The sequence below is a fragment of the Mesoplodon densirostris genome, chromosome X (genome assembly GCF_025265405.1).
Source record: "Mesoplodon densirostris isolate mMesDen1 chromosome X, mMesDen1 primary haplotype, whole genome shotgun sequence".
Lineage (NCBI taxonomy): Eukaryota > Metazoa > Chordata > Mammalia > Artiodactyla > Ziphiidae > Mesoplodon > Mesoplodon densirostris.
Window position 1 is genome coordinate 137968122 of NC_082681.1, and position 288358 is coordinate 138256479.

Here is a 288358-nt window from a genome sequence, read left to right on the forward strand (position 1 = left end):
TACAGATGATACAAACAGATGTAGAGATATATCATGTCCTTGGATTGGAAGAATCGATATTGTGAAAATGACTATACTACCCAAAGCAATCTACAGATTCAATGCAATCCCTATCAAATTACCAATGGCATTTTTTACAGAACTGGAAGAAAAAATCTTAAAATTTGTATGGAGACACAAAAGACCTGAACAGCCAAAGCTGAGTCTTGAGGGGGAAAAAACAGAGCTGGAGGAATTAGACTCCCTGACTTCAGACTATACTACAGAGCTATAGTAATCAAGATAATATGGTACTGGCACAAAAACAGAAATGTAGATCAGTGGAACAGGATAGAAAGCCCAGAGATAAACCCACGCACCCATGGTCCACTAATCTATGACAAAGGAGACCAGAATATACAACGGAGAACAGATGGTATCTTCAATAAGTGGTGCTGGGAAAACTGGACAGCTACATGTAAAAGAATGAAATTAGAACACTCATACACAAAAATAAACTCAGAATGGATCAGAGACCTAAATGTAAGACTGGACACTATAAAACTCCTAGAGGAAAACATAGGAAGAACACTCTGACATAAATCACAGCAAGACCTTTTTTCGTCCACCTCCTAGAGTAATGAAAATAAAAACAAACAAATGAGACCTAATGAAACTTGAAAGTGCAAAGCAAAGGAAACTACCAACAAGATGAAAAGACAACCCTCAGAATGGGAGAAAAAATTTGCAAAGGAATCAACGGACAAAGGATTAATCTCCAAAATATAAACAGCTCATGCAGCTCAATATTAAAAAAGCAAACAACCCAATCCAAAAATGGGCAGAAGACCTAAATAGACATCTTTCCAAAGAAGACATACCAATGACCAAGAAGCACATGAAAAGCTGCTCAACATCACTAATTATTAGAGAAATGCAAATCAAAACTACAATGAGGTATCACCTCACACCAGTTAGAATGGGCATCATCAGAAAATCTACAAACAACAAATGCTGGAGAGGGTGTGGAGAGAAGGGAACCCTCTTGCACTGTTGGTGGGAATGTAAATTGATACAGCCACTATGGAGACCAGTATGGAGGTTCCTTAAAAAACTAAAAATAGAATTACCATATGACCCAGCAATCCCACTACTGGGCATGTACCGAAAGAAAACCATAATTCAAAAAGACACATGAATCCCTATGTTCATTGCACCACTATTGACAATAGCCAGGTCATGGAAGCAACCTAAATGCCCATCGACAGACGAATGGATAAAGAAGATGTGGCACATATATACAATGGAATATTACTCAGCCATAAAAAGGAACAAAATTGTGTTATTTGTAGTGAGCTGGATGGACCTAGAGTCTGTCACACAGAATGAAGTCAGAAAGAGAAAAAAAAAACAACGTATGCTAACACATATATATGGAATCTGACAAAAAGAAAATGGTTCTGAAGAACCTAGGGGCAGGACAGGAATAAAGACTCAGACATAGAAAATGCACTTGAGGACACAGGGAGGGGGAAGGGTAAGCTGGGACATAGTGAGAAAGTGTCGTGGACATATATACACTACCTAACGTAAAATAGATAGCTAGTAGGAAGCAGCCGCGTAGCACAGGGAGATCAGCTTGGTGCTTTGTGACCACCTAGAGGGGTGGGATAGGGAGGGTGGGAGGGAGGGAGTTCAAGAGGGAAGAGATATGGGAACATATGTATATGTATGGCTGATTCACTTTGTTATACAGCAGAAACTAACACACCATTGTAAAGCAATTATGCTCCAAAGATGTTTTAAAAAAAACAACACAGGGTCTCACAGGAAGGAGAACCAATGGGGGGTGTCAAAACCCGCAAACCCGCTCCTGATGCCGAGTCTGGCGAGAATGAACCCCCTTGACCGGGCGTCAGGACCCCGTGAGGACAGAGGAGGTGGCCCATCCGAGTCGGGGCTGCACTGAGCGAGTTCCTCCCTGAATATTATGAGACATGAGGCATTAATGTAGACACTACCTGTGTCCATTGATGGGTGAACAAAAAACCAAAACATGGTCCATCCACACAAAGGAATTTTATTCAGCCTAAAAAGGAAGGGAATTCTCACACAGGCTACAGCGTGGATGACCCTGAGGGCATTATGCTCAGTGACATAAGCCAGACAGAAAAGGACAAATACTGTGTGATTCCACTCACACGAGGCCCCTGGAGAGTCAGATCCCCAGAGACAGATGAGAATTTCACCTTCCGTCATTCTTGGGGTGTAACCTGCACTTTTAAGCAACACCCAGGGGTCCTGTGCAGAGGCTGAACGCCCAGCCCCACACGGTGCCCAGTCCCCTGTGAGACCAGAGCCCAGGAGGAAGGGTGAGACAGGCCTGCCTGTTTACAGGACCAGCATCCTACGGTCTCAAGTGAAAACAACTCGCTGGTCTGTGTCCTGTGAGAGCCGCTCCCCAGGGCGCCACGCGGGCAAGACCGAATGGTCAGCGCCATGGTACTGCCTTCAGCTCAGGCCCACTCATGGTAGCTGTCTAGCTGGGAAGTGCGGAGGCTCCAGGGGAGGGTCCCTCCCACCTCTTCCAGCTTCTGGGGGCTCCAGGCGTCCCTGGGCTCGTGGCCGCATCCCTCCCGTCTCTGCCTTCATCTTCACGTGGCTTCCCTTCTGTGACCGTGTCTCCGCTCATCTTATAAGGACGCAGTTACACAGGACTGGGACCACCCTAAGGCCCCTGTCTCACCTACTTACACGACCAGGCCCTACTTCCAAACGAGGTCACGTCCTGAGGCTCTGGGGTCAGGACGTGAACGTCTCTTTCCCTGGGTGGACACAGTCCCCCTTCCCTCTGAGATACCAGATAACGTTGCCCAGGAAACAAGCCAGCCCCTTACCTAAGCCAGCCCCTCCAAGAGGTCCGAGCCTGCCTGGTCTCTTGGAAACTGACTGGGCAGGAGAGTGCGCCTCAGGACCCGAGTGTGAAGGACGCCAGGAAGCACCCGTGTGAGGCTCCTCTTCGCAGCTGCAGCCCTGGACCGGCTGATGAGGTCCAGCAGGGAGACTCCGACCTGCTCGTAGGACTCGACCCACGTGGCCTGGGGGCGACAGGCAGCGGTGAGCACACCTGTGAATGTGAACTATTAGGTACCCGTGACGAGACACTGGGTCTGAGGACAGGGGACCGAACACCCCATCTGGGGTCGGGGGAGGGGACACGGTCTGCAGGCGGGGCCTCAGCCAGGGTTTCTGATCCTCCCTGGGCCCTGAGGGGAGCATCACAGCCTCCAGCCTCCATGGGGGCTTCCCCGCCCTTGTCCCTGCCACAGCCTGACAGCCGGGGTCCTTGACCTGCCACCGTGGCCGTGAACCACCAGCGTCCAGGGAGGTCCATGTGCATGCCTGGAGGGTTGGAGACCTGTCCCCCAACCCTGTCTGCAGGGTTACAGGGCACCCATCACCCCACCTGTCAGGACCCAGGATGGAGACAGGGAACTCAGGCCAGTGACCAGGGACAGAAGTCCTGTGGGATGAGTGAGACCACAAAACACAGGCAGGGAACCGCTCTCCCTGCGCTTCCGGGGAGGGCACAGCCTAGTGGCCTGGCAGGAGGGGTCGAGACCACCGCAGCCTCGCGGGGTCACAGAGCCTGGAATCATGGCGGAACCCAGGGTCATGGTGGAACCTGGGGGTCACGGCAGAACCTGGGGGTCACGGCAGAGCCTGGAATCATGACGGAACCCTGGGTTCATGGTGGAACCCAGGGGTCATGCCTGGAGATGGCGCAACCTGGGGGTATGGTCGCGACAGCAGAAACCAGGGGCCACATGTGGACACAGCTGCCCGACAGGACTGTGGCCAATGTCCACAGGCTACAGCGCTGAGCCCAGGTGGCTCCCTGCCACCAACAGCCTCATTGCGACAGGCCCCTGGTCTTGGCTGAAGGAAGCACTGCTGACTCGAGTACATGGAAGGGACCTCACCTCAGCCACATGCTCCCAGGTGTCTTCAGGAAAGTAAAACGACAAGTGTACACACACACACACACACACACACACACACACACAGGTTTAAAACATTTTGAAGTTCTTCAACACCTTGTCTGCTGCTGCCTGTGCCCCCCAGCCCTGGATGTAATGTAACTCAGTTAACCACCACTCCCCCTTGGGACATTTACTGCTGTTATACATAATACTGCAGAAAATGCCTTTTGTATCTCATTTTTAACCCACTCCTCAGATGTTAACAGGACAAGTCGAGGCCAAAGGTAAAAGTTGCTCCCTGTGTCTGGCAGGGCTGCCCTCGAGCACCAGCGAGCACTGCAGGCACCAGTGTCCTTCCTACGCAGGAGGGGATGCAGGTGCACACCTGCATGTGCTCTGGGCCGAGAACAGGGCAGAGACGGCCGCTCCTCCTGTGTCCCAGAGTCCTGGTCAGTGGAAGGGAGAGAAGGGAATGAAAGGCCCAGTAAGCCTGGGAAAGAACAGATACAGCCACGTCTATCTGCTGATGACGTCATGGGCTGCGCAGAACATCCCAAAGAACGTAACCAAAGAGTCTCCTCGAAATCAAAACTGAATTTATTAGCAAGGCCGCAGGATACAAGGTTGGTCAGTATGAAGAAATCAGTCATTTTTCTGTAAACAAGCAATGAAAAACTGGAAACTGAAACTTAAAAAACAGCGCCATTTAGAAGAGCACCCTAAAAAGTAAGTTCTTAGGTATCAATCTAACAAAATAGGTATAGGATCTGTGGGCTGGAAACTACAAGACTTTGATGAAAAAAATCAAGTAATATCTTAAGAAACAATGAGATATACCACGTTAGTGGAAATGAAAGGAGAAACAGACAGTGCACTACAGAAACAGTTCGTGGCTTCAATACTCCATTCTCGGGAATGGGACGACCAGACAGAATATAAGTGACGAAAAGGTAAATGAACACAACAAACCAACTAGGTTACCAGGCAAATACCAAAACAACAGCACACACCTTCCACTTATGTGCACAAGGGACATTTTCCAGGAGATACCATATGTTAGGCCACAAATTAAGTCTCCATAGATTTAAAAAGATAGCTATCATACAAAGTTATCTTCTCTGACAACAATGGGATAAAGTGAGAAATCAGTAACAGAAGGAAAACCAGAAAATTCACAAAACTGTGGAAATTAAACAACACACATTTAAATAATCAATGGATCAAAGAAGAAATAGCAAGGGAAATTAGAAAATATTTAGAGATGAATTAAAATGAAAACATAAGATACCGACACTTATGAGATGCAGGGAAAGTAGTGCTAAGGGGAAATTTATAGCTGTATAATGCTTTCACTAATAAACAAGAAAGATCGCAACAACATAACTTTATAAGTTAAGGAATTACCAAGAAAAAGTGAAATCCAGAGCTAGCAAAGAGAAGGAAATAATAAAGGTTAGAGCAGAGATTAATAAAATAGATGAGAGAAAAACAAGAGAAAAAAAATCAATGAAACCAAAAGTTGGTTCTTCAAATAGATCAACAAAGTTAACAAACCTAAAGCTAGGTGGACTAAGGAAAATAGTGTGGAGACTCAAATTACTAAAATCAGAATTATGAAAGTGGAGACATTACTACCAATTCTACAGAACAAGAAAAAAAGGATTCTAAGACAGTACTAAGGATAATTGTACACCAACAAATGGAATAACTAGATGAAATGGAAAAATCCTAGAAACACAAAACCTACCAAGACTAAGTCACAAAGTAGAAAATCTGAATAGCACTATAACTAATAGGAGATTCAGTCAGTAATCAAAAATCTCCCCAAAGAAAAGCGCTGGATCTGATGGCTTCACTGGTGAATTCTACCCAATATTTAAAGAACTAGTACCAATCCTTCTCAAACTTCTCCAAACATTTAAGAAGAAGGAACACTTCCTAACTCATTCTATGAAGCCAGCATTACCATGATTCCAAACCCAAAGACACTACAAGAAAAGGAAACTACAGATAAATATCTCTTATGAACACTGATGCAAAAATACTAGTACATCAAATTCAGCAACGTATTAAAAGAATTATACACCATAACCAAGTGAGATTTATTCCTGGATTACAAATATGGTTCAACATGCAAAATCAAAATAAGACACCACAACAACAGAATTAAGGGACAAAACCACATGATCATCTCAACTGATGCAGAAAAAGCATTCAACAAAATTCAACACATTTTCATGATTAGAAAAAAAAGCTAGGAATAGAAGGAAACTATCTCAACACAATAAAAGCCAAATATGAAAAACCACACACACACACACACACACACACATATATATATATATATACATATAAACGAATCACTTTGCTGTATATCTGAAACATTGTAAATCAACTACACTTCAATTAAGAAAAAAAGGTTCTCACTCACTCATGCTTAATGCCCAAATGGGAAACTCCTCTACATTTCAGTGATTTGCCCAGTATAACTATCCAAGTTATAGTCGGGCTGCCACTTATTTTCATATGAAACGCATGAGGAGTGACTAGAGAACAGTAACCTCACCACACGGCAGTCACATCCCCAGGCGTGCATGTAAGCCCAGTTAACATGAGGGATGAAGTCACTGATGAAATAGCCACTGAATCACATTCTACGCAGTCAAGACACAGTGCTACTTTATGTACTGAAAGTATATGCAGGATACAATTTAAGTTAAAAATTTTATAAAACAATATATACTATATAAATCCACAAACCTGTGTGTATATGTACCTTAAAAAAATTGGAAAAATACATAACAAAATCTTAACAACAGTTATCTCTGTATGGTCATATTGTAGGTGATCTTTATTCCCTTCTGGGTTCTTTTCTGCACCTTCTAAGTATCTACACAAATATGTCACTTTTTTCCATGGAGGGAAAATGCATTTTCAAGCCCAAGTAACGAACGTATATAAATTGAACAGATTGTTATACTGACAAAATCCCTAATAAGGAGCATTTACACACATTCTCAGGGCCACTGCCTTTTGAGACAGACTCTGATTTCATCACAATTTGGCCAGACCTTCATCTAAGGTACAAGAAAAGTCACGTTGCTAAATGCAGCCCTTGAAGCTGTAAGCCATGTAATGACACTGCCACCCCGACTCACCCACGACATCTCTCGCAAAGGTGCGGACACCCCTGAACCCTGGGGATTTTAAGTGCATAGCCCATCATTAGACTTCTTAACACCTCTTGTCAGTAGAGGGAAGCAAGTTACAAAAGGGAGCCACTGAAAAAAACTGGGAACAACCATGGGGACAGAGGCACCGCATCAAAGTCATCGTTTCCTACTGCTGTGAAGGGGGAGAGGTGACCCACCAGCTCCGCTGGTTCTAAGTGCAGGATCGTCCGTGAATCCGAGACTTCTCACCGCCCCCCCACAAGCAAATCTGTAATGGCTGGGGCTTGTCTGTATTTTTTTTTTTTTTTTGCGTTGGGGGTGGGAAGGGTGGTAAAAAGTTTTTAAATCAACGATGTGTCTCAAAATCACTGGTAGGAGAGAATCAAGGACATGGAATATGTTCCACTGCAAGCTGCGGTCTACGCTGTGTCTCCAGCCCTGTGGCCCTCGGTGCACCTTTGGGAACCCGCCTTCACACGACGACACCAGGCAGCGGTCACTTCTTTCACCCGGTTTCCCAGCTCCTCCCGCAGCCTCATCATCGTCGTCACACCAACATCTATGCTGTTTACCATGAACAGTGGTAGATGTTCTACGACTGTCTGCTGAGTCGTCTCCACAGAGGCCTGAAGTTTCATCTCGGTGAGGTTTTAGGGCTCCCAGCGTACTCAGGGGGGAAACCATCTGCCCTCTGTCAGCAGCCGTATGACATGCGATCAATAGTAAAGCAGTAAACAACTGCGTTACCTCATGATCGAGTCTGTTAACTCTCCCCCCACACACCCCTGGAAACCCCGGAGAAGGCAGGCTCTGGGGGACAGCCTGGTGACGACGCCAGGGCAGCACAGAGACAAGTCCCAAAGCAGAGAAAAGCCGGAGAGGTCTGTGTGCAGGAGGGGACCAGCGCTTCCCTCAGACCGAGTGCTCATGAAACAGGAGCTCCGGGCCTTCCACCCCCCAAGTAAGGCCGTGCAGGAGGGCTTGGAACGAGGTGACCTCTCCGCATCTCCCGCCAGGTGGCGTGGCAGGACCGGAGCAGACAGCCACCCTCCCCATGCAGCCCTGCACAACCCCAGCACCGGAGCCGGCCCTACGGACGGACGCACCCGTGCTGGGACAAAGGAGCTCGAGGTTTTAACAGGACCCGGTCTACGGCGTTCCTTGGACCTCCCGGCTGTGTCCCGCCATTGTGATGGAGGAGGGCAGGGGGACTAGCCACAAAAGGACCAGCCACCAGAACTTACACATGCGTGATTTCTGTTGGGGGTTTTAATTCCGCCTCTCCTTCTATCCACGGGGAAATGGCCCCCAGGAATGATCACCTGTCCGGGGCCTCACTGGCAACCCTGGGTCAAGATTCTAAGCCTTCACCCATTTTCTTTGAGGCTGATAATCTCCATCTCAATTTAAACTTGTAACTGTGCACAGCCTGACCACACTTGCCAAACTGTGCACATGACAGGTCCTGGCCTCAAAGGTTCCTTTTCAGCCTCCACACCCATTCCTAAATGGAAATTGTGTCTGCAACCCCGTTTCAGGCCACACGTCTCCACGTCCCTCTGGGGTCTCCCTCCTTCTCTATGTTACAATGATGTGGTTGAACACCGTCTCCTGAAACATCAGAAAGGCCATGGCTTTCTGCAGACACTTACGAAGGAACATTCCCATTGAAACCATTCTCCTGTAAAAACAAGACCCCCCCTAGAGACGGCTGGAGTTCCTTGTGACGCTCTCCATACCATATGCCATCTTTAAGTTTTGCCAGGAGGACATGACTGATTACAGTGTGAACGCGAGGGGTGCTCCTTTGGAATCAGCCCGCCTCCCACTTTCTGTGATGCCGAGGACTCTGCTATCATGAACCAAGTTCCATCTGCCAGCTGGATTCGGACCTTCAGGGCAGGGCCTGAGACCCCTAGCATGACTCACACCCTCAAGGCTGCACTCAGGCTACCATCGCAGACTTTGGAACACCCCCTTGTCCTATTGGGAAGCTCTGACCAGCATTTGGGACCCCTGAAGGAGGACAGCATCGGACACTCATGGCAAAGTCAGGGGCCCCTGGGGATGGGCTTGGACTCCCATGGCAGGGTCTGGGACCCAAAGGGCGGCACTCCAACCCCCCAGAGCAGAGCCTGGGAATGCACTGTCACAGACTTGGGCCTGCAAGGCAAGGCTGGGGACTCCCAGGGCTGCACTCAGATCCCATAAGCCAGGGTCTGGGATCCCCAAGGATGGAGTGGAACCCCCAAGACAGGGTTTGAGACCTCCAGGAATAGGATGGGACCCCCAAAGCAGGGTTCATGACCTGTGGAGTCCCACTAGGACCCCCCACCCCCACCGGCAAGGCAGGGTCTTGGGCCCCAGGGCTGCATTCCCACACTCGGGCTACCAGCGCTGACTTCATCCTGCCAGGGCCAGACAGGAGACTCTAAGGCCAAGTTTGTGACCTCTGGGCCAGACGCACAGCCCCAAGTCAGAATTTAGGATCCACCGTGACTTGCCTGGACCCCCAGGGCCACAGTCAAGCTACCACCATAGACTTCAGATCCCCGGACTGGATTTGAACCCCCCAAGCAGTGTTTGCAATACCCATCCAGTCCAGACTCCAGACCCCAAGGTAAAGTCCGGGACCTCCAGGGATGGGACTGGATCCCCAAGGCAGGGTCCAGGACCCCCGGGGCCGCACTCGGACCCTTAAGGTAGGATCCGGGACCCCTCCCCAAGGCAGGGTCTGAAACCCAGGCTGAACCGGGACCCCTAAGGCAGAGTTCAGACTCCCCCTAAGGCAGCGTCTAGGACCCGGGTGGGCATTTGTACGCCTAGGGCAGGGTCTGGGACCTTCAGAAATGCACTGGAACCCCCAAGGCAGGATCTGGGACTCCGGTGACACACTCAGAGCCCTAAGGCAGGACCTGGGACCCCAGGGCTGCACTCGGACCATTAAGGCAGCGTTTGGGACTCCCGCGGCCGCCCTCGGACCCCCACCAAGGCAGGGTCTGGGACCCCTGGAGCCACACTCGGATCCACCAAGGCAGAGTTCAGGGTTCCGGAACTGATCCCCAGTTGGAACTGATTCCCAGGACCGGACCCCGACCCTGCGCGGAGGCCTGGCCGGGGCGCGGAGAGGTGGCGAGCGTGGGGGAGCGCCCACCGGGTCGGGTGCCCGGCCGGGCCCTGCTCCGGCACCACCTGCCTTGGGAGGTCGCCTCGACCACCCGCGTCAGAGAAAAGCACATTCCCAGGCTGCGCCGTCCCAGACTGGCCTCCCGGCCCGGCCCGCGCGCACCAATCAGGCGTCTGCGAGCACGTGACCCGGGCGGCCAATGGGCAACTGCACGAGAGCACGCTCCCGAGGCCCCGCCCATGGCGTAGGAGCGCTTGCGGTATGTGCGCCCTGCGAGCCGCTGTCCGCCCGGGGTCCTGGCTCTTTCGCGTGGTTCGTGGCTGCGGGGCTCCGAGGGCCGCGCCGCCGCTGCCACCCTGCCCCGAGCGCGCGCTCGCCGCCTTCCGCGGGGGCCTGGGGGGCCCGGAGGGGCGAGGGGGTGGGGGGCGGGGCCCACATGCAGGTGGCCGGAGAAGTCGGACTGGAGGAAAGGAGGAGGCTGAGGAAGCGGAGGAGGAGGAGCTGCTGAGGAGGGACCCTTTGCTGCCGGCGGGAGCCCAGCGCGTGTGCTTGCTTCACCCTGACGTCAAGTGGGGACCCGGGAAGCCGCAGGGGACCCGAGGTGACCGGGACTGTGGCCGTGGACTCGGTGGGGGTGGGGTGGGAGTCATGGAGTGCGCCAAGTCTCGGAACTTAAAGGGCGGGGAGGCCGGGGGCGGGTTTCGAGGTCTGGCGCTCTGGGCAGAGACACCGAAGGGCGGGACTTCTGATTGGCCGGACTGAAGGGGCGTGGTGTTGGAGGGCGTGACTCTGAGGGCTGGAGCCCATAGGGCAGGGCTTCTGGGAGCGGGGCTCCGAGAGCTGGAGCTCGTAGAGCGGGGACGTCGGGGGCGGGGCTCCTGAGTGGCCGGGTTGAAGGGGTGGGGCTTATGGCGGCGTGACTCCGAGGGCTGGGACCCCTAGGGCCGGGCTTATGGGGGCGGGGACTCGGAGGCTGGACCGCCCCCACCCGACCCGCTCCCGGGAGCCGCATCCGTGCAGCGGGCCTGGAAATGCTAATTCTGGGCTGGGGCGCCTTCCCCCGTGCACACAGCGGGTCCGGGGCCCCTTCCCCTTTCGGACGCGCCCCAGGTTGTCGCTCGGCCCTGCTGCCGCGCGCAGCATCCCCATCTGTAAAGGAAGAGAATCCAACAACTAACGCCGGTTTGCACGAGGTGTGTCCCTCAGCTTTAAGCCTTTATTGACCCGCTTTCACTGTGTACCACTGAGTACTACGCCCAAAGGTGGTGCACAAGCGTGTTCACACGCCCTTTGTAGCAGAAACCGTGAGCCCGGCTGAGCCCCTGAGACGCCTGGGACCTGCCTCCATGGCCCTCGGCCATCAGCAACCCCACTGTACCCGCTCCGGTGGGGCTGGGGGGACAGCAGACACGCCGGGCAGGAGCCCACCGCCTGACCTGAGTGCTGTGTTCAGAACCCAGCAGGAAGGCGGACGGAGGGGGGCGGGGACGGGGCCGTCTCACCAGGGTGGTCCTGGATGGCCTGGGGAGACGGACCCCACGGATGAACAGGGACAGTGTCCAGGGTTAGGGCTCCTGAGCGAGCACGTCCTGGGCCCTCCTGGGACCGCCGCTCCTCGGCTGTTCGGGGCTGTCAGAGGCAAGTCACTGCAGTGGTGCAGCCATGCGAGGAGTCAGGTCATCACAGGTCCTCTGGGTTTGAGCAGAGCAGTGACCCAGTTGCGGGGGAGGGGTGGCATTCTCCGTATTCCTTTCCTCCTCTTAGACCTTTATTGAGATACAGTTCGCAGAGCATAAGATGAACCGCTTTGAAGGGTACCACTCGGAGGCAACGAGTACGTTCACAGCCTTGTGCAGCCACCACCTGTGTCTGGTTCCACAACGTGCTCATCTCCCCGGAAGGAGATCCTGTGCCCTCAGTAGCAGGCCTCCCCCTTGCTTCTCCCGCACCCAACCCCTGGGAACCGGGAATCGGCCTTCTGGCCCCGTGGATTTGCCTGTCCTGGACATTTCACGTGAGTGATACGTGGCCTTGTGTGTCTGGCTTCTCTCACTGAGCGCCATGTTTCTGAGGCAGACGTATGTCGAGGCCTGTGTCAGTGCTTCATTCCTTTTTCTTCTTAAAAAGTTTTTTTTAGGGTGCTTTTAGTTTCACAGCAAAATTGAGAGGAACGTATGCCGATTTTTCACATATACTCAGTGCCTTCACCAATGGATGGCCTCTGCCGTTTTCAGCATCCCCGCCAGACGGTGAATTTGTCATAGCTGACGAGCCTATGTTGACATAACGTCGTCACCCCAAGTCCACGGTTTACATTAATTAGGGTTCACTCCTGGTGTTGTACATTCTGTGGGTTTGGGCAAATGGATGATATGTACCCACCGTTACAGCATCACACGGAGTAGTTTCACTGCCCTGAACATCCCCTGTGCTCCACCCATTCATCCCTCCCTCCCCCTCTTAAACCCCTGACAACCGGTGGGCCTTTTACCGTCTCCATTGTTGTGCCTTTTCCAGAGTGTCATAGAGCTGGAATCACACAGTCTGCAGCCTTCTCTCACTGCCTTCTTTCACTCAGTCATATGCATTTAAGGCTCCTCCATGTCTTTTCATGGCCTGACAGCTCATTTCACTTTAGCGCTGTATAATACTCTGTTGTCTGGATAGACCACAGTTTATCTAGTCATGTACTAAAGGACACCTTTGTTGCTTCCGTTTTGGCAGTTCTGAATAAAGCTGCTCTAAACATCGATGTGCAGGTTTTTGTGTGGCTGTAAGTTTTCACATCCTTTGGGCAAATAGCAAGGAGTATGAGCGCCGGATTGTGTGGTAAGCGTGTGTTTAGCTTTGTAAGAAACTGCCAGACCATCCTCCAACGTGGCCGTACCATCTTGCGTCCCTCCCAGCGATGCGTGGGACGGGTGCTGCACACGCTGGTCGGCATTTCGTGTTGTCAGGATCGTGGATTTCGGCTGTTCTGATAGGTGTGTGGTGGTGCCTCATTGCTGTTTTAGTTTGCGTTTCCCTGATGGCAGAGGACGTGGAGCATCTTGTCACGTGCTCATTTGCCACCTGTATATCTGTTTGGTGAGGTGTCTGTTACGGTCTCTGGCCCATGTTTTAGTAGGTTGTTTCCTTGTTGCTGAACTTAAGAATTGTTTTTATATTTTGGATACCAGTGCTTATGGATGCGTTTTTTTGCACGTACTTTCTCCCAGGTCTGTGGCTTGGCTTCTCAGTCCGCTGATGACGTCTCTGCAGAGCAGACGTGTTTAATTTTCCGTGTTGTCATATGCTGAGACTCCGGGATCCGTTCTCTGCCGAGTCCAGTCCACCAGCAGGCCCATGAGAGGCGCTCGTCATTTCTGCCAGAGCGCTTGTGATCTCTAGCGGGTCTTTTTGGTTCTTTCTTGGGATTTCCACCTCTGCTTGCCTTGCCCATCCGTCCTTGCATGCTGTCTACTAAATCCGTCAGGGCCCTTGGCACGTTAATCATAGTTGTTTTAAGTTCCTGGTCCAGTAATTCCAACATCCCTGGCGCGTCTGGTTCTCACGCTTGCTGTGTCTCTTCGGGTTGCCTTTTGGTGCGCCTGGTAAGTTTTTCTCGATAGCTGGACGTGATGCACAAGGTGAAAGGACCTGCTGTAAACGGACCTTTGTGGGGAGGGGCTGATGTGTGGGGGAGGGGCAGCCTGCTGTGGTCCTGGGATCAGGGTTCAGTGCCTTATGGTGCCTGTGCCCCTGGGCTGTCAGCTGCACAAGTGCTTCTCCGTTTCCATCCCCACCGAATCCTAACCCAGGCCTTCGGGGTGGGGTTGCGGGGTGCCAGACCCCCAAGCGGGCAGCTGTGCAGCGCAGCAGGAGGGAGGCCGCTGGCCCCCGCGCAGGCTCTCACCACGGAGCTGGGGCCGCGGCCCCTGGGATCGGGAGAGACAGCACCCGCGGGGGTTACTGCTGGGTCAGGCCTGCAGCTGAAGGACGGAGGTCAGGCGTGACCAAGCACCTGCTGACCTGAGCGACCAGCAGCTGGAGGAGGTGGGACGAGCTGGCGGGCCCATGGGGAGTCACAGCCAAGAAGACTCCGCCTCCCCTTGGCCTAGAGAATGGGGGACCCCGCCCCCCATGTCCCAGAGGATGGGGAGACCCCACCCCCCCATATCCCAGAAGATGGGGACCCCCGCACAGCCCAGAGAACGCGGGGACCCTGCTCTGTGGCCTCAGACCCTGCCCGGCCCCTACTCCCGAGCCTCTGGCCTGTGTCCTGGCTGTGCCCTGAGGAGGGTCAGGTGACCCCAGAGACGGCAGCACCCAGGTGTCCGGGGAGTGGGGACAGACAGCGAAGCAGGGGCGCCACAGAGGGGCCGCGGCTCTGAGACTCTGTGCGAGGGTGGCCTCCCGGGGGGAGGGGGCGTGGGCACGGGATTGGGGGCCGGCCTCCCGTGGGGCTTGATGCACACGCTGGATGGCTGGTCGGTGGTGGACACGATGGTGGTGCCCACCAAAACGCCAGACCGGAAGCTCGTCTTCCGCAGAGGGACCTTGGAGTGCCTGACAGGTGAGTCCAGCGCACGTGTCCCCATCACCCTCCCAGAAACAGAGCAAGCATGGCCCTCCCTCTGGGCCTCACAGGAACTTGGATGAGACGGCAAAAGCCACCACGCCCGCGTGAGAATTCAAACGAGGCCCCAGGACACAGGCGGGAACTGTGAGAGTCGGGCGCACGCCAGCCCCACGCCCCAGCCCAGCCCAGCCCACGCACCCCCAGTGCCCGGCGGAGGGGGTCCTGCGTGTGACCCCTGCCTTCCATGGACCCTGACGTCCCCGCCCCAAACCCATGTCTAGCTTACAGCTCAGAGCAGGAGACATGCCAAGGGGGGCGCTCACCACCCATCTCTGTCTAACGGGCACTCAGTCCCCGTGGGGTCACGGGACCCCCATGTGTGTGAGATCTACTCCCCTGAAGAGGGACCCGGTCCGGTCCTCCCCGACCCACACTTGACAAATACTGTGCTCAGAGACTCGGGGTGTCCGACGAACACGGCCAAAGTGCAGGGTCCCCAGACAGACAGCGTGGGCATGCAGGCCTCTGAGAGGCCAACCTCTTTTCCTAGAGAAAATCAGAGGGTCCCCGGGAATCACCGCCGTCTTCCTGAATGTGGAGAGGATGGCTGCACCCACCAAGGTACCTCAGAAGCTCGCTGTTTCCCGCCCACGGCGGCTGAGGGAGTGGGTCAGTGTCCCCGTGAGGACACAGGTCTCCACGGGCCTGGGGTCACCACAGATCCCCTCCCTCGCACTCCATCTTCTAGAAAGAACTGGAAGCCGCCTGGGGTGTGCGGGTGTTCGACCGATTCACGGTGGTTCTTCATATTTTCCGCTGCAACGCCCGCACCAAGGAGGCCCGGCTGCAGGTGGCACTGGCCGAGCTCCCCCTGCTCAGGTACCTGCAGAGCCTGGGCTCGGGGCAGACGGAACCCTCCTTGGACCCCTTTTTGCTTTCCCTACCTGGAGTGTTGCCGGGGTGGTGAGGGTGGAATGTGGCCAGCGGGGACGTGGCCAAGCAGCACACCTACCAGGGCACGCGGCCCACAAGGAGCGCCACCCAGCAAGGGACCCTGCGTCCCCGCCCGTGAAGGCCCACGCGGCGGGGAGGTCCCGAGCGAGCCTGTGCTTCCTGTCTAGATGCCCACTCCCCACCCAGGGCTCTGTGCCAGCTTCCCACGGGCACGTGCTCCCGTCTCCTTAGCCGACCCATTTCCACGCCAGGTCCTGCCTGAAAAACCACGTTGCCCACCTGGGCGGCCGAGGCCGGGACTCCCGCAACATCATGGGGTCAGGTACAGTGTCTGACGTCTTGTCACCGGGAGCTCAGAAGGGGGGGTTGTCGTGGCCACCACCCCTACAAAGGGGACGACGTCCCTCAGAGGTCCTGCTGGGGCCTCGTCCGTGGTCACAGTCAAAGGAGGGTGTCAAGGTGTTTCCCTGGTGCGGCCGTAACGAAGGACCACGAACCGGTGCCTGAAAACCAGAGACATTGATCCTCCGTGAGTCCTGCAGAGCAGATCAAGGAGTTACAGGGGCTGGTTCCTTCTGGAGGCTCCAGGGGAGGGTCCTTCCCGCCCCTTCCAGCTTCTGGGGGCTCCGGGCGTCCCTGGGCTCGTGGCCGCGTCCCTCCCGTCTCTGCCTCTGTCTTCACGGGGCTTCTCCTCTGTGTCTCTCCTCTTCTGTCTCTTAGAAGGACCCTGTCACTGGATGTAGGGCCACCCTCCTCCCGGAGGACCTCATCTCAGACTCTTCCCTGCATCCCACCTGCAGAGACGCTGTTTCTTAATAAGGCCCCACTTGTAGGTCCTGGGGGTCAGGGTGTGGACACGTCTTTGGGGCACCACTCAGCCCGCTGTGGGTGTCGTGGGGGCCCTTCTGAGGCTCTCCCCTCGGCCTCCTCCTCCTGGGCAAAGGGGAGCCCAGGTGCCCTCAGAGGGCAGAAGTGCCAGGCCGCCTCGCGCTGGGCAGAGCTGTCTGAGGACACAAGGTGTGGGGGCCGAGTGTACAGGGGAGCAGGCTGGGGTGGGGAGGGGGGTCCCTGCAGCCCCGAGAGGGAGCCTGTCCACATCCCCCGCAGGCACCCCCGTGTCTCTTGCCCCTTTCGTGTCTGCCCACTGACTCGCCATCTTGCATGTTTCTAGGAGAGTCTTTCCTGCAGGTGCAGCAGCGCCTCCTGAAAGATAAGGAAGCGAAGATTCGGAAGGCCCTGGACAGACTCCGCCGGAAGAGGCTTCTCCTGGGCCAGCAGCGGAGGCGGCGGGAGATCCCTGTGGTCTCCGTGGTGGGCTACACAAACTGCGGTGAGGAGTGGGCCCGCCGGGGCTGGGCGGGGTGCGCTAGGAGAACCCGCTTGGCGACCCGGTGAGACTGGGTGCTCGCGGAGGGCTATAGTCCCCGGTGAGGAGGACGGGACTCGGGCCCCATCCCTGGGCGTCCCGGGGGCGACGCGGCCCCCGTGTGACTGCTGTGCGCTGACGCCCCTCTCAGTGGATGTTCTCCAGACTCAGAACGACGAAGTGGGGACAGTTTTAAGTCCGTTGACAGTGGGCAGGATCTTCCAGGGATCAGAGTGATTCAGGTGTCAGCGAGGAAGACCTCACAGTCTGTTCTCAGCTTTGTCTGCACGAGCACATCAAGTGGACTCCCCGTGGAGGACAGAGTGCAGGGCGTCCTGTAGGGTCCCCGGTGCCCTGAGATAAGGGGAAAGCACCCAGTTCCCTGCACTGCGGGGACTCAGTCCACAGCGCTCGCTGGGCTGCCCTGAGGCCCGGCCCCGCCACGTGCTCGGGAAGCACCGCCATGCCGGGCCCGTCCCTGTATCAGGCGCTCACGGTCTGCGTCCAGAGGAGGGAGGGGATGTCCCACAGACGTGCACAGGAAGCTGTGGGGCGTCCAGGCTTGAAAAGTCATAAATGTGTACAGGTAACATCACCCATACCAGGAAATCCCGACGGCCCCTCCTGGCCACATCCTCGGAGGGCGGCGTGTCCTCTAACTGTCAGAACATCCAGTGAGTGTCCGCTTGGTCCCGACTCTCACCGGCCGGGAGTTCGGGGCCCTTCACTGAGCAGCGGCGTCCAGGCTGCGCCCCGCCCTCCAGTTACTCGACGGCAGGACCCGTCACCACCTCCTGGTGGACCAGGCGTAGCCAGGGGGTGTCCCTGGGCTGGACGGTTACTACCGGTGCCCCTGAGCCTGGGCTAGGTGGACAGTGTCCACGTTGTCAGGAAAGGCTGTGGAGGCGGGTGCTCTAGGGCCCCTCAGGTACACACAGCACTGTCTACACCCTCACTACCTCTCTGCACACACTGCACCCCCTACTCCACCATCCCCTCGTCTACACAGACACCACACCACAGCTCGGTTACTCCACGGTACCATCCCTCCGCCTGTGTGGACGCCTGCCCACCTCACATGCACGTCACCACTGTCTGTGTCTACGCCGTCTCTCCCTTCTACACCAGCACGCTTGCCCTGGCCCTGGTCCACTTTACCCTGAAGCCTAGACCGTGGCAGCTCAGTCCATGCACAGCCCGCGCAGCGTCCCACGGGCCTGCACAGAGTTCCCAGCGCACAGACCTCCTGCCCCTGCCCACCCTCCAGCGGCATGTGGTCAGCGTGGGGCAGCCCCGAGGTCCACAGTGCTCACTGGGGGACCAGAGGGGTCTGACATGCACGGTCCCCTTGTGCCCCACGTGCAGGAAAGACCACGTTGATCAAGGCCCTGACAGGGGACATCGCCATCCAGCCCCGGGACCAGCTGTTTGCCACGCTGGACGTCACGGCGCACGCGGGGTGGCTGCCCTCCCGTGTGACCGTCATCTACATGGACACCATTGGCTTCCTCTCCCAGCTGCCCCACAGCCTGGTCGAGTCCTCGGCGACCCTGGAGGACGTGCGCCACTCGGTGAGTGTGGAGGGCCAGGTCGCTTCAAATACCCGGAAACGGGAGGCAGATCCCCTCATCCCATCACCACGGGCCAGGGTCCCCTCATTACAACATCTAGGGAAAGGGTCCCCTCGTCACACCATCAACAGACAGGGTCCCCTAATCACAGCATCAAGAGACAGGGTCCCCTCATCACAACATCATGGGGCAGGGTCCCCTCATCACTATATCACGGGACAGGGTCCCTTCATCACAGCATCACTGGGCAGGTTCCAGTCATCACAGCATCACTGGGCAGGTTCCAGTCATCACAGCCTCACTGGGAAGGGTGCCCTCATCTCCACATTAAGGGACAGTGTCCCCTCATCACAGCATCACGGGGCAGGGTCTCCTCATCGCGGCAACCCTAAGGCAGGACCTGGGACCCCAGGGCTGCACTCGGACCATTAAGGCAGCGTTTGGGACTCCCGCGGCCGCCCTCGGACCCCCACCAAGGCAGGGTCTGGGACCCCTGGAGCCACACTCGGATCCGCCAAGGCAGAGTTCAGGGTTCCGGAACTGATCCCCAGATGGAACTGATTCCCAGGACCGGACCCCGACCCTGCGCGGAGGCCTGACCGGGGCGCGGAGAGGTGGCGAGCGTGGGGGAGCGCCCACCGGGTCGGGTGCCCGGCCGGGCCCTGCTCCGGCACCACCTGCCTTGGGAGGTCGCCTCGACCACCCGCGGCAGAGAAAAAGCACATCCCCAGGCTGCGCCGTCCCAGACTGGCCTCCCGGCCCGGCCCGCGCGCACCAATCAGGCGTCTGCGAGCACGTGACCCGGGCGGCCAATGGGCAACTGCACGAGAGCACGCTCCCGAGGCCCCGCCCATGGCGTAGGAGCGCTTGCGGTATGTGCGCCCTGCGAGCCGCTGTCCGCCCGGGGTCCTGGCTCTTTCGCGTGGTTCGTGGCTGCGGGGCTCCGAGGGCCGCGCCGCCGCTGCCACCCTGCCCCGAGCGCGCGCTCGCCGCCTTCCGCGGGGGCCTGGGGGGCCCGGAGGGGCGAGGGGGTGGGGGGCGGGGCCCACATGCAGGTGGCCGGAGAAGTCGGACTGGAGGAAAGGAGGAGGCTGAGGAAGCGGAGGAGGAGGAGCTGCTGAGGAGGGACCCTTTGCTGCCGGCGGGAGCCCAGCGCGTGTGCTTGCTTCACCCTGACGTCAAGTGGGGACCCGGGAAGCCGCAGGGGACCCGAGGTGACCGGGACTGTGGCCGTGGACTCGGTGGGGGTGGGGTGGGAGTCATGGAGTGCGCCAAGTCTCGGAACTTAAAGGGCGGGGAGGCCGGGGGCGGGTTTCGAGGTCTGGCGCTCTGGGCAGAGACACCGAAGGGCGGGACTTCTGATTGGCCGGACTGAAGGGGCGTGGTGTTGGAGGGCGTGACTCTGAGGGCTGGAGCCCATAGGGCAGGGCTTCTGGGAGCGGGGCTCCGAGAGCTGGAGCTCGTAGAGCGGGGACGTCGGGGGCGGGGCTCCTGAGTGGCCGGGTTGAAGGGGTGGGGCTTATGGCGGCGTGACTCCGAGGGCTGGGACCCCTAGGGCCGGGCTTATGGGGGCGGGGACTCGGAGGCTGGACCGCCCCCACCCGACCCGCTCCCGGGAGCCGCATCCGTGCAGCGGGCCTGGAAATGCTAATTCTGGGCTGGGGCGCCTTCCCCCGTGCACACAGCGGGTCCGGGGCCCCTTCCCCTTTCGGACGCGCCCCAGGTTGTCGCTCGGCCCTGCTGCCGCGCGCAGCATCCCCATCTGTAAAGGAAGAGAATCCAACAACTAACGCCGGTTTGCACGAGGTGTGTCCCTCAGCTTTAAGCCTTTATTGACCCGCTTTCACTGTGTACCACTGAGTACTACGCCCAAAGGTGGTGCACAAGCGTGTTCACACGCCCTTTGTAGCAGAAACCGTGAGCCCGGCTGAGCCCCTGAGACGCCTGGGACCTGCCTCCATGGCCCTCGGCCATCAGCAACCCCACTGTACCCGCTCCGGTGGGGCTGGGGGGACAGCAGACACGCCGGGCAGGAGCCCACCGCCTGACCTGAGTGCTGTGTTCAGAACCCAGCAGGAAGGCGGACGGAGGGGGGCGGGGACGGGGCCGTCTCACCAGGGTGGTCCTGGATGGCCTGGGGAGACGGACCCCACGGATGAACAGGGACAGTGTCCAGGGTTAGGGCTCCTGAGCGAGCACGTCCTGGGCCCTCCTGGGACCGCCGCTCCTCGGCTGTTCGGGGCTGTCAGAGGCAAGTCACTGCAGTGGTGCAGCCATGCGAGGAGTCAGGTCATCACAGGTCCTCTGGGTTTGAGCAGAGCAGTGACCCAGTTGCGGGGGAGGGGTGGCATTCTCCGTATTCCTTTCCTCCTCTTAGACCTTTATTGAGATACAGTTCGCAGAGCATAAGATGAACCGCTTTGAAGGGTACCACTCGGAGGCAACGAGTACGTTCACAGCCTTGTGCAGCCACCACCTGTGTCTGGTTCCACAACGTGCTCATCTCCCCGGAAGGAGACCCTGTGCCCTCAGTAGCAGGCCTCCCCCTTGCTTCTCCCGCACCCAACCCCTGGGAACCGGGAATCGGCCTTCTGGCCCCGTGGATTTGCCTGTCCTGGACATTTCACGTGAGTGATACGTGGCCTTGTGTGTCTGGCTTCTCTCACTGAGCGCCATGTTTCTGAGGCAGACGTATGTCGAGGCCTGTGTCAGTGCTTCATTCCTTTTTCTTCTTAAAAAGTTTTTTTTAGGGTGCTTTTAGTTTCACAGCAAAATTGAGAGGAACGTATGCCGATTTTTCACATATACTCAGTGCCTTCACCAATGGATGGCCTCTGCCGTTTTCAGCATCCCCGCCAGACGGTGAATTTGTCATAGCTGACGAGCCTATGTTGACATAACGTCGTCACCCCAAGTCCACGGTTTACATTAATTAGGGTTCACTCCTGGTGTTGTACATTCTGTGGGTTTGGGCAAATGGATGATATGTACCCACCGTTACAGCATCACACGGAGTAGTTTCACTGCCCTGAACATCCCCTGTGCTCCACCCATTCATCCCTCCCTCCCCCTCTTAAACCCCTGACAACCGGTGGGCCTTTTACCGTCTCCATTGTTGTGCCTTTTCCAGAGTGTCATAGAGCTGGAATCACACAGTCTGCAGCCTTCTCTCACTGCCTTCTTTCACTCAGTCATATGCATTTAAGGCTCCTCCATGTCTTTTCATGGCCTGACAGCTCATTTCACTTTAGCGCTGTATAATACTCTGTTGTCTGGATAGACCACAGTTTATCTAGTCATGTACTAAAGGACACCTTTGTTGCTTCCGTTTTGGCAGTTCTGAATAAAGCTGCTCTAAACATCGATGTGCAGGTTTTTGTGTGGCTGTAAGTTTTCACATCCTTTGGGCAAATAGCAAGGAGTATGAGCGCCGGATTGTGTGGTAAGCGTGTGTTTAGCTTTGTAAGAAACTGCCAGACCATCCTCCAACGTGGCCGTACCATCTTGCGTCCCTCCCAGCGATGCGTGGGACGGGTGCTGCACACGCTGGTCGGCATTTCGTGTTGTCAGGATCGTGGATTTCGGCTGTTCTGATAGGTGTGTGGTGGTGCCTCATTGCTGTTTTAGTTTGCGTTTCCCTGATGGCAGAGGACGTGGAGCATCTTGTCACGTGCTCATTTGCCACCTGTATATCTGTTTGGTGAGGTGTCTGTTACGGTCTCTGGCCCATGTTTTAGTAGGTTGTTTCCTTGTTGCTGAACTTAAGAATTGTTTTTATATTTTGGATACCAGTGCTTATGGATGCGTTTTTTTGCACGTACTTTCTCCCAGGTCTGTGGCTTGGCTTCTCAGTCCGCTGATGACGTCTCTGCAGAGCAGACGTGTTTAATTTTCCGTGTTGTCATATGCTGAGACTCCGGGATCCGTTCTCTGCCGAGTCCAGTCCACCAGCAGGCCCATGAGAGGCGCTCGTCATTTCTGCCAGAGCGCTTGTGATCTCTAGCGGGTCTTTTTGGTTCTTTCTTGGGATTTCCACCTCTGCTTGCCTTGCCCATCCGTCCTTGCATGCTGTCTACTAAATCCGTCAGGGCCCTTGGCACGTTAATCATAGTTGTTTTAAGTTCCTGGTCCAGTAATTCCAACATCCCTGGCGCGTCTGGTTCTCACGCTTGCTGTGTCTCTTCGGGTTGCCTTTTGGTGCGCCTGGTAAGTTTTTCTCGATAGCTGGACGTGATGCACAAGGTGAAAGGACCTGCTGTAAACGGACCTTTGTGGGGAGGGGCTGATGTGTGGGGGAGGGGCAGCCTGCTGTGGTCCTGGGATCAGGGTTCAGTGCCTTATGGTGCCTGTGCCCCTGGGCTGTCAGCTGCACAAGTGCTTCTCCGTTTCCATCCCCACCGAATCCTAACCCAGGCCTTCGGGGTGGGGTTGCGGGGTGCCAGACCCCCAAGCGGGCAGCTGTGCAGCGCAGCAGGAGGGAGGCCGCTGGCCCCCGCGCAGGCTCTCACCACGGAGCTGGGGCCGCGGCCCCTGGGATCGGGAGAGACAGCACCCGCGGGGGTTACTGCTGGGTCAGGCCTGCAGCTGAAGGACGGAGGTCAGGCGTGACCAAGCACCTGCTGACCTGAGCGACCAGCAGCTGGAGGAGGTGGGACGAGCTGGCGGGCCCATGGGGAGTCACAGCCAAGAAGACTCCGCCTCCCCTTGGCCTAGAGAATGGGGGACCCCGCCCCCCATGTCCCAGAGGATGGGGAGACCCCACCCCCCCATATCCCAGAAGATGGGGACCCCCGCACAGCCCAGAGAACGCGGGGACCCTGCTCTGTGGCCTCAGACCCTGCCCGGCCCCTACTCCCGAGCCTCTGGCCTGTGTCCTGGCTGTGCCCTGAGGAGGGTCAGGTGACCCCAGAGACGGCAGCACCCAGGTGTCCGGGGAGTGGGGACAGACAGCGAAGCAGGGGCGCCACAGAGGGGCCGCGGCTCTGAGACTCTGTGCGAGGGTGGCCTCCCGGGGGGCGGGGGCGCGGGCACGGGATGGGGGGCCGGCCTCCCGTGGGGCTTGATGCACACGCTCCCCATCTCACAGAGAACACGCCCGGGGCCCCGCAGAGCTGTCCTCCAGGCCACCGCCCCTCCAGACCTGAGTCAGCCTCGTCCACCCTGTCTGGGCCCAGCCCCGGGGCATGTTGGCGTCACTGCCCATCTGCCTGCTCTCCCTCAGGGGAGAGTCTCGGCTGCCCCGTGCCCCCTTCCTCCTCGGGAAGGGCCGTGAAGAGGAGAGCCTAGGGCGGGGTGGCCCCGTCAGCCCTCCATCCACGGCCTGTGCCCTCACTGTCCTGGGCTCCTGCCCTGGGTGGGCCCTGCCTCTCCCACCACCCATGCCCCACGTGCGCACGCATCATCATCATCATCGTCATCATCATCCTGACCATTCACGGCCAGGGACCCTGGGTGGGCGCTGCCTTTCTGGGGCCAGGCTAAGACTATGCTGGGCTCACCGAGGACAGGGAACCCACGGGGACACAGCCCACCCTGCAGGCAGGGCGGCAGGTTCTATGGGCCCTTGGGAGCCTCACAGGGGACGCTGTCCAGTGGGTCACAAGGGACCATGTGTCCCCACAGGGCAGACGTCCCAGATTCCAACACGGGGGGCGGGGGGCGGCCATCCCCGCATCCCTGCTCAGCTCAGGGCCCTCCTCCCCTCCCCGGTCCTGTGTCCACCCCTCCTGACCATCTACCCAGAAGAATAGAGCTGCATTTCGAGCAAATACTGACTGGGGCGCGCTCTCGGGACCGTTGTGTAGGCAGGAAGCAGGAAGCCGTCCCAGCCTGGGGCACGTGGCTCTGGGCAGGGCTGGACACAGCCCGGGGCTGACCCAGCCGGAAATGACCCTCACACTGGCCTGTCTCTCCCCAAAGTTGAGTGGCAGGTGGTGGAGGCACAAGCGCTGGTGCACACGCTGGATGGCTGGTCGGTGGTGGACACGATGGTGGTGCCCACCAAAACGCCAGACCGGAAGCTCGTCTTCCGCAGAGGGACCTTGGAGTGCCTGACAGGTGAGTCCAGCGCACGTGTCCCCATCACCCTCCCAGAAACAGAGCAAGCATGGCCCTCCCTCTGGGCCTCACAGGAACTTGGATGAGACGGCAAAAGCCACCACGCCCGCGTGAGAATTCAAACGAGGCCCCAGGACACAGGCGGGAACTGTGAGAGTCGGGCGCACGCCAGCCCCACGCCCCAGCCCAGCCCAGCCCACGCACCCCCAGTGCCCGGCGGAGGGGGTCCTGCGTGTGACCCCTGCCTTCCATGGACCCTGACGTCCCCGCCCCAAACCCATGTCTAGCTCACAGCTCAGAGCAGGAGACATGCCAAGGGGGGCGCTCACCACCCATCTCTGTCTAACGGGCACTCAGTCCCCGTGGGGTCACGGGACCCCCATGTGTGTGAGATCTGCTCCCCTGAAGAGGGACCCGGTCCGGTCCTCCCCGACCCACACTTGACAAATACTGTGCTCAGAGACTCGGGGTGTCCGACGAACACGGCCAAAGTGCAGGGTCCCCAGACAGACAGCGTGGGCATGCAGGCCTCTGAGAGGCCAACCTCTTTTCCTAGAGAAAATCAGAGGGTCCCCGGGAATCACCGCCGTCTTCCTGAATGTGGAGAGGATGGCTGCACCCACCAAGGTACCTCAGAAGCTCGCTGTTTCCCGCCCACGGCGGCTGAGGGAGTGGGTCAGTGTCCCCGTGAGGACACAGGTCTCCACGGGCCTGGGGTCACCACAGATCCCCTCCCTCGCACTCCATCTTCTAGAAAGAACTGGAAGCCGCCTGGGGTGTGCGGGTGTTCGACCGATTCACGGTGGTTCTTCATATTTTCCGCTGCAACGCCCGCACCAAGGAGGCCCGGCTGCAGGTGGCACTGGCCGAGCTCCCCCTGCTCAGGTACCTGCAGAGCCTGGGCTCGGGGCAGACGGAACCCTCCTTGGACCCCTTTTTGCTTTCCCTACCTGGAGTGTTGCCGGGGTGGTGAGGGTGGAATGTGGCCAGCGGGGACGTGGCCAAGCAGCACACCTACCAGGGCACGTGGCCCACAAGGAGCGCCACCCAGCAAGGGACCCTGCGTCCCCGCCCGTGAAGGCCCACGCGGCGGGGAGGTCCCGAGCGAGCCTGTGCTTCCTGTCTAGATGCCCACTCCCCACCCAGGGCTCTGTGCCAGCTTCCCACGGGCACGTGCTCCCGTCTCCTTAGCCGACCCATTTCCACGCCAGGTCCTGCCTGAAAAACCACGTTGCCCACCTGGGCGGCCGAGGCCGGGACTCCCGCAACATCATGGGGTCAGGTACAGTGTCTGACGTCTTGTCACCGGGAGCTCAGAAGGGGGGGTTGTCGTGGCCACCACCCCTACAAAGGGGACGACGTCCCTCAGAGGTCCTGCTGGGGCCTCGTCCGTGGTCACAGTCAAAGGAGGGTGTCAAGGTGTTTCCCTGGTGCGGCCGTAACGAAGGACCACGAACCGGTGCCTGAAAACCAGAGACATTGATCCTCCGTGAGTCCTGCAGAGCAGATCAAGGAGTTACAGGGGCTGGTTCCTTCTGGAGGCTCCAGGGGAGGGTCCTTCCCGCCCCTTCCAGCTTCTGGGGGCTCCGGGCGTCCCTGGGCTCGTGGCCGCGTCCCTCCCGTCTCTGCCTCTGTCTTCACGGGGCTTCTCCTCTGTGTCTCTCCTCTTCTGTCTCTTAGAAGGACCCTGTCACTGGATGTAGGGCCACCCTCCTCCCGGAGGACCTCATCTCAGACTCTTCCCTGCATCCCACCTGCAGAGACGCTGTTTCTTAATAAGGCCCCACTTGTAGGTCCTGGGGGTCAGGGTGTGGACACGTCTTTGGGGCACCACTCAGCCCGCTGTGGGTGTCGTGGGGGCCCTTCTGAGGCTCTCCCCTCGGCCTCCTCCTCCTGGGCAAAGGGGAGCCCAGGTGCCCTCAGAGGGCAGAAGTGCCAGGCCGCCTCGCGCTGGGCAGAGCTGTCTGAGGACACAAGGTGTGGGGGCCGAGTGTACAGGGGAGCAGGCTGGGGTGGGGAGGGGGGTCCCTGCAGCCCCGAGAGGGAGCCTGTCCACATCCCCCGCAGGCACCCCCGTGTCTCTTGCCCCTTTCGTGTCTGCCCACTGACTCGCCATCTTGCATGTTTCTAGGAGAGTCTTTCCTGCAGGTGCAGCAGCGCCTCCTGAAAGATAAGGAAGCGAAGATTCGGAAGGCCCTGGACAGACTCCGCCGGAAGAGGCTTCTCCTGGGCCAGCAGCGGAGGCGGCGGGAGATCCCTGTGGTCTCCGTGGTGGGCTACACAAACTGCGGTGAGGAGTGGGCCCGCCGGGGCTGGGCGGGGTGCGCTAGGAGAACCCGCTTGGCGACCCGGCGAGACTGGGTGCTCGCGGAGGGCTATAGTCCCCGGTGAGGAGGACGGGACTCGGGCCCCATCCCTGGGCGTCCCGGGGGCGACGCGGCCCCCGTGTGACTGCTGTGCGCTGACGCCCCTCTCAGTGGATGTTCTCCAGACTCAGAACGACGAAGTGGGGACAGTTTTAAGTCCGTTGACAGTGGGCAGGATCTTCCAGGGATCAGAGTGATTCAGGTGTCAGCGAGGAAGACCTCACAGTCTGTTCTCAGCTTTGTCTGCACGAGCACATCAAGTGGACTCCCCGTGGAGGACAGAGTGCAGGGCGTCCTGTAGGGTCCCCGGTGCCCTGAGATAAGGGGAAAGCACCCAGTTCCCTGCACTGCGGGGACTCAGTCCACAGCGCTCGCTGGGCTGCCCTGAGGCCCGGCCCCGCCACGTGCTCGGGAAGCACCGCCATGCCGGGCCCGTCCCTGTATCAGGCGCTCACAGTCTGCGTCCAGAGGAGGGAGGGAATGTCCCACAGACGTGCACAGGAAGCTGTGGGGCGTCCAGGTTTGAAAAGTCATAAATGTCTACAGGTAAGATCTCCCGCGGCAGAAAATCCCGACGGCCCCTCCTGGCCGCATCCTCGGAGGGCGGCGTGTCCTCTAACTGTCAGAGCATCCAGTGAGTGTCCGCTTGGTCCCGACTCTCACCGGCCGGGAGTTCGGGGCCCTTCACTGAGCAGCGGCGTCCAGGCTGCGCCCCGCCCTCCAGTTACTCGACGGCAGGACCCGTCACCACCTCCTGGTGGACCAGGCGTAGCCAGGGGGTGTCCCTGGGCTGGACGGTTACTACCGGTGCCCCTGAGCCTGGGCTAGGTGGACAGTGTCCACGTTGTCAGGAAAGGCTGTGGAGGCGGGTGCTCTAGGGCCCCTCAGGTACACACAGCACTGTCTACACCCTCACTACCTCTCTGCACACACTGCACCCCCTACTCCACCATCCCCTCGTCTACACAGACACCACACCACAGCTCGGTTACTCCACGGTACCATCCCTCCGCCTGTGTGGACGCCTGCCCACCTCACATGCACGTCACCACTGTCTGTGTCTACGCCGTCTCTCCCTTCTACACCAGCACGCTTGCCCTGGCCCTGGTCCACTTTACCCTGAAGCCTAGACCGTGGCAGCTCAGTCCATGCACAGCCCGCGCAGCGTCCCACGGGCCTGCACAGAGTTCCCAGCGCACAGACCTCCTGCCCCTGCCCACCCTCCAGCGGCATGTGGTCAGCGTGGGGCAGCCCCGAGGTCCACAGTGCTCACTGGGGGACCAGAGGGGTCTGACATGCACGGTCCCCTTGTGCCCCACGTGCAGGAAAGACCACGTTGATCAAGGCCCTGACAGGGGACATCGCCATCCAGCCCCGGGACCAGCTGTTTGCCACGCTGGACGTCACGGCGCACGCGGGGTGGCTGCCCTCCCGTGTGACCGTCATCTACATGGACACCATTGGCTTCCTCTCCCAGCTGCCCCACAGCCTGGTCGAGTCCTCGGCGACCCTGGAGGACGTGCGCCACTCGGTGAGTGTGGAGGGCCAGGTCGCTTCAAATACCCGGAAACGGGAGGCAGATCCCCTCATCCCATCACCACGGGCCAGGGTCCCCTCATTACAACATCTAGGGAAAGGGTCCCCTCGTCACACCATCAACAGACAGGGTCCCCTAATCACAGCATCAAGAGACAGGGTCCCCTCATCACAACATCATGGGGCAGGGTCCCCTCATCACTATATCACGGGACAGGGTCCCTTCATCACAGCATCACTGGGCAGGTTCCAGTCATCACAGCATCACTGGGCAGGTTCCAGTCATCACAGCCTCACTGGGAAGGGTGCCCTCATCTCCACATTAAGGGACAGTGTCCCCTCATCACAGCATCACGGGGCAGGGTCTCCTCATCGCGGCAACCCTAAGGCAGGACCTGGGACCCCAGGGCTGCACTCGGACCATTAAGGCAGCGTTTGGGACTCCCGCGGCCGCCCTCGGACCCCCACCAAGGCAGGGTCTGGGACCCCTGGAGCCACACTCGGATCCGCCAAGGCAGAGTTCAGGGTTCCGGAACTGATCCCCAGATGGAACTGATTCCCAGGACCGGACCCCGACCCTGCGCGGAGGCCTGACCGGGGCGCGGAGAGGTGGCGAGCGTGGGGGAGCGCCCACCGGGTCGGGTGCCCGGCCGGGCCCTGCTCCGGCACCACCTGCCTTGGGAGGTCGCCTCGACCACCCGCGGCAGAGAAAAAGCACATCCCCAGGCTGCGCCGTCCCAGACTGGCCTCCCGGCCCGGCCCGCGCGCACCAATCAGGCGTCTGCGAGCACGTGACCCGGGCGGCCAATGGGCAACTGCACGAGAGCACGCTCCCGAGGCCCCGCCCATGGCGTAGGAGCGCTTGCGGTATGTGCGCCCTGCGAGCCGCTGTCCGCCCGGGGTCCTGGCTCTTTCGCGTGGTTCGTGGCTGCGGGGCTCCGAGGGCCGCGCCGCCGCTGCCACCCTGCCCCGAGCGCGCGCTCGCCGCCTTCCGCGGGGGCCTGGGGGGCCCGGAGGGGCGAGGGGGTGGGGGGCGGGGCCCACATGCAGGTGGCCGGAGAAGTCGGACTGGAGGAAAGGAGGAGGCTGAGGAAGCGGAGGAGGAGGAGCTGCTGAGGAGGGACCCTTTGCTGCCGGCGGGAGCCCAGCGCGTGTGCTTGCTTCACCCTGACGTCAAGTGGGGACCCGGGAAGCCGCAGGGGACCCGAGGTGACCGGGACTGTGGCCGTGGACTCGGTGGGGGTGGGGTGGGAGTCATGGAGTGCGCCAAGTCTCGGAACTTAAAGGGCGGGGAGGCCGGGGGCGGGTTTCGAGGTCTGGCGCTCTGGGCAGAGACACCGAAGGGCGGGACTTCTGATTGGCCGGACTGAAGGGGCGTGGTGTTGGAGGGCGTGACTCTGAGGGCTGGAGCCCATAGGGCAGGGCTTCTGGGAGCGGGGCTCCGAGAGCTGGAGCTCGTAGAGCGGGGACGTCGGGGGCGGGGCTCCTGAGTGGCCGGGTTGAAGGGGTGGGGCTTATGGCGGCGTGACTCCGAGGGCTGGGACCCCTAGGGCCGGGCTTATGGGGGCGGGGACTCGGAGGCTGGACCGCCCCCACCCGACCCGCTCCCGGGAGCCGCATCCGTGCAGCGGGCCTGGAAATGCTAATTCTGGGCTGGGGCGCCTTCCCCCGTGCACACAGCGGGTCCGGGGCCCCTTCCCCTTTCGGACGCGCCCCAGGTTGTCGCTCGGCCCTGCTGCCGCGCGCAGCATCCCCATCTGTAAAGGAAGAGAATCCAACAACTAACGCCGGTTTGCACGAGGTGTGTCCCTCAGCTTTAAGCCTTTATTGACCCGCTTTCACTGTGTACCACTGAGTACTACGCCCAAAGGTGGTGCACAAGCGTGTTCACACGCCCTTTGTAGCAGAAACCGTGAGCCCGGCTGAGCCCCTGAGACGCCTGGGACCTGCCTCCATGGCCCTCGGCCATCAGCAACCCCACTGTACCCGCTCCGGTGGGGCTGGGGGGACAGCAGACACGCCGGGCAGGAGCCCACCGCCTGACCTGAGTGCTGTGTTCAGAACCCAGCAGGAAGGCGGACGGAGGGGGGCGGGGACGGGGCCGTCTCACCAGGGTGGTCCTGGATGGCCTGGGGAGACGGACCCCACGGATGAACAGGGACAGTGTCCAGGGTTAGGGCTCCTGAGCGAGCACGTCCTGGGCCCTCCTGGGACCGCCGCTCCTCGGCTGTTCGGGGCTGTCAGAGGCAAGTCACTGCAGTGGTGCAGCCATGCGAGGAGTCAGGTCATCACAGGTCCTCTGGGTTTGAGCAGAGCAGTGACCCAGTTGCGGGGGAGGGGTGGCATTCTCCGTATTCCTTTCCTCCTCTTAGACCTTTATTGAGATACAGTTCGCAGAGCATAAGATGAACCGCTTTGAAGGGTACCACTCGGAGGCAACGAGTACGTTCACAGCCTTGTGCAGCCACCACCTGTGTCTGGTTCCACAACGTGCTCATCTCCCCGGAAGGAGATCCTGTGCCCTCAGTAGCAGGCCTCCCCCTTGCTTCTCCCGCACCCAACCCCTGGGAACCGGGAATCGGCCTTCTGGCCCCGTGGATTTGCCTGTCCTGGACATTTCACGTGAGTGATACGTGGCCTTGTGTGTCTGGCTTCTCTCACTGAGCGCCATGTTTCTGAGGCAGACGTATGTCGAGGCCTGTGTCAGTGCTTCATTCCTTTTTCTTCTTAAAAAGTTTTTTTTAGGGTGCTTTTAGTTTCACAGCAAAATTGAGAGGAACGTATGCCGATTTTTCACATATACTCAGTGCCTTCACCAATGGATGGCCTCTGCCGTTTTCAGCATCCCCGCCAGACGGTGAATTTGTCATAGCTGACGAGCCTATGTTGACATAACGTCGTCACCCCAAGTCCACGGTTTACATTAATTAGGGTTCACTCCTGGTGTTGTACATTCTGTGGGTTTGGGCAAATGGATGATATGTACCCACCGTTACAGCATCACACGGAGTAGTTTCACTGCCCTGAACATCCCCTGTGCTCCACCCATTCATCCCTCCCTCCCCCTCTTAAACCCCTGACAACCGGTGGGCCTTTTACCGTCTCCATTGTTGTGCCTTTTCCAGAGTGTCATAGAGCTGGAATCACACAGTCTGCAGCCTTCTCTCACTGCCTTCTTTCACTCAGTCATATGCATTTAAGGCTCCTCCATGTCTTTTCATGGCCTGACAGCTCATTTCACTTTAGCGCTGTATAATACTCTGTTGTCTGGATAGACCACAGTTTATCTAGTCATGTACTAAAGGACACCTTTGTTGCTTCCGTTTTGGCAGTTCTGAATAAAGCTGCTCTAAACATCGATGTGCAGGTTTTTGTGTGGCTGTAAGTTTTCACATCCTTTGGGCAAATAGCAAGGAGTATGAGCGCCGGATTGTGTGGTAAGCGTGTGTTTAGCTTTGTAAGAAACTGCCAGACCATCCTCCAACGTGGCCGTACCATCTTGCGTCCCTCCCAGCGATGCGTGGGACGGGTGCTGCACACGCTGGTCGGCATTTCGTGTTGTCAGGATCGTGGATTTCGGCTGTTCTGATAGGTGTGTGGTGGTGCCTCATTGCTGTTTTAGTTTGCGTTTCCCTGATGGCAGAGGACGTGGAGCATCTTGTCACGTGCTCATTTGCCACCTGTATATCTGTTTGGTGAGGTGTCTGTTACGGTCTCTGGCCCATGTTTTAGTAGGTTGTTTCCTTGTTGCTGAACTTAAGAATTGTTTTTATATTTTGGATACCAGTGCTTATGGATGCGTTTTTTTGCACGTACTTTCTCCCAGGTCTGTGGCTTGGCTTCTCAGTCCGCTGATGACGTCTCTGCAGAGCAGACGTGTTTAATTTTCCGTGTTGTCATATGCTGAGACTCCGGGATCCGTTCTCTGCCGAGTCCAGTCCACCAGCAGGCCCATGAGAGGCGCTCGTCATTTCTGCCAGAGCGCTTGTGATCTCTAGCGGGTCTTTTTGGTTCTTTCTTGGGATTTCCACCTCTGCTTGCCTTGCCCATCCGTCCTTGCATGCTGTCTACTAAATCCGTCAGGGCCCTTGGCACGTTAATCATAGTTGTTTTAAGTTCCTGGTCCAGTAATTCCAACATCCCTGGCGCGTCTGGTTCTCACGCTTGCTGTGTCTCTTCGGGTTGCCTTTTGGTGCGCCTGGTAAGTTTTTCTCGATAGCTGGACGTGATGCACAAGGTGAAAGGACCTGCTGTAAACGGACCTTTGTGGGGAGGGGCTGATGTGTGGGGGAGGGGCAGCCTGCTGTGGTCCTGGGATCAGGGTTCAGTGCCTTATGGTGCCTGTGCCCCTGGGCTGTCAGCTGCACAAGTGCTTCTCCGTTTCCATCCCCACCGAATCCTAACCCAGGCCTTCGGGGTGGGGTTGCGGGGTGCCAGACCCCCAAGCGGGCAGCTGTGCAGCGCAGCAGGAGGGAGGCCGCTGGCCCCCGCGCAGGCTCTCACCACGGAGCTGGGGCCGCGGCCCCTGGGATCGGGAGAGACAGCACCCGCGGGGGTTACTGCTGGGTCAGGCCTGCAGCTGAAGGACGGAGGTCAGGCGTGACCAAGCACCTGCTGACCTGAGCGACCAGCAGCTGGAGGAGGTGGGACGAGCTGGCGGGCCCATGGGGAGTCACAGCCAAGAAGACTCCGCCTCCCCTTGGCCTAGAGAATGGGGGACCCCGCCCCCCATGTCCCAGAGGATGGGGAGACCCCACCCCCCCATATCCCAGAAGATGGGGACCCCCGCACAGCCCAGAGAACGCGGGGACCCTGCTCTGTGGCCTCAGACCCTGCCCGGCCCCTACTCCCGAGCCTCTGGCCTGTGTCCTGGCTGTGCCCTGAGGAGGGTCAGGTGACCCCAGAGACGGCAGCACCCAGGTGTCCGGGGAGTGGGGACAGACAGCGAAGCAGGGGCGCCACAGAGGGGCCGCGGCTCTGAGACTCTGTGCGAGGGTGGCCTCCCGGGGGGCGGGGGCGCGGGCACGGGATGGGGGGCCGGCCTCCCGTGGGGCTTGATGCACACGCTCCCCATCTCACAGAGAACACGCCCGGGGCCCCGCAGAGCTGTCCTCCAGGCCACCGCCCCTCCAGACCTGAGTCAGCCTCGTCCACCCTGTCTGGGCCCAGCCCCGGGGCATGTTGGCGTCACTGCCCATCTGCCTGCTCTCCCTCAGGGGAGAGTCTCGGCTGCCCCGTGCCCCCTTCCTCCTCGGGAAGGGCCGTGAAGAGGAGAGCCTAGGGCGGGGTGGCCCCGTCAGCCCTCCATCCACGGCCTGTGCCCTCACTGTCCTGGGCTCCTGCCCTGGGTGGGCCCTGCCTCTCCCACCACCCATGCCCCACGTGCGCACGCATCATCATCATCATCGTCATCATCATCCTGACCATTCACGGCCAGGGACCCTGGGTGGGCGCTGCCTTTCTGGGGCCAGGCTAAGACTATGCTGGGCTCACCGAGGACAGGGAACCCACGGGGACACAGCCCACCCTGCAGGCAGGGCGGCAGGTTCTATGGGCCCTTGGGAGCCTCACAGGGGACGCTGTCCAGTGGGTCACAAGGGACCATGTGTCCCCACAGGGCAGACGTCCCAGATTCCAACACGGGGGGCGGGGGGCGGCCATCCCCGCATCCCTGCTCAGCTCAGGGCCCTCCTCCCCTCCCCGGTCCTGTGTCCACCCCTCCTGACCATCTACCCAGAAGAATAGAGCTGCATTTCGAGCAAATACTGACTGGGGCGCGCTCTCGGGACCGTTGTGTAGGCAGGAAGCAGGAAGCCGTCCCAGCCTGGGGCACGTGGCTCTGGGCAGGGCTGGACACAGCCCGGGGCTGACCCAGCCGGAAATGACCCTCACACTGGCCTGTCTCTCCCCAAAGTTGAGTGGCAGGTGGTGGAGGCACAAGCGCTGGTGCACACGCTGGATGGCTGGTCGGTGGTGGACACGATGGTGGTGCCCACCAAAACGCCAGACCGGAAGCTCGTCTTCGGCAGAGGGACCTTGGAGCGCCTGACAGGTGAGTCCAGCACACGTGTCCCCATCACCCTCCCAGAAACAGAGCAAGCATGGCCCTCCCTCTGGGCCTCACAGGAACCTGGATGAGACGGCAAAAGCCACCACGCCCACGTGAGAATTCAAACGAGGCCCCAGGACACAGGCGGGACCTGTGAGAGTCGGGCGCACGCCAGCCCCGCGCCCCAGCCCAGCCCACGCCCCCCCAGTGCCCGGCGGAGGGGGTCCTGCGTGTGACCCCTGCCTTCCATGGACCCTGACGTCCCCGCCCCAAACCCATGTCTAGCTCACAGCTCAGAGCAGGAGACATGCCAAGGGGGGCGCTCACTGCCCATCTGTTGTCTAACGGGCACTCAGTCCCCGTGGGGTCACGGGACCCCCATGTGTGTGAGATCTACTCCCCTGAAGAGGGACCCGGTCCGGTCCGGTCCTCCCCGACCCACACTTGACAAATACTGTGCTCAGAGACTCGGGGTGTCTGGCGAACACGGCCAAAGTGCAGGGTCCCCAGACAGACGACATGGGCATGCAGGCCTCTGAGAGGCCATCCTCTTTTCCTAGAGAAAATCAGAGGGTCCCCGGAAATCACCGCCGTTTTCCTGAATGTGGAGAGGATGGCTGCACCCACCAAGGTACCTCAGAAGCTCGCTGTTTCCCGCCCACGGCGGCTGAGGGAGTGGGTCAGTGTCCCCGTGAGGACACAGGTCTTCACGGGCCTGGGGTCACCACAGATCCCCTCCCTCGCACTCCATCTTCTAGAAAGAACTGGAAGCCGCCTGGGGTGTGCGGGTGTTCGACCGATTCACGGTGGTTCTTCATATTTTCCGCTGCAACGCCCGCACCGAGGAGGCCCGGCTGCAGGTGGCACTGGCCGAGCTCCCCCTGCTCAGGTACCTGCAGAGCCTGGGCTCGGGGCAGACGGAAGCCTCCTTGGACCCCTTTTTGCTTTCCCTACCTGGAGTGTTGCCGGGGTGGTGAGGGTGGGGTGTGACCAGTGGGGACATGGCCAAGCAGCACACCTACCAGGGCACGCGGCCCACAAGGAGCGCCACCCAGCAAGGGACCCTGCGTCCCCGCCCGTGAAGGCCCACGCGGCGGGGAGGTCCCGAGCGAGCCTGTTCTTCCTGTCTAGATGCCCACTCCCCACCCAGGGCTCTGTGCCAGCCTCCCACGGGCACGTGCTCCCGTCTCCTTAGCCGACCCATTTCCACGCCAGGTCCTGCCTGAAAAACCACGTTGCCCACCTGGGCGGCCGAGGCCGGGACTCCCGCAACATCATGGGGTCAGGTACAGTGTCTGACGTCTTGTCACCGGGAGCTCAGAAGGGGGGGTTGTCGTGGCCACCACCCCTACAAAGGGGACGACGTCCCTCAGAGGTCCTGCTGGGGCCTCGTCCGTGGTCACAGTCAAAGGAGGGTGTCAAGGTGTTTCCCTGGTGCGGCCGTAACGAAGGACCACGAACCGGTGCCTGAAAACCAGAGACATTGATCCTCCGTGAGTCCTGCAGAGCAGATCAAGGAGTTACAGGGGCTGGTTCCTTCTGGAGGCTCCAGGGGAGGGTCCTTCCCGCCCCTTCCAGCTTCTGGGGGCTCCGGGCGTCCCTGGGCTCGTGGCCGCGTCCCTCCCGTCTCTGCCTCTGTCTTCACGGGGCTTCTCCTCTGTGTCTCTCCTCTTCTGTCTCTTAGAAGGACCCTGTCACTGGATGTAGGGCCACCCTCCTCCCGGAGGACCTCATCTCAGACTCTTCCCTGCATCCCACCTGCAGAGACGCTGTTTCTTAATAAGGCCCCACTTGTAGGTCCTGGGGGTCAGGGTGTGGACACGTCTTTGGGGCACCACTCAGCCCGCTGTGGGTGTCGTGGGGGCCCTTCTGAGGCTCTCCCCTCGGCCTCCTCCTCCTGGGCAAAGGGGAGCCCAGGTGCCCTCAGAGGGCAGAAGTGCCAGGCCGCCTCGCGCTGGGCAGAGCTGTCTGAGGACACAAGGTGTGGGGGCCGAGTGTACAGGGGGGCAGGCTGGGGTGGGGAGGGGGGTCCCTGAAGCCCCGAGAGGGAGCCTGTCCACATCCCCCGCAGGCACCCCCGTGTCTCTTGTCCCTTTCGTGTCTGCCCACTGACTCGCCATCTTGCATGTTTCTAGGAGAGTCTTTCCTGCAGGTGCAGCAGCGCCTCCTGAAAGATAAGGAAGCGAAGATTCGGAAGGCCCTGGACAGACTCCGCCGGAAGAGGCTTCTCCTGGGCCAGCAGCGGAGGCGGCGGGAGATCCCTGTGGTCTCCGTGGTGGGCTACACAAACTGCGGTGAGGAGTGGGCCCGCCGGGGCTGGGCGGGGTGCGCTAGGAGAACCCGCTTGGCGACCCGGCGAGACTGGGTGCTCGCGGAGGGCTATAGTCCCCGGTGAGGAGGACGGGACTCGGGCCCCATCCCTGGGCGTCCCGGGGGCGACGCGGCCCCCGTGTGACTGCTGTGCGCTGACGCCCCTCTCAGTGGATGTTCTCCAGACTCAGAACGACGAAGTGGGGACAGTTTTAAGTCCGTTGACAGTGGGCAGGATCTTCCAGGGATCAGAGTGATTCAGGTGTCAGCGAGGAAGACCTCACAGTCTGTTCTCAGCTTTGTCTGCACGAGCACATCAAGTGGACTCCCCGTGGAGGACAGAGTGCAGGGCGTCCTGTAGGGTCCCCGGTGCCCTGAGATAAGGGGAAAGCACCCAGTTCCCTGCACTGCGGGGACTCAGTCCACAGCGCTCGCTGGGCTGCCCTGAGGCCCGGCCCCGCCACGTGCTCGGGAAGCACCGCCATGCCGGGCCCGTCCCTGTATCAGGCGCTCACAGTCTGCGTCCAGAGGAGGGAGGGAATGTCCCACAGACGTGCACAGGAAGCTGTGGGGCGTCCAGGTTTGAAAAGTCATAAATGTCTACAGGTAAGATCTCCCGCGGCAGAAAATCCCGACGGCCCCTCCTGGCCGCATCCTCGGAGGGCGGCGTGTCCTCTAACTGTCAGAGCATCCAGTGAGTGTCCGCTTGGTCCCGACTCTCACCGGCCGGGAGTTCGGGGCCCTTCACTGAGCAGCGGCGTCCAGGCTGCGCCCCGCCCTCCAGTTACTCGACGGCAGGACCCGTCACCACCTCCTGGTGGACCAGGCGTAGCCAGGGGGTGTCCCTGGGCTGGACGGTTACTACCGGTGCCCCTGAGCCTGGGCTAGGTGGACAGTGTCCACGTTGTCAGGAAAGGCTGTGGAGGCGGGTGCTCTAGGGCCCCTCAGGTACACACAGCACTGTCTACACCCTCACTACCTCTCTGCACACACTGCACCCCTTACTCCACCATCCCCTCATCTACACAGACACCACACCACAGCTGGGTTACTCCACAGTACCATCCCTTTGCCTGTGTGGACGCCTGCCCACCTCACATGCACGTCACCACTGTCTGTGTCTACGCCGTCTCTCCCTTCTACACCAGCACGCTTGCCCTGACACTGGTCCACTTGACCCTGTAGCCTAGACCGCGGCAGCTCAGTCCATGCAAAGCCCGCGCAGCGTCCCACGGGTCCTGCACAGAGTTCCCAGCGCACAGACCTCCTGCCCCTGCCCACCCTCCAGCGGCATGTGGTCAGCGTGGGGCAGCCCCGAGGTCCACAGTGCTCACTGGGGGGCCAGAGGTGTCTGACACGCACGGTCTCCTTGTGCCCCACGTGCAGGAAAGACCACGTTGATCAAGGCGCTTACAGGGGACATCGCCATCCAGCCCCGGGACCAGCTGTTTGCTACGCTGGACATCACAGCGCACGCGGGGTGGCTGCCCTCCCGGGTGACCGTCATCTACGTGGACACCATTGGCTTCCTCTCCCAGCTGCCCCACAGCCTGGTCGAGTCCTTCTCGGCGACCCTGGAGGACGTGCGCCACTCGGTGAGTGTGGAGGGCCAGGTCGACTCAAATACCAAGAAACGAGGGCAGGTCTCATCATCCCAACCTCACGGGCCAGGGTCCCCTCATTACAACATCTAGGGAAAGGGTCCCCTCATCACACCATCAACAGACAGGGTCCCATAATCACAGCATCAAGAGACAGGGTCCCCTAATCACAACATCATGGGGCAGGGTTCCCTCATCGCGGCATCACGGGGCAGGGTTCCCTCATCACAGCATCACGGGACAATGTGTCCACATCACAGCATCACGGGACAGGATCCCCTCATGAGAACATCAAGGGACAGGGTCCCCTCGTCAAGACATCACGTGATAGGGTCCCCTCCCCACAGCATCAAGGGACGCGGTCCCCTCATCACAGCATCACGGTACAGGGTTCCCTCATCACAGAATCATGGAACAGGGTCCCCTCATTACAACATCAAGAGACAGGGTCCTTCATCACAGCATAAAGGGACAGGATCCTCCCCTCACAGCATCACGGGACAGGGTCCCCTCATCACCACGTCAATGGGCAGGGTCCCCTCATCACCACATGAAGGGACATTGTCCCCTCATCACACCATCACGCGACAGGGTCCCCTCACCACAGCATCAAGGGACACGGTCCCCTCATCACAGCATCACGGGTCAGGTCCCCTCATCACAGTCTCACGAGACAGGGTCTCCTCATCGCAGCATCAAGGGATAGGGTCACCTCATCAAAATGTCAAGGGACAGTGTCCCCTCATGACACCATCAAAGGATAGGGTCCCCTCATCATAGCATCACGGGACAATGTGTCCACATCAAAGCATCACAGGACAGGGTCCCCTCATCACAGCATCACGGGACAATGTGTCCACATCACAGCATCAAGGGACACGGTCCCCTCATCACAACATCATGGGTGAGGGTCCCCTCATCACAGCATCACGGGACAACGTCCCCGCATCACAGCATCAAGGGACAGTTTCCCTCATCCCAGAATCACTGGGCAGGATCCCCTTATCACCTCACCAATGGAGAGTATCCCCTAATCACAGCATCACGGGACAGGGTCCCCTCATCAGAGCATCACAGAAAAGCATCCCCTCATCACAACATCAAGGGACAGGGTCCCCTCATCACAACATCACGGGTGAGGGTTCCCTCATCACAGCATCAAGGGACACGGTCCCCTCAACACAACATCAAGGGACAGGCTTCCCTCATCACAGCTTCACGGGACAATGTGTCCACATCACAGCATCACGGGACAGGGTCCCCTCATCAGAGCATCATGGGACAGGGTCCCCTCGTCACAGCATCACGTGACGGGGTCCCCGCATCGCAGCATCACGGAACAGGGTCTCCTCATCACGACATCAAGGGACACGATCCCCTCATCTCAGCATCTCGGGGCCAGGTCCCCTCATCACAGTATCACTAGACAGGGTTTCCTAATCGCAGCATCAAAGGATAGGGTCACCTCATCAAACTGTCAAGGGACAGGGTCCCCTCATGACAACATCAAGGGCTAGGGTCCCCTCATCCCAGCATCGTGGGACAGGGTCCCCTCATCAGAGCATCAAGGGACAGGGTCGCCTCGTCACCACATCACATGACAGGGTCCCCACATCACCACATCAAGGGACAGTGTCCCCTCATCACAGCATCAAGGGACAGGATCCTCTCCTCACAGCATCACAGTACAGGGTCCCCTCATCACAGCATCACCGTACAGGATCCCCTCAACACAGCATCACGGGTCAGGTCCCCTCATCACAGTCTCACGAGACAGGGTCTCCTCATCGCAGCATCAAGGGATAGGGTCACCTCATCAAAATGTCAAGGAACAGGGTCCCCTCATAACACCATCAAGGGATAGGGTCCCCTCATCACAGCATCACGGGACAACGTCCCCCCATCACAGCATCAAGGGACAGTTTCCCTCATCCCAGAATCACTGGGCAGGATCCCCTTATCACCTCACCAATGGAGAGTGTCCCCTAATCACAGCATCACGGGACAGGGTCCGCTCATCAGAGCATCACAGAAAAGCATCCCCTCATCACAACATCAAGGGACAGGGTTCCCTCATCACAGCATCACGGGACAATGTGTCCACATCCCAGCATCACGGGACAGGGTCCCCTCATCAGAGCATCAAGGGACAGGGTCCCCTCGTCACCACATCACGTGACAGGGTCCCCTCATCCCAGCTTCACGGGACATGGTCCCCTCAACACAGCGTCACGGGACCGGGTCCCCTTACACAGCATCACGGGACAGGGTCCCCTCATCACAGCGTCACGGACAGGGTCCCCTCATTACAGCACCTAGGGACAGGGTCCCCTCATCACCACATGAACGGACAGGGTCACCTCATCAAAACATCAAGAGACAGGGTCCCCTCATGAAAACATCAAGGGATAGGGTTCCCCCATCACAGCATCACGTAACAGGGTGCCCTCATTACAGCATCAAGGGACAGGGTCCTCTCATCAGAGCATCACGGGGCAGGGTTCTCTCATCACAGCGTCACGGGGCAGGGTTCCCTCTTCACCACATCAAGGGACAGGTTCCTCTCCTCACAGCATCAAGGGACAGGGTCCACTCATCACAGCATCACTGGGCAGGGTCCCCTCATCACGAAATCAAGGGATAGGGTCCCCTCATCACAAGATCACGGGTGAGGGTCCCCTCATCACAGCATCAAGGGACACGATCCCTTCAACACAACATCAAGGCGCAGGGTTCCCTCATCACAGCATCACGGGACAATGTGTCCACATCAGAGCATCACGGGACAGGGTCCCCCCGTCACCACATCACGTGACAGGGTCCCCGCATCACAGCATCACGGAACAGGGTCTCCTCATCGCGGCATCAAGGGACAGGGTCCCCTCATCACAGCATCACGGTACAGGGTCCCCTCATCACAGCATCACGGGTCAGGTCCCCTCATCACAGTCTCACGAGACAGGGTCTCCTCATCGCAGCATCAAGGGATAGGGTCACCTCATCAAAATGTCAAGGAACAGGGTCCCCTCATAACACCATCAAGGGATAGGGTCCCCTCATCACAGCATCACGGGACAACGTCCCCCCATCACAGCATCAAGGGACAGTTTCCCTCATCCCAGAATCACTGGGCAGGATCCCCTTATCATCTCACCAATGGAGAGTGTCCCCTAATCACAGCATCACGGGACAAGGTCCCCTCATCAGAGCATCACAGAAAAGCATCCCCTCATCACAACATCAAGGGACAGGGTTCCCTCATCACAGCATCACGGGACAATGTGTCCACATCCCAGCATCACGGGACAGGGTCCCCTCATCAGAGCATCAAGGGACCGGGTCCCCTCGTCACCACATCACGTGACAGGGTCCCCTCATCCCAGTTTCACGGGACATGGTCCCCTCAACACAGCGTCACTGGACCGGGTCCCCTTACACAGCATCACGGGACAGGGTCCCCTCATCACAGCGTCACGGACAGGGTCCCCTCATTACAGCACCTAGGGACAGGGTCCCCTCATCACCACATGAACGGACAGGGTCACCTCATCAAAACATCTAGAGACAGGGTCCCCTCATGAAAACATCAAGGGATAGGGTTCCCCCATCACAGCATCACGTAACAGGGTGCCCTCATTACAGCATCAAGGGACAGGGTCCTCTCATCAGAGCATCACGGGGCAGGGTTCTCTCATCACAGCGTCACGGGGCAGGGTTCCCTCTTCACCACATCAAGGGACAGGTTCCTCTCCTCACAGCATCAAGGGACAGGGTCCACTCATCACAGCATCACTGGGCAGGGTCCCCTCATCACGAAATCAAGGGATAGGGTCCCCTCATCACAAGATCACGGGTGAGGGTCCCCTCATCACAGCATCAAGGGACACGATCCCTTCAACACAACATCAAGGCGCAGGGTTCCCTCATCACAGCATCACGGGACAATGTGTCCACATCAGAGCATCACGGGACAGGGTCCCCCCGTCACCACATCACGTGACAGGGTCCCCGCATCACAGCATCACGGAACAGGGTCTCCTCATCACGGCATCAAGGGACAGGGTCCCCTCATCACAGCATCACGGTACAGGGTCCCCTCATCACACCATCACGCGACAGGGTCCCCTCACCACAGCATCAAGGGACACGGTCCCCTCATCACAGCATCACGGGTCAGGTCCCCTCATCACAGTCTCACGTGACAGGGTCTCATCGCAGCATCAAGGGATAGGGTCACCTCATCAAAATGTCAAGGAACAGGGTCCCCTCATAACACCATCAAGGGATAGGGTCCCCTCATCACAGCATCACGGGACAACGTCCCCCCATCACAGCATCAAGGGACAGTTTCCCTCATCCCAGAATCACTGGGCAGGATCCCCTTATCACCTCACCAATGGAGAGTGTCCCCTAATCACAGCATCACGGGACAGGGTCCGCTCATCAGAGCATCACAGAAAAGCATCCCCTCATCACAACATCAAGGGACAGGGTCCCCTCATCACAGCATCACGGGACAATGTGTCCACATCCCAGCATCACGGGACAGGGTCCCCTCATCAGAGCATCAAGCGACAGGGTCCCCTCGTCACCACATCACGTGACAGGGTCCCCACATCACCACATCAAGGGACAGTGTCCCCTCATCACAGCATCAAGGGACATGATCCTCTCCACACAGCATCACAGTACAGGGTCCCCTCATCACAGCATCACGGTACAGGATCCTCTCATCACAGCATCACGGGTCAGGTCCCGTCATCACAGTCTCACGAGACAGGGTCTCCTCATCGCAGCATCAAGGGATAGGGTCACCTCATCAAAATGTCAAGGAACAGGGTCCCCTCATAACACCATCAAGGGATAGGGTCCCCTCATCACAGCATCACGGGACAGTTTCCCTCATCCCAGAATCACTGGGCAGGATCCCCTTATCACCTCACCAATGGAGAGTGTCCCCTAATCACAGCATCACGGGACAGGGTCCCCTCATCAGAGCATCACAGAAAAGCATTCCTTCATCACAACATCAAGGGACAGGGTCCCCTCATCACAACATCACGGGTGAGGGTCCCCTCATCACAGCATCAAGGGACACGGTCCCCTCATCACAACATCATGGGTGAGGGTCCCCTCATCACAGCATCAAGGGTCACGGTCCTCTCAACACAACATCAAGGGACATGGTTCCCTCATCACAGCATCTTGGGGCAATGTGTCCACATCACAGCATCACGGGACAGGGTCCCCTCATCAGAGCATCATGGGACAGGGTCCCCTCGTCACCACATCACGTGACAGGGTCCCCGCATTGCAGCATCACGGAAGAGGGTCTCCGCATCACGGCATCAAGGGACAGGGTCCCCTCATCACGACATCAAGGGACACGATCCCCTCATCACAGCATCTTGGGGCCAGGTCCCCTCATCACAGTATCACGAGACAGGGTCTCCTCATCGCAGCATCAAGGGATAGGGTCCCCCATGACAACATCAAGGGCTAGGGTCCCCTCATCACAGCATCGCAGGACAGGGTCCCCTCATCACAGCATCACTGGACAGGGTCCCCACATCACCACATCAAGGGACAGTGTCCCCTCATCACAGCATCACTGGACAGTGTCCCCTCATCACAGCATCACTGGACAGTGTCCCCTCATCACAACATCACGGGACAGGGTCCCCTCATCACAGCATCACTGGACAGGGTCCCCACCTCACCACATCAAGGGACAGGGTCCCCTCATCACAGCATCACGGTACAGGGTCCCCTCATCACAGCATCACGGGACAGGGTCCCCTCATCACAGCATCACTGGACTGGGTTCCCACATCACCACATCAAGGGACAGTGTCCCCTCATCACAGCATCACGGTACAGGGTTCCCTCATCACAGGATCATGGAACAGGGTCCCCTCATTACAACATCAAGCGACAGGGTCCCTCATCACAGCATCACGGGACACGGTCCCCTCATCACCACGTCAATGGGCAGGGTCCCCTCATCAGCACATGAAGGGACACTGTCCCCTCATCACACCATCACGCGACAGGGTCCGCTCACCACAGCATCAAGGGACACGGTTCCCTCATCACAGCATCACGGGTCAGGTCCCCTCATCACAGCCTCACGAGACAGGGTCTCCTCATCGCAGCATCAAGGGATAGGGTCACCTCATCAAAATGTCAAGGGACAGGGTCCCCTCATGACACCATCAAGGGATAGGGTCCCCTCATCACAGCATCACGGGTCAGGTACCCTCATCACAGTCTCACGAGACAGGGTCTCCTCATCGCAGCATCAAGGGATAGGGTCACCTCATCAAAATGTCAACGGACAGGGTCCCCTCATGACACCATCAAAGGATAGGGTCCCCTCATCACAGCATCACGGGACAATGTGTCCACATCACAGCATCACGGGACAGGGTCCCCTCATCAGAGCATCATGGGACAGGGTCCCCTCGTCACCACATCACGTGACAGGGTCCCCGCATCGCAGCATCACGGAACAGGGTCTCCTCATCACGACATCAAGGGACACGATCCCCTCATCTCAGCATCTCGGGGCCAGGTCCCCTCATCACAGTATCACTAGACAGGGTCTCCTAATCGCAGCATCAAACGATAGGGTCACCTCATTAAACTGTCAAGGGACAGGGTCCCCTCATGACAACATCAAGGGCTAGGGTCCCCTCATCCCAGCATCGCGGGACAGGGTCCCCTCATCAGAGCATCAAGGAACAGGGTCCCCTCGTCACCACATCACGTGACAGGGTCCCCACATCACCACATCAAGGGACAGTGTCCCCTCATCACAGCATCAAGGGACAGGATCCTCTCCTCACAGCATCACAGTACAGGGTCCCCTCATCACAGCATCACGGTACAGGATCCCCTCATCACAGCATCACGGGTCAGGTCCCCTCATCACAGTCTCACGAGACAGGGTCTCCTCATCGCAGCATCAAGGGATAGGGTCACCTCATCAAAATGTCAAGGAACAGGGTCCCCTCATAACACCATCAAGGGATAGGGTCCCCTCATCACAGCATCACGGGACAACGTCCCCCCATCACAGCATCAAGGGACAGTTTCCCTCATCCCAGAATCACTGGGCAGGATCCCCTTATCACCTCACCAATGGAGAGTGTCCCCTAATCACAGCATCACGGGACCGGGTCCCCTCATCAGAGCATCACAGAAAAGCATCCCCTCATCACAACATCAAGGGACAGGGTTCCCTCATCACAGCATCACGGGACAGGGTTCCCTCATCACAGCATTACGGGACAATGTGTCCACATCCCAGCATCACGGGACAGGGTCCCCTCATCAGAGCATCAAGGGACAGGGTCCCCTCGTCACCACATCACGTGACAGGGTCCCCTCATCCCAGCTTCACGGGACATGGTCCCCTCAACACAGCGTCACGGGACCGGGTCCCCTTACACAGCATCACGGGACAGGGTCCCCTCATCACAGCGTCACGGACAGGGTCCCCTCATTACAGCACCTAGGGACAGGGTCCCCTCATCACCACATGAACGGACAGGGTCACCTCATCAAAACATCTAGAGACAGGGTCCCCTCATGAAAACATCAAGGGATAGGGTTCCCCCATCACAGCATCACGTAACAGGGTGCCCTCATTACAGCATCAAGGGACAGGGTCCTCTCATCAGAGCATCACGGGGCAGGGTTCTCTCATCACAGCGTCACGGGGCAGGGTTCCCTCTTCACCACATCAAGGGACAGGTTCCTCTCCTCACAGCATCAAGGGACAGGGTCCACTCATCACAGCATCACTGGGCAGGGTCCCCTCATCACGAAATCAAGGGATAGGGTCCCCTCATCACAAGATCACGGGTGAGGGTCCCCTCATCACAGCATCAAGGGACACGATCCCTTCAACACAACATCAAGGCGCAGGGTTCCCTCATCACAGCATCACGGGACAATGTGTCCACATCAGAGCATCACGGGACAGGGTCCCCCCGTCACCACATCACGTGACAGGGTCCCCGCATCACAGCATCACGGAACAGGGTCTCCTCATCACGGCATCAAGGGACAGGGTCCCCTCATCACAGCATCACGGTACAGGGTCCCCTCATCACAGCATCACGGGACAGGGTCCCCTCATCACAGCATCACTGGACAGGGTCCCCACATCACCACATCAAGGGACAGTGTCCCCTCATCCCAGCATCACGGTACAGGGTCCCCTCATCACAGCATCACGGGTCAGGTCCCGTCATCACAGTCTCACGAGACAGGGTCTCCTCATCGCAGCATCAAGGGATAGGGTCACCTCATCAAAATGTCAAGGAACAGGGTCCCCTCATAACACCATCAAGGGATAGGGTCCCCTCATCACAGCATCACGGGACAGTTTCCCTCATCCCAGAATCACTGGGCAGGATCCCCTTATCATCTCACCAATGGAGAGTGTCCCCTAATCACAGCATCACGGGACAGGGTCCTCTCATCAGAGCATCACAGAAAAGCATCCCCTCATCACAACATCAAGGGACAGGGTCCCCTCATCACAGCATCACTGGACAGGGTCCCCACATCACCACATCAAGGGACAGTGTCCCCTCATCACAGCATCACTGGACAGTGTCCCCTCATCACAGCATCACTGGACAGTGTCCCCTCATCACAACATCACGGGACAGGGTCCCCTCATCACAGCATCACTGGACAGGGTCCCCACCTCACCACATCAAGGGACAGGGTCCCCTCATCACAGCATCACGGTACAGGGTCCCCTCATCACAGCATCACGGGACAGGGTCCCCTCATCACAGCATCACTGGACTGGGTTCCCACATCACCACATCAAGGGACAGTGTCCCCTCATCACAGCATCACGGTACAGGGTTCCCTCATCACAGGATCATGGAACAGGGTCCCCTCATTACAACATCAAGCGACAGGGTCCCTCATCACAGCATCACGGGACACGGTCCCCTCATCACCACGTCAATGGGCAGGGTCCCCTCATCAGCACATGAAGGGACACTGTCCCCTCATCACACCATCACGCGACAGGGTCCGCTCACCACAGCATCAAGGGACACGGTTCCCTCATCACAGCATCACGGGTCAGGTCCCCTCATCACAGCCTCACGAGACAGGGTCTCCTCATCGCAGCATCAAGGGATAGGGTCACCTCATCAAAATGTCAAGGGACAGGGTCCCCTCATGACACCATCAAGGGATAGGGTCCCCTCATCACAGCATCACGGGTCAGGTACCCTCATCACAGTCTCACGAGACAGGGTCTCCTCATCGCAGCATCAAGGGATTGGGTCACCTCATCAAAATGTCAACGGACAGGGTCCCCTCATGACACCATCAAAGGATAGGGTCCCCTCATCACAGCATCACGGGACAATGTGTCCACATCACAGCATCACGGGACAGGGTCCCCTCATCAGAGCATCATGGGACAGGGTCCCCTCGTCACCACATCACGTGACAGGGTCCCCGCATCGCAGCATCACGGAACAGGGTCTCCTCATCACGACATCAAGGGACACGATCCCCTCATCTCAGCATCTCGGGGCCAGGTCCCCTCATCACAGTATCACTAGACAGGGTCTCCTAATCGCAGCATCAAACGATAGGGTCACCTCATTAAACTGTCAAGGGACAGGGTCCCCTCATGACAACATCAAGGGCTAGGGTCCCCTCATCCCAGCATCGCGGGACAGGGTCCCCTCATCAGAGCATCAAGGAACAGGGTCCCCTCGTCACCACATCACGTGACAGGGTCCCCACATCACCACATCAAGGGACAGTGTCCCCTCATCACAGCATCAAGGGACAGGATCCTCTCCTCACAGCATCACAGTACAGGGTCCCCTCATCACAGCATCACCGTACAGGATCCCCTCATCACAGCATCACGGGTCAGGTCCCCTCATCACAGTCTCACGAGACAGGGTCTCCTCATCGCAGCATCAAGGGATAGGGTCACCTCATCAAAATGTCAAGGAACAGGGTCTCCTCATAACACCATCAAGGGATAGGGTCCCCTCATCACAGCATCACGGGACAACGTCCCCCCATCACAGCATCAAGGGACAGTTTCCCTCATCCCAGAATCACTGGGCAGGATCCCCTTATCACCTCACCAATGGAGAGTGTCCCCTAATCACAGCATCACGGGACCGGGTCCCCTCATCAGAGCATCACAGAAAAGCATCCCCTCATCACAACATCAAGGGACAGGGTTCCCTCATCACAGCATCACGGGACAGGGTTCCCTCATCACAGCATTACGGGACAATGTGTCCACATCCCAGCATCACGGGACAGGGTCCCCTCATCAGAGCATCAAGGGACAGGGTCCCCTCGTCACCACATCACGTGACAGGGTCCCCTCATCCCAGCTTCACGGGACATGGTCCCCTCAACACAGCGTCACGGGACCGGGTCCCCTTACACAGCATCACGGGACAGGGTCCCCTCATCACAGCGTCACGGACAGGGTCCCCTCATTACAGCACCTAGGGACAGGGTCCCCTCATCACCACATGAACGGACAGGGTCACCTCATCAAAACATCAAGAGACAGGGTCCCCTCATGAAAACATCAAGGGATAGGGTTCCCCCATCACAGCATCACGTAACAGGGTGCCCTCATTACAGCATCAAGGGACAGGGTCCTCTCATCAGAGCATCACGGGGCAGGGTTCTCTCATCACAGCGTCACGGGGCAGGGTTCCCTCTTCACCACATCAAGGGACAGGTTCCTCTCCTCACAGCATCAAGGGACAGGGTCCACTCATCACAGCATCACTGGGCAGGGTCCCCTCATCACGAAATCAAGGGATAGGGTCCCCTCATCACAAGATCACGGGTGAGGGTCCCCTCATCACAGCATCAAGGGACACGATCCCTTCAACACAACATCAAGGCGCAGGGTTCCCTCATCACAGCATCACGGGACAATGTGTCCACATCAGAGCATCACGGGACAGGGTCCCCCCGTCACCACATCACGTGACAGGGTCCCCGCATCACAGCATCACGGAACAGGGTCTCCTCATCACGGCATCAAGGGACAGGGTCCCCTCATCACAGCATCACGGTACAGGGTCCCCTCATCACAGCATCACGGGACAGGGTCCCCTCATCACAGCATCACTGGACAGGGTCCCCACATCACCACATCAAGGGACAGTGTCCCCTCATCCCAGCATCACGGTACAGGGTCCCCTCATCACAGCATCACGGGTCAGGTCCCCTCATCACAGTCTCACGAGACAGGGTCTCCTCATCGCAGCATCAAGGGATAGGGTCACCTCATCAAAATGTCAAGGAACAGGGTCCCCTCATAACACCATCAAGGGATAGGGTCCCCTCATCACAGCATCACGGGACAGTTTCCCTCATCCCAGAATCACTGGGCAGGATCCCCTTATCATCTCACCAATGGAGAGTGTCCCCTAATCACAGCATCACGGGACAGGGTCCCCTCATCAGAGCATCACAGAAAAGCATCCCCTCATCACAACATCAAGGGACAGGGTCCCCTCATCACAACATCACGGGTGAGGGTCCCCTCATCACAGCATCAAGGGACACGGTCCCCTCATCACAACATCATGGGTGAGGGTCCCCTCATCACAGCATCAAGGGACACGGTCCTCTCAACACAACATCAAGGGACATGGTTCCCTCATCACAGCATCTTGGGGCAATGTGTCCACATCACAGCATCACGGGACAGGGTCCCCTCATCAGAGCATCATGGGACAGGGTCCCCTCGTCACCACATCACGTGACAGGGTCCCCGCATTGCAGCATCACGGAAGAGGGTCTCCGCATCACGGCATCAAGGGACAGGGTCCCCTCATCACGACATCAAGGGACACGATCCCCTCATCACAGCATCTTGGGGCCAGGTCCCCTCATCACAGTATCACGAGACAGGGTCTCCTCATCGCAGCATCAAGGGATAGGGTCACGTCATCAAACTGTCAAGGGACAGGGTCCCCCATGACAACATCAAGGGCTAGGGTCCCCTCATCACAGCATCGCAGGACAGGGTCCCCTCATCACAGCATCACTGGACAGGGTCCCCACATCACCACATCAAGGGACAGTGTCCCCTCATCACAGCATCACTGGACAGTGTCCCCTCATCACAGCATCACTGGACAGTGTCCCCTCATCACAACATCACGGGACAGGGTCCCCTCATCACAGCATCACTGGACAGGGTCCCCACCTCACCACATCAAGGGACAGGGTCCCCTCATCACAGCATCACGGTACAGGGTCCCCTCATCACAGCATCACGGGACAGGGTCCCCTCATCACAGCATCACTGGACTGGGTTCCCACATCACCACATCAAGGGACAGTGTCCCCTCATCACAGCATCACGGTACAGGGTTCCCTCATCACAGGATCATGGAACAGGGTCCCCTCATTACAACATCAAGCGACAGGGTCCCTCATCACAGCATCACGGGACACGGTCCCCTCATCACCACGTCAATGGGCAGGGTCCCCTCATCAGCACATGAAGGGACACTGTCCCCTCATCACAGCATCACGCGACAGGGTCCGCTCACCACAGCATCAAGGGACACGGTTCCCTCATCACAGCATCACGGGTCAGGTCCCCTCATCACAGCCTCACGAGACAGGGTCTCCTCATCGCAGCATCAAGGGATAGGGTCACCTCATCAAAATGTCAAGGAACAGGGTCCCCTCATAACACCATCAAGGGATAGGGTCCCCTCATCACAGCATCACGGGACAGTTTCCCTCATCCCAGAATCACTGGGCAGGATCCCCTTATCACCTCACCAATGGAGAGTGTCCCCTAATCACAGCATCACGGGACAGGGTCCCCTCATCAGAGCATCACAGAAAAGCATTCCCTCATCACAACATCAAGGGACAGGGTCCCCTCATCACAACATCACGGGTGAGGGTCCCCTCATCACAGCATCAAGGGACACGGTCCCCTCATCACAACATCATGGGTGAGGGTCCCCTCATCACAGCATCAAGGGACACGGTCCTCTCAACACAACATCAAGGGACATGGTTCCCTCATCACAGCATCTTGGGGCAATGTGTCCACATCACAGCATCACGGGACAGGGTCCCCTCATCAGAGCATCATGGGACAGGGTCCCCTCGTCACCACATCACGTGACAGGGTCCCCGCATTGCAGCATCACGGAAGAGTGTCTCCGCATCACGGCATCAAGGGACAGGGTCCCCTCATCACGACATCAAGGGACACGATCCCCTCATCACAGCATCTTGGGGCCAGGTCCCCTCATCACAGTATCACGAGACAGGGTCTCCTCATCGCAGCATCAAGGGATAGGGTCACGTCATCAAACTGTCAAGGGACAGGGTCCCCCATGACAACATCAAGGGCTAGGGTCCCCTCATCACAGCATCGCAGGACAGGGTCCCCTCATCACAGCATCACTGGACAGGGTCCCCACATCACCACATCAAGGGACAGTGTCCCCTCATCACAGCATCACTGGACAGTGTCCCCTCATCACAGCATCACTGGACAGTGTCCCCTCATCACAACATCACGGGACAGGGTCCCCTCATCACAGCATCACTGGACAGGGTCCCCACCTCACCACATCAAGGGACAGGGTCCCCTCATCACAGCATCACGGTACAGGGTCCCCTCATCACAGCATCACGGGACAGGGTCCCCTCATCACAGCATCACTGGACTGGGTTCCCACATCACCACATCAAGGGACAGTGTCCCCTCATCACAGCATCACGGTACAGGGTTCCCTCATCACAGGATCATGAAACAGGGTCCCCTCATTACAACATCAAGCGACAGGGTCCCTCATCACAGCATCACGGGACACGGTCCCCTCATCACCACGTCAATGGGCAGGGTCCCCTCATCAGCACATGAAGGGACACTGTCCCCTCATCACACCATCACGCGACAGGGTCCGCTCACCACAGCATCAAGGGACACGGTTCCCTCATCACAGCATCACGGGTCAGGTCCCCTCATCACAGCCTCACGAGACAGGGTCTCCTCATCGCAGCATCAAGGGATAGGGTCACCTCATCAAAATGTCAACGGACAGGGTCCCCTCATGACACCATCAAAGGATAGGGTCCCCTCATCACAGCATCACGGGACAATGTGTCCACATCACAGCATCACGGGACAGGGTCCCCGCATCAGAGCATCATGGGACAGGGTCCCCTCGTCACCACATCACGTGACAGGGTCCCCGCATCGCAGCATCACGGAACAGGGTCTCCTCATCACGACATCAAGGGACACGATCCCCTCATCTCAGCATCTCGGGGCCAGGTCCCCTCATCACAGTATCACTAGACAGGGTCTCCTAATCGCAGCATCAAACGATAGGGTCACCTCATTAAACTGTCAAGGGACAGGGTCCCCTCATGACAACATCAAGGGCTAGGGTCCCCTCATCCCAGCATCGCGGGACAGGGTCCCCTCATCAGAGCATCAAGGAACAGGGTCCCCTCGTCACCACATCACGTGACAGGGTCCCCACATCACCACATCAAGGGACAGTGTCCCCTCATCACAGCATCAAGGGACAGGATCCTCTCCTCACAGCATCACAGTACAGGGTCCCCTCATCACAGCATCACCGTACAGGATCCCCTCATCACAGCATCACGGGTCAGGTCCCCTCATCACAGTCTCACGAGACAGGGTCTCCTCATCGCAGCATCAAGGGATAGGGTCACCTCATCAAAATGTCAAGGAACAGGGTCCCCTCATAACACCATCAAGGGATAGGGTCCCCTCATCACAGCATCACGGGACAACGTCCCCCCATCACAGCATCAAGGGACAGTTTCCCTCATCCCAGAATCACTGGGCAGGATCCCCTTATCACCTCACCAATGGAGAGTGTCCCCTAATCACAGCATCACGGCACCGGGTCCCCTCATCAGAGCATCACAGAAAAGCATCCCCTCATCACAACATCAAGGGACAGGGTTCCCTCATCACAGCATCACGGGACAGGGTTCCCTCATCACAGCATTACGGGACAATGTGTCCACATCCCAGCATCACGGGACAGGGTCCCCTCATCAGAGCATCAAGGGACAGGGTCCCCTCGTCACCACATCACGTGACAGGGTCCCCTCATCCCAGCTTCACGGGACATGGTCCCCTCAACACAGCGTCACGGGACCGGGTCCCCTTACACAGCATCACGGGACAGGGTCCCCTCATCACAGCGTCACGGACAGGGTCCCCTCATTACAGCACCTAGGGACAGGGTCCCCTCATCACCACATGAACGGACAGGGTCACCTCATCAAAACATCAAGAGACAGGGTCCCCTCATGAAAACATCAAGGGATAGGGTTCCCCCATCACAGCATCACGTAACAGGGTGCCCTCATTACAGCATCAAGGGACAGGGTCCTCTCATCAGAGCATCACGGGGCAGGGTTCTCTCATCACAGCGTCACGGGGCAGGGTTCCCTCTTCACCACATCAAGGGACAGGTTCCTCTCCTCACAGCATCAAGGGACAGGGTCCACTCATCACAGCATCACTGGGCAGGGTCCCCTCATCACGAAATCAAGGGATAGGGTCCCCTCATCACAAGATCACGGGTGAGGGTCCCCTCATCACAGCATCAAGGGACACGATCCCTTCAACACAACATCAAGGCGCAGGGTTCCCTCATCACAGCATCACGGGACAATGTGTCCACATCAGAGCATCACGGGACAGGGTCCCCCCGTCACCACATCACGTGACAGGGTCCCCGCATCACAGCATCACGGAACAGGGTCTCCTCATCACGGCATCAAGGGACAGGGTCCCCTCATCACAGCATCACGGTACAGGGTCCCCTCATCACAGCATCACGGGACAGGGTCCCCTCATCACAGCATCACTGGACAGGGTCCCCACATCACCACATCAAGGGACAGTGTCCCCTCATCCCAGCATCACGGTACAGGGTCCCCTCATCACAGCATCACGGGTCAGGTCCCCTCATCACAGTCTCACGAGACAGGGTCTCCTCATCGCAGCATCAAGGGATAGGGTCACCTCATCAAAATGTCAAGGAACAGGGTCCCCTCATAACACCATCAAGGGATAGGGTCCCCTCATCACAGCATCACGGGACAGTTTCCCTCATCCCAGAATCACTGGGCAGGATCCCCTTATCATCTCACCAATGGAGAGTGTCCCCTAATCACAGCATCACGGGACAGGGTCCCCTCATCAGAGCATCACAGAAAAGCATCCCCTCATCACAACATCAAGGGACAGGGTCCCCTCATCACAACATCACGGGTGAGGGTCCCCTCATCACAGCATCAAGGGACACGGTCCCCTCATCACAACATCATGGGTGAGGGTCCCCTCATCACAGCATCAAGGGACACGGTCCTCTCAACACAACATCAAGGGACATGGTTCCCTCATCACAGCATCTTGGGGCAATGTGTCCACATCACAGCATCACGGGACAGGGTCCCCTCATCAGAGCATCATGGGACAGGGTCCCCTCGTCACCACATCACGTGACAGGGTCCCCGCATTGCAGCATCACGGAAGAGTGTCTCCGCATCACGGCATCAAGGGACAGGGTCCCCTCATCACGACATCAAGGGACACGATCCCCTCATCACAGCATCTTGGGGCCAGGTCCCCTCATCACAGTATCACGAGACAGGGTCTCCTCATCGCAGCATCAAGGGATAGGGTCACGTCATCAAACTGTCAAGGGACAGGGTCCCCCATGACAACATCAAGGGCTAGGGTCCCCTCATCACAGCATCGCAGGACAGGGTCCCCTCATCACAGCATCACTGGACAGGGTCCCCACATCACCACATCAAGGGACAGTGTCCCCTCATCACAGCATCACTGGACAGTGTCCCCTCATCACAGCATCACTGGACAGTGTCCCCTCATCACAACATCACGGGACAGGGTCCCCTCATCACAGCATCACTGGACAGGGTCCCCACCTCACCACATCAAGGGACAGGGTCCCCTCATCACAGCATCACGGTACAGGGTCCCCTCATCACAGCATCACGGGACAGGGTCCCCTCATCACAGCATCACTGGACTGGGTTCCCACATCACCACATCAAGGGACAGTGTCCCCTCATCACAGCATCACGGTACAGGGTTCCCTCATCACAGGATCATGGAACAGGGTCCCCTCATTACAACATCAAGCGACAGGGTCCCTCATCACAGCATCACGGGACACGGTCCCCTCATCACCACGTCAATGGGCAGGGTCCCCTCATCAGCACATGAAGGGACACTGTCCCCTCATCACACCATCACGCGACAGGGTCCGCTCACCACAGCATCAAGGGACACGGTTCCCTCATCACAGCATCACGGGTCAGGTCCCCTCATCACAGTCTCACGAGACAGGGTCTCCTCATCGCAGCATCAAGGGATAGGGTCACCTCATCAAAATGTCAAGGGACAGGGTCCCCTCATGACACCATCAAGGGATAGGGTCCCCTCATCACAGCATCACGGGACAATGTGTCCACATCACAGCATCACGGGACAGGGTCCCCTCATCAGAGCATCATGGGACAGGGTCCCCTCGTCACCACATCACGTGACAGGGTCCCCGCATCGCAGCATCACGGAACAGAGTCTCCTCATCACGACATCAATGGACACGATCCCCTCATCTCAGCATCTCGGGGCCAGGTCCCCTCATCACAGTATCACTAGACAGGGTCTCCTAATCGCAGCATCAAACGATAGGGTCACCTCATTAAACTGTCAAGGGACAGGGTCCCCTCATGACAACATCAAGGGCTAGGGTCCCCTCATCCCAGCATCGCGGGACAGGGTCCCCTCATCAGAGCATCAAGGAACAGGGTCCCCTCGTCACCACATCACGTGACAGGGTCCCCACATCACCACATCAAGGGACAGTGTCCCCTCATCACAGCATCAAGGGACAGGATCCTCTCCTCACAGCATCACAGTACAGGGTCCCCTCATCACAGCATCACGGTACAGGATCCCCTCATCACAGCATCACGGGTCAGGTCCCCTCATCACAGTCTCACGAGACAGGGTCTCCTCATCGCAGCATCAAGGGATAGGGTCACCTCATCAAAATGTCAAGGAACAGGGTCCCCTCATAACACCATCAAGGGATAGGGTCCCCTCATCACAGCATCACGGGACAACGTCCCCCCATCACAGCATCAAGGGACAGTTTCCCTCATCCCAGAATCACTGGGCAGGATCCCCTTATCACCTCACCAATGGAGAGTGTCCCCTAATCACAGCATCACGGGACCGGGTCCCCTCATCAGAGCATCACAGAAAAGCATCCCCTCATCACAACATCAAGGGACAGGGTTCCCTCATCACAGCATCACGGGACAGGGTTCCCTCATCACAGCATTACGGGACAATGTGTCCACATCCCAGCATCACGGGACAGGGTCCCCTCATCAGAGCATCAAGGGACAGGGTCCCCTCGTCACCACATCACGTGACAGGGTCCCCTCATCCCAGCTTCACGGGACATGGTCCCCTCAACACAGCGTCACGGGACCGGGTCCCCTTACACAGCATCACGGGACAGGGTCCCCTCATCACAGCGTCACGGACAGGGTCCCCTCATTACAGCACCTAGGGACAGGGTCCCCTCATCACCACATGAACGGACAGGGTCACCTCATCAAAACATCAAGAGACAGGGTCCCCTCATGAAAACATCAAGGGATAGGGTTCCCCCATCACAGCATCACGTAACAGGGTGCCCTCATTACAGCATCAAGGGACAGGGTCCTCTCATCAGAGCATCACGGGGCAGGGTTCTCTCATCACAGCGTCACGGGGCAGGGTTCCCTCTTCACCACATCAAGGGACAGGTTCCTCTCCTCACAGCATCAAGGGACAGGGTCCACTCATCACAGCATCACTGGGCAGGGTCCCCTCATCACGAAATCAAGGGATAGGGTCCCCTCATCACAAGATCACGGGTGAGGGTCCCCTCATCACAGCATCAAGGGACACGATCCCTTCAACACAACATCAAGGCGCAGGGTTCCCTCATCACAGCATCACGGGACAATGTGTCCACATCAGAGCATCACGGGACAGGGTCCCCCCGTCACCACATCACGTGACAGGGTCCCCGCATCACAGCATCACGGAACAGGGTCTCCTCATCGCGGCATCAAGGGACAGGGTCCCCTCATCACAGCATCACGGTACAGGGTCCCCTCATCACAGCATCACGGGTCAGGTCCCCTCATCACAGTCTCACGAGACAGGGTCTCCTCATCGCAGCATCAAGGGATAGGGTCACCTCATCAAAATGTCAAGGAACAGGGTCCCCTCATAACACCATCAAGGGATAGGGTCCCCTCATCACAGCATCACGGGACAACGTCCCCCCATCACAGCATCAAGGGACAGTTTCCCTCATCCCAGAATCACTGGGCAGGATCCCCTTATCATCTCACCAATGGAGAGTGTCCCCTAATCACAGCATCACGGGACAGGGTCCCCTCATCAGAGCATCACAGAAAAGCATCCCCTCATCACAACATCAAGGGACAGGGTTCCCTCATCACAGCATCACGGGACAATGTGTCCACATCCCAGCATCACGGGACAGGGTCCCCTCATCAGAGCATCAAGGGACCGGGTCCCCTCGTCACCACATCACGTGACAGGGTCCCCTCATCCCAGTTTCACGGGACATGGTCCCCTCAACACAGCGTCACTGGACCGGGTCCCCTTACACAGCATCACGGGACAGGGTCCCCTCATCACAGCGTCACGGACAGGGTCCCCTCATTACAGCACCTAGGGACAGGGTCCCCTCATCACCACATGAACGGACAGGGTCACCTCATCAAAACATCTAGAGACAGGGTCCCCTCATGAAAACATCAAGGGATAGGGTTCCCCCATCACAGCATCACGTAACAGGGTGCCCTCATTACAGCATCAAGGGACAGGGTCCTCTCATCAGAGCATCACGGGGCAGGGTTCTCTCATCACAGCGTCACGGGGCAGGGTTCCCTCTTCACCACATCAAGGGACAGGTTCCTCTCCTCACAGCATCAAGGGACAGGGTCCACTCATCACAGCATCACTGGGCAGGGTCCCCTCATCACGAAATCAAGGGATAGGGTCCCCTCATCACAAGATCACGGGTGAGGGTCCCCTCATCACAGCATCAAGGGACACGATCCCTTCAACACAACATCAAGGCGCAGGGTTCCCTCATCACAGCATCACGGGACAATGTGTCCACATCAGAGCATCACGGGACAGGGTCCCCCCGTCACCACATCACGTGACAGGGTCCCCGCATCACAGCATCACGGAACAGGGTCTCCTCATCACGGCATCAAGGGACAGGGTCCCCTCATCACAGCATCACGGTACAGGGTCCCCTCATCACAGCATCACGGGACAGGGTCCCCTCATCACAGCATCACTGGACAGGGTCCCCACATCACCACATCAAGGGACAGTGTCCCCTCATCCCAGCATCACGGTACAGGGTCCCCTCATCACAGCATCACGGGTCAGGTCCCCTCATCACAGTCTCACGAGACTTGGTCTCCTCATCGCAGCATCAAGGGATAGGGTCACCTCATCAAAATGTCAAGGAACAGGGTCCCCTCATAACACCATCAAGGGATAGGGTCCCCTCATCACAGCATCACGGGACAGTTTCCCTCATCCCAGAATCACTGGGCAGGATCCCCTTATCACCTCACCAATGGAGAGTGTCCCCTAATCACAGCATCACGGGACAGGGTCCCCTCATCAGAGCATCACAGAAAAGCATTCCCTCATCACAACATCAAGGGACAGGGTCCCCTCATCACAACATCACGGGTGAGGGTCCCCTCATCACAGCATCAAGGGACACGGTCCCCTCATCACAACATCATGGGTGAGGGTCCCCTCATCACAGCATCAAGGGACACGGTCCTCTCAACACAACATCAAGGGACATGGTTCCCTCATCACAGCATCTTGGGGCAATGTGTCCACATCACAGCATCACGGGACAGGGTCCCCTCATCAGAGCATCATGGGACAGGGTCCCCTCGTCACCACATCACGTGACAGGGTCCCCGCATTGCAGCATCACGGAAGAGGGTCTCCGCATCACGGCATCAAGGGACAGGGTCCCCTCATCACGACATCAAGGGACACGATCCCCTCATCACAGCATCTTGGGGCCAGGTCCCCTCATCACAGTATCACGAGACAGGGTCTCCTCATCGCAGCATCAAGGGATAGGGTCACGTCATCAAACTGTCAAGGGACAGGGTCCCCCATGACAACATCAAGGGCTAGGGTCCCCTCATCACAGCATCGCAGGACAGGGTCCCCTCATCACAGCATCACTGGACAGGGTCCCCACATCACCACATCAAGGGACAGTGTCCCCTCATCACAGCATCACTGGACAGTGTCCCCTCATCACAGCATCACTGGACAGTGTCCCCTCATCACAACATCACGGGACAGGGTCCCCTCATCACAGCATCACTGGACAGGGTCCCCACCTCACCACATCAAGGGACAGGGTCCCCTCATCACAGCATCACGGTACAGGGTCCCCTCATCACAGCATCACTGGACTGGGTTCCCACATCACCACATCAAGGGACAGTGTCCCCTCATCACAGCATCACGGTACAGGGTTCCCTCATCACAGGATCATGGAACAGGGTCCCCTCATTACAACATCAAGCGACAGGGTCCCTCATCACAGCATCACGGGACACGGTCCCCTCATCACCACGTCAATGGGCAGGGTCCCCTCATCAGCACATGAAGGGACACTGTCCCCTCATCACACCATCACGCGACAGGGTCCGCTCACCACAGCATCAAGGGACACGGTTCCCTCATCACAGCATCACGGGTCAGGTCCCCTCATCACAGCCTCACGAGACAGGGTCTCCTCATCGCAGCATCAAGGGATAGGGTCACCTCATCAAAATGTCAAGGGACAGGGTCCCCTCATGACACCATCAAGGGATAGGGTCCCCTCATCACAGCATCACGGGTCAGGTACCCTCATCACAGTCTCACGAGACAGGGTCTCCTCATCGCAGCATCAAGGGATAGGGTCACCTCATCAAAATGTCAACGGACAGGGTCCCCTCATGACACCATCAAAGGATAGGGTCCCCTCATCACAGCATCACGGGACAATGTGTCCACATCACAGCATCACGGGACAGGGTCCCCTCATCAGAGCATCATGGGACAGGGTCCCCTCGTCACCACATCACGTGACAGGGTCCCCGCATCGCAGCATCACGGAACAGGGTCTCCTCATCACGACATCAAGGGACACGATCCCCTCATCTCAGCATCTCGGGGCCAGGTCCCCTCATCACAGTATCACTAGACAGGGTCTCCTAATCGCAGCATCAAACGATAGGGTCACCTCATTAAACTGTCAAGGGACAGGGTCCCCTCATGACAACATCAAGGGCTAGGGTCCCCTCATCCCAGCATCGCGGGACAGGGTCCCCTCATCAGAGCATCAAGGAACAGGGTCCCCTCGTCACCACATCACGTGACAGGGTCCCCACATCACCACATCAAGGGACAGTGTCCCCTCATCACAGCATCAAGGGACAGGATCCTCTCCTCACAGCATCACAGTACAGGGTCCCCTCATCACAGCATCACGGTACAGGATCCCCTCATCACAGCATCACGGGTCAGGTCCCCTCATCACAGTCTCACGAGACAGGGTCTCCTCATCGCAGCATCAAGGGATAGGGTCACCTCATCAAAATGTCAAGGAACAGGGTCCCCTCATAACACCATCAAGGGATAGGGTCCCCTCATCACAGCATCACGGGACAACGTCCCCCCATCACAGCATCAAGGGACAGTTTCCCTCATCCCAGAATCACTGGGCAGGATCCCCTTATCACCTCACCAATGGAGAGTGTCCCCTAATCACAGCATCACGGGACCGGGTCCCCTCATCAGAGCATCACAGAAAAGCATCCCCTCATCACAACATCAAGGGACAGGGTTCCCTCATCACAGCATCACGGGACAGGGTTCCCTCATCACAGCATTACGGGACAATGTGTCCACATCCCAGCATCACGGGACAGGGTCCCCTCATCAGAGCATCAAGCGACAGGGTCCCCTCGTCACCACATCACGTGACAGGGTCCCCACATCACCACATCAAGGGACAGTGTCCCCTCATCACAGCATCAAGGGACATGATCCTCTCATCACAGCATCACGGGTCAGGTCCCGTCATCACAGTCTCACGAGACAGGGTCTCCTCATCGCAGCATCAAGGGATAGGGTCACCTCATCAAAATGTCAAGGAACAGGGTCCCCTCATAACACCATCAAGGGATAGGGTCCCCTCATCACAGCATCACGGGACAGTTTCCCTCATCCCAGAATCACTGGGCAGGATCCCCTTATCACCTCACCAATGGAGAGTGTCCCCTAATCACAGCATCACGGGACAGGGTCCCCTCATCAGAGCATCACAGAAAAGCATTCCCTCATCACAACATCAAGGGACAGGGTCCCCTCATCACAACATCACGGGTGAGGGTCCCCTCATCACAGCATCAAGGGACACGGTCCCCTCATCACAACATCATGGGTGAGGGTCCCCTCATCACAGCATCAAGGGACACGGTCCTCTCAACACAACATCAAGGGACATGGTTCCCTCATCACAGCATCTTGGGGCAATGTGTCCACATCACAGCATCACGGGACAGGGTCCCCTCATCAGAGCATCATGGGACAGGGTCCCCTCGTCACCACATCACGTGACAGGGTCCCCGCATTGCAGCATCACGGAAGAGGGTCTCCGCATCACGGCATCAAGGGACAGGGTCCCCTCATCACGACATCAAGGGACACGATCCCCTCATCACAGCATCTTGGGGCCAGGTCCCCTCATCACAGTATCACGAGACAGGGTCTCCTCATCGCAGCATCAAGGGATAGGGTCACGTCATCAAACTGTCAAGGGACAGGGTCCCCCATGACAACATCAAGGGCTAGGGTCCCCTCATCACAGCATCGCAGGACAGGGTCCCCTCATCACAGCATCACTGGACAGGGTCCCCACATCACCACATCAAGGGACAGTGTCCCCTCATCACAGCATCACTGGACAGTGTCCCCTCATCACAGCATCACTGGACAGTGTCCCCTCATCACAACATCACGGTACAGGGTCCCCTCATCACAGCATCACGGGACAGGGTCCCCTCATCACAGCATCACGGGACAGGGTCCCCTCATCACAGCATCACTGGACTGGGTTCCCACATCACCACATCAAGGGACAGTGTCCCCTCATCACAGCATCACGGTACAGGGTTCCCTCATCACAGGATCATGGAACAGGGTCCCCTCATTACAACATCAAGCGACAGGGTCCCTCATCACAGCATCACGGGACACGGTCCCTTCATCACCACGTCAATGGGCAGGGTCCCCTCATCAGCACATGAAGGGACACTGTCCCCTCATCACACCATCACGCGACAGGGTCCGCTCACCACAGCATCAAGGGACACGGTTCCCTCATCACAGCATCACGGGTCAGGTCCCCTCATCACAGCCTCACGAGACAGGGTCTCCTCATCGCAGCATCAAGGGATAGGGTCACCTCATCAAAATGTCAAGGGACAGGGTCCCCTCATGACACCATCAAGGGATAGGGTCCCCTCATCACAGCATCACGGGTCAGGTACCCTCATCACAGTCTCACGAGACAGGGTCTCCTCATCGCAGCATCAAGGGATAGGGTCACCTCATCAAAATGTCAACGGACAGGGTCCCCTCATGACACCATCAAAGGATAGGGTCCCCTCATCACAGCATCACGGGACAATGTGTCCACATCACAGCATCACGGGACAGGGTCCCCGCATCAGAGCATCATGGGACAGGGTCCCCTCGTCACCACATCACGTGACAGGGTCCCCGCATCGCAGCATCACGGAACAGGGTCTCCTCATCACGACATCAAGGGACACGATCCCCTCATCTCAGCATCTCGGGGCCAGGTCCCCTCATCACAGTATCACTAGACAGGGTCTCCTAATCGCAGCATCAAACGATAGGGTCACCTCATTAAACTGTCAAGGGACAGGGTCCCCTCATGACAACATCAAGGGCTAGGGTCCCCTCATCCCAGCATCGCGGGACAGGGTCCCCTCATCAGAGCATCAAGGAACAGGGTCCCCTCGTCACCACATCACGTGACAGGGTCCCCACATCACCACATCAAGGGACAGTGTCCCCTCATCACAGCATCAAGGGACAGGATCCTCTCCTCACAGCATCACAGTACAGGGTCCCCTCATCACAGCATCACCGTACAGGATCCCCTCATCACAGCATCACGGGTCAGGTCCCCTCATCACAGTCTCACGAGACAGGGTCTCCTCATCGCAGCATCAAGGGATAGGGTCACCTCATCAAAATGTCAAGGAACAGGGTCCCCTCATAACACCATCAAGGGATAGGGTCCCCTCATCACAGCATCACGGGACAACGTCCCCCCATCACAGCATCAAGGGACAGTTTCCCTCATCCCAGAATCACTGGGCAGGATCCCCTTATCACCTCACCAATGGAGAGTGTCCCCTCATCACAGCATCACGGGACAGGGTCCCCTCATCACAGCATCACTGGACTGGGTTCCCACATCACCACATCAAGGGACAGTGTCCCCTCATCACAGCATCACGGTACAGGGTTCCCTCATCACAGGATCATGAAAGAGGGTCCCCTCATTACAACATCAAGCGACAGGGTCCCTCATCACAGCATCACGGGACACGGTCCCCTCATCACCACGTCAATGGGCAGTGTCCCCTCATCAGCACATGAAGGGACACTGTCCCCTCATCACACCATCACGCGACAGGGTCCGCTCACCACAGCATCAAGGGACACGGTTCCCTCATCACAGCATCACGGGTCAGGTCCCCTCATCACAGCCTCACGAGACAGGGTCTCCTCATCGCAGCATCAAGGGATAGGGTCACCTCATCAAAATGTCAAGGGACAGGGTTCCCTCATGACACCATCAAGGGATAGGGTCCCCTCATCACAGCATCACGGGTCAGGTACCCTCATCACAGTCTCACGAGACAGGGTCTCCTCATCGCAGCATCAAGGGATAGGGTCACCTCATCAAAATGTCAACGGACAGGGTCCGCTCACCACAGCATCAAGGGACACGGTTCCCTCATCACAGCATCACGGGTCAGGTCCCCTCATCACAGTCTCACGAGACAGGGTCTCCTCATCGCAGCATCAAGGGATAGGGTCACCTCATCAAAATGTCAAGGGACAGGGTCCCCTCATGACACCATCAAGGGATAGGGTCCCCTCATCACAGCATCACGGGACAATGTGTCCACATCACAGCATCACGGGACAGGGTCCCCTCATCAGAGCATCATGGGACAGGGTCCCCTCGTCACCACATCACGTGTCAGGGTCCCCGCATCGCAGCATCACGGAACAGAGTCTCCTCATCACGACATCAATGGACACGATCCCCTCATCTCAGCATCTCGGGGCCAGGTCCCCTCATCACAGTATCACTAGACAGGGTCTCCTAATCGCAGCATCAAACGATAGGGTCACCTCATTAAACTGTCAAGGGACAGGGTCCCCTCATGACAACATCAAGGGCTAGGGTCCCCTCATCCCAGCATCGCGGGACAGGGTCCCCTCATCAGAGCATCAAGGAACAGGGTCCCCTCGTCACCACATCACGTGACAGGGTCCCCACATCACCACATCAAGGGACAGTGTCCCCTCATCACAGCATCAAGGGACAGGATCCTCTCCTCACAGCATCACAGTACAGGGTCCCCTCATCACAGCATCACGGTACAGGATCCCCTCATCACAGCATCACGGGTCAGGTCCCCTCATCACAGTCTCACGAGACAGGGTCTCCTCATCGCAGCATCAAGGGATAGGGTCACCTCATCAAAATGTCAAGGAACAGGGTCCCCTCATAACACCATCAAGGGATAGGGTCCCCTCATCACAGCATCACGGGACAACGTCCCCCCATCACAGCATCAAGGGACAGTTTCCCTCATCCCAGAATCACTGGGCAGGATCCCCTTATCACCTCACCAATGGAGAGTGTCCCCTAATCACAGCATCACGGGACCGGGTCCCCTCATCAGAGCATCACAGAAAAGCATCCCCTCATCACAACATCAAGGGACAGGGTTCCCTCATCACAGCATCACGGGACAGGGTTCCCTCATCACAGCATTACGGGACAATGTGTCCACATCCCAGCATCACGGGACAGGGTCCCCTCATCAGAGCATCAAGGGACAGGGTCCCCTCGTCACCACATCACGTGACAGGGTCCCCTCATCCCAGCTTCACGGGACATGGTCCCCTCAACACAGCGTCACGGGACCGGGTCCCCTTACACAGCATCACGGGACAGGGTCCCCTCATCACAGCGTCACGGACAGGGTCCCCTCATTACAGCACCTAGGGACAGGGTCCCCTCATCACCACATGAACGGACAGGGTCACCTCATCAAAACATCAAGAGACAGGGTCCCCTCATGAAAACATCAAGGGATAGGGTTCCCCCATCACAGCATCACGTAACAGGGTGCCCTCATTACAGCATCAAGGGACAGGGTCCTCTCATCAGAGCATCACGGGGCAGGGTTCTCTCATCACAGCGTCACGGGGCAGGGTTCCCTCTTCACCACATCAAGGGACAGGTTCCTCTCCTCACAGCATCAAGGGACAGGGTCCACTCATCACAGCATCACTGGGCAGGGTCCCCTCATCACGAAATCAAGGGATAGGGTCCCCTCATCACAAGATCACGGGTGAGGGTCCCCTCATCACAGCATCAAGGGACACGATCCCTTCAACACAACATCAAGGCGCAGGGTTCCCTCATCACAGCATCACGGGACAATGTGTCCACATCAGAGCATCACGGGACAGGGTCCCCCCGTCACCACATCACGTGACAGGGTCCCCGCATCACAGCATCACGGAACAGGGTCTCCTCATCGCGGCATCAAGGGACAGGGTCCCCTCATCACAGCATCACGGTACAGGGTCCCCTCATCACAGCATCACGGGTCAGGTCCCCTCATCACAGTCTCACGAGACAGGGTCTCCTCATCGCAGCATCAAGGGATAGGGTCACCTCATCAAAATGTCAAGGAACAGGGTCCCCTCATAACACCATCAAGGGATTGGGTCCCCTCATCACAGCATCACGGGACAACGTCCCCCCATCACAGCATCAAGGGACAGTTTCCCTCATCCCAGAATCACTGGGCAGGATCCCCTTATCATCTCACCAATGGAGAGTGTCCCCTAATCACAGCATCACGGGACAGGGTCCCCTCATCAGAGCATCACAGAAAAGCATCCCCTCATCACAACATCAAGGGACAGGGTTCCCTCATCACAGCATCACGGGACAATGTGTCCACATCCCAGCATCACGGGACAGGGTCCCCTCATCAGAGCATCAAGGGACCGGGTCCCCTCGTCACCACATCACGTGACAGGGTCCCCTCATCCCAGTTTCACGGGACATGGTCCCCTCAACACAGCGTCACTGGACCGGGTCCCCTTACACAGCATCACGGGACAGGGTCCCCTCATCACAGCGTCACGGACAGGGTCCCCTCATTACAGCACCTAGGGACAGGGTCCCCTCATCACCACATGAACGGACAGGGTCACCTCATCAAAACATCTAGAGACAGGGTCCCCTCATGAAAACATCAAGGGATAGGGTTCCCCCATCACAGCATCACGTAACAGGGTGCCCTCATTACAGCATCAAGGGACAGGGTCCTCTCATCAGAGCATCACGGGGCAGGGTTCTCTCATCACAGCGTCACGGGGCAGGGTTCCCTCTTCACCACATCAAGGGACAGGTTCCTCTCCTCACAGCATCAAGGGACAGGGTCCACTCATCACAGCATCACTGGGCAGGGTCCCCTCATCACGAAATCAAGGGATAGGGTCCCCTCATCACAAGATCACGGGTGAGGGTCCCCTCATCACAGCATCAAGGGACACGATCCCTTCAACACAACATCAAGGCGCAGGGTTCCCTCATCACAGCATCACGGGACAATGTGTCCACATCAGAGCATCACGGGACAGGGTCCCCCCGTCACCACATCACGTGACAGGGTCCCCGCATCACAGCATCACGGAACAGGGTCTCCTCATCGCGGCATCAAGGGACAGGGTCCCCTCATCACAGCATCACGGTACAGGGTCCCCTCATCACAGCATCACGGGTCAGGTCCCCTCATCACAGTCTCACGAGACAGGGTCTCCTCATCGCAGCATCAAGGGATAGGGTCACCTCATCAAAATGTCAAGGAACAGGGTCCCCTCATAACACCATCAAGGGATAGGGTCCCCTCATCACAGCATCACGGGACAACGTCCCCCCATCACAGCATCAAGGGACAGTTTCCCTCATCCCAGAATCACTGGGCAGGATCCCCTTATCACCTCACCAATGGAGAGTGTCCCCTAATCACAGCATCACGGGACCGGGTCCCCTCATCAGAGCATCACAGAAAAGCATCCCCTCATCACAACATCAAGGGACAGGGTTCCCTCATCACAGCATCACGGGACAGGGTCCCCTCATCACAGCATCACGGGACAGGGTCCCCTCATCACAGCATCACTGGACAGGGTCCCCACATCACCACATCAAGGGACAGTGTCCCCTCATCCCAGCATCACGGTACAGGGTCCCCTCATCACAGCATCACGGGTCAGGTCCCCTCATCACAGTCTCACGAGACAGGGTCTCCTCATCGCAGCATCAAGGGATAGGGTCACCTCATCAAAATGTCAAGGAACAGGGTCCCCTCATAACACCATCAAGGGATAGGGTCCCCTCATCACAGCATCACGGGACAGTTTCCCTCATCCCAGAATCACTGGGCAGGATCCCCTTATCACCTCACCAATGGAGAGTGTCCCCTAATCACAGCATCACGGGACAGGGTCCCCTCATCAGAGCATCACAGAAAAGCATTCCCTCATCACAACATCAAGGGACAGGGTCCCCTCATCACAACATCACGGGTGAGGGTCCCCTCATCACAGCATCAAGGGACACGGTCCCCTCATCACAACATCATGGGTGAGGGTCCCCTCATCACAGCATCAAGGGACACGGTCCTCTCAACACAACATCAAGGGACATGGTTCCCTCATCACAGCATCTTGGGGCAATGTGTCCACATCACAGCATCACGGGACAGGGTCCCCTCATCAGAGCATCATGGGACAGGGTCCCCTCGTCACCACATCACGTGACAGGGTCCCCGCATTGCAGCATCACGGAAGAGGGTCTCCGCATCACGGCATCAAGGGACAGGGTCCCCTCATCACGACATCAAGGGACACGATCCCCTCATCACAGCATCTTGGGGCCAGGTCCCCTCATCACAGTATCACGAGACAGGGTCTCCTCATCGCAGCATCAAGGGATAGGGTCACGTCATCAAACTGTCAAGGGACAGGGTCCCCCATGACAACATCAAGGGCTAGGGTCCCCTCATCACAGCATCGCAGGACAGGGTCCCCTCATCACAGCATCACTGGACAGGGTCCCCACATCACCACATCAAGGGACAGTGTCCCCTCATCACAGCATCACTGGACAGTGTCCCCTCATCACAGCATCACTGGACAGTGTCCCCTCATCACAACATCACGGGACAGGGTCCCCTCATCACAGCATCACTGGACAGGGTCCCCACCTCACCACATCAAGGGACAGGGTCCCCTCATCACAGCATCACGGTACAGGGTCCCCTCATCACAGCATCACTGGACTGGGTTCCCACATCACCACATCAAGGGACAGTGTCCCCTCATCACAGCATCACGGTACAGGGTTCCCTCATCACAGGATCATGGAACAGGGTCCCCTCATTACAACATCAAGCGACAGGGTCCCTCATCACAGCATCACGGGACACGGTCCCCTCATCACCACGTCAATGGGCAGGGTCCCCTCATCAGCACATGAAGGGACACTGTCCCCTCATCACACCATCACGCGACAGGGTCCGCTCACCACAGCATCAAGGGACACGGTTCCCTCATCACAGCATCACGGGTCAGGTCCCCTCATCACAGCCTCACGAGACAGGGTCTCCTCATCGCAGCATCAAGGGATAGGGTCACCTCATCAAAATGTCAAGGGACAGGGTCCCCTCATGACACCATCAAGGGATAGGGTCCCCTCATCACAGCATCACGGGTCAGGTCCCCTCATCACAGTCTCACGAGACAGGGTCTCCTCATCGCAGCATCAAGGGATAGGGTCACCTCATCAAAATGTCCAGGGACAGGGTCCCCTCATGACACCATCAAGGGATAGGGTCCCCTCATCACAGCATCACGGGACAATGTGTCCACATCACAGCATCACGGGACAGGGTCCCCTCATCAGAGCATCATGGGACAGGGTCCCCTCGTCACCACATCACGTGACAGGGTCCCCGCATCGCAGCATCACGGAACAGGGTCTCCTCATCACGACATCAAGGGACACGATCCCCTCATCTCAGCATCTCGGGGCCAGGTCCCCTCATCACAGTATCACTAGACAGGGTCTCCTAATCGCAGCATCAAACGATAGGGTCACCTCATTAAACTGTCAAGGGACAGGGTCCCCTCATGACAACATCAAGGGCTAGGGTCCCCTCATCCCAGCATCGCGGGACAGGGTCCCCTCATCAGAGCATCAAGGAACAGGGTCCCCTCGTCACCACATCACGTGACAGGGTCCCCACATCACCACATCAAGGGACAGTGTCCCCTCATCACAGCATCAAGGGACAGGATCCTCTCCTCACAGCATCACAGTACAGGGTCCCCTCATCACAGCATCACGGTACAGGATCCCCTCATCACAGCATCACGGGTCAGGTCCCCTCATCACAGTCTCACGAGACAGGGTCTCCTCATCGCATCATCAAGGGATAGGGTCACCTCATCAAAATGTCAAGGAACAGGGTCCCCTCATAACACCATCAAGGGATAGGGTCCCCTCATCACAGCATCACGGGACAACGTCCCCCCATCACAGCATCAAGGGACAGTTTCCCTCATCCCAGAATCACTGGGCAGGATCCCCTTATCACCTCACCAATGGAGAGTGTCCCCTAATCACAGCATCACGGGACCGGGTCCCCTCATCAGAGCATCACAGAAAAGCATCCCCTCATCACAACATCAAGGGACAGGGTTCCCTCATCACAGCATCACGGGACAGGGTTCCCTCATCACAGCATTACGGGACAATGTGTCCACATCCCAGCATCACGGGACAGGGTCCCCTCATCAGAGCATCAAGCGACAGGGTCCCCTCGTCACCACATCACGTGACAGGGTCCCCACATCACCACATCAAGGGACAGTGTCCCCTCATCACAGCATCAAGGGACATGATCCTCTCATCACAGCATCACGGGTCAGGTCCCGTCATCACAGTCTCACGAGACAGGGTCTCCTCATCGCAGCATCAAGGGATAGGGTCACCTCATCAAAATGTCAAGGAACAGGGTCCCCTCATAACACCATCAAGGGATAGGGTCCCCTCATCACAGCATCACGGGACAGTTTCCCTCATCCCAGAATCACTGGGCAGGATCCCCTTATCACCTCACCAATGGAGAGTGTCCCCTAATCACAGCATCACGGGACAGGGTCCCCTCATCAGAGCATCACAGAAAAGCATTCCCTCATCACAACATCAAGGGACAGGGTCCCCTCATCACAACATCACGGGTGAGGGTCCCCTCATCACAGCATCAAGGGACACGGTCCCCTCATCACAACATCATGGGTGAGGGTCCCCTCATCACAGCATCAAGGGACACGGTCCTCTCAACACAACATCAAGGGACATGGTTCCCTCATCACAGCATCTTGGGGCAATGTGTCCACATCACAGCATCACGGGACAGGGTCCCCTCATCAGAGCATCATGGGACAGGGTCCCCTCGTCACCACATCACGTGACAGGGTCCCCGCATTGCAGCATCACGGAAGAGGGTCTCCGCATCACGGCATCAAGGGACAGGGTCCCCTCATCACGACATCAAGGGACACGATCCCCTCATCACAGCATCTTGGGGCCAGGTCCCCTCATCACAGTATCACGAGACAGGGTCTCCTCATCGCAGCATCAAGGGATAGGGTCACGTCATCAAACTGTCAAGGGACAGGGTCCCCCATGACAACATCAAGGGCTAGGGTCCCCTCATCACAGCATCGCAGGACAGGGTCCCCTCATCACAGCATCACTGGACAGGGTCCCCACATCACCACATCAAGGGACAGTGTCCCCTCATCACAGCATCACTGGACAGTGTCCCCTCATCACAGCATCACTGGACAGTGTCCCCTCATCACAACATCACGGGACAGGGTCCCCTCATCACAGCATCACTGGACAGGGTCCCCACCTCACCACATCAAGGGACAGGGTCCCCTCATCACAGCATCACGGTACAGGGTCCCCTCATCACAGCATCACGGGACAGGGTCCCCTCATCACAGCATCACTGGACTGGGTTCCCACATCACCACATCAAGGGACAGTGTCCCCTCATCACAGCATCACGGTACAGGGTTCCCTCATCACAGGATCATGAAACAGGGTCCCCTCATTACAACATCAAGCGACAGGGTCCCTCATCACAGCATCACGGGACACGGTCCCCTCATCACCACGTCAATGGGCAGGGTCCCCTCATCAGCACATGAAGGGACACTGTCCCCTCATCACACCATCACGCGACAGGGTCCGCTCACCACAGCATCAAGGGACACGGTTCCCTCATCACAGCATCACGGGTCAGGTCCCCTCATCACAGCCTCACGAGACAGGGTCTCCTCATCGCAGCATCAAGGGATAGGGTCACCTCATCAAAATGTCAACGGACAGGGTCCCCTCATGACACCATCAAAGGATAGGGTCCCCTCATCACAGCATCACGGGACAATGTGTCCACATCACAGCATCACGGGACAGGGTCCCCGCATCAGAGCATCATGGGACAGGGTCCCCTCGTCACCACATCACGTGACAGGGTCCCCGCATCGCAGCATCACGGAACAGGGTCTCCTCATCACGACATCAAGGGACACGATCCCCTCATCTCAGCATCTCGGGGCCAGGTCCCCTCATCACAGTATCACTAGACAGGGTCTCCTAATCGCAGCATCAAACGATAGGGTCACCTCATTAAACTGTCAAGGGACAGGGTCCCCTCATGACAACATCAAGGGCTAGGGTCCCCTCATCCCAGCATCGCGGGACAGGGTCCCCTCATCAGAGCATCAAGGAACAGGGTCCCCTCGTCACCACATCACGTGACAGGGTCCCCACATCACCACATCAAGGGACAGTGTCCCCTCATCACAGCATCAAGGGACAGGATCCTCTCCTCACAGCATCACAGTACAGGGTCCCCTCATCACAGCATCACCGTACAGGATCCCCTCATCACAGCATCACGGGTCAGGTCCCCGCATCACAGTCTCACGAGACAGGGTCTCCTCATCGCAGCATCAAGGGATAGGGTCACCTCATCAAAATGTCAAGGAACAGGGTCCCCTCATAACACCATCAAGGGATAGGGTCCCCTCATCACAGCATCACGGGACAACGTCCCCCCATCACAGCATCAAGGGACAGTTTCCCTCATCCCAGAATCACTGGGCAGGATCCCCTTATCACCTCACCAATGGAGAGTGTCCCCTAATCACAGCATCACGGCACCGGGTCCCCTCATCAGAGCATCACAGAAAAGCATCCCCTCATCACAACATCAAGGGACAGGGTTCCCTCATCACAGCATCACGGGACAGGGTTCCCTCATCACAGCATTACGGGACAATGTGTCCACATCCCAGCATCACGGGACAGGGTCCCCTCATCAGAGCATCAAGGGACAGGGTCCCCTCGTCACCACATCACGTGACAGGGTCCCCTCATCCCAGCTTCACGGGACATGGTCCCCTCAACACAGCGTCACGGGACCGGGTCCCCTTACACAGCATCACGGGACAGGGTCCCCTCATCACAGCGTCACGGACAGGGTCCCCTCATTACAGCACCTAGGGACAGGGTCCCCTCATCACCACATGAACGGACAGGGTCACCTCATCAAAACATCAAGAGACAGGGTCCCCTCATGAAAACATCAAGGGATAGGGTTCCCCCATCACAGCATCACGTAACAGGGTGCCCTCATTACAGCATCAAGGGACAGGGTCCTCTCATCAGAGCATCACGGGGCAGGGTTCTCTCATCACAGCGTCACGGGGCAGGGTTCCCTCTTCACCACATCAAGGGACAGGTTCCTCTCCTCACAGCATCAAGGGACAGGGTCCACTCATCACAGCATCACTGGGCAGGGTCCCCTCATCACGAAATCAAGGGATAGGGTCCCCTCATCACAAGATCACGGGTGAGGGTCCCCTCATCACAGCATCAAGGGACAATGTGTCCACATCAGAGCATCACGGGACAGGGTCCCCCCGTCACCACATCACGTGACAGGGTCCCCGCATCACAGCATCACGGAACAGGGTCTCCTCATCACGGCATCAAGGGACAGGGTCCCCTCATCACAGCATCACGGTACAGGGTCCCCTCATCACAGCATCACGGGACAGGGTCCCCTCATCACAGCATCACTGGACAGGGTCCCCACATCACCACATCAAGGGACAGTGTCCCCTCATCCCAGCATCACGGTACAGGGTCCCCTCATCACAGCATCACGGGTCAGGTCCCCTCATCACAGTCTCACGAGACAGGGTCTCCTCATCGCAGCATCAAGGGATAGGGTCACCTCATCAAAATGTCAAGGAACAGGGTCCCCTCATAACACCATCAAGGGATAGGGTCCCCTCATCACAGCATCACGGGACAGTTTCCCTCATCCCAGAATCACTGGGCAGGATCCCCTTATCATCTCACCAATGGAGAGTGTCCCCTAATCACAGCATCACGGGACAGGGTCCCCTCATCAGAGCATCACAGAAAAGCATCCCCTCATCACAACATCAAGGGACAGGGTCCCCTCATCACAACATCACGGGTGAGGGTCCCCTCATCACAGCATCAAGGGACACGGTCCCCTCATCACAACATCATGGGTGAGGGTCCCCTCATCACAGCATCAAGGGACACGGTCCTCTCAACACAACATCAAGGGACATGGTTCCCTCATCACAGCATCTTGGGGCAATGTGTCCACATCACAGCATCACGGGACAGGGTCCCCTCATCAGAGCATCATGGGACAGGGTCCCCTCGTCACCACATCACGTGACAGGGTCCCCGCATTGCAGCATCACGGAAGAGTGTCTCCGCATCACGGCATCAAGGGACAGGGTCCCCTCATCACGACATCAAGGGACACGATCCCCTCATCACAGCATCTTGGGGCCAGGTCCCCTCATCACAGTATCACGAGACAGGGTCTCCTCATCGCAGCATCAAGGGATAGGGTCACGTCATCAAACTGTCAAGGGACAGGGTCCCCCATGACAACATCAAGGGCTAGGGTCCCCTCATCACAGCATCGCAGGACAGGGTCCCCTCATCACAGCATCACTGGACAGGGTCCCCACATCACCACATCAAGGGACAGTGTCCCCTCATCACAGCATCACTGGACAGTGTCCCCTCATCACAGCATCACTGGACAGTGTCCCCTCATCACAACATCACGGGACAGGGTCCCCTCATCACAGCATCACTGGACAGGGTCCCCACCTCACCACATCAAGGGACAGGGTCCCCTCATCACAGCATCACGGTACAGGGTCCCCTCATCACAGCATCACGGGACAGGGTCCCCTCATCACAGCATCACTGGACTGGGTTCCCACATCACCACATCAAGGGACAGTGTCCCCTCATCACAGCATCACGGTACAGGGTTCCCTCATCACAGGATCATGGAACAGGGTCCCCTCATTACAACATCAAGCGACAGGGTCCCTCATCACAGCATCACGGGACACGGTCCCCTCATCACCACGTCAATGGGCAGGGTCCCCTCATCAGCACATGAAGGGACACTGTCCCCTCATCACACCATCACGCGACAGGGTCCGCTCACCACAGCATCAAGGGACACGGTTCCCTCATCACAGCATCACGGGTCAGGTCCCCTCATCACAGTCTCACGAGACAGGGTCTCCTCATCGCAGCATCAAGGGATAGGGTCACCTCATCAAAATGTCAAGGGACAGGGTCCCCTCATGACACCATCAAGGGATAGGGTCCCCTCATCACAGCATCACGGGACAATGTGTCCACATCACAGCATCACGGGACAGGGTCCCCTCATCAGAGCATCATGGGACAGGGTCCCCTCGTCACCACATCACGTGACAGGGTCCCCGCATCGCAGCATCACGGAACAGAGTCTCCTCATCACGACATCAATGGACACGATCCCCTCATCTCAGCATCTCGGGGCCAGGTCCCCTCATCACAGTATCACTAGACAGGGTCTCCTAATCGCAGCATCAAACGATAGGGTCACCTCATTAAACTGTCAAGGGACAGGGTCCCCTCATGACAACATCAAGGGCTAGGGTCCCCTCATCCCAGCATCGCGGGACAGGGTCCCCTCATCAGAGCATCAAGGAACAGGGTCCCCTCGTCACCACATCACGTGACAGGGTCCCCACATCACCACATCAAGGGACAGTGTCCCCTCATCACAGCATCAAGGGACAGGATCCTCTCCTCACAGCATCACAGTACAGGGTCCCCTCATCACAGCATCACGGTACAGGATCCCCTCATCACAGCATCACGGGTCAGGTCCCCTCATCACAGTCTCACGAGACAGGGTCTCCTCATCGCAGCATCAAGGGATAGGGTCACCTCATCAAAATGTCAAGGAACAGGGTCCCCTCATAACACCATCAAGGGATAGGGTCCCCTCATCACAGCATCACGGGACAACGTCCCCCCATCACAGCATCAAGGGACAGTTTCCCTCATCCCAGAATCACTGGGCAGGATCCCCTTATCACCTCACCAATGGAGAGTGTCCCCTAATCACAGCATCACGGGACCGGGTCCCCTCATCAGAGCATCACAGAAAAGCATCCCCTCATCACAACATCAAGGGACAGGGTTCCCTCATCACAGCATCACGGGACAGGGTTCCCTCATCACAGCATTACGGGACAATGTGTCCACATCCCAGCATCACGGGACAGGGTCCCCTCATCAGAGCATCAAGGGACAGGGTCCCCTCGTCACCACATCACGTGACAGGGTCCCCTCATCCCAGCTTCACGGGACATGGTCCCCTCAACACAGCGTCACGGGACCGGGTCCCCTTACACAGCATCACGGGACAGGGTCCCCTCATCACAGCGTCACGGACAGGGTCCCCTCATTACAGCACCTAGGGACAGGGTCCCCTCATCACCACATGAACGGACAGGGTCACCTCATCAAAACATCAAGAGACAGGGTCCCCTCATGAAAACATCAAGGGATAGGGTTCCCCCATCACAGCATCACGTAACAGGGTGCCCTCATTACAGCATCAAGGGACAGGGTCCTCTCATCAGAGCATCACGGGGCAGGGTTCTCTCATCACAGCGTCACGGGGCAGGGTTCCCTCTTCACCACATCAAGGGACAGGTTCCTCTCCTCACAGCATCAAGGGACAGGGTCCACTCATCACAGCATCACTGGGCAGGGTCCCCTCATCACGAAATCAAGGGATAGGGTCCCCTCATCACAAGATCACGGGTGAGGGTCCCCTCATCACAGCATCAAGGGACACGATCCCTTCAACACAACATCAAGGCGCAGGGTTCCCTCATCACAGCATCACGGGACAATGTGTCCACATCAGAGCATCACGGGACAGGGTCCCCCCGTCACCACATCACGTGACAGGGTCCCCGCATCACAGCATCACGGAACAGGGTCTCCTCATCGCGGCATCAAGGGACAGGGTCCCCTCATCACAGCATCACGGTACAGGGTCCCCTCATCACAGCATCACGGGTCAGGTCCCCTCATCACAGTCTCACGAGACAGGGTCTCCTCATCGCAGCATCAAGGGATAGGGTCACCTCATCAAAATGTCAAGGAACAGGGTCCCCTCATAACACCATCAAGGGATAGGGTCCCCTCATCACAGCATCACGGGACAACGTCCCCCCATCACAGCATCAAGGGACAGTTTCCCTCATCCCAGAATCACTGGGCAGGATCCCCTTATCATCTCACCAATGGAGAGTGTCCCCTAATCACAGCATCACGGGACAGGGTCCCCTCATCAGAGCATCACAGAAAAGCATCCCCTCATCACAACATCAAGGGACAGGGTTCCCTCATCACAGCATCACGGGACAATGTGTCCACATCCCAGCATCACGGGACAGGGTCCCCTCATCAGAGCATCAAGGGACCGGGTCCCCTCGTCACCACATCACGTGACAGGGTCCCCTCATCCCAGTTTCACGGGACATGGTCCCCTCAACACAGCGTCACTGGACCGGGTCCCCTTACACAGCATCACGGGACAGGGTCCCCTCATCACAGCGTCACGGACAGGGTCCCCTCATTACAGCACCTAGGGACAGGGTCCCCTCATCACCACATGAACGGACAGGGTCACCTCATCAAAACATCTAGAGACAGGGTTCCCTCATGAAAACATCAAGGGATAGGGTTCCCCCATCACAGCATCACGTAACAGGGTGCCCTCATTACAGCATCAAGGGACAGGGTCCTCTCATCAGAGCATCACGGGGCAGGGTTCTCTCATCACAGCGTCACGGGGCAGGGTTCCCTCTTCACCACATCAAGGGACAGGTTCCTCTCCTCACAGCATCAAGGGACAGGGTCCACTCATCACAGCATCACTGGGCAGGGTCCCCTCATCACGAAATCAAGGGATAGGGTCCCCTCATCACAAGATCACGGGTGAGGGTCCCCTCATCACAGCATCAAGGGACACGATCCCTTCAACACAACATCAAGGCGCAGGGTTCCCTCATCACAGCATCACGGGACAATGTGTCCACATCAGAGCATCACGGGACAGGGTCCCCCCGTCACCACATCACGTGACAGGGTCCCCGCATCACAGCATCACGGAACAGGGTCTCCTCATCACGGCATCAAGGGACAGGGTCCCCTCATCACAGCATCACGGTACAGGGTCCCCTCATCACAGCATCACGGGACAGGGTCCCCTCATCACAGCATCACTGGACAGGGTCCCCACATCACCACATCAAGGGACAGTGTCCCCTCATCCCAGCATCACGGTACAGGGTCCCCTCATCACAGCATCACGGGTCAGGTCCCCTCATCACAGTCTCACGAGACTTGGTCTCCTCATCGCAGCATCAAGGGATAGGGTCACCTCATCAAAATGTCAAGGAACAGGGTCCCCTCATAACACCATCAAGGGATAGGGTCCCCTCATCACAGCATCACGGGACAGTTTCCCTCATCCCAGAATCACTGGGCAGGATCCCCTTATCACCTCACCAATGGAGAGTGTCCCCTAATCACAGCATCACGGGACAGGGTCCCCTCATCAGAGCATCACAGAAAAGCATTCCCTCATCACAACATCAAGGGACAGGGTCCCCTCATCACAACATCACGGGTGAGGGTCCCCTCATCACAGCATCAAGGGACACGGTCCCCTCATCACAACATCATGGGTGAGGGTCCCCTCATCACAGCATCAAGGGACACGGTCCTCTCAACACAACATCAAGGGACATGGTTCCCTCATCACAGCATCTTGGGGCAATGTGTCCACATCACAGCATCACGGGACAGGGTCCCCTCATCAGAGCATCATGGGACAGGGTCCCCTCGTCACCACATCACGTGACAGGGTCCCCGCATTGCAGCATCACGGAAGAGGGTCTCCGCATCACGGCATCAAGGGACAGGGTCCCCTCATCACGACATCAAGGGACACGATCCCCTCATCACAGCATCTTGGGGCCAGGTCCCCTCATCACAGTATCACGAGACAGGGTCTCCTCATCGCAGCATCAAGGGATAGGGTCACGTCATCAAACTGTCAAGGGACAGGGTCCCCCATGACAACATCAAGGGCTAGGGTCCCCTCATCACAGCATCGCAGGACAGGGTCCCCTCATCACAGCATCACTGGACAGGGTCCCCACATCACCACATCAAGGGACAGTGTCCCCTCATCACAGCATCACTGGACAGTGTCCCCTCATCACAGCATCACTGGACAGTGTCCCCTCATCACAACATCACGGGACAGGGTCCCCTCATCACAGCATCACTGGACAGGGTCCCCACCTCACCACATCAAGGGACAGGGTCCCCTCATCACAGCATCACGGTACAGGGTCCCCTCATCACAGCATCACTGGACTGGGTTCCCACATCACCACATCAAGGGACAGTGTCCCCTCATCACAGCATCACGGTACAGGGTTCCCTCATCACAGGATCATGGAACAGGGTCCCCTCATTACAACATCAAGCGACAGGGTCCCTCATCACAGCATCACGGGACACGGTCCCCTCATCACCACGTCAATGGGCAGGGTCCCCTCATCAGCACATGAAGGGACACTGTCCCCTCATCACACCATCACGCGACAGGGTCCGCTCACCACAGCATCAAGGGACACGGTTCCCTCATCACAGCATCACGGGTCAGGTCCCCTCATCACAGCCTCACGAGACAGGGTCTCCTCATCGCAGCATCAAGGGATAGGGTCACCTCATCAAAATGTCAAGGGACAGGGTCCCCTCATGACACCATCAAGGGATAGGGTCCCCTCATCACAGCATCACGGGTCAGGTACCCTCATCACAGTCTCACGAGACAGGGTCTCCTCATCGCAGCATCAAGGGATAGGGTCACCTCATCAAAATGTCAACGGACAGGGTCCCCTCATGACACCATCAAAGGATAGGGTCCCCTCATCACAGCATCACGGGACAATGTGTCCACATCACAGCATCACGGGACAGGGTCCCCTCATCAGAGCATCATGGGACAGGGTCCCCTCGTCACCACATCACGTGACAGAGTCCCCGCATCGCAGCATCACGGAACAGGGTCTCCTCATCACGACATCAAGGGACACGATCCCCTCATCTCAGCATCTCGGGGCCAGGTCCCCTCATCACAGTATCACTAGACAGGGTCTCCTAATCGCAGCATCAAACGATAGGGTCACCTCATTAAACTGTCAAGGGACAGGGTCCCCTCATGACAACATCAAGGGCTAGGGTCCCCTCATCCCAGCATCGCGGGACAGGGTCCCCTCATCAGAGCATCAAGGAACAGGGTCCCCTCGTCACCACATCACGTGACAGGGTCCCCACATCACCACATCAAGGGACAGTGTCCCCTCATCACAGCATCAAGGGACAGGATCCTCTCCTCACAGCATCACAGTACAGGGTCCCCTCATCACAGCATCACGGTACAGGATCCCCTCATCACAGCATCACGGGTCAGGTCCCCTCATCACAGTCTCACGAGACAGGGTCTCCTCATCGCATCATCAAGGGATAGGGTCACCTCATCAAAATGTCAAGGAACAGGGTCCCCTCATAACACCATCAAGGGATAGGGTCCCCTCATCACAGCATCACGGGACAACGTCCCCCCATCACAGCATCAAGGGACAGTTTCCATCATCCCAGAATCACTGGGCAGGATCCCCTTATCACCTCACCAATGGAGAGTGTCCCCTAATCACAGCATCACGGGACCGGGTCCCCTCATCAGAGCATCACAGAAAAGCATCCCCTCATCACAACATCAAGGGACAGGGTTCCCTCATCACAGCATCACGGGACAGGGTTCCCTCATCACAGCATTACGGGACAATGTGTCCACATCCCAGCATCACGGGACAGGGTCCCCTCATCAGAGCATCAAGCGACAGGGTCCCCTCGTCACCACATCACGTGACAGGGTCCCCACATCACCACATCAAGGGACAGTGTCCCCTCATCACAGCATCAAGGGACATGATCCTCTCATCACAGCATCACGGGTCAGGTCCCGTCATCACAGTCTCACGAGACAGGGTCTCCTCATCGCAGCATCAAGGGATAGGGTCACCTCATCAAAATGTCAAGGAACAGGGTCCCCTCATAACACCATCAAGGGATAGGGTCCCCTCATCACAGCATCACGGGACAGTTTCCCTCATCCCAGAATCACTGGGCAGGATCCCCTTATCACCTCACCAATGGAGAGTGTCCCCTAATCACAGCATCACGGGACAGGGTCCCCTCATCAGAGCATCACAGAAAAGCATTCCCTCATCACAACATCAAGGGACAGGGTCCCCTCATCACAACATCACGGGTGAGGGTCCCCTCATCACAGCATCAAGGGACACGGTCCCCTCATCACAACATCATGGGTGAGGGTCCCCTCATCACAGCATCAAGGGACACGGTCCTCTCAACACAACATCAAGGGACATGGTTCCCTCATCACAGCATCTTGGGGCAATGTGTCCACATCACAGCATCACGGGACAGGGTCCCCTCATCAGAGCATCATGGGACAGGGTCCCCTCGTCACCACATCACGTGACAGGGTCCCCGCATTGCAGCATCACGGAAGAGGGTCTCCGCATCACGGCATCAAGGGACAGGGTCCCCTCATCACGACATCAAGGGACACGATCCCCTCATCACAGCATCTTGGGGCCAGGTCCCCTCATCACAGTATCACGAGACAGGGTCTCCTCATCGCAGCATCAAGGGATAGGGTCACGTCATCAAACTGTCAAGGGACAGGGTCCCCCATGACAACATCAAGGGCTAGGGTCCCCTCATCACAGCATCGCAGGACAGGGTCCCCTCATCACAGCATCACTGGACAGGGTCCCCACATCACCACATCAAGGGACAGTGTCCCCTCATCACAGCATCACTGGACAGTGTCCCCTCATCACAGCATCACTGGACAGTGTCCCCTCATCACAACATCACGGTACAGGGTCCCCTCATCACAGCATCACGGGACAGGGTCCCCTCATCACAGCATCACGGGACAGGGTCCCCTCATCACAGCATCACTGGACTGGGTTCCCACATCACCACATCAAGGGACAGTGTCCCCTCATCACAGCATCACGGTACAGGGTTCCCTCATCACAGGATCATGGAACAGGGTCCCCTCATTACAACATCAAGCGACAGGGTCCCTCATCACAGCATCACGGGACACGGTCCCTTCATCACCACGTCAATGGGCAGGGTCCCCTCATCAGCACATGAAGGGACACTGTCCCCTCATCACAGCATCACGCGACAGGGTCCGCTCACCACAGCATCAAGGGACACGGTTCCCTCATCACAGCATCACGGGTCAGGTCCCCTCATCACAGCCTCACGAGACAGGGTCTCCTCATCGCAGCATCAAGGGATAGGGTCACCTCATCAAAATGTCAAGGGACAGGGTCCCCTCATGACACCATCAAGGGATAGGGTCCCCTCATCACAGCATCACGGGTCAGGTACCCTCATCACAGTCTCACGAGACAGGGTCTCCTCATCGCAGCATCAAGGGATAGGGTCACCTCATCAAAATGTCAACGGACAGGGTCCCCTCATGACACCATCAAAGGATAGGGTCCCCTCATCACAGCATCACGGGACAATGTGTCCACATCACAGCATCACGGGACAGGGTCCCCGCATCAGAGCATCATGGGACAGGGTCCCCTCGTCACCACATCACGTGACAGGGTCCCCGCATCGCAGCATCACGGAACAGGGTCTCCTCATCACGACATCAAGGGACACGATCCCCTCATCTCAGCATCTCGGGGCCAGGTCCCCTCATCACAGTATCACTAGACAGGGTCTCCTAATCGCAGCATCAAACGATAGGGTCACCTCATTAAACTGTCAAGGGACAGGGTCCCCTCATGACAACATCAAGGGCTAGGGTCCCCTCATCCCAGCATCGCGGGACAGGGTCCCCTCATCAGAGCATCAAGGAACAGGGTCCCCTCGTCACCACATCACGTGACAGGGTCCCCACATCACCACATCAAGGGACAGTGTCCCCTCATCACAGCATCAAGGGACAGGATCCTCTCCTCACAGCATCACAGTACAGGGTCCCCTCATCACAGCATCACCGTACAGGATCCCCTCATCACAGCATCACGGGTCAGGTCCCCTCATCACAGTCTCACGAGACAGGGTCTCCTCATCGCAGCATCAAGGGATAGGGTCACCTCATCAAAATGTCAAGGAACAGGGTCCCCTCATAACACCATCAAGGGATAGGGTCCCCTCATCACAGCATCACGGGACAACGTCCCCCCATCACAGCATCAAGGGACAGTTTCCCTCATCCCAGAATCACTGGGCAGGATCCCCTTATCACCTCACCAATGGAGAGTGTCCCCTCATCACAGCATCACGGGACAGGGTCCCCTCATCACAGCATCACTGGACTGGGTTCCCACATCACCACATCAAGGGACAGTGTCCCCTCATCACAGCATCACGGTACAGGGTTCCCTCATCACAGGATCATGAAAGAGGGTCCCCTCATTACAACATCAAGCGACAGGGTCCCTCATCACAGCATCACGGGACACGGTCCCCTCATCACCACGTCAATGGGCAGTGTCCCCTCATCAGCACATGAAGGGACACTGTCCCCTCATCACACCATCACGCGACAGGGTCCGCTCACCACAGCATCAAGGGACACGGTTCCCTCATCACAGCATCACGGTCAGGTCCCCTCATCACAGCCTCACGAGACAGGGTCTCCTCATCGCAGCATCAAGGGATAGGGTCACCTCATCAAAATGTCAAGGGACAGGGTTCCCTCATGACACCATCAAGGGATAGGGTCCCCTCATCACAGCATCACGGGTCAGGTACCCTCATCACAGTCTCACGAGACAGGGTCTCCTCATCGCAGCATCAAGGGATAGGGTCACCTCATCAAAATGTCAACGGACAGGGTCCGCTCACCACAGCATCAAGGGACACGGTTCCCTCATCACAGCATCACGGGTCAGGTCCCCTCATCACAGTCTCACGAGACAGGGTCTCCTCATCGCAGCATCAAGGGATAGGGTCACCTCATCAAAATGTCAAGGGACAGGGTCCCCTCATGACACCATCAAGGGATAGGGTCCCCTCATCACAGCATCACGGGACAATGTGTCCACATCACAGCATCACGGGACAGGGTCCCCTCATCAGAGCATCATGGGACAGGGTCCCCTCGTCACCACATCACGTGACAGGGTCCCCGCATCGCAGCATCACGGAACAGAGTCTCCTCATCACGACATCAATGGACACGATCCCCTCATCTCAGCATCTCGGGGCCAGGTCCCCTCATCACAGTATCACTAGACAGGGTCTCCTAATCGCAGCATCAAACGATAGGGTCACCTCATTAAACTGTCAAGGGACAGGGTCCCCTCATGACAACATCAAGGGCTAGGGTCCCCTCATCCCAGCATCGCGGGACAGGGTCCCCTCATCAGAGCATCAAGGAACAGGGTCCCCTCGTCACCACATCACGTGACAGGGTCCCCACATCACCACATCAAGGGACAGTGTCCCCTCATCACAGCATCAAGGGACAGGATCCTCTCCTCACAGCATCACAGTACAGGGTCCCCTCATCACAGCATCACGGTACAGGATCCCCTCATCACAGCATCACGGGTCAGGTCCCCTCATCACAGTCTCACGAGACAGGGTCTCCTCATCGCAGCATCAAGGGATAGGGTCACCTCATCAAAATGTCAAGGAACAGGGTCCCCTCATAACACCATCAAGGGATAGGGTCCCCTCATCACAGCATCACGGGACAACGTCCCCCCATCACAGCATCAAGGGACAGTTTCCCTCATCCCAGAATCACTGGGCAGGATCCCCTTATCACCTCACCAATGGAGAGTGTCCCCTAATCACAGCATCACGGGACCGGGTCCCCTCATCAGAGCATCACAGAAAAGCATCCCCTCATCACAACATCAAGGGACAGGGTTCCCTCATCACAGCATCACGGGACAGGGTTCCCTCATCACAGCATTACGGGACAATGTGTCCACATCCCAGCATCACGGGACAGGGTCCCCTCATCAGAGCATCAAGGGACAGGGTCCCCTCGTCACCACATCACGTGACAGGGTCCCCTCATCCCAGCTTCACGGGACATGGTCCCCTCAACACAGCGTCACGGGACCGGGTCCCCTTACACAGCATCACGGGACAGGGTCCCCTCATCACAGCGTCACGGACAGGGTCCCCTCATTACAGCACCTAGGGACAGGGTCCCCTCATCACCACATGAACGGACAGGGTCACCTCATCAAAACATCAAGAGACAGGGTCCCCTCATGAAAACATCAAGGGATAGGGTTCCCCCATCACAGCATCACGTAACAGGGTGCCCTCATTACAGCATCAAGGGACAGGGTCCTCTCATCAGAGCATCACGGGGCAGGGTTCTCTCATCACAGCGTCACGGGGCAGGGTTCCCTCTTCACCACATCAAGGGACAGGTTCCTCTCCTCACAGCATCAAGGGACAGGGTCCACTCATCACAGCATCACTGGGCAGGGTCCCCTCATCACGAAATCAAGGGATAGGGTCCCCTCATCACAAGATCACGGGTGAGGGTCCCCTCATCACAGCATCAAGGGACACGATCCCTTCAACACAACATCAAGGCGCAGGGTTCCCTCATCACAGCATCACGGGACAATGTGTCCACATCAGAGCATCACGGGACAGGGTCCCCCCGTCACCACATCACGTGACAGGGTCCCCGCATCACAGCATCACGGAACAGGGTCTCCTCATCGCGGCATCAAGGGACAGGGTCCCCTCATCACAGCATCACGGTACAGGGTCCCCTCATCACAGCATCACGGGTCAGGTCCCCTCATCACAGTCTCACGAGACAGGGTCTCCTCATCGCAGCATCAAGGGATAGGGTCACCTCATCAAAATGTCAAGGAACAGGGTCCCCTCATAACACCATCAAGGGATTGGGTCCCCTCATCACAGCATCACGGGACAACGTCCCCCCATCACAGCATCAAGGGACAGTTTCCCTCATCCCAGAATCACTGGGCAGGATCCCCTTATCATCTCACCAATGGAGAGTGTCCCCTAATCACAGCATCACGGGACAGGGTCCCCTCATCAGAGCATCACAGAAAAGCATCCCCTCATCACAACATCAAGGGACAGGGTTCCCTCATCACAGCATCACGGGACAATGTGTCCACATCCCAGCATCACGGGACAGGGTCCCCTCATCAGAGCATCAAGGGACCGGGTCCCCTCGTCACCACATCACGTGACAGGGTCCCCTCATCCCAGTTTCACGGGACATGGTCCCCTCAACACAGCGTCACTGGACCGGGTCCCCTTACACAGCATCACGGGACAGGGTCCCCTCATCACAGCGTCACGGACAGGGTCCCCTCATTACAGCACCTAGGGACAGGGTCCCCTCATCACCACATGAACGGACAGGGTCACCTCATCAAAACATCTAGAGACAGGGTCCCCTCATGAAAACATCAAGGGATAGGGTTCCCCCATCACAGCATCACGTAACAGGGTGCCCTCATTACAGCATCAAGGGACAGGGTCCTCTCATCAGAGCATCACGGGGCAGGGTTCTCTCATCACAGCGTCACGGGGCAGGGTTCCCTCTTCACCACATCAAGGGACAGGTTCCTCTCCTCACAGCATCAAGGGACAGGGTCCACTCATCACAGCATCACTGGGCAGGGTCCCCTCATCACGAAATCAAGGGATAGGGTCCCCTCATCACAAGATCACGGGTGAGGGTCCCCTCATCACAGCATCAAGGGACACGATCCCTTCAACACAACATCAAGGCGCAGGGTTCCCTCATCACAGCATCACGGGACAATGTGTCCACATCAGAGCATCACGGGACAGGGTCCCCCCGTCACCACATCACGTGACAGGGTCCCCGCATCACAGCATCACGGAACAGGGTCTCCTCATCGCGGCATCAAGGGACAGGGTCCCCTCATCACAGCATCACGGTACAGGGTCCCCTCATCACAGCATCACGGGTCAGGTCCCCTCATCACAGTCTCACGAGACAGGGTCTCCTCATCGCAGCATCAAGGGATAGGGTCACCTCATCAAAATGTCAAGGAACAGGGTCCCCTCATAACACCATCAAGGGATAGGGTCCCCTCATCACAGCATCACGGGACAACGTCCCCCCATCACAGCATCAAGGGACAGTTTCCCTCATCCCAGAATCACTGGGCAGGATCCCCTTATCACCTCACCAATGGAGAGTGTCCCCTAATCACAGCATCACGGGACCGGGTCCCCTCATCAGAGCATCACAGAAAAGCATCCCCTCATCACAACATCAAGGGACAGGGTTCCCTCATCACAGCATCACGGGACAGGGTCCCCTCATCACAGCATCACGGGACAGGGTCCCCTCATCACAGCATCACTGGACAGGGTCCCCACATCACCACATCAAGGGACAGTGTCCCCTCATCCCAGCATCACGGTACAGGGTCCCCTCATCACAGCATCACGGGTCAGGTCCCCTCATCACAGTCTCACGAGACAGGGTCTCCTCATCGCAGCATCAAGGGATAGGGTCACCTCATCAAAATGTCAAGGAACAGGGTCCCCTCATAACACCATCAAGGGATAGGGTCCCCTCATCACAGCATCACGGGACAGTTTCCCTCATCCCAGAATCACTGGGCAGGATCCCCTTATCACCTCACCAATGGAGAGTGTCCCCTAATCACAGCATCACGGGACAGGGTCCCCTCATCAGAGCATCACAGAAAAGCATTCCCTCATCACAACATCAAGGGACAGGGTCCCCTCATCACAACATCACGGGTGAGGGTCCCCTCATCACAGCATCAAGGGACACGGTCCCCTCATCACAACATCATGGGTGAGGGTCCCCTCATCACAGCATCAAGGGACACGGTCCTCTCAACACAACATCAAGGGACATGGTTCCCTCATCACAGCATCTTGGGGCAATGTGTCCACATCACAGCATCACGGGACAGGGTCCCCTCATCAGAGCATCATGGGACAGGGTCCCCTCGTCACCACATCACGTGACAGGGTCCCCGCATTGCAGCATCACGGAAGAGGGTCTCCGCATCACGGCATCAAGGGACAGGGTCCCCTCATCACGACATCAAGGGACACGATCCCCTCATCACAGCATCTTGGGGCCAGGTCCCCTCATCACAGTATCACGAGACAGGGTCTCCTCATCGCAGCATCAAGGGATAGGGTCACGTCATCAAACTGTCAAGGGACAGGGTCCCCCATGACAACATCAAGGGCTAGGGTCCCCTCATCACAGCATCGCAGGACAGGGTCCCCTCATCACAGCATCACTGGACAGGGTCCCCACATCACCACATCAAGGGACAGTGTCCCCTCATCACAGCATCACTGGACAGTGTCCCCTCATCACAGCATCACTGGACAGTGTCCCCTCATCACAACATCACGGGACAGGGTCCCCTCATCACAGCATCACTGGACAGGGTCCCCACCTCACCACATCAAGGGACAGGGTCCCCTCATCACAGCATCACGGTACAGGGTCCCCTCATCACAGCATCACTGGACTGGGTTCCCACATCACCACATCAAGGGACAGTGTCCCCTCATCACAGCATCACGGTACAGGGTTCCCTCATCACAGGATCATGGAACAGGGTCCCCTCATTACAACATCAAGCGACAGGGTCCCTCATCACAGCATCACGGGACACGGTCCCCTCATCACCACGTCAATGGGCAGGGTCCCCTCATCAGCACATGAAGGGACACTGTCCCCTCATCACACCATCACGCGACAGGGTCCGCTCACCACAGCATCAAGGGACACGGTTCCCTCATCACAGCATCACGGGTCAGGTCCCCTCATCACAGCCTCACGAGACAGGGTCTCCTCATCGCAGCATCAAGGGATAGGGTCACCTCATCAAAATGTCAAGGGACAGGGTCCCCTCATGACACCATCAAGGGATAGGGTCCCCTCATCACAGCATCACGGGTCAGGTACCCTCATCACAGTCTCACGAGACAGGGTCTCCTCATCGCAGCATCAAGGGATAGGGTCACCTCATCAAAATGTCAACGGACAGGGTCCCCTCATGACACCATCAAGGGATAGGGTCCCCTCATCACAGCATCACGGGACAATGTGTCCACATCACAGCATCACGGGACAGGGTCCCCTCATCAGAGCATCATGGGACAGGGTCCCCTCGTCACCACATCACGTGACAGGGTCCCCGCATCGCAGCATCACGGAACAGGGTCTCCTCATCACGACATCAAGGGACACGATCCCCTCATCTCAGCATCTCGGGGCCAGGTCCCCTCATCACAGTATCACTAGACAGGGTCTCCTAATCGCAGCATCAAACGATAGGGTCACCTCATTAAACTGTCAAGGGACAGGGTCCCCTCATGACAACATCAAGGGCTAGGGTCCCCTCATCCCAGCATCGCGGGACAGGGTCCCCTCATCAGAGCATCAAGGAACAGGGTCCCCTCGTCACCACATCACGTGACAGGGTCCCCACATCACCACATCAAGGGACAGTGTCCCCTCATCACAGCATCAAGGGACAGGATCCTCTCCTCACAGCATCACAGTACAGGGTCCCCTCATCACAGCATCACGGTACAGGATCCCCTCATCACAGCATCACGGGTCAGGTCCCCTCATCACAGTCTCACGAGACAGGGTCTCCTCATCGCATCATCAAGGGATAGGGTCACCTCATCAAAATGTCAAGGAACAGGGTCCCCTCATAACACCATCAAGGGATAGGGTCCCCTCATCACAGCATCACGGGACAACGTCCCCCCATCACAGCATCAAGGGACAGTTTCCCTCATCCCAGAATCACTGGGCAGGATCCCCTTATCACCTCACCAATGGAGAGTGTCCCCTAATCACAGCATCACGGGACCGGGTCCCCTCATCAGAGCATCACAGAAAAGCATCCCCTCATCACAACATCAAGGGACAGGGTTCCCTCATCACAGCATCACGGGACAGGGTTCCCTCATCACAGCATTACGGGACAATGTGTCCACATCCCAGCATCACGGGACAGGGTCCCCTCATCAGAGCATCAAGCGACAGGGTCCCCTCGTCACCACATCACGTGACAGGGTCCCCACATCACCACATCAAGGGACAGTGTCCCCTCATCACAGCATCAAGGGACATGATCCTCTCATCACAGCATCACGGGTCAGGTCCCGTCATCACAGTCTCACGAGACAGGGTCTCCTCATCGCAGCATCAAGGGATAGGGTCACCTCATCAAAATGTCAAGGAACAGGGTCCCCTCATAACACCATCAAGGGATAGGGTCCCCTCATCACAGCATCACGGGACAGTTTCCCTCATCCCAGAATCACTGGGCAGGATCCCCTTATCACCTCACCAATGGAGAGTGTCCCCTAATCACAGCATCACGGGACAGGGTCCCCTCATCAGAGCATCACAGAAAAGCATTCCCTCATCACAACATCAAGGGACAGGGTCCCCTCATCACAACATCACGGGTGAGGGTCCCCTCATCACAGCATCAAGGGACACGGTCCCCTCATCACAACATCATGGGTGAGGGTCCCCTCATCACAGCATCAAGGGACACGGTCCTCTCAACACAACATCAAGGGACATGGTTCCCTCATCACAGCATCTTGGGGCAATGTGTCCACATCACAGCATCACGGGACAGGGTCCCCTCATCAGAGCATCATGGGACAGGGTCCCCTCGTCACCACATCACGTGACAGGGTCCCCGCATTGCAGCATCACGGAAGAGGGTCTCCGCATCACGGCATCAAGGGACAGGGTCCCCTCATCACGACATCAAGGGACACGATCCCCTCATCACAGCATCTTGGGGCCAGGTCCCCTCATCACAGTATCACGAGACAGGGTCTCCTCATCGCAGCATCAAGGGATAGGGTCACCTCATCAAACTGTCAAGGGACAGGGTCCCCCATGACAACATCAAGGGCTAGGGTCCCCTCATCACAGCATCGCAGGACAGGGTCCCCTCATCACAGCATCACTGGACAGGGTCCCCACATCACCACATCAAGGGACAGTGTCCCCTCATCACAGCATCACTGGACAGTGTCCCCTCATCACAGCATCACTGGACAGTGTCCCCTCATCACAACATCACGGTACAGGGTCCCCTCATCACAGCATCACGGGACAGGGTCCCCTCATCACAGCATCACGGGACAGGGTCCCCTCATCACAGCATCACTGGACTGGGTTCCCACATCACCACATCAAGGGACAGTGTCCCCTCATCACAGCATCACGGTACAGGGTTCCCTCATCACAGGATCATGGAACAGGGTCCCCTCATTACAACATCAAGCGACAGGGTCCCTCATCACAGCATCACGGGACACGGTCCCCTCATCACCACGTCAATGGGCAGGGTCCCCTCATCAGCACATGAAGGGACACTGTCCCCTCATCACACCATCACGCGACAGGGTCCGCTCACCACAGCATCAAGGGACACGGTTCCCTCATCACAGCATCACGGGTCAGGTCCCCTCATCACAGCCTCACGAGACAGGGTCTCCTCATCGCAGCATCAAGGGATAGGGTCACCTCATCAAAATGTCAACGGACAGGGTCCCCTCATGACACCATCAAAGGATAGGGTCCCCTCATCACAGCATCACGGGACAATGTGTCCACATCACAGCATCACGGGACAGGGTCCCCTCATCAGAGCATCATGGGACAGGGTCCCCTCGTCACCACATCACGTGACAGGGTCCCCGCATTGCAGCATCACGGAAGAGTGTCTCCGCATCACGGCATCAAGGGACAGGGTCCCCTCATCACGACATCAAGGGACACGATCCCCTCATCACAGCATCTTGGGGCCAGGTCCCCTCATCACAGTATCACGAGACAGGGTCTCCTCATCGCAGCATCAAGGGATAGGGTCACGTCATCAAACTGTCAAGGGACAGGGTCCCCCATGACAACATCAAGGGCTAGGGTCCCCTCATCACAGCATCGCAGGACAGGGTCCCCTCATCACAGCATCACTGGACAGGGTCCCCACATCACCACATCAAGGGACAGTGTCCCCTCATCACAGCATCACTGGACAGTGTCCCCTCATCACAGCATCACTGGACAGTGTCCCCTCATCACAACATCACGGGACAGGGTCCCCTCATCACAGCATCACTGGACAGGGTCCCCACCTCACCACATCAAGGGACAGGGTCCCCTCATCACAGCATCACGGTACAGGGTCCCCTCATCACAGCATCACGGGACAGGGTCCCCTCATCACAGCATCACTGGACTGGGTTCCCACATCACCACATCAAGGGACAGTGTCCCCTCATCACAGCATCACGGTACAGGGTTCCCTCATCACAGGATCATGGAACAGGGTCCCCTCATTACAACATCAAGCGACAGGGTCCCTCATCACAGCATCACGGGACACGGTCCCCTCATCACCACGTCAATGGGCAGGGTCCCCTCATCAGCACATGAAGGGACACTGTCCCCTCATCACACCATCACGCGACAGGGTCCGCTCACCACAGCATCAAGGGACACGGTTCCCTCATCACAGCATCACGGGTCAGGTCCCCTCATCACAGTCTCACGAGACAGGGTCTCCTCATCGCAGCATCAAGGGATAGGGTCACCTCATCAAAATGTCAAGGGACAGGGTCCCCTCATGACACCATCAAGGGATAGGGTCCCCTCATCACAGCATCACGGGACAATGTGTCCACATCACAGCATCACGGGACAGGGTCCCCTCATCAGAGCATCATGGGACAGGGTCCCCTCGTCACCACATCACGTGACAGGGTCCCCGCATCGCAGCATCACGGACCAGGGTCTCCTCATCACGACATCAAGGGACACGATCCCCTCATCTCAGCATCTCGGGGCCAGGTCCCCTCATCACAGTATCACTAGACAGGGTCTCCTAATCGCAGCATCAAACGATAGGGTCACCTCATTAAACTGTCAAGGGACAGGGTCCCCTCATGACAACATCAAGGGCTAGGGTCCCCTCATCCCAGCATCGCGGGACAGGGTCCCCTCATCAGAGCATCAAGGAACAGGGTCCCCTCGTCACCACATCACGTGACAGGGTCCCCACATCACCACATCAAGGGACAGTGTCCCCTCATCACAGCATCAAGGGACAGGATCCTCTCCTCACAGCATCACAGTACAGGGTCCCCTCATCACAGCATCACGGTACAGGATCCCCTCATCACAGCATCACGGGTCAGGTCCCCTCATCACAGTCTCACGAGACAGGGTCTCCTCATCGCAGCATCAAGGGATAGGGTCACCTCATCAAAATGTCAAGGAACAGGGTCCCCTCATAACACCATCAAGGGATAGGGTCCCCTCATCACAGCATCACGGGACAACGTCCCCCCATCACAGCATCAAGGGACAGTTTCCCTCATCCCAGAATCACTGGGCAGGATCCCCTTATCACCTCACCAATGGAGAGTGTCCCCTAATCACAGCATCACGGGACCGGGTCCCCTCATCAGAGCATCACAGAAAAGCATCCCCTCATCACAACATCAAGGGACAGGGTTCCCTCATCACAGCATCACGGGACAGGGTTCCCTCATCACAGCATTACGGGACAATGTGTCCACATCCCAGCATCACGGGACAGGGTCCCCTCATCAGAGCATCAAGGGACAGGGTCCCCTCGTCACCACATCACGTGACAGGGTCCCCTCATCCCAGCTTCACGGGACATGGTCCCCTCAACACAGCGTCACTGGACCGGGTCCCCTTACACAGCATCACGGGACAGGGTCCCCTCATCACAGCGTCACGGACAGGGTCCCCTCATTACAGCACCTAGGGACAGGGTCCCCTCATCACCACATGAACGGACAGGGTCACCTCATCAAAACATCAAGAGACAGGGTCCCCTCATGAAAACATCAAGGGATAGGGTTCCCCCATCACAGCATCACGTAACAGGGTGCCCTCATTACAGCATCAAGGGACAGGGTCCTCTCATCAGAGCATCACGGGGCAGGGTTCTCTCATCACAGCGTCACGGGGCAGGGTTCCCTCTTCACCACATCAAGGGACAGGTTCCTCTCCTCACAGCATCAAGGGACAGGGTCCACTCATCACAGCATCACTGGGCAGGGTCCCCTCATCACGAAATCAAGGGATAGGGTCCCCTCATCACAAGATCACGGGTGAGGGTCCCCTCATCACAGCATCAAGGGACACGATCCCTTCAACACAACATCAAGGCGCAGGGTTCCCTCATCACAGCATCACGGGACAATGTGTCCACATCAGAGCATCACGGGACAGGGTCCCCCCGTCACCACATCACGTGACAGGGTCCCCGCATCACAGCATCACGGAACAGGGTCTCCTCATCGCGGCATCAAGGGACAGGGTCCCCTCATCACAGCATCACGGTACAGGGTCCCCTCATCACAGCATCACGGGTCAGGTCCCCTCATCACAGTCTCACGAGACAGGGTCTCCTCATCGCAGCATCAAGGGATAGGGTCACCTCATCAAAATGTCAAGGAACAGGGTCCCCTCATAACACCATCAAGGGATAGGGTCCCCTCATCACAGCATCACGGGACAACGTCCCCCCATCACAGCATCAAGGGACAGTTTCCCTCATCCCAGAATCACTGGGCAGGATCCCCTTATCATCTCACCAATGGAGAGTGTCCCCTAATCACAGCATCACGGGACAGGGTCCCCTCATCAGAGCATCACAGAAAAGCATCCCCTCATCACAACATCAAGGGACAGGGTTCCCTCATCACAGCATCACGGGACAATGTGTCCACATCCCAGCATCACGGGACAGGGTCCCCTCATCAGAGCATCAAGGGACCGGGTCCCCTCGTCACCACATCACGTGACAGGGTCCCCTCATCCCAGTTTCACGGGACATGGTCCCCTCAACACAGCGTCACTGGACCGGGTCCCCTTACACAGCATCACGGGACAGGGTCCCCTCATCACAGCGTCACGGACAGGGTCCCCTCATTACAGCACCTAGGGACAGGGTCCCCTCATCACCACATGAACGGACAGGGTCACCTCATCAAAACATCTAGAGACAGGGTCCCCTCATGAAAACATCAAGGGATAGGGTTCCCCCATCACAGCATCACGTAACAGGGTGCCCTCATTACAGCATCAAGGGACAGGGTCCTCTCATCAGAGCATCACGGGGCAGGGTTCTCTCATCACAGCGTCACGGGGCAGGGTTCCCTCTTCACCACATCAAGGGACAGGTTCCTCTCCTCACAGCATCAAGGGACAGGGTCCACTCATCACAGCATCACTGGGCAGGGTCCCCTCATCACGAAATCAAGGGATAGGGTCCCCTCATCACAAGATCACGGGTGAGGGTCCCCTCATCACAGCATCAAGGGACACGATCCCTTCAACACAACATCAAGGCGCAGGGTTCCCTCATCACAGCATCACGGGACAATGTGTCCACATCAGAGCATCACGGGACAGGGTCCCCCCGTCACCACATCACGTGACAGGGTCCCCGCATCACAGCATCACGGAACAGGGTCTCCTCATCACGGCATCAAGGGACAGGGTCCCCTCATCACAGCATCACGGTACAGGGTCCCCTCATCACAGCATCACGGGACAGGGTCCCCTCATCACAGCATCACTGGACAGGGTCCCCACATCACCACATCAAGGGACAGTGTCCCCTCATCCCAGCATCACGGTACAGGGTCCCCTCATCACAGCATCACGGGTCAGGTCCCCTCATCACAGTCTCACGAGACTTGGTCTCCTCATCGCAGCATCAAGGGATAGGGTCACCTCATCAAAATGTCAAGGAACAGGGTCCCCTCATAACACCATCAAGGGATAGGGTCCCCTCATCACAGCATCACGGGACAGTTTCCCTCATCCCAGAATCACTGGGCAGGATCCCCTTATCACCTCACCAATGGAGAGTGTCCCCTAATCACAGCATCACGGGACAGGGTCCCCTCATCAGAGCATCACAGAAAAGCATTCCCTCATCACAACATCAAGGGACAGGGTCCCCTCATCACAACATCACGGGTGAGGGTCCCCTCATCACAGCATCAAGGGACACGGTCCCCTCATCACAACATCATGGGTGAGGGTCCCCTCATCACAGCATCAAGGGACACGGTCCTCTCAACACAACATCAAGGGACATGGTTCCCTCATCACAGCATCTTGGGGCAATGTGTCCACATCACAGCATCACGGGACAGGGTCCCCTCATCAGAGCATCATGGGACAGGGTCCCCTCGTCACCACATCACGTGACAGGGTCCCCGCATTGCAGCATCACGGAAGAGGGTCTCCGCATCACGGCATCAAGGGACAGGGTCCCCTCATCACGACATCAAGGGACACGATCCCCTCATCACAGCATCTTGGGGCCAGGTCCCCTCATCACAGTATCACGAGACAGGGTCTCCTCATCGCAGCATCAAGGGATAGGGTCACGTCATCAAACTGTCAAGGGACAGGGTCCCCCATGACAACATCAAGGGCTAGGGTCCCCTCATCACAGCATCGCAGGACAGGGTCCCCTCATCACAGCATCACTGGACAGGGTCCCCACATCACCACATCAAGGGACAGTGTCCCCTCATCACAGCATCACTGGACAGTGTCCCCTCATCACAGCATCACTGGACAGTGTCCCCTCATCACAACATCACGGGACAGGGTCCCCTCATCACAGCATCACTGGACAGGGTCCCCACCTCACCACATCAAGGGACAGGGTCCCCTCATCACAGCATCACGGTACAGGGTCCCCTCATCACAGCATCACTGGACTGGGTTCCCACATCACCACATCAAGGGACAGTGTCCCCTCATCACAGCATCACGGTACAGGGTTCCCTCATCACAGGATCATGGAACAGGGTCCCCTCATTACAACATCAAGCGACAGGGTCCCTCATCACAGCATCACGGGACACGGTCCCCTCATCACCACGTCAATGGGCAGGGTCCCCTCATCAGCACATGAAGGGACACTGTCCCCTCATCACACCATCACGCGACAGGGTCCGCTCACCACAGCATCAAGGGACACGGTTCCCTCATCACAGCATCACGGGTCAGGTCCCCTCATCACAGCCTCACGAGACAGGGTCTCCTCATCGCAGCATCAAGGGATAGGGTCACCTCATCAAAATGTCAAGGGACAGGGTCCCCTCATGACACCATCAAGGGATAGGGTCCCCTCATCACAGCATCACGGGTCAGGTACCCTCATCACAGTCTCACGAGACAGGGTCTCCTCATCGCAGCATCAAGGGATAGGGTCACCTCATCAAAATGTCAACGGACAGGGTCCCCTCATGACACCATCAAAGGATAGGGTCCCCTCATCACAGCATCACGGGACAATGTGTCCACATCACAGCATCACGGGACAGGGTCCCCTCATCAGAGCATCATGGGACAGGGTCCCCTCGTCACCACATCACGTGACAGGGTCCCCGCATCGCAGCATCACGGAACAGGGTCTCCTCATCACGACATCAAGGGACACGATCCCCTCATCTCAGCATCTCGGGGCCAGGTCCCCTCATCACAGTATCACTAGACAGGGTCTCCTAATCGCAGCATCAAACGATAGGGTCACCTCATTAAACTGTCAAGGGACAGGGTCCCCTCATGACAACATCAAGGGCTAGGGTCCCCTCATCCCAGCATCGCGGGACAGGGTCCCCTCATCAGAGCATCAAGGAACAGGGTCCCCTCGTCACCACATCACGTGACAGGGTCCCCACATCACCACATCAAGGGACAGTGTCCCCTCATCACAGCATCAAGGGACAGGATCCTCTCCTCACAGCATCACAGTACAGGGTCCCCTCATCACAGCATCACCGTACAGGATCCCCTCATCACAGCATCACGGGTCAGGTCCCCTCATCACAGTCTCACGAGACAGGGTCTCCTCATCGCAGCATCAAGGGATAGGGTCACCTCATCAAAATGTCAAGGAACAGGGTCCCCTCATAACACCATCAAGGGATAGGGTCCCCTCATCACAGCATCACGGGACAACGTCCCCCCATCACAGCATCAAGGGACAGTTTCCCTCATCCCAGAATCACTGGGCAGGATCCCCTTATCACCTCACCAATGGAGAGTGTCCCCTCATCACAGCATCACGGGACAGGGTCCCCTCATCACAGCATCACTGGACTGGGTTCCCACATCACCACATCAAGGGACAGTGTCCCCTCATCACAGCATCACGGTACAGGGTTCCCTCATCACAGGATCATGAAAGAGGGTCCCCTCATTACAACATCAAGCGACAGGGTCCCTCATCACAGCATCACGGGACACGGTCCCCTCATCACCACGTCAATGGGCAGTGTCCCCTCATCAGCACATGAAGGGACACTGTCCCCTCATCACACCATCACGCGACAGGGTCCGCTCACCACAGCATCAAGGGACACGGTTCCCTCATCACAGCATCACGGGTCAGGTCCCCTCATCACAGCCTCACGAGACAGGGTCTCCTCATCGCAGCATCAAGGGATAGGGTCACCTCATCAAAATGTCAAGGGACAGGGTTCCCTCATGACACCATCAAGGGATAGGGTCCCCTCATCACAGCATCACGGGTCAGGTACCCTCATCACAGTCTCACGAGACAGGGTCTCCTCATCGCAGCATCAAGGGATAGGGTCACCTCATCAAAATGTCAACGGACAGGGTCCGCTCACCACAGCATCAAGGGACACGGTTCCCTCATCACAGCATCACGGGTCAGGTCCCCTCATCACAGTCTCACGAGACAGGGTCTCCTCATCGCAGCATCAAGGGATAGGGTCACCTCATCAAAATGTCAAGGGACAGGGTCCCCTCATGACACCATCAAGGGATAGGGTCCCCTCATCACAGCATCACGGGACAATGTGTCCACATCACAGCATCACGGGACAGGGTCCCCTCATCAGAGCATCATGGGACAGGGTCCCCTCGTCACCACATCACGTGACAGGGTCCCCGCATCGCAGCATCACGGAACAGAGTCTCCTCATCACGACATCAATGGACACGATCCCCTCATCTCAGCATCTCGGGGCCAGGTCCCCTCATCACAGTATCACTAGACAGGGTCTCCTAATCGCAGCATCAAACGATAGGGTCACCTCATTAAACTGTCAAGGGACAGGGTCCCCTCATGACAACATCAAGGGCTAGGGTCCCCTCATCCCAGCATCGCGGGACAGGGTCCCCTCATCAGAGCATCAAGGAACAGGGTCCCCTCGTCACCACATCACGTGACAGGGTCCCCACATCACCACATCAAGGGACAGTGTCCCCTCATCACAGCATCAAGGGACAGGATCCTCTCCTCACAGCATCACAGTACAGGGTCCCCTCATCACAGCATCACGGTACAGGATCCCCTCATCACAGCATCACGGGTCAGGTCCCCTCATCACAGTCTCACGAGACAGGGTCTCCTCATCGCAGCATCAAGGGATAGGGTCACCTCATCAAAATGTCAAGGAACAGGGTCCCCTCATAACACCATCAAGGGATAGGGTCCCCTCATCACAGCATCACGGGACAACGTCCCCCCATCACAGCATCAAGGGACAGTTTCCCTCATCCCAGAATCACTGGGCAGGATCCCCTTATCACCTCACCAATGGAGAGTGTCCCCTAATCACAGCATCACGGGACCGGGTCCCCTCATCAGAGCATCACAGAAAAGCATCCCCTCATCACAACATCAAGGGACAGGGTTCCCTCATCACAGCATCACGGGACAGGGTTCCCTCATCACAGCATTACGGGACAATGTGTCCACATCCCAGCATCACGGGACAGGGTCCCCTCATCAGAGCATCAAGGGACAGGGTCCCCTCGTCACCACATCACGTGACAGGGTCCCCTCATCCCAGCTTCACGGGACATGGTCCCCTCAACACAGCGTCACGGGACCGGGTCCCCTTACACAGCATCACGGGACAGGGTCCCCTCATCACAGCGTCACGGACAGGGTCCCCTCATTACAGCACGTAGGGACAGGGTCCCCTCATCACCACATGAACGGACAGGGTCACCTCATCAAAACATCAAGAGACAGGGTCCCCTCATGAAAACATCAAGGGATAGGGTTCCCCCATCACAGCATCACGTAACAGGGTGCCCTCATTACAGCATCAAGGGACAGGGTCCTCTCATCAGAGCATCACGGGGCAGGGTTCTCTCATCACAGCGTCACGGGGCAGGGTTCCCTCTTCACCACATCAAGGGACAGGTTCCTCTCCTCACAGCATCAAGGGACAGGGTCCACTCATCACAGCATCACTGGGCAGGGTCCCCTCATCACGAAATCAAGGGATAGGGTCCCCTCATCACAAGATCACGGGTGAGGGTCCCCTCATCACAGCATCAAGGGACACGATCCCTTCAACACAACATCAAGGCGCAGGGTTCCCTCATCACAGCATCACGGGACAATGTGTCCACATCAGAGCATCACGGGACAGGGTCCCCCCGTCACCACATCACGTGACAGGGTCCCCGCATCACAGCATCACGGAACAGGGTCTCCTCATCACGGCATCAAGGGACAGGGTCCCCTCATCACAGCATCACGGTACAGGGTCCCCTCATCACAGCATCACGGGTCAGGTCCCCTCATCACAGTCTCACGAGACAGGGTCTCCTCATCGCAGCATCAAGGGATAGGGTCACCTCATCAAAATGTCAAGGAACAGGGTCCCCTCATAACACCATCAAGGGATTGGGTCCCCTCATCACAGCATCACGGGACAACGTCCCCCCATCACAGCATCAAGGGACAGTTTCCCTCATCCCAGAATCACTGGGCAGGATCCCCTTATCATCTCACCAATGGAGAGTGTCCCCTAATCACAGCATCACGGGACAGGGTCCCCTCATCAGAGCATCACAGAAAAGCATCCCCTCATCACAACATCAAGGGACAGGGTTCCCTCATCACAGCATCACGGGACAATGTGTCCACATCCCAGCATCACGGGACAGGGTCCCCTCATCAGAGCATCAAGGGACCGGGTCCCCTCGTCACCACATCACGTGACAGGGTCCCCTCATCCCAGTTTCACGGGACATGGTCCCCTCAACACAGCGTCACTGGACCGGGTCCCCTTACACAGCATCACGGGACAGGGTCCCCTCATCACAGCGTCACGGACAGGGTCCCCTCATTACAGCACCTAGGGACAGGGTCCCCTCATCACCACATGAACGGACAGGGTCACCTCATCAAAACATCTAGAGACAGGGTCCCCTCATGAAAACATCAAGGGATAGGGTTCCCCCATCACAGCATCACGTAACAGGGTGCCCTCATTACAGCATCAAGGGACAGGGTCCTCTCATCAGAGCATCACGGGGCAGGGTTCTCTCATCACAGCGTCACGGGGCAGGGTTCCCTCTTCACCACATCAAGGGACAGGTTCCTCTCCTCACAGCATCAAGGGACAGGGTCCACTCATCACAGCATCACTGGGCAGGGTCCCCTCATCACGAAATCAAGGGATAGGGTCCCCTCATCACAAGATCACGGGTGAGGGTCCCCTCATCACAGCATCAAGGGACACGATCCCTTCAACACAACATCAAGGCGCAGGGTTCCCTCATCACAGCATCACGGGACAATGTGTCCACATCAGAGCATCACGGGACAGGGTCCCCCCGTCACCACATCACGTGACAGGGTCCCCGCATCACAGCATCACGGAACAGGGTCTCCTCATCGCGGCATCAAGGGACAGGGTCCCCTCATCACAGCATCACGGTACAGGGTCCCCTCATCACAGCATCACGGGTCAGGTCCCCTCATCACAGTCTCACGAGACAGGGTCTCCTCATCGCAGCATCAAGGGATAGGGTCACCTCATCAAAATGTCAAGGAACAGGGTCCCCTCATAACACCATCAAGGGATAGGGTCCCCTCATCACAGCATCACGGGACAACGTCCCCCCATCACAGCATCAAGGGACAGTTTCCCTCATCCCAGAATCACTGGGCAGGATCCCCTTATCACCTCACCAATGGAGAGTGTCCCCTAATCACAGCATCACGGGACCGGGTCCCCTCATCAGAGCATCACAGAAAAGCATCCCCTCATCACAACATCAAGGGACAGGGTTCCCTCATCACAGCATCACGGGACAGGGTCCCCTCATCACAGCATCACGGGACAGGGTCCCCTCATCACAGCATCACTGGACAGGGTCCCCACATCACCACATCAAGGGACAGTGTCCCCTCATCCCAGCATCACGGTACAGGGTCCCCTCATCACAGCATCACGGGTCAGGTCCCCTCATCACAGTCTCACGAGACAGGGTCTCCTCATCGCAGCATCAAGGGATAGGGTCACCTCATCAAAATGTCAAGGAACAGGGTCCCCTCATAACACCATCAAGGGATAGGGTCCCCTCATCACAGCATCACGGGACAGTTTCCCTCATCCCAGAATCACTGGGCAGGATCCCCTTATCACCTCACCAATGGAGAGTGTCCCCTAATCACAGCATCACGGGACAGGGTCCCCTCATCAGAGCATCACAGAAAAGCATTCCCTCATCACAACATCAAGGGACAGGGTCCCCTCATCACAACATCACGGGTGAGGGTCCCCTCATCACAGCATCAAGGGACACGGTCCCCTCATCACAACATCATGGGTGAGGGTCCCCTCATCACAGCATCAAGGGACACGGTCCTCTCAACACAACATCAAGGGACATGGTTCCCTCATCACAGCATCTTGGGGCAATGTGTCCACATCACAGCATCACGGGACAGGGTCCCCTCATCAGAGCATCATGGGACAGGGTCCCCTCGTCACCACATCACGTGACAGGGTCCCCGCATTGCAGCATCACGGAAGAGGGTCTCCGCATCACGGCATCAAGGGACAGGGTCCCCTCATCACGACATCAAGGGACACGATCCCCTCATCACAGCATCTTGGGGCCAGGTCCCCTCATCACAGTATCACGAGACAGGGTCTCCTCATCGCAGCATCAAGGGATAGGGTCACGTCATCAAACTGTCAAGGGACAGGGTCCCCCATGACAACATCAAGGGCTAGGGTCCCCTCATCACAGCATCGCAGGACAGGGTCCCCTCATCACAGCATCACTGGACAGGGTCCCCACATCACCACATCAAGGGACAGTGTCCCCTCATCACAGCATCACTGGACAGTGTCCCCTCATCACAGCATCACTGGACAGTGTCCCCTCATCACAACATCACGGGACAGGGTCCCCTCATCACAGCATCACTGGACAGGGTCCCCACCTCACCACATCAAGGGACAGGGTCCCCTCATCACAGCATCACGGTACAGGGTCCCCTCATCACAGCATCACTGGACTGGGTTCCCACATCACCACATCAAGGGACAGTGTCCCCTCATCACAGCATCACGGTACAGGGTTCCCTCATCACAGGATCATGGAACAGGGTCCCCTCATTACAACATCAAGCGACAGGGTCCCTCATCACAGCATCACGGGACACGGTCCCCTCATCACCACGTCAATGGGCAGGGTCCCCTCATCAGCACATGAAGGGACACTGTCCCCTCATCACACCATCACGCGACAGGGTCCGCTCACCACAGCATCAAGGGACACGGTTCCCTCATCACAGCATCACGGGTCAGGTCCCCTCATCACAGCCTCACGAGACAGGGTCTCCTCATCGCAGCATCAAGGGATAGGGTCACCTCATCAAAATGTCAAGGGACAGGGTCCCCTCATGACACCATCAAGGGATAGGGTCCCCTCATCACAGCATCACGGGTCAGGTCCCCTCATCACAGTCTCACGAGACAGGGTCTCCTCATCGCAGCATCAAGGGATAGGGTCACCTCATCAAAATGTCAAGGGACAGGGTCCCCTCATGACACCATCAAGGGATAGGGTCCCCTCATCACAGCATCACGGGACAATGTGTCCACATCACAGCATCACGGGACAGGGTCCCCTCATCAGAGCATCATGGGACAGGGTCCCCTCGTCACCACATCACGTGACAGGGTCCCCGCATCGCAGCATCACGGAACAGGGTCTCCTCATCACGACATCAAGGGACACGATCCCCTCATCTCAGCATCTCGGGGCCAGGTCCCCTCATCACAGTATCACTAGACAGGGTCTCCTAATCGCAGCATCAAACGATAGGGTCACCTCATTAAACTGTCAAGGGACAGGGTCCCCTCATGACAACATCAAGGGCTAGGGTCCCCTCATCCCAGCATCGCGGGACAGGGTCCCCTCATCAGAGCATCAAGGAACAGGGTCCCCTCGTCACCACATCACGTGACAGGGTCCCCACATCACCACATCAAGGGACAGTGTCCCCTCATCACAGCATCAAGGGACAGGATCCTCTCCTCACAGCATCACAGTACAGGGTCCCCTCATCACAGCATCACGGTACAGGATCCCCTCATCACAGCATCACGGGTCAGGTCCCCTCATCACAGTCTCACGAGACAGGGTCTCCTCATCGCATCATCAAGGGATAGGGTCACCTCATCAAAATGTCAAGGAACAGGGTCCCCTCATAACACCATCAAGGGATAGGGTCCCCTCATCACAGCATCACGGGACAACGTCCCCCCATCACAGCATCAAGGGACAGTTTCCCTCATCCCAGAATCACTGGGCAGGATCCCCTTATCACCTCACCAATGGAGAGTGTCCCCTAATCACAGCATCACGGGACCGGGTCCCCTCATCAGAGCATCACAGAAAAGCATCCCCTCATCACAACATCAAGGGACAGGGTTCCCTCATCACAGCATCACGGGACAGGGTTCCCTCATCACAGCATTACGGGACAATGTGTCCACATCCCAGCATCACGGGACAGGGTCCCCTCATCAGAGCATCAAGCGACAGGGTCCCCTCGTCACCACATCACGTGACAGGGTCCCCACATCACCACATCAAGGGACAGTGTCCCCTCATCACAGCATCAAGGGACATGATCCTCTCATCACAGCATCACGGGTCAGGTCCCGTCATCACAGTCTCACGAGACAGGGTCTCCTCATCGCAGCATCAAGGGATAGGGTCACCTCATCAAAATGTCAAGGAACAGGGTCCCCTCATAACACCATCAAGGGATAGGGTCCCCTCATCACAGCATCACGGGACAGTTTCCCTCATCCCAGAATCACTGGGCAGGATCCCCTTATCACCTCACCAATGGAGAGTGTCCCCTAATCACAGCATCACGGGACAGGGTCCCCTCATCAGAGCATCACAGAAAAGCATTCCCTCATCACAACATCAAGGGACAGGGTCCCCTCATCACAACATCACGGGTGAGGGTCCCCTCATCACAGCATCAAGGGACACGGTCCCCTCATCACAACATCATGGGTGAGGGTCCCCTCATCACAGCATCAAGGGACACGGTCCTCTCAACACAACATCAAGGGACATGGTTCCCTCATCACAGCATCTTGGGGCAATGTGTCCACATCACAGCATCACGGGACAGGGTCCCCTCATCAGAGCATCATGGGACAGGGTCCCCTCGTCACCACATCACGTGACAGGGTCCCCGCATTGCAGCATCACGGAAGAGGGTCTCCGCATCACGGCATCAAGGGACAGGGTCCCCTCATCACGACATCAAGGGACACGATCCCCTCATCACAGCATCTTGGGGCCAGGTCCCCTCATCACAGTATCACGAGACAGGGTCTCCTCATCGCAGCATCAAGGGATAGGGTCACCTCATCAAACTGTCAAGGGACAGGGTCCCCCATGACAACATCAAGGGCTAGGGTCCCCTCATCACAGCATCGCAGGACAGGGTCCCCTCATCACAGCATCACTGGACAGGGTCCCCACATCACCACATCAAGGGACAGTGTCCCCTCATCACAGCATCACTGGACAGTGTCCCCTCATCACAGCATCACTGGACAGTGTCCCCTCATCACAACATCACGGTACAGGGTCCCCTCATCACAGCATCACGGGACAGGGTCCCCTCATCACAGCATCACGGGACAGGGTCCCCTCATCACAGCATCACTGGACTGGGTTCCCACATCACCACATCAAGGGACAGTGTCCCCTCATCACAGCATCACGGTACAGGGTTCCCTCATCACAGGATCATGGAACAGGGTCCCCTCATTACAACATCAAGCGACAGGGTCCCTCATCACAGCATCACGGGACACGGTCCCCTCATCACCACGTCAATGGGCAGGGTCCCCTCATCAGCACATGAAGGGACACTGTCCCCTCATCACACCATCACGCGACAGGGTCCGCTCACCACAGCATCAAGGGACACGGTTCCCTCATCACAGCATCACGGGTCAGGTCCCCTCATCACAGCCTCACGAGACAGGATCTCCTCATCGCAGCATCAAGGGATAGGGTCACCTCATCAAAATGTCAACGGACAGGGTCCCCTCATGACACCATCAAAGGATAGGGTCCCCTCATCACAGCATCACGGGACAATGTGTCCACATCACAGCATCACGGGACAGGGTCCCCTCATCAGAGCATCATGGGACAGGGTCCCCTCGTCACCACATCACGTGACAGGGTCCCCGCATTGCAGCATCACGGAAGAGTGTCTCCGCATCACGGCATCAAGGGACAGGGTCCCCTCATCACGACATCAAGGGACACGATCCCCTCATCACAGCATCTTGGGGCCAGGTCCCCTCATCACAGTATCACGAGACAGGGTCTCCTCATCGCAGCATCAAGGGATAGGGTCACGTCATCAAACTGTCAAGGGACAGGGTCCCCCATGACAACATCAAGGGCTAGGGTCCCCTCATCACAGCATCGCAGGACAGGGTCCCCTCATCACAGCATCACTGGACAGGGTCCCCACATCACCACATCAAGGGACAGTGTCCCCTCATCACAGCATCACTGGACAGTGTCCCCTCATCACAGCATCACTGGACAGTGTCCCCTCATCACAACATCACGGGACAGGGTCCCCTCATCACAGCATCACTGGACAGGGTCCCCACCTCACCACATCAAGGGACAGGGTCCCCTCATCACAGCATCACGGTACAGGGTCCCCTCATCACAGCATCACGGGACAGGGTCCCCTCATCACAGCATCACTGGACTGGGTTCCCACATCACCACATCAAGGGACAGTGTCCCCTCATCACAGCATCACGGTACAGGGTTCCCTCATCACAGGATCATGGAACAGGGTCCCCTCATTACAACATCAAGCGACAGGGTCCCTCATCACAGCATCACGGGACACGGTCCCCTCATCACCACGTCAATGGGCAGGGTCCCCTCATCAGCACATGAAGGGACACTGTCCCCTCATCACACCATCACGCGACAGGGTCCGCTCACCACAGCATCAAGGGACACGGTTCCCTCATCACAGCATCACGGGTCAGGTCCCCTCATCACAGTCTCACGAGACAGGGTCTCCTCATCGCAGCATCAAGGGATAGGGTCACCTCATCAAAATGTCAAGGGACAGGGTCCCCTCATGACACCATCAAGGGATAGGGTCCCCTCATCACAGCATCACGGGACAATGTGTCCACATCACAGCATCACGGGACAGGGTCCCCTCATCAGAGCATCATGGGACAGGGTCCCCTCGTCACCACATCACGTGACAGGGTCCCCGCATCGCAGCATCACGGACCAGGGTCTCCTCATCACGACATCAAGGGACACGATCCCCTCATCTCAGCATCTCGGGGCCAGGTCCCCTCATCACAGTATCACTAGACAGGGTCTCCTAATCGCAGCATCAAACGATAGGGTCACCTCATTAAACTGTCAAGGGACAGGGTCCCCTCATGACAACATCAAGGGCTAGGGTCCCCTCATCCCAGCATCGCGGGACAGGGTCCCCTCATCAGAGCATCAAGGAACAGGGTCCCCTCGTCACCACATCACGTGACAGGGTCCCCACATCACCACATCAAGGGACAGTGTCCCCTCATCACAGCATCAAGGGACAGGATCCTCTCCTCACAGCATCACAGTACAGGGTCCCCTCATCACAGCATCACGGTACAGGATCCCCTCATCACAGCATCACGGGTCAGGTCCCCTCATCACAGTCTCACGAGACAGGGTCTCCTCATCGCAGCATCAAGGGATAGGGTCACCTCATCAAAATGTCAAGGAACAGGGTCCCCTCATAACACCATCAAGGGATAGGGTCCCCTCATCACAGCATCACGGGACAACGTCCCCCCATCACAGCATCAAGGGACAGTTTCCCTCATCCCAGAATCACTGGGCAGGATCCCCTTATCACCTCACCAATGGAGAGTGTCCCCTAATCACAGCATCACGGGACCGGGTCCCCTCATCAGAGCATCACAGAAAAGCATCCCCTCATCACAACATCAAGGGACAGGGTTCCCTCATCACAGCATCACGGGACAGGGTTCCCTCATCACAGCATTACGGGACAATGTGTCCACATCCCAGCATCACGGGACAGGGTCCCCTCATCAGAGCATCAAGGGACAGGGTCCCCTCGTCACCACATCACGTGACAGGGTCCCCACATCACCACATCAAGGGACAGTGTCCCCTCATCACAGCATCAAGGGACAGGATCCTCTCCTCACAGCATCACAGTACAGGGTCCCCTCATCACAGCATCACGGTACAGGATCCCCTCATCACAGCATCACGGGTCAGGTCCCCTCATCACAGTCTCACGAGACAGGGTCTCCTCATCGCATCATCAAGGGATAGGGTCACCTCATCAAAATGTCAAGGAACAGGGTCCCCTCATAACACCATCAAGGGATAGGGTCCCCTCATCACAGCATCACGGGACAACGTCCCCCCATCACAGCATCAAGGGACAGTTTCCCTCATCCCAGAATCACTGGGCAGGATCCCCTTATCACCTCACCAATGGAGAGTGTCCCCTAATCACAGCATCACGGGACCGGGTCCCCTCATCAGAGCATCACAGAAAAGCATCCCCTCATCACAACATCAAGGGACAGGGTTCCCTCATCACAGCATCACGGGACAGGGTTCCCTCATCACAGCATTACGGGACAATGTGTCCACATCCCAGCATCACGGGACAGGGTCCCCTCATCAGAGCATCAAGCGACAGGGTCCCCTCGTCACCACATCACGTGACAGGGTCCCCACATCACCACATCAAGGGACAGTGTCCCCTCATCACAGCATCAAGGGACATGATCCTCTCATCACAGCATCACGGGTCAGGTCCCGTCATCACAGTCTCACGAGACAGGGTCTCCTCATCGCAGCATCAAGGGATAGGGTCACCTCATCAAAATGTCAAGGAACAGGGTCCCCTCATAACACCATCAAGGGATAGGGTCCCCTCATCACAGCATCACGGGACAGTTTCCCTCATCCCAGAATCACTGGGCAGGATCCCCTTATCACCTCACCAATGGAGAGTGTCCCCTAATCACAGCATCACGGGACAGGGTCCCCTCATCAGAGCATCACAGAAAAGCATTCCCTCATCACAACATCAAGGGACAGGGTCCCCTCATCACAACATCACGGGTGAGGGTCCCCTCATCACAGCATCAAGGGACACGGTCCCCTCATCACAACATCATGGGTGAGGGTCCCCTCATCACAGCATCAAGGGACACGGTCCTCTCAACACAACATCAAGGGACATGGTTCCCTCATCACAGCATCTTGGGGCAATGTGTCCACATCACAGCATCACGGGACAGGGTCCCCTCATCAGAGCATCATGGGACAGGGTCCCCTCGTCACCACATCACGTGACAGGGTCCCCGCATTGCAGCATCACGGAAGAGGGTCTCCGCATCACGGCATCAAGGGACAGGGTCCCCTCATCACGACATCAAGGGACACGATCCCCTCATCACAGCATCTTGGGGCCAGGTCCCCTCATCACAGTATCACGAGACAGGGTCTCCTCATCGCAGCATCAAGGGATAGGGTCACCTCATCAAACTGTCAAGGGACAGGGTCCCCCATGACAACATCAAGGGCTAGGGTCCCCTCATCACAGCATCGCAGGACAGGGTCCCCTCATCACAGCATCACTGGACAGGGTCCCCACATCACCACATCAAGGGACAGTGTCCCCTCATCACAGCATCACTGGACAGTGTCCCCTCATCACAGCATCACTGGACAGTGTCCCCTCATCACAACATCACGGTACAGGGTCCCCTCATCACAGCATCACGGGACAGGGTCCCCTCATCACAGCATCACGGGACAGGGTCCCCTCATCACAGCATCACTGGACTGGGTTCCCACATCACCACATCAAGGGACAGTGTCCCCTCATCACAGCATCACGGTACAGGGTTCCCTCATCACAGGATCATGGAACAGGGTCCCCTCATTACAACATCAAGCGACAGGGTCCCTCATCACAGCATCACGGGACACGGTCCCCTCATCACCACGTCAATGGGCAGGGTCCCCTCATCAGCACATGAAGGGACACTGTCCCCTCATCACACCATCACGCGACAGGGTCCGCTCACCACAGCATCAAGGGACACGGTTCCCTCATCACAGCATCACGGGTCAGGTCCCCTCATCACAGCCTCACGAGACAGGATCTCCTCATCGCAGCATCAAGGGATAGGGTCACCTCATCAAAATGTCAACGGACAGGGTCCCCTCATGACACCATCAAAGGATAGGGTCCCCTCATCACAGCATCACGGGACAATGTGTCCACATCACAGCATCACGGGACAGGGTCCCCTCATCAGAGCATCATGGGACAGGGTCCCCTCGTCACCACATCACGTGACAGGGTCCCCGCATTGCAGCATCACGGAAGAGTGTCTCCGCATCACGGCATCAAGGGACAGGGTCCCCTCATCACGACATCAAGGGACACGATCCCCTCATCACAGCATCTTGGGGCCAGGTCCCCTCATCACAGTATCACGAGACAGGGTCTCCTCATCGCAGCATCAAGGGATAGGGTCACGTCATCAAACTGTCAAGGGACAGGGTCCCCCATGACAACATCAAGGGCTAGGGTCCCCTCATCACAGCATCGCAGGACAGGGTCCCCTCATCACAGCATCACTGGACAGGGTCCCCACATCACCACATCAAGGGACAGTGTCCCCTCATCACAGCATCACTGGACAGTGTCCCCTCATCACAGCATCACTGGACAGTGTCCCCTCATCACAACATCACGGGACAGGGTCCCCTCATCACAGCATCACTGGACAGGGTCCCCACCTCACCACATCAAGGGACAGGGTCCCCTCATCACAGCATCACGGTACAGGGTCCCCTCATCACAGCATCACGGGACAGGGTCCCCTCATCACAGCATCACTGGACTGGGTTCCCACATCACCACATCAAGGGACAGTGTCCCCTCATCACAGCATCACGGTACAGGGTTCCCTCATCACAGGATCATGGAACAGGGTCCCCTCATTACAACATCAAGCGACAGGGTCCCTCATCACAGCATCACGGGACACGGTCCCCTCATCACCACGTCAATGGGCAGGGTCCCCTCATCAGCACATGAAGGGACACTGTCCCCTCATCACACCATCACGCGACAGGGTCCGCTCACCACAGCATCAAGGGACACGGTTCCCTCATCACAGCATCACGGGTCAGGTCCCCTCATCACAGTCTCACGAGACAGGGTCTCCTCATCGCAGCATCAAGGGATAGGGTCACCTCATCAAAATGTCAAGGGACAGGGTCCCCTCATGACACCATCAAGGGATAGGGTCCCCTCATCACAGCATCACGGGACAATGTGTCCACATCACAGCATCACGGGACAGGGTCCCCTCATCAGAGCATCATGGGACAGGGTCCCCTCGTCACCACATCACGTGACAGGGTCCCCGCATCGCAGCATCACGGACCAGGGTCTCCTCATCACGACATCAAGGGACACGATCCCCTCATCTCAGCATCTCGGGGCCAGGTCCCCTCATCACAGTATCACTAGACAGGGTCTCCTAATCGCAGCATCAAACGATAGGGTCACCTCATTAAACTGTCAAGGGACAGGGTCCCCTCATGACAACATCAAGGGCTAGGGTCCCCTCATCCCAGCATCGCGGGACAGGGTCCCCTCATCAGAGCATCAAGGAACAGGGTCCCCTCGTCACCACATCACGTGACAGGGTCCCCACATCACCACATCAAGGGACAGTGTCCCCTCATCACAGCATCAAGGGACAGGATCCTCTCCTCACAGCATCACAGTACAGGGTCCCCTCATCACAGCATCACGGTACAGGATCCCCTCATCACAGCATCACGGGTCAGGTCCCCTCATCACAGTCTCACGAGACAGGGTCTCCTCATCGCAGCATCAAGGGATAGGGTCACCTCATCAAAATGTCAAGGAACAGGGTCCCCTCATAACACCATCAAGGGATAGGGTCCCCTCATCACAGCATCACGGGACAACGTCCCCCCATCACAGCATCAAGGGACAGTTTCCCTCATCCCAGAATCACTGGGCAGGATCCCCTTATCACCTCACCAATGGAGAGTGTCCCCTAATCACAGCATCACGGGACCGGGTCCCCTCATCAGAGCATCACAGAAAAGCATCCCCTCATCACAACATCAAGGGACAGGGTTCCCTCATCACAGCATCACGGGACAGGGTTCCCTCATCACAGCATTACGGGACAATGTGTCCACATCCCAGCATCACGGGACAGGGTCCCCTCATCAGAGCATCAAGGGACAGGGTCCCCTCGTCACCACATCACGTGACAGGGTCCCCTCATCCCAGCTTCACGGGACATGGTCCCCTCAACACAGCGTCACTGGACCGGGTCCCCTTACACAGCATCACGGGACAGGGTCCCCTCATCACAGCGTCACGGACAGGGTCCCCTCATTACAGCACCTAGGGACAGGGTCCCCTCATCACCACATGAACGGACAGGGTCACCTCATCAAAACATCAAGAGACAGGGTCCCCTCATGAAAACATCAAGGGATAGGGTTCCCCCATCACAGCATCACGTAACAGGGTGCCCTCATTACAGCATCAAGGGACAGGGTCCTCTCATCAGAGCATCACGGGGCAGGGTTCTCTCATCACAGCGTCACGGGGCAGGGTTCCCTCTTCACCACATCAAGGGACAGGTTCCTCTCCTCACAGCATCAAGGGACAGGGTCCACTCATCACAGCATCACTGGGCAGGGTCCCCTCATCACGAAATCAAGGGATAGGGTCCCCTCATCACAAGATCACGGGTGAGGGTCCCCTCATCACAGCATCAAGGGACACGATCCCTTCAACACAACATCAAGGCGCAGGGTTCCCTCATCACAGCATCACGGGACAATGTGTCCACATCAGAGCATCACGGGACAGGGTCCCCCCGTCACCACATCACGTGACAGGGTCCCCGCATCACAGCATCACGGAACAGGGTCTCCTCATCGCGGCATCAAGGGACAGGGTCCCCTCATCACAGCATCACGGTACAGGGTCCCCTCATCACAGCATCACGGGTCAGGTCCCCTCATCACAGTCTCACGAGACAGGGTCTCCTCATCGCAGCATCAAGGGATAGGGTCACCTCATCAAAATGTCAAGGAACAGGGTCCCCTCATAACACCATCAAGGGATAGGGTCCCCTCATCACAGCATCACGGGACAACGTCCCCCCATCACAGCATCAAGGGACAGTTTCCCTCATCCCAGAATCACTGGGCAGGATCCCCTTATCATCTCACCAATGGAGAGTGTCCCCTAATCACAGCATCACGGGACAGGGTCCCCTCATCAGAGCATCACAGAAAAGCATCCCCTCATCACAACATCAAGGGACAGGGTTCCCTCATCACAGCATCACGGGACAATGTGTCCACATCCCAGCATCACGGGACAGGGTCCCCTCATCAGAGCATCAAGGGACCGGGTCCCCTCGTCACCACATCACGTGACAGGGTCCCCTCATCCCAGTTTCACGGGACATGGTCCCCTCAACACAGCGTCACTGGACCGGGTCCCCTTACACAGCATCACGGGACAGGGTCCCCTCATCACAGCGTCACGGACAGGGTCCCCTCATTACAGCACCTAGGGACAGGGTCCCCTCATCACCACATGAACGGACAGGGTCACCTCATCAAAACATCTAGAGACAGGGTCCCCTCATGAAAACATCAAGGGATAGGGTTCCCCCATCACAGCATCACGTAACAGGGTGCCCTCATTACAGCATCAAGGGACAGGGTCCTCTCATCAGAGCATCACGGGGCAGGGTTCTCTCATCACAGCGTCACGGGGCAGGGTTCCCTCTTCACCACATCAAGGGACAGGTTCCTCTCCTCACAGCATCAAGGGACAGGGTCCACTCATCACAGCATCACTGGGCAGGGTCCCCTCATCACGAAATCAAGGGATAGGGTCCCCTCATCACAAGATCACGGGTGAGGGTCCCCTCATCACAGCATCAAGGGACACGATCCCTTCAACACAACATCAAGGCGCAGGGTTCCCTCATCACAGCATCACGGGACAATGTGTCCACATCAGAGCATCACGGGACAGGGTCCCCCCGTCACCACATCACGTGACAGGGTCCCCGCATCACAGCATCACGGAACAGGGTCTCCTCATCGCGGCATCAAGGGACAGGGTCCCCTCATCACAGCATCACGGTACAGGGTCCCCTCATCACAGCATCACGGGTCAGGTCCCCTCATCACAGTCTCACGAGACAGGGTCTCCTCATCGCAGCATCAAGGGATAGGGTCACCTCATCAAAATGTCAAGGAACAGGGTCCCCTCATAACAACATCAAGGGATAGGGTCCCCTCATCACAGCATCACGGGACAACGTCCCCCCATCACAGCATCAAGGGACAGTTTCCCTCATCCCAGAATCACTGGGCAGGATCCCCTTATCACCTCACCAATGGAGAGTGTCCCCTAATCACAGCATCACGGGACCGGGTCCCCTCATCAGAGCATCACAGAAAAGCATCCCCTCATCACAACATCAAGGGACAGGGTTCCCTCATCACAGCATCACGGGACAGGGTCCCCTCATCACAGCATCACGGGACAGGGTCCCCTCATCACAGCATCACTGGACAGGGTCCCCACATCACCACATCAAGGGACAGTGTCCCCTCATCCCAGCATCACGGTACAGGGTCCCCTCATCACAGCATCACGGGTCAGGTCCCCTCATCACAGTCTCACGAGACAGGGTCTCCTCATCGCAGCATCAAGGGATAGGGTCACCTCATCAAAATGTCAAGGAACAGGGTCCCCTCATAACACCATCAAGGGATAGGGTCCCCTCATCACAGCATCACGGGACAGTTTCCCTCATCCCAGAATCACTGGGCAGGATCCCCTTATCACCTCACCAATGGAGAGTGTCCCCTAATCACAGCATCACGGGACAGGGTCCCCTCATCAGAGCATCACAGAAAAGCATTCCCTCATCACAACATCAAGGGACAGGGTCCCCTCATCACAACATCACGGGTGAGGGTCCCCTCATCACAGCATCAAGGGACACGGTCCCCTCATCACAACATCATGGGTGAGGGTCCCCTCATCACAGCATCAAGGGACACGGTCCTCTCAACACAACATCAAGGGACATGGTTCCCTCATCACAGCATCTTGGGGCAATGTGTCCACATCACAGCATCACGGGACAGGGTCCCCTCATCAGAGCATCATGGGACAGGGTCCCCTCGTCACCACATCACGTGACAGGGTCCCCGCATTGCAGCATCACGGAAGAGGGTCTCCGCATCACGGCATCAAGGGACAGGGTCCCCTCATCACGACATCAAGGGACACGATCCCCTCATCACAGCATCTTGGGGCCAGGTCCCCTCATCACAGTATCACGAGACAGGGTCTCCTCATCGCAGCATCAAGGGATAGGGTCACGTCATCAAACTGTCAAGGGACAGGGTCCCCCATGACAACATCAAGGGCTAGGGTCCCCTCATCACAGCATCGCAGGACAGGGTCCCCTCATCACAGCATCACTGGACAGGGTCCCCACATCACCACATCAAGGGACAGTGTCCCCTCATCACAGCATCACTGGACAGTGTCCCCTCATCACAGCATCACTGGACAGTGTCCCCTCATCACAACATCACGGGACAGGGTCCCCTCATCACAGCATCACTGGACAGGGTCCCCACCTCACCACATCAAGGGACAGGGTCCCCTCATCACAGCATCACGGTACAGGGTCCCCTCATCACAGCATCACTGGACTGGGTTCCCACATCACCACATCAAGGGACAGTGTCCCCTCATCACAGCATCACGGTACAGGGTTCCCTCATCACAGGATCATGGAACAGGGTCCCCTCATTACAACATCAAGCGACAGGGTCCCTCATCACAGCATCACGGGACACGGTCCCCTCATCACCACGTCAATGGGCAGGGTCCCCTCATCAGCACATGAAGGGACACTGTCCCCTCATCACACCATCACGCGACAGGGTCCGCTCACCACAGCATCAAGGGACACGGTTCCCTCATCACAGCATCACGGGTCAGGTCCCCTCATCACAGCCTCACGAGACAGGGTCTCCTCATCGCAGCATCAAGGGATAGGGTCACCTCATCAAAATGTCAAGGGACAGGGTCCCCTCATGACACCATCAAGGGATAGGGTCCCCTCATCACAGCATCACGGGTCAGGTCCCCTCATCACAGTCTCACGAGACAGGGTCTCCTCATCGCAGCATCAAGGGATAGGGTCACCTCATCAAAATGTCAAGGGACAGGGTCCCCTCATGACACCATCAAGGGATAGGGTCCCCTCATCACAGCATCACGGGACAATGTGTCCACATCACAGCATCACGGGACAGGGTCCCCTCATCAGAGCATCATGGGACAGGGTCCCCTCGTCACCACATCACGTGACAGGGTCCCCGCATCGCAGCATCACGGAACAGGGTCTCCTCATCACGACATCAAGGGACACGATCCCCTCATCTCAGCATCTCGGGGCCAGGTCCCCTCATCACAGTATCACTAGACAGGGTCTCCTAATCGCAGCATCAAACGATAGGGTCACCTCATTAAACTGTCAAGGGACAGGGTCCCCTCATGACAACATCAAGGGCTAGGGTCCCCTCATCCCAGCATCGCGGGACAGGGTCCCCTCATCAGAGCATCAAGGAACAGGGTCCCCTCGTCACCACATCACGTGACAGGGTCCCCACATCACCACATCAAGGGACAGTGTCCCCTCATCACAGCATCAAGGGACAGGATCCTCTCCTCACAGCATCACAGTACAGGGTCCCCTCATCACAGCATCACGGTACAGGATCCCCTCATCACAGCATCACGGGTCAGGTCCCCTCATCACAGTCTCACGAGACAGGGTCTCCTCATCGCATCATCAAGGGATAGGGTCACCTCATCAAAATGTCAAGGAACAGGGTCCCCTCATAACACCATCAAGGGATAGGGTCCCCTCATCACAGCATCACGGGACAACGTCCCCCCATCACAGCATCAAGGGACAGTTTCCCTCATCCCAGAATCACTGGGCAGGATCCCCTTATCACCTCACCAATGGAGAGTGTCCCCTAATCACAGCATCACGGGACCGGGTCCCCTCATCAGAGCATCACAGAAAAGCATCCCCTCATCACAACATCAAGGGACAGGGTTCCCTCATCACAGCATCACGGGACAGGGTTCCCTCATCACAGCATTACGGGACAATGTGTCCACATCCCAGCATCACGGGACAGGGTCCCCTCATCAGAGCATCAAGCGACAGGGTCCCCTCGTCACCACATCACGTGACAGGGTCCCCACATCACCACATCAAGGGACAGTGTCCCCTCATCACAGCATCAAGGGACATGATCCTCTCATCACAGCATCACGGGTCAGGTCCCGTCATCACAGTCTCACGAGACAGGGTCTCCTCATCGCAGCATCAAGGGATAGGGTCACCTCATCAAAATGTCAAGGAACAGGGTCCCCTCATAACACCATCAAGGGATAGGGTCCCCTCATCACAGCATCACGGGACAGTTTCCCTCATCCCAGAATCACTGGGCAGGATCCCCTTATCACCTCACCAATGGAGAGTGTCCCCTAATCACAGCATCACGGGACAGGGTCCCCTCATCAGAGCATCACAGAAAAGCATTCCCTCATCACAACATCAAGGGACAGGGTCCCCTCATCACAACATCACGGGTGAGGGTCCCCTCATCACAGCATCAAGGGACACGGTCCCCTCATCACAACATCATGGGTGAGGGTCCCCTCATCACAGCATCAAGGGACACGGTCCTCTCAACACAACATCAAGGGACATGGTTCCCTCATCACAGCATCTTGGGGCAATGTGTCCACATCACAGCATCACGGGACAGGGTCCCCTCATCAGAGCATCATGGGACAGGGTCCCCTCGTCACCACATCACGTGACAGGGTCCCCGCATTGCAGCATCACGGAAGAGGGTCTCCGCATCACGGCATCAAGGGACAGGGTCCCCTCATCACGACATCAAGGGACACGATCCCCTCATCACAGCATCTTGGGGCCAGGTCCCCTCATCACAGTATCACGAGACAGGGTCTCCTCATCGCAGCATCAAGGGATAGGGTCACCTCATCAAACTGTCAAGGGACAGGGTCCCCCATGACAACATCAAGGGCTAGGGTCCCCTCATCACAGCATCGCAGGACAGGGTCCCCTCATCACAGCATCACTGGACAGGGTCCCCACATCACCACATCAAGGGACAGTGTCCCCTCATCACAGCATCACTGGACAGTGTCCCCTCATCACAGCATCACTGGACAGTGTCCCCTCATCACAACATCACGGTACAGGGTCCCCTCATCACAGCATCACGGGACAGGGTCCCCTCATCACAGCATCACGGGACAGGGTCCCCTCATCACAGCATCACTGGACTGGGTTCCCACATCACCACATCAAGGGACAGTGTCCCCTCATCACAGCATCACGGTACAGGGTTCCCTCATCACAGGATCATGGAACAGGGTCCCCTCATTACAACATCAAGCGACAGGGTCCCTCATCACAGCATCACGGGACACGGTCCCCTCATCACCACGTCAATGGGCAGGGTCCCCTCATCAGCACATGAAGGGACACTGTCCCCTCATCACACCATCACGCGACAGGGTCCGCTCACCACAGCATCAAGGGACACGGTTCCCTCATCACAGCATCACGGGTCAGGTCCCCTCATCACAGCCTCACGAGACAGGATCTCCTCATCGCAGCATCAAGGGATAGGGTCACCTCATCAAAATGTCAACGGACAGGGTCCCCTCATGACACCATCAAAGGATAGGGTCCCCTCATCACAGCATCACGGGACAATGTGTCCACATCACAGCATCACGGGACAGGGTCCCCTCATCAGAGCATCATGGGACAGGGTCCCCTCGTCACCACATCACGTGACAGGGTCCCCGCATTGCAGCATCACGGAAGAGTGTCTCCGCATCACGGCATCAAGGGACAGGGTCCCCTCATCACGACATCAAGGGACACGATCCCCTCATCACAGCATCTTGGGGCCAGGTCCCCTCATCACAGTATCACGAGACAGGGTCTCCTCATCGCAGCATCAAGGGATAGGGTCACGTCATCAAACTGTCAAGGGACAGGGTCCCCCATGACAACATCAAGGGCTAGGGTCCCCTCATCACAGCATCGCAGGACAGGGTCCCCTCATCACAGCATCACTGGACAGGGTCCCCACATCACCACATCAAGGGACAGTGTCCCCTCATCACAGCATCACTGGACAGTGTCCCCTCATCACAGCATCACTGGACAGTGTCCCCTCATCACAACATCACGGGACAGGGTCCCCTCATCACAGCATCACTGGACAGGGTCCCCACCTCACCACATCAAGGGACAGGGTCCCCTCATCACAGCATCACGGTACAGGGTCCCCTCATCACAGCATCACGGGACAGGGTCCCCTCATCACAGCATCACTGGACTGGGTTCCCACATCACCACATCAAGGGACAGTGTCCCCTCATCACAGCATCACGGTACAGGGTTCCCTCATCACAGGATCATGGAACAGGGTCCCCTCATTACAACATCAAGCGACAGGGTCCCTCATCACAGCATCACGGGACACGGTCCCCTCATCACCACGTCAATGGGCAGGGTCCCCTCATCAGCACATGAAGGGACACTGTCCCCTCATCACACCATCACGCGACAGGGTCCGCTCACCACAGCATCAAGGGACACGGTTCCCTCATCACAGCATCACGGGTCAGGTCCCCTCATCACAGTCTCACGAGACAGGGTCTCCTCATCGCAGCATCAAGGGATAGGGTCACCTCATCAAAATGTCAAGGGACAGGGTCCCCTCATGACACCATCAAGGGATAGGGTCCCCTCATCACAGCATCACGGGACAATGTGTCCACATCACAGCATCACGGGACAGGGTCCCCTCATCAGAGCATCATGGGACAGGGTCCCCTCGTCACCACATCACGTGACAGGGTCCCCGCATCGCAGCATCACGGACCAGGGTCTCCTCATCACGACATCAAGGGACACGATCCCCTCATCTCAGCATCTCGGGGCCAGGTCCCCTCATCACAGTATCACTAGACAGGGTCTCCTAATCGCAGCATCAAACGATAGGGTCACCTCATTAAACTGTCAAGGGACAGGGTCCCCTCATGACAACATCAAGGGCTAGGGTCCCCTCATCCCAGCATCGCGGGACAGGGTCCCCTCATCAGAGCATCAAGGAACAGGGTCCCCTCGTCACCACATCACGTGACAGGGTCCCCACATCACCACATCAAGGGACAGTGTCCCCTCATCACAGCATCAAGGGACAGGATCCTCTCCTCACAGCATCACAGTACAGGGTCCCCTCATCACAGCATCACGGTACAGGATCCCCTCATCACAGCATCACGGGTCAGGTCCCCTCATCACAGTCTCACGAGACAGGGTCTCCTCATCGCAGCATCAAGGGATAGGGTCACCTCATCAAAATGTCAAGGAACAGGGTCCCCTCATAACACCATCAAGGGATAGGGTCCCCTCATCACAGCATCACGGGACAACGTCCCCCCATCACAGCATCAAGGGACAGTTTCCCTCATCCCAGAATCACTGGGCAGGATCCCCTTATCACCTCACCAATGGAGAGTGTCCCCTAATCACAGCATCACGGGACCGGGTCCCCTCATCAGAGCATCACAGAAAAGCATCCCCTCATCACAACATCAAGGGACAGGGTTCCCTCATCACAGCATCACGGGACAGGGTTCCCTCATCACAGCATTACGGGACAATGTGTCCACATCCCAGCATCACGGGACAGGGTCCCCTCATCAGAGCATCAAGGGACAGGGTCCCCTCGTCACCACATCACGTGACAGGGTCCCCTCATCCCAGCTTCACGGGACATGGTCCCCTCAACACAGCGTCACTGGACCGGGTCCCCTTACACAGCATCACGGGACAGGGTCCCCTCATCACAGCGTCACGGACAGGGTCCCCTCATTACAGCACCTAGGGACAGGGTCCCCTCATCACCACATGAACGGACAGGGTCACCTCATCAAAACATCAAGAGACAGGGTCCCCTCATGAAAACATCAAGGGATAGGGTTCCCCCATCACAGCATCACGTAACAGGGTGCCCTCATTACAGCATCAAGGGACAGGGTCCTCTCATCAGAGCATCACGGGGCAGGGTTCTCTCATCACAGCGTCACGGGGCAGGGTTCCCTCTTCACCACATCAAGGGACAGGTTCCTCTCCTCACAGCATCAAGGGACAGGGTCCACTCATCACAGCATCACTGGGCAGGGTCCCCTCATCACGAAATCAAGGGATAGGGTCCCCTCATCACAAGATCACGGGTGAGGGTCCCCTCATCACAGCATCAAGGGACACGATCCCTTCAACACAACATCAAGGCGCAGGGTTCCCTCATCACAGCATCACGGGACAATGTGTCCACATCAGAGCATCACGGGACAGGGTCCCCCCGTCACCACATCACGTGACAGGGTCCCCGCATCACAGCATCACGGAACAGGGTCTCCTCATCGCGGCATCAAGGGACAGGGTCCCCTCATCACAGCATCACGGTACAGGGTCCCCTCATCACAGCATCACGGGTCAGGTCCCCTCATCACAGTCTCACGAGACAGGGTCTCCTCATCGCAGCATCAAGGGATAGGGTCACCTCATCAAAATGTCAAGGAACAGGGTCCCCTCATAACACCATCAAGGGATAGGGTCCCCTCATCACAGCATCACGGGACAACGTCCCCCCATCACAGCATCAAGGGACAGTTTCCCTCATCCCAGAATCACTGGGCAGGATCCCCTTATCATCTCACCAATGGAGAGTGTCCCCTAATCACAGCATCACGGGACAGGGTCCCCTCATCAGAGCATCACAGAAAAGCATCCCCTCATCACAACATCAAGGGACAGGGTTCCCTCATCACAGCATCACGGGACAATGTGTCCACATCCCAGCATCACGGGACAGGGTCCCCTCATCAGAGCATCAAGGGACCGGGTCCCCTCGTCACCACATCACGTGACAGGGTCCCCTCATCCCAGTTTCACGGGACATGGTCCCCTCAACACAGCGTCACTGGACCGGGTCCCCTTACACAGCATCACGGGACAGGGTCCCCTCATCACAGCGTCACGGACAGGGTCCCCTCATTACAGCACCTAGGGACAGGGTCCCCTCATCACCACATGAACGGACAGGGTCACCTCATCAAAACATCTAGAGACAGGGTCCCCTCATGAAAACATCAAGGGATAGGGTTCCCCCATCACAGCATCACGTAACAGGGTGCCCTCATTACAGCATCAAGGGACAGGGTCCTCTCATCAGAGCATCACGGGGCAGGGTTCTCTCATCACAGCGTCACGGGGCAGGGTTCCCTCTTCACCACATCAAGGGACAGGTTCCTCTCCTCACAGCATCAAGGGACAGGGTCCACTCATCACAGCATCACTGGGCAGGGTCCCCTCATCACGAAATCAAGGGATAGGGTCCCCTCATCACAAGATCACGGGTGAGGGTCCCCTCATCACAGCATCAAGGGACACGATCCCTTCAACACAACATCAAGGCGCAGGGTTCCCTCATCACAGCATCACGGGACAATGTGTCCACATCAGAGCATCACGGGACAGGGTCCCCCCGTCACCACATCACGTGACAGGGTCCCCGCATCACAGCATCACGGAACAGGGTCTCCTCATCACGGCATCAAGGGACAGGGTCCCCTCATCACAGCATCACGGTACAGGGTCCCCTCATCACAGCATCACGGGACAGGGTCCCCTCATCACAGCATCACTGGACAGGGTCCCCACATCACCACATCAAGGGACAGTGTCCCCTCATCCCAGCATCACGGTACAGGGTCCCCTCATCACAGCATCACGGGTCAGGTCCCCTCATCACAGTCTCACGAGACTTGGTCTCCTCATCGCAGCATCAAGGGATAGGGTCACCTCATCAAAATGTCAAGGAACAGGGTCCCCTCATAACACCATCAAGGGATAGGGTCCCCTCATCACAGCATCACGGGACAGTTTCCCTCATCCCAGAATCACTGGGCAGGATCCCCTTATCACCTCACCAATGGAGAGTGTCCCCTAATCACAGCATCACGGGACAGGGTCCCCTCATCAGAGCATCACAGAAAAGCATTCCCTCATCACAACATCAAGGGACAGGGTCCCCTCATCACAACATCACGGGTGAGGGTCCCCTCATCACAGCATCAAGGGACACGGTCCCCTCATCACAACATCATGGGTGAGGGTCCCCTCATCACAGCATCAAGGGACACGGTCCTCTCAACACAACATCAAGGGACATGGTTCCCTCATCACAGCATCTTGGGGCAATGTGTCCACATCACAGCATCACGGGACAGGGTCCCCTCATCAGAGCATCATGGGACAGGGTCCCCTCGTCACCACATCACGTGACAGGGTCCCCGCATTGCAGCATCACGGAAGAGGGTCTCCGCATCACGGCATCAAGGGACAGGGTCCCCTCATCACGACATCAAGGGACACGATCCCCTCATCACAGCATCTTGGGGCCAGGTCCCCTCATCACAGTATCACGAGACAGGGTCTCCTCATCGCAGCATCAAGGGATAGGGTCACGTCATCAAACTGTCAAGGGACAGGGTCCCCCATGACAACATCAAGGGCTAGGGTCCCCTCATCACAGCATCGCAGGACAGGGTCCCCTCATCACAGCATCACTGGACAGGGTCCCCACATCACCACATCAAGGGACAGTGTCCCCTCATCACAGCATCACTGGACAGTGTCCCCTCATCACAGCATCACTGGACAGTGTCCCCTCATCACAACATCACGGGACAGGGTCCCCTCATCACAGCATCACTGGACAGGGTCCCCACCTCACCACATCAAGGGACAGGGTCCCCTCATCACAGCATCACGGGACAGGGTCCCCTCATCACAGCATCACTGGACTGGGTTCCCACATCACCACATCAAGGGACAGTGTCCCCTCATCACAGCATCACGGTACAGGGTTCCCTCATCACAGGATCATGGAACAGGGTCCCCTCATTACAACATCAAGCGACAGGGTCCCTCATCACAGCATCACGGGACACGGTCCCCTCATCACCACGTCAATGGGCAGGGTCCCCTCATCAGCACATGAAGGGACACTGTCCCCTCATCACACCATCACGCGACAGGGTCCGCTCACCACAGCATCAAGGGACACGGTTCCCTCATCACAGCATCACGGGTCAGGTCCCCTCATCACAGCCTCACGAGACAGGGTCTCCTCATCGCAGCATCAAGGGATAGGGTCACCTCATCAAAATGTCAAGGGACAGGGTCCCCTCATGACACCATCAAGGGATAGGGTCCCCTCATCACAGCATCACGGGTCAGGTACCCTCATCACAGTCTCACGAGACAGGGTCTCCTCATCGCAGCATCAAGGGATAGGGTCACCTCATCAAAATGTCAACGGACAGGGTCCCCTCATGACACCATCAAAGGATAGGGTCCCCTCATCACAGCATCACGGGACAATGTGTCCACATCACAGCATCACGGGACAGGGTCCCCTCATCAGAGCATCATGGGACAGGGTCCCCTCGTCACCACATCACGTGACAGGGTCCCCGCATCGCAGCATCACGGAACAGGGTCTCCTCATCACGACATCAAGGGACACGATCCCCTCATCTCAGCATCTCGGGGCCAGGTCCCCTCATCACAGTATCACTAGACAGGGTCTCCTAATCGCAGCATCAAACGATAGGGTCACCTCATTAAACTGTCAAGGGACAGGGTCCCCTCATGACAACATCAAGGGCTAGGGTCCCCTCATCCCAGCATCGCGGGACAGGGTCCCCTCATCAGAGCATCAAGGAACAGGGTCCCCTCGTCACCACATCACGTGACAGGGTCCCCACATCACCACATCAAGGGACAGTGTCCCCTCATCACAGCATCAAGGGACAGGATCCTCTCCTCACAGCATCACAGTACAGGGTCCCCTCATCACAGCATCACGGTACAGGATCCCCTCATCACAGCATCACGGGTCAGGTCCCCTCATCACAGTCTCACGAGACAGGGTCTCCTCATCGCATCATCAAGGGATAGGGTCACCTCATCAAAATGTCAAGGAACAGGGTCCCCTCATAACACCATCAAGGGATAGGGTCCCCTCATCACAGCATCACGGGACAACGTCCCCCCATCACAGCATCAAGGGACAGTTTCCCTCATCCCAGAATCACTGGGCAGGATCCCCTTATCACCTCACCAATGGAGAGTGTCCCCTAATCACAGCATCACGGGACCGGGTCCCCTCATCAGAGCATCACAGAAAAGCATCCCCTCATCACAACATCAAGGGACAGGGTTCCCTCATCACAGCATCACGGGACAGGGTTCCCTCATCACAGCATTACGGGACAATGTGTCCACATCCCAGCATCACGGGACAGGGTCCCCTCATCAGAGCATCAAGCGACAGGGTCCCCTCGTCACCACATCACGTGACAGGGTCCCCACATCACCACATCAAGGGACAGTGTCCCCTCATCACAGCATCAAGGGACATGATCCTCTCATCACAGCATCACGGGTCAGGTCCCGTCATCACAGTCTCACGAGACAGGGTCTCCTCATCGCAGCATCAAGGGATAGGGTCACCTCATCAAAATGTCAAGGAACAGGGTCCCCTCATAACACCATCAAGGGATAGGGTCCCCTCATCACAGCATCACGGGACAGTTTCCCTCATCCCAGAATCACTGGGCAGGATCCCCTTATCACCTCACCAATGGAGAGTGTCCCCTAATCACAGCATCACGGGACAGGGTCCCCTCATCAGAGCATCACAGAAAAGCATTCCCTCATCACAACATCAAGGGACAGGGTCCCCTCATCACAACATCACGGGTGAGGGTCCCCTCATCACAGCATCAAGGGACACGGTCCCCTCATCACAACATCATGGGTGAGGGTCCCCTCATCACAGCATCAAGGGACACGGTCCTCTCAACACAACATCAAGGGACATGGTTCCCTCATCACAGCATCTTGGGGCAATGTGTCCACATCACAGCATCACGGGACAGGGTCCCCTCATCAGAGCATCATGGGACAGGGTCCCCTCGTCACCACATCACGTGACAGGGTCCCCGCATTGCAGCATCACGGAAGAGGGTCTCCGCATCACGGCATCAAGGGACAGGGTCCCCTCATCACGACATCAAGGGACACGATCCCCTCATCACAGCATCTTGGGGCCAGGTCCCCTCATCACAGTATCACGAGACAGGGTCTCCTCATCGCAGCATCAAGGGATAGGGTCACGTCATCAAACTGTCAAGGGACAGGGTCCCCCATGACAACATCAAGGGCTAGGGTCCCCTCATCACAGCATCGCAGGACAGGGTCCCCTCATCACAGCATCACTGGACAGGGTCCCCACATCACCACATCAAGGGACAGTGTCCCCTCATCACAGCATCACTGGACAGTGTCCCCTCATCACAGCATCACTGGACAGTGTCCCCTCATCACAACATCACGGTACAGGGTCCCCTCATCACAGCATCACGGGACAGGGTCCCCTCATCACAGCATCACGGGACAGGGTCCCCTCATCACAGCATCACTGGACTGGGTTCCCACATCACCACATCAAGGGACAGTGTCCCCTCATCACAGCATCACGGTACAGGGTTCCCTCATCACAGGATCATGGAACAGGGTCCCCTCATTACAACATCAAGCGACAGGGTCCCTCATCACAGCATCACGGGACACGGTCCCCTCATCACCACGTCAATGGGCAGGGTCCCCTCATCAGCACATGAAGGGACACTGTCCCCTCATCACACCATCACGCGACAGGGTCCGCTCACCACAGCATCAAGGGACACGGTTCCCTCATCACAGCATCACGGGTCAGGTCCCCTCATCACAGCCTCACGAGACAGGGTCTCCTCATCGCAGCATCAAGGGATAGGGTCACCTCATCAAAATGTCAAGGGACAGGGTCCCCTCATGACACCATCAAGGGATAGGGTCCCCTCATCACAGCATCACGGGTCAGGTACCCTCATCACAGTCTCACGAGACAGGGTCTCCTCATCGCAGCATCAAGGGATAGGGTCACCTCATCAAAATGTCAACGGACAGGGTCCCCTCATGACACCATCAAAGGATAGGGTCCCCTCATCACAGCATCACGGGACAATGTGTCCACATCACAGCATCACGGGACAGGGTCCCCTCATCAGAGCATCATGGGACAGGGTCCCCTCGTCACCACATCACGTGACAGGGTCCCCGCATCGCAGCATCACGGAACAGGGTCTCCTCATCACGACATCAAGGGACACGATCCCCTCATCTCAGCATCTCGGGGCCAGGTCCCCTCATCACAGTATCACTAGACAGGGTCTCCTAATCGCAGCATCAAACGATAGGGTCACCTCATTAAACTGTCAAGGGACAGGGTCCCCTCATGACAACATCAAGGGCTAGGGTCCCCTCATCCCAGCATCGCGGGACAGGGTCCCCTCATCAGAGCATCAAGGAACAGGGTCCCCTCGTCACCACATCACGTGACAGGGTCCCCACATCACCACATCAAGGGACAGTGTCCCCTCATCACAGCATCAAGGGACAGGATCCTCTCCTCACAGCATCACAGTACAGGGTCCCCTCATCACAGCATCACGGTACAGGATCCCCTCATCACAGCATCACGGGTCAGGTCCCCTCATCACAGTCTCACGAGACAGGGTCTCCTCATCGCATCATCAAGGGATAGGGTCACCTCATCAAAATGTCAAGGAACAGGGTCCCCTCATAACACCATCAAGGGATAGGGTCCCCTCATCACAGCATCACGGGACAACGTCCCCCCATCACAGCATCAAGGGACAGTTTCCCTCATCCCAGAATCACTGGGCAGGATCCCCTTATCACCTCACCAATGGAGAGTGTCCCCTAATCACAGCATCACGGGACCGGGTCCCCTCATCAGAGCATCACAGAAAAGCATCCCCTCATCACAACATCAAGGGACAGGGTTCCCTCATCACAGCATCACGGGACAGGGTTCCCTCATCACAGCATTACGGGACAATGTGTCCACATCCCAGCATCACGGGACAGGGTCCCCTCATCAGAGCATCAAGCGACAGGGTCCCCTCGTCACCACATCACGTGACAGGGTCCCCACATCACCACATCAAGGGACAGTGTCCCCTCATCACAGCATCAAGGGACATGATCCTCTCATCACAGCATCACGGGTCAGGTCCCGTCATCACAGTCTCACGAGACAGGGTCTCCTCATCGCAGCATCAAGGGATAGGGTCACCTCATCAAAATGTCAAGGAACAGGGTCCCCTCATAACACCATCAAGGGATAGGGTCCCCTCATCACAGCATTACGGGACAGTTTCCCTCATCCCAGAATCACTGGGCAGGATCCCCTTATCACCTCACCAATGGAGAGTGTCCCCTAATCACAGCATCACGGGACAGGGTCCCCTCATCAGAGCATCACAGAAAAGCATTCCCTCATCACAACATCAAGGGACAGGGTCCCCTCATCACAACATCACGGGTGAGGGTCCCCTCATCACAGCATCAAGGGACACGGTCCCCTCATCACAACATCATGGGTGAGGGTCCCCTCATCACAGCATCAAGGGACACGGTCCTCTCAACACAACATCAAGGGACATGGTTCCCTCATCACAGCATCTTGGGGCAATGTGTCCACATCACAGCATCACGGGACAGGGTCCCCTCATCAGAGCATCATGGGACAGGGTCCCCTCGTCACCACATCACGTGACAGGGTCCCCGCATTGCAGCATCACGGAAGAGGGTCTCCGCATCACGGCATCAAGGGACAGGGTCCCCTCATCACGACATCAAGGGACACGATCCCCTCATCACAGCATCTTGGGGCCAGGTCCCCTCATCACAGTATCACGAGACAGGGTCTCCTCATCGCAGCATCAAGGGATAGGGTCACGTCATCAAACTGTCAAGGGACAGGGTCCCCCATGACAACATCAAGGGCTAGGGTCCCCTCATCACAGCATCGCAGGACAGGGTCCCCTCATCACAGCATCACTGGACAGGGTCCCCACATCACCACATCAAGGGACAGTGTCCCCTCATCACAGCATCACTGGACAGTGTCCCCTCATCACAGCATCACTGGACAGTGTCCCCTCATCACAACATCACGGTACAGGGTCCCCTCATCACAGCATCACGGGACAGGGTCCCCTCATCACAGCATCACGGGACAGGGTCCCCTCATCACAGCATCACTGGACTGGGTTCCCACATCACCACATCAAGGGACAGTGTCCCCTCATCACAGCATCACGGTACAGGGTTCCCTCATCACAGGATCATGGAACAGGGTCCCCTCATTACAACATCAAGCGACAGGGTCCCTCATCACAGCATCACGGGACACGGTCCCCTCATCACCACGTCAATGGGCAGGGTCCCCTCATCAGCACATGAAGGGACACTGTCCCCTCATCACAGCATCACGCGACAGGGTCCGCTCACCACAGCATCAAGGGACACGGTTCCCTCATCACAGCATCACGGGTCAGGTCCCCTCATCACAGCCTCACGAGACAGGGTCTCCTCATCGCAGCATCAAGGGATAGGGTCACCTCATCAAAATGTCAAGGGACAGGGTCCCCTCATGACACCATCAAGGGATAGGGTCCCCTCATCACAGCATCACGGGTCAGGTACCCTCATCACAGTCTCACGAGACAGGGTCTCCTCATCGCAGCATCAAGGGATAGGGTCACCTCATCAAAATGTCAACGGACAGGGTCCCCTCATGACACCATCAAAGGATAGGGTCCCCTCATCACAGCATCACGGGACAATGTGTCCACATCACAGCATCACGGGACAGGGTCCCCGCATCAGAGCATCATGGGACAGGGTCCCCTCGTCACCACATCACGTGACAGGGTCCCCGCATCGCAGCATCACGGAACAGGGTCTCCTCATCACGACATCAAGGGACACGATCCCCTCATCTCAGCATCTCGGGGCCAGGTCCCCTCATCACAGTATCACTAGACAGGGTCTCCTAATCGCAGCATCAAACGATAGGGTCACCTCATTAAACTGTCAAGGGACAGGGTCCCCTCATGACAACATCAAGGGCTAGGGTCCCCTCATCCCAGCATCGCGGGACAGGGTCCCCTCATCAGAGCATCAAGGAACAGGGTCCCCTCGTCACCACATCACGTGACAGGGTCCCCACATCACCACATCAAGGGACAGTGTCCCCTCATCACAGCATCAAGGGACAGGATCCTCTCCTCACAGCATCACAGTACAGGGTCCCCTCATCACAGCATCACCGTACAGGATCCCCTCATCACAGCATCACGGGTCAGGTCCCCTCATCACAGTCTCACGAGACAGGGTCTCCTCATCGCAGCATCAAGGGATAGGGTCACCTCATCAAAATGTCAAGGAACAGGGTCCCCTCATAACACCATCAAGGGATAGGGTCCCCTCATCACAGCATCACGGGACAACGTCCCCCCATCACAGCATCAAGGGACAGTTTCCCTCATCCCAGAATCACTGGGCAGGATCCCCTTATCACCTCACCAATGGAGAGTGTCCCCTCATCACAGCATCACGGGACAGGGTCCCCTCATCACAGCATCACTGGACTGGGTTCCCACATCACCACATCAAGGGACAGTGTCCCCTCATCACAGCATCACGGTACAGGGTTCCCTCATCACAGGATCATGAAAGAGGGTCCCCTCATTACAACATCAAGCGACAGGGTCCCTCATCACAGCATCACGGGACACGGTCCCCTCATCACCACGTCAATGGGCAGGGTCCCCTCATCAGCACATGAAGGGACACTGTCCCCTCATCACACCATCACGCGACAGGGTCCGCTCACCACAGCATCAAGGGACACGGTTCCCTCATCACAGCATCACGGGTCAGGTCCCCTCATCACAGCCTCACGAGACAGGGTCTCCTCATCGCAGCATCAAGGGATAGGGTCACCTCATCAAAATGTCAAGGGACAGGGTTCCCTCATGACACCATCAAGGGATAGGGTCCCCTCATCACAGCATCACGGGTCAGGTACCCTCATCACAGTCTCACGAGACAGGGTCTCCTCATCGCAGCATCAAGGGATAGGGTCACCTCATCAAAATGTCAACGGACAGGGTCCGCTCACCACAGCATCAAGGGACACGGTTCCCTCATCACAGCATCACGGGTCAGGTCCCCTCATCACAGTCTCACGAGACAGGGTCTCCTCATCGCAGCATCAAGGGATAGGGTCACCTCATCAAAATGTCAAGGGACAGGGTCCCCTCATGACACCATCAAGGGATAGGGTCCCCTCATCACAGCATCACGGGACAATGTGTCCACATCACAGCATCACGGGACAGGGTCCCCTCATCAGAGCATCATGGGACAGGGTCCCCTCGTCACCACATCACGTGACAGGGTCCCCGCATCGCAGCATCACGGAACAGAGTCTCCTCATCACGACATCAATGGACACGATCCCCTCATCTCAGCATCTCGGGGCCAGGTCCCCTCATCACAGTATCACTAGACAGGGTCTCCTAATCGCAGCATCAAACGATAGGGTCACCTCATTAAACTGTCAAGGGACAGGGTCCCCTCATGACGACATCAAGGGCTAGGGTCCCCTCATCCCAGCATCGCGGGACAGGGTCCCCTCATCAGAGCATCAAGGAACAGGGTCCCCTCGTCACCATATCACGTGACAGGGTCCCCACATCACCACATCAAGGGACAGTGTCCCCTCATCACAGCATCAAGGGACAGGATCCTCTCCTCACAGCATCACAGTACAGGGTCCCCTCATCACAGCATCACGGTACAGGATCCCCTCATCACAGCATCACGGGTCAGGTCCCCTCATCACAGTCTCACGAGACAGGGTCTCCTCATCGCAGCATCAAGGGATAGGGTCACCTCATCAAAATGTCAAGGAACAGGGTCCCCTCATAACACCATCAAGGGATAGGGTCCCCTCATCACAGCATCACGGGACAACGTCCCCCCATCACAGCATCAAGGGACAGTTTCCCTCATCCCAGAATCACTGGGCAGGATCCCCTTATCACCTCACCAATGGAGAGTGTCCCCTAATCACAGCATCACGGGACCGGGTCCCCTCATCAGAGCATCACAGAAAAGCATCCCCTCATCACAACATCAAGGGACAGGGTTCCCTCATCACAGCATCACGGGACAGGGTTCCCTCATCACAGCATTACGGGACAATGTGTCCACATCCCAGCATCACGGGACAGGGTCCCCTCATCAGAGCATCAAGGGACAGGGTCCCCTCGTCACCACATCACGTGACAGGGTCCCCTCATCCCAGCTTCACGGGACATGGTCCCCTCAACACAGCGTCACGGGACCGGGTCCCCTTACACAGCATCACGGGACAGGGTCCCCTCATCACAGCGTCACGGACAGGGTCCCCTCATTACAGCACCTAGGGACAGGGTCCCCTCATCACCACATGAACGGACAGGGTCACCTCATCAAAACATCAAGAGACAGGGTCCCCTCATGAAAACATCAAGGGATAGGGTTCCCCCATCACAGCATCACGTAACAGGGTGCCCTCATTACAGCATCAAGGGACAGGGTCCTCTCATCAGAGCATCACGGGGCAGGGTTCTCTCATCACAGCGTCACGGGGCAGGGTTCCCTCTTCACCACATCAAGGGACAGGTTCCTCTCCTCACAGCATCAAGGGACAGGGTCCACTCATCACAGCATCACTGGGCAGGGTCCCCTCATCACGAAATCAAGGGATAGGGTCCCCTCATCACAAGATCACGGGTGAGGGTCCCCTCATCACAGCATCAAGGGACACGATCCCTTCAACACAACATCAAGGCGCAGGGTTCCCTCATCACAGCATCACGGGACAATGTGTCCACATCAGAGCATCACGGGACAGGGTCCCCCCGTCACCACATCACGTGACAGGGTCCCCGCATCACAGCATCACGGAACAGGGTCTCCTCATCGCGGCATCAAGGGACAGGGTCCCCTCATCACAGCATCACGGTACAGGGTCCCCTCATCACAGCATCACGGGTCAGGTCCCCTCATCACAGTCTCACGAGACAGGGTCTCCTCATCGCAGCATCAAGGGATAGGGTCACCTCATCAAAATGTCAAGGAACAGGGTCCCCTCATAACACCATCAAGGGATTGGGTCCCCTCATCACAGCATCACGGGACAACGTCCCCCCATCACAGCATCAAGGGACAGTTTCCCTCATCCCAGAATCACTGGGCAGGATCCCCTTATCATCTCACCAATGGAGAGTGTCCCCTAATCACAGCATCACGGGACAGGGTCCCCTCATCAGAGCATCACAGAAAAGCATCCCCTCATCACAACATCAAGGGACAGGGTTCCCTCATCACAGCATCACGGGACAATGTGTCCACATCCCAGCATCACGGGACAGGGTCCCCTCATCAGAGCATCAAGGGACCGGGTCCCCTCGTCACCACATCACGTGACAGGGTCCCCTCATCCCAGTTTCACGGGACATGGTCCCCTCAACACAGCGTCACTGGACCGGGTCCCCTTACACAGCATCACGGGACAGGGTCCCCTCATCACAGCGTCACGGACAGGGTCCCCTCATTACAGCACCTAGGGACAGGGTCCCCTCATCACCACATGAACGGACAGGGTCACCTCATCAAAACATCTAGAGACAGGGTCCCCTCATGAAAACATCAAGGGATAGGGTTCCCCCATCACAGCATCACGTAACAGGGTGCCCTCATTACAGCATCAAGGGACAGGGTCCTCTCATCAGAGCATCACGGGGCAGGGTTCTCTCATCACAGCGTCACGGGGCAGGGTTCCCTCTTCACCACATCAAGGGACAGGTTCCTCTCCTCACAGCATCAAGGGACAGGGTCCACTCATCACAGCATCACTGGGCAGGGTCCCCTCATCACGAAATCAAGGGATAGGGTCCCCTCATCACAAGATCACGGGTGAGGGTCCCCTCATCACAGCATCAAGGGACACGATCCCTTCAACACAACATCAAGGCGCAGGGTTCCCTCATCACAGCATCACGGGACAATGTGTCCACATCAGAGCATCACGGGACAGGGTCCCCCCGTCACCACATCACGTGACAGGGTCCCCGCATCACAGCATCACGGAACAGGGTCTCCTCATCACGGCATCAAGGGACAGGGTCCCCTCATCACAGCATCACGGTACAGGGTCCCCTCATCACAGCATCACGGGACAGGGTCCCCTCATCACAGCATCACTGGACAGGGTCCCCACATCACCACATCAAGGGACAGTGTCCCCTCATCCCAGCATCACGGTACAGGGTCCCCTCATCACAGCATCACGGGTCAGGTCCCCTCATCACAGTCTCACGAGACAGGGTCTCCTCATCGCAGCATCAAGGGATAGGGTCACCTCATCAAAATGTCAAGGAACAGGGTCCCCTCATAACACCATCAAGGGATAGGGTCCCCTCATCACAGCATCACGGGACAGTTTCCCTCATCCCAGAATCACTGGGCAGGATCCCCTTATCACCTCACCAATGGAGAGTGTCCCCTAATCACAGCATCACGGGACAGGGTCCCCTCATCAGAGCATCACAGAAAAGCATTCCCTCATCACAACATCAAGGGACAGGGTCCCCTCATCACAACATCACGGGTGAGGGTCCCCTCATCACAGCATCAAGGGACACGGTCCCCTCATCACAACATCATGGGTGAGGGTCCCCTCATCACAGCATCAAGGGACACGGTCCTCTCAACACAACATCAAGGGACATGGTTCCCTCATCACAGCATCTTGGGGCAATGTGTCCACATCACAGCATCACGGGACAGGGTCCCCTCATCAGAGCATCATGGGACAGGGTCCCCTCGTCACCACATCACGTGACAGGGTCCCCGCATTGCAGCATCACGGAAGAGGGTCTCCGCATCACGGCATCAAGGGACAGGGTCCCCTCATCACGACATCAAGGGACACGATCCCCTCATCACAGCATCTTGGGGCCAGGTCCCCTCATCACAGTATCACGAGACAGGGTCTCCTCATCGCAGCATCAAGGGATAGGGTCACGTCATCAAACTGTCAAGGGACAGGGTCCCCCATGACAACATCAAGGGCTAGGGTCCCCTCATCACAGCATCGCAGGACAGGGTCCCCTCATCACAGCATCACTGGACAGGGTCCCCACATCACCACATCAAGGGACAGTGTCCCCTCATCACAGCATCACTGGACAGTGTCCCCTCATCACAGCATCACTGGACAGTGTCCCCTCATCACAACATCACGGGACAGGGTCCCCTCATCACAGCATCACTGGACAGGGTCCCCACCTCACCACATCAAGGGACAGGGTCCCCTCATCACAGCATCACGGTACAGGGTCCCCTCATCACAGCATCACTGGACTGGGTTCCCACATCACCACATCAAGGGACAGTGTCCCCTCATCACAGCATCACGGTACAGGGTTCCCTCATCACAGGATCATGGAACAGGGTCCCCTCATTACAACATCAAGCGACAGGGTCCCTCATCACAGCATCACGGGACACGGTCCCCTCATCACCACGTCAATGGGCAGGGTCCCCTCATCAGCACATGAAGGGACACTGTCCCCTCATCACACCATCACGCGACAGGGTCCGCTCACCACAGCATCAAGGGACACGGTTCCCTCATCACAGCATCACGGGTCAGGTCCCCTCATCACAGCCTCACGAGACAGGGTCTCCTCATCGCAGCATCAAGGGATAGGGTCACCTCATCAAAATGTCAAGGGACAGGGTCCCCTCATGACACCATCAAGGGATAGGGTCCCCTCATCACAGCATCACGGGTCAGGTACCCTCATCACAGTCTCACGAGACAGGGTCTCCTCATCGCAGCATCAAGGGATAGGGTCACCTCATCAAAATGTCAACGGACAGGGTCCCCTCATGACACCATCAAGGGATAGGGTCCCCTCATCACAGCATCACGGGACAATGTGTCCACATCACAGCATCACGGGACAGGGTCCCCTCATCAGAGCATCATGGGACAGGGTCCCCTCGTCACCACATCACGTGACAGGGTCCCCGCATCGCAGCATCACGGAACAGGGTCTCCTCATCACGACATCAAGGGACACGATCCCCTCATCTCAGCATCTCGGGGCCAGGTCCCCTCATCACAGTATCACTAGACAGGGTCTCCTAATCGCAGCATCAAACGATAGGGTCACCTCATTAAACTGTCAAGGGACAGGGTCCCCTCATGACAACATCAAGGGCTAGGGTCCCCTCATCCCAGCATCGCGGGACAGGGTCCCCTCATCAGAGCATCAAGGAACAGGGTCCCCTCGTCACCACATCACGTGACAGGGTCCCCACATCACCACATCAAGGGACAGTGTCCCCTCATCACAGCATCAAGGGACAGGATCCTCTCCTCACAGCATCACAGTACAGGGTCCCCTCATCACAGCATCACGGTACAGGATCCCCTCATCACAGCATCACGGGTCAGGTCCCCTCATCACAGTCTCACGAGACAGGGTCTCCTCATCGCATCATCAAGGGATAGGGTCACCTCATCAAAATGTCAAGGAACAGGGTCCCCTCATAACACCATCAAGGGATAGGGTCCCCTCATCACAGCATCACGGGACAACGTCCCCCCATCACAGCATCAAGGGACAGTTTCCCTCATCCCAGAATCACTGGGCAGGATCCCCTTATCACCTCACCAATGGAGAGTGTCCCCTAATCACAGCATCACGGGACCGGGTCCCCTCATCAGAGCATCACAGAAAAGCATCCCCTCATCACAACATCAAGGGACAGGGTTCCCTCATCACAGCATCACGGGACAGGGTTCCCTCATCACAGCATTACGGGACAATGTGTCCACATCCCAGCATCACGGGACAGGGTCCCCTCATCAGAGCATCAAGCGACAGGGTCCCCTCGTCACCACATCACGTGACAGGGTCCCCACATCACCACATCAAGGGACAGTGTCCCCTCATCACAGCATCAAGGGACATGATCCTCTCATCACAGCATCACGGGTCAGGTCCCGTCATCACAGTCTCACGAGACAGGGTCTCCTCATCGCAGCATCAAGGGATAGGGTCACCTCATCAAAATGTCAAGGAACAGGGTCCCCTCATAACACCATCAAGGGATAGGGTCCCCTCATCACAGCATCACGGGACAGTTTCCCTCATCCCAGAATCACTGGGCAGGATCCCCTTATCACCTCACCAATGGAGAGTGTCCCCTAATCACAGCATCACGGGACAGGGTCCCCTCATCAGAGCATCACAGAAAAGCATTCCCTCATCACAACATCAAGGGACAGGGTCCCCTCATCACAACATCACGGGTGAGGGTCCCCTCATCACAGCATCAAGGGACACGGTCCCCTCATCACAACATCATGGGTGAGGGTCCCCTCATCACAGCATCAAGGGACACGGTCCTCTCAACACAACATCAAGGGACATGGTTCCCTCATCACAGCATCTTGGGGCAATGTGTCCACATCACAGCATCACGGGACAGGGTCCCCTCATCAGAGCATCATGGGACAGGGTCCCCTCGTCACCACATCACGTGACAGGGTCCCCGCATTGCAGCATCACGGAAGAGGGTCTCCGCATCACGGCATCAAGGGACAGGGTCCCCTCATCACGACATCAAGGGACACGATCCCCTCATCACAGCATCTTGGGGCCAGGTCCCCTCATCACAGTATCACGAGACAGGGTCTCCTCATCGCAGCATCAAGGGATAGGGTCACGTCATCAAACTGTCAAGGGACAGGGTCCCCCATGACAACATCAAGGGCTAGGGTCCCCTCATCACAGCATCGCAGGACAGGGTCCCCTCATCACAGCATCACTGGACAGGGTCCCCACATCACCACATCAAGGGACAGTGTCCCCTCATCACAGCATCACTGGACAGTGTCCCCTCATCACAGCATCACTGGACAGTGTCCCCTCATCACAACATCACGGTACAGGGTCCCCTCATCACAGCATCACGGGACAGGGTCCCCTCATCACAGCATCACGGGACAGGGTCCCCTCATCACAGCATCACTGGACTGGGTTCCCACATCACCACATCAAGGGACAGTGTCCCCTCATCACAGCATCACGGTACAGGGTTCCCTCATCACAGGATCATGGAACAGGGTCCCCTCATTACAACATCAAGCGACAGGGTCCCTCATCACAGCATCACGGGACACGGTCCCCTCATCACCACGTCAATGGGCAGGGTCCCCTCATCAGCACATGAAGGGACACTGTCCCCTCATCACAGCATCACGCGACAGGGTCCGCTCACCACAGCATCAAGGGACACGGTTCCCTCATCACAGCATCACGGGTCAGGTCCCCTCATCACAGCCTCACGAGACAGGGTCTCCTCATCGCAGCATCAAGGGATAGGGTCACCTCATCAAAATGTCAAGGGACAGGGTCCCCTCATGACACCATCAAGGGATAGGGTCCCCTCATCACAGCATCACGGGTCAGGTACCCTCATCACAGTCTCACGAGACAGGGTCTCCTCATCGCAGCATCAAGGGATAGGGTCACCTCATCAAAATGTCAACGGACAGGGTCCCCTCATGACACCATCAAAGGATAGGGTCCCCTCATCACAGCATCACGGGACAATGTGTCCACATCACAGCATCACGGGACAGGGTCCCCGCATCAGAGCATCATGGGACAGGGTCCCCTCGTCACCACATCACGTGACAGGGTCCCCGCATCGCAGCATCACGGAACAGGGTCTCCTCATCACGACATCAAGGGACACGATCCCCTCATCTCAGCATCTCGGGGCCAGGTCCCCTCATCACAGTATCACTAGACAGGGTCTCCTAATCGCAGCATCAAACGATAGGGTCACCTCATTAAACTGTCAAGGGACAGGGTCCCCTCATGACAACATCAAGGGCTAGGGTCCCCTCATCCCAGCATCGCGGGACAGGGTCCCCTCATCAGAGCATCAAGGAACAGGGTCCCCTCGTCACCACATCACGTGACAGGGTCCCCACATCACCACATCAAGGGACAGTGTCCCCTCATCACAGCATCAAGGGACAGGATCCTCTCCTCACAGCATCACAGTACAGGGTCCCCTCATCACAGCATCACCGTACAGGATCCCCTCATCACAGCATCACGGGTCAGGTCCCCTCATCACAGTCTCACGAGACAGGGTCTCCTCATCGCAGCATCAAGGGATAGGGTCACCTCATCAAAATGTCAAGGAACAGGGTCCCCTCATAACACCATCAAGGGATAGGGTCCCCTCATCACAGCATCACGGGACAACGTCCCCCCATCACAGCATCAAGGGACAGTTTCCCTCATCCCAGAATCACTGGGCAGGATCCCCTTATCACCTCACCAATGGAGAGTGTCCCCTCATCACAGCATCACGGGACAGGGTCCCCTCATCACAGCATCACTGGACTGGGTTCCCACATCACCACATCAAGGGACAGTGTCCCCTCATCACAGCATCACGGTACAGGGTTCCCTCATCACAGGATCATGAAAGAGGGTCCCCTCATTACAACATCAAGCGACAGGGTCCCTCATCACAGCATCACGGGACACGGTCCCCTCATCACCACGTCAATGGGCAGGGTCCCCTCATCAGCACATGAAGGGACACTGTCCCCTCATCACACCATCACGCGACAGGGTCCGCTCACCACAGCATCAAGGGACACGGTTCCCTCATCACAGCATCACGGGTCAGGTCCCCTCATCACAGCCTCACGAGACAGGGTCTCCTCATCGCAGCATCAAGGGATAGGGTCACCTCATCAAAATGTCAAGGGACAGGGTTCCCTCATGACACCATCAAGGGATAGGGTCCCCTCATCACAGCATCACGGGTCAGGTACCCTCATCACAGTCTCACGAGACAGGGTCTCCTCATCGCAGCATCAAGGGATAGGGTCACCTCATCAAAATGTCAACGGACAGGGTCCGCTCACCACAGCATCAAGGGACACGGTTCCCTCATCACAGCATCACGGGTCAGGTCCCCTCATCACAGTCTCACGAGACAGGGTCTCCTCATCGCAGCATCAAGGGATAGGGTCACCTCATCAAAATGTCAAGGGACAGGGTCCCCTCATGACACCATCAAGGGATAGGGTCCCCTCATCACAGCATCACGGGACAATGTGTCCACATCACAGCATCACGGGACAGGGTCCCCTCATCAGAGCATCATGGGACAGGGTCCCCTCGTCACCACATCACGTGACAGGGTCCCCGCATCGCAGCATCACGGAACAGAGTCTCCTCATCACGACATCAATGGACACGATCCCCTCATCTCAGCATCTCGGGGCCAGGTCCCCTCATCACAGTATCACTAGACAGGGTCTCCTAATCGCAGCATCAAACGATAGGGTCACCTCATTAAACTGTCAAGGGACAGGGTCCCCTCATGACGACATCAAGGGCTAGGGTCCCCTCATCCCAGCATCGCGGGACAGGGTCCCCTCATCAGAGCATCAAGGAACAGGGTCCCCTCGTCACCATATCACGTGACAGGGTCCCCACATCACCACATCAAGGGACAGTGTCCCCTCATCACAGCATCAAGGGACAGGATCCTCTCCTCACAGCATCACAGTACAGGGTCCCCTCATCACAGCATCACGGTACAGGATCCCCTCATCACAGCATCACGGGTCAGGTCCCCTCATCACAGTCTCACGAGACAGGGTCTCCTCATCGCAGCATCAAGGGATAGGGTCACCTCATCAAAATGTCAAGGAACAGGGTCCCCTCATAACACCATCAAGGGATAGGGTCCCCTCATCACAGCATCACGGGACAACGTCCCCCCATCACAGCATCAAGGGACAGTTTCCCTCATCCCAGAATCACTGGGCAGGATCCCCTTATCACCTCACCAATGGAGAGTGTCCCCTAATCACAGCATCACGGGACCGGGTCCCCTCATCAGAGCATCACAGAAAAGCATCCCCTCATCACAACATCAAGGGACAGGGTTCCCTCATCACAGCATCACGGGACAGGGTTCCCTCATCACAGCATTACGGGACAATGTGTCCACATCCCAGCATCACGGGACAGGGTCCCCTCATCAGAGCATCAAGGGACAGGGTCCCCTCGTCACCACATCACGTGACAGGGTCCCCTCATCCCAGCTTCACGGGACATGGTCCCCTCAACACAGCGTCACGGGACCGGGTCCCCTTACACAGCATCACGGGACAGGGTCCCCTCATCACAGCGTCACGGACAGGGTCCCCTCATTACAGCACCTAGGGACAGGGTCCCCTCATCACCACATGAACGGACAGGGTCACCTCATCAAAACATCAAGAGACAGGGTCCCCTCATGAAAACATCAAGGGATAGGGTTCCCCCATCACAGCATCACGTAACAGGGTGCCCTCATTACAGCATCAAGGGACAGGGTCCTCTCATCAGAGCATCACGGGGCAGGGTTCTCTCATCACAGCGTCACGGGGCAGGGTTCCCTCTTCACCACATCAAGGGACAGGTTCCTCTCCTCACAGCATCAAGGGACAGGGTCCACTCATCACAGCATCACTGGGCAGGGTCCCCTCATCACGAAATCAAGGGATAGGGTCCCCTCATCACAAGATCACGGGTGAGGGTCCCCTCATCACAGCATCAAGGGACACGATCCCTTCAACACAACATCAAGGCGCAGGGTTCCCTCATCACAGCATCACGGGACAATGTGTCCACATCAGAGCATCACGGGACAGGGTCCCCCCGTCACCACATCACGTGACAGGGTCCCCGCATCACAGCATCACGGAACAGGGTCTCCTCATCGCGGCATCAAGGGACAGGGTCCCCTCATCACAGCATCACGGTACAGGGTCCCCTCATCACAGCATCACGGGTCAGGTCCCCTCATCACAGTCTCACGAGACAGGGTCTCCTCATCGCAGCATCAAGGGATAGGGTCACCTCATCAAAATGTCAAGGAACAGGGTCCCCTCATAACACCATCAAGGGATTGGGTCCCCTCATCACAGCATCACGGGACAACGTCCCCCCATCACAGCATCAAGGGACAGTTTCCCTCATCCCAGAATCACTGGGCAGGATCCCCTTATCATCTCACCAATGGAGAGTGTCCCCTAATCACAGCATCACGGGACAGGGTCCCCTCATCAGAGCATCACAGAAAAGCATCCCCTCATCACAACATCAAGGGACAGGGTTCCCTCATCACAGCATCACGGGACAATGTGTCCACATCCCAGCATCACGGGACAGGGTCCCCTCATCAGAGCATCAAGGGACCGGGTCCCCTCGTCACCACATCACGTGACAGGGTCCCCTCATCCCAGTTTCACGGGACATGGTCCCCTCAACACAGCGTCACTGGACCGGGTCCCCTTACACAGCATCACGGGACAGGGTCCCCTCATCACAGCGTCACGGACAGGGTCCCCTCATTACAGCACCTAGGGACAGGGTCCCCTCATCACCACATGAACGGACAGGGTCACCTCATCAAAACATCTAGAGACAGGGTCCCCTCATGAAAACATCAAGGGATAGGGTTCCCCCATCACAGCATCACGTAACAGGGTGCCCTCATTACAGCATCAAGGGACAGGGTCCTCTCATCAGAGCATCACGGGGCAGGGTTCTCTCATCACAGCGTCACGGGGCAGGGTTCCCTCTTCACCACATCAAGGGACAGGTTCCTCTCCTCACAGCATCAAGGGACAGGGTCCACTCATCACAGCATCACTGGGCAGGGTCCCCTCATCACGAAATCAAGGGATAGGGTCCCCTCATCACAAGATCACGGGTGAGGGTCCCCTCATCACAGCATCAAGGGACACGATCCCTTCAACACAACATCAAGGCGCAGGGTTCCCTCATCACAGCATCACGGGACAATGTGTCCACATCAGAGCATCACGGGACAGGGTCCCCCCGTCACCACATCACGTGACAGGGTCCCCGCATCACAGCATCACGGAACAGGGTCTCCTCATCACGGCATCAAGGGACAGGGTCCCCTCATCACAGCATCACGGTACAGGGTCCCCTCATCACAGCATCACGGGACAGGGTCCCCTCATCACAGCATCACTGGACAGGGTCCCCACATCACCACATCAAGGGACAGTGTCCCCTCATCCCAGCATCACGGTACAGGGTCCCCTCATCACAGCATCACGGGTCAGGTCCCCTCATCACAGTCTCACGAGACAGGGTCTCCTCATCGCAGCATCAAGGGATAGGGTCACCTCATCAAAATGTCAAGGAACAGGGTCCCCTCATAACACCATCAAGGGATAGGGTCCCCTCATCACAGCATCACGGGACAGTTTCCCTCATCCCAGAATCACTGGGCAGGATCCCCTTATCACCTCACCAATGGAGAGTGTCCCCTAATCACAGCATCACGGGACAGGGTCCCCTCATCAGAGCATCACAGAAAAGCATTCCCTCATCACAACATCAAGGGACAGGGTCCCCTCATCACAACATCACGGGTGAGGGTCCCCTCATCACAGCATCAAGGGACACGGTCCCCTCATCACAACATCATGGGTGAGGGTCCCCTCATCACAGCATCAAGGGACACGGTCCTCTCAACACAACATCAAGGGACATGGTTCCCTCATCACAGCATCTTGGGGCAATGTGTCCACATCACAGCATCACGGGACAGGGTCCCCTCATCAGAGCATCATGGGACAGGGTCCCCTCGTCACCACATCACGTGACAGGGTCCCCGCATTGCAGCATCACGGAAGAGGGTCTCCGCATCACGGCATCAAGGGACAGGGTCCCCTCATCACGACATCAAGGGACACGATCCCCTCATCACAGCATCTTGGGGCCAGGTCCCCTCATCACAGTATCACGAGACAGGGTCTCCTCATCGCAGCATCAAGGGATAGGGTCACGTCATCAAACTGTCAAGGGACAGGGTCCCCCATGACAACATCAAGGGCTAGGGTCCCCTCATCACAGCATCGCAGGACAGGGTCCCCTCATCACAGCATCACTGGACAGGGTCCCCACATCACCACATCAAGGGACAGTGTCCCCTCATCACAGCATCACTGGACAGTGTCCCCTCATCACAGCATCACTGGACAGTGTCCCCTCATCACAACATCACGGGACAGGGTCCCCTCATCACAGCATCACTGGACAGGGTCCCCACCTCACCACATCAAGGGACAGGGTCCCCTCATCACAGCATCACGGTACAGGGTCCCCTCATCACAGCATCACTGGACTGGGTTCCCACATCACCACATCAAGGGACAGTGTCCCCTCATCACAGCATCACGGTACAGGGTTCCCTCATCACAGGATCATGGAACAGGGTCCCCTCATTACAACATCAAGCGACAGGGTCCCTCATCACAGCATCACGGGACACGGTCCCCTCATCACCACGTCAATGGGCAGGGTCCCCTCATCAGCACATGAAGGGACACTGTCCCCTCATCACACCATCACGCGACAGGGTCCGCTCACCACAGCATCAAGGGACACGGTTCCCTCATCACAGCATCACGGGTCAGGTCCCCTCATCACAGCCTCACGAGACAGGGTCTCCTCATCGCAGCATCAAGGGATAGGGTCACCTCATCAAAATGTCAAGGGACAGGGTCCCCTCATGACACCATCAAGGGATAGGGTCCCCTCATCACAGCATCACGGGTCAGGTACCCTCATCACAGTCTCACGAGACAGGGTCTCCTCATCGCAGCATCAAGGGATAGGGTCACCTCATCAAAATGTCAACGGACAGGGTCCCCTCATGACACCATCAAGGGATAGGGTCCCCTCATCACAGCATCACGGGACAATGTGTCCACATCACAGCATCACGGGACAGGGTCCCCTCATCAGAGCATCATGGGACAGGGTCCCCTCGTCACCACATCACGTGACAGGGTCCCCGCATCGCAGCATCACGGAACAGGGTCTCCTCATCACGACATCAAGGGACACGATCCCCTCATCTCAGCATCTCGGGGCCAGGTCCCCTCATCACAGTATCACTAGACAGGGTCTCCTAATCGCAGCATCAAACGATAGGGTCACCTCATTAAACTGTCAAGGGACAGGGTCCCCTCATGACAACATCAAGGGCTAGGGTCCCCTCATCCCAGCATCGCGGGACAGGGTCCCCTCATCAGAGCATCAAGGAACAGGGTCCCCTCGTCACCACATCACGTGACAGGGTCCCCACATCACCACATCAAGGGACAGTGTCCCCTCATCACAGCATCAAGGGACAGGATCCTCTCCTCACAGCATCACAGTACAGGGTCCCCTCATCACAGCATCACGGTACAGGATCCCCTCCTCACAGCATCACGGTACAAGGTTGCCTCATCACAGCATCACGGGACAATGTGTCCACATCCCAGCATCACGGGACAGGGTCCCCTCATCAGAGCATCAAGGGACAGGGTCCCCCCGTCACCACATCACGTGACAGGTTCCCCGCATCACAGCATCACGGAACAGGGTCTCCTCATCACGGCATCAAGGGACAGGATCCCCTCATCACAGCATCACCGTACAGGGTCCCCTCATCACAGCATCACGGGACAGGGTCCCCTCATCACAGCATCACTGGACAGGGTCCCCACATCACCACATCAAGGGGCAGTGTCCCCTCATCACAGCATCACGGTACAGGGTCCCCTCATCACAGCATCACTGGACAGGGTCCCCACATCACCACATCAAGGGACAGGGTCCCCTCATCACAGCATCACGGGACAGGGTCCCCTCATCACAGCATCACTGGACAGGGTCCCCACATCACCACATCAAGGGACAGTGTCCCCTCATCACAGCATCACGGTACAGGGTCCCCTCATCACAGCATCACGGGACACGGTGCCCTCATCACAGCATCACTGGACAGGGTCCCCACATCACCACATCAAGGGACAGTGTTCCCTCATCACAGCATCACGGTACAGGGTTCCCTCATCACAGCATTACGGGACAATGTGTCCACATCCCAGCATCACGGGACAGGGTCCCCTCATCAGAGCATCAAGGGACAGGGTCCCCTCGTCACCACATCACGTGACAGGGTCCCCTCATCCCAGCTTCACGGGACATGGTCCCCTCAACACAGCGTTACGGGACCGGGTCCCCTTACACAGCATCACGGGACAGGGTCCCCTCATCACAGCGTCACGGACAGGGTCCCCTCATTACAGCACCTAGGGACAGTGTCCCCTCATCACCACATGAACGGACAGGGTCACCTCATCAAAACATCAAGGGACAGGGTCCCCTCATGAAAACAACAGGGATAGGATTCCCCCATCACAGCATCACGGAACAGGGTGCTCTCATTACAGCATCAAGGGACAGGGTCCTCTCATCAGAGCATCACGGGGCAGGTTTCTCTCATCACAGCGTCACGGGGCAGGGTTCCCTCTTCACCACATCAACGGACAGGTTCCTCTCCTCACAGCATCGCTGGGAAGGGTCCACTCATCACAGCATCACTGGGCAGGGTCCCCTCATCACAAAATCAAGGGATAGGGTCCCCTCATCACAAGATCACGGGTGAGGGTCCCCTCATCACAGCATCAAGGCACACGATCCCTTCAACACAACATCAAGGCACAGGGTTCCCTCATCACAGCATCACGGGACAATGTGTCCACATCAGAGCATCACGGGACAGGGTTCCCCCATCACCGCATCACGGAACAGGGTGCTGTCATTACAGCATCAAGGGACAGGGTCCTCTCATCAGAGCATCACAGGGCAGGGTTCTCTCATCACAGCGTCACGGGGCAGGGTTCCCTCTTCACCACATCAAGGGACAGGTTCCTCTCATCACAGCATCGCTGGGAAGGGTCCACTCATCACAGCATCACTAGGCAGGGTCCCCTCATCACGAAATCAAGGGATAGGGTCCCCTCATCACAAGATCACGGGTGAGGGTCCCCTCATCACAGCATCAAGGCACACGATCCCTTCAACACAACATCAAGGCACAGGGTTCCCTCATCACAGCATCACGGGACAATGTGTCCACATCAGAGCATCACGGGACAGGGTCCCCTCATCAGAGCATCAAGGGACAGGGTCCCCCCGTCACCACATCACGTGACAGGGTCCCCGCATCACGGAACAGGGTCTCCTCATCACGGCATCAAGGGACAGAGTCCCGTCATCACAGCATCACGGTACAGGGTCCCCTCATCACAGCATCACGGGACACGGTCCCCTCATCACAGCATCACTGGACAGGGTCCCCACATCACCACATCAAGGGACAGTGTCCCCTCATCACAGCATCACGGTACAGGGTCCCCTCATCACAGCATCACGGGACAGGGTTCCCTCTTCACAGCATCACGGGACAATGTGTCCACATCCCAGCATCACGGAACAGGGTCCCCTCATCAGAGCATCAAGGGACAGGGTCCCCTCGTCACCACATCACGTGACAGGGTCCCCTCATCCCAGCGTCACGGGACATGGTCCCCTCAACACAGCGTCACGGGACCGGGTCCCCTTACACAGCATCACGGGACAGGGTCCCCTCATCACCACGTCAATGGGCAGGGTCCCCTCATCACCACTTGAAGGGACATTGTCCCCTCATCACACCATCACGCGACAGGGTCCCCTCACCACAGCATCAAGGGACACGGTCCCCTCATCACAGCATCACGGGTCAGGTCCCCTCATCACAGTCTCACGAGACAGGGTCTCCTCATCGCAGCATCAAGGGATAGGGTCACCTCATCAAATGTCAAGGGACAGGGTCCCCTCATGACACCATCAAGGGCTAGGGTCCCCCATCACAGCATCGCAGGACAGGTTCCCCTCATCACAGCATCACTGGACAGGGTCCCCACATCACCACATCAAGGGACAGTGTCCCCTCATCACAGCATCAAGGGACAGGATCCTCTCCTCACATCATCACGGGACAGGATCCCCGCATCACCACGTCAATGGGCAGGGTCCCCTCATCACCACATGAAGGGACATTGTCCCCTCATCACACCATCACGCGACAGGGTCCCCTCACCACAGCATCAAGGGACACGGTCCCCTCATCACAGCATCACGGGTCAGGTCCCCTCATCACAGTCTCACGAGACAGGGTCTCCTCATCAGAACATCAAGGGACAGGGTCCCCTCGTCACCACATCACGTGACAGGGTCCCCGCATCACAGCATCACGGAACAGGGTCTCCTCATCACGGCATCAAGGGACAGGGTCCCCTCATCACAGTATCACGAGACAGGGTCTCCTCATCGCATCATCAAGGGATAGGGTCACCTCATCAAACTGTCAAGGGACAGGGTCCCCTCATGACAACATCAAGGGCTAGGGACCCCTCATCTCAGCATCTCGGGGCCAGGTCCCCAAATCACAGTATCACTAGACAGGGTCTCCTAATCGCAGCATCAAGGGATAGGGTCACCTCATCAAACTGTCAAGGGACAGGGTCCCCTCATGACAACATCAAGGGCTAGGGTCCCCTCATCCCAGCATCGCGGGACAGGGTCCCCTCATCAGAGCATCAAGGGACAGGGTCCCCTCGTCACCACATCACGTGACAGGGTCCCCACATCAACACATCAAGGGACAGTGTCCCCTCATCACAGCATCAAGGGACAGGATCCTCTCCTCACAGCATCACAGTACAGGGTCCCCTCATCACAGCATCACGGTACAGGACCCCTCATCACAGCATCACGGGTCAGGTCCCCTCATCACAGTCTCACGAGACAGGGTCTCCTCATCGCAGCATCAATGGATAGGGTCACCTCATCAAAATGTCAAGGAACAGGGTCCCCTCATAACACCATCAAGGGATAGGGTCCCCTCATCACAGCATCACGGGACAACGTCCCCCCATCACAGCATCAAGGGACAGTTTCCCTCATCCCAGAATCACTGGGCAGGATCCCCTTATCACCTCACCAATGGAGAGTGTCCCCTAATCACAGCATCACGGGACAGGGTCCCCTCATCAGAGCATCACAGAAAAGCATCCCCTCATCACAACATCAAGGGACAGGGTTCCCTCATCACAGCATCACGGGACAATGTGTCCACATCCCAGCATCACGGGACAGGGTCCCCTCATCAGAGCATCAAGGGACAGGGTCCCCTCGTCACCACATCACGTGACAGGGTCCCCTCATCCCAGCTTCACGGGACATGGTCCCCTCAACACAGCGTCACGGGACCGGGTCCCCTTACACAGCATCACGGGACAGGGTCCCCTCATCACAGCGTCACGGACAGGGTCCCCTCATTACAGCACCTAGGGACAGGGTCCCTTCATCACCACATGAACGGACAGGGTCACCTCATCAAAACATCAAGGGACAGGGTCCCTTCATGAAAACAACAGGGATAGGGTTCCCCCATCACAGCATCACGGATCAGGGTGCTCACATTACAGCATCAAGGGACAGGGTCCTCTCATCAGAGCATCACGGGGCAGGGTTCTCTCATCACAGCGTCACGGGGCAGGGTTCCCTCTTCACCACATCAAGGGACAGGTTCCTCTCATCACAGCATCACTCGGCACGGTCCCCTCATCACGAAATCAAGGGATAGGGTCCCCTCATCACAAGATCACGGGTGAGGGTCCCCTCATCACAGCATCAAGGGACACGATCCCTTCAACACAACATCAAGGCACAGGGTTCCCTCATCACAGCATCACGGGACAATGTGTCCACATCAGAGCATCACGGGACAGGGTGCCCTCATCAGAGCATCAAGGGACAGGGTCCCCCCGTCACCACATCACGTGACAGGGTCCCCGCATCACGGAACAGGGTCTCCTCATCACGGCATCAAGGGACAGGGTCCCGTCATCACAGCTTCACGGTACAGGGTCCCCTCATCACAGCATCACGAGACAGGGTCCCCTCATCACAGCATCACTGGACAGGGTCCCCACATCACCACATTAAGGGAGAGTGTCCCCTCATCACAGCATCACGGTACAGGGTCCCCTCATCACAACATCACGGGACACGGTCCCTTCATCACAACATCACTGGACAGGGTCCCCACATCACCACAACAAGGGACAGTGTCCCCTCATCAAACCGTCACGGTACAGGGTTCCTTCATCACAGAGTCATGGAACAGGTTCCCCTCATCACCACATGAACGGACAGGGTCACCTCATCAAAACATCAAGGGACAGGGTCCCCTCATGAAAACATCAAGGGATAGGGTTCCCCCATCACAGCATCACGGAACAGGGTGCTCTCATTACAGCATCAAGGGACGGGGTCCTTTCATCAGAGCATCACGGGGCAGGTTTCTCTCATCACAGGGTCACGGGGCAGGGTTCCCTCTTCACCACATCAAGGGACAGGTTCCTCTCATCACAGCATCGCTGGGAAGGGTCCACTCATCACAGCATCACTGGCCAGGGTCCCCTCATCACGAAATCAAGGGATAGGGTCCCCTCATCACAAGATCACGGGTGAGGGTCCCCTCATCACAGCATCAAGGCACACGATCCCTTCAACACAACATCAAGGCACAGGGTTCCCTCATCACAGCATCAAGCGACAGGGTACCCCGTCACCACATCACGTGACAGGGTCCCCGCATCACAGCATCACGGAACAGGGTCTCCTCATCACGGCATCAAGGGACAGGATCCCCTCATCACAGCATCACCGTACAGGGTCCCCTCATCACAGCATCACGGGACAGGGTCCCCTCATCACAGCATCACTGGACAGGGTCCCCACATCACCACATCAAGGGACAGTGTTCCCTCATCACAGCATCACGGTACAGGGTCCCCTCATCACAGCATCACGGGACAATGTGTCCACATCCCAGCATCACGGGACAGGGTCCCCTCATCAGAGCATCAAGGGACAGGGTCCCCTCATCACAGCATCACGGTACAGGGTCCCCTCATTACAGCATCACTCGACAGGGTCCCCTCATCACAGCATCACTCGACAGGGTCCCCTCATCACAGCATCACTCGACAGGGTCCCCTCATCACGAAATCAAGGGATAGGGTCCCCTCATCACAAGATCACGGGTGAGGGTCCCCTCATCACAGCATCAAGGGACACGATCCCTTCAACACAACATCAAGGCACAGGGTTCCCTCATCACAGCATCACGGGACAATGTGTCCACATCAGAGCATCACGGGACAGGGTCCCCTCATCAGAGCATCAAGGGACAGGGTCCCCCCGTCACCACATCACGTGACAGGGTCCCCGCATCACGGAACAGGGTCTCCTCATCACGGCATCAAGGGACAGGGTCCGGTCATCACAGCATCACGGTACAGGGTCCCCTCATCACAGCATCACGGGACAGGGTCCCCTCATCACAGCATCACTGGACAGGGTCCCCACATCACCACATCAAGGGACAGTGTCCCCTCATCACAGCATCACGGTACAGGGTCCCCTCATCACAGCATCACTGGACAGGGTCCCCACATCACCACATCAAGGGGCAGTGTCCCCTCATCACAGCATCACGGTACAGGGTCCCCTCATCACAGCATCACTGGACAGGGTCCCCACATCACCACATCAAGGGACAGGGTCCCCTCATCACAGCATCACGGGACAGGGTCCCCTCATCACAGCATCACTGGACAGGGTCCCCACATCACCACATCAAGGGACAGTGTCCCCTCATCACAGCATCACGGTACAGGGTCCCCTCATCACAGCATCACGGGACACGGTGCCCTCATCACAGCATCACTGGACAGGGTCCCCACATCACCACATCAAGGGACAGTGTTCCCTCATCACAGCATCACGGTACAGGGTCCCCTCATCACAGCATCACGGGACAATGTGTCCACATCCCAGCATCACGGGACAGGGTCCCCTCATCAGAGCATCAAGGGACAGGGTCCCCTCGTCACCACATCACGTGACAGGGTCCCCTCATCCCAGCTTCACGGGACATGGTCCCCTCAACACAGCGTTACGGGACCGGGTCCCCTTACACAGCATCACGGGACAGGGTCCCCTCATCACAGCGTCACGGACAGGGTCCCCTCATCACAGCATCACGGGACAGGGTCCCCTCATCACAGCATCACTGGACAGGGTCCCCACATCACCACATCAAGGGACAGTGTCCCCTCATCACAGCATCACGGGACACGGTCCCCTCATCACAGCATCACTGGACAGGGTTCCCACATCACCACATCAAGGGACAGTGTTCCCTCCTCACAGCATCACGGTACAAGGTTGCCTCATCACAGCATCACGGGACAATGTGTCCACATCCCAGCATCACGGGACAGGGTCCCCTCATCAGAGCATCAAGGGACAGGGTCCCCCCGTCACCACATCACGTGACAGGTTCCCCGCATCACAGCATCACGGAACAGGGTCTCCTCATCACGGCATCAAGGGACAGGATCCCCTCATCACAGCATCACCGTACAGGGTCCCCTCATCACAGCATCACGGGACAGGGTCCCCTCATCACAGCATCACTGGACAGGGTCCCCACATCACCACATCAAGGGACAGGGTCCCCTCATCACAGCATCACGGGACAGGGTCCCCTCATCACAGCATCACTGGACAGGGTCCCCACATCACCACATCAAGGGACAGTGTCCCCTCATCACAGCATCACGGTACAGGGTCCCCTCATCACAGCATCACGGGACACGGTGCCCTCATCACAGCATCACTGGACAGGGTCCCCACATCACCACATCAAGGGACAGTGTTCCCTCATCACAGCATCACGGTACAGGGTCCCCTCATCACAGCATCACGGGACAATGTGTCCACATCCCAGCATCACGGGACAGGGTCCCCTCATCAGAGCATCAAGGGACAGGGTCCCCTCGTCACCACATCACGTGACAGGGTCCCCTCATCCCAGCTTCACGGGACATGGTCCCCTCAACACAGCGTTACGGGACCGGGTCCCCTTACACAGCATCACGGGACAGGGTCCCCTCATCACAGCGTCACGGACAGGGTCCCCTCATTACAGCACCTAGGGACAGTGTCCCCTCATCACCACATGAACGGACAGGGTCACCTCATCAAAACATCAAGGGACAGGGTCCCCTCATGAAAACAACAGGGATAGGGTTCCCCCATCACAGCATCACGGAACAGGGTGCTCTCATTACAGCATCAAGGGACAGGGTCCTCTCATCAGAGCATCACGGGGCAGGGTTCTCTCATCACAGCGTCACGGGGCAGGGTTCCCTCTTCACCACATCAACGGACAGGTTCCTCTCCTCACAGCATCGCTGGGAAGGGTCCACTCATCACAGCATCACTGGGCAGGGTCCCCTCATCACGAAATCAAGGGATAGGGTCCCCTCATCACAAGATCACGGGTGAGGGTCCCCTCATCACAGCATCAAGGCACACGATCCCTTCAACACAACATCAAGGCACAGGGTTCCCTCATCACAGCATCACGGGACAATGTGTCCACATCAGAGCATCACGGGACAGGGTTCCCCCATCACCGCATCACGGAACAGGGTGCTGTCATTACAGCATCAAGGGACAGGGTCCTCTCATCAGAGCATCACAGGGCAGGGTTCTCTCATCACAGCGTCACGGGGCAGGGTTCCCTCTTCACCACATCAAGGGACAGGTTCCTCTCATCACAGCATCGCTGGGAAGGGTCCACTCATCACAGCATCACTAGGCAGGGTCCCTTCATCACGAAATCAAGGGATAGGGTCCCCTCATCACAAGATCACGGGTGAGGGTCCCCTCATCACAGCATCAAGGCACACGATCCCTTCAACCCAACATCAAGGCACAGGGTTCCCTCATCACAGCATCACGGGACAATGTGTCCACATCAGAGCATCACGGGACAGGGTCCCCTCATCAGAGCATCAAGGGACAGGGTCCCCCCGTCACCACATCACGTGACAGGGTCCCCGCATCACGGAACAGGGTCTCCTCATCACGGCATCAAGGGACAGAGTCCCGTCATCACAGCATCACGGTACAGGGTCCCCTCATCACAGCATCACGGGACACGGTCCCCTCATCACAGCATCACTGGACAGGGTCCCCACATCACCACATCAAGGGACAGTGTCCCCTCATCACAGCATCACGGTACAGGGTCCCCTCATCACAGCATCACGGGACAGGGTTCCCTCTTCACAGCATCACGGGACAATGTGTCCACATCCCAGCATCACGGAACAGGGTCCCCTCATCAGAGCATCAAGGGACAGGGTCCCCTCGTCACCACATCACGTGACAGGGTCCCCTCATCCCAGCGTCACGGGACATGGTCCCCTCAACACAGCGTCACGGGACCGGGTCCCCTTACACAGCATCACGGGACAGGGTCCCCTCATCACCACGTCAATGGGCAGGGTCCCCTCATCACCACTTGAAGGGACATTGTCCCCTCATCACACCATCACGCGACAGGGTCCCCTCACCACAGCATCAAGGGACACGGTCCCCTCATCACAGCATCACGGGTCAGGTCCCCTCATCACAGTCTCACGAGACAGGGTCTCCTCATCGCAGCATCAAGGGATAGGGTCACCTCATCAAATGTCAAGGGACAGGGTCCCCTCATGACACCATCAAGGGCTAGGGTCCCCCATCACAGCATCGCAGGACAGGTTCCCCTCATCACAGCATCACTGGACAGGGTCCCCACATCACCACATCAAGGGACAGTGTCCCCTCATCACAGCATCAAGGGACAGGATCCTCTCCTCACATCATCACGGGACAGGATCCCCGCATCACCACGTCAATGGGCAGGGTCCCCTCATCACCACATGAAGGGACATTGTCCCCTCATCACACCATCACGCGACAGGGTCCCCTCACCACAGCATCAAGGGACACGGTCCCCTCATCACAGCATCACGGGTCAGGTCCCCTCATCACAGTCTCACGAGACAGGGTCTCCTCATCAGAACATCAAGGGACAGGGTCCCCTCGTCACCACATCACGTGACAGGGTCCCCGCATCACAGCATCACGGAACAGGGTCTCCTCATCACGGCATCAAGGGACAGGGTCCCCTCATCACAGTATCACGAGACAGGGTCTCCTCATCGCAGCATCAAGGGATAGGGTCACCTCATCAAACTGTCAAGGGACAGGGTCCCCTCATGACAACATCAAGGGCTAGGGACCCCTCATCTCAGCATCTCGGGGCCAGGTCCCCAAATCACAGTATCACTAGACAGGGTCTCCTAATCGCAGCATCAAGGGATAGGGTCACCTCATCAAACTGTCAAGGGACAGGGTCCCCTCATGACAACATCAAGGGCTAGGGTCCCCTCATCCCAGCATCGCGGGACAGGGTCCCCTCATCAGAGCATCAAGGGACAGGGTCCCCTCGTCACCACATCACGTGACAGGGTCCCCACATCAACACATCAAGGGACAGTGTCCCCTCATCACAGCATCAAGGGACAGGATCCTCTCCTCACAGCATCACAGTACAGGGTCCCCTCATCACAGCATCACGGTACAGGACCCCTCATCACAGCATCACGGGTCAGGTCCCCTCATCACAGTCTCACGAGACAGGGTCTCCTCATCGCAGCATCAATGGATAGGGTCACCTCATCAAAATGTCAAGGAACAGGGTCCCCTCATAACACCATCAAGGGATAGGGTCCCCTCATCACAGCATCACGGGACAACGTCCCCCCATCACAGCATCAAGGGACAGTTTCCCTCATCCCAGAATCACTGGGCAGGATCCCCTTATCACCTCACCAATGGAGAGTGTCCCCTAATCACAGCATCACGGGACAGGGTCCCCTCATCAGAGCATCACAGAAAAGCATCCCCTCATCACAACATCAAGGGACAGGGTTCCCTCATCACAGCATCACGGGACAATGTGTCCACATCCCAGCATCACGGGACAGGGTCCCCTCATCAGAGCATCAAGGGACAGGGTCCCCTCGTCACCACATCACGTGACAGGGTCCCCTCATCCCAGCTTCACGGGACATGGTCCCCTCAACACAGCGTCACGGGACCGGGTCCCCTTACACAGCATCACGGGACAGGGTCCCCTCATCACAGCGTCACGGACAGGGTCCCCTCATTACAGCACCTAGGGACAGGGTCCCTTCATCACCACATGAACGGACAGGGTCACCTCATCAAAACATCAAGGGACAGGGTCCCTTCATGAAAACAACAGGGATAGGGTTCCCCCATCACAGCATCACGGATCAGGGTGCTCACATTACAGCATCAAGGGACAGGGTCCTCTCATCAGAGCATCACGGGGCAGGGTTCTCTCATCACAGCGTCACGGGGCAGGGTTCCCTCTTCACCACATCAAGGGACAGGTTCCTCTCATCACAGCATCACTCGGCACGGTCCCCTCATCACGAAATCAAGGGATAGGGTCCCCTCATCACAAGATCACGGGTGAGGGTCCCCTCATCACAGCATCAAGGGACACGATCCCTTCAACACAACATCAAGGCACAGGGTTCCCTCATCACAGCATCACGGGACAATGTGTCCACATCAGAGCATCAAGGGACAGGGTCCCCCCGTCACCACATCACGTGACAGGGTCCCCGCATCACGGAACAGGGTCTCCTCATCACGGCATCAAGGGACAGGGTCCCGTCATCACAGCTTCACGGTACAGGGTCCCCTCATCACAGCATCACGAGACAGGGTCCCCTCATCACAGCATCACTGGACAGGGTCCCCACATCACCACATTAAGGGAGAGTGTCCCCTCATCACAGCATCACGGTACAGGGTCCCCTCATCACAACATCACGGGACACGGTCCCTTCATCACAACATCACTGGACAGGGTCCCCACATCACCACAACAAGGGACAGTGTCCCCTCATCAAACCGTCACGGTACAGGGTTCCTTCATCACAGAGTCATGGAACAGGTTCCCCTCATCACCACATGAACGGACAGGGTCACCTCATCAAAACATCAAGGGACAGGGTCCCCTCATGAAAACATCAAGGGATAGGGTTCCCCCATCACAGCATCACGGAACAGGGTGCTCTCATTACAGCATCAAGGGACGGGGTCCTTTCATCAGAGCATCACGGGGCAGGTTTCTCTCATCACAGGGTCACGGGGCAGGGTTCCCTCTTCACCACATCAAGGGACAGGTTCCTCTCATCACAGCATCGCTGGGAAGGGTCCACTCATCACAGCATCACTGGGCAGGGTCCCCTCATCACGAAATCAAGGGATAGGGTCCCCTCATCACAAGATCACGGGTGAGGGTCCCCTCATCACAGCATCAAGGCACACGATCCCTTCAACACAACATCAAGGCACAGGGTTCCCTCATCACAGCATCAAGCGACAGGGTACCCCGTCACCACATCACGTGACAGGGTCCCCGCATCACAGCATCACGGAACAGGGTCTCCTCATCACGGCATCAAGGGACAGGATCCCCTCATCACAGCATCACCGTACAGGGTCCCCTCATCACAGCATCACGGGACAGGGTCCCCTCATCACAGCATCACTGGACAGGGTCCCCACATCACCACATCAAGGGGCAGTGTCCCCTCATCACAGCATCACGGGACAGGGTCCCCTCATCACAGCATCACTGGACAGGGTCCCCACATCACCACATCAAGGGACAGGGTCCCCTCATCACAGCATCACGGGACAGGGTCCCCTCATTACAGCATCACTGGACAGGGTCCCCACATCACCACATCAAGGGACAGTGTCCCCTCATCACAGCATCACGGTACAGGGTCCCCTCATCACAGCATCACGGGACACGGTGCCCTCATCACAGCATCACTGGACAGGGTCCCCACATCACCACATCAAGGGACAGTGTTCCCTCATCACAGCATCACGGTACAGGGTCCCCTCATCACAGCATCACGGGACAATGTGTCCACATCCCAGCATCACGGGACAGGGTCCCCTCATCAGAGCATCAAGGGACAGGGTCCCCTCGTCACCACATCACGTGACAGGGTCCCCTCATCCCAGCTTCACGGGACATGGTCCCCTCAACACAGCGTTACGGGACCGGGTCCCCTTACACAGCATCACGGGACAGGGTCCCCTCATCACAGCGTCACGGACCGGGTCCCCTCATTACAGCACCTAGGGACAGTGTCCCCTCATCACCACATGAACGGACAGGGTCACCTCATCAAAACATCAAGGGACAGGGTCCCCTCATGAAAACAACAGGGATAGGGTTCCCCCATCACAGCATCACGGAACAGGGTGCTCTCATTACAGCATCAAGGGACAGGGTCCTCTCATCAGAGCATCACGGGGCAGGGTTCTCTCATCACAGCGTCACGGGGCAGGGTTCCCTCTTCACCACATCAACGGACAGGTTCCTCTCCTCACAGCATCGCTGGGAAGGGTCCACTCATCACAGCATCACTGGGCAGGGTCCCCTCATCACGAAATCAAGGGATAGGGTCCCGTCATCACAAGATCACGGGTGAGGGTCCCCTCATCACAGCATCAAGGCACACGATCCCTTCAACACAACATCAAGGCACAGGGTTCCCTCATCACAGCATCACGGGACAATGTGTCCACATCAGAGCATCACGGGACAGGGTCCCCTCATCAGAGCATCAAGCGACAGGGTACCCCGTCACCACATCACGTGACAGGGTCCCCGCATCACAGCATCACGGAACAGGGTCTCCTCATCACGGCATCAAGGGACAGGATCCCCTCATCACAGCATCACCGTACAGGGTCCCCTCATCACAGCATCACGGGACAGGGTCCCCTCATCACAGCATCACTGGACAGGGTCCCCACATCACCACATCAAGGGACAGTGTCCCCTCATCACAGCATCACGGTACAGGGTCCCCTCATCACAGCATCACGGGACACGGTGCCCTCATCACAGCATCACTGGACAGGGTCCCCACATCACCACATCAAGGGACAGTGTTCCCTCATCACAGCATCACGGTACAGGGCCCCCTCATCACAGCATCACGGGACAATGTGTCCACATCCCAGCATCACGGGACAGGGTCCCCTCATCAGAGCATCAAGGGACAGGGTCCCCTCGTCACCACATCACGTGACAGGGTCCCCTCATCCCAGCTTCACGGGACATGGTCCCCTCAACACAGCGTTACGGGACCGGGTCCCCTTACACAGCATCACGGGACAGGGTCCCCTCATCACAGCGTCACGGACAGGGTCCCCTCATTACAGCACCTAGGGACAGTGTCCCCTCATCACCACATGAACGGACAGGGTCACCTCATCAAAACATCAAGGGACAGGGTCCCCTCATGAAAACAACAGGGATAGGGTTCCCCCATCACAGCATCATGGAACAGGGTCCTCTCATCAGAGCATCACGGGGCAGGGTTCTCTCATCACAGCGTCACGGGGCAGGGTTCCCTCTTCACCACATCAACGGACAGGTTCCTCTCCTCACAGCATCGCTGGGAAGGGTCCACTCATCACAGCATCACTGGGCAGGGTCCCCTCATCACGAAATCAAGGGATAGGGTCCCGTCATCACAAGATCACGGGTGAGGGTCCCCTCATCACAGCATCAAGGCACATGATCCCTTCAACACAACATCAAGGCACAGGGTTCCCTCATCACAGCATCACGGGACAATGTGTCCACATCAGAGCATCACGGGACAGGGTTCCCCCATCACCGCATCACGGAACAGGGTGCTGTCATTACAGCATCAAGGGACAGGGTCCTCTCATCAGAGCATCACAGGGCAGGGTTCTCTCATCACAGCGTCACGGGGCAGGGTTCCCTCTTCACCACATCAAGGGACAGGTTCCTCTCATCACAGCATCGCTGGGAAGGGTCCACTCATCACAGCATCACTAGGCAGGGTCCCCTCATCACGAAATCAAGGGATAGGGTCCCCTCATCACAAGATCACGGGTGAGGGTCCCCTCATCACAGCATCAAGGCACACGATCCCTTCAACCCAACATCAAGGCACAGGGTTCCCTCATCACAGCATCACGGGACAATGTGTCCACATCAGAGCATCACGGGACAGGGTCCCCTCATCAGAGCATCAAGGGACAGGGTCCCCCCGTCACCACATCACGTGACAGGGTCCCCGCATCACGGAACAGGGTCTCCTCATCACGGCATCAAGGGACAGAGTCCCGTCATCACAGCATCACGGTACAGGGTCCCCTCATCACAGCATCACGGGACACGGTCCCCTCATCACAGCATCACTGGACAGGGTCCCCACATCACCACATCAAGGGACAGTGTCCCCTCATCACAGCATCACGGTACAGGGTCCCCTCATCACAGCATCACGGGACAGGGTTCCCTCTTCACAGCATCACGGGACAATGTGTCCACATCCCAGCATCACGGAACAGGGTCCCCTCATCAGAGCATCAAGGGACAGGGTCCCCTCGTCACCACATCACGTGACAGGGTCCCCTCATCCCAGCTTCACGGGACATGGTCCCCTCAACACAGCGTCACGGGACCGGGTCCCCTTACACAGCATCACGGGACAGGGTCCCCTCATCACAGCGTCACGGACAGGGTCCCCACATTACAGCACCTAGGGACAGGGTCCCTTCATCACCACATGAACGGACAGGGTCACCACATCAAAACATCAAGGGACAGGGTCCCCTCATGAAAACAACAGGGATAGGGTTCCCCCATCACAGCATCACGGATCAGGGTGCTCACATTACAGCATCAAGGGACAGGGTCCCCTCATCACAGCATCACGGTACAGGGTCCCCTCATTACAGCATCACTCGACAGGGTCCCCTCATCACAGCATCACTCGACAGGGTCCCCTCATCACAGCATCACTCGACAGGGTCCCCTCATCACGAAATCAAGGGATAGGGTCCCCTCATCACAAGATCACGGGTGAGGGTCCCCTCATCACAGCATCAAGGGACACGATCCCTTCAACACAACATCAAGGCACAGGGTTCCCTCATCACAGCATCACGGGACAATGTGTCCACATCAGAGCATCACGGGACAGGGTCCCCTCATCAGAGCATCAAGGGACAGGGTCCCCCCGTCACCACATCACGTGACAGGGTCCCCGCATCACGGAACAGGGTCTCCTCATCACGGCATCAAGGGACAGGGTCCGGTCATCACATCATCACGGTACAGGGTCCCCTCATCACAGCATCACGGGACAGGGTCCCCTCATCACAGCATCACTGGACAGGGTCCCCACATCACCACCTCAAGGGACAGTGTCCCCTCATCACAGCATCACGGGACAGGGTTCCCTCATCACAGCATCACGGGACAATGTGTCCACATCCCAGCATCACGGGACAGGGTCCCCTCATCAGAGCATCAAGGGACAGGGTCCCCTCGTCACCACATCACGTGACAGGGTCCCCTCATCCCAGCTTCACGGGACATGGTCCCCTCAACACAGCGTCACGGGACCGGGTCCCCTTACACAGCATCACGGGACAGGGTCCCCTCATCACCACGTCAATGGGCAGGGTCCCCTCATCACCACTTGAAGGGACATTGTCCCCTCATCACACCATCACGCGACAGGGTCCCCTCACCACAGCATCAAGGGACACGGTCCCCTCATCACAGCATCACGGGTCAGGTCCCCTCATCACAGTCTCACGAGACAGGGTCCCCTCATCGGAGCATCAAGGGACAGGGTCCCCCCGTCACCACATCACGTGACAGGGTCCCCGCATCACAGCATCACGGAACAGGGTCTCCTCATCACGGCATCAAGGGACAGGGTCCGCTCATCACAGCATCACCGTAAAGGGTCCCCTCATCACAGCATCACGGGACAGGGTCCCCTCATCACAGCATCACTGGACAGGGTCCCCACATCACCACATCAAGGGACAGTGTCCCCTTATCACAGCATCACGGTACAGGGTCCCCTCATCACAGCATCACTGGAGAGGGTCCCCACATCACCACATCAAGGGACAGGGTCCCCTCATCACAACGTCACGGAATAGGGTTCCCTCATCACAGCATCACTGGACAGGGTCCCCACCTCACCACATCAAGGGACAGGGTCCCCTCATCACAGCATCAAGGGATAGGGTCCCCTCATCACAGCATCACGGGACAACGTCCCCCCATCACAGCATCAAGGGACAGTTTCCCTCATCCCAGAATCACTGGGCAGGATCCCCTTATCATCTCACCAATGGAGAGTGTCCCCTAATCACAGCATCACGGGACAGGGTCCCCTCATCAGAGCATCACAGAAAAGCATCCCCTCATCACAACATCAAGGGACAGGGTTCCCTCATCACAGCATCAAGGGACAATGTGTCCACATCCCAGCATCACGGGACAGGGTCCCCTCATCAGAGCATCAAGGGACCGGGTCCCCTCGTCACCACATCACGTGACAGGGTCCCCTCATCCCAGTTTCACGGGACATGGTCCCCTCAACACAGCGTCACTGGACCGGGTCCCCTTACACAGCATCACGGGACAGGGTCCCCTCATCACAGCGTCACGGACAGGGTCCCCTCATTACAGCACCTAGGGACAGGGTCCCCTCATCACCACATGAACGGACAGGGTCACCTCATCAAAACATCTAGAGACAGGGTCCCCTCATGAAAACATCAAGGGATAGGGTTCCCCCATCACAGCATCACGTAACAGGGTGCCCTCATTACAGCATCAAGGGACAGGGTCCTCTCATCAGAGCATCACGGGGCAGGGTTCTCTCATCACAGCGTCACGGGGCAGGGTTCCCTCTTCACCACATCAAGGGACAGGTTCCTCTCCTCACAGCATCAAGGGACAGGGTCCACTCATCACAGCATCACTGGGCAGGGTCCCCTCATCACGAAATCAAGGGATAGGGTCCCCTCATCACAAGATCACGGGTGAGGGTCCCCTCATCACAGCATCAAGGGACACGATCCCTTCAACACAACATCAAGGCGCAGGGTTCCCTCATCACAGCATCACGGGACAATGTGTCCACATCAGAGCATCACGGGACAGGGTCCCCCCGTCACCACATCACGTGACAGGGTCCCCGCATCACAGCATCACGGAACAGGGTCTCCTCATCACGGCATCAAGGGACAGGGTCCCCTCATCACAGCATCACGGTACAGGGTCCCCTCATCACAGCATCACGGGACAGGGTCCCCTCATCACAGCATCACTGGACAGGGTCCCCACATCACCACATCAAGGGACAGTGTCCCCTCATCCCAGCATCACGGTACAGGGTCCCCTCATCACAGCATCACGGGTCAGGTCCCCTCATCACAGTCTCACGAGACTTGGTCTCCTCATCGCAGCATCAAGGGATAGGGTCACCTCATCAAAATGTCAAGGAACAGGGTCCCCTCATAACACCATCAAGGGATAGGGTCCCCTCATCACAGCATCACGGGACAGTTTCCCTCATCCCAGAATCACTGGGCAGGATCCCCTTATCACCTCACCAATGGAGAGTGTCCCCTAATCACAGCATCACGGGACAGGGTCCCCTCATCAGAGCATCACAGAAAAGCATTCCCTCATCACAACATCAAGGGACAGGGTCCCCTCATCACAACATCACGGGTGAGGGTCCCCTCATCACAGCATCAAGGGACACGGTCCCCTCATCACAACATCATGGGTGAGGGTCCCCTCATCACAGCATCAAGGGACACGGTCCTCTCAACACAACATCAAGGGACATGGTTCCCTCATCACAGCATCTTGGGGCAATGTGTCCACATCACAGCATCACGGGACAGGGTCCCCTCATCAGAGCATCATGGGACAGGGTCCCCTCGTCACCACATCACGTGACAGGGTCCCCGCATTGCAGCATCACGGAAGAGGGTCTCCGCATCACGGCATCAAGGGACAGGGTCCCCTCATCACGACATCAAGGGACACGATCCCCTCATCACAGCATCTTGGGGCCAGGTCCCCTCATCACAGTATCACGAGACAGGGTCTCCTCATCGCAGCATCAAGGGATAGGGTCACGTCATCAAACTGTCAAGGGACAGGGTCCCCCATGACAACATCAAGGGCTAGGGTCCCCTCATCACAGCATCGCAGGACAGGGTCCCCTCATCACAGCATCACTGGACAGGGTCCCCACATCACCACATCAAGGGACAGTGTCCCCTCATCACAGCATCACTGGACAGTGTCCCCTCATCACAGCATCACTGGACAGTGTCCCCTCATCACAACATCACGGGACAGGGTCCCCTCATCACAGCATCACTGGACAGGGTCCCCACCTCACCACATCAAGGGACAGGGTCCCCTCATCACAGCATCACGGTACAGGGTCCCCTCATCACAGCATCACTGGACTGGGTTCCCACATCACCACATCAAGGGACAGTGTCCCCTCATCACAGCATCACGGTACAGGGTTCCCTCATCACAGGATCATGGAACAGGGTCCCCTCATTACAACATCAAGCGACAGGGTCCCTCATCACAGCATCACGGGACACGGTCCCCTCATCACCACGTCAATGGGCAGGGTCCCCTCATCAGCACATGAAGGGACACTGTCCCCTCATCACACCATCACGCGACAGGGTCCGCTCACCACAGCATCAAGGGACACGGTTCCCTCATCACAGCATCACGGGTCAGGTCCCCTCATCACAGCCTCACGAGACAGGGTCTCCTCATCGCAGCATCAAGGGATAGGGTCACCTCATCAAAATGTCAAGGAACAGGGTCCCCTCATAACACCATCAAGGGATAGGGTCCCCTCATCACAGCATCACGGGACAGTTTCCCTCATCCCAGAATCACTGGGCAGGATCCCCTTATCACCTCACCAATGGAGAGTGTCCCCTAATCACAGCATCACGGGACAGGGTCCCCTCATCAGAGCATCACAGAAAAGCATTCCCTCATCACAACATCAAGGGACAGGGTCCCCTCATCACAACATCACGGGTGAGGGTCCCCTCATCACAGCATCAAGGGACACGGTCCCCTCATCACAACATCATGGGTGAGGGTCCCCTCATCACAGCATCAAGGGACACGGTCCTCTCAACACAACATCAAGGGACATGGTTCCCTCATCACAGCATCTTGGGGCAATGTGTCCACATCACAGCATCACGGGACAGGGTCCCCTCATCAGAGCATCATGGGACAGGGTCCCCTCGTCACCACATCACGTGACAGGGTCCCCGCATTGCAGCATCACGGAAGAGGGTCTCCGCATCACGGCATCAAGGGACAGGGTCCCCTCATCACGACATCAAGGGACACGATCCCCTCATCACAGCATCTTGGGGCCAGGTCCCCTCATCACAGTATCACGAGACAGGGTCTCCTCATCGCAGCATCAAGGGATAGGGTCACGTCATCAAACTGTCAAGGGACAGGGTCCCCCATGACAACATCAAGGGCTAGGGTCCCCTCATCACAGCATCGCAGGACAGGGTCCCCTCATCACAGCATCACTGGACAGGGTCCCCACATCACCACATCAAGGGACAGTGTCCCCTCATCACAGCATCACTGGACAGTGTCCCCTCATCACAGCATCACTGGACAGTGTCCCCTCATCACAACATCACGGGACAGGGTCCCCTCATCACAGCATCACTGGACAGGGTCCCCACCTCACCACATCAAGGGACAGGGTCCCCTCATCACAGCATCACGGTACAGGGTCCCCTCATCACAGCATCACTGGACTGGGTTCCCACATCACCACATCAAGGGACAGTGTCCCCTCATCACAGCATCACGGTACAGGGTTCCCTCATCACAGGATCATGGAACAGGGTCCCCTCATTACAACATCAAGCGACAGGGTCCCTCATCACAGCATCACGGGACACGGTCCCCTCATCACCACGTCAATGGGCAGGGTCCCCTCATCAGCACATGAAGGGACACTGTCCCCTCATCACACCATCACGCGACAGGGTCCGCTCACCACAGCATCAAGGGACACGGTTCCCTCATCACAGCATCACGGGTCAGGTCCCCTCATCACAGCCTCACGAGACAGGGTCTCCTCATCGCAGCATCAAGGGATAGGGTCACCTCATCAAAATGTCAAGGGACAGGGTCCCCTCATGACACCATCAAGGGATAGGGTCCCCTCATCACAGCATCACGGGTCAGGTACCCTCATCACAGTCTCACGAGACAGGGTCTCCTCATCGCAGCATCAAGGGATAGGGTCACCTCATCAAAATGTCAACGGACAGGGTCCCCTCATGACACCATCAAAGGATAGGGTCCCCTCATCACAGCATCACGGGACAATGTGTCCACATCACAGCATCACGGGACAGGGTCCCCTCATCAGAGCATCATGGGACAGGGTCCCCTCGTCACCACATCACGTGACAGGGTCCCCGCATCGCAGCATCACGGAACAGGGTCTCCTCATCACGGCATCAAGGGACACGATCCCCTCATCTCAGCATCTCGGGGCCAGGTCCCCTCATCACAGTATCACTAGACAGGGTCTCCTAATCGCAGCATCAAACGATAGGGTCACCTCATTAAACTGTCAAGGGACAGGGTCCCCTCATGACAACATCAAGGGCTAGGGTCCCCTCATCCCAGCATCGCGGGACAGGGTCCCCTCATCAGAGCATCAAGGAACAGGGTCCCCTCGTCACCACATCACGTGACAGGGTCCCCACATCACCACATCAAGGGACAGTGTCCCCTCATCACAGCATCAAGGGACAGGATCCTCTCCTCACAGCATCACAGTACAGGGTCCCCTCATCACAGCATCACGGTACAGGATCCCCTCATCACAGCATCACGGGTCAGGTCCCCTCATCACAGTCTCACGAGACAGGGTCTCCTCATCGCATCATCAAGGGATAGGGTCACCTCATCAAAATGTCAAGGAACAGGGTCCCCTCATAACACCATCAAGGGATAGGGTCCCCTCATCACAGCATCACGGGACAACGTCCCCCCATCACAGCATCAAGGGACAGTTTCCCTCATCCCAGAATCACTGGGCAGGATCCCCTTATCACCTCACCAATGGAGAGTGTCCCCTAATCACAGCATCACGGGACAGGGTCCCCTCATCAGAGCATCACAGAAAAGCATTCCCTCATCACAACATCAAGGGACAGGGTCCCCTCATCACAACATCACGGGTGAGGGTCCCCTCATCACAGCATCAAGGGACACGGTCCCCTCATCACAACATCATGGGTGAGGGTCCCCTCATCACAGCATCAAGGGACACGGTCCTCTCAACACAACATCAAGGGACATGGTTCCCTCATCACAGCATCTTGGGGCAATGTGTCCACATCACAGCATCACGGGACAGGGTCCCCTCATCAGAGCATCATGGGACAGGGTCCCCTCGTCACCACATCACGTGACAGGGTCCCCGCATTGCAGCATCACGGAAGAGGGTCTCCGCATCACGGCATCAAGGGACAGGGTCCCCTCATCACGACATCAAGGGACACGATCCCCTCATCACAGCATCTTGGGGCCAGGTCCCCTCATCACAGTATCACGAGACAGGGTCTCCTCATCGCAGCATCAAGGGATAGGGTCACGTCATCAAACTGTCAAGGGACAGGGTCCCCCATGACAACATCAAGGGCTAGGGTCCCCTCATCACAGCATCGCAGGACAGGGTCCCCTCATCACAGCATCACTGGACAGGGTCCCCACATCACCACATCAAGGGACAGTGTCCCCTCATCACAGCATCACTGGACAGTGTCCCCTCATCACAGCATCACTGGACAGTGTCCCCTCATCACAACATCACGGGACAGGGTCCCCTCATCACAGCATCACTGGACAGGGTCCCCACCTCACCACATCAAGGGACAGGGTCCCCTCATCACAGCATCACGGTACAGGGTCCCCTCATCACAGCATCACGGGACAGGGTCCCCTCATCACAGCATCACTGGACTGGGTTCCCACATCACCACATCAAGGGACAGTGTCCCCTCATCACAGCATCACGGTACAGGGTTCCCTCATCACAGGATCATGGAACAGGGTCCCCTCATTACAACATCAAGCGACAGGGTCCCTCATCACAGCATCACGGGACACGGTCCCCTCATCACCACGTCAATGGGCAGGGTCCCCTCATCAGCACATGAAGGGACACTGTCCCCTCATCACAGCATCACGCGACAGGGTCCGCTCACCACAGCATCAAGGGACACGGTTCCCTCATCACAGCATCACGGGTCAGGTCCCCTCATCACAGCCTCACGAGACAGGGTCTCCTCATCGCAGCATCAAGGGATAGGGTCACCTCATCAAAATGTCAAGGGACAGGGTCCCCTCATGACACCATCAAGGGATAGGGTCCCCTCATCACAGCATCACGGGTCAGGTACCCTCATCACAGTCTCACGAGACAGGGTCTCCTCATCGCAGCATCAAGGGATAGGGTCACCTCATCACAGCATCACTGGACAGGGTTCCCACATCACCACATCAAGGAACAGTGTTCCCTCCTCACAGCATCACGGTACAAGGTTGCCTCATCACAGCATCACGGGACAATGTGTCCACATCCCAGCATCACGGGACAGGGTCCCCTCATCAGAGCATCAAGGGACAGGGTCCCCCCGTCACCACATCACGTGACAGGTTCCCCGCATCACAGCATCACGGAACAGGGTCTCCTCATCACGGCATCAAGGGACAGGATCCCCTCATCACAGCATCACCGTACAGGGTCCCCTCATCACAGCATCACGGGACACGGTGCCCTCATCACAGCATCACTGGACAGGGTCCCCACATCACCACATCAAGGGACAGTGTTCCCTCATCACAGCATCACGGTACAGGGTCCCCTCATCACAGCATCACGGGACAATGTGTCCACATCCCAGCATCACGGGACAGGGTCCCCTCATCAGAGCATCAAGGGACAGGGTCCCCTCGTCACCACATCACGTGACAGGGTCCCCTCATCCCAGCTTCACGGGACATGGTCCCCTCAACACAGCGTTACGGGACCGGGTCCCCTTACACAGCATCACGGGACAGGGTCCCCTCATCACAGCGTCACGGACAGGGTCCCCTCATTACAGCACCTAGGGACAGTGTCCCCTCATCACCACATGAACGGACAGGGTCACCTCATCAAAACATCAAGGGACAGGGTCCCCTCATGAAAACAACAGGGATAGGGTTCCCCCATCACAGCATCACGGAACAGGGTGCTCTCATTACAGCATCAAGGGACAGGGTCCTCTCATCAGAGCATCACGGGGCAGGGTTCTCTCATCACAGCGTCACGGGGCAGGGTTCCCTCTTCACCACATCAACGGACAGGTTCCTCTCCTCACAGCATCGCTGGGAAGGGTCCACTCATCACAGCATCACTGGGCAGGGTCCCCTCATCACGAAATCAAGGGATAGGGTCCCCTCATCACAAGATCACGGGTGAGGGTCCCCTCATCACAGCATCAAGGCACACGATCCCTTCAACACAACATCAAGGCACAGGGTTCCCTCATCACAGCATCACGGGACAATGTGTCCACATCAGAGCATCACGGGACAGGGTTCCCCCATCACCGCATCACGGAACAGGGTGCTGTCATTACAGCATCAAGGGACAGGGTCCTCTCATCAGAGCATCACAGGGCAGGGTTCTCTCATCACAGCGTCACGGGGCAGGGTTCCCTCTTCACCACATCAAGGGACAGGTTCCTCTCATCACAGCATCGCTGGGAAGGGTCCACTCATCACAGCATCACTAGGCAGGGTCCCTTCATCACGAAATCAAGGGATAGGGTCCCCTCATCACAAGATCACGGGTGAGGGTCCCCTCATCACAGCATCAAGGCACACGATCCCTTCAACCCAACATCAAGGCACAGGGTTCCCTCATCACAGCATCACGGGACAATGTGTCCACATCAGAGCATCACGGGACAGGGTCCCCTCATCAGAGCATCAAGGGACAGGGTCCCCCCGTCACCACATCACGTGACAGGGTCCCCGCATCACGGAACAGGGTCTCCTCATCACGGCATCAAGGGACAGAGTCCCGTCATCACAGCATCACGGTACAGGGTCCCCTCATCACAGCATCACGGGACACGGTCCCCTCATCACAGCATCACTGGACAGGGTCCCCACATCACCACATCAAGGGACAGTGTCCCCTCATCACAGCATCACGGTACAGGGTCCCCTCATCACAGCATCACGGGACAGGGTTCCCTCTTCACAGCATCACGGGACAATGTGTCCACATCCCAGCATCACGGAACAGGGTCCCCTCATCAGAGCATCAAGGGACAGGGTCCCCTCGTCACCACATCACGTGACAGGGTCCCCTCATCCCAGCGTCACGGGACATGGTCCCCTCAACACAGCGTCACGGGACCGGGTCCCCTTACACAGCATCACGGGACAGGGTCCCCTCATCACCACGTCAATGGGCAGGGTCCCCTCATCACCACTTGAAGGGACATTGTCCCCTCATCACACCATCACGCGACAGGGTCCCCTCACCACAGCATCAAGGGACACGGTCCCCTCATCACAGCATCACGGGTCAGGTCCCCTCATCACAGTCTCACGAGACAGGGTCTCCTCATCGCAGCATCAAGGGATAGGGTCACCTCATCAAATGTCAAGGGACAGGGTCCCCTCATGACACCATCAAGGGCTAGGGTCCCCCATCACAGCATCGCAGGACAGGTTCCCCTCATCACAGCATCACTGGACAGGGTCCCCACATCACCACATCAAGGGACAGTGTCCCCTCATCACAGCATCAAGGGACAGGATCCTCTCCTCACATCATCACGGGACAGGATCCCCGCATCACCACGTCAATGGGCAGGGTCCCCTCATCACCACATGAAGGGACATTGTCCCCTCATCACACCATCACGCGACAGGGTCCCCTCACCACAGCATCAAGGGACACGGTCCCCTCATCACAGCATCACGGGTCAGGTCCCCTCATCACAGTCTCACGAGACAGGGTCTCCTCATCAGAACATCAAGGGACAGGGTCCCCTCGTCACCACATCACGTGACAGGGTCCCCGCATCACAGCATCACGGAACAGGGTCTCCTCATCACGGCATCAAGGGACAGGGTCCCCTCATCACAGTATCACGAGACAGGGTCTCCTCATCGCAGCATCAAGGGATAGGGTCACCTCATCAAACTGTCAAGGGACAGGGTCCCCTCATGACAACATCAAGGGCTAGGGACCCCTCATCTCAGCATCTCGGGGCCAGGTCCCCAAATCACAGTATCACTAGACAGGGTCTCCTAATCGCAGCATCAAGGGATAGGGTCACCTCATCAAACTGTCAAGGGACAGGGTCCCCTCATGACAACATCAAGGGCTAGGGTCCCCTCATCCCAGCATCGCGGGACAGGGTCCCCTCATCAGAGCATCAAGGGACAGGGTCCCCTCGTCACCACATCACGTGACAGGGTCCCCACATCAACACATCAAGGGACAGTGTCCCCTCATCACAGCATCAAGGGACAGGATCCTCTCCTCACAGCATCACAGTACAGGGTCCCCTCATCACAGCATCACGGTACAGGACCCCTCATCACAGCATCACGGGTCAGGTCCCCTCATCACAGTCTCACGAGACAGGGTCTCCTCATCGCAGCATCAATGGATAGGGTCACCTCATCAAAATGTCAAGGAACAGGGTCCCCTCATAACACCATCAAGGGATAGGGTCCCCTCATCACAGCATCACGGGACAACGTCCCCCCATCACAGCATCAAGGGACAGTTTCCCTCATCCCAGAATCACTGGGCAGGATCCCCTTATCACCTCACCAATGGAGAGTGTCCCCTAATCACAGCATCACGGGACAGGGTCCCCTCATCAGAGCATCACAGAAAAGCATCCCCTCATCACAACATCAAGGGACAGGGTTCCCTCATCACAGCATCACGGGACAATGTGTCCACATCCCAGCATCACGGGACAGGGTCCCCTCATCAGAGCATCAAGGGACAGGGTCCCCTCGTCACCACATCACGTGACAGGGTCCCCTCATCCCAGCTTCACGGGACATGGTCCCCTCAACACAGCGTCACGGGACCGGGTCCCCTTACACAGCATCACGGGACAGGGTCCCCTCATCACAGCGTCACGGACAGGGTCCCCTCATTACAGCACCTAGGGACAGGGTCCCTTCATCACCACATGAACGGACAGGGTCACCTCATCAAAACATCAAGGGACAGGGTCCCTTCATGAAAACAACAGGGATAGGGTTCCCCCATCACAGCATCACGGATCAGGGTGCTCACATTACAGCATCAAGGGACAGGGTCCTCTCATCAGAGCATCACGGGGCAGGGTTCTCTCATCACAGCGTCACGGGGCAGGGTTCCCTCTTCACCACATCAAGGGACAGGTTCCTCTCATCACAGCATCACTCGGCACGGTCCCCTCATCACGAAATCAAGGGATAGGGTCCCCTCATCACAAGATCACGGGTGAGGGTCCCCTCATCACAGCATCAAGGGACACGATCCCTTCAACACAACATCAAGGCACAGGGTTCCCTCATCACAGCATCACGGGACAATGTGTCCACATCAGAGCATCAAGGGACAGGGTCCCCCCGTCACCACATCACGTGACAGGGTCCCCGCATCACGGAACAGGGTCTCCTCATCACGGCATCAAGGGACAGGGTCCCGTCATCACAGCTTCACGGTACAGGGTCCCCTCATCACAGCATCACGAGACAGGGTCCCCTCATCACAGCATCACTGGACAGGGTCCCCACATCACCACATTAAGGGAGAGTGTCCCCTCATCACAGCATCACGGTACAGGGTCCCCTCATCACAACATCACGGGACACGGTCCCTTCATCACAACATCACTGGACAGGGTCCCCACATCACCACAACAAGGGACAGTGTCCCCTCATCAAACCGTCACGGTACAGGGTTCCTTCATCACAGAGTCATGGAACAGGTTCCCCTCATCACCACATGAACGGACAGGGTCACCTCATCAAAACATCAAGGGACAGGGTCCCCTCATGAAAACATCAAGGGATAGGGTTCCCCCATCACAGCATCACGGAACAGGGTGCTCTCATTACAGCATCAAGGGACGGGGTCCTTTCATCAGAGCATCACGGGGCAGGTTTCTCTCATCACAGGGTCACGGGGCAGGGTTCCCTCTTCACCACATCAAGGGACAGGTTCCTCTCATCACAGCATCGCTGGGAAGGGTCCACTCATCACAGCATCACTGGGCAGGGTCCCCTCATCACGAAATCAAGGGATAGGGTCCCCTCATCACAAGATCACGGGTGAGGGTCCCCTCATCACAGCATCAAGGCACACGATCCCTTCAACACAACATCAAGGCACAGGGTTCCCTCATCACAGCATCAAGCGACAGGGTACCCCGTCACCACATCACGTGACAGGGTCCCCGCATCACAGCATCACGGAACAGGGTCTCCTCATCACGGCATCAAGGGACAGGATCCCCTCATCACAGCATCACCGTACAGGGTCCCCTCATCACAGCATCACGGGACAGGGTCCCCTCATCACAGCATCACTGGACAGGGTCCCCACATCACCACATCAAGGGGCAGTGTCCCCTCATCACAGCATCACGGGACAGGGTCCCCTCATCACAGCATCACTGGACAGGGTCCCCACATCACCACATCAAGGGACAGGGTCCCCTCATCACAGCATCACGGGACAGGGTCCCCTCATTACAGCATCACTGGACAGGGTCCCCACATCACCACATCAAGGGACAGTGTCCCCTCATCACAGCATCACGGTACAGGGTCCCCTCATCACAGCATCACGGGACACGGTGCCCTCATCACAGCATCACTGGACAGGGTCCCCACATCACCACATCAAGGGACAGTGTTCCCTCATCACAGCATCACGGTACAGGGTCCCCTCATCACAGCATCACGGGACAATGTGTCCACATCCCAGCATCACGGGACAGGGTCCCCTCATCAGAGCATCAAGGGACAGGGTCCCCTCGTCACCACATCACGTGACAGGGTCCCCTCATCCCAGCTTCACGGGACATGGTCCCCTCAACACAGCGTTACGGGACCGGGTCCCCTTACACAGCATCACGGGACAGGGTCCCCTCATCACAGCGTCACGGACCGGGTCCCCTCATTACAGCACCTAGGGACAGTGTCCCCTCATCACCACATGAACGGACAGGGTCACCTCATCAAAACATCAAGGGACAGGGTCCCCTCATGAAAACAACAGGGATAGGGTTCCCCCATCACAGCATCACGGAACAGGGTGCTCTCATTACAGCATCAAGGGACAGGGTCCTCTCATCAGAGCATCACGGGGCAGGGTTCTCTCATCACAGCGTCACGGGGCAGGGTTCCCTCTTCACCACATCAACGGACAGGTTCCTCTCCTCACAGCATCGCTGGGAAGGGTCCACTCATCACAGCATCACTGGGCAGGGTCCCCTCATCACGAAATCAAGGGATAGGGTCCCGTCATCACAAGATCACGGGTGAGGGTCCCCTCATCACAGCATCAAGGCACACGATCCCTTCAACACAACATCAAGGCACAGGGTTCCCTCATCACAGCATCACGGGACAATGTGTCCACATCAGAGCATCACGGGACAGGGTCCCCTCATCAGAGCATCAAGCGACAGGGTACCCCGTCACCACATCACGTGACAGGGTCCCCGCATCACAGCATCACGGAACAGGGTCTCCTCATCACGGCATCAAGGGACAGGATCCCCTCATCACAGCATCACCGTACAGGGTCCCCTCATCACAGCATCACGGGACAGGGTCCCCTCATCACAGCATCACTGGACAGGGTCCCCACATCACCACATCAAGGGGCAGTGTCCCCTCATCACAGCATCACGGTACAGGGTCCCCTCATCACAGCATCACTGGACAGGGTCCCCACATCACCACATCAAGGGACAGTGTCCCCTCATCACAGCATCACGGGACAGGGTACCCTCATCACAGCATCACTGGACAGGGTCCCCACATCACCACATCAAGGGACAGTGTCCCCTCATCACAGCATCACGGTACAGGGTCCCCTCATCACAGCATCACGGGACACGGTGCCCTCATCACAGCATCACTGGACAGGGTCCCCACATCACCACATCAAGGGACAGTGTTCCCTCATCACAGCATCACGGTACAGGGCCCCCTCATCACAGCATCACGGGACAATGTGTCCACATCCCAGCATCACGGGACAGGGTCCCCTCATCAGAGCATCAAGGGACAGGGTCCCCTCGTCACCACATCACGTGACAGGGTCCCCTCATCCCAGCTTCACGGGACATGGTCCCCTCAACACAGCGTTACGGGACCGGGTCCCCTTACACAGCATCACGGGACAGGGTCCCCTCATCACAGCGTCACGGACAGGGTCCCCTCATTACAGCACCTAGGGACAGTGTCCCCTCATCACCACATGAACGGACAGGGTCACCTCATCAAAACATCAAGGGACAGGGTCCCCTCATGAAAACAACAGGGATAGGGTTCCCCCATCACAGCATCATGGAACAGGGTCCTCTCATCAGAGCATCACGGGGCAGGGTTCTCTCATCACAGCGTCACGGGGCAGGGTTCCCTCTTCACCACATCAACGGACAGGTTCCTCTCCTCACAGCATCGCTGGGAAGGGTCCACTCATCACAGCATCACTGGGCAGGGTCCCCTCATCACGAAATCAAGGGATAGGGTCCCGTCATCACAAGATCACGGGTGAGGGTCCCCTCATCACAGCATCAAGGCACATGATCCCTTCAACACAACATCAAGGCACAGGGTTCCCTCATCACAGCATCACGGGACAATGTGTCCACATCAGAGCATCACGGGACAGGGTTCCCCCATCACCGCATCACGGAACAGGGTGCTGTCATTACAGCATCAAGGGACAGGGTCCTCTCATCAGAGCATCACAGGGCAGGGTTCTCTCATCACAGCGTCACGGGGCAGGGTTCCCTCTTCACCACATCAAGGGACAGGTTCCTCTCATCACAGCATCGCTGGGAAGGGTCCACTCATCACAGCATCACTAGGCAGGGTCCCCTCATCACGAAATCAAGGGATAGGGTCCCCTCATCACAAGATCACGGGTGAGGGTCCCCTCATCACAGCATCAAGGCACACGATCCCTTCAACCCAACATCAAGGCACAGGGTTCCCTCATCACAGCATCACGGGACAATGTGTCCACATCAGAGCATCACGGGACAGGGTCCCCTCATCAGAGCATCAAGGGACAGGGTCCCCCCGTCACCACATCACGTGACAGGGTCCCCGCATCACGGAACAGGGTCTCCTCATCACGGCATCAAGGGACAGAGTCCCGTCATCACAGCATCACGGTACAGGGTCCCCTCATCACAGCATCACGGGACACGGTCCCCTCATCACAGCATCACTGGACAGGGTCCCCACATCACCACATCAAGGGACAGTGTCCCCTCATCACAGCATCACGGTACAGGGTCCCCTCATCACAGCATCACGGGACAGGGTTCCCTCTTCACAGCATCACGGGACAATGTGTCCACATCCCAGCATCACGGAACAGGGTCCCCTCATCAGAGCATCAAGGGACAGGGTCCCCTCGTCACCACATCACGTGACAGGGTCCCCTCATCCCAGCTTCACGGGACATGGTCCCCTCAACACAGCGTCACGGGACCGGGTCCCCTTACACAGCATCACGGGACAGGGTCCCCTCATCACAGCGTCACGGACAGGGTCCCCACATTACAGCACCTAGGGACAGGGTCCCTTCATCACCACATGAACGGACAGGGTCACCACATCAAAACATCAAGGGACAGGGTCCCCTCATGAAAACAACAGGGATAGGGTTCCCCCATCACAGCATCACGGATCAGGGTGCTCACATTACAGCATCAAGGGACAGGGTCCCCTCATCACAGCATCACGGTACAGGGTCCCCTCATTACAGCATCACTCGACAGGGTCCCCTCATCACAGCATCACTCGACAGGGTCCCCTCATCACAGCATCACTCGACAGGGTCCCCTCATCACGAAATCAAGGGATAGGGTCCCCTCATCACAAGATCACGGGTGAGGGTCCCCTCATCACAGCATCAAGGGACACGATCCCTTCAACACAACATCAAGGCACAGGGTTCCCTCATCACAGCATCACGGGACAATGTGTCCACATCAGAGCATCACGGGACAGGGTCCCCTCATCAGAGCATCAAGGGACAGGGTCCCCCCGTCACCACATCACGTGACAGGGTCCCCGCATCACGGAACAGGGTCTCCTCATCACGGCATCAAGGGACAGGGTCCGGTCATCACATCATCACGGTACAGGGTCCCCTCATCACAGCATCACGGGACAGGGTCCCCTCATCACAGCATCACTGGACAGGGTCCCCACATCACCACCTCAAGGGACAGTGTCCCCTCATCACAGCATCACGGGACAGGGTTCCCTCATCACAGCATCACGGGACAATGTGTCCACATCCCAGCATCACGGGACAGGGTCCCCTCATCAGAGCATCAAGGGACAGGGTCCCCTCGTCACCACATCACGTGACAGGGTCCCCTCATCCCAGCTTCACGGGACATGGTCCCCTCAACACAGCGTCACGGGACCGGGTCCCCTTACACAGCATCACGGGACAGGGTCCCCTCATCACCACGTCAATGGGCAGGGTCCCCTCATCACCACTTGAAGGGACATTGTCCCCTCATCACACCATCACGCGACAGGGTCCCCTCACCACAGCATCAAGGGACACGGTCCCCTCATCACAGCATCACGGGTCAGGTCCCCTCATCACAGTCTCACGAGACAGGGTCCCCTCATCGGAGCATCAAGGGACAGGGTCCCCCCGTCACCACATCACGTGACAGGGTCCCCGCATCACAGCATCACGGAACAGGGTCTCCTCATCACGGCATCAAGGGACAGGGTCCGCTCATCACAGCATCACCGTAAAGGGTCCCCTCATCACAGCATCACGGGACAGGGTCCCCTCATCACAGCATCACTGGACAGGGTCCCCACATCACCACATCAAGGGACAGTGTCCCCTTATCACAGCATCACGGTACAGGGTCCCCTCATCACAGCATCACTGGAGAGGGTCCCCACATCACCACATCAAGGGACAGGGTCCCCTCATCACAACGTCACGGAATAGGGTTCCCTCATCACAGCATCACTGGACAGGGTCCCCACCTCACCACATCAAGGGACAGGGTCCCCTCATCACAGCATCAAGGGATAGGGTCCCCTCATCACAGCATCACGGGACAACGTCCCCCCATCACAGCATCAAGGGACAGTTTCCCTCATCCCAGAATCACTGGGCAGGATCCCCTTATCATCTCACCAATGGAGAGTGTCCCCTAATCACAGCATCACGGGACAGGGTCCCCTCATCAGAGCATCACAGAAAAGCATCCCCTCATCACAACATCAAGGGACAGGGTTCCCTCATCACAGCATCACGGGACAATGTGTCCACATCCCAGCATCACGGGACAGGGTCCCCTCATCAGAGCATCAAGGGACCGGGTCCCCTCGTCACCACATCACGTGACAGGGTCCCCTCATCCCAGTTTCACGGGACATGGTCCCCTCAACACAGCGTCACTGGACCGGGTCCCCTTACACAGCATCACGGGACAGGGTCCCCTCATCACAGCGTCACGGACAGGGTCCCCTCATTACAGCACCTAGGGACAGGGTCCCCTCATCACCACATGAACGGACAGGGTCACCTCATCAAAACATCTAGAGACAGGGTCCCCTCATGAAAACATCAAGGGATAGGGTTCCCCCATCACAGCATCACGTAACAGGGTGCCCTCATTACAGCATCAAGGGACAGGGTCCTCTCATCAGAGCATCACGGGGCAGGGTTCTCTCATCACAGCGTCACGGGGCAGGGTTCCCTCTTCACCACATCAAGGGACAGGTTCCTCTCCTCACAGCATCAAGGGACAGGGTCCACTCATCACAGCATCACTGGGCAGGGTCCCCTCATCACGAAATCAAGGGATAGGGTCCCCTCATCACAAGATCACGGGTGAGGGTCCCCTCATCACAGCATCAAGGGACACGATCCCTTCAACACAACATCAAGGCGCAGGGTTCCCTCATCACAGCATCACGGGACAATGTGTCCACATCAGAGCATCACGGGACAGGGTCCCCCCGTCACCACATCACGTGACAGGGTCCCCGCATCACAGCATCACGGAACAGGGTCTCCTCATCACGGCATCAAGGGACAGGGTCCCCTCATCACAGCATCACGGTACAGGGTCCCCTCATCACAGCATCACGGGACAGGGTCCCCTCATCACAGCATCACTGGACAGGGTCCCCACATCACCACATCAAGGGACAGTGTCCCCTCATCCCAGCATCACGGTACAGGGTCCCCTCATCACAGCATCACGGGTCAGGTCCCCTCATCACAGTCTCACGAGACTTGGTCTCCTCATCGCAGCATCAAGGGATAGGGTCACCTCATCAAAATGTCAAGGAACAGGGTCCCCTCATAACACCATCAAGGGATAGGGTCCCCTCATCACAGCATCACGGGACAGTTTCCCTCATCCCAGAATCACTGGGCAGGATCCCCTTATCACCTCACCAATGGAGAGTGTCCCCTAATCACAGCATCACGGGACAGGGTCCCCTCATCAGAGCATCACAGAAAAGCATTCCCTCATCACAACATCAAGGGACAGGGTCCCCTCATCACAACATCACGGGTGAGGGTCCCCTCATCACAGCATCAAGGGACACGGTCCCCTCATCACAACATCATGGGTGAGGGTCCCCTCATCACAGCATCAAGGGACACGGTCCTCTCAACACAACATCAAGGGACATGGTTCCCTCATCACAGCATCTTGGGGCAATGTGTCCACATCACAGCATCACGGGACAGGGTCCCCTCATCAGAGCATCATGGGACAGGGTCCCCTCGTCACCACATCACGTGACAGGGTCCCCGCATTGCAGCATCACGGAAGAGGGTCTCCGCATCACGGCATCAAGGGACAGGGTCCCCTCATCACGACATCAAGGGACACGATCCCCTCATCACAGCATCTTGGGGCCAGGTCCCCTCATCACAGTATCACGAGACAGGGTCTCCTCATCGCAGCATCAAGGGATAGGGTCACGTCATCAAACTGTCAAGGGACAGGGTCCCCCATGACAACATCAAGGGCTAGGGTCCCCTCATCACAGCATCGCAGGACAGGGTCCCCTCATCACAGCATCACTGGACAGGGTCCCCACATCACCACATCAAGGGACAGTGTCCCCTCATCACAGCATCACTGGACAGTGTCCCCTCATCACAGCATCACTGGACAGTGTCCCCTCATCACAACATCACGGGACAGGGTCCCCTCATCACAGCATCACTGGACAGGGTCCCCACCTCACCACATCAAGGGACAGGGTCCCCTCATCACAGCATCACGGTACAGGGTCCCCTCATCACAGCATCACTGGACTGGGTTCCCACATCACCACATCAAGGGACAGTGTCCCCTCATCACAGCATCACGGTACAGGGTTCCCTCATCACAGGATCATGGAACAGGGTCCCCTCATTACAACATCAAGCGACAGGGTCCCTCATCACAGCATCACGGGACACGGTCCCCTCATCACCACGTCAATGGGCAGGGTCCCCTCATCAGCACATGAAGGGACACTGTCCCCTCATCACACCATCACGCGACAGGGTCCGCTCACCACAGCATCAAGGGACACGGTTCCCTCATCACAGCATCACGGGTCAGGTCCCCTCATCACAGCCTCACGAGACAGGGTCTCCTCATCGCAGCATCAAGGGATAGGGTCACCTCATCAAAATGTCAAGGGACAGGGTCCCCTCATGACACCATCAAGGGATAGGGTCCCCTCATCACAGCATCACGGGTCAGGTACCCTCATCACAGTCTCACGAGACAGGGTCTCCTCATCGCAGCATCAAGGGATAGGGTCACCTCATCAAAATGTCAACGGACAGGGTCCCCTCATGACACCATCAAAGGATAGGGTCCCCTCATCACAGCATCACGGGACAATGTGTCCACATCACAGCATCACGGGACAGGGTCCCCTCATCAGAGCATCATGGGACAGGGTCCCCTCGTCACCACATCACGTGACAGGGTCCCCGCATCGCAGCATCACGGAACAGGGTCTCCTCATCACGGCATCAAGGGACACGATCCCCTCATCTCAGCATCTCGGGGCCAGGTCCCCTCATCACAGTATCACTAGACAGGGTCTCCTAATCGCAGCATCAAACGATAGGGTCACCTCATTAAACTGTCAAGGGACAGGGTCCCCTCATGACAACATCAAGGGCTAGGGTCCCCTCATCCCAGCATCGCGGGACAGGGTCCCCTCATCAGAGCATCAAGGAACAGGGTCCCCTCGTCACCACATCACGTGACAGGGTCCCCACATCACCACATCAAGGGACAGTGTCCCCTCATCACAGCATCAAGGGACAGGATCCTCTCCTCACAGCATCACAGTACAGGGTCCCCTCATCACAGCATCACGGTACAGGATCCCCTCATCACAGCATCACGGGTCAGGTCCCCTCATCACAGTCTCACGAGACAGGGTCTCCTCATCGCATCATCAAGGGATAGGGTCACCTCATCAAAATGTCAAGGAACAGGGTCCCCTCATAACACCATCAAGGGATAGGGTCCCCTCATCACAGCATCACGGGACAACGTCCCCCCATCACAGCATCAAGGGACAGTTTCCCTCATCCCAGAATCACTGGGCAGGATCCCCTTATCACCTCACCAATGGAGAGTGTCCCCTAATCACAGCATCACGGGACAGGGTCCCCTCATCAGAGCATCACAGAAAAGCATTCCCTCATCACAACATCAAGGGACAGGGTCCCCTCATCACAACATCACGGGTGAGGGTCCCCTCATCACAGCATCAAGGGACACGGTCCCCTCATCACAACATCATGGGTGAGGGTCCCCTCATCACAGCATCAAGGGACACGGTCCTCTCAACACAACATCAAGGGACATGGTTCCCTCATCACAGCATCTTGGGGCAATGTGTCCACATCACAGCATCACGGGACAGGGTCCCCTCATCAGAGCATCATGGGACAGGGTCCCCTCGTCACCACATCACGTGACAGGGTCCCCGCATTGCAGCATCACGGAAGAGGGTCTCCGCATCACGGCATCAAGGGACAGGGTCCCCTCATCACGACATCAAGGGACACGATCCCCTCATCACAGCATCTTGGGGCCAGGTCCCCTCATCACAGTATCACGAGACAGGGTCTCCTCATCGCAGCATCAAGGGATAGGGTCACGTCATCAAACTGTCAAGGGACAGGGTCCCCCATGACAACATCAAGGGCTAGGGTCCCCTCATCACAGCATCGCAGGACAGGGTCCCCTCATCACAGCATCACTGGACAGGGTCCCCACATCACCACATCAAGGGACAGTGTCCCCTCATCACAGCATCACTGGACAGTGTCCCCTCATCACAGCATCACTGGACAGTGTCCCCTCATCACAACATCACGGGACAGGGTCCCCTCATCACAGCATCACTGGACAGGGTCCCCACCTCACCACATCAAGGGACAGGGTCCCCTCATCACAGCATCACGGTACAGGGTCCCCTCATCACAGCATCACGGGACAGGGTCCCCTCATCACAGCATCACTGGACTGGGTTCCCACATCACCACATCAAGGGACAGTGTCCCCTCATCACAGCATCACGGTACAGGGTTCCCTCATCACAGGATCATGGAACAGGGTCCCCTCATTACAACATCAAGCGACAGGGTCCCTCATCACAGCATCACGGGACACGGTCCCCTCATCACCACGTCAATGGGCAGGGTCCCCTCATCAGCACATGAAGGGACACTGTCCCCTCATCACAGCATCACGCGACAGGGTCCGCTCACCACAGCATCAAGGGACACGGTTCCCTCATCACAGCATCACGGGTCAGGTCCCCTCATCACAGCCTCACGAGACAGGGTCTCCTCATCGCAGCATCAAGGGATAGGGTCACCTCATCAAAATGTCAAGGGACAGGGTCCCCTCATGACACCATCAAGGGATAGGGTCCCCTCATCACAGCATCACGGGTCAGGTACCCTCATCACAGTCTCACGAGACAGGGTCTCCTCATCGCAGCATCAAGGGATAGGGTCACCTCATCAAAATGTCAACGGACAGGGTCCCCTCATGACACCATCAAAGGATAGGGTCCCCTCATCACAGCATCACGGGACAATGTGTCCACATCACAGCATCACGGGACAGGGTCCCCGCATCAGAGCATCATGGGACAGGGTCCCCTCGTCACCACATCACGTGACAGGGTCCCCGCATCGCAGCATCACGGAACAGGGTCTCCTCATCACGACATCAAGGGACACGATCCCCTCATCTCAGCATCTCGGGGCCAGGTCCCCTCATCACAGTATCACTAGACAGGGTCTCCTAATCGCAGCATCAAACGATAGGGTCACCTCATTAAACTGTCAAGGGACAGGGTCCCCTCATGACAACATCAAGGGCTAGGGTCCCCTCATCCCAGCATCGCGGGACAGGGTCCCCTCATCAGAGCATCAAGGAACAGGGTCCCCTCGTCACCACATCACGTGACAGGGTCCCCACATCAACACATCAAGGGACAGTGTCCCCTCATCACAGCATCAAGGGACAGGATCCTCTCCTCACAGCATCACAGTACAGGGTCCCCTCATCACAGCATCACCGTACAGGATCCCCTCATCACAGCATCACGGGTCAGGTCCCCTCATCACAGTCTCACGAGACAGGGTCTCCTCATCGCAGCATCAAGGGATAGGGTCACCTCATCAAAATGTCAAGGAACAGGGTCCCCTCATAACACCATCAAGGGATAGGGTCCCCTCATCACAGCATCACGGGACAACGTCCCCCCATCACAGCATCAAGGGACAGTTTCCCTCATCCCAGAATCACTGGGCAGGATCCCCTTATCACCTCACCAATGGAGAGTGTCCCCTCATCACAGCATCACGGGACAGGGTCCCCTCATCACAGCATCACTGGACTGGGTTCCCACATCACCACATCAAGGGACAGTGTCCCCTCATCACAGCATCACGGTACAGGGTTCCCTCATCACAGGATCATGAAACAGGGTCCCCTCATTACAACATCAAGCGACAGGGTCCCTCATCACAGCATCACGGGACACGGTCCCCTCATCACCACGTCAATGGGCAGGGTCCCCTCATCAGCACATGAAGGGACACTGTCCCCTCATCACACCATCACGCGACAGGGTCCGCTCACCACAGCATCAAGGGACACGGTTCCCTCATCACAGCATCACGGGTCAGGTCCCCTCATCACAGCCTCACGAGACAGGGTCTCCTCATCGCAGCATCAAGGGATAGGGTCACCTCATCAAAATGTCAAGGGACAGGGTTCCCTCATGACACCATCAAGGGATAGGGTCCCCTCATCACAGCATCACGGGTCAGGTACCCTCATCACAGTCTCACGAGACAGGGTCTCCTCATCGCAGCATCAAGGGATAGGGTCACCTCATCAAAATGTCAACGGACAGGGTCCCCTCATGACACCATCAAAGGATAGGGTCCCCTCATCACAGCATCACGGGACAATGTGTCCACATCACAGCATCACGGGACAGGGTCCCCTCATCAGAGCATCATGGGACAGGGTCCCCTCGTCACCACATCACGTGACAGGGTCCCCGCATCGCAGCATCACGGACCAGGGTCTCCTCATCACGACATCAAGGGACACGATCCCCTCATCTCAGCATCTCGGGGCCAGGTCCCCTCATCACAGTATCACTAGACAGGGTCTCCTAATCGCAGCATCAAACGATAGGGTCACCTCATTAAACTGTCAAGGGACAGGGTCCCCTCATGACAACATCAAGGGCTAGGGTCCCCTCATCCCAGCATCGCGGGACAGGGTCCCCTCATCAGAGCATCAAGGAACAGGGTCCCCTCGTCACCACATCACGTGACAGGGTCCCCACATCACCACATCAAGGGACAGTGTCCCCTCATCACAGCATCAAGGGACAGGATCCTCTCCTCACAGCATCACAGTACAGGGTCCCCTCATCACAGCATCACCGTACAGGATCCCCTCATCACAGCATCACGGGTCAGGTCCCCTCATCACAGTCTCACGAGACAGGGTCTCCTCATCGCAGCATCAAGGGATAGGGTCACCTCATCAAAATGTCAAGGAACAGGGTCCCCTCATAACACCATCAAGGGATAGGGTCCCCTCATCACAGCATCACGGGACAACGTCCCCCCATCACAGCATCAAGGGACAGTTTCCCTCATCCCAGAATCACTGGGCAGGATCCCCTTATCACCTCACCAATGGAGAGTGTCCCCTCATCACAGCATCACGGGACAGGGTCCCCTCATCACAGCATCACTGGACTGGGTTCCCACATCACCACATCAAGGGACAGTGTCCCCTCATCACAGCATCACGGTACAGGGTTCCCTCATCACAGGATCATGAAACAGGGTCCCCTCATTACAACATCAAGCGACAGGGTCCCTCATCACAGCATCACGGGACACGGTCCCCTCATCACCACGTCAATGGGCAGGGTCCCCTCATCAGCACATGAAGGGACACTGTCCCCTCATCACACCATCACGCGACAGGGTCCGCTCACCACAGCATCAAGGGACACGGTTCCCTCATCACAGCATCACGGGTCAGGTCCCCTCATCACAGCCTCACGAGACAGGGTCTCCTCATCGCAGCATCAAGGGATAGGGTCACCTCATCAAAATGTCAAGGGACAGGGTTCCCTCATGACACCATCAAGGGATAGGGTCCCCTCATCACAGCATCACGGGTCAGGTACCCTCATCACAGTCTCACGAGACAGGGTCTCCTCATCGCAGCATCAAGGGATAGGGTCACCTCATCAAAATGTCAACGGACAGGGTCCCCTCATGACACCATCAAAGGATAGGGTCCCCTCATCACAGCATCACGGGACAATGTGTCCACATCACAGCATCACGGGACAGGGTCCCCTCATCAGAGCATCATGGGACAGGGTCCCCTCGTCACCACATCACGTGACAGGGTCCCCGCATCGCAGCATCACGGACCAGGGTCTCCTCATCACGACATCAAGGGACACGATCCCCTCATCTCAGCATCTCGGGGCCAGGTCCCCTCATCACAGTATCACTAGACAGGGTCTCCTAATCGCAGCATCAAACGATAGGGTCACCTCATTAAACTGTCAAGGGACAGGGTCCCCTCATGACAACATCAAGGGCTAGGGTCCCCTCATCCCAGCATCGCGGGACAGGGTCCCCTCATCAGAGCATCAAGGAACAGGGTCCCCTCGTCACCACATCACGTGACAGGGTCCCCACATCACCACATCAAGGGACAGTGTCCCCTCATCACAGCATCAAGGGACAGGATCCTCTCCTCACAGCATCACAGTACAGGGTCCCCTCATCACAACATCACCGTACAGGATCCCCTCATCACAGCATCACGGGTCAGGTCCCCTCATCACAGTCTCACGAGACAGGGTCTCCTCATCGCAGCATCAAGGGATAGGGTCACCTCATCAAAATGTCAAGGAACAGGGTCCCCTCATAACACCATCAAGGGATAGGGTCCCCTCATCACAGCATCACGGGACAACGTCCCCCCATCACAGCATCAAGGGACAGTTTCCCTCATCCCAGAATCACTGGGCAGGATCCCCTTATCACCTCACCAATGGAGAGTGTCCCCTAATCACAGCATCACGGCACCGGGTCCCCTCATCAGAGCATCACAGAAAAGCATCCCCTCATCACAACATCAAGGGACAGGGTTCCCTCATCACAGCATCACGGGACAGGGTTCCCTCATCACAGCATTACGGGACAATGTGTCCACATCCCAGCATCACGGGACAGGGTCCCCTCATCAGAGCATCAAGGGACAGGGTCCCCTCGTCACCACATCACGTGACAGGGTCCCCTCATCCCAGCTTCACGGGACATGGTCCCCTCAACACAGCGTCACGGGACCGGGTCCCCTTACACAGCATCACGGGACAGGGTCCCCTCATCACAGCGTCACGGACAGGGTCCCCTCATTACAGCACCTAGGGACAGGGTCCCCTCATCACCACATGAACGGACAGGGTCACCTCATGAAAACATCAAGAGACAGGGTCCCCTCATGAAAACATCAAGGGATAGGGTTCCCCCATCACAGCATCACGTAACAGGGTGCCCTCATTACAGCATCAAGGGACAGGGTCCTCTCATCAGAGCATCACGGGGCAGGGTTCTCTCATCACAGCGTCACGGGGCAGGGTTCCCTCTTCACCACATCAAGGGACAGGTTCCTCTCCTCACAGCATCAAGGGACAGGGTCCACTCATCACAGCATCACTGGGCAGGGTCCCCTCATCACGAAATCAAGGGATAGGGTCCCCTCATCACAAGATCACGGGTGAGGGTCCCCTCATCACAGCATCAAGGGACACGATCCCTTCAACACAACATCAAGGCGCAGGGTTCCCTCATCACAGCATCACGGGACAATGTGTCCACATCAGAGCATCACGGGACAGGGTCCCCCCGTCACCACATCACGTGACAGGGTCCCCGCATCACAGCATCACGGAACAGGGTCTCCTCATCACGGCATCAAGGGACAGGGTCCCCTCATCACAGCATCACGGTACAGGGTCCCCTCATCACAGCATCACGGGACAGGGTCCCCTCATCACAGCATCACTGGACAGGGTCCCCACATCACCACATCAAGGGACAGTGTCCCCTCATCCCAGCATCACGGTACAGGGTCCCCTCATCACAGCATCACGGGTCAGGTCCCCTCATCACAGTCTCACGAGACAGGGTCTCCTCATCGCAGCATCAAGGGATAGGGTCACCTCATCAAAATGTCAAGGAACAGGGTCCCCTCATAACACCATCAAGGGATAGGGTCCCCTCATCACAGCATCACGGGACAGTTTCCCTCATCCCAGAATCACTGGGCAGGATCCCCTTATCATCTCACCAATGGAGAGTGTCCCCTAATCACAGCATCACGGGACAGGGTCCCCTCATCAGAGCATCACAGAAAAGCATCCCCTCATCACAACATCAAGGGACAGGGTCCCCTCATCACAACATCACGGGTGAGGGTCCCCTCATCACAGCATCAAGGGACACGGTCCCCTCATCACAACATCATGGGTGAGGGTCCCCTCATCACAGCATCAAGGGACACGGTCCTCTCAACACAACATCAAGGGACATGGTTCCCTCATCACAGCATCTTGGGGCAATGTGTCCACATCACAGCATCACGGGACAGGGTCCCCTCATCAGAGCATCATGGGACAGGGTCCCCTCGTCACCACATCACGTGACAGGGTCCCCGCATTGCAGCATCACGGAAGAGGGTCTCCGCATCACGGCATCAAGGGACAGGGTCCCCTCATCACGACATCAAGGGACACGATCCCCTCATCACAGCATCTTGGGGCCAGGTCCCCTCATCACAGTATCACGAGACAGGGTCTCCTCATCGCAGCATCAAGGGATAGGGTCACGTCATCAAACTGTCAAGGGACAGGGTCCCCCATGACAACATCAAGGGCTAGGGTCCCCTCATCACAGCATCGCAGGACAGGGTCCCCTCATCACAGCATCACTGGACAGGGTCCCCACATCACCACATCAAGGGACAGTGTCCCCTCATCACAGCATCACTGGACAGTGTCCCCTCATCACAGCATCACTGGACAGTGTCCCCTCATCACAACATCACGGGACAGGGTCCCCTCATCACAGCATCACTGGACAGGGTCCCCACCTCACCACATCAAGGGACAGGGTCCCCTCATCACAGCATCACGGTACAGGGTCCCCTCATCACAGCATCACGGGACAGGGTCCCCTCATCACAGCATCACTGGACTGGGTTCCCACATCACCACATCAAGGGACAGTGTCCCCTCATCACAGCATCACGGTACAGGGTTCCCTCATCACAGGATCATGGAACAGGGTCCCCTCATTACAACATCAAGCGACAGGGTCCCTCATCACAGCATCACGGGACACGGTCCCCTCATCACCACGTCAATGGGCAGGGTCCCCTCATCAGCACATGAAGGGACACTGTCCCCTCATCACACCATCACGCGACAGGGTCCGCTCACCACAGCATCAAGGGACACGGTTCCCTCATCACAGCATCACGGGTCAGGTCCCCTCATCACAGTCTCACGAGACAGGGTCTCCTCATCGCAGCATCAAGGGATAGGGTCACCTCATCAAAATGTCAAGGGACAGGGTCCCCTCATGACACCATCAAGGGATAGGGTCCCCTCATCACAGCATCACGGGACAATGTGTCCACATCACAGCATCACGGGACAGGGTCCCCTCATCAGAGCATCATGGGACAGGGTCCCCTCGTCACCACATCACGTGACAGGGTCCCCGCATCGCAGCATCACGGACCAGGGTCTCCTCATCACGACATCAAGGGACACGATCCCCTCATCTCAGCATCTCGGGGCCAGGTCCCCTCATCACAGTATCACTAGACAGGGTCTCCTAATCGCAGCATCAAGGCACACGATCCCTTCAACACAACATCAAGGCACAGGGTTCCCTCATCACAGCATCAAGCGACAGGGTACCCCGTCACCACATCACGTGACAGGTTCCCCACATCACAGCATCACGGAACAGGGTCTCCTCATCACGGCATCAAGGGACAGGATCCCCTCATCACAGCATCACCGTACAGGGTCCCCTCATCACAGCATCACGGGACAGGGTCCCCTCATCACAGCATCACTGGACAGGGTCCCCACATCACCACATCAAGGGGCAGTGTCCCCTCATCACAGCATCACGGGACAGGGTCCCCTCATCACAGCATCACTGGACAGGGTCCCCACATCACCACATCAAGGGACAGTGTCCCCTCATCACAGCATCACGGTACAGGGTCCCCTCATCACAGCATCACGGGACACGGTGCCCTCATCACAGCATCACTGGACAGGGTCCCCACATCACCACATCAAGGGACAGTGTTCCCTCATCACAGCATCACGGTACAGGGTCCCCTCATCACAGCATCACGGGACAATGTGTCCACATCCCAGCATCACGGGACAGGGTCCCCTCATCAGAGCATCAAGGGACAGGGTCCCCTCGTCACCACATCACGTGACAGGGTCCCCTCATCCCAGCTTCACGGGACATGGTCCCCTCAACACAGCGTTACGGGACCGGGTCCCCTTACACAGCATCACGGGACAGGGTCCCCTCATCACAGCGTCACGGACAGGGTCCCCTCATTACAGCACCTCGGGACAGTGTCCCCTCATCACCACATGAACGGACAGGGTCACCTCATCAAAACATCAAGGGACAGGGTCCCCTCATGAAAACAACAGGGATAGGGTTCCCCCATCACAGCATCACGGAACAGGGTGTTCTCATTACAGCATCAAGGGACAGGGTCCTCTCATCAGAGCATCACGGGGCAGGGTTCTCTCATCACAGCGTCACGGGGCAGGGTTCCCTCTTCACCACATCAACGGACAGGTTCCTCTCCTCACAGCATCGCTGGGAAGGGTCCACTCATCACAGCATCACTGGGCAGGGTCCCCTCATCACGAAATCAAGGGATAGGGTCCCCTCATCACAAGATCACGGGTGAGGGTCCCCTCATCACAGCATCAAGGCACACGATCCCTTCAACACAACATCAAGGCACAGGGTTCCCTCATCACAGCATCACGGGACAATGTGTCCACATCAGAGCATCACGGGACAGGGTTCCCCCATCACCGCATCACGGAACAGGGTGCTGTCATTACAGCATCAAGGGACAGGGTCCTCTCATCAGAGCATCACAGGGCAGGGTTCTCTCATCACAGCGTCACGGGGCAGGGTTCCCTCTTCACCACATCAAGGGACAGGTTCCTCTCATCACAGCATCGCTGGGAAGGGTCCACTCATCACAGCATCACTAGGCAGGGTCCCCTCATCACGAAATCAAGGGATAGGGTCCCCTCATCACAAGATCACGGGTGAGGGTCCCCTCATCACAGCATCAAGGCACACGATCCCTTCAACCCAACATCAAGGCACAGGGTTCCCTCATCACAGCATCACGGGACAATGTGTCCACATCAGAGCATCACGGGACAGGGTCCCCTCATCAGAGCATCAAGGGACAGGGTCCCCCCGTCACCACATCACGTGACAGGGTCCCCGCATCACGGAACAGGGTCTCCTCATCACGGCATCAAGGGACAGAGTCCCGTCATCACAGCATCACGGTACAGGGTCCCCTCATCACAGCATCACGGGACACGGTCCCCTCATCACAGCATCACTGGACAGGGTCCCCACATCACCACATCAAGGGACAGTGTCCCCTCATCACAGCATCACGGTACAGGGTTCCCTCTTCACAGCATCACGGGACAATGTGTCCACATCCCAGCATCACGGAACAGGGTCCCCTCATCAGAGCATCAAGGGACAGGGTCCCCTCGTCACCACATCACGTGACAGGGTCCCCTCATCCCAGCGTCACGGGACATGGTCCCCTCAACACAGCGTCACGGGACCGGGTCCCCTTACACAGCATCACGGGACAGGGTCCCCTCACACACCATCACGCGACAGGGTCCCCTCACCACAGCATCAAGGGACACGGTCCCCTCATCACAGCATCACGGGTCAGGTCCCCTCATCACAGTCTCACGAGACAGGGTCTCCTCATCGCAGCATCAAGGGATAGGGTCACCTCATCAAATGTCAAGGGACAGGGTCCCCTCATGACACCATCAAGGGCTAGGGTCCCCCATCACAGCATCGCAGGACAGGTTCCCCTCATCACAGCATCACTGGACAGGGTCCCCACATCACCACATCAAGGGACAGTGTCCCCTCATCACAGCATCAAGGGACAGGATCCTCTCCTCACATCATCACGGGACAGGATCCCCGCATCACCACGTCAATGGGCAGGGTCCCCTCATCACCACATGAAGGGACATTGTCCCCTCATCACACCATCACGCGACAGGGTCCCCTCACCACAGCATCAAGGGACACGGTCCCCTCATCACAGCATCACGGGTCAGGTCCCCTCATCACAGTCTCACGAGACAGGGTCTCCTCATCAGAACATCAAGGGACAGGGTCCCCTCGTCACCACATCACGTGACAGGGTCCCCGCATCACAGCATCACGGAACAGGGTCTCCTCATCACGGCATCAAGGGACAGGGTCCCCTCATCACAGTATCACGAGACAGGGTCTCCTCATCGCAGCATCAAGGGATAGGGTCACCTCATCAAACTGTCAAGGGACAGGGTCCCCTCATGACAACATCAAGGGCTAGGGACCCCTCATCTCAGCATCTCGGGGCCAGGTCCCCAAATCACAGTATCACTAGACAGGGTCTCCTAGTCGCAGCATCAAGGGATAGGGTCACCTCATCAAACTGTCAAGGGACAGGGTCCCCTCATGACAACATCAAGGGCTAGGGTCCCCTCATCCCAGCATCGCGGGACAGGGTCCCCTCATCAGAGCATCAAGGGACAGGGTCCCCTCGTCACCACATCACGTGACAGGGTCCCCACATCAACACATCAAGGGACAGTGTCCCCTCATCACAGCATCAAGGGACAGGATCCTCTCCTCACAGCATCACAGTACAGGGTCCCCTCATCACAGCATCACGGTACAGGACCCCTCATCACAGCATCACGGGTCAGGTCCCCTCATCACAGTCTCACGAGACAGGGTCTCCTCATCGCAGCATCAATGGATAGGGTCACCTCATCAAAATGTCAAGGAACAGGGTCCCCTCATAACACCATCAAGGAATAGGGTCCCCTCATCACAGCATCACGGGACAACGTCCCCCAATCACAGCATCAAGGGACAGTTTCCCTCATCCCAGAATCACTGGGCAGGATCCCCTTATCACCTCACCAATGGAGAGTGTCCCCTAATCACAGCATCACGGGACAGGGTCCCCTCATCAGAGCATCACAGAAAAGCATCCCCTCATCACAACATCAAGGGACAGGGTTCCCTCATCACAGCATCACGGGACAATGTGTCCACATCCCAGCATCACGGGACAGGGTCCCCTCATCAGAGCATCAAGGGACAGGGTCCCCTCGTCACCACATCACGTGACAGGGTCCCCTCATCCCAGCTTCACGGGACATGGTCCCCTCAACACAGCGTCACGGGACCGGGTCCCCTTACACAGCATCACGGGACAGGGTCCCCTCATCACAGCGTCACGGACAGGGTCCCCTCATTACAGCACCTAGGGACAGGGTCCCTTCATCACCACATGAACGGACAGGGTCACCTCATCAAAACATCAAGGGACAGGGTCCCTTCATGAAAACAACAGGGATAGGGTTCCCCCATCACAGCATCACGGATCAGGGTGCTCACATTACAGCATCAAGGGACAGGGTCCTCTCATCAGAGCATCACGGGGCAGGGTTCTCTCATCACAGCGTCACGGGGCAGGGTTCCCTCTTCACCACATCAAGGGACAGGTTCCTCTCATCACAGCATCACTCGGCACGGTCCCCTCATCACGAAATCAAGGGATAGGGTCCCCTCATCACAAGATCACGGGTGAGGGTCCCCTCATCACAGCATCAAGGGACACGATCCCTTCAACACAACATCAAGGCACAGGGTTCCCTCATCACAGCATCACGGGACAATGTGTCCACATCAGAGCATCAAGGGACAGGGTCCCCCCGTCACCACATCACGTGACAGGGTCCCCGCATCACGGAACAGGGTCTCCTCATCACGGCATCAAGGGACAGGGTCCCGTCATCACAGCTTCACGGTACAGGGTCCCCTCATCACAGCATCACGAGACAGGGTCCCCTCATCACAGCATCACTGGACAGGGTCCCCACATCACCACATTAAGGGAGAGTGTCCCCTCATCACAGCATCACGGTACAGGGTCCCCTCATCACAACATCACGGGACACGGTCCCTTCATCACAACATCACTGGACAGGGTCCCCACATCACCACAACAAGGGACAGTGTCCCCTCATCAAACCGTCACGGTACAGGGTTCCTTCATCACAGAGTCATGGAACAGGTTCCCCTCATCACCACATGAACGGACAGGGTCACCTCATCAAAACATCAAGGGACAGGGTCCCCTCATGAAAACATCAAGGGATAGGGTTCCCCCATCACAGCATCACGGAACAGGGTGCTCTCATTACAGCATCAAGGGACGGGGTCCTTTCATCAGAGCATCACGGGGCAGGTTTCTCTCATCACAGCGTCACGGGGCAGGGTTCCCTCTTCACCACATCAAGGGACAGGTTCCTCTCATCACAGCATCGCTGGGAAGGGTCCACTCATCACAGCATCACTGGGCAGGGTCCCCTCATCACGAAATCAAGGGATAGGGTCCCCTCATCACAAGATCACGGGTGAGGGTCCCCTCATCACAGCATCAAGGCACACGATCCCTTCAACACAACATCAAGGCACAGGGTTCCCTCATCACAGCATCACGGGACAATGTGTCCACATCAGAGCATCACGGGACAGGGTCCCCTCATCAGAGCATCAAGCGACAGGGTACCCCGTCACCACATCACGTGACAGGGTCCCCGCATCACAGCATCACGGAACAGGGTCTCCTCATCACGGCATCAAGGGACAGGGTCCCCTCATCACAGCATCACGGTACAGGGTCCCCTCAGCACAGCATCACGGGACAGGGTCCCCTCATCACAGCATCACTGGACAGGGTCCCCACATCACCACATCAAGGGACAGTGTCCCCTCATCACAATATCACGGTACAGGGTCCCCTCATCACAGCATCACTGGACAGGGTTCCCACATCACCACATCAAGGGACAGGGTTCCCTCATCACAGCATCACGGGACAATGTGTCCACATCCCAGCATCACGGGACAGGGTCCCCTCATCAGAGCATCAAGGGACAGGGTCCCCCCGTCACCACATCACGTGACAGGTTCCCCGCATCACGGCATCACGGAACAGGGTCTCCTCATCACGGCATCAAGGGACAGGATCCCCTCATCACAGCATCACCGTACAGGGTCCCCTCATCACAGCATCACGGGACAGGGTCCCCTCATCACAGCATCACTGGACAGGGTCCCCACATCACCACATCAAGGGGCAGTGTCCCCTCATCACAGCATCACGGTACAGGGTCCCCTCATCACAGCATCACTGGACAGGGTCCCCACATCACCACATCAAGGGACAGTGTCCCCTCATCACAGCATCACGGGACAGGGTCCCCTCATCACAGCATCACTGGACAGGGTCCCCACATCACCACATCAAGGGACAGTGTCCCCTCATCACAGCATCACGGTACAGGGTCCCCTCATCACAGCATCACGGGACACGGTGCCCTCATCACAGCATCACTGGACAGGGTCCCCACATCACCACATCAAGGGACAGTGTTCCCTCATCACAGCATCACGGTACAGGGTCCCCTCATCACAGCATCACGGGACAATGTGTCCACATCCCAGCATCACGGGACAGGGTCCCCTCATCAGAGCATCAAGGGACAGGGTCCCCTCGTCACCACATCACGTGACAGGGTCCCCTCATCCCAGCTTCACGGGACATGGTCCCCTCAACACAGCGTTACGGGACCGGGTCCCCTTACACAGCATCACGGGACAGGGTCCCCTCATCACAGCGTCACGGACAGGGTCCCCTCATTACAGCACCTAGGGACAGTGTCCCCTCATCACCACATGAACGGACAGGGTCACCTCATCAAAACATCAAGGGACAGGGTCCCCTCATGAAAACAACAGGGATAGGGTTCCCCCATCACAGCATCAAGGCACACGATCCCTTCAACACAACATCAAGGCACAGGGTTCCCTCATCACAGCATCACGGGACAATGTGTCCACATCAGAGCATCACGGGACAGGGTTCCCCCATCACCGCATCACAGAACAGGGTGCTGTCATTACAGCATCAAGGGACAGGGTCCTCTCATCAGAGCATCACAGGGCAGGGTTCTCTCATCACAGCGTCACGGGGCAGGTTTCCCTCTTCACCACATCAAGGGACAGGTTCCTCTCATCACAGCATCGCTGGGAAGGGTCCACTCATCACAGCATCACTAGGCAGGGTCCCCTCATCACGAAATCAAGGGATAGGGTCCCCTCATCACAAGATCACGGGTGAGGGTCCCCTCATCACAGCATCAAGGCACACGATCCCTTCAACACAACATCAAGGCACAGGGTTCCCTCATCACAGCATCACGGGACAATGTGTCCACATCAGAGCATCACGGGACAGGGTCCCCTCATCAGAGCATCAAGGGACAGGGTCCCCCCGTCACCACATCACGTGACAGGGTCCCCGCATCACGGAACAGGGTCTCCTCATCACGGCATCAAGGGACAGAGTCCCGTCATCACAGCATCACGGTACAGGGTCCCCTCATCACAGCATCACGGGACACGGTCCCCTCATCACAGCATCACTGGACAGGGTCCCCACATCACCACATCAAGGGACAGTGTCCCCTCATCACAGCATCACGGGACAGGGTCCCCTCATCACAGCATCACTGGACAGGGTCCCCACATCACCGCATCAAGGGACAGTGTCCCCTCATCACAGCATCACGGTACAGGGTCCCCTCATCACAGCATCACGGGACACGGTGCCCTCATCACAGCATCACTGGACAGGGTCCCCACATCACCACATCAAGGGACAGTGTTCCCTCATCACAGCATCACGGTACAGGGCCCCCTCATCACAGCATCACGGGACAATGTGTCCACATCCCAGCATCACGGGACAGGGTCCCCTCATCAGAGCATCAAGGGACAGGGTCCCCTCGTCACCACATCACGTGACAGGGTCCCCTCATCCCAGCTTCACGGGACATGGTCCCCTCAACACAGCGTTACGGGACCGGGTCCCCTTACACAGCATCACGGGACAGGGTCCCCTCATCACAGCGTCACGGACAGGGTCCCCTCATTACAGCACCTAGGGACAGTGTCCCCTCATCACCACATGAACGGACAGGGTCACCTCATCAAAACATCAAGGGACAGGGTCCCCTCATGAAAACAACAGGGATAGGGTTCCCCCATCACAGCATCATGGAACAGGGTCCTCTCATCAGAGCATCACGGGGCAGGGTTCTCTCATCACAGCGTCACGGGGCAGGGTTCCCTCTTCACCACATCAACGGACAGGTTCCTCTCCTCACAGCATCGCTGGGAAGGGTCCACTCATCACAGCATCACTGGGCAGGGTCCCCTCATCACGAAATCAAGGGATAGGGTCCCGTCATCACAAGATCACGGGTGAGGGTCCCCTCATCACAGCATCAAGGCACATGATCCCTTCAACACAACATCAAGGCACAGGGTTCCCTCATCACAGCATCACGGGACAATGTGTCCACATCAGAGCATCACGGGACAGGGTTCCCCCATCACCGCATCACGGAACAGGGTGCTGTCATTACAGCATCAAGGGACAGGGTCCTCTCATCAGAGCATCACAGGGCAGGGTTCTCTCATCACAGCGTCACGGGGCAGGGTTCCCTCTTCACCACATCAAGGGACAGGTTCCTCTCATCACAGCATCGCTGGGAAGGGTCCACTCATCACAGCATCACTAGGCAGGGTCCCTTCATCACGAAATCAAGGGATAGGGTCCCCTCATCACAAGATCACGGGTGAGGGTCCCCTCATCACAGCATCAAGGCACACGATCCCTTCAACCCAACATCAAGGCACAGGGTTCCCTCATCACAGCATCACGGGACAATGTGTCCACATCAGAGCATCACGGGACAGGGTCCCCTCATCAGAGCATCAAGGGACAGGGTCCCCCCGTCACCACATCACGTGACAGGGTCCCCGCATCACGGAACAGGGTCTCCTCATCACGGCATCAAGGGACAGAGTCCCGTCATCACAGCATCACGGTACAGGGTCCCCTCATCACAGCATCACGGGACACGGTCCCCTCATCACAGCATCACTGGACAGGGTCCCCACATCACCACATCAAGGGACAGTGTCCCCTCATCACAGCATCACGGTACAGGGTCCCCTCATCACAGCATCACGGGACAGGGTTCCCTCTTCACAGCATCACGGGACAATGTGTCCACATCCCAGCATCACGGAACAGGGTCCCCTCATCAGAGCATCAAGGGACAGGGTCCCCTCGTCACCACATCACGTGACAGGGTCCCCTCATCCCAGCTTCACGGGACATGGTCCCCTCAACACAGCGTCACGGGACCGGGTCCCCTTACACAGCATCACGGGACAGGGTCCCCTCATCACAGCGTCACGGACAGGGTCCCCACATTACAGCACCTAGGGACAGGGTCCCTTCATCACCACATGAACGGACAGGGTCACCACATCAAAACATCAAGGGACAGGGTCCCCTCATGAAAACAACAGGGATAGGGTTCCCCCATCACAGCATCACGGATCAGGGTGCTCACATTACAGCATCAAGGGACAGGGTCCCCTCATCACAGCATCACGGTACAGGGTCCCCTCATTACAGCATCACTCGACAGGGTCCCCTCATCACAGCATCACTCGACAGGGTCCCCTCATCACAGCATCACTCGACAGGGTCCCCTCATCACGAAATCAAGGGATAGGGTCCCCTCATCACAAGATCACGGGTGAGGGTCCCCTCATCACAGCATCAAGGGACACGATCCCTTCAACACAACATCAAGGCACAGGGTTCCCTCATCACAGCATCACGGGACAATGTGTCCACATCAGAGCATCACGGGACAGGGTCCCCTCATCAGAGCATCAAGGGACAGGGTCCCCCCGTCACCACATCACGTGACAGGGTCCCCGCATCACGGAACAGGGTCTCCTCATCACGGCATCAAGGGACAGGGTCCGGTCATCACAGCATCACGGTACAGGGTCCCCTCATCACAGCATCACGGGACAGGGTCCCCTCATCACAGCATCACAGGACAGGGTCCCCACATCACCACATCAAGGGACAGTGTCCCCTCATCACAGCATCACGGTACAGGGTCCCCTCATCACAGCATCACGGGACAGGGTTCCCTCTTCACAGCATCACGGGACAATGTGTCCACATCCCAGCATCACGGAACAGGGTCCCCTCATCAGAGCATCAAGGGACAGGGTCCCCTCGTCACCACATCACGTGACAGGGTCCCCTCATCCCAGCGTCACGGGACATGGTCCCCTCAACACAGCGTCACGGGACCGGGTCCCCTTACACAGCATCACGGGACAGGGTCCCCTCACACAGCATCACGGGACAGGGTCCCCTCATCACCACGTCAATGGGCAGGGTCCCCTCATCACCACTTGAAGGGACATTGTCCCCTCATCACACCATCACGCGACAGGGTCCCCTCACCACAGCATCAAGGGACACGTTCCCCTCATCACAGCATCACGGGTCAGGTCCCCTCATCACAGTCTCACGAGACAGGGTCTCCTCATCGCAGCATCAAGGGATAGGGTCACCTCATCAAATGTCAAGGGACAGGGTCCCCTCATGACACCATCAAGGGCTAGGGTCCCCCATCACAGCATCGCAGGACAGGTTCCCCTCATCACAGCATCACTGGACAGGGTCCCCACATCACCACATCAAGGGACAGTGTCCCCTCATCACAGCATCAAGGGACAGGATCCTCTCCTCACATCATCACGGGACAGGATCCCCGCATCACCACGTCAATGGGCAGGGTCCCCTCATCACCACATGAAGGGACATTGTCCCCTCATCACACCATCACGCGACAGGGTCCCCTCACCACAGCATCAAGGGACACGGTCCCCTCATCACAGCATCACGGGTCAGGTCCCCTCATCACAGTCTCACGAGACAGGGTCTCCTCATCAGAACATCAAGGGACAGGGTCCCCTCGTCACCACATCACGTGACAGGGTCCCCGCATCACAGCATCACGGAACAGGGTCTCCTCATCACGGCATCAAGGGACAGGGTCCCCTCATCACAGTATCACGAGACAGGGTCTCCTCATCGCAGCATCAAGGGATAGGGTCACCTCATCAAACTGTCAAGGGACAGGGTCCCCTCATGACAACATCAAGGGCTAGGGACCCCTCATCTCAGCATCTCGGGGCCAGGTCCCCAAATCACAGTATCACTAGACAGGGTCTCCTAATCGCAGCATCAAGGGATAGGGTCACCTCATCAAACTGTCAAGGGACAGGGTCCCCTCATGACAACATCAAGGGCTAGGGTCCCCTCATCCCAGCATCGCGGGACAGGGTCCCCTCATCAGAGCATCAAGGGACAGGGTCCCCTCGTCACCACATCACGTGACAGGGTCCCCTCATCCCAGCTTCACGGGACATGGTCCCCTCAACACAGCGTTACGGGACCGGGTCCCCTTACACAGCATCACGGGACAGGGTCCCCTCATCACAGCGTCACGGACAGGGTCCCCTCATTACAGCACCTCGGGACAGTGTCCCCTCATCACCACATGAACGGACAGGGTCACCTCATCAAAACATCAAGGGACAGGGTCCCCTCATGAAAACAACAGGGATAGGGTTCCCCCATCACAGCATCACGGAACAGGGTGTTCTCATTACAGCATCAAGGGACAGGGTCCTCTCATCAGAGCATCACGGGGCAGGGTTCTCTCATCACAGCGTCACGGGGCAGGGTTCCCTCTTCACCACATCAACGGACAGGTTCCTCTCCTCACAGCATCGCTGGGAAGGGTCCACTCATCACAGCATCACTGGGCAGGGTCCCCTCATCACGAAATCAAGGGATAGGGTCCCCTCATCACAAGATCACGGGTGAGGGTCCCCTCATCACAGCATCAAGGCACACGATCCCTTCAACACAACATCAAGGCACAGGGTTCCCTCATCACAGCATCACGGGACAATGTGTCCACATCAGAGCATCACGGGACAGGGTTCCCCCATCACCGCATCACGGAACAGGGTGCTGTCATTACAGCATCAAGGGACAGGGTCCTCTCATCAGAGCATCACAGGGCAGGGTTCTCTCATCACAGCGTCACGGGGCAGGGTTCCCTCTTCACCACATCAAGGGACAGGTTCCTCTCATCACAGCATCGCTGGGAAGGGTCCACTCATCACAGCATCACTAGGCAGGGTCCCCTCATCACGAAATCAAGGGATAGGGTCCCCTCATCACAAGATCACGGGTGAGGGTCCCCTCATCACAGCATCAAGGCACACGATCCCTTCAACCCAACATCAAGGCACAGGGTTCCCTCATCACAGCATCACGGGACAATGTGTCCACATCAGAGCATCACGGGACAGGGTCCCCTCATCAGAGCATCAAGGGACAGGGTCCCCCCGTCACCACATCACGTGACAGGGTCCCCGCATCACGGAACAGGGTCTCCTCATCACGGCATCAAGGGACAGAGTCCCGTCATCACAGCATCACGGTACAGGGTCCCCTCATCACAGCATCACGGGACACGGTCCCCTCATCACAGCATCACTGGACAGGGTCCCCACATCACCACATCAAGGGACAGTGTCCCCTCATCACAGCATCACGGTACAGGGTCCCCTCATCACAGCATCACGGGACAGGGTTCCCTCTTCACAGCATCACGGGACAATGTGTCCACATCCCAGCATCACGGAACAGGGTCCCCTCATCAGAGCATCAAGGGACAGGGTCCCCTCGTCACCACATCACGTGACAGGGTCCCCTCATTCCAGCGTCACGGGACATGGTCCCCTCAACACAGCGTCACGGGACCGGGTCCCCTTACACAGCATCACGGGACAGGGTCCCCTCACACACCATCACGCGACAGGGTCCCCTCACCACAGCATCAAGGGACACGGTCCCCTCATCACAGCATCACGGGTCAGGTCCCCTCATCACAGTCTCACGAGACAGGGTCTCCTCATCGCAGCATCAAGGGATAGGGTCACCTCATCAAATGTCAAGGGACAGGGTCCCCTCATGACACCATCAAGGGCTAGGGTCCCCCATCACAGCATCGCAGGACAGGTTCCCCTCATCACAGCATCACTGGACAGGGTCCCCACATCACCACATCAAGGGACAGTGTCCCCTCATCACAGCATCAAGGGACAGGATCCTCTCCTCACATCATCACGGGACAGGATCCCCGCATCACCACGTCAATGGGCAGGGTCCCCTCATCACCACATGAAGGGACATTGTCCCCTCATCACACCATCACGCGACAGGGTCCCCTCACCACAGCATCAAGGGACACGGTCCCCTCATCACAGCATCACGGGTCAGGTCCCCTCATCACAGTCTCACGAGACAGGGTCTCCTCATCAGAACATCAAGGGACAGGGTCCCCTCGTCACCACATCACGTGACAGGGTCCCCGCATCACAGCATCACGGAACAGGGTCTCCTCATCACGGCATCAAGGGACAGGGTCCCCTCATCACAGTATCACGAGACAGGGTCTCCTCATCGCAGCATCAAGGGATAGGGTCACCTCATCAAACTGTCAAGGGACAGGGTCCCCTCATGACAACATCAAGGGCTAGGGACCCCTCATCTCAGCATCTCGGGGCCAGGTCCCCAAATCACAGTATCACTAGACAGGGTCTCCTAGTCGCAGCATCAAGGGATAGGGTCACCTCATCAAACTGTCAAGGGACAGGGTCCCCTCATGACAACATCAAGGGCTAGGGTCCCCTCATCCCAGCATCGCGGGACAGGGTCCCCTCATCAGAGCATCAAGGGACAGGGTCCCCTCGTCACCACATCACGTGACAGGGTCCCCACATCAACACATCAAGGGACAGTGTCCCCTCATCACAGCATCAAGGGACAGGATCCTCTCCTCACAGCATCACAGTACAGGGTCCCCTCATCACAGCATCACGGTACAGGACCCCTCATCACAGCATCACGGGTCAGGTCCCCTCATCACAGTCTCACGAGACAGGGTCTCCTCATCGCAGCATCAATGGATAGGGTCACCTCATCAAAATGTCAAGGAACAGGGTCCCCTCATAACACCATCAAGGAATAGGGTCCCCTCATCACAGCATCACGGGACAACGTCCCCCAATCACAGCATCAAGGGACAGTTTCCCTCATCCCAGAATCACTGGGCAGGATCCCCTTATCACCTCACCAATGGAGAGTGTCCCCTAATCACAGCATCACGGGACAGGGTCCCCTCATCAGAGCATCACAGAAAAGCATCCCCTCATCACAACATCAAGGGACAGGGTTCCCTCATCACAGCATCACGGGACAATGTGTCCACATCCCAGCATCACGGGACAGGGTCCCCTCATCAGAGCATCAAGGGACAGGGTCCCCTCGTCACCACATCACGTGACAGGGTCCCCTCATCCCAGCTTCACGGGACATGGTCCCCTCAACACAGCGTCACGGGACCGGGTCCCCTTACACAGCATCACGGGACAGGGTCCCCTCATCACAGCGTCACGGACAGGGTCCCCTCATTACAGCACCTAGGGACAGGGTCCCTTCATCACCACATGAACGGACAGGGTCACCTCATCAAAACATCAAGGGACAGGGTCCCTTCATGAAAACAACAGGGATAGGGTTCCCCCATCACAGCATCACGGATCAGGGTGCTCACATTACAGCATCAAGGGACAGGGTCCTCTCATCAGAGCATCACGGGGCAGGGTTCTCTCATCACAGCGTCACGGGGCAGGGTTCCCTCTTCACCACATCAAGGGACAGGTTCCTCTCATCACAGCATCACTCGGCACGGTCCCCTCATCACGAAATCAAGGGATAGGGTCCCCTCATCACAAGATCACGGGTGAGGGTCCCCTCATCACAGCATCAAGGGACACGATCCCTTCAACACAACATCAAGGCACAGGGTTCCCTCATCACAGCATCACGGGACAATGTGTCCACATCAGAGCATCAAGGGACAGGGTCCCCCCGTCACCACATCACGTGACAGGGTCCCCGCATCACGGAACAGGGTCTCCTCATCACGGCATCAAGGGACAGGGTCCCGTCATCACAGCTTCACGGTACAGGGTCCCCTCATCACAGCATCACGAGACAGGGTCCCCTCATCACAGCATCACTGGACAGGGTCCCCACATCACCACATTAAGGGAGAGTGTCCCCTCATCACAGCATCACGGTACAGGGTCCCCTCATCACAACATCACGGGACACGGTCCCTTCATCACAACATCACTGGACAGGGTCCCCACATCACCACAACAAGGGACAGTGTCCCCTCATCAAACCGTCACGGTACAGGGTTCCTTCATCACAGAGTCATGGAACAGGTTCCCCTCATCACCACATGAACGGACAGGGTCACCTCATCAAAACATCAAGGGACAGGGTCCCCTCATGAAAACATCAAGGGATAGGGTTCCCCCATCACAGCATCACGGAACAGGGTGCTCTCATTACAGCATCAAGGGACGGGGTCCTTTCATCAGAGCATCACGGGGCAGGTTTCTCTCATCACAGCGTCACGGGGCAGGGTTCCCTCTTCACCACATCAAGGGACAGGTTCCTCTCATCACAGCATCGCTGGGAAGGGTCCACTCATCACAGCATCACTGGGCAGGGTCCCCTCATCACGAAATCAAGGGATAGGGTCCCCTCATCACAAGATCACGGGTGAGGGTCCCCTCATCACAGCATCAAGGCACACGATCCCTTCAACACAACATCAAGGCACAGGGTTCCCTCATCACAGCATCACGGGACAATGTGTCCACATCAGAGCATCACGGGACAGGGTCCCCTCATCAGAGCATCAAGCGACAGGGTACCCCGTCACCACATCACGTGACAGGGTCCCCGCATCACAGCATCACGGAACAGGGTCTCCTCATCACGGCATCAAGGGACAGGGTCCCCTCATCACAGCATCACGGTACAGGGTCCCCTCAGCACAGCATCACGGGACAGGGTCCCCTCATCACAGCATCACTGGACAGGGTCCCCACATCACCACATCAAGGGACAGTGTCCCCTCATCACAATATCACGGTACAGGGTCCCCTCATCACAGCATCACTGGACAGGGTTCCCACATCACCACATCAAGGGACAGGGTTCCCTCATCACAGCATCACGGGACAATGTGTCCACATCCCAGCATCACGGGACAGGGTCCCCTCATCAGAGCATCAAGGGACAGGGTCCCCCCGTCACCACATCACGTGACAGGTTCCCCGCATCACGGCATCACGGAACAGGGTCTCCTCATCACGGCATCAAGGGACAGGATCCCCTCATCACAGCATCACCGTACAGGGTCCCCTCATCACAGCATCACGGGACAGGGTCCCCTCATCACAGCATCACTGGACAGGGTCCCCACATCACCACATCAAGGGGCAGTGTCCCCTCATCACAGCATCACGGTACAGGGTCCCCTCATCACAGCATCACTGGACAGGGTCCCCACATCACCACATCAAGGGACAGTGTCCCCTCATCACAGCATCACGGGACAGGGTCCCCTCATCACAGCATCACTGGACAGGGTCCCCACATCACCACATCAAGGGACAGTGTCCCCTCATCACAGCATCACGGTACAGGGTCCCCTCATCACAGCATCACGGGACACGGTGCCCTCATCACAGCATCACTGGACAGGGTCCCCACATCACCACATCAAGGGACAGTGTTCCCTCATCACAGCATCACGGTACAGGGTCCCCTCATCACAGCATCACGGGACAATGTGTCCACATCCCAGCATCACGGGACAGGGTCCCCTCATCAGAGCATCAAGGGACAGGGTCCCCTCGTCACCACATCACGTGACAGGGTCCCCTCATCCCAGCTTCACGGGACATGGTCCCCTCAACACAGCGTTACGGGACCGGGTCCCCTTACACAGCATCACGGGACAGGGTCCCCTCATCACAGCGTCACGGACAGGGTCCCCTCATTACAGCACCTAGGGACAGTGTCCCCTCATCACCACATGAACGGACAGGGTCACCTCATCAAAACATCAAGGGACAGGGTCCCCTCATGAAAACAACAGGGATAGGGTTCCCCCATCACAGCATCAAGGCACACGATCCCTTCAACACAACATCAAGGCACAGGGTTCCCTCATCACAGCATCACGGGACAATGTGTCCACATCAGAGCATCACGGGACAGGGTTCCCCCATCACCGCATCACAGAACAGGGTGCTGTCATTACAGCATCAAGGGACAGGGTCCTCTCATCAGAGCATCACAGGGCAGGGTTCTCTCATCACAGCGTCACGGGGCAGGTTTCCCTCTTCACCACATCAAGGGACAGGTTCCTCTCATCACAGCATCGCTGGGAAGGGTCCACTCATCACAGCATCACTAGGCAGGGTCCCCTCATCACGAAATCAAGGGATAGGGTCCCCTCATCACAAGATCACGGGTGAGGGTCCCCTCATCACAGCATCAAGGCACACGATCCCTTCAACACAACATCAAGGCACAGGGTTCCCTCATCACAGCATCACGGGACAATGTGTCCACATCAGAGCATCACGGGACAGGGTCCCCTCATCAGAGCATCAAGGGACAGGGTCCCCCCGTCACCACATCACGTGACAGGGTCCCCGCATCACGGAACAGGGTCTCCTCATCACGGCATCAAGGGACAGAGTCCCGTCATCACAGCATCACGGTACAGGGTCCCCTCATCACAGCATCACGGGACACGGTCCCCTCATCACAGCATCACTGGACAGGGTCCCCACATCACCACATCAAGGGACAGTGTCCCCTCATCACAGCATCACGGGACAGGGTCCCCTCATCACAGCATCACTGGACAGGGTCCCCACATCACCGCATCAAGGGACAGTGTCCCCTCATCACAGCATCACGGTACAGGGTCCCCTCATCACAGCATCACGGGACACGGTGCCCTCATCACAGCATCACTGGACAGGGTCCCCACATCACCACATCAAGGGACAGTGTTCCCTCATCACAGCATCACGGTACAGGGCCCCCTCATCACAGCATCACGGGACAATGTGTCCACATCCCAGCATCACGGGACAGGGTCCCCTCATCAGAGCATCAAGGGACAGGGTCCCCTCGTCACCACATCACGTGACAGGGTCCCCGCATCACAGCATGACGGAACAGGGTCTCTTCATCACGGCATCAAGGGACAGGGTCCCCTCATCACAGCATCACGGTACAGGGTCCCCTCATCACAGCATCACGGGACAGGGTCCCCTCATCACAGCATCACTGGACAGGGTCCCCTCATCACGAAATCAAGGGATAGGGTCCCCTCATCACAAGATCACGGGTGAGGGTCCCCTCATCACAGCATCAAGGGACACGATCCCTTCAACACAACATCAAGGCACAGGGTTCCCTCATCACAGCATCACGGGACAATGTGTCCACATCAGAGCATCACGGGACAGGGTCCCCTCATCAGAGCATCAAGGGACAGGGTCCCCCCGTCACCACATCACGTGACAGGGTCCCCGCATCACGGAACAGGGTCTCCTCATCACGGCATCAAGGGACAGAGTCCCGTCATCACAGCATCACGGTACAGGGTCCCCTCATCACAGCATCACGGGACACGGTCCCCTCATCACAGCATCACTGGACAGGGTCCCCACATCACCACATCAAGGGACAGTGTCCCCTCATCACAGCATCACGGTACAGGGTCCCCTCATCACAGCATCACGGGACAGGGTTCCCTCTTCACAGCATCACGGGACAATGTGTCCACATCCCAGCATCACGGAACAGGGTCCCCTCATCAGAGCATCAAGGGACAGGGTCCCCTCGTCACCACATCACGTGACAGGGTCCCCTCATCCCAGCTTCACGGGACATGGTCCCCTCAACACAGCGTCACGGGACCGGGTCCCCTTACACAGCATCACGGGACAGGGTCCCCTCACACAGCATCACGGGACAGGGTCCCCTCATCACCACGTCAATGGGCACGGTCCCCTCATCACCACTTGAAGGGACATTGTCCCCTCATCACACCATCACGCGACAGGGTCCCCTCACCACAGCATCAAGGGACACGGTCCCCTCATCACAGCATCACGGGTCAGGTCCCCTCATCACAGTCTCACGAGACAGGGTCTCCTCATCGCAGCATCAAGGGATAGGGTCACCTCATCAAATGTCAAGGGACAGGGTCCCCTCATGACACCATCAAGGGCTAGGGTCCCCCATCACAGCATCGCAGGACAGGTTCCCCTCATCACAGCATCACTGGACAGGGTCCCCACATCACCACATCAAGGGACAGTGTCCCCTCATCACAGCATCAAGGGACAGGATCCTCTCCTCACATCATCACGGGACAGGATCCCCGCATCACCACGTCAATGGGCAGGGTCCCCTCATCACCACATGAAGGGACATTGTCCCCTCATCACACCATCACGCGACAGGGTCCCCTCACCACAGCATCAAGGGACACGGTCCCCTCATCACAGCATCACGGGTCAGGTCCCCTCATCACAGTCTCACGAGACAGGGTCTCCTCATCAGAACATCAAGGGACAGGGTCCCCTCGTCACCACATCACGTGACAGGGTCCCCGCATCACAGCATCACGGAACAGGGTCTCCTCATCACGGCATCAAGGGACAGGGTCCCCTCATCACAGTATCACGAGACAGGGTCTCCTCATCACAGCATCAAGGGATAGGGTCACCTCATCAAACTGTCAAGGGACAGGGTCCCCTCATGACAACATCAAGGGCTAGGGACCCCTCATCTCAGCATCTCGGGGCCAGGTCCCCAAATCACAGTATCACTAGACAGGGTCTCCTAATCGCAGCATCAAGGGATAGGGTCACCTCATCAAACTGTCAAGGGACAGGGTCCCCTCATGACAACATCAAGGGCTAGGGTCCCCTCATCCCAGCATCGCGGGACAGGGTCCCCTCATCAGAGCATCAAGGGACAGGGTCCCCTCGTCACCACATCACGTGACAGGGTCCCCACATCAACACATCAAGGGACAGTGTCCCCTCATCACAGCATCAAGGGACAGGATCCTCTCCTCACAGCATCACAGTACAGGGTCCCCTCATCACAGCATCACGGTACAGGATCCCCTCATCACAGCATCACGGGTCAGGTCCCCTCATCACAGTCTCACGAGACAGGGTCTCCTCATCGCAGCATCAATGGATAGGGTCACCTCATCAAAATGTCAAGGAACAGGGTCCCCTCATAACACCATCAAGGGATAGGGTCCCCTCATCACAGCATCACGGGACAACGTCCCCCCATCACAGCATCAAGGGACAGTTTCCCTCATCCCAGAATCACTGGGCAGGATCCCCTTATCACCTCACCAATGGAGAGTGTCCCCTAATCACAGCATCACGGGACAGGGTCCCCTCATCAGAGCATCACAGAAAAGCATCCCCTCATCACAACATCAAGGGACAGGGTTCCCTCATCACAGCATCACGGGACAATGTGTCCACATCCCAGCATCACGGGACAGGGTCCCCTCATCAGAGCATCAAGGGACAGGGTCCCCTCGTCACCACATCACGTGACAGGGTCCCCTCATCCCAGCTTCACGGGACATGGTCCCCTCAACACAGCGTCACGGGACCGGGTCCCCTTACACAGCATCACGGGACAGGGTCCCCTCATCACAGCGTCACGGACAGGGTCCCCTCATTACAGCACCTAGGGACAGGGTCCCTTCATCACCACATGAACGGACAGGGTCACCTCATCAAAGCATCAAGGGACAGGGTCCCTTCATGAAAACAACAGGGATAGGGTTCCCCCATCACAGCATCACGGATCAGGGTGCTCACATTACAGCATCAAGGGACAGGGTCCTCTCATCAGAGCATCACGGGGCAGGGTTCTCTCATCACAGCGTCACGGGGCAGGGTTCCCTCTTCACCACATCAAGGGACAGGTTCCTCTCATCACAGCATCACTCGGCACGGTCCCCTCATCACGAAATCAAGGGATAGGGTCCCTTCATCACAAGATCACGGGTGAGGGTCTCCACAGCATCAAGGGACACGATCCCTTCAACACAACATCAAGGCACAGGGTTCCCTCATCACAGCATCACGGGACAATGTGTCCACATCAGAGCATCACGGGACAGGGTCCCCTCATCAGAGCATCAAGGGACAGGGTCCCCCCGTCACCACATCACGTGACAGGGTCCCCGCATCACGGAACAGGGTCTCCTCATCACGGCATCAAGGGACAGGGTCCCGTCATCACAGCTTCACGGTACAGGGTCCCCTCATCACAGCATCACGAGACAGGGTCCCCTCATCACAGCATCACTGGACAGGGTCCCCACATCACCACATTAAGGGAGAGTGTCCCCTCATCACAGCATCACGGTACAGGGTCCCCTCATCACAACATCACGGGACACGGTCCCTTCATCACAACATCACTGGACAGGGTCCCCACATCACCACAACAAGGGACAGTGTCCCCTCATCAAACCGTCACGGTACAGGGTTCCTTCATCACAGAGTCATGGAACAGGTTCCCCTCATCACCACATGAACGGACAGGGTCACCTCATCAAAACATCAAGGGACAGGGTCCCCTCATGAAAACATCAAGGGATAGGGTTCCCCCATCACAGCATCACGGAACAGGGTGCTCTCATTACAGCATCAAGGGACGGGGTCCTTTCATCAGAGCATCACGGGGCAGGTTTCTCTCATCACAGCGTCACGGGGCAGGGTTCCCTCTTCACCACATCAAGGGACAGGTTCCTCTCATCACAGCATCGCTGGGAAGGGTCCACTCATCACAGCATCACTGGGCAGGGTCCCCTCATCACGAAATCAAGGGATAGGGTCCCCTCATCACAAGATCACGGGTGAGGGTCCCCTCATCACAGCATCAAGGCACACGATCCCTTCAACACAACATCAAGGCACAGGGTTCCCTCATCACAGCATCACGGGACAATGTGTCCACATCAGAGCATCACGGGACAGGGTCCCCTCATCGGAGCATCAAGGGACAGGGTCCCCCCGTCACCACATCACGTGACAGGGTCCCCGCATCACAGCATCACGGAACAGGGTCTCCTCATCACGGCATCAAGGGACAGGGTCCGCTCATCACAGCATCACCGTAAAGGGTCCCCTCATCACAGCATCACGGGACAGGGTCCCCTCATCACAGCATCACTGGACAGGGTCCCCACATCACCACATCAAGGGACAGTGTCCCCTCATCACAGCATCACGGTACAGGGTCCCCTCATCACAGCATCACTGGACAGGGTCCCCACATCACCACATCAAGGGACAGTTTCCCCTCATCACAACGTCACGGGACAGGGTTCCCTCATCATAGCATCACGGGACAATGTGTCCACATCCCAGCATCACGGGACAGGGTTCCCTCATCAGAGCATCAAGGGACAGGGTCCCCTCGTCACCACATCACGTGACAGGGTCCCCTCATCCCAGCTTCACGGGACATGGTCCCCTCAACACAGCGTCACGGGACCGGGTCCCCTTACACAGCATCACGGGACAGGGTCCCCTCATCACAGCGTCACGGACAGGGTCCCCTCATTACAGCACCTCGGGACAGGGTCCCCTCATCAGCACATGAACGGACAGGGTCACCTCATCAAAACATCAAGGGACAGGGTCCCCTCATGAAAACAACAGGGATAGGGTTCCCCCATCACAGCATCACGGAACAGGGTGCTCTCATTACAGCATCAAGGGACAGGGTCCTCTCATCAGAGCATCACGGGGCAGGGTTCTCTCATCACAGCGTCACGGGGCAGGGTTCCCTCTTCACCACATCAAGGGACAGGTTCCTCTCATCACAGCATCGCTGGGAAGGGTCCACTCATCACGAAATCAAGGGATAGGGTCCCCTCATCACAAGATCACGGGTGAGGGTCCCCTCATCACAGCATCACGGTACAGGGTCCCCTCATCACAGCATCACTGGACAGGGTCCCCACATCACCACATCAAGGGACAGTGTCCCCTCATCCCAGTATCACGGTACAGGGTCCCCTCTTCACAGCATCACGGGACACGGTCCCCTCATCACAGCATCACTGGATAGGGTCCCCACATAACCACATCACTGGACAGTGTCCCCTCATCACACCGTCACGGTACAGGGTTCCCTCATCACAGAATCATGGAACAGGTTCCCCTCATCACCACATGAACGGACAGGGTCACCTCATCCAAACATCAAGGGACAGGGTCCCCTCATGAAAACATCAAGGGATAGGGTTCCCCCATCACAGCATCACGGAACAGGGTGCTCTCATTACAGCATCAAGGGACGGGGTCCTCTCATCAGAGCATCACGGGGCAGGGTTCTCTCATCACAGTGTCACGGGGCAAGGTTCCCTCTTCACCACATCAAGGAACAGGTTCCTCTCATCACAGCATCGCTGGGAAGGGTCCACTCATCAGAGCATCACTGGGCAGGGTGCCCTCATCACGAAATCAAGGGATAGGGTCCCCTCATCACAAGATCACGGGTGAGGGTCCCCTCATCACAGCATCAAGGCACACGATCCCTTCAACACAACATCAAGGCACAGGGTTCCCTCATCAGAGCATCACGGGACAATGTGTCCACATCAGAGCATCACGGGACAGGGTCCCCTCATCAGAGCATCAAGGGACAGGGTCCCCCCGTCACCACATCACGTGACAGGGTCCCCGCATCACAGCATGACGGAACAGGGTCTCTTCATCACGGCATCAAGGGACAGGGTCCCCTCATCACAGCATCACGGTACAGGGTCCCCTCATCACAGCATCACGGGACAGGGTCCCCTCATCACAGCATCACTGGACAGGGTCCCCTCATCACGAAATCAAGGGATAGGGTCCCCTCATCACAAGATCACGGGTGAGGGTCCCCTCATCACAGCATCAAGGGACACGATCCCTTCAACACAACATCAAGGCACAGGGTTCCCTCATCACAGCATCACGGGACAATGTGTCCACATCAGAGCATCACGGGACAGGGTCCCCTCATCAGAGCATCAAGGGACAGGGTCCCCCCGTCACCACATCACGTGACAGGGTCCCCGCATCACGGAACAGGGTCTCCTCATCACGGCATCAAGGGACAGAGTCCCGTCATCACAGCATCACGGTACAGGGTCCCCTCATCACAGCATCACGGGACACGGTCCCCTCATCACAGCATCACTGGACAGGGTCCCCACATCACCACATCAAGGGACAGTGTCCCCTCATCACAGCATCACGGTACAGGGTCCCCTCATCACAGCATCACGGGACAGGGTTCCCTCTTCACAGCATCACGGGACAATGTGTCCACATCCCAGCATCACGGAACAGGGTCCCCTCATCAGAGCATCAAGGGACAGGGTCCCCTCGTCACCACATCACGTGACAGGGTCCCCTCATCCCAGCTTCACGGGACATGGTCCCCTCAACACAGCGTCACGGGACCGGGTCCCCTTACACAGCATCACGGGACAGGGTCCCCTCACACAGCATCACGGGACAGGGTCCCCTCATCACCACGTCAATGGGCACGGTCCCCTCATCACCACTTGAAGGGACATTGTCCCCTCATCACACCATCACGCGACAGGGTCCCCTCACCACAGCATCAAGGGACACGGTCCCCTCATCACAGCATCACGGGTCAGGTCCCCTCATCACAGTCTCACGAGACAGGGTCTCCTCATCGCAGCATCAAGGGATAGGGTCACCTCATCAAATGTCAAGGGACAGGGTCCCCTCATGACACCATCAAGGGCTAGGGTCCCCCATCACAGCATCGCAGGACAGGTTCCCCTCATCACAGCATCACTAGACAGGGTCCCCACATCACCACATCAAGGGACAGTGTCCCCTCATCACAGCATCAAGGGACAGGATCCTCTCCTCACATCATCACGGGACAGGATCCCCGCATCACCACGTCAATGGGCAGGGTCCCCTCATCACCACATGAAGGGACATTGTCCCCTCATCACACCATCACGCGACAGGGTCCCCTCACCACAGCATCAAGGGACACGGTCCCCTCATCACAGCATCACGGGTCAGGTCCCCTCATCACAGTCTCACGAGACAGGGTCTCCTCATCAGAACATCAAGGGACAGGGTCCCCTCGTCACCACATCACGTGACAGGGTCCCCGCATCACAGCATCACGGAACAGGGTCTCCTCATCACGGCATCAAGGGACAGGGTCCCCTCATCACAGTATCACGAGACAGGGTCTCCTCATCACAGCATCAAGGGATAGGGTCACCTCATCAAACTGTCAAGGGACAGGGTCCCCTCATGACAACATCAAGGGCTAGGGACCCCTCATCTCAGCATCTCGGGGCCAGGTCCCCAAATCACAGTATCACTAGACAGGGTCTCCTAATCGCAGCATCAAGGGATAGGGTCACCTCATCAAACTGTCAAGGGACAGGGTCCCCTCATGACAACATCAAGGGCTAGGGTCCCCTCATCCCAGCATCGCGGGACAGGGTCCCCTCATCAGAGCATCAAGGGACAGGGTCCCCTCGTCACCACATCACGTGACAGGGTCCCCACATCAACACATCAAGGGACAGTGTCCCCTCATCACAGCATCAAGGGACAGGATCCTCTCCTCACAGCATCACAGTACAGGGTCCCCTCATCACAGCATCACGGTACAGGATCCCCTCATCACAGCATCACGGGTCAGGTCCCCTCATCACAGTCTCACGAGACAGGGTCTCCTCATCGCAGCATCAATGGATAGGGTCACCTCATCAAAATGTCAAGGAACAGGGTCCCCTCATAACACCATCAAGGGATAGGGTCCCCTCATCACAGCATCACGGGACAACGTCCCCCCATCACAGCATCAAGGGACAGTTTCCCTCATCCCAGAATCACTGGGCAGGATCCCCTTATCACCTCACCAATGGAGAGTGTCCCCTAATCACAGCATCACGGGACAGGGTCCCCTCATCAGAGCATCACAGAAAAGCATCCCCTCATCACAACATCAAGGGACAGGGTTCCCTCATCACAGCATCACGGGACAATGTGTCCACATCCCAGCATCACGGGACAGGGTCCCCTCATCAGAGCATCAAGGGACAGGGTCCCCTCGTCACCACATCACGTGACAGGGTCCCCTCATCCCAGCTTCACGGGACATGGTCCCCTCAACACAGCGTCACGGGACCGGGTCCCCTTACACAGCATCACGGGACAGGGTCCCCTCATCACAGCGTCACGGACAGGGTCCCCTCATTACAGCACCTAGGGACAGGGTCCCTTCATCACCACATGAACGGACAGGGTCACCTCATCAAAGCATCAAGGGACAGGGTCCCTTCATGAAAACAACAGGGATAGGGTTCCCCCATCACAGCATCACGGATCAGGGTGCTCACATTACAGCATCAAGGGACAGGGTCCTCTCATCAGAGCATCACGGGGCAGGGTTCTCTCATCACAGCGTCACGGGGCAGGGTTCCCTCTTCACCACATCAAGGGACAGGTTCCTCTCATCACAGCATCACTCGGCACGGTCCCCTCATCACGAAATCAAGGGATAGGGTCCCTTCATCACAAGATCACGGGTGAGGGTCTCCACAGCATCAAGGGACACGATCCCTTCAACACAACATCAAGGCACAGGGTTCCCTCATCACAGCATCACGGGACAATGTGTCCACATCAGAGCATCACGGGACAGGGTCCCCTCATCAGAGCATCAAGGGACAGGGTCCCCCCGTCACCACATCACGTGACAGGGTCCCCGCATCACGGAACAGGGTCTCCTCATCACGGCATCAAGGGACAGGGTCCCGTCATCACAGCTTCACGGTACAGGGTCCCCTCATCACAGCATCACGAGACAGGGTCCCCTCATCACAGCATCACTGGACAGGGTCCCCACATCACCACATTAAGGGAGAGTGTCCCCTCATCACAGCATCACGGTACAGGGTCCCCTCATCACAACATCACGGGACACGGTCCCTTCATCACAACATCACTGGACAGGGTCCCCACATCACCACAACAAGGGACAGTGTCCCCTCATCAAACCGTCACGGTACAGGGTTCCTTCATCACAGAGTCATGGAACAGGTTCCCCTCATCACCACATGAACGGACAGGGTCACCTCATCAAAACATCAAGGGACAGGGTCCCCTCATGAAAACATCAAGGGATAGGGTTCCCCCATCACAGCATCACGGAACAGGGTGCTCTCATTACAGCATCAAGGGACGGGGTCCTTTCATCAGAGCATCACGGGGCAGGTTTCTCTCATCACAGCGTCACGGGGCAGGGTTCCCTCTTCACCACATCAAGGGACAGGTTCCTCTCATCACAGCATCGCTGGGAAGGGTCCACTCATCACAGCATCACTGGGCAGGGTCCCCTCATCACGAAATCAAGGGATAGGGTCCCCTCATCACAAGATCACGGGTGAGGGTCCCCTCATCACAGCATCAAGGCACACGATCCCTTCAACACAACATCAAGGCACAGGGTTCCCTCATCACAGCATCACGGGACAATGTGTCCACATCAGAGCATCACGGGACAGGGTCCCCTCATCGGAGCATCAAGGGACAGGGTCCCCCCGTCACCACATCACGTGACAGGGTCCCCGCATCACAGCATCACGGAACAGGGTCTCCTCATCACGGCATCAAGGGACAGGGTCCGCTCATCACAGCATCACCGTAAAGGGTCCCCTCATCACAGCATCACGGGACAGGGTCCCCTCATCACAGCATCACTGGACAGGGTCCCCACATCACCACATCAAGGGACAGTGTCCCCTCATCACAGCATCACGGTACAGGGTCCCCTCATCACAGCATCACTGGACAGGGTCCCCACATCACCACATCAAGGGACAGTTTCCCCTCATCACAACGTCACGGGACAGGGTTCCCTCATCATAGCATCACGGGACAATGTGTCCACATCCCAGCATCACGGGACAGGGTCCCCTCATCAGAGCATCAAGGGACAGGGTCCCCTCGTCACCACATCACGTGACAGGGTCCCCTCATCCCAGCTTCACGGGACATGGTCCCCTCAACACAGCGTCACGGGACCGGGTCCCCTTACACAGCATCACGGGACAGGGTCCCCTCATCACAGCGTCACGGACAGGGTCCCCTCATTACAGCACCTCGGGACAGGGTCCCCTCATCAGCACATGAACGGACAGGGTCACCTCATCAAAACATCAAGGGACAGGGTCCCCTCATGAAAACAACAGGGATAGGGTTCCCCCATCACAGCATCACGGAACAGGGTGCTCTCATTACAGCATCAAGGGACAGGGTCCTCTCATCAGAGCATCACGGGGCAGGGTTCTCTCATCACAGCGTCACGGGGCAGGGTTCCCTCTTCACCACATCAAGGGACAGGTTCCTCTCATCACAGCATCGCTGGGAAGGGTCCACTCATCACGAAATCAAGGGATAGGGTCCCCTCATCACAAGATCACGGGTGAGGGTCCCCTCATCACAGCATCACGGTACAGGGTCCCCTCATCACAGCATCACTGGACAGGGTCCCCACATCACCACATCAAGGGACAGTGTCCCCTCATCCCAGTATCACGGTACAGGGTCCCCTCTTCACAGCATCACGGGACACGGTCCCCTCATCACAGCATCACTGGATAGGGTCCCCACATAACCACATCACTGGACAGTGTCCCCTCATCACACCGTCACGGTACAGGGTTCCCTCATCACAGAATCATGGAACAGGTTCCCCTCATCACCACATGAACGGACAGGGTCACCTCATCCAAACATCAAGGGACAGGGTCCCCTCATGAAAACATCAAGGGATAGGGTTCCCCCATCACAGCATCACGGAACAGGGTGCTCTCATTACAGCATCAAGGGACGGGGTCCTCTCATCAGAGCATCACGGGGCAGGGTTCTCTCATCACAGTGTCACGGGGCAAGGTTCCCTCTTCACCACATCAAGGAACAGGTTCCTCTCATCACAGCATCGCTGGGAAGGGTCCACTCATCAGAGCATCACTGGGCAGGGTGCCCTCATCACGAAATCAAGGGATAGGGTCCCCTCATCACAAGATCACGGGTGAGGGTCCCCTCATCACAGCATCAAGGCACACGATCCCTTCAACACAACATCAAGGCACAGGGTTCCCTCATCAGAGCATCACGGGACAATGTGTCCACATCAGAGCATCACGGGACAGGGTCCCCTCATCAGAGCATCAAGGGACAGGGTCCCCCCGTCACCACATCACGTGACAGGGTCCCCGCATCACAGCATGACGGAACAGGGTCTCTTCATCACGGCATCAAGGGACAGGGTCCCCTCATCACAGCATCACGGGACAGGGTCCCCTCATCACAGCATCACTGGACAGGGTCCCCTCATCACGAAATCAAGGGATAGGGTCCCCTCATCACAAGATCACGGGTGAGGGTCCCCTCATCACAGCATCAAGGGACACGATCCCTTCAACACAACATCAAGGCACAGGGTTCCCTCATCACAGCATCACGGGACAATGTGTCCACATCAGAGCATCACGGGACAGGGTCCCCTCATCAGAGCATCAAGGGACAGGGTCCCCCCGTCACCACATCACGTGACAGGGTCCCTGCATCACGGAACAGGGTCTCCTCATCACGGCATCAAGGGACAGGGTCCCGTCATCACAGCTTCACGGTACAGGGTCCCCTCATCACAGCATCACGAGACAGGGTCCCCTCATCACAGCATCACTGGACAGGGTCCCCACATCACCACATTAAGGGAGAGTGTCCCCTCACACAGCATCACGGGACAGGGTCCCCTCATCACCACGTCAATGGGCAGGGTCCCCTCATCACCACTTGAAGGGACATTGTCCCCTCATCACACCATCACGCGACAGGGTCCCCTCACCACAGCATCAAGGGACACGGTCCCCTCATCACAGCATCACGGGTCAGGTCCCCTCATCACAGTCTCACGAGACAGGGTCTCCTCATCGCAGCATCAAGGGATAGGGTCACCTCATCAAAATGTCAAGGAACAGGGTCCCCTCATAACACCATCAAGGGATAGGGTCCCCTCATCACAGCATCACGGGACAACGTCCCCCCATCACAGCATCAAGGGACAGTTTCCCTCATCCCAGAATCACTGGGCAGGATCCCCTTATCACCTCACCAATGGAGAGTGTCCCCTAATCACAGCATCACGGGACAGGGTCCCCTCATCAGAGCATCACAGAAAAGCATCCCCTCATCACAACATCAAGGGACAGGGTCCCCTCATCACAACATCACGGGTGAGGGTCCCCTCATCACAGCATCAAGGGACACGGTCCCCTCATCACAACATCATGGGTGAGGGTCCCCTCATCACAGCATCAAGGGACACGGTCCTCTCAACACAACATCAAGGGACAGGGTTCCCTCATCACAGCATCTCGGGGCAATGTGTCCACATCACAGCATCACGGGACAGGGTCCCCTCATCAGAGCATCATGGGACAGGGTCCCCTCGTCACAGCATCACGGGTCAGGTCCCCTCATCACAGTCTCACGAGACAGGGTCTCCTCATCAGAACATCAAGGGACAGGGTCCCATCGTCACCACATCACGCGACAGGGTCCCCTCACCACAGCATCAAGGGACAGGTTCCCCTCATCACAGTATCACGAGACAGGGTCTCCTCATCGCAGCATCAAGGGATAGGGTCACCTCATCAAACTGTCAAGGGACAGGAGGATCCCCTCATGACAACATCAAGGGCTAGGGACCCCTCATCTCAGCATCTCGGGGCCAGGTCCCCTCATCACAGTATCACTAGACAGGGTCTCCTAATCGCAGCATCAAGGGATAGGGTCACCTCATCAAAATGTCAAGGAACAGGGTCCCCTCATAACACCATCAAGGGATAGGGTCCCCTCATCACAGCATCACGGGACAGTTTCCCTCATCCCAGAATCACTTGGCAGGATCCCCTTATCACCTCACCAATGGAGAGTGTCCCCTAATCACAGCATCACGGGACAGGGTCCGCTCATCAGAGCATCACAGAAAAGCATCCCCTCATCACAACATCAAGGGACAGGGTTCCCTCATCACAGCATCACGGGACAATGTGTCCACATCCCAGCATCACGGGACAGGGTCCCCTCATCAGAGCATCAAGGGACAGGGTCCCCTCGTCACCACATGAACGGACAGGGTCACCTCATCAAAACATCAAGGGACAGGGTCCCCTCATGAAAACAACAGGGATAGGGTTCCCCCATCACAGCATCACGGAACAGGGTGTTCTCATTACAGCATCAAGGGACAGGGTCCTCTCATCAGAGCATCACGGGGCAGGGTTCTCTCATCACAGCGTCACGGGGCAGGGTTCCCTCTTCACCACATCAAGGGACAGGCTCCTCTCATCACAGCATCGCTGGGAAGGGTCCACTCATCACAGCATCACTGGGCAGGGTCCCCTCATCACGAAATCAAGGGATAGGGTTCCCTCATCACAAGATCACGGGTGAGGGTCCCCTCATCACAGCATCAAGGCACCTGATCCCTTGAACACAACATCAAGGCACAGGGTTCCCTCATCACAGCATCACGGGACAATGTGTCCACATCAGAGCATCACGGGACAGGGTCCCCTCATCAGAGCATCAAGGGACAGGATCCCCCCGTCACCACATCACGTGACAGGGTCCCTGCATCACGGAACAGGGTCTCCTCATCACGGCATCAAGGGACAGGGTCCCGTCATCACAGCATCACGGTACAGGGTCCCCTCATCACAGCATCACGGGACAGTGTCCCCTCATCACAGCATCACTGGACAGCGTCCCCACATCACCACATCAAGGGACAGTGTCCCCTCATCACAGCATCACGGTACAGGGTCCCCTCATCACAGCATCACGGGACAGTGTTCCCTCTTCACAGCATCACGGGACAATGTGTCCACATCCCAGCATCACGGAACAGGGTCCCCTCATCAGAGCATCAAGGGACAGGGTCCCCTCGTCACCACATCACGTGACAGGGTCCCCTCATCCCAGCTTCACGGGACATGGTCCCCTCAACACAGCGTCACGGGACCGGGTCCCCTTACACAGCATCACGGGACAGGGTCCCCTCATCACCACGTCAATGGGCAGGGTCCCCTCATCACCACTTGAAGGGACATTGTCCCCTCATCACACCATCACGCGACAGGGTCCCCTCACCACAGCATCAAGGGACACGGTCCCCTCATCACAGCATCACGGTTCAGGTCCCCTCATCACAGTCTCACGAGACAGGGTCTCCTCATCGCAGCATCAAGGGATAGGGTCACCTCATCAAATGTCAAGGGACAGGGTCCCCTCATGACACCATCAAGGGCTAGGGTCCCCCATCACAGCATCGCAGGACAGGTTCCCCTCATCACAGCATCACTGGACAGGGTCCCCACATGACCACATCAAGGGACAGTGTCCCCTCATCACAGCATAAAGGGACAGGATCCTCTCCTGACATCATCATGGGACAGGATCCCCGCATCACCACGTCAATGGGCAGGGTCCCCTCATCACCACATGAAGGGACATTGTCCCCTCATCACACCATCACGCGACAGGGTCCCCTCACCACAGCATCAAGGGACACGGTCCCCTCATCACAGCATCACGGGTCAAGTCCCCTCATCACAGTCTCACGAGACAGGGTCTCCTCATCAGAACATCAAGGGACAGGGTCCCCTCGTCACCACATCACGTGACAGGGTCCCCGCATCACAGCATCACGGAACAGGGTCTCCTCATCACGGCATCAAGGGACAGGGTCCCCTCATCACAGTATCACGAGACAGGGTCTCCTCATTGCAGCAACAAGGGATAGGGTCACCTCATCAAACTGTCAAGGGACAGGGTCCCCTCATGACAACATCAAGGGCTAGGGACCCCTCATCTCAGCATCTCGGGGCCAGGTCCCCTCATCACAGTATCACTAGACAGGGTCTCCTAATTGCAGCATCAAGGGATAGGGTCACCTCATCAAACTGTCAAGGGACAGGGTCCCCTCATGACAACATCAAGGGCTAGGGTCCCCTCATCCCAGCATCGCGGGACAGGGTCCCCTAATCAGAGCATCAAGGGACAGGGTCCCCTCGTCACCACATCACGTGACAGGGTCCCCACATCAACACATCAAGGGACAGTGTCCCCTCATCACAGCATCAAGGGACACGGTCCTCTCAACACAACATCAAGGGACAGGGTTCCCTCATCACAGCATCTCGGGACAATGTGTCCACATCACAGCATCACGGGACAGGGTCCCCTCATCAGAGCATCATGGGACAGGGTACCCTCGTCACCACATCACGTGACAGGGTCCCCGCATTGCAGCATCACGGAACAGGGTCTCTGCATCACTGCATCAAGGGACAGGGTCCCCTCATCACGACATCAAGGGACACGATCCCCTCATCACAGCATCTTTGGGCCAGGTCCCCTCATCACAGTATCACGAGACAGGGTCTCCTCATCGCAGCATCAAAGGATAGGGTCACCTCATCAAACTGTCAAAGGACAGGGTCCCCTCATGACAACATCAAGGGCTAGGGTCCCCTCATCACAGCATCGCAGGACAGGGTCCCCTCATCACAGCATCACTGGACAGGGTCCCCACATCACCACATCAAGGGACAGTGTCCCCTCATCACAGCATCACTGGACAGTGTCCCCTCATCACAGTATCACTGGACAGTGTCCCCTCATCACAACATCAGGGGCCAGGGTCCCCTCATCACAGCATCACTGGACAGGGTCCCCACCTCACCACATCACGGGACAGGGTCCCCTCATCACAGCATCACGGGACAGGGTCCCCTCATCACAGCATCACGGGACAGGGTCCCCACATCACCACATCAAGGTACAGTGTCCCCTCATCACAGCATCACGGGAGAGGGTCTCCTCATCACAGCATCACGGGACAGGGTCCCCTCATCACAGCATCACTGGACTGGGTTCCCACATCACCACATCAAGGGACAGTGTCCCCTCATCACAGCATCACGGTACAGGGTTCCCTCATCACAGGATCATGGAACAGGGTCCCCTCATTACAACATCAAGCGACAGGGTCCCTCATCACAGCATCATGGCACAGGGTCCCCTCATCACCACGTCAGTGGGCACGGTCCCCTCATCACAGCATCACGGGTCAGGTCCCCTCATCACAGTCTCACGAGGCACGGTCTCCTCATCGCAGCATCAAGGGATAGGGTCACCTCATCAAAATGTCAAGGGACAGGGTCCCCTCATGACACCATCAAGGGATAGGGTCCCCTCATCACAGCATCACGGGACAATGTGTCCACATCACAGCATCACGGGACAGGGTCCCCTCATCACAGCATCAAGGGACACGGTCCCCTCATCACAACATCATGGGTGAGGGTCCCCTCATCACAGCATCACGGGTCAACGTCCCCGCATCACAGCATCAAGGGACAGTTTCCCTCATCCCAGAATCACTGGGCAGTATCCCCTTATCACCTCACCAATGGAGAGTGTCCCCTAATCACAGCATCACGGGACAGGGTCCCCTCATCAGAGCATCACAGAAAAGCATCCCCTCATCACAACATCAAGGGACACGGTCCTCTCAACACAACATCAAGGGACAGGGTTCCCTCATCACAGCATCTCGGGACAATGTGTCCACATCACAGCATCACGGGACAGGGTCCCCACATCACCACATCAAGGGACAGGGTCCCCTCATCACAGCATCACGGGACAGGGTCCCCTCATCACAGCATCACTGGACAGGGTCCCCACATCACCACATCAAGGGACAGTGTCCCCTCCTCACAGCATCACGGTACAGGGTCCCCTCATCCCAGCATCACGGGACAGGGTTCCCTCATCACAGCATTACGGGACAATGTGTCCACATCCCAGCATCATGGGACAGGGCCCCTCATCAGAGCATCAAGGGACAGGGTCCTCTCGTCACCACATCACGTGACAGGGTCCCCTCATCCCAGCTTCACGGGACATGGTCCCCTCAACACAGCGTCACGGGACCGGGTCCCCTTACACAGCATCACGGGACAGGGTCCCCTCATCACCACGTCAATGGGCAGGGTCCCCTCATCACCACTTGAAGGGACATTGTCCCCTCATCACACCATCACGCGACAGGGTCCCCTCACCACAGCATCAAGGGACACGGTCCCCTCATCACAGCATCACGGGTCAGGTCCCCTCATCACAGTCTCACGAGACAGGGTCTCCTCATCGCAGCATCAAGGGATAGGGTCACCTCATCAAATGTCAAGGGACAGGGTCCCCTCATGACACCATCAAGGGCTAGGGTCCCCCATCACAGCATCGCAGGACAGGTTCCCCTCATCAGAGCATCAAGGGACAGTGTCCCCTCATCACAGCATCACGGGACAACGTCCCCCCATCACAGCATCAAGGGACAGTTTCCCTCATCCCAGAATCACTGGGCAGGATCCCCTTATCACCTCACCAATGGAGAGTGTCCCCTAACCACAGCATCATGGGACAGGGTCCCCTCATCAGAGCATCACAGAAAAGCATCCCCTCATCACAACATCAAGGGACAGGGTTCCCTCATCACAGCATCACGGGACAATGTGTCCACATCCCAGCATCACGGGACAGGGTCCCCTCGTCACCGCATCACGTGACAGGGTCCCCTCATCCCAGCTTCACGGGACATGGTCCCCTCAACACAGCGTCACGGGACCGGGTCCCCTTACACAGCATCATGGGACAGGGTCCCCTCATCACAGCGTCACAGACAGGGTCCCCTCATTACAGCACCTAGGGACAGGGTCCCCTCATCACCACATGAACGGACAGGGTCTCCTCATCAAAACATCAAGGGACAGGGTCCCCTCATGAAAACAACAGGGATGGGGTTCCCCCATCACAGCATCACGGAACAGGGTGCCCTCATTACAGCATCAAGGGACAGGATCCTCTCATCAGAGCATCACGGGGCAGGGTTCTCTCATCACAGCGTCACGGGGCAGGGTTCCCTCTTCACCACATCAAGGGACAGGTTCCTCTCATCACAGCATCACTGGGCAGTGTCCCCTCATCACGAAATCAAGGGATAGGGTCCCCTCATCACAAGATCACGGGTGAGGGTCCCCTCATCACAGCATCGATGGACACGATCCCTTCAACACAACATCAAGGCACAGGGTTCCCTCATCACAGCATCACGGGACAATGTGTCCACATCAGAGCATCGCGGGACAGGGTCCCCTCATCAGAGCATCAAGGGACAGGGTCCTCCCGTCACCACATCACGTGACAGGGTCCCCGCATCACGGAACAGGGTCTCCTCATCACGGCATCAAGGGACAGGGTCCCGTCATCACAGCATCACGGTACAGGGTCCCGTCATCACAGCATCACGGGACAGGGTCCCCTCATCACAGTATCACTGGACAGGGTCCCCACATCACCACATCAAGGGACAGTGTCCCCTCATCACAGCATCACGGTACAGGGTCTCCTCATCACAGCATCACGGGACCCGGTCCCCTCATCACAGCATCACTGGACAGGGTCCCCACATCACCACAACAAGGGACAGTGTCCCCTCATCACACCGTCACGGTACAGGGTTCCCTCATCACAGAATCCTGGAACAGGTTCCCTTCATCACCACATGAACGGACAGGGTCACCTCATCCAAACATCAAGGGACAGGGTCCCCTCATGAAAACATCAAGGGATAGGGTTCCCCCATCACAGCATCACGGAACAGGGTGCTCTCATTACAGCATCAAGGGACGGGGTACTCTCATCAGAACATCACGGGGCAGGGTTCTCTCATCACAGCGTCACGGGGCAGGGTTCCCTCTTCACCACATCAAGGGACAGGTTCCTCTCATCACAGCATCGCTGGGAAGGGTCCACTCATCACAGCATCACTGGGCAGGGTCCCCTCATCACGAAATCAAGGGATAGGGTCCCCTCATCACAAGATCACGGGTGAGGGTCCCCTCATCACAGCATCAAGGCACACGATCCCTTCAACACAACATCAAGGCACAGGGTTCCCTCATCACAGCATCACGGGACAATGTGTCCACATCAGAGCATCACGGGACAGGGTCCCCTCATCAGAGCATCAAGGGACAGGGTCCCCCCGTCACCACATCACGAGACAGGGTCCCCGCATCACAGCATCACGGAACAGGGTCCCCTCATCACAGCATCACTGGACGGGGTCCCCACATCACCACATTAAGGGACAGTGTCCCCTCATCACAGCATCACGGTACAGGGTCCCCTCATCACAGCATCAAGGGATAGGGTCACCTCATCAAAATGTCAAGGGACAGGGTCCCCTCATGACACCATCAAGGGATAGGGTCCCCTCATCACAGCATCACGGGACAATGTGTCCACATCACAGCATCACGGGACAGGTTCCCCTCATCACAGCATCAAGGGACACGGTCCCCTTATCACAACATCATGGGTGAGGGTCCCCTCATCACAGAATCATGGAACAGGGTCCCCTCATCACAGCATCACGGGACAACGTCCCCGCATCACAGCATCAAGGGACAGTTTCCCTCATCCCAGAATCACTGGGCAGGATCCCCTTATCACCTCACCAATGGAGAGTGTCCCCTAATCACAGCATCACGGGACAGGGTCCCCTCATCAGAGCATCATAGAAAAGCATCCCCTCATCACAAAATCAAGGGACAGGTTCCCCTCATCACAACATCACGGGTGAGGGTCCCCTCATCACAGCATCAAGGGACACGGTCCCCTCAACACAACATCAAGGGACAGGGTTCCCTCATCACAGCTTCACGGGACAATGTGTCCACATCCCAGCATCACGGGACAGGGTCCCCTCTTCACCACATCACGTGACAGGGTCCCCGCATCGCAGCATCACGGAACAGGGTCTCCTCATCACGACATCAAGGGACACGATCCCCTCATCTCAGAACCTCGGGGCCAGGTCCCCTCATCACAGCATCACGGTACAGGGTCCCCTCATCACAGCATCACGGGACAGGGTTCCCTCTTCACAGCATCACGGGACAATGTGTCCACATCCCAGCATCACGGAACAGGGTCCCCTCATCAGAGCATCAAGGGACAGGGTCCCTTCATCACCACATCACGTGACAGGATCTCCTCATCCCAGCTTCACGGGACATGGTCCCCTCAACACAGCGTCACGGGACCGGGTCCCCTTACACAGCATCACGGGACAGGGTCCCCTCATCACCACGTCAATGGGCAGGGTCACCTCATCACCACTTGAAGGGACATTGTCCCCTCATCACACCATCACGCGACAGGGTCCCCTCACCACAGCATCAAGGGACACGGTCCCCTCATCACAGCATCACGGGTCAGGTCCCCTCATCACAGTCTCACGAGACAGGGTCTCCTCATCACAGCATCAAGGGATAGGGTCACCTCATCAAATGTCAAGGGACAGGGTCCCCTCATGACACCATCAAGGGCTAGGGTCCCCCATCACAGCATCGCAGGACAGATTCCCCTCATCACAGCATCACTGGACAGGGTCCCCACATCACCACATCAAGGGACAGTGTCCCCTCATCACAGCATCAAGGGACAGGATCCTCTCCTCACATCATCACGGGACAGGGTCCCCGCATCACCACGTCAATGGGCAGGGTCCCGTCATCACCACATGAAGGGACATTGTCCCCTCATCACACCATCACGCGACAGGGTCCCCTCACCACAGCATCAAGGGACACGGTCCCCTCATCACAGCATCACGGGTCAGGTCCCCTCATCACAGTCTCACGAGACAGGGTCTCCTCATCAGAACATCAAGGGACAGGGTCCCATCGTCACCACATCACGCGACTGGGTCCCCTCACCACAGCATCAAGGGACAGGGTCCCCTCATCACAGTATCACGAGACAGGGTCTCCTCATCGCAGCATCAAGGGATAGGGTCACCTCATCAAACTGTCAAGGGACAGGAGGATCCCATCATGACAACATCAAGGGCTAGGGACCCCTCATCTCAGCATCTCGGGGCCAGGTCCCCTCATCACAGTATCACTAGACAGGGTCTCCTAATCGCAGCATCAAGGGATAGGGTCACCTCATCAAACTGTCAAGGGACAGGGTCCCCTCATGACAACATCAAGGGCTAGGGTCCCCTCATCCCAGCATCGCGGGACAGGTTCCCCTTATCAGAGCATCAAGGGACAGGGTCCCCTCATCACCACATCACGTGACAAGGTCCCCACATCACCACATCAAGGGACAGTGTCCCCTCATCATAGCATCAAGGGACAGGATCCTCTCCTCACAGCATCACGGGTCAGGTCCCCTCATCACAGTCTCACGAGACAGGGTCTCCTCATCGCAGCATCAAGGGATAGGGTCACCTCATCAAAATGTCAAGGAACAGGGTCCCCTCATAACACCATCAAGGGATAGGGTCCCCTCATCACAGCATCACGGGACAACGTCCCCCCATCACAGCATCAAGGGACAGTTTCCCTCATCCCAGAATCACTGGGCAGGATCCCCTTATCACCTCACCAATGGAGAGTGTCCCCTAATCACAGCATCACGGGACAGGGTCCCCTCATCAGAGCATCACAGAAAAGCATCCCCTCATCACAGCATCACGGGACAGGGTTCCCTCTTCACAGCATCACGGGACAATGTGTCCACATCCCAGCATCACGGAACAGGGTCCCCTCATCAGAGCATCAAGGGACAGGGTCCCCTCGTCACCACATCACGTTACAGGGTCCCCTCATCCCAGCTTCACGGGACATGGTCCCCTCAACACAGCGTCACGGGACTGGGTCCCCTTACACAGCATCACGGGACAGGGTCCCCTCATCACCACGTCAATGTGCAGGGTCCCCTCATCACCACTTGAAGGGACATTGTCCCCTCATCACACCATCACGCGACAGGGTCCCCTCACCACAGCATCAAGGGACACGGTCCCCTCATCACAGCATCACGGGTCAGGTCCCCTCATCACAGTCTCACGAGACAGGGTCTCCTCATCGCAGCATCAAGGGATAGGGTCACCTCATCAAATGTCAAGGGACAGGGTCCCCTCATGACACCATCAAGGGCTAGGGTCCCCCATCACAGCATCGCAGGACAGGTTCCCCTCATCACAGCATCACTGGACAGGGTCCCCACATCACCACATCAAGGGACAGTGTCCCCTCATCACAGCATCAAGGGACAGGATCCTCTCCTCACATCATCACGGGACAGGATCCCCGCATCACCACGTCAATGGGCAGGGTCCCCTCATCACCACATGAAGGGACATTGTCCCCTCATCACACCATCACGCGACAGGGTCCCCTCACCACAGCATCAAGGGACACGGTCCCCTCATCACAGCATCACGGGTCAGGTCCCCTCATCACAGTCTCACGAGACAGGGTCTCCTCATCAGAACATCAAGGGACAGGGTCCCCTCGTCACCACATCACGTGACAGGGTCCCCGCATCACAGCATCTCGGAACAGGGTCTCCTCATCACGGCATCAAGGGACAGGGTCCCCTCATCACAGTATCACGAGACAGGGTCTCCTCATCGCAGCATCAAGGGATAGGGTCACCTCATCAAACTGTCAAGGGACAGGGTCCCCTCATGACAACATCAAGGGCTAGGGTCCCCTCATCCCAGCATCGCGGGACAGGGTCCCCTAATCAGAGCATCAAGTGACAGGGTCCCCTCGTCACCACATCACGTGACAGCGTCCCCACATCACCACATCAAGGGACAGTGTCCCCTCATCACAGCATCAAGGGACAGGATCCTCTCCTCACAGCATCACCGTACAGGGTCCCCTCATCACAGCATCACGGTACAGGATCCCCTCATCACAGCATCACGGGTCAGGTCCCCTCATCACAGTCTCACGAGACAGGGTCTCCTCATCGCAGCATCAAGGGATAGGGTCACCTCATCAAAATGTCAAGGAACAGGGTCCCCTCATAACACCATCAAGGGATAGGGTCACCTCATCACAGCATCACGGGACAACGTCCCCCCATCACAGCATCAAGGGACAGTTTCCCTCATCCCAGAATCACTGGGCAGGATCCCCTTATCACCTCACCAATGGAGAGTGTCCCCTAATCACAGCATCACGGGACAGGGTCCCCTCATCACAGCATCACGGGACACGGTGCCCTCATCACAGCATCACTGGACAGGGTCCCCACATCACCACATCAAGGGACAGTGTTCCCTCATCACAGCATCACGGTACAGGGTTCCCTCATCACAGAATCTCGGAACAGCGTCCCCTCATTACAGCATCAAGGGACAGGTTCCCCTCATAACAGCATAACGGGACAGGGGCCCCTCATCACAGCATTATGGGATAGGGTCCCCTCATCACAGCAACAAGTGACAGGATCCTCTCCTCACAGCACCACGGGGCAGAATCCCCTCATCACCACATCACACGACAGGGTCCCCTCATCACAGCCTCACGAGACAGGGTCCCCTAATCACAGCATCACGGAAAAGGGTCCCCGCATCACAGCATCAAGGGACAGGTTCCTCTCATCACAGCATCACTGGGAATGGTCTACTCATCAGAGCATCTTTGGGCACGGTCCCCTCATCACAGTATCACTGGGCAGGGTCGCCTCATCACCAAATCAAGTGACAGGGTCGCCTCATCACAGCATCACGGGACTTTGTTCCCTCATCACAGCATCACTGGGCAGGGTGCCCTCATGTGCATATCAAGGGAGAGGGTCCCTTCATCACAGCATCACTGTTCAGGTCCCCTCATCACCACACCAAGGGACAGTGTTCCCTCATCACAGTATCACCGGACACGGTCCCCTCATCCCAGCATCACGGGACCCTGTCCACCCATCTCAGCATCACTGGCGAGGTTCCCTCATCTCCACCTTAAGGGACAGTGTCCCCTCATCACAGAATCACGGAACAGGGTCCCCTCATCACAGCATCATGGGACAGGGTCCCCTCATCATAGCAACAAGGGACAGGATTCTCTCCTCACAGCAGCACGGGACAGGGTCCCCTCATGACAGAATCAAGGGACAGGGTCCCCTCATTACGTCAATGGGCAGGGTCCCCTCCTCACAGCATCATGGAAAAGGGTCCCCTCATCATAGCATCTCAGGACAGTGTCCCCTCATCACAGCATCACTGGGCAGGGTCCCCTCATCAACACATCAAGGGACAGTGTCCCCTCATCAAAATATCACGGGATAGGGTCCCCTCATCACAGCATCACTGGGCTGGTTCCCCTCATCACGACATCAGGGGACAGGGTCCCCTCATAACAGCATCACGGAGACAGTGTCTCCTCATGGCAGCATGAAGGGATAAGGTCACCTCATCAAAACGTCAAGGGAGGGCTTCCCTGGTGGCGCAGTGGTTGAGAATCTGCCTGCTAATGCACGGGACACGGGTTCGAGCCCTGGTCTGGGCAGTTCCCATATGCCGTGGAGCAATTAAGCCCTTGAGACACAAATACTGAGCCTGCGCGTCTGGAGCCTGTGCTCCTCAACGGGAGAGGCCGCGAACCGCGATGAAGAGTGGCCCCTGCTTGCCACAACTAGAGAAAGCCCTCACACGGAGGCGAAGACCCAACACAGCCAAAAATAAATAAGTAAATATATTTATTTAAAAAAATAAAAACAACAAACAAAAACTCAAGGGACAGGGTTCCCTCATGACAACATCAAGGGATAGGGTCCCCTCATCACAGCATCACTGGGCAGTGTCCCCTCATCAACACATCAAGGGACAGTGTCCCCTCACAACATCACGGGTCAGGGTCCCCTCATCACAGCATCACTGGGCAGGGTTCCCTCAACACACCAGGGGACAATGTCCCCTCATCACAGCATCACGAAACAGGGTCCCCTCATCACAGCATCACTAGGCAAGATCCCCTGATCCCCACACCAAGGGACAGTGTTCCCTCATCACAGTATCATGGGATAGGGTCCCCTTATCACAGCGTTACGGACAGGGTGGCCTCATTACAGCACCAAGGGAGAGGGTCCCTTCATCACTACATCACCGGAGCGGGTCACCACATCAATGGACAGGGTCAGCTCATCAAAACATTAAGGGATAGGTTCCCCTCATGACAACATCAAGGGATAGGGTCCCCTCATCACAGCATCACAGAACAGGGTTCCCTCATTACAGCACCAAGGGACAGGGTACCCTCATCACCACATCAAATAACAGGGTCCCCTCATCTCAACATCAAGGGAGAGTGTCCCCTCATCACAGCAACAATTAACAGGGTCCCCTCATCACATCAAGAGACAGGATCCTCTCATCACCGCATCACGGGGCAGGGTCCCCTGATCACAGCATCACAGGGCAGGATCCCCTCATCACCATATCACGAGACAGGATCCCCTCAGCATAACGTCAAGGCACAGTGACCCCTCATCACAGCATCACGGGACAGGGTCCCCTAATCACAGCATCCCGGAGAAGGGTCCCCTCAGCACCACAACAAGGAGCACGGTCCCCTCATCACAGCATCACGTGGCAGGTTCCCCTCCTCACCACATCAAGTGACAGGGTCCCCTCATCTCATAATCATGGGACAAGGTCCCCTCATCACAGCATTAAGGCACAGGGTCTTCATCACAGCATCACGGGACAGGGTCCCCTCATCACAGCATCACGGGACAGGGTCCCCTCATCACCACATCAAGGGACACGGTCCCCTCATCACAGCATCTCAGGACAGGGTCCCCTCATCACAGCATCACGCTGCCAGGTCCCCTCATCACAGTATCACGAGACAGGGTTTCCTCATCGCAGCATCAAGGGATAAGGTCACCTCATCAAAACGTCAAGGGACAGGGTCCCTGCATGACAACATCAAGGAATAGGGTGCCCTCATCACAGCATCGCAGGACAGGGTCCCCTCATCACAGCATCACTGAGCACGGTTCCCTCATCAATACACCAAGGGACAATGTCCCTTCATCATAGCATCACCGGACAGGGTCCCCTCATCACAGCATCAAGGGACAGGGTCCCCTTATACAGCATCACGGGAAAGGGTCCCCTCATTACAGCACCAAGGGAGAGGGTCCCCTCATCACCACATGAACGGACAGGGTCACCTCATCAAAACATCACGGAACAGGGTCCCCTCATTACAACATCAAGGGACTGGGTCCCCTCATCACCATATCAAGGGACAGAGTCCCCTTATCACAGCATCACGGGTCAGGTCCCCTCATCACAGTATCACAAGGCAGGGTCTCCTCATCGCAGCATCAAGGGATAGGGTCACCTCATCAAAATGTTAAGGGACAGGATCCCACAGCAGCACGGAACAGGGTCCCCTCATTACAGCATCAGCGGACAGGGTTCCCTCATCACCACATCAAGGGACAGGTTCCTCTCATCACAGTATCACTGGGAAGGGTCCACTCATCACAGCATCATTGGGCAGGGTCCGCTCATCACAGCATCAAGGGACACGGTCCCCTCAACACAACATCAAGGGACAGGGTTCCCTCATCACAGCATCACGGGACAATGTGTCCACAGCATCACGGGAAAGGGTCCCCTCATCACCACATCAAGGGACATTGTCCCCTCATCACAGCATCACTGGGTTGGGTCTCCTCATCACACCATCATGCGACAGGGTCCCCTCACCACAGCATCAAGGGACACAGTCCCCTCATCACAGCATCACGGGACAACGTCCCCGCATCACAGCATCAAGGGACAGTTTCCCTCATCCCAGAATCACTGGGCAGGATCCCTTCATCACCTCAGCAATGGAGTGTCCCCTTATCACAGCATCACGGGACAGGGTCCCCTCATCACAGCATCATGGAAAAGGGTCCCCTCATCACAGCATCACGGGACAACGTCCCCACATCACAGCATCAAGGGACAGTTTCCCTCATTCCAGAATCACTGGGCAGGATCCCCTCATCACCACACCAATCGACAGGGTCCCCTCATCACAGCATCATCGGGCACGGTCCCCTCATTCAGTATCCAGGAGCAGGGTTCCCTCATCACAGCATCACGCGGCAGGGTTACCTCATCACAGCATATCGGCCAGGGTCCCATTATAGAAAACTTCATGATGACTGTAGCCCCACATCCATGCCGGTCAGCGAGCTGTGCTTTGACTGTCCGATTGTAAGTGCTGTAAATTCAATGCTAATGAAGAAGGGGTTCTCTGCACCCTTTGGCTGCACTGGGCCCCGGAGCCAGTGCTCCCTGGCATCTACTCAGGGCACAGGGGCTGCGGGGCCTTCCGTGTGACAGATGCCCCAATACCTTCGAGGTCACAACAGCTGAGCCTGAGGGCCATGTGCAGCTGCCAGCACCGTCCTCAAAAGTTTCTGAAAATCTAGAACTTCTGAACTGAAACACTGATTAAAAGATAATTTAAGTTCATCAAAAAAAGAGAGATAGTGACAACCCAGAAGCGAGCCCCCCACATCGTAAAGGGCACATCCTTCCTGTGGCAGAATTACCCTCAGCTGCTGTTTCTCCTTTTCTGTCTCTTCTGAATTTTGCATAAGGTACCTGCCTGTAAAACATGTGGAAAGGGGTGGAAGCCTTTTTAGAACGTGAGCTTGGTTTCACAGAAAAGTGGAGCGGCCCGGAGCCTCGAGCACAGTACCCGCCGGGTGGGGGGTTGGTGACGGGGGCAACTGGCCACACACAGGCGTAGGGCCAGCACCTGCGGGGCGGGGACACAAGGCGGCCCCTCAGTCCGGGTGCACCTGGAGCGGCATCCTGGCCCGGAACGAGGGGCACTGAGGGGCTCCGTGCACGGCAGAGCGGCTCTGTGGCCTCAGGTCCCACCCTCCCCCTTGGGGCACAAGCCTCTGTGGGGCAGCCGCACCCACCCCCCACGGAGAGCGGTGCGCAGCCCCCATCGTGGGCCTGGCAGGTTCTCCCGGGCGGGTCCGGGCACCGCGGGACCCGAGCTCTCTGACCGCCCGGCCCCTCTGGTCCTCAGGATCTGATCGTCCACGTGCGAGACGTGAGCCACCCCGAGACAGAGCTACAGAAGGCCAGCGTCCTGTCGGCCCTGCGGGCCCTGCAGCTGCCGCGCCCGCTGCTGGACTGCATGGTGGAAGTGCCCAACAAGGTGGACCTGGTGCCCGGGTGAGCGCCTGCCGCCTTCCCACCGCCGGACCCCTCGCGCTGGCGACCAGGGTGCGCGCGGGTCTCCCGCCGGCGGGGCGGCCGCCTCCCCGCTGCTGCTCCCAGGCGTGCCCTGCCTGCCCCGCCTGCTGCCGCTTGAGCAGCGGCGCGCGGAGTGGGCTGCGCGCTTGGACCCCGCCCCCCCGCGCACCCGGATCGCACCCCAGCCCCACGCACGTCCTTCCTCTCACCTTCCGGCGGGGCCGCGTCCTCGCCCGCCACAATCCGAGCCCGTCACGGCTGGGCCTGCGGGCGGGGATCCCCCTCCGGCCCCTCTCGCTGAGCGGGCGGCCGCCCCTACAGGTACAGACCCGCCGAACCCGGCGCGGTGGCCGTGTCTGCGCTCCTGGGGCTCGGGCTGGAGGAGCTGAAAGCCAGGCTGGAGGAAGCAGTTCTGAGAGCCACGGGCAGACGGGTCCTCACGCTGCGAGTGGGGCTGGCGGGGCCGCAGCTGAGGTGCGTCGGGTTGGGCTGGTCCGGCGGCGGGGGTCGCACCAGTCGCTGCGCGGGGCGGGGGGAGCGGGGGGGTTCGCACCAGTCGCTGCGGGGGGAGCGGGAGGGGTCTCACCAGTCGCTGCGCGGGGCGGGGGGGCGGGGGGTTCGCACCAGTTGCTGCGCGGGGCGGGGCGGGGGGGGCGGGGGGGTCTCACCAGTCGCTGGGCGGGGCGGGGGGGCAGGGGGGTCGCACCAGTCGCTGCGCGGGGCGGGGAAGACGGCGCCAGGTGGGGCCCGGGTGCAACGCGGGGGCAGCCGCATCCCCCGCAACCGGTCTGGCTGCTCAGGCGGTGAGCAGGTGCCCGGCCGCTTACCCGCACGCCGGGGCCGTGGGCGATGTCACCCGCCAAGAAGCAGGACGCCTCGCTGGGGGCTTCGGGGCTCCGTCGGGGCCACCTGTTCCCACCAAACGCGTCTTCCTCCCAGCTGGCTGCATCAGGAGGCCACGGTGCAGGCGGTGGACGTGAGGCCTGAGGCCGGGGTGGCTGACGTCAAGGTCATCATAAGCGACTCAGCTTACGGCAGGTTCAGGAAGCTCTTTCCGGGGTGAAAGGACGCCCAAGGATGGGGATGCTCCCCGAGGACTGAGGCGGGCGCTCACGGGGGTCTGGGGGGCTGCAGCGTTCCCGCCTCAGAGAGAAGCGGCCTCGCTGCGCGGGCCCTACACCCCCGTGAGCCTGGCGGGAGGGCCGGTGGGGCTGGGAGCTGACGTCCCGTCCAGGGCGCTTGAGCCGCGAGACAGTAAAAGTTCTGCGTGTGTTCGTGAACCAGCCTTTCCGACTCTTCCGTGCCGGCCGCCCGGCAGAAGCCCTGCGAACGCTGGCCGTGAAGGAGGCAGGTCCGGCTTCCCCGTCCGCTCTGCGTCCACGCGTTCACGGCTGCCAGTCCTCGCCCTTCCCCACGGTAGCGTCAGGGGTATAATTAAAATGTCTCCCGACAGCCCAGCAAGCAGGAAGAATCTCCCCGTTTACAGGGCCAGGCGGCCCGGACCACCCATCACACGCCTGTTAGTTGTCTTTACCCAAAGGAAAAAATACAACTTTGGGCATCTTGTCGATAAGCAGGGAATCACATCCTGGGGCCAAACTCCCCCACGGTGAGGCAGGACCCCCTTCCCGATGTTTACTTTGCAGAGAGGCTCCAGGGCCCCCAGACAGACGTTCCCGGGATGCAAACAGGCCGGGGGACCTTCTGCTTAAAGAGAGTCACGCACATCTCAGGGAGACGGGACACTCTACGCTGCAGGTTTTCTAAAGGGAAAGCGAATGAGAAGGGCGTTCCCTTGCCCTTTGGGCGCCAGGAAAGGATTATTTTCTTTACCTCTGTATTCAGCGTTACAGGGGCGTTTTCCGAGTTGTCCCAGGCTTTCAGCACAGCTGGAAAAAGTCTCTGCGGGGCTTCCCTGGTGGCTCAGTGGTTAAGAGTCCGCCTGCCAATGCAGGGGACACGGGTTCGTGCCCCGGTCCGGGAGGATCCCACATGCCGCGGAGTGGCTGGGCCCATGAGCCATGGCCGCTGAGCCTGCGCGTCTGGAGCCTGTGCCCCGCAACGGGAGAGGCCGCGACAGTGAGAGGCCCGTGCACCGCGATGAAGAGTGGCCCCCGCTTGCCGCAGCTGGAGAAAGCCCTTGCACAGAAACGAAGACCCAACACAGCCAAAAATAAATATTAAAAAAAAAAAGTCTGCGCTTCTCCTAGGCGCGTGGATGCAGGGTGTCCATGTGAGCTTTCCTTGTTTTCTGAGACTCTGTTGTGCACACGCGGCTCTACAGGCCTCCAGCTAAGTCCTTGGTGTTCCCAGGCCCTCCACGCTTGCTTCTGTAACTGCCATCCTGTGGGGTTTCCGCCTGGGGCAGTGTGGCAGGCGGAATCGTGTCCCCTACAACGTCCACGTCCTAATTCCAGAGACACCCCCCCGCCCCCGAGGCACCCAGGTGAACCCACCAAGCCCCCTCCCCGTGGGTCCCCGTGAGCAGGAGGCAGAAGTGAGAGTCGGGGCAGGTGTGAGGAGAGAACTGGAGTCTGGGCTCAGAGGAAACTGCCTCTGCGGAGATGCTGCTGTGAGGTGCAGAGAGGGGTCCCGACCCCAGCAATCCGGTGGCTCCAGACCTGGGAAAGGGACGAAACAGTCCTCCCTGGAGCCTCCAGAAGGATGAGCCCTGCCCGTCCTGGGCGTCTGCCTGGGGGGACCACGTGCGACTACTGCCTGTAGGACGGGGACAATTAATCTGTGTGCTTGCAGCCGCCATCTGGGCGCCTGTGGCAGTGTGTACAGGGCCTGCATGGGACCCCGGGAACTTTGGGGCACAGGACAGTCAGGATGCGAGCCCCTGAGCCTGCGTGTGCAGGACAGCCTCCCTGATCCTCCCGAGAGGAGCTGGCTCCAGGGACCCCGCAGGCCGAGTGAGGAGCGGAACCAGGTCCCACAGCCCCATCCGGTCCTCTGGCACGGGGTGCAGGAGGAGGGGCTGCAGGGTGGCCCCTGGGAGCAGAGTCTCCTCTCCGAGGGAGGACCAGGCCAGGGAGTCAGCCAGCCAGGGTCTCACAACAGCTGCTCCAATGGCCTGTCCCCTTCCTTCTGCTCAGCCCCTGGGGGTCTCATTCCTACAGGGTCCTTGAGGCAGGGGAGGCTTTGCATAGACCCTGGTGGGTGGGGAGCATCCAGGCTCCCGGAGTCCAGCCCCCCAGGCTCCCCGGGTCCAGCCCACTCGTTTGCCAGGCTGGGGGTGCCCTGTGGTCCCAGGGGCCCCGTCAGCCATCCTCCCTGCCGGGGACCCCTGGGCTTAGCTGCCCAGCTCTTACCAGGTCCAGCCTCCTGGCTCGAGTCTGGTCCACCCCCAACTCCTCCCTGGTGGCAAGACACAAGCAGGGGCTGTAGGGGGTTGGTTCTGGACTCTGGCCCCCTCTCCTGGTGCCCCTCACCCGCTGCCCGGGCTCCCCCCCACCCCTGGAAGCCCCCTCTCCAAAGACTCAGGAGGCGAGCTCAGCGCGCGGCTGCTTTGGGCGCTGGCGAGGTGCTGCCAGGCCAGACGCGCCCCCGCGGGAGCTGAGCGAGCGCACCCCAGGCAGGAGAACGAGGCGGCGCCTCACGTGGCCTGGGGGAGGGCAGGGGTCTCGGGGAGCCCGGAGGGGGGGATCGGGCTCGTGTAGGGTGGGAACAGGTGTAAGGCCACCCCTCCCCGCAGTATCCAGACCCTCCTAAGACCCTTCTGCAGAGACGGTCTCCCCTCCCAACCGGGGTCCACTGTGCCTCGGGTTGCCCAGGGCTCTGAGAACAGGCCCGGGTGTGTGGCAGGCTGTCATCACAGGAAGGGGGTGTACTCAGGGCCACGCGGCCGCGCTGCCTCTGAAGATGTGATCCCGCACGGCTGGCTTCACCTCCGTGGCCGGCAGCACGAGCTCCCAGCCTCGATGCTGCCCCACCAGAAACATCCTGCCAGAACTCATCCCTCAAATGCGAAAGTCTCAAAAACTCATCGTGAAAAAGAACCCAGAAGCTTCAGTTAATATCCCCATGGGGAACTACAGATATTCCCAACTGCACACCTTTGATCCAGTGCTTAAGTTTATAAATCAAAATAAACCGGAGGAAGGAGGCATGGTTTGATTTCTGAAAAACTCACCACGATGTGAGAAAAGTGCTCCATCAACTTCGGATTTCTAAGGATCCTCCCCGAACGTTACCATGAAAGCCGCCAACAACCTCTCGGTTGTTTGGTAACAAAAATCCATAAATGCAACTGACTTTAATGTCTTTTAATCATTCTCTAGAGTTTAAATTTTATTATTTTTATTTTTTGCTTTATAACAAATTTAATCAGTTATACATATACATATGTTCCCATATCCCCTCCCTTTTGCGTCTCCCTCCCACCCTCCCTATCCCACCCCTCCAGGCGGTCACAAAGCACCGAGCTGATCTCCCTGTGCTATGCGGCTCCTTCCCACTAGCTATCTACCTTACGTTTGGTAGTGTATATATGTCCATGTCTCTCTTTCGCTTTGTCACAGCTTACCCTTCCCCCTCCCCATATCCTCAAGTCCATTCTCTAGTAGGTCTGTGTCTTTATTCCTGTCTTACCCCTATGTTCTTCATGACATTCTTTTCCCTTAAATTCCATATATATGTGTCAGCATACAGTATTTGTCTTTCTCTTTCTGACTTACTTCTCTCTGTATGACAGACTCTAGGTCCATCCACCTCATTACAAATAGCTCAATTTCGTTTCTTTGTATGGCTGAGTAATATTTCATTGTATGTATGTGCCTCATCTTCTTTATCCATTCATCCGATGATGGACACGTCGGTTGTTTCCATCTCCGGGCTATTGTAAATAGGGCTGCTATGAACATTTTGGTACATGACTCTTTTTGAATTATGGTTTTCTCAGGGTATGTGCCCAGTAGTGGGATTGCTGGGTCATATGGTAGTTCTACTTGTAGTTTTTTAAGGAACCTCCATACCATTCTCCATAGTGGCTGTGCCAACTCACATTCCCACCAGCAGTGCAAGAGTGTTCCCTTTTTTCCACACCCTCTCCAGCATTTATTGTTTCTAGATTTTTTGATGATGGCCATTCTGGCTGGTGTGAGATGATATCTCATTGTAGTTTTGATTTGCATTTCTCTAATGAGTCAAGATGTTGAGCATCCTTTCATGTGTTTGTTGGCAGTCTGTATATCTTCTGTGGAGAAATGTCTATTTAGGTCTTCTGCCCATTTTTGGATTGGGTTGTTTGTTTTTTTGTTATTGAGCTGCATGAGCTGCTTATAAATTTTGGAGATTAATCCTTTGTCAGTTGCTTCATTTGCAAATATTTTCTCCCATTCTGAGGGTTGTCTTTTGGTCTTGTTCATGGTTTCCTTTGCTGTGCAAAAGCTTTTAAGTTTCATTAGGTCCCATGTGTTTATTTTTGTCTTTATTTCCATTTCTCTAGGAGGTGGGTCAAAAAGGATGTTGCTGTGATTTATGTCATAGAGTGTTCTGCCTGTGTTTTCCTCTAAGAGTTTGATAGTGTCTGGCCTTACATTTAGGTCTTTAATCCATTTTGAGCTTATTTTTGTGTATGGTGTTAGGGAGTGATCTAATCTCATACTTTTACATGTCCCTGTCCAGTTTTCCCAGCACCACTTATTGAAGAGACTGTCCTTTCTCCACTGTACATTCCTGCCTCCTTTATCAAAGATAAGGTGACCATATGTGCGTGGGTTTATCTCTGAGCTTTCTATCCTGTTCCATTGATCTATCTTTCTGTTTTTGTGCCAGTACCATACTGTCTTGATTACTGTAGCTTTGTAGTATAGTCTGAAACCAGGGCGCCTGATTCCTCCAGCTCCATTTTTCGTTCTCAAGATTGCTTTGGCTATTTGGGGTCTTTTGTGTTTCCATAAAAATTGTGAAATTTTTTGTTCTAGTTCTGTGAAAAATGCCAGTGGTAATTTGATAGGGATTGCATTGAATCTGTAGATTGCTTTGGGTAGTAGAGTCATTTTCACAATGTTGATTCTTCCAATCCAAGAACATGGTACATCTCTCCATCTATCTGTATCATCTTTAATTTCTTTCATCAGTGTCTTATAATTTTCTGCATACAGGTCTTTTGTCTCCTTAGGTAGGTTTATTCCTAGATATTTTATTCTTTTTGTTGCAATGGTAAATGGGAGTGTTTCCTTGATTTCACTTTCAGATTTTTCATCATTAGTATATAGGAATGCCAGAGATTTCTGTGCATTAATTTTGTATCCTGCTACTTTACCAAATTCATTGATTAGCTCTAGTAGTTTTCTGGTAGCATCTTTAGGATTCTCTATGTATAGTATCATGTCATCTGCAAACAGTGACAGCTTTACTTCTTCTTTTCCAATTTGGATTCCCTTTATTTCCTTTTCTTCTTTGATTGCTGTGGCTAAAACTTCCAAAACTATGTTGAATAAGAGTGGTGAGAGTGGGCAACATTGTCTTGTTCCTGATCTTAGTGGATATGGTTTCAGTTTTTCACCATTGAGGGCGATGCTGGCTGTGGGTTTGTCATATATGGCCTTTATTATGTTGAGGAAAGTTCCCTCTATGCCTACTTTCTGCAGGGTTTTTATCATAAATGGATGTTGAATTTTGTCGAAAGCTTTCTCTGCATCTATTGAGATTATCTTATGGTTTTTCTCCTTCAATTTGTTAATATGGTGTATCACATTGATTGATTTGCGTATATTGAAGAATCCTTGCATTCCTGGAATAAACCCCACTTGATCATGGTGTATGATCCTTTTAATGTGCTGTTGGATTCTGTTTGCTAGTATTTTGTTGAGGATTTTTGCATCTATGTTCATCAGTGATATTGGCCTGTAGTTTTCTTTCTTTGTGACATCCTTGTCTGGTTTTGGTATCAAGGTGATGGTGGCCTCGTAAAATGAGTTTGGGAGTGTTCCTCCCTCTGCTATATTTTGGAAGAGCTTGAGAAGGATAGGTGTTAGCTCTTCTCTAAATGCTTGATAGAATTCGCCTGTGACATTCTCTAGAGTTAAATGATCCATGTCGAACCATTTCTGACCCAAATGCGAGGTAATCGCGGTTGGATCCAGCAGGAGACACTGATTATTGAGTCGTAATTACCGTTAACCACATGCCCTGATCTCCACCCGATCCCCCAAGCGTGAGCTCCACGGGCCCACCGAGCAAGTTCAAGGCCAAGGTAGCCCCTGGGATGACCCGTGAGTTTCTTCTTCTGGGTTTCAGGCACGTTTGTTCAGTGAGGGATCCTGGTACCGAAAACAAGCGGATTTTCTAGTGGAAAATGAGTACTTCGATCCCAAAGGGAAGGCCTTCCAACGTGGATTAAATGGTCATTTTCCAGGCTCTCCAGAGAATCTAGTCCCTAAAGTCTTTGCTTTACACTAAGACTGTTCCAGAACACAAGACACAGACTCCCCGGGTACCCTCTCAAGAGGGATGTGACATTGAAATTATGGTTGGGGTCCATCCTTTGGCTGAGACATGTACAAAATGAGCTATTTCTGTGCTCTCTGAGTTTGTGAGACTCCTGGTTATCAGAAAGTGAGGAATAACAGCACAGATTTACTGTAGAATACCCAGATTTTGACTGGTTAGAAAGTCAAGGAGGAACGCTTTTGTTCTGAAGATATAAACCCTCTTCTAAATTGAGCTGTTATTGGAAGTTAGAAATTTTTTGTTGCTGTTGTATTGCTTTGTGTTTTCATGATTATTCTGCCAGCATCTCCCTTGTTAAACCTTCGATTTGGGGAAGAGTGCCATTACTGGAAATGAGTTTACAGAATTATTCTCAAAAACAGAAGGAAATGGTTTTCACCTAAATATTAAGAAATAATCTGTATACTGATGTACTAACAGAATTATGATTCAGGGATAATAATTCTATGAAATTAATTAAACACACAATATATATTTTTTTCTTTTAAATTTCCATTGTTACTTTTTTTTTTTTTCACGGTACACGGGCCTCTCACTGCTGTGGCCTCTCCCGTTGCGGAGCACAGGCTCTGAACGTGCAGGCTCAGCGGCCATGGCTCACGGGCCCAGCTGCTCCGCGGCATGTGGGATCTTCCTGGACTGGGGCACAAACCCGTGTCCCCTGCATCAGCAGGCGGACTCTTAACCACTGCGCCACCAGGGAAGCCCCCATTGTTACTTTTTAAAAGTACAATTATAATTCAAGTTCTTTGGAACAAGTGAAATTTAAAAAGATTAAAGGAAAAGATAATATTTTACCACTTGCCATCCTTTCCCACTCCCTGAAACGATCAGCATAATGTGTAGCTTTCTCATTTTATCCAGGTGTTCCTTACATCTGGAACATCATGTTTCCCACTGCAGAAAAACAGACTTAGCTCTCACACTCTTTATAGGCTACTTAACAGTCCAGAGAACAGAAGTACCAAGTATTTCAGACTTAGCTTTTTGAGAAACACTCAGGTTACTTTCTGTTTTATTTTGCTGTTCTGCAATTTGTTTTATCCCCAGAAAAATATTTTAAAAAATTAATTTAGGGGTAAGGATTAGGGTTTAGGGTACAGGTTAGGGTACGGGTACAGCTTAGGGTACAGGTACAGCTTAGGGTACGGGTTAGGTTACAGCTTAGGATTAGGGTACAGTTTAGGGTTAGGGTTAGGGTTAGGGTACGGGCTAGGGTACAGGTTAGGGTACGGGTTAGAGTAGGGGCTAGGGTTAGGGTACGGGTTAGGGTATGGGTTAGGGTACAGGTTAGGGTACGGGTTAGGTTATGGGCTAGGGTTAGGGTACAGTTTACGGTATGGAGCTAGGGTGTCCTGAAGGGAGTGGCTTGGGGTCAGCAGGTGGTGGAGACTCTGTTTCGTGGGAGAGTCTTGCACACCTGTGACATTTCGTCCTTGGGGTCAGCACGGCAGTGCGGATCCACCATCTGCCCATTTGTCTGTTCCTTCATCGCTCACTCATTATCTTGCTCATTCATTCATTGACCCTCTCCATCCGTGATTTGAGGAGTTACTAAGGGTGTGCTCCCTGCAGGAAAACACAGGACGCAGAAGGCCCGAGAGATCTGGCCGTCGGTAAGACTCAGGCCTGCTCAGCGCGTCACTCACGGTGAGCCTGGGAGTGAACTGTGCACCAGGGCAGGGGCTCCAGGGGGACGAGAAGACCATGGAACTGGGGTGTCACCGCTTCCCGCCTCCTCTCCCTCAGGCTCCCTGGCCTGCCTGCGTCCCTGTGGCACAGCTCAGTGTTTGGTCACCCTTTGTGTGGTAGAGGCCTGGAGGAGATGGTCAGTGTCCTCATGGGAAGATCCTGCTGCCAACAGAGCACCTGGGGCTCTGAATCCAAGTTCAGCAAGGGGAATACTTGAGCTTTCTGACCCTCCAGTCCCCAAAAGCCTGGGAGTTTGGCTGGGCTCCCGTACCCACTTCTTATGCAGTCTCCCTGGGTCCCCCATCCCATCACAGTGAGGATCCAGAAGGTGCTATGTGAGGCCCTTTCCACTCTGGGCAGCACAATGGCCCTGGGTCTCTTCCAGGCCCAGAGCATCTCTGAGTGTGTTCCAGTGTAGTGAAAAATTTACAGTTTTCACACAGTGTAGAATAAGCCAGGCTGTTATTTATGGTTCGTGTTGTGTGTGATTTTTCATGGTCTTGGAGAGTCCTATCATTTTTTTTTATGCATCAGCACATTTTCCCACAGCATGTGCTTGAGTCCACAGGCTCAGGGGGTATTCCTGGGTTCTCTGATCAGGAAGGCCCAGTCAGACTGGAGGGGAGACTGACCACACCCAAGGCCTGGTCCTTGTCAGGCAGAGGGCAGGAGAGAGTCCAGTTGAGGCAGGATTGAGGCTCATTCCAGGAGGGTCATCCTGACTGTGGTCTAAAGAGATGCTGCTGCTTCTGGGAATATTTTTTTCTAGAGGAGAAAAACAGAGATGTTGTATAGAGCATGACTTGGACTAACAGGCAAAGGCAAGTCTGTGCAGGCCTGCGAGAGGGGGATCATGTCTCCCAAATCTTCATGGACTGTAGACCCAGCACCTCTGCAATCAGCCCCAGGTGGAGCAGCATTAAGACATAGAAGAAGTGGACTTGGGTCAGACTGCAGCTTTGTGATTGTGCACAGAGACGGCTGACTGTTTCCCAACTCCAGTGTTCTAGAACTGGGGCCTCTGGAGGGCATAGGCATTCAGGAATATGGTGAAGTGCTTATGGAAGAGTAGATAGCAAAATGTAAGCCTCAGCCCAGAGCAAGATACCATGCAAGATAACACAAGACCCCCAGTCCGGAAGTAGCACAGACATGACCTGCAACTGACACTCAGACTTGCTTCTCCCACGAGCGGCTGGGGCAGCGGAAGGCTCGGCTGAGGCAGCTGAGCAGGCTGGGTCTGTACCCCACGACTGGGCAGGGCAGAGCGTGCTTGAGCCTTCAACGAGCCTCTGTGACAGGTGCAGGGCTGTGACCATCTTTATTTCCCAGGGACCATCTGGTGTCTCCTCGTTCTTGGGGAGGGTGAAACAAAAACAAACTTTGTGAAATTTCCTGAGCTTCTGTGTGTATGTGTGTGTATTACGTGAGTGTGCACAAGCATGTGCATGTGTGTGCTGTCTGTGCACAGGTCTGTGTACATCCGAGTGCATGTGAGTGTGTTTATGTGCAGGCAGGCACATGTGTGTATACACGTGTTTTTGCATGTGCAGCACGTGTGATTGTGTGCCTGTGTGTGACTGCAGTCCATCTTTTCATGTGTGTGTGTACATGTGTGTGAATGCCGGTATGCTTGGGCATGTACGTGCACATGTGTGTGTACACATGCGTGCTGTGGGGGGATGAGGAAGGCATGGAGTTGTGGCTTTCTGGTGTCGCCTTCCCCCACCCTCCCTTTTGCTGATGCCTCAGCACTTTGTGGTGAAGTGTAGAGACTCAAAAGGAGGACCACTCCCCGCTACCGTCAGTGATCTGCCTGCTCATCCTCACGGTCATCCATCTGTCCAGTAAACATCCCTGAGCCTGTGCCATGTGCTGGGGCCTGGGGTCCACAGTGAAGCAGGAGCATGCTCTCAGCTCTGTTCAGCCCAGCTGGGCGCGGGGCAGAGAAGCTGCAGGCCAGGTGTGTCTGCGGAGGGAGAGGTTACCTCTGGCTGGTGGGTCAGCGGAGGTGGCAGCTGAGCTGAACTGAAGGAGCGGGATGGACAGAGCTCGCTCTAGAGGAGGGTGGGGGCAGGGGGCAGGGGAAGGGGCTGGGTGCCTGGCTCGTGGGGAGGATGCATCGCAGAGGGGCTGCAAGGGTGGCCAGACAGCTAGCTTTGACTTCGTTTTATAGACAGAACAGTTTTGGAACCAGAGTGACAGGATTAGGCCCACATTTTTCCTCTGGTGGCGGCTGAGGGGTTTGATGGTAGAAGAGAGAAGCTGGACCGAAGAACAGGGGTGACGGTAGGGGCTGTGCCTCCGCCAGGCTTCCAGCCTCTTTTTTGTGGTCCCTTGGGTCCACAAGGTTAGCATGCACCTTGCGTGAGGCTGGAATGGGGCTTCCTCTTCATTCACTCTTTCCCAGAAGTAAACGCAACACAGTTTGGAGTTGGTGAGACTGAGGGGGCCATCTTTCAGGAAAGGCAAGCATCAGCGTTGGCTGGGGTGCCCATCCGGAGACAAGGGGGACCCTTAGCCAGACCCGCAGACCCCGGGGAAGGACACGGTGTGCTCAGAGAGGCAGGGATAGTCAGGAAAGCCAGGTGTGCAGAGAAGGCTTGGCCAAGGGGGCCCTGGGGGCTCAGACACTCAGGAAGTGAGGGGAGGGGCGGCCAGACAGCCGTGAACTAGGCCCAGGGGTCGACGGACCAGCGGTCGTGCTGTGTGCCGGGTGGACACACAGGGCCAGAGGCTCTTCTGTAGGGAACGTCTACTGGCTGCAGTGGGCTCTGGAAATTGTCTGCGGGTTGCCACGCCTTCTGGGGCTCTCCGGCCCAGGCCCCAGCCGGGAGCTGCCTGTCCAGCCTACCCTGGCTCCACCTCCAGACTGCGCAAGCCTGGGCGGGCGGGACGGGCTCCTCGTGCCTCGGTTGCCATGACCTGTAATGTTTCCTTTCCAGTTGCCAGATTCATTGTAAGGATATATGTACAGTTTCTTGCGTTGTCTTGCGCCACCCGTTGACTTAGGGAAGAACTCTCCTAGTAGGTTGGCCTGCAAGGTGTGCTACTTCAGAGCTTCCATCTGACATACTCTTCCCTGCCCGAAATGCAAACACAGCACACACTCCCTGCCTGGTTTGGGAATGATGACACCTCACCTCTCACCCCTCCTGCCGTCTCCTGCCTGCACTCCAATCTCAAGGACACTTCAGTTCCACATCTGACTCCCGACCCCTCCAGCTGGTTGGGGACAGGCAGCCTCATGAGACAGTGCACACAAAGTTTTCTGCAGGCCGCTGCAGGCCAGCACAGGTCTTGCTTCACCTCTGGATGGAGCCACTCAGGTGAGCCCAGGTTTTGAGGGATTAGAGTTAAAGGATGCAGGCTAGAGGGTCAGGGTTAGAGGATCAGATTAGACAGTCTGAGTCAGGGTAAGGGTTGGGAGTTTACAGGTCAAGGTCGAGTATCTAGGGGCTAGGGGTTAGGGGCCTTAGGGTTTAGGATTAGAGATTAGGAGGTTAGGGTTAGGGAGTGAACAGTAGAGATTTGGGCGTTAGGGTTAGTGGGTTAGTGTTAAGTACAGCTGGCTCACGGCCCCCCTAACCCCACACCTCTGAGTCCTATAGGGTGGGCAAGACTTGCCTGGGGTCACTCACGAGTGTGGGGCTCACCTGGACCGCTGGTTATCTACCCCCGTCTTGGAACCTGATGGCAGAAGAATGAAATGTCTGCTCTGGTCACTGACTGTTTCAAATCCAACTCAACCTCAGTCAACGGCTGTTAGGGCCTCAGAAGCCCACAGGGTTTCCTCCTACCATCTGAACTGGAGAGAGTAGTGCTGGCCCCACTTGGCCTGGGCAGCCCGGGTCCAGCACAGGCCTGACTGAGCTCACTCCATGGTCATGTTATGAATTTATACAGAACTTGGTGCAGTGACCTACCAGCCCCCAGGTGCTGCCTCCTGAGGGCTGGTGGGGCCCTCCTGGGACTGCAGGCATCCTTTGTCCCATCTGAGTGGGCATCAATAGACATCAAGTCTCAGGACAGCCCTTGACCTCTGACCATCCAGGCAGTCATCTATGGTCCTCCAGCTCAGGCCAGCCTGGTCCCTGTCAAGCCCCTGTGGCCAGTTACTGAGCTGACCTTGCTGTTGGCAATTGAACAGCTACCTGGGCAGCACAGACAGCCCTTTGGGATGTTTCAGTTACTAACATGCATGTGGTTGAGAAAAGGGCCTCCCCCTCACAGGCCCATAGCTTGCCAAGCGAGGTAATAACTGTCTAAGCATTTGAGTGTGTCCCTGACACAACAACCATACAGCAGACCATGGCCTTGTAATCCTTTGGGCTTCCAGCTGTAACAAACTTTTGATATTCATACTCATTAAGAGTCAAAGATACGGGAGCAACTGGGCCACCCAATGGACAGTTTCACACTGAGGCCGCATGGTCTTGGAGATCCACATGCACCCATGTGGTCTCTGAAAGCTGCCAATGATGGATTCCATGATACGGCATAATCCTTGAGCCTCCCACTGCTTCATTGAGCAAGAATTTCCTAACCACCATAGCGTTTAGTCTCTGCTCTTTGTAAAGGAGGGAGGAGACTGGATAAATGAGCAGTATTGTTCTTGGGGGATGGGTGAGTCATGTGGCCAGCGGGCAGGTGTGACTCCTGGGCTCCCGCCACCAGAGACATCAAGGAGGGCTGTGCCTTTTGCAAGAGGAAGAGGTTCTTGCTGTTGTGGGTGGACAGCAAGAGCACTGGATGGGTGGCTGCAGCCCCTGACCCTAAATCAGCCGCTTCCTTCCTTGGCCTTCAGATCCCACAGCTGTGCAGTGGGCCGTCAGTGGTGTGGAATCTGCCGCTTTCCCCAAGCCAGCATCTGTTCTCATGCCAAAGTCCAGAACCTCAGCTTTCCTTTGGGAACTTCTTACCTGTTTCCAGTCCAAACAGCTCCAGAGGGCTGATGCTACCCACCTTGAAGATGGGCATATGATCCACATCAAGCCAATCCCATGTTCCATCCTGTGGGTGCTCTGATGGGTTCAAGGACGATGCTATGACCCAAAACCAGGCCAATGACGTTTATTTTATTTTAATTTTTGGCCATGCTGTGCACGCGGGATTTTAGTTCCCCGACCAAGGATCAAACCTGTGCCCCCTACATTGGGAGCGCAGAGTCTTAACCACTGCACCACCAGGAAAGTCCCTTCCCCTCACTTTCAAAACTGCTATGGATTTAAAGCACACAAGATGGTTGTGATATAAGTGGCCTTTTCAGTATGACTTCTTTGACTTAGAATGTTTTCAATGTTTATCCATGTTGTAACATGGATTATCAGTGCTTCATGCATTTTTAAAATTGTGGTTAAAAATACATAACATGGGGATGGGGGGCAAGTGGAGGGAACGGCCCAGATGCACAGCATTCACGGACCCTCTGGACTGGAGGGACTCAGAGCCGGAGCCCAGAAATCCGGGGATGGATAAGACGCAGCATCCCCTCCAATTCCCATAAGCACCCCTTGCTCCATCCTGCGCCCAAATACCTCAGCTAGGCCCTCTTCCCACTCTTGACACTCCAGACTCAGCAGGGAGATACCTCCACAGCCGCTGCTCCCCACCCTGCAGGAGAAGCTCAGAGGTCCTGTCCCCCTTTCCTCTGAGGGACTCTTTTTGGTGACCACAAAAGAATTTGATCGCTCAGGACAAAGCTGGTAGAGGACAGCGGGATGGCTGCACCCGGAGCGCCGCGCCTCCTCCTGACCTTCGACTTGGATGAGACTATCGTGGACGAAAACAGCGACAACTCCATCGTGCGCGTGCCGTGGCAGGCTAGCGGCTGCCTGAGAGCCTGCGTGCCACCTAGCACGAGGGCTTCTACAACAAATACATGCAGCGCATCTTCCAGTACCTGGGCGAGCAGGGCGTGCGGCTGCGGGACCTGCGCGCCAACTACGAGGCCATCCTCCTGTCGCCCGGCACGGGCGAGCTGCTGCAGTTTGTGGCCAGGCAGGGCGCCTGCTTTGAGGTTATTCTCATCTCAGAAGCCAACACCTTTGGCATGGAGAGCGTGCTGTGCGCCGCCAGCCACCACGGCCTGTTCCGCCACATCTTCAGCAACCCGTTGGGGCCCGACCCTTGGGGGCTGCTGGCGCTGCAGCCCTTCCACGCGCACAGCTGCGCTTGCTGCCCCACCAACATGTGCCAGCACAAGGTGCTCAGCGACTATCTGCGTGAGCAGGCCCACGACGGCGTGCCCTTTGAGCGCCTTTTCTACGTGAGCGACGGCGCCAACGACTTCTGCCCCACGGGGCTGCTGGCAGGCGGCGACGTGGCCTTCCCGTGCCACCACTACCCCATGCACCGCCTTATGCAGGAGGCGCAGAAGGCCGAGCCCAGCTCCTTCCTCGCCAGGGTGGTGCCCTGGGAAACCTCCACTGAAGTGAGCCTACACCTGCATCAGGTGCTGAGGATGTGGCCTGCAGGGGCCACCTGGGCGGGGAGGGGGTGGGGCGGTGGGGGTCGGGAAAGAGAAAGCTAGTTTTATTACTCCCTTTCCCTTTCGTTTTGGTATATCCCTCCGGGATTTCCCGGAATCCCAGGTTGGTCCATTTGGGGACTGGAGGAGGGAGTTGGGAGCTGTCCCCATCTGTGCAGTTAACCCAGCTTGGCTGCCTCCCCCAGTCCCACTGCAAGCGAATTCCGGAGTCTGGCCGCACCAGGGTGGTGTGCATATCTGAGCAGGCAGCAGTGTTTCCACACACCTTGCCCTCCCAGCTGGGAGGACGGGGTTCCCTGTCAGGGTCGAGAAGGAACATGTCCCGCCGCGGTGCAGTTAACTGTTGCCTTGGGCTGCGTGGCCTCCCTCCTCCAGTCTTCTGTCCAGGGGACCCAGGCCCCGAAATGCACCACCCCGACCTCCCCCGCACCGGACTCCCCGCAGAGAGAGGTGGCACTCCTTGCTGATGGTCCCAGGCCTAGATCCTGCTTTACCTACTGTGACCCTACACTACACTCCTTGCCTCCCCCCCGCCCCGCCCACCCTGTTAGCATCCCCACAGGATAAAAAGCTAGAGGGAATAGTCACCTCATGTTGGTGGAAAGAGGTAGCACACTGTTCCGGGGCTCGGTTCTGGCCAGCCAGGGACCTCACAGAGCCCGAAGATGTCTCCTTGCACCCCAGCCTCGTCTGTGCAGCAAGAAACCAGGGACTTAACCAAAGTCGCCCCACTGGCTGGGCCTTTTGAGTCCCTCTCCTCCCGTATGGAAGAGAAAGCCATGATGCTTTAAAGCAGAGCCAGTGGAAACCCAAGGCCCACCTCCCTCTTGTGGAGTTTCAGAGCTGTGAAGGAGGTGAAGGGGCGGAGGTGAGCGAGATGTCTCACGCTGCCATCTGGGGGATGAGGGCGAGGTGAGCTCTGCTCTCAGCCCCACTTAAGTGAGGGAGCTGGTCCCCACTCTTGGAGGAGTGCCCAGCCTGGGGAACCAAGACTGAATACTTAACAAAGCAGGCAACAGGCAAAAGAGCAGTGTGCGGCCCACCTTCACAGAGGGGCACAGGGGTCTAGTGTGGAGGGCTCAGTGAGCACCGAGGAGATGGGAGATACTGCTGCTTAGGGCAGGCAGAGGAGGCTCAACTAGCGGGAGCCTTACAAGTGTGTTGCCTTTCAGTCCCTCGGCCCGCTAGCCCTGCAGGGCAATCATCAGGAGGTCATCAGAATTTTATTCAAAGTTGGCACTTGCAGCTGAGACCCTGTCTTGCATGGCGTAAGGGTCCCCTGTGGGTAAGGTCACCAAACTCCTTGGCTTCCAGTTTTTTCCTGTCTCCAGCAGGCCTCTGGGTACCTCCTCTGTCTTTACCAGGACGCCTTCCCACTGCAATGGGGGGAAGGAACAGACACAGCTCACAGCCCAGGAGGCGTGTCGGGCTGGTTCAGTCTTGACTGGAGCAGGCTTTGGTGTGGGACTCAAGAGGCTCACTCAAGGTGGTGCTTGGGTCAGCATCCAAGAGGTCCCAGGTTGTCAGCAGCTGGGCTGCACATAGTTCCCGGGGAAGAATCCAGATCCCTCTGAGCCGATGCCCTCACAGCAGCCATCGGAGTAGTGGCGGGTGATGCAGATAATGGTGCCCTCAGAGAAGGAGAGTTCATTGTCCTTCTGGCGGGTGTATGGGTACAGTGTCATTACTGCAGGGCGGGAGGAGAGGGGTGCCATGAGACATGCCTCCTGCCCCACCACAGGAATGATTGTGCCCACATATTGGACTCTGGGGGGCAATGTGGGGAGTGGGGCAGGAGATGCCTTCTTCAAAGCCCCAGGACTCCTCCCCAGCTGAGCTAATATTCAGTATCAGGCCAGCTGCTTTCCTCTTCTGTGGGGGTGCAGTGGGGTGGAATAAAAGGCTCCACAAGTGTGACACAGGCCATCCCCTTCACTCCAAGAAACTTCAGTGTTTGAGAGCAGGGCCCCAGGATCTACCCATGTTTTGTAATCTGCTTTCAGCCCCCGTTCATCCTGGTCTTCCCACAGGTTAGGGAACGGCAAGGTTTAGGGCACAGGTGAGGGTACGGACACGTGCTGGGGTCAGGGCACGTGCGGACGCATGGGTCAGTGTCGGCGTACGGATTAGGATTAGGGCACGGTGGAGGGTAAGGTGTAGGGCTGCCGGGGGGTTTCCGTTCAGGGCTAGGGTTCGGGTTAGGGAACGGCAAGGTTTAGGGCACAGGTGAGGGTACGGACACTTGCCGGGGTCAGGGCACGGGCGGACGCACGGGTCAGTGTCGGCGTACGGATTAGGATTAGGGCACGGCGGAGGGTAAGGTGTAGGGCTGCCAGTGGGCTTCCGTTCCACACTAGGGTTCGGGTTAGGGAACGGCAACGTTTAGGGTACAGGTGAGGGTACGGACACGTGCCGGGGTCAGGGCACGTGCGGACGCACTGGTCAGTGTCGGTGTATGGATTAGGATAAGGGTACGGCGGAGGGTAAGTTGTAGGGCTGCTGGTGGGTTTCCGTTTCGGGCTAGGATTCGGGTTAGGGAATGGCAAGGTTTAGGGCACCGGTGAGGGTACGGACACGTGCTGGGGTCAGGGCACGTGCGGACGCACGGGTCAGTGTCGGCGTACGGATTAGGATTAGGGCATGGCGGAGGGTAACGTGTAGGGCTGCCGGTGGGTTTTCGTTCCGGGCTAGGGTTCGGCTTAGGGAACATCAAGGTTTAGGGCACAGGTGAGGGTACGGACACGTGCCTGGATCAGGGCACGTGTGGACACACGGGTCAGTGTTGGCGTACGGTTTAGGATTAGGCCACGGTGGAGGGTAAGGTGTAGGTCTGCCAGTGGGTTTTCGTTCCGGACTAGGGTTCGGGTTAGGGAATGGCAAGGTTTAGGGCACAGGTGAGGGTACGGACACGTGATGGGGTCAGGGCACGTGCGGACGCACGGGTCAGTTTCGGCGTACGGATTAGGATTAGGGTACGGCGGAGGGTACGGTGTAGGGCTTTTGGTGGTTTTCCGTTCCGGGCTAGGGTTCGGGTTAGGGAACGGCAAGGTTTAAGAACCCCTGAAGGAATTGTGTAAGAATTTCGCTGTTTTTTTATTTTGTTTTTGAAATTCAATTTTGTAATGGGGATGAGCTGATTTTCACTGACGTGTTTATGCCGCTCTAGAGACACTTGATTCCCTTACGGAGACATATCAATACATAGGTTTTAAGATTCTTACTAGTCAGATATATTCCTCTGCGCGGAATAGGGATGTTGAGTCCCGTTCACTGAGGAAGGAATAGGTCCTGTCTATTCTCTATTTGGATTATGCAACGGTACCTGTGCTAATATCACACTCTGGTTTTATGCATCACCCCACCTCTCCTTTCCCCTTAAGCAGGCATAAGAGTGTTTTCTAAATGTGAGACTCTGTTCTCTTTCCTAATTCAGTCCATGTGTAGCCATTTTTACATTCCCTTCATAAGTGATATCTTATGATATGTTTCTTTTTCTGTGTGACTTATTTTACTTAGAATCATCGTACCTGAATCCACTCATTATGCTGCTACTGGCCTTATGACATTGATTTCATGGCTGAGGGATATTCCATCGTACGTAAGTACCACAATTTCTTTACCATTTTGGCCTTTCCTGGGATATTTAATGTATCCCGAGTCAAGGTTCTTGTAAGCAGTGTAGCCCTAAATTTTGGGGTGGCTGTGTCTTATTGATTTTCAGTTTTCCCAAGCTATATTCCCATGACTGGAAATGCCCTAGGTTGTGTAGCTCTGTTGTTTATTTCTTTTCGGGAACACAATGCACTCCTCCAGAGTGGCTGTTGGAAATTTACTTCCCGCCCATCAGCATAGCAAGGCTCCCTGTTCTCCAGAGCCTGTCTTGCCTTTCTGGATTTTACACATTTTTTGGATATCCCTTTTGACCGGTGGGAAGTGACACTTCTTGGTAGTGTGGATTTGCATTGCGTGCTTGCTTAGTTGGCCAAAAAGGGCGTATGCGTTTTCTCCTGAATATATTCAGGAGAAAACGCATACGCCCTTTTTGGTCAAGTGCATCATTGTCGATGTTGTGACGCTTTTGCTGTGCTTTAAAGGTGATTCCAGTGTACCTCTTGAAATCTGTTTCGTGCAATTCTGCCTCATTTTCAAGTCCGCCTCGTTGCCTTCCCTCAACAGATTTTTGGAAGAGAGTTGTCCTTTACAACTCTGCAGGTTTGTGAATTGCTGTGCCCCTGAGCTCCATTTTTCAACTCGTGTTTTTGTGAGCGGACCACAAATCCACAATTTTGCTTCAGGACCTATACAGGTTCTGGGGGGTGGGCAGGCTGAGACTTTGGTTAATTCTTCTTCCTTATGGGAAATTAGAGTGACATGTGCCCGTCCAAATGCCTATAGCTACTCTCTCATTGGTTCTCACTCTTCTCTTTCATCCTCTGCACAATTTGCCAACTGTGCGAACCAGGATGTTATAGGGGCTGACACGCCAAGTTGTGAGATTGATAGTAAAGCAGTTGGAATGTCAAACCGGAGCACAAGGAGAGGAAAATTAGGAGAGTTTTAGAAACGTTTCGTCATCACAGGGTGTCCGTTCTCTAGGTTTTCCATACATGTTATGACTGTAGTGATATTCCCTTCTACCGGGAGAGTTGAGACCCATGGAATGGGGGGCATGCATTATTGCTTTAACGGGTCTGCATTTTCTCATCCAATGTCACCAATCCTCTCAGTCCCAAGTGTCCAGCCTTATGTTTAATACAGCTGTTGTTGTAGAGAGGGTTATTCCAGGTTTCATGGCACAGGTGAGGGTATGGACATGTGCCGGGGTCAGGGCACGTGCGGACGCACGGGTCAGTGTCGGCATACGGATTAGGATTAGGGCACGGCGGAGGGTAAGGTGTAGGGCTGCTGGTGGGTTTCCGTACCGGGCTAGGGTTTGGGTTAGGGAACGGCAACGTTTAGGGTACAGGTGAGGGTACGGACACGTGCCGGGGTCAGGGCACGTGCAGACGCACGGGTCAGTGTCGGCATATGGATTAGGATTAGGGCACGGCGGAGGGTAAGGTGTAGGGCTGCCGGTGGGTTTCCGTTCCGGGCTAGGGTTCGGGTTAGGGAACGGCAAGGTTTAGGGCACAAATGAGGGTACGGACACGTGCTGGGGTCAGGGCACGTGCTGACGCACGGGTCAGTGTCGGCGTATGGATTAGGATTAGGCCACGGCGGAGTGTAAGGTGTAGGGCTGCCGGTGGGTTTCCGTTCTGGGCTAGGGTTCGGGTTAGGGAACGGCAAGCTTTAGGGCACCAGTGAGGGTACGGACACATGCTGGGCTCAGGGCACGTGCGGACGCATGGGTAAGTGTCGGCGTACGGATTAGGATTAGGGCACGGCGGAGGGTAAGGTGTAGGGCTGCCAGTGGGTTTCCGTTGTGGGCTAGCGTACGGGTTAGGGAACGGCAAGGTTTAGCGCACAGGTGAGGGAACGGACACGTGCCGGGGTCAGGGCATGTGCAGACGCACGGGTCAGTGTCGGCGTACGGATTAGGATTAGGGTACGGCGGAGGGTAAGGTGTAGGGCTGCCGGTGGGTTTCCGTTCCGGGCTAGGGTTCGGGTTAGGGAATGGCAAGGTTTAAGGCACAGGTGAGGGTACGGACACATGCCGGGGTCAGCGCACGTGTGGACGCACAGGTCAGTGTCGGCATATGGATTAGGATTAGGGCATCGAGAAGGGTAAGGTGTAGGGCTGCCGGTGGGTTTCCGTTCCAGGATACCGTTCGGCTTAGGGAAAGGCAAGGTTTAGGGCACAGGTGAGGGTACGGACACGTGTCGGGGTCAGGGCACGTGCAGACGCAAGGGTCAGTGTCGGCGTATGGATTAGGATTAGGGCACGGTGGTGGGTAAGGTGTAAGGCTGCCGGTGGGTTTCCGTTCCAGGCTAGGGTTCAGTTTAGGGAACGGCAAGGTTTAGGGCACAGGTGAGGGTATGGACACGTGTTGAGGTCAGGGCACGTGCAGACGCAAGGGTCAGTGTCAGCGTACGGATTAGGATTAGGGCACGGCGGAGGGTAAGGTGTAGGGCTGCCGGTGGGTTTCCGTTCTGGGCTAGGGTTTGGGTTAGGGAATGGCAAGGTTTAGGGCACAGGTGAGGGTACGGACACGTGCCGGGGTCAGGGCACGTGCGGACGCATGGGTCAGTGTCGGTGTACGGATTAGAATAAGGGCACGGCGGAGGGTAAGGTGTAGGGCTGCCTGTGGGTTTCCGTTCCGGGCTAGGGTTCGGGTTAGGGAACGTCAAGGTTTAGGGCACAGGTGAGAGTACGGACACGTGCCTGGGCCAGGGCACGTGCGGACCCACGGGTCAGTGTCAGCGTACGGATTAGGATTAGGGCACAGCTGAGAGTAAGGTGTGGGGTTGCCGGTGGCTTTCCATTCGGGGCTAGGGTTTGGGTTAGGGAATGGCAAGGTTTAGGGCACCGGTGACGGTATGGACACGTGCCGGGGTCAGGGCACTTGAGGACGCATGGGTCAGTGTCGGCGTACGGATTAGGATTAGGGCACGGTGGAGCGTTAGGTGTAGGGCTGCCGGTGGGATTCCTTTCCCGGCTAGGATTCGGGTTAGGGAATGGCAAGTTTTAGGGCACACGTGAGGGTATGGACACGTGCCAGGGTCAGGGCACGTTCGGACGCACGGGTCAGTGTCGGCGTACCAATTAGGATTAGGTCACGTTGGAGGGTATGGTGTAGCGCTGCTGGTGGGTTTCCGTTCCGGGCTAGGGTTCGCGTTAGGGAACGGCAAGGTTTAGGGCACAGGTGAGGGTACGGACACGTGCCGGGGTCAGGGCACGTGCGGACGCACGGGTCAGTGTTGGCGTACCGATTAGGATTAGGGCACGGCGGAGGGTAAGGTGTAGGGCTACTGGTGGGTTCCCATTCCGGGCTAGGGTTCGGGTTAGGTAACGGCAAGTTTTAAGGCACAGGTGAGGGTACGGACACGTGCCGGGGTCAGGGCACGTGCGGACGCAGAGGTCAGTGTCGGCGTACGGATTAGGATTAGGGCACGGTGGAGGGTAACGTGTAGGGCTGCTGGTGCGCTTCCGTTTCAGGCTAGGGTTCGGGTTAGGGAATGGCAAGGTTTATGGCACAGGTGAGGGCACGGACACCTGCCGGGGTAAGGGAGCGTGCAGACGCACGGGTCAGTTTCGGTGTATGGATTAGGATTAGGGCACGGCGGAGGGTAAGGTGTAGAGCTGCCGGTGGGTTTCAGTTCTGGGCTAGGGTTCTGGGTAGGGAACGGCAAGGTTTAGGCCACAGGTGAGGGTACGGACACATGCCTGGTTCAGGGCACGTGCGGACGCAAGGGTCAGTGTCAGTGTACAGATTAGGTTTAGGGCACGGCGAAAGGTAAGGTGTAGGGCTGCCATTGGGTTTCCGTTCCGGGCTAGGGTTCGGGTTAGGGAACGGCAAGGTTTAGGGCACGGACACGTGCCGGGGTCAGGACATGTGCAGAAACACGGGTTAGTGTCGGCGTACGGATTAGGTTTAGGGCATGGTGGAGGATAAGGTGTAGGGCTGCCGGTGGGTTTCCGTTCCGTGCTAGGGTTTGGGTTACGGAACGGCAAGGTTTTGGGCACAGGTGAGGGTACGGACACGTGCCGGTGTCAGGAAACGTGCGGACACACGGGTCAGTGTCGGCTTATGTATTAGGATTAGGGCACGGCGGAGGGTAAAGTGTAGGGCTGCTGGTGGGTTTCTGTTCTGGGCTAGGGTTCGGGTTAGGGAACGGCAAGGTTTAAGGCAAAGGTGAGGGCACGGACACGTGCCGATGTCAGGGCTCGTGCGGACGCATGTGTCAGTGTCTACGTACAGATTAGGATTAGGGCATGGCGGAGAGTAAGGTGTAGGGCTGCCGGTGGGTTTCTGTTCCCGGTTAGGGTACGGGTTATGGAACGGCAAGATTTAGGGCACAGGTGTGGTTACAGACACGTGCCAGTGTCAGGGCACGTGCGGACGCATGGGTCAGTGTCGGCGTACGGATTAGGATTAGGGTACAGCGGCGGTTAAGGTGTAGGGCTGCCGGTGGGTTTCCGTTCCGGGCTAGGGTTAGGGTTATTGAATGGCAAGGTTTAGAGCACAGGTGAGGGTACGGACACGTGCCCGGGTCAGGGCACGTGCGGACGGACGGGTCAGTGTTGGCGTACGGATTAGGATTAGTGCACGGTGTAGGGTAAGGTGTAGGGCTGCCGGTGGGTTTCCGTTCCCAGCTAGGGTTCGGGTTAGGGAACGGCAAGGTTTAGGGCACCGGTGAGGGTACGGATACGTGCCGGGGTCAGGGCACGTGCGGACGCACGGGTCAGTGTCGGCGTATGGATTAGGATTAGGGCACGGCGGAGGGTAAGGTGTAGGGCTGCCGGTGGGTTTCCATTCCGGGCTAGGGTTCGGGTTAGGGAATGACAAGGTTTAGGGCACCGGTGAGGGTACAGACATGTTCCGGTGTAGGGCACGTGCGGACGCACGGGTCAGTGTCAGCATATAGATTAGTATTAGGGCACGGCTGAGGGTCTTGTGTAGGGCTGCCGGTGGGTTTCCGTTCCCGGCTAGGGTTCAGTTTAGGGAACGGCAAGGTTTATGTCACAGGTGAGGGTACGGACACGTGCCGGGGTCAGGGCACGTGCGGACGCATGTGTCTGTGTCGGCGTAAGGAGTAGAATTAGGGCATAGCGGAGGGTAAGGTGTAGGCCTGCCGGTGCGTTTCCGTTGAGGGCTAGGGTTTGGGTTAGGGAACGGCAAGGTTTAGGGCACAGGTGAGGGTACGGACACGTGCTGGTTTCAGGGCACATGCGGACGCACGGGTCAGTGTCGGCGTGCGGATTAGGATTAGGAGACGGCCGAGGGTAAGATGTAGGGCTGCCGGTGAGTTTCCGTTCCGGGCTAGGGATCGGGTTAGGGAACGGCAAGGTTTAGGGCACAGGTGAGGGTATGGACACGTGTTGAGGTCAGGGCACGTGCAGACGCAAGGGTCAGTGTCAGCGTACGGATTAGGATTAGGGCACGGCGGAGGGTAAGGTGTAGGGCTGCCGGTGGGTTTCCGTTCTGGGCTAGGGCTCGGGTTAGGGAATGGCAAGGTTTAGGGCACAGGTGAGGGTACGGACACGTGCCGGGGTCAGGGCACGTGCGGACGCATGGGTCAGTGTCGGTGTACGGATTAGAATAAGGGCACGGCGGAGGGTAAGGTGTAGGGCTGCCTGTGGGTTTCCGTTCCGGGCTAGGGTTCGGGTTAGGGAACGTCAAGGTTTAGGGCACAGGTGAGAGTACGGACACGTGCCTGGGCCAGGGCACGTGCGGACCCACGGGTCAGTGTCAGCGTACGGATTAGGATTAGGGCACAGCTGAGAGTAAGGTGTGGGGTTGCCGGTGGCTTTCCATTCGGGGCTAGGGTTCGGGTTACGGAATGGCAAGGTTTAGGGCACCGGTGATGGTATGGACACGTGCCGGGGTCAGGGCACTTGAGGACGCACGGGTCAGTGTCGGCGTACGGATTAGGATTAGGGCACGGTGGAGCGTTAGGTGTAGGGCTGCCGGTGGGATTCCTTTCCCGGCTAGGATTCGGGTTAGGGAACGGCAAGTTTTAGGGCACACGTGAGGGTATGGACACGTGCCAGGGTCAGGGCACGTTCGGACGCACGGGTCAGTGTCGGCGTACCGATTAGGATTAGGTCACGTTGGAGGGTATGGTGTAGCGCTGCTGGTGGGTTTCCGTTCCGGGCTAGGGTTCGCGTTAGGGAACGGCAAGGTTTAGGGCACAGGTGAGGGTACGGACACGTGCCGGGGTCAGGGCACGTGCGGACGCACGGGTCAGTGTTGGCGTACCGATTAGGATTAGGGCACGGCGGAGGGTAAGGTGTAGGGCTACTGGTGGGTTCCCATTCCGGGCTAGGGTTCGGGTTAGGTAACGGCAAGTTTTAAGGCACAGGTGAGGGTACGGACACGTGCCGGGGTCAGGGCACGTGCGGACGCAGAGGTCAGTGTCGGCGTACGGATTAGGATTAGGGCACGGCGGAGGGTAAGGTGTAGGGCTGCCAGTGGGCTTCCGTTCCACGCTAGGGTTCGGGTTAGGGAACGGCAACGTTTAGGGTACAGGTGAGGGTACGGACACGTGCCGGGGTCAGGGCACGTGCGGACGCACTGGTCAGTGTCGGTGTATGGATTAGGATGAGGGTACGGCAGAGGGTAAGTTGTAGGGCTGCTGGTGGGTTTCCGTTTCGGGCTAGGATTCGGGTTAGGGAATGGCAAGGTTTAGGGCACCGGTGAGGGTACGGACACGTGCTGGGGTCAGGGCACGTGCGGACGCACGGGTCAGTGTCGGCGTACGGATTAGGATTAGGGCATGGCGGAGGGTAACGTGTAGGGCTGCCGGTGGGTTTTCGTTCCGGGCTAGGGTTCGGCTTAGGGAACATCAAGGTTTAGGGCACAGGTGAGGGTACGGACACGTGCCTGGATCAGGGCACGTGTGGACACACGGGTCAGTGTTGGCGTACGGTTTAGGATTAGGCCACGGTGGAGGGTAAGGTGTAGGTCTGCCAGTGGGTTTTCGTTCCGGACTAGGGTTCGGGTTAGGGAATGGCAAGGTTTAGGGCACAGGTGAGGGTACGGACACGTGATGGGGTCAGGGCACGTGCGGACGCACGGGTCAGTTTCGGTGTACGGATTAGGATTAGGGTACGGCGGAGGGTACGGTGTAGGGCTTTTGGTGGTTTTCCGTTCCGGGCTAGGGTTCGGGTTAGGGAACGGCAAGGTTTAAGAACCCCTGAAGGAATTGTGTAAGAATTTCGCTGTTTTTTTATTTTGTTTTTGAAATTCAATTTTGTAATGGGGATGAGCTGATTTTCACTGACGTGTTTATGCCGCTCTAGAGACACTTGATTCCCTTACGGAGACATATCAATACATAGGTTTTAAGATTCTTACTAGTCAGATATATTCCTCTGCGCGGAATAGGGATGTTGAGTCCCGTTCACTGAGGAAGGAATAGGTCCTGTCTATTCTCTATTTGGATTATGCAACGGTACCTGTGCTAATATCACACTCTGGTTTTATGCATCACCCCACCTCTCCTTTCCCCTTAAGCAGGCATAAGAGTGTTTTCTAAATGTGAGACTCTGTTCTCTTTCCTAATTCAGTCCATGTGTAGCCATTTTTACATTCCCTTCATAAGTGATATCTTATGATATGTTTCTTTTTCTGTGTGACTTATTTTACTTAGAATCATCGTACCTGAATCCACTCATTATGCTGCTACTGGCCTTATGACATTGATTTCATGGCTGAGGGATATTCCATCGTACGTAAGTACCACAATTTCTTTACCATTTTGGCCTTTCCTGGGATATTTAATGTATCCCGAGTCAAGGTTCTTGTAAGCAGTGTAGCCCTAAATTTTGGGGTGGCTGTGTCTTATTGATTTTCAGTTTTCCCAAGCTATATTCCCATGACTGGAAATGCCCTAGGTTGTGTAGCTCTGTTGTTTATTTCTTTTCGGGAACACAATGCACTCCTCCAGAGTGGCTGTTGGAAATTTACTTCCCGCCCATCAGCATAGCAAGGCTCCCTGTTCTCCAGAGCCTGTCTTGCCTTTCTGGATTTTACACATTTTTTGGATATCCCTTTTGACCGGTGGGAAGTGACACTTCTTGGTAGTGTGGATTTGCATTGCGTGCTTGCTTAGTTGGCCAAAAAGGGCGTATGCGTTTTCTCCTGAATATATTCAGGAGAAAACGCATACGCCCTTTTTGGTCAAGTGCATCATTGTCGATGTTGTGACGCTTTTGCTGTGCTTTAAAGGTGATTCCAGTGTACCTCTTGAAATCTGTTTCGTGCAATTCTGCCTCATTTTCAAGTCCGCCTCGTTGCCTTCCCTCAACAGATTTTTGGAAGAGAGTTGTCCTTTACAACTCTGCAGGTTTGTGAATTGCTGTGCCCCTGAGCTCCATTTTTCAACTCGTGTTTTTGTGAGCGGACCACAAATCCACAATTTTGCTTCAGGACCTATACAGGTTCTGGGGGGTGGGCAGGCTGAGACTTTGGTTAATTCTTCTTCCTTATGGGAAATTAGAGTGACATGTGCCCGTCCAAATGCCTATAGCTACTCTCTCATTGGTTCTCACTCTTCTCTTTCATCCTCTGCACAATTTGCCAACTGTGCGAACCAGGATGTTATAGGGGCTGACACGCCAAGTTGTGAGATTGATAGTAAAGCAGTTGGAATGTCAAACCGGAGCACAAGGAGAGGAAAATTAGGAGAGTTTTAGAAACGTTTCGTCATCACAGGGTGTCCGTTCTCTAGGTTTTCCATACATGTTATGACTGTAGTGATATTCCCTTCTACCGGGAGAGTTGAGACCCATGGAATGGGGGGCATGCATTATTGCTTTAACGGGTCTGCATTTTCTCATCCAATGTCACCAATCCTCTCAGTCCCAAGTGTCCAGCCTTATGTTTAATACAGCTGTTGTTGTAGAGAGGGTTATTCCAGGTTTCATGGCACAGGTGAGGGTATGGACATGTGCCGGGGTCAGGGCACGTGCGGACGCACGGGTCAGTGTCGGCATACGGATTAGGATTAGGGCACGGCGGAGGGTAAGGTGTAGGGCTGCTGGTGGGTTTCCGTACCGGGCTAGGGTTTGGGTTAGGGAACGGCAACGTTTAGGGTACAGGTGAGGGTACGGACACGTGCCGGGGTCAGGGCACGTGCAGACGCACGGGTCAGTGTCGGCATATGGATTAGGATTAGGGCACGGCGGAGGGTAAGGTGTAGGGCTGCCGGTGGGTTTCCGTTCCGGGCTAGGGTTCGGGTTAGGGAACGGCAAGGTTTAGGGCACAAATGAGGGTACGGACACGTGCTGGGGTCAGGGCACGTGCTGACGCACGGGTCAGTGTCGGCGTATGGATTAGGATTAGGCCACGGCGGAGTGTAAGGTGTAGGGCTGCCGGTGGGTTTCCGTTCTGGGCTAGGGTTCGGGTTAGGGAACGGCAAGCTTTAGGGCACCAGTGAGGGTACGGACACATGCTGGGCTCAGGGCACGTGCGGACGCATGGGTAAGTGTCGGCGTACGGATTAGGATTAGGGCACGGCGGAGGGTAAGGTGTAGGGCTGCCAGTGGGTTTCCGTTGTGGGCTAGCGTACGGGTTAGGGAACGGCAAGGTTTAGCGCACAGGTGAGGGAACGGACACGTGCCGGGGTCAGGGCATGTGCAGACGCACGGGTCAGTGTCGGCGTACGGATTAGGATTAGGGTACGGCGGAGGGTAAGGTGTACGGCTGCCGGTGGGTTTCCGTTCCGGGCTAGGGTTCGGGTTAGGGAATGGCAAGGTTTAAGGCACAGGTGAGGGTACGGACACATGCCGGGGTCAGCGCACGTGTGGACGCACAGGTCAGTGTCGGCATATGGATTAGGATTAGGGCATCGAGAAGGGTAAGGTGTAGGGCTGCCGGTGGGTTTCCGTTCCAGGATACCGTTCGGCTTAGGGAAAGGCAAGGTTTAGGGCACAGGTGAGGGTACGGACACGTGTCGGGGTCAGGGCACGTGCAGACGCAAGGGTCAGTGTCGGCGTATGGATTAGGATTAGGGCACGGTGGTGGGTAAGGTGTAAGGCTGCCGGTGGGTTTCCGTTCCAGGCTAGGGTTCAGTTTAGGGAACGGCAAGGTTTAGGGCACAGGTGAGGGTATGGACACGTGTTGAGGTCAGGGCACGTGCAGACGCAAGGGTCAGTGTCAGCGTACGGATTAGGATTAGGGCACGGCGGAGGGTAAGGTGTAGGGCTGCCGGTGGGTTTCCGTTCTGGGCTAGGGTTTGGGTTAGGGAATGGCAAGGTTTAGGGCACAGGTGAGGGTACGGACACGTGCCGGGGTCAGGGCACGTGCGGACGCATGGGTCAGTGTCGGTGTACGGATTAGAATAAGGGCACGGCGGAGGGTAAGGTGTAGGGCTGCCTGTGGGTTTCCGTTCCGGGCTAGGGTTCGGGTTAGGGAACGTCAAGGTTTAGGGCACAGGTGAGAGTACGGACACGTGCCTGGGCCAGGGCACGTGCGGACCCACGGGTCAGTGTCAGCGTACGGATTAGGATTAGGGCACAGCTGAGAGTAAGGTGTGGGGTTGCCGGTGGCTTTCCATTCGGGGCTAGGGTTTGGGTTAGGGAATGGCAAGGTTTAGGGCACCGGTGACGGTATGGACACGTGCCGGGGTCAGGGCACTTGAGGACGCACGGGTCAGTGTCGGCGTACGGATTAGGATTAGGGCACGGTGGAGCGTTAGGTGTAGGGCTGCCGGTGGGATTCCTTTCCCGGCTAGGATTCGGGTTAGGGAATGGCAAGTTTTAGGGCACACGTGAGGGTATGGACACGTGCCAGGGTCAGGGCACGTTCGGACGCACGGGTCAGTGTCGGCGTACCAATTAGGATTAGGTCACGTTGGAGGGTTTGGTGTAGCGCTGCTGGTGGGTTTCCGTTCCGGGCTAGGGTTCGCGTTAGGGAACGGCAAGGTTTAGGGCACAGGTGAGGGTACGGACACGTGCCGGGGTCAGGGCACGTGCGGACGCACGGGTCAGTGTTGGCGTACCGATTAGGATTAGGGCACGGCGGAGGGTAAGGTGTAGGGCTACTGGTGGGTTCCCATTCCGGGCTAGGGTTAGTGTTAGGGAACGGCAAGGCTTAGGGCACAGGTGAGGGTACGGAAACGTTGGAGGGTCAGGCTATGTGCTGACGCACGGGTCAGTGCCAGGGTATGGGCCAGGAGTAGGGTACGGCGTTGGGTAAGGCGTTGGGCTGTTTGCGGGTTTCTGTTCCGGGCTAGGGTTAGGGTTAGGGAACGGCAAGGCTTAGGGCACAGGTGAGGGTACGGAAACGTGGGAGGGTCAGGCTACGTGAGGTCGCACGGGTCAGTGCCAGCGTACGGGCCAGGAGTAGGGTACGGCGTAGGGTAAGGCGTAGGGCTGGTTGCGGGTTTCTGTTCTGGGCTAGGGTTATGGTTAGGGAACGGCAAGGCTTAGGGCACAGGTGAGGGTACGGAAACGTGGAAGGGTCAGGCTATGTGCTGATGCACTGGTCAGTGCTGGCATACGGGTCAGTGCTGGCTTACGGGCCAGGAGTAGGGTACGGCGTAGGGTAAGGTTGAGGGCTGGTGGCGGGTTTCTGTTCCGGGCTAGGGTTAGCGTTAGGGAACAGCAAAGCTTAGGGCACAGGTGAGGTTACGGAAACATGCGAGGGTCAGGCTACGTGCTGACGCACGGGTGAGTGCCAGCGTACGGGCCAAGAGTAGGGTACGGCGTAGGGTAAGGAGTAGGGCTGGTGGCGGGTTTCCGTTCCGGGCTAGGGTTAGGGTTAGGGAACGGCAACGCTTAGGGCACAGGTGAGGGTACGGAAACGTGGAAGGGTCAGGCTATGTGCTGACGCACGGGTCAGTGCTGGCATACGGGCCAGGAGTAGGGTACGGCGTAAGGTAAGGTTGAGGGCTGGTGGCGGGTTTCTGTTCCGGGCTAGGGTTAGGGAACGGCAAGGCTTAGGGCACAGGTGAGGGTACAGAAACGTGGGAGGGTCAGGCTATGTGCTGACGCACGGGTCAGTGCTGGCATATGGGCCAGGAGTAGGGTACAGCGTAGGGTAAGGTTTAGGGCTGGTGGCGGTTTTCCATTCCGGGCTAGGCTTAGGGTTAGGGAACAGCAAAGCTTAGGGCACAGGTGAGGTTTCGTAAACATGCGAGGGTCAGGCTACGTGCTGACGCACGGGTCAGTGCCAGTGTACGGGCTAGGAGTAGGGTACGGGGTAGGGTAAGGCGTAGGGCTGGTGGCGGGTTTCTATTCCGGACTAGGGTTACGGTTTGGGAACGGCAAGGCTTAGGGCACAGGTGAGGGTACGGAAACGTGGGAGGGTCAGGCTATGTGCTGACGCATGGGTCAGTGCTGGTATATGGGCCACGAGTATGGTACAGCATAGGTTAAGGCGTAGGGCTGGTGGAGGGTTTACTTTCCGGGCTAGGGTTAGGGTTAGAGAACGGCAAGGCTTAGGGCACAGGTGAGGGTACGGAAACGTGGGAGGGTCAGGCTAGGTGCTGACGCACGGGTCAGTGCCAGCGTACGGGCCAGGAGTTGGGTACGGCGTAGGGTAAAGCGTAGGGCTGGGTGCGGGTTTCTGTTCCGGGCTAGGGTTAGGGTTAGGGAACGGCAAGGCTTAGGGTACAGGTGAGGGTACGGAAATGTGGGAGGGTCAGGCTATGTGCTGACGCACGGGTCAGTGCTGGAATATGGGCCAGGAGTAGGGTACAGTGTAGGGTAAGTTTTAGGGCTGGTGGCAGGTTTCTGTTCCGGGCTAGGGTTAGGGTTAGGGAACGGCAAGGCTTAGGGCACAGGTGAGGTTACGGAAACGTGGGAGGGTCAGGCTACGTGCTGACGCACGGGTCAGTGCCAGCATATGGGCCACGAGTATGGTACGGCATAGGTTAACGCGTAGGGCTGGTGGAGGGTTTCCGTTCCGGGCTAGGGTTAGGGTTAGAGAACGGCAAGGCATAGGGCACAGGTGAGGGTACGGAAACGTGGGAGGGTCAGGCTATGTGCTGACGCACGGGTCAGTGCCAGCGTACGGGACAGAAGTAGGGTACGGTGTAGGGTAAGGCGTAGGGCTGGTTGCGGGTTTGTGTTCTGGGCTAGGGTTAGGGTTAGGGAACGGCAAGGCTTAGTGCACAGGTGAGGGTACGGAAACGTGGGAGGGTCAGGCTATGTGCTGACGCATGGGTCAGTGCTGGCATACGGGCCAGGAGTAGGGTACAGCGTAGGGTAAGTTTTAGGGCTGGTGGCGGGTTTCTGTTTTGGGCTAGGGTTAGGGAACGGCAAGGCTTAGGGCACAGGTGAGGGTACGGAAACGTGGGAGGGTCAGGCTATTTGCTGACGCACGGGTCAGTGCTGGCATATGGGCCTGGAGTAGGGTACAGCGTAGGGTAAGGTTTAGGGCTGCTGGCGGGTTTCCGTTCCGGGCTAGGGTTAGGGTTAGGGAACAGCAAAGCTTAGGGCACAGGTGAGGTTACGGAAACATCCGAGGGTCAGGCTACGTGCTGACGCACGGGTCAGTGCCAGCGTACGGGCCAAGAGTAGGGTACGGCGTAGGGTAAGGCGTAGGGCTGGTGGCGGGTTTCCGATCCGGGCTAGGGTTAGGGTTAGGGAACGGCAAGGCTTAGGGCACAGGTGAGGGTACGGAAACGTGGGAGGGTCAGGCTATGTGGTGACGCACGGGTCAGTGCCGGCGTATGGGCAACGAGTAGGGTACGGCATAGGTTAAGGCGTAGGGTTGGTGGAGGGTTTCCGTTCCGGGCTAGGGTTAGGGTTAGAGAACGGCAAGGCTTAGGGCACAGGTGAGGGTACGGAAACGTGGGAGGGTCAGGCTATGTGCTGACGCACGGGTCAGTGCTGGCATAAGGGCCAGAAGTACGGTACAGCGTAGGGTAAGTTTTAGGGCTTGTGGCGGGTTTCTGTTCCGGGATAGGGTTAGGGAACGGCAAGGCTTAGGGCACAGGTGAGGGTACGGAAACGTGGGAGGGTCAGGGTACATGATGACGCACGGGTCAGTGCCAGCGTACGGGCTAGGAGTACGTTACGGCGTAGGGTAAGGCGTAGCGCTGGTGGCGGGTTTCCGTTCCGGGCTAGGGTTAGGGTTAGGGTACGGCAAGGCTTAGGGCACAGGTGAGGGTAAGGAAACGTGGAAGGGTCAGGCTATGTGCTGACGCACGGGTCAGTGACGGCATACAGGTCAGGTGTAGGGTACAGCGTAGGGTAAGGTTTAGGGCTGGTGGCGGGTTTCTGTTCCGTGCTAGGGTTAGGGTTAGGGAATGGCCAGGCTTAGGGCACAGGTGAGGATACGGAAACGTGGGAGGGTCAGGCTACGTGCTGACGCACGCGTCAGTGCCAGCGTACGGGCCAGGAGTTGGGTACGGCGTAGGGTAATGCGTAGGGCTGGTGGCGGGTTTCCGTTCCGGGCTAGGGTTAGGGTTAGGGAACGGCAAGGCTTAGGGCAAAGGTGAGGGTACGGAAACGTGGGAGGGTCAGGCTAGGTGCTGACGCACGGGTCAGTGCTGGCGTACGGGCCAGGATTAGGGTACGGCGCAGGGTAAGGCGTAGGGCTGGTGGTGGGTCTCCGTTCCGGGGTTGGGTTAGGGTTAGGGAACGGCAAGGCTTAGGGCACAGGTGAGGGTACGGAAACGTGGGAGGGTCAGGCTACGTGCTGACGCACGGGTCAGTGCCAGCGTATGGGCCAGGAGTAGGGTACGGCATAGGGTAAGGTGTAGGGTTGGTTGCGGGTTTCTGTTTCGGGCTACGGTTAAGGTTAGGGAACGGCAAGGCTTAGGGCACAGGTGAGGGTAAGGAAACGTGGAAGGGTCAGGCTATGTGCTGACGCACGCGTCAGTGACGGCATACAGGTCAGGTGTAGGGTACAGCGTAGGGTAAGGTTTTATGGCTGGTGGCGGGTTTCCGTTCCGGGCTAGGGTTAGGGTTAGGGAACAGCAAAGCTTAGGGCACAGGTGAGGTTACGGAAACATGAGAGGGTCAGGCTACGTGCTGACGCACGGGTCAGTGCCAGCGTACGGGCCAAGAGTAGGGTACGGCGTAGGGTAAGAATTAGGGCTGGTGGTGGGTTTCCGTTCCGGGCTAGGGTTAGGGTTAGGGTACGGCAAGGCTTAGGGCACAGGTGAGGGTACGGAAACGTGGGAGGGTCAGGCTACGTGCTGACGCACGGGTCAGTGCCAGCGTACGGGCTAGGACTAGGGTACGGCGTAGGGTAAGGCGTAGGGCTGGTGGCGGGTTTCCGTTCCGGGCTAGGGTTAGGGTTAGGGAATGGCAAGGCTTAGGGCACAGGTGAGGGTACGGAAACGTGGGAGGGTCAGGCTACGTGCTGACGCACGCGTCAGTGCCAGCGTACGGGCCAGGAGTAGGGTACGGCGTAGGGTAAGGCGTAGGGCTGGTGGCGGGTTTCCGTTCCGGGCGTGGGTTAGGGTTAGGGAACGACAAGGCTTAGGGCACAGGTGAGGGTACGGAAACGTGGGAGGTTCAGGCTACGTGCTGACGCACGGGTCAGTGCCAGCGTACAGGCCAGGAGTAGGGTACGGCGTAGGGTAAGGCGTAGGGCTGGTTGTGGATTTCTGTTCCGGCGTAGGGTTAGGGTTAGGGAACGGCAAGCCTTACGGCACAGGTGAGGGTACGGAAACGTGGAAGGGCCAGGCTATGTGCTGACGCACGGGTGAGTGCTGGCATACGGGCCAGGAGTAGGGTATGGCATAGGGTAAGGTTGAGGGCTGGTGGCGGGTTTCTGTTCCGGGCTAGGGTTAGGGAACGGCAAGGCTTAGGGCAGAGGTGAGGGTACGGAAACGTGGGAGGGTCAGGCTATGTGCTGACGCACGGGTCAGTGCTGGCATATGGGCCAGGAGTAGGGTACAGTGTAGGGTAAGGTTTAGGGCTGGTGGCGCGTTTCTGTTCCGGGCTAGGGTTAGGGTTAGGGAACAGCAAAGCTTAGGGCAGAGGTGAGGTTACGGAAACATGCGAGGGTCAGGCTACGTGCTGACGCACGGGTCAGTGCCAGCGTACAGGCTAGGAGTAGGGTACGGCGTAGGGTAAGGCGTAGGGCTGGTTGCGGGTTTCTGTTCCGGCGTAGGGTTAGGGTTAGGGAACGGCAAGCCTTAGGGCACAGGTGAGGGTACGGAAACGTGGAAGGGCCAGGCTATGTGCTGACGCACGGGTCAGTGCTGGCATACGGGCCAGGAGTAGGGTATGGCGTAGGGTAAGGTTGAGGGCTGGTGGCGGGTTTCTGTTCCGGGCTAGGGTTAGGGAATGGCAAGGCTTAGGGCAGAGGTGAGGGTATGGAAACGTGGGAGGGTCAGGCTATGTGCTGACGCACGGGTCAGTGCTGGCATATGGGCCAGGAGTAGGGTACAGTGTAGGGTAAGGTTTAGGGCTGGTGGTGCGTTTCTGTTCCGGGCTAGGGTTAGGGTTAGGGAACAGCAAAGCTTAGGGCAGAGGTGAGGTTACGGAAACATGCGAGGGTCAGGCTACGTGCTGACGCACGGGTCAGTGCCAGCATACGGGCCAAGAGTAGGGTACGGCGGAGGGTAAGGAGTAGGGCTGGTGGCGGGTTTCCGTTCCGGGCTAGGGTTAGGGTTAGGGAATGGCAAGGCTTAGGGCACAGGTGAGGGTACTGAAACGTGTTAGGGTGAGGGTACGAGTTGACACAGTGTTTAGTGTCAGTGTACGGATTAGGATTAGGGTACAGCATATTGTAAGGTGTAAGGTTGGTAGTATGTTTCCGTTCCGGCCTAGGGTTAGGGTTCGAGAACGGCAATGTTTAGGGCACAGGTGAGTGTATGGAAACGTGTTATGGTCAGGGTACGTGTTGACCTACGGATAAGGCTTAGGGAACGGCTTAGGTTCAGGTGTAGGGTTGGTGTTAGGTTTCCGTTCTGGGCTAAGGTTAGGGTTAGGGAACGGCAAGGTTTAGGTCACAGGTTAGGGTACGGAAATGTGTTAGGGTGAGTGTACGTGTTGACGCACAGGTTAGTGTCAGCGTACTGATTAGTATTAGGGTACGGCATAGGGTAAGGTGTAGGTTTGGTGGTAGGTTTCCATACCGGGTTAGGGTTAGGGTTAGGGAACGACAAGGTTTAGGACACAGGTGAGGGTACTGAAACGTTTTATGGTCAGGGTACGTGGTGACGTATGGACTAGGATTACTTTACGGCGTAGGGTAAGGCTTTCCATGTTTTATCAGAGGCCCAGAAGGAATTGTACTGAATTTCCCTGTTTTTCTGTTTTGTTTTTGAAATTCATTTTTATAGTGAGATTGAACTGATTCTCACTGCTGTGTTTATGCCGGTCTAGACACACTTGATTCCCTTATGGAGACATATCAATATATAGGTTTTAAGATTCTTACTAGTCAGATATATTCCTGTATGGGAGATATTGGGTGTTGAGTCCGTTCCCTGAGGAAGGAATAGGTCTTGCCTATTCCTTATTTGGTTTTTGGAACGGTACCTGTGCTAATATCAAACTCTGGTTTTATGCATCACCCAACTTGTCCTTCCCCCTTAAGCAGGCGTACGAGTGTTTTCTAAATGTGAGTCTCTGTTTTCTTTCCTAACTCAGTTCACGTGTAGCCATGTTTTCAGGACCTTCATAAGTGATATCTTATGATAAGTTTCTTTTTCTGTGTGACTTATTTCACTTAGAATCATCGTACCTGAATCCACTCATTATGCTGCTACTGGCCTTATGACATTGATTTCATGGCTGAGGGATATTCCATCGTACGTAAGTACCACAATTTCTTTACCAATTTTGTCTTTCCTGTGATATTTAAGGTGTCCCCAAGTCGAGGTTCTTGTAAGAAGTGCAGCTCTACAATTTGTGGTGGCTATGTATTATTGATTTTCAGTTTTCCCAGGGTATATTCCCTAGACTGGAAGTGCCCTTGGCTCTGTTGCCCTGTTGATTACTTGTTTTATGGAACACAATACAGTCCTCCAGAGAGGCAGTTGGAAATTTACATCCCACCCATCAGCATAACAAGGCTCCCTCTTCTCCAAGGCCTGTCTTTCCTTTCTGGTTTTTACACATATTTCGGATGTCCCTTTTGACCGGTGGGAAGTGACACTTCTTTGTAGTGCAGATTTGCATTGCCCACTTGCTTGCTTGGCCAAAAAGGGCGTATGCATTTTCTCCTGAATATACGCCCTTTTTGGCCAAGTGCATCATTGTTGAAGTTGTGCCCCTCTTCCTGCGATTTAAAGCGATTCCAATGTACCTCTTGAAATCTATTTCCTGCTATTCTGCATCGCATTCAAGTCAGCCTCGTTGCCTTCCCTCAACAGATTTTTGGATGATAGTTGTCCTTTATTACTCTGCCAGTTTGTGAATTGCTGTGTCCCTGAGCTCCATTTTTCAACTCACTTTTTTGTTAGCTGACCGAAAATCCACAATTTTGTTTGAGGTCATATACTGGTTCCTGGTGGTCCGGCTGAGACTTTGGTTAATTCTTCTTCCTGACGTGAAATTAGAGTGACATGTGCCCGTCCAAATGCTTAACAACTACTCTCTCTTTGGTTCACCCACTTCGCTTTCTTCCTTTGAAAAATTGGCAACCTGTGCGAACCAGGAGATTAAAGGGGCTGTCTCTCCATGTTGGGAGGTTGGTAGTAAAGCAGTTGGGAAGTCAAACAGGAGCACCAGGAGAGGGACTATTAGGAGAGTCTTAGAAACCTTTAGCCATCACATTGTGCCCATTCTCTAGGTTTCCTGTACATGTTATAGCTGTCGTAATATTCCCTTCAACCTGGAGAGTTGGGACCCATGGAATGTGTGCCATGCAGTATTGCTTTAAAGGGTCTGCATTTGCTCACCCAATCTCACCAATCTTCTCAGTCCCAAGTGTCCAGCCTTATGCCACATCCAGCTGTCGTTGTAGATATGGTCATTCCAGGTTTCATCAGAGCCCCTGAAGGAATTGTAAAGAAGTTCCCTGTGTTTTCGTTTTGTTTTTGAAATTTATTTTTATAGTGGGTTTGAGCTGATTCTCACTGCCGTGTTTATGCCGGTCTAGACACACTTGATTCCCTTACGGAGACATATCAATACATAGGTTTTAAGATTCTTACTAGTCAGATATATTCCTCTGCAGGGAATAAGGTGTGTTGAGGCCCGTTCACTGAGGAAGGTGTTGGTCTTGTCTATTCCGTATTTGGTTTTTGGAATGGTACTTGTGCTAATATCGAACTCTGGTTTTATGCATCACCCCACATCTCCTTCCCTCTTAAGCAGGCATAAGAGTGTTTTCTAAATGTGAGACTCTGTTCTCTTTCCTAACTCAGTTCATGTGTAACCATGTTTATAGGACCTTCATAAGTGATATCTTATGATAAGTTTCTTTTTCTGTGTGACTTATTTCACTTAGAATCATCGTACCTGAATCCACTCATTATGCTGCTACTGGCCCTATGACATTGATTTCATGGCTGAGGGATATTCCATCGAGCGTAACTACCCCAATTTCTTGAACCATTTTTGTCTTTCCTAGGATATTTAAGGCCTACCGAAGTTGACGTTCTTGTAAGCAGGGCAGCCCTACATTCTGTGGTGGCTGTGTCTTATTTATTTTCAGTTTTCCCAAGGTATATTCCCTAGAGTTGACGTGACCTTGTCTCTGCTGCTCTGTTATTTACTTGATTTAGGGAACACAATGCACTCCTCCAGAGAGGCAGTTGGCAATTTACATCCCGCCCATCAGCATAACAAGGCTCCCTGTTCTCCAGGGCGGGTCTTGCCTTTCTGGTTTTTACACATTTTGCGGATGTCCCCTTTAACCGGTGGGAAGTGCTACTTCTTTGTAGTTCAGATTTGCATTGCTCGCTTTCTTGCTTGGCCAAAAAGGGCATATGTGTTTTCTCCTGAATATATTCAGGAGAAAACACATATGCCCTTTTTGGGCAAGTGCATCATTTTCGAAGTTCTGCCCCTCTTCCTGTGCTTTAAATGTGATTCCAATATATCTCTTGAAATCTCTATCCTGCTATTCTGCCTCGCTTTCAAGTCCGCCTCGTTGCCTTCCCTCAACAGATTTTTGGACAAGAGTTGTCCTTTATAAATCTGCCAGTTTGTGAATTCCTGTGCCCATGAGCTCCATTTTTCAACTCGCTTTTATGTGAGCTGACGGCAAATCCACCATTTTGCTTCAGGACCTATACTGTTCCCGGGGGGGCAGGCTGAGACTTTGGTTATTTCTTCTTCCAGACTGGAAATTAGAGTGACATGTGCTGGTCAAAATACCTACAGCTACTCTCTCATTGTTTCTCCCTCATCCCTTTCATCATCTGCAAAATTGGCAACCTGTGTGAACCAGGATTTTAAAGGGGCTGACTCTGCAATTTGGGAGGTTGATAGTAATGCAGTTGGAAAGTCAAACTGGAGCACCAGGTGAGGGAATATTAGGGGAGTTTTAGAAACCTTTCACCATCACAGTGTGTCCATTCTCTAGGTTTCCCGTGCATGTTATAGCTGTAATAATATTCCCTTCAACCTGGAGCGTTGGGACCCATGGAATGTGTGTCTCGCATTATTGCTTTAAAGGGTCTGCATTTGCTCACCCAATCTCACCAATCCTCTCAGTCCCAAGTGTCCAGACTTATGTCTCATCCAGCTGTCGTTGTAGATAGGGTCATTCCAGGTATCATCAGAGCCACTGAAGTAATTGTGTAAGAATTTCCCTGTTTTATTGGGGTTTTTTTGAAATTCATTTTTATAATTGGATTTAGCTGATTTCACAGCCGTGTTTATAGCATTCTAGACACAATTGATTCCATTACAGTGACATATCAGTACATAGGTTTTAAGATTTTTTCTTGTCAGATATATTCCTCTGCTGGGAATATGGGGGGTTGAGTCCCGTTCACTGAGGAAGGAGTAAGTCTTGTCTACTACATATTTGGTTTATGGAATGGTACTTGTGCTAATATCAAACTCTGATTTTATGCATCACCCCACGTCTCCTTTCCCCTGAAGCAGGCATAATTGTGTTTTCTAAAGGTGAGACACTGTTCTGTTTCCTAATTCAGTTCATGTGTAGCCATGTTTACATTCCCTTCATAATTGATATCTTATGATAAGATTCTTTTTCTGTGTGACTTATTTCACTTAGTATCATCATACCTAAATCCACTAATTATGCTGTTACTGGCCTTATGACTTTGATTTCATGGCTGAGGGATGTTCCATCATACATAAGTGCCATCCCTTCTTTACCCATTTTTTTCTTTCCTGGGATATTTATGGTGTACTGAAGTTGAGGTGCTTGTAAGCCATGCAGCCCTACATTTTGGGTTGGCTGTGTCTTATTCATTTTCAGTTTTCCCAAGGTATATTCCCATGACTGTAACTGCCCTAGGCTCTGTAGCTTTGTTTTTACTTCCTTTAGGGAACATAATGCACTCTTTCTGAGTGGCTGTTGGCAATTTACATCCCGCCCATCAGCATAAAAAGGCTCCCTGTTCCCCATGGCCTGTCCTGCCTTTTGTGTTTTTATGCTTTTTTTGCATGTCTCTTTTGACAGGTGGGATGTGATACTTCTTTGTCGTGTAGATTTGCATTGCCCCCTTGCTTGGTTAGCCAAAAAGTGTGTATGCGTTTTTTCCTGAATATATTCAGGAAGAAATGCATACGCCCTTTTTGGCCAAGTGCATCATTGTCGAAGTTCTTCTTGTTTACATGTGGTTTAAGGCGACTTATTCTCCCTCTTGAAACTTTTTTCTTGCAATTCTGCCTTGCTTTCATATCCTCTTCGTTGCCTTACCTAAATATATTTTTGGACGGTAGTTGTATTTATAACTCTGCAACTTTTTGAATTGGTGAGCTCCTAAACCTCAGTTTTCACCTCACTTTTATGTGATCTGCCCACAATTTGCAGGACTGCTCTAGGACCTATTTTGATCCGGAGAGGCAGGCTGAGCCTTTGGTTATGCCTTCTTTTGATGGCAAAATAAAGTGACATGTACCCCTTCAAACACCTACAGCTAGTCTCTCATTGCTTCCCCCTCTTCCCATTCATCCTATGCACAATTTGGTAACTGTGCGAAACAGGATGTTAAAGGTGCTAATTCTCCCTGTGAGGAGGTTGTTACTAAAGTGGGTGAAATGGCAAACTGGAGCACCACTTTTTGAAAAATTACTTGTGTTTTAGAAACGTGTCCAGATCACACAGTATAAAAACCTCTGGGATTCCCATGCATCTTTTACCTGTAGGAAGATTCCCTTCAACCTGGAGAGTTGGGACCCAGGGAATGGGTAACATGCTGAATTACTTTAAAGGGTCTTCCTTTGCTCACCCAACCACACCAATCATCTGTGCCCCAAGAGTTTCCAGCCTTATGTCTCATCCAGCTGTGGATGTAGATGTGGTCAGTCCGGGTTGCATCACAACTTCTGAACGAATTTTGTAAAAAACTCTCTCTCTTTCACTGTCTCTGTGTTTTGTGTTTGAAATTTATTTTTATAGTGGCATTTACCTGAATTTCACTGCTGTGTTTATGCCACAGTACACAGACTTGATTCACCTACAGCGATATATCAATACATAGGATTTAAGATTCTTACTAGTCAGATATATTTTTCTGTGGTGAATAGTGACTGTTGTGTCCAGTTCACTGAGCAAGGAGTAGGTATTTTCTATTATATATTTGGTTTATAGAACGGTATCTGTGCTAACTTCAAAGTCTTGTTTTATGCGTCACCCCACCTCACCTTTCCCCTTAAGCAGGCATAAGTGTGTTTTCTAAATGTGTGACTCTGTTCTGTTTTGTAATTCAGTTCATGTGTAGCGATGTTTACATTCCCTCTCTAAGTGATATCTTATGTTAAGTGTCTTTTTCTGTGTGACTTATTTCACTTAGAATCATCATACCTAAATCCACTTATTTTGCTGCTACTGGCCTTATGACATTGATTTCATGTCTGAGTGATATTCCGTTGTACAAAATTACCACAAGTTCTTTACGCAATTTTCTCTTTCCTGGAATATTTAAGGTGTACCGAAGTTGAGGTTCTTGTATGCAGAGCAGCCCTAAACTTTGGGGTGCCTGTGTCTTGTTGATATTTAGTCTTCCCAAGTTATATGCCCGTGAGTGGAAGTTCCCTATGCTCGGTAGCTTTGTATTTTAGATGTTTTAGGAAACAGCATACACTTCTTCAGAGTGGCTCTTGGATATTTATACCCCACCCATCAGCGTGACTAGGCTCCCTGTTCTCCATGGCCTCTCCTGCATTTCTGCTTTGTACACTATTTTTGGATGGCGCTTCTGAGCAGTGGAAATTGAGACTTCTTTGTTGTGTGGATTTGCATTTCCCGCTTGCTTGGTTGGCCAAAAACTCTGTATGTGTTTTATTCCTGAAGATATTCAGGAATAAAACGCATACACCCTTTTGCCCAACTGCATCATTTTAGATATTCTGCTGCTTTTCATATGCTTTAAATGTGAGTCCAATCTACCTTTTGAAATCTGTTTTCTGCAATTCTGCCTCTCATTCAGATCCTCTTCGTTGCCTTACCTGAATATATTTTTGGACGTTGGTTATCATTATATCTTTGCAGGTCTTTGAATTGTCTGCTCCTGAGCTCCATTTTTCAACTCGCTTTTTTTTTGTGAGCTGGCCGCCAAACCATTGGATTGCTTCTGGCCCTATTCTGGTTCTGGGGAGGCAGGCTGAGCCTTTGGTTAACTCTTCTTCCTAATGGGAAATTAGAGTGACCTGTGCCTGTCCAAACTCCTACAGCTAGTCTCTCATTGGTTCCCCCTCTTCCCGTTTATCCTCTGCCCAAATTGTAAACTGTGTGAAACAGGAGGTTAAAGGTGCTGATTCTCCAAGTGGGGAGATTGTTAGTAATGTGGCTGGAATGGCGAACCCCAGCACCAGGAGATCAAAAATGAGGTGCATTTTAGACACCTTTCCTGAGCACACGGTGTACATTCATCTCGGTTTCCCAAGCATGTTTTTGCTGTAGGAAGATTCCCTTGAACCTGCAGATTTGGGACCCATGGAATGGGTACCAGGCAGTATTACTTTAAAAGGTCTGCATTTCCTCACCCAGCCTCTCTAACATCTCTTAGCGTGCATAGCTTCCAGCCTTATATATCATCCTGCTGTGGGTCTAGATGTGTTCAATCCATGTTACATCGTAGCCCTTCAACAAAAGTTGTAAGAATTTTTGTCTGTCTCACTTATTTTCTAAATATTTTTAAATTTATTATTATATTGGTTACAGCTGATTTTCAAAGCTCTGTTTTTTGCTGCTGTACATCCACTTGATTCATGTACTGTGAGACATCAATAAATTCTTTTACAGATTCTTACCAGTCATATGTATTATTTTCCAGTGACTTGAGTGTACTGAGTGCAGTTCTTTGAGGTACCGTGTAGGCCTTGTCAATTATTCAATTTGGTACTTGGAATGGTATCTTTGCTAATTTCAACCTCCTGGATAATACCTCACCCTTCCCCACCTTTCCCATTTAGCAGCCTTATGTCTGTTTTCTACATATTTGACTATGTTTCTGTTTTGTAATTTATTTCATGTGTAGCCATTTTTGATTCCACCTTTAAGTGACATCTTATGATATGTGTCTTTTTCTTTCTGACATATGTCACTTAGAATGATCGTATGTAACTCCTCCAGAGTTGTTACAACTGGCCTTATTTCATTGATTTCTGGATGAGTAATATTCCACTCTACATAAGTACCCCATCTCTTTCATCCATTTTATCCTTCCAGGGACATTTAGGTTATATCCAAGTTGAGGCTCTTTTTAACAGAGAGGTGGTAAACATTGGGGTGCCTGTTTTCTGTCGATTTTTGTTTTTCCCAAGGTATACGCCCATGAGTGCAAGTGCCCTATGCTCTGTAGCTCATTTTTTAGATGTTTTAGCAAACACAATACACTTCTCCAGAGTGGCCGTTGGCAAATTACATTTCCACTATCAGCCTCACAGGGCTCCCTTTTCTCCTCGCCCTGTCCTGCATTTCTGGTGTTTACACTTTATGTGGATGGCCCTTCTGACTGATGTGAAGTGATACATTTTGTAGTATTGATTTCCAGTGCCCACCTGTTTGGTTGGATAAAAAGTGTGTATGGCCTTTACTTGAATATATTCAGAAAAAATGCATACGCCCTTTTTGTCCAACTGCATCATTGGCGATGTTCAGCCCCTTTTCTTGTGCTTTAATGGGGAGTCTTTTCTACCTCTTCAAATCTGTTTCCCGCCACACTCCCTTGCTTACAAGTCCTTTTCTGTGACTTACCTCAAGACATTTTTTGACGATAGATATTTTCAATTCTGCAGTTTCATGAATTTTAGTGCCCCTGAGTTCCATTTTTCAACTTGTGTTTTTGGAAACTGGACACAAAACAGCTGGATTTCCTCTAGCCCTATTCTGTTTCTGTGGGCAATTCTAGCCTTTGATGAATTTGTCTTCCGGATCGTAAATTAGAGTGGCATGTGCCTGTCCGAACACCTAGGACTTGTCTCCAACTTTTTCAAATCCTTCCGCTTCATCCTCTGGACAAATTCCAAACTGTGTGCAACAGAATGTTGACGGTGCTGATATCCCCAAGTGAGGAGATTGTTAGGAAAGATGCTGGAGGGGTGAACCTGAGCACCAGGCGATGAGGAGATGAGGTGCCTTTTCCAAACTCTTTCTGATCAAACGGTGTACCATCCTCTAGGTGTGACAGGCATGTTTTAGCAGTAGGAAGGGTCCGGTGCATGTAAGGAGAACACCAGGGATTTTTCCAAATCAGTGCCTCCCCGAACCCCAAACTGGGGAATTTTTAAGCTACGGCTACACATATGTCCATTAAGGGCCTTGGGAAATAGGCAGAGTCCAAACTTTAGATGGTTGAAATCTTCAGGGTCAGAAGCGCTCACCATCGGCCTTGCTTAGGTTACATTTTATCTGTCATTGATAGATGATGTCGATAAAATATCTATTCTTTTCCAGATTATTTCCCCTTATAGGTTATTGCAAAATATTCAGTGTAGTTCCCTGTGCTATACCGTAGTTCCTTGTTGATGATCTATTTCATACATAGCAGTGTGTATGTGTTAATCCCAGACTGTTAATTTATCCCTTCTCCTACCTATCCCTTTTGGTAATAATAAATTATAAGATTTTATACTTCTCAGAAATGGGGGAGCTGAAAGAGAGGTATCCTTTTCAATGGAAAAGCATTCAAAACAAGATTGAAGCTTCAGCCAAGAGTATTCGATGTACATCCTTGGAAATAAATCACTTCATTTCTCTAATGTTGACCTGACAAATAAGACAGACTTCTTCACTGAACTTGCTTATAATAAAGTGATGGAAATATCAAATGTAAGTCTTAGAAACATCTTACTTTACCCGAGCCTTATACACTGCTCTATGTTAACTACAGTTTGGCTCACACACCTGTTCATTGAAATTACAATGTTCTCAATTTCTGTTACTGATCCTCCAGAGTGGACCCCAACAGGAGTCCCCATGCCCAGTGTCATTGGAGCCAACAGATCAAGACTGAGTTTGGTTCAGAAGCAAAGGAAACTTTATATTTTGAAAACAGAATGGAGAGGTGAGAGCGTGCACTGCCCCACGGGCTGTGGGCTGGGCTGCTGTGTAGGGATCCCGGCAGCGTCAGTGGGAGGGAGGGGATGGAGCTCTCGAGGGCTGGGTTGGCTGCAGCTCAGGCTCTATGTCACGGAGTCTACATGGGACCCCGCTAGCTGAGGTGTCGACCCAGCCATTCTGCACTAGGAAATCGGGTCTGAAGGGCCGGGTGTGGGACCTCTGCATGCGGAACCCCAGGAGCACGTGATATTAGACAAAGCACAAAGGAAAAACAGGTTAGACTTTATTTTATTGCCCAGATTCTCTTTTTATCTCCCAGGAATTTTTAATGAACATTGCCGGAGACGAACACCTCCTCTGCCTTTTGTCCCGTACCTCATTCTTGGGGTGCTGAGAGTGCAGACCCCTCTATTGTAACTGCTTCATGCTGAGTTGGGAGCCCTCATACCCGGGGGGAGGGGCAAAATTTCTCCCGAGCACCCTCCAGGTGCGGTTGATTGTCCCAAGGCCTCCTGCCTCATTGCTCGTCCGCCTGAGCACCAGCATTGGAAGAGTTATAGATTCTAATGACCTTTAAGGGTCCAGGAGAGAGATGCACAGAGATGCTGCAGTGGCAGGTTTCACCCCACCCCACATTTTTTTTGGCGACCTTAGGCTGACGTTTTTTGCCAGCCTAGATGCTCTGACCAGTAGTCTGTGCTTTCTTTAATTAGGTCCCTGAATTAATGTACAAACAGCACCATGTGTCAGAGCCCTTTCCGCTCAACTCCCAGACAGTCCAGGGTTGGTGGTGATCCAGGACCATGACGTCCACTGAGTCAACGGCCTTTTGAAGTAGCCAGCAGTCCAGCCGGTCATATTGGCCACCATCACCGCGGTGTCTGTAGGGTTTTCTATGGAGAAAGCGTGATATACATTTCCCCCGCCAAGCTTATTAGCTCCCCTCTGCGTGCAGTAAGTCCTGCAAGCAGTAGTCTGCTCTTCCGGGGCACAGTCTTGTTGTTTTCTGAGAGAAACTCCAGGTCAAGTGATGGTCACACGAGTCATCTTGGGGGCCCATTGCCTCCGTTTGTGTCCCTGGAGGTTGGAGTTGGAGGGCCTCCTCACTCGAGGTCAGTGTGTCCACAGAGTGACCCCTGCAATGTCAGGGCATGATGGGTGGTTAGGATCACCACGTGGGGTCCTTTTCCCTTAGGAGGGAGCTGGCCTTGCGGGCTGCTGATTTCCAGCTTTTTAGATACCCCAGTATCCTGGCCTGATGGGGCGGTGGGCAAAGCCCTTGGTGACCATAGTTTATCATACCTGAAGGGCATTCTTGTGTTGCTCCATTTCAAGTGGTTCCAGGTTTTGCACTAAGGCTCCCAGGGCGATTAACCTTTGACCGGGTATGTAAAGGTCAAAGGGTTTAGCTAAATTAGGGAGTTCCTGGGCAAGGGTCTGAATTGACTGCTCTTTCCATTCTTGAAAGGCTGCTTCTGGATTCTATTCAAAAGGATCATCATCTTTTCGTGTCAGTGTTTCATGTAGAGGCCCAGCTATTAGACTGTAGTTAGGGATCCAGATGCAGAAAACCTTGGCCTCCCCAGGAACCCCTAAACTGTCTTCTAGTTTTAGAAGAGGTAAGGCTGCAAATGGCTTCTTCCCTATCCTGGGATGTGTTTCTCTGAATATCTGTGAGAATGAAGCCCAGGCATGTCACCTTAGCCTGGGATATTTGAGCCTTTTTCTTGGACACCTTCTATCCTTTCTTGGCTAGGTAGTTCAGAGGCGTCTTTAGTAGGCCTGGCGATCAGAATGTCATCTGCATATTGAAGGAGGGTTCCCTTTTACAGAGGTAGAACTTTTAGGTCTTTAGAGAACATTTCCCCAATGATGGTGTGGGGATTTTTGAACCATTGGGGCAGGACGGCCCAGCATCATTGCTTTGGTTGCATGTTGTGGCCTGCCAGTCACAAGCCAAAAATTCTTGTGACTCTGAGATGAATGGAATACAGAAGAAGGCATCATTGAAGTCTAATACAGAATGCCATGGCCTGGTGGATGGTAGAATGACCAGCAGTGTGTAGGAAATAGGAGCTACTGGCTGTATATCCTTGGTGGCTTCACTGACTGTCCTGATATCCTTTACCAGGTCTCCAGCAGCCCATGGGGCTCTCGTGGTCAGGCCAATCCCAGGATATGGAGCTCACCTGGGCTGCACCCCCTACCCCACAGCCCATGGGGCTCTCGTGGTCAAGTCCCTCCCAGTGTATGGAGCTCACCTGTGCAGTTACCCAGCAGCCCATGGGGCTCTCATAGCCAGGCCCTTCCCAGGATACGGAGCTCCCCTGGGCAGGTAACCAGGCAGGGCTGGACACACAGGAACCGTGCACATAGCCCAACTTGCAGAGAACCCCCAGCTCAGCTGTTGCTCACAGCTGACACAGAACACCTCAGAGCAAGACTTGAACTAACAAACAGCAGCTCTGACAGGTCTGTGACCCTGGCTATCACTCTGTGCAGCCTCTCTCTGCCTGGTCTTCCAGACACTTCCACTGCAGCCAGGGCACCAGGCCTCTGTCTCCACCCACCATCACTCCTCTCCCTGACTCCTGGGTTCCTCTCATTAGGATAGGGTCTTCTTGAATTTGTTTTCCACTCATGGACCAGATAAAATGATAAGAAAACAAGCCACAGCTGCAGCCCCTTGTCTATCCTGACTCTCAAGAGCCCACACCTGTTCCTTGGGCGTGGCCCGTTTAGCAAGGTTCATTTTCTGCAACTGTGAGCCCCTGAGGGGTGAGGATTGGCTGATTTGGGCAGCCTTACCCTGCCGGCCGGCCCTCCCCAGGTGTGCCTGGGTTGAAGTCAATATAAAGAGCGCTCCAGGCAGCAATAGCCCCTGAAGCTGTGCCTGACTCCATATTCTCTGCCCCGTCAGCAGTCTCGGGGCTGTGCTGGTGGGAGGGAGTGAGGGGCCACGGCTTTGTGGGTGGCCCGGTGTGAGTGGGGCTCTGCTGGACTTTCTGCAGGAGTTGCCAGGCCAGGCTGCCACCTGTAAAGAAGAGGATGTGTCACCCATACCTTCCGATGGAATTTCTCTCCGGACAGAGGTGAGGAAGGAAATAAGCAGTGGGGGCCGGGACAGGAGGGGTTTCTCAGGCAGGGCAATAGCAAGCTTCCAGAAGAGCGCCCGGGGCCAGGACCATCCTGGCTGTCCTGCAGGCACCAAGTTGGCCTGCGTGCTGTCGCTGGTGTGGCTCCAGGGCCCTTCCTCTAGGCTTTCTAGCCCTTGTACATATTCAGGTGTTTTACCTGGGAAGGGTGGGAACAGTTCAGCAGCAGCTGGCCTGGGGCTCAGCTCACGTTTACTCACAGATACCTCGGCACGGTCCCCCAGCTTTGCAATGAGGACCCTCCTTGCGAGGGCGGTGGGCTGCTGGCTGTATGGGAGATGATTACCCACCTCTGACCAATTTCAGAATTGTTGACCGCTGGAGCAAGTGCCCTGATAGGGTTTTCCTCTGTATAACTGGTGGGTTCAGGTTTTTTTTTCTTTTCTGGTTCAAGTTAGATTTTATTCCTCTTTTATGTATTTATAGATATAAGCATGGAAATAATTCATTCATATAAATACATCTGTGTAAAGGGAAGAAGTTTATTCTGTTTTATTTTTAAATTTTATTTTTGAAAATTTGAAATTTTATTTTCTATATGTTTTTATATAGCACGTTATTATTAGTTATGTATTATATGCATATACATGTATACAGGTCAATCCCAATCTCCCAACTCATCCCACCACCACCACCCCATGGCTTCCCACACTTGGTGTCCATACGTTTGTTCTCTACCTCTGTGTCTCTATTTCTTCCCTGCAAACCAGTTCATCTGTACCATTTTTCTAGGTTCCACATATATGCATTAATATACAATATTTGTTTTACGCTTTCTGACTTACTTCACTCTGTATGACAGTCTCTACTTCCATCGACATCTCTACAAATGACCCAGTTTCATTCCTTCTTATTGCTGAGTAATATTCCATTTTATATATGTACCACGTCTTTATCCATTCATCTGTCTGTGGGCATTTAGGTTGCTTCCATTACCTGGCTATTGTAAATAGTGCTGTAATGACCATGGTCGTGAATGTGCCTTTTTGATTTATTGTTTTCTCTGGGTATATGCCCAGAAGTGGGATTGCTGGATCAGATGGTAATTCTATTTCTAGCTTTTTTAAGGAAACTCCATACTGTTCTCCATAGTGTCTGTATCAATTTACGTTCCCACCAATAGTGGAAGAGGGATCCTTTGGTCCACACCCTCCCCAGAATTTGTTGTTTGTAGATTTTCTGATGATGCCGATTCTAACAGGTGTGAGGTGATACGTCATTGTAATTTTGATTTGCATTTCTCTAATAATTAGTGATGTTGAGCAGCATTTCATGTGCGTCTTGGCCATCTCTGTGTCTTCTTTGAAGTAACGTCTCTTTAGATCTTCTGCGCATTTTTGTATTGGGTTGTTTGTTTTTTTAATATTAAGCTGCATGAGCTGTTTATATATATTGGAGATTAAACCTTTGTCCATTGATTCGTTTGCAACTATTTTCGCCCATTCTGAGGGAATCCTTTTTCCATTCCCGATTTTTTAACAAAAAAAGAAAGAAAGAAAAAGAAGAAGAACACTAATGTGTGTAAAATATGTCTTTTGACTGTCGTTTTGAAATATGGATGTCCTTTGAATATTTTGGTCGATATGTGATCCCAGGATTTGTTTTCAGGGCAGGTGTCATTTACAGGCCTGCAATGATTTTGAATATCAACGGACCATTAGCGCTGGGATTAAAGCTGCTGTTGTGTGAAACGGCCACAAGGTGGCAGCAGTTCTCCCTTACCAAATCTGGTTACTAGAGCAACAGAGCCTCAATGGAAGTCGTGTTCTAGATTGGAATTTAGAATGGAATGTGCCAGGAGAAAGCCCCTCAAGTTTGTCTCACTACTTCTTGTTCGTGTTTTTAATTTTTTCTTTTATTTTCTATTACAGCAAGTTTGATTACAATGTTTGGCTTGTTGTAGGTGTGGAAGATGTGGTTCTTTTACACATATACAGAAGTCTGTTCTTCCTGGGATCCTTTTCCCATGTACGTTAGGACAGAATGTTGAGTCGTCTTCTCTTCGTATTCCGTAGGTCTTTGGTGATTATATATGTCACCTGTGTTTGTGTATGTCTGTTAACCCCGATATCGTAATGAAACCAATCCTCACACCTTTCCATTGGTGAACCATAAGTTTG

General features: G+C 56.3%; 2 protein-coding genes across 11 annotated transcripts; both read left to right on the forward strand.

Moving 5' to 3' along the window:
• The first annotated feature begins 10393 nt into the window (after positions 1 to 10393).
• On the forward strand, positions 10394 to 239443 carry LOC132482366 (uncharacterized). 10 transcript variants are annotated; one of them, XM_060087642.1, is made up of 25 exons: positions 11168 to 12276; positions 13481 to 14817; positions 15374 to 15444; positions 15572 to 15702; positions 16029 to 16099; positions 16949 to 17107; positions 18509 to 18714; positions 19283 to 19928; positions 24634 to 24771; positions 25328 to 25398; positions 25526 to 25656; positions 25983 to 26053; positions 26903 to 27061; positions 28463 to 28668; positions 29237 to 29882; positions 34588 to 34725; positions 35283 to 35353; positions 35481 to 35611; positions 35938 to 36008; positions 36858 to 37016; positions 37639 to 37726; positions 38419 to 38627; positions 237110 to 237258; positions 237601 to 237753; positions 238219 to 238351. In XM_060087642.1, the coding sequence occupies exons 2-25, from the start codon at positions 14712 to 14714 to the stop codon at positions 238264 to 238266; spliced, it is 4029 nt and encodes a 1342-aa protein (XP_059943625.1). In that variant the 5' UTR covers positions 11168 to 12276; positions 13481 to 14711; the 3' UTR covers positions 238267 to 238351. The 10 variants fall into 10 exon arrangements, 7 of the variants coding, with proteins under 7 accessions (XP_059943621.1, XP_059943622.1, XP_059943623.1 ...); XR_009530911.1 differs by lacking the exons at positions 11168 to 12276; positions 13481 to 14817; positions 37639 to 37726 and adding exons at positions 10394 to 10863; positions 239125 to 239443 and having other exon boundaries at positions 238219 to 239037; XM_060087638.1 differs by lacking the exons at positions 11168 to 12276; positions 13481 to 14817 and adding an exon at positions 10394 to 10863.
• Positions 239444 to 252149: 12706 nt separating this feature from the next.
• On the forward strand, positions 252150 to 254107 carry LOC132481786 (phosphoethanolamine/phosphocholine phosphatase-like). The gene is made up of 4 exons (XM_060086571.1): positions 252150 to 252239; positions 252287 to 252862; positions 253761 to 253831; positions 254092 to 254107. Exons 1-4 carry the CDS (start codon positions 252150 to 252152, stop codon positions 254105 to 254107), a joined length of 753 nt encoding a protein of 250 aa, XP_059942554.1.
• Positions 254108 to 288358: the final 34251 nt, after the last annotated feature.

What these genes read in the sequence shown, in the direction of transcription:
- LOC132481786 (XM_060086571.1), top strand. Translation starts at nt 252,150, where the DNA reads ATGGCTGCACCCGGAGCGCCGCGCCTCCTCCTGACCTTCGACTTGGAT. An exon ending in GCGACAACTCCATCGTGCGC is followed by an intron (nt 252,240 to 252,286) that starts GTGCCGTGGCAG and finishes CGTGCCACCTAG; the next exon opens with CACGAGGGCTTCTACAACAA. An exon ending in CCTGGGAAACCTCCACTGAA is followed by an intron (nt 252,863 to 253,760) that starts GTGAGCCTACAC and finishes GTGGAGTTTCAG; the next exon opens with AGCTGTGAAGGAGGTGAAGG.
- LOC132482366 (XM_060087638.1), top strand. Translation starts at nt 10,524, where the DNA reads ATGTGCGCCCTGCGAGCCGCTGTCCGCCCGGGGTCCTGGCTCTTTCGC. An exon ending in GAAGCCGCAGGGGACCCGAG is followed by an intron (nt 19,929 to 24,633) that starts GTGACCGGGACT and finishes CTCTCCCCAAAG; the next exon opens with TTGAGTGGCAGGTGGTGGAG. An exon ending in GCCGAGCTCCCCCTGCTCAG is followed by an intron (nt 35,612 to 35,937) that starts GTACCTGCAGAG and finishes TTTCCACGCCAG; the next exon opens with GTCCTGCCTGAAAAACCACG.